Source organism: Rhinatrema bivittatum, chromosome 5 (assembly GCF_901001135.1).
Source record: "Rhinatrema bivittatum chromosome 5, aRhiBiv1.1, whole genome shotgun sequence".
Taxonomy (NCBI): Eukaryota; Metazoa; Chordata; class Amphibia; order Gymnophiona; family Rhinatrematidae; genus Rhinatrema; species Rhinatrema bivittatum.
In genome coordinates, this window is record NC_042619.1 from 228,534,236 (window position 1) to 228,822,593 (window position 288,358).

General features: G+C 44.9%; 1 protein-coding gene across 1 annotated transcript; it reads left to right on the forward strand.

The window, feature by feature from the left end:
• Positions 1-68,856: 68,856 nt before the first annotated feature.
• PTCHD1 (patched domain containing 1) lies at positions 68,857-207,660 on the forward strand. The gene is made up of 3 exons (XM_029603248.1): positions 68,857-69,270; positions 119,685-120,345; positions 205,373-207,660. Exons 1-3 carry the CDS (start codon positions 68,857-68,859, stop codon positions 207,025-207,027), a joined length of 2,730 nt encoding a protein of 909 aa, XP_029459108.1. The 3' UTR covers positions 207,028-207,660.
• Positions 207,661-288,358: the final 80,698 nt, after the last annotated feature.

Sequence of the window (288,358 nt, forward strand, 5' to 3'; positions counted from 1 at the left end):
ACCATCACCTCAGTGGGAACCTTGGTAACATCAATAGATAAGAGGGCAGCCAGCCAATAGGAATACATATTCATTCCTAACTGACCTTTACTGACCTGGAAAGTGTCAATAATTTGTATCATTTTCTGTTAGTGTTCCTGAGTTTCCATTTCCATTTCCCATCCCCCCAACCATCACCTCAGTTGGAACCTTGGTAACATCAATAGATAAGAGGGCAGCCAGCCAATAGGAATACATATTCATTCCTAACTGACCTTTACTGACCTGGAAAGTGTCAATAATTTGTATCATTTTCTGTTAGTGTTCCTGAGTTTCCATTTCCATTTCCCATCCCCCCAACCATCACCTCAGTGGGAACCTTGGTAACATCAATAGATAAGAGGGCAGCCAGCCAATAGGAATACATATTCATTCCTAACTGACCTTTACTGACCTGGAAAGTGTCAATTTGTATCATTTTCTGTTAGTGCGCACTAACACGATTTAACGATTTTTAACGATAAATTGTTTGAATTTCTATTGTATTGTATTCTATAACGATTTAAGATGATATTAAAATTATCGGACGATAATTTTAATCGTTGAAAAACGATTCACATCCCTAGTAGCATTCTATTACCAGCGGAGTGCTTGGAGAGGGTACTCAGCTGTAGAGGAATGTAGATAGGTGGGTCCTTGGGCCGATGGCAGATAACTGCACCCCCAGGAGGATATCCTGAGAAGGACCACCGGCTAGACTTGGGTATGGAGACAGACACAGATAATTCTTTTATTAGACAGGTTAGTAGGACCACTAGAGGTAGTAGTAGTGAGCTGATATGCCCGGCAGGGCTGAGGTCCCTCAGATACTGGAACCACAATCCCAGGATTGCTGAGCTGTAGAGAAACTATAGACAGTGAGTAGACAGACAGGGTATGCTGTATTCATAGCCAGAACTAGATGACAAAACTCACATAAGGTATTGAGGAAGCTCAGGAGCTGGAAAGGGTTAGACCCTCGAGGAGCGAGTACCTGGTTCCAGGGAAAGCTCTGAGAGAGCAATGGTAACTCACAAATGTCTGTATCTGCGATAGCTTCCAGGCAGTAGAGAATCTTCAGAGGGTTCAGGAACATGGGCCCTCGAGGAGCGAGTACCGGTTCCTATCGGCAATCTGAAATAAAGAAAAGAGAGTGAGGCCCCCGAGGAGCGGGTACCCCTGGTAAGTTCAAAGAGGCAGAGTAGCTTAGAGAGACAAGCGAGTCCAATACAATCCCCGCTATCAATCCTTGCTAACTGAATTCGTTAGTGAATACTGAGACCTTTTATATTGGAAGCGGATGACGTCATCTTGGGGGACGCCGCTGAAGTTCGCACCCTTGCTGGTACATCAATCAGAGCGCGTGCGCGCCCTAGTCATCAAGCAACATGGCAGATCCGCAGCGTCGTGCCAGTCCGGGGACGCTGGAGGGAGACGGCAAGAAGGTGCCATGGCATCAAACTGTCCATCAGACCTGGAGGGAGTCGCCACAGAGGTAAAGAGGGCGGAGTGAGGGCGTCGAACAGCGACGGATGCAACAGTGTATGATAAAAGAGAGAGCATGTGAGAGCGAGAACCTGTGTGTATATTTGTAAAGAAGGAAAGGAAGAAGACAGGAGGAGAGAGAAGAAATAGAAAGACAAAAAAGACCTTGAAAAAAGAATTAAGAAAAGACAAACAAGAGGAAAGTGGAAAAAAAGAGACCAAGACCAACCGATTAGAAAAATAAAAAAATCAGACAACAAAGGTGAAAAATAGTAGAGTTTTTGGTGATTGAAATATGCCAACTTTGGGAATGTGCATTTCTTATATTTTTGTATTTTTCTCTTTCTTTAGAGTTCCACTGTTCAGAGTCTGGTTTCTCAGATTTTCTATTTCGGTTTTATCTGCATGTTTCCGTTTCTAATTTGTAGCCCCCTTTTTCTGTATTAGGTAAGGGTTAGTCTGTGTTCTGCTTGTGTGTGTGACTGAGGTGCAGTATGGCTGTTAGTGTGTATTTCTTGTGTAGGGATTTGTAGCAGTATGACTTGTTCTCTTTGCCCAGTAGGTGGTGTATTAGTATTCTAGGGTCTGGTGTAATATTTGTGTTGCTGCCTTTTTATAAATAATGGTGCTGTTTGATATCTGAGAGTTAGTGCTGTGGTTAGTGCAAGGTTCTAGGTGTCTTTTTTTTTTTTTTTTGGAGAGGTTCGTGTTACTTCACTGTGTTTAGCAATGGAAGGATTTTGTTTTGCTGAGATAACACCAGAATTTATATATTGTATGTTGGGTTGTAATGTGAACTGTCTTAATTCTGCTTCACACTTATTCTTATGGTTCTTGTGATTATTGCTATTTATTGTAGTTATGTTGATCTCTGCCTTCTTAGAAAGAGGATTCATGAAAGAATACATTGAAATTTGTTTTATTACATGATTGATTGGATCTGATGTTTATGTTCTTTGCTTTTTAGATGATATTCTTATGTATTTATAAACTACAATAAATAGAATATTAATACAGATTAATAAAGCATTTATAATGTTGGTAAGTGCTTGAAATAATTAAGTATGAATATTGTAAAGTTTCACACATGGTGCATAACAGCTGTTGCAGACTACTTAGAAATTTTTTGTCAAGTAAACAGGCATGTGGGCACACATGTGTGTGTGTTTGTCAGCCCGAGCCCAGGGACACAGCCATTTTATAATATACATGCGCATATGCGCATATGTTATAAAATAGCCTGAACATGCACACATATACGTGACGTTTTTTTTTTTTTATTCTTTATTTCTAGATTTTCAAACAATACAATAAATCAAAATATTGCATATGAAATACAATAGTATAATCAGCAAAAACATCAACGTTATATTTTTAAATTCATAATTCAAAATTTTTACTATTTAACTATCAGTCAAAATGGAGGGGTGTGTAGTTTCATACGTGACGTTTTAAGTGGACATGTGCAAATGACACTTCTGCCTCATAAGTGGGATGACTTTAATAGACACGCATGTTGACGCCAATACCAGCTTTCACAGTTCATTCTCAGTTCGTGCAGGTAAGGCATAGGACTTCCAAACCCCCCTAGTTTAATAGTAGAGATGTGTATCGTGTGATCGATCGTCTTAACGATCGATTTCAGCTGGGGGGGGGGGAGGGAATCGGATCGTCGCGGTTTTGTTTTTTACAATATCATGTAAATCGTAAATCGGGGGAGGGCGGGAAAACCGGCACACTAAAACATCCCTAAAACCCACCCCGACCCTTTAAAATAAATCCCCCACCCTCCCGAACCCCCCCCAAAATGTCTTAAATTACCTGGGGTCCAGTGGGGGGGTCCCGTTGTGATCTTCCACTCTTGGGCCACGAGTGCGTTGATAGAAAATGGCGCCGGCGCTACCTTTGCCCTGTCATATGACAGGGCAAAGGTAGCACCGGCGCCATTTTGGTTCCTGTCCCCGACGTCACGAGCGTAGAAGATCACTCCCGGACCCCCGCTGGACCCCCAGGGACTTTTGGCCAGCTTGGGGGGGCCTCCTGACCCCCACAAGACTTGCGAAAAGTCCAGCGGGGGTCCGGGAACGACCTCCTGCGCTCGAATCGTGTTGCTGTAATGAAAAATGGCGCTGGCCATATGGCCGGCGCCATTTTGCAGTACGGCAATATTGCCATATGGCCGGCGCCATATGGCAATATTGCAAAATATGGTGCCGGCCATATGGCAATATTGCCGTACTGCAAAATGGCACCGGTCATACAGCCGGTGCCATTTTTCATTACGGCAACACGATTCGAGTGCAGGAGGTCGTTCCCGGACCCCCGCTGGACTTTTGGCAAATTTTGCAAAATGGCGCCGGCCATATGGCCATATGGCAATATTGCCGTACTGCAAAATGGCGCCGGTCATACAGCCAGCGCCATTTTTCATTACGGCAACACGATTCGAGTGCAGGAGGTCGTTCCCGGACCCCCGCTGGACTTTTGGCAAATTTTGCAAAATGGCGCCGGCCATATGGCCATATGGCAATATTGCCGTACTGCAAAATGGCGCCGGTCGTACAGCCGGCGCCATTTTTCATTACGGCAACACGATTCGAGTGCAGGAGGTCGTTCCCGGACCCCCACTGGACTTTTTGCAAGTCTTGTGGGGGTCAGGAGGCCCCCCCAAGCTGGCCAAAAGTCCCTGGGGGTCCAGCGGGGGTCCGAGAGCGATCTTTTACGCTCGTGACGTCGGGGACAGGAACCAAAATGGCACCGGCACCATTTTCTATCAACGCACTCGTGGCCCGAGAGTGGAAGATCACAACGGGACCCCCGCACTGGACCCCAGGTAATTTAAGACATTTTGGGGGGGTTCGGGAGGGTGGGGGATTTATTTTAAAGGGTCGGGGTGGGTTTTAGGGATGTTTTAGTGTGCCGGTTTTCCCGCCCTCCCCCTTCCCCTCCCCCTTCCCCCGATTTACGATTTTTGACGATAAATCGGGGGAATTCCTATTAAATATCGCCTCTAACGATTTTTGACGATTTAAAATATATCGGATGATATTTTAAATCGTCAAAAAATGATTCACATCCCTATTTAATAGCTTTCCTTCTCCCCTGTTAGCTCCGACACTTAAAACCCCACCAATCACTCTATCTTTATAACATTACTTACACATCCTCCACAGCAGAAGTAAAGTTACGAGTTAATTTGAAGTTGAAATCCAGGAACACCCATGCCCCACCCACACCACATCCATGCCCCACCCCTTTTCTGGAACTTTTCATTTGTGTGTACAGCAGGAGATACACGTATACTCGGGCAGCTTTTAAAATCTGCTCGTCGCGCATCCGCCAAACATATTTATATATTTCCTGGTTTGGGCTCTTCAGACTTTTAAAATTCACATTTAAGGCATTATTTAGGGATAAGAGTACAACTAGTAAGACCCAGACCTGTATGCCTACTGCCCACCCATGTTAACCTTGGGTCCCCCCCCCCCCAAAAAAAAATCAGTTCTGATTATGCCACTGGTTCAAAGTGTGCTTGCCAGCACCTTTTGGACTGCTGCAGTCCTTGGAGATGTGGGTCCAAGGATCCTCAGGAATGGGGAGTGGCTATAAGAGTCCCCATGGGCGGCCAGGCAGTGGCTTCTGTCGGGCACAGGTTGGACAAGAACTGACATATGCCTGGACATCCCGATCGATGTGAGGCCACCAGTAGTAGCGGGTCAGAAGTTCCAGTGTGCGGGTCCTGCCGGGATGGCCAGCAGTCAAGAGTCGTGTGCCCAGGATAGGACCTTCCTGCAAAGGTGGAGCGGCGCCACCATTTTGCCTGGTGGAATTATGTTGGTAGCTGCAAGGTGGGCTTTAGCTGGATCCAAAATATATTGGGGTGCGGCCTGGGTGTCCTCGGTCTCTGACGTGCAGGAGAGAGCATCAGCTCTAGTGTTCTTTGAAGCCGGACGATTCCGCAGAGAGAAGTTAAATCGGCTGAAGAACAGGGACCATCGTGCTTGCTGAGGATTCAGCCACTGAGCCCGGCACAAGTATTCCAAGTTCTTGTGATCTGTATATACAGTAACCGGATGTTGAGCCCCCTCCAGCCATTGCCGCCAGTCCTCGAATGCCATCTTTATCGCCAGGAGCTCCTTGTTACCAATACCATAGTTTCTCTCAGTATGACATAGTGAGGGCAAAGGTAGCGCTGGCGCCATTTTGAAGATTGGCAATACGGCCCACGTGCAGGAGGTCGCTCCCGGACCCCCGCTGGACTTTTGGTAAGTCTTGTGGGGGTCAAGCTGGCCAAAAGTCCCTGGGGGTCCAGCGGGGGTCCAGGGGCGATCTCCTGCATGCGTGATGTCGGGAGCCAGGAACCAAAATGGCGCTGGCGCTACCTTTGCCCTGTCACATGATAAGGGCAAAGGGCCACCGGCACCATTTCTCAATGCAGCCGTGGCCAGAGAGAGAGGGAGATCGTGTCGGGACCCCCCCCACTGGACCCCAGGTAATTTAAAACATTTTGGGGGGGTTCGGGAGGGTGGGGGATTTGTTTTAAAGTTTCGGGGTGGGTTTTAGGGTTTTTTTGGTGTGCCGGTTTTCTCGCGCCCTATTTAACAATACAATACAAATGCCCCTGACGATAAATCGGGGGCATTTGTATTGTATCGTGCACTCTAACGATTTTGGACGATTTTAAAATTATCTGACGATAATTTTAATCGTTCAAAAACGATTCACATCCCTAGTCGTCATAGCCCCAGCTGATGACATCCGAGTTGGGGGCTGAGCCAAGATTTCCTATCGTGGCCCCTTTAAGAGGCTGGCTTGGCCGCGCACACGCGCCTAAGGGGGTGGAGCCCAGGATGAAGTTGGCGGCGTTTCCCTCATGGCCTTCGGAGTGAGGAAACTCACCCCAAGATGAGATTTGGACAATGTTCTCTCCACCTAGCTTGATGGACACTCTATCTAGGCAACAACAAGCTAGGTGGAGAGAACATTGTCCAAATTTCATCTTGGGGTGAGTTTCCTCACTCCGAAGGCCATCAAATCTTCACAAGAGACCACTGTTCTGTTCGTACGTCTCATGTTGAATGTCAAAGTGGCCCCCAACCCCCTACACTCATACCTAATCCCCACCTCGAGTTACTAGGTGGGCCTCCCATAGGGATACAAATACTTATCTAGGGAGGAGGCACTATAGCAAGGCGCTCTCTCTCTCTCTCTCTCTCTCTCTCTCTCTCTCTCTCTCCCCACTGAAACAGGCTGTCCAGAAGTATCGTGAACCGCAATATATACTGGCAAATGTAGCGGGAATTTGGTTAATAGCACAACTTGCACTAACAGCGTGTTGCATAGCTGTTATCGCAATTTGCGATACACATGCTTATTAGCATAAGGTAACACCCCTTTTTGGTATTGCATGCGATACCATGCGATATTGGAAAATGAGGCCCTATATCAGTAGTGTGGCCACGTTGCTGAATATCTCGGCCAAGTTAGCCAGATAAGTTTATAATTTTATAAAGTATGCACATAAGTTACCCAGCACAAGTTCCACTTTGCTTAGAGCAGGAGTAACTTTGTGTGAGCAATTTGTTCATGTATTCAGCCAATTACCTGAGAATTTTCAAAATGAACTTAAGTGCGTAATTTTGGTAAAAGTCTGTATGTCCACGGTGCATGCAGACTTTACTGCTGTGTGGGCTATTACAAAATTACCTTCGTACTGTTCTTATCAGTGTTTCTCTTAAGTCTCTGTGACTGGAATGATACCGCATCATTGTGGCATCTGCATCAGTGCAGCCACTCATGCTAACCACAGAAGGCCCACAGTATTTGCCATCGTTTGCTGCCATGGCAGGAGGAATGGAAAGATTTGGCTGTGGCCCCTTTAACTCCTCTAGACTAGGGCAGCAAAGTCTAATGCCCTCATTTTCAATGCTGCACAAGTTGGCATCACAGTTTATATTATTATCCACAGCAAAATCATCAATTATGAACATAAGATCAATGATGAATGGCTTTGTCCATAGTAATATTATCTAGCTATGAAAACCAGCCCTGATCTGGCCACATTCTACAGGGTGGCCCATGGAAAAGTAGCTCACCTCCATACCAGTGCATTGGGGGCAGGCTACTTTTCCATGGGCCATCCTGTAGATTGATATCATGTGACATAGTTATTATTATCCATGGCAACAGAATGTGGACATCCTCTGAATTGATATGTAAGTTGATATCTCCCATCAATAAGGCTATGAATGTCAGCAGTGGGTCGGATCATGGTAACATGTGTCGATGTTTCCAGATGTCGCAGTTTTGTTACCAAATTCTTCAGACTGTGCACTTTAATGTGGATGCAAAATTGAAAGTTCCAAGTCATTTTTGAGCTAGTCGAATATTATGTACATTTTGCCCTGGCCTACCTTGAAAAGCACTGAACTATTTTTTTTTTTTTTATAATGCCACACTGGCATGGATTGGCCTCAAGGCTGTGTCTGCAAAATTTGAGTTAAAATGGCTTATCGTGGTGAAATACAAAACAAGTGAAAATCAAGAGATATGACTGATGCTATCATAACCATGGCTATGTGGTGATCACCACAGCACATATTAGAGGCAGAGCTGTATTAGAAAGGGTAATGTCCTTAGGCCCAGATTTTCAGTACATCGAAATTCAACTGCACTCCAGTATCATTTGTTATATGGAATTAATGATCATAAATTAATGCTCTATAATATTAATAATAAAGAAATTATCTGTTACACGGACCATTGGGGTCTTCATCTGCCATCATTTACTATGTTACAATGTTGCTATGTTACACAAAAACTGCTTTGAAGTAACATTATGGGTTTCAGAAAAAGGCATAAAAGACAGGAAATTCAGGATTATGGATACCCTGGCCGCAAACTTCACTAATTTCCTGATTGAATTAATTCATTGTATCCAAACTATTTCTCTAATAGTTTTTTTTATGCTCCTAAATGTACAGTACTATCTTTCGAGAATCCATAACATTACTGTGAGGTAGCTTTTGCTCTTGCATTTTATTTAATACATTTGTTTGTGTAATATTTTTATTGAGATTTTGAAAATTTTTCATACAGCATTGCAATCAAGATCAAACACACAAGAATAACCAAACAATACAATACAATGTGTAATCCCCTCTTGTATCCCCCACCCCACCCCTCCCCTCCCCTATCTCAGCCACCCCTGTAGTAAGAAAGACAAGAGAGGTATTTCATTACTCCAAAAGTTTCATTACTCAGAAGGCTAATTTGTAGTTTCATGTTGTAATCCACATTGGAAAACCAAGGGTATCAGTCAAAAAATATACATTGTTGTTTCCTTTTGCTGTACTGGTTAGTGAATTTTGGTTTTCAGCTCTAAAGGTAATGAATTTAAAAACATCGCCCAGGTCTGTTGAAAAAGTAGCTATTTCCTCTTGGAACAAGCATGGAAGTTCTCCAAGTCTCTAAAGTCAGACTTGCAGCGTCGAACCACTTAGCCAATATAAGGCTAAGAGCTGTAAGACATCCTTTAACCAAGAACAATCTGTCAGCTTTCTTAATGATAGGATTTGAATTATATCATGGTCAATTAAACAAATGCTGCCAACCAAGGAAATATGTCAGTAATTATAATCGTTATATTCTGTTGCAATGTTTGCCAAAATAATTGTATGACCACACACTCCCACAGACAATGCATAAATGAAGCTTTTGGATGAGAACTCTTAAGATGATTGTCCAAAATTGTTAAGTTTAGCCATATAAGCTTTACTGGGCCAAAACACAATTTTAAAGTGGGCTTCCCAATGTAGTACACTTCTTATTGCATGATGGATGAGATTGTTGCAATTATATATTTCATCATCTGACAAATCACATAATTAATCATGTGCCCACACATCTGCCAATGTTTTAAAAATTACATATGTGGAATTTGTGTGGAGAAATGTATACAGCATTGTGATAGAGACATATTTCTTTGCAAATAAATGTAATAAACATTGCAAAGGACCATTTGTCAATCTCCTGTTCCTTACTGGTTGTAAGGTAAGGATAGAACTACACAATTGTAAATAAGTGAAATAATCAAAATTCCAGAATTGCAAATTGTGACAAAATAATCAAATGTATGCAACTGTCCCATCTGTAGGTTAATAAATGATTGTACATTAATAATTCCTTGTGTGTGTAATGAATGAAATTGTTATGCCTAGAATCTGGGGTAAACTGAGGGTTACCAATCAAGAGTAAATAGTAAGATCTCTCCCATGCGAGACCCAAATGTTTTCTAAGGGAGTGCCAAGTGTTTTTAGTGTACTAACCATCAGGGAATGTGTAATATGAAATGGTATATCGTCATTGTGAACATGTAGCATGTAAACTATAAGGTTCTCAAATATTTTCTCTAAATCAACCAAGGAATTACATAACCTCCATGATAACCCATCCTGTAATATCTTTAAATTACACTCCAAATTGTAAAGGTGAATATCCAAAAACCTCATACCTCCTTCTTCTATAAGCACCATTAACTAGAACATTTCAGTCTAGCTTGACTGTTATTCCAGAAAAACTGAGAACAAAATCTCTGTATTAATCGAATATCCTTTTTTACTAACATGAAAGGTACCATTTGAAATACATACAATAGTTTGGGTATTAAAATCATTTTAACTAAATCTATGCAACCTTTTAATGAAAGAGGAAAATGCCTCCAGCAAATTAATTTTATTTTAAATTCTTGCATAATAGGTGGAATATTATAATGATATAATTTCTGTCTTTCACCATGCAATTTAATTCCCAAATATTTAATAGTATAATTTGCCCACAATAAAGGAACATTTTTCCACACATCCTGCAGGTGTCCCGCTAAATCTATTGCATCTGATTTACTTAAATTGAATTTCAGACCTGAGAAACTACCAAAATGCTGAATGCTCGCCAACCCCAATGATAGAGTGGTACGAGCATTGGTAAGGACCATTAAAATGTCATCTGCAAATAACAACAATTTCAACTCTTGTTGTCTTATTTGTATTCCTGTAATATTCCTGTCTTGTTTTATTTTCATTACCAAGGATTCCAGAAAAAGTATAAACAAAAGTGTTAACAGAGAGCACTCTTGTCTGGTGCCTCTGCCTAAATCAAACATTTCTGAGATAGACCCAGATACATATAAAAACCCTAAGATTCCTATACAGAGGTTGAATTGCTGACAAAATGGGCCCTGCAAACCCACATTTTTCTAATGCAGTAAATATGAACTCCCTTGACACTCTAGCAAAGACTTTCTCTGCATCAAAACTTACCATTAATGGATCTAACTGAGATTTATTAAACATTTCAAAAGTGAGTAATAGTCACCTAATATTGGCATCCAATTTTCTACCAAATACAAAACTAGTTTGCTCTGGGGCAGAGGCGTACAAAGGGGGGAGCAATGGGGGCAGTCCGCCCCAGGTGGCAACAGGGGGAGGGGTGCCATTGCCGCCGGCAGGAAGGTCCTGTGGCGGCATGGAACAGTGATGTGGTGGGGGAAACCCCGCCAGCGAAAGCAAGGACCTGCAGTGGCAGAGGCCAGTGATGCCACCGGTATTTCCTGGAGCCTGCGCAGCGGCAAAGAACAGGCCTAGGGTTGCCGCCGATGCTCCTGGAGCTGGTGGCAGAAGAAGAGGCCCAGTGGCTTGATGGACCCTTGGTCTGACTCAGCATGGCAATTTCTTATATTCTTATGTTCTTATGTTGCCACCAGTGGTCAAAGAAGGGAGAGACTGGCCCTGTGAGAGTAAGTGTCAGTGTGTGGGGGGGTGTATGAAGGGGTGTGTATGAGGAGTTGTGTGTGTGTATGAAAGGGGGTATGTGTGTGTATGTGTGTGGGTGTATCGGGGAGGGTTGTATATGTATGAGGGTGTGTGTGAGTATATGTGTATGAGGGTATGCATGTGTGTGTATAAGGATGGGTGTGGGTGTATGAGGGTATGGGTGTGTGTATGAGGGTGTATGTGTGTGTGTATGAGGGTGGATGTATGGGGATGGAGATGGGGAAGGGTGTGCACATGTGTATATAAGGCTGTGTGTGTATGAGGCTGTGTGTGTGTGTGTGTGTGTGTGTATGAGGGTATGGGTGTGTGTATGAGGGTGTATGTGTGTGTATGAGGGTGTATGTGTCGGTATGTATGTATGAAGGTGGGTGTGTGGGTATGTGTATGGGGGTAGGGGTATGGGTGTGTGATTGAGGGTGTGTGTGTGTATGAGAGGGTGTGTGCATGTGTGTAGGTGTGAATGAGAGGATGCCTGGGTGTAAGAGATGGTAAGTGTATAGAAGTGTGACTCTGTGGGTATGTGTGTGTGTATGAGAAGGTGCCAGTGCATATATGAGAGGGTGCCTGTGAGCAGGGGTGGGAGTAGGGGTGAGAGAGAGGACGCATGTGTGTGTGTATGTGGGTGACACAGGAATTGTGTGTGAGAGATACAGAGGAAGTGTGTATGTATATGAGAGAGAGAGAGAGACGGAGGAAATGTGTGTGTCTATCTCTTTCACACACACACTCAAGCTCTCTCTGTCTCTCACCAAGCATGTATGTATGTGAGAGACAGAGGGAGCATATTTTGTTTGTGTCTCTGTGTGTGTGCATGTACCCCCCAGTTTGTTATAGAGTCCATCAAGCTAGAGCGAGAGAACATTGTAGAAATATCATCTATTTGAGACTTTCCTCACTCCAAATGATGTCAAATCTTCACTGAGGTGTACTGTGATGTTTGTACGTCTCACTCTGCATGTCAAACTGGCCCCAAAACCCTAAACCACCACCAAAACCTCACCTCAAGTTATTAGCTGGCCCTCCTAAAATGATATAAATAGTTGACTACTATAAAGAGGTTCTCTCTCTCTCTTTCTCTTTCTCTCCCTCTCTCTTTCTCTCTCTCTGTAACTACCTGTCTGGGTGCTGTATCACAGGGTGAGAAAACTTTAACACACCACACAATACACTACCTATGCAAAGCAGTAATTCTAAAATGATCATAAACACACCCCTTTTTCTTATTGCAGGTGTTATCCATGCAAAATTATAGCATTTTGATGAATCTAGGGATAGGTTTTTCTGCATTATAAAGCAATTGGTAACTGTCTCTGAAGATGTCCCCTATTGCAGAAGTAGAAGTAGCTCTGAAGCCAAATTTATCTCTAATACCACTAATAAACAGGAACAGTAACTTTGAATCAGCTGGGCGGGCACACATGTATGCATGAATGCCAGCTTGTGCCAAAGGACAAGGCCATATTATAACATACGTACGTATATGCATGCATGATATAAAATAGGCTGATGCACAATTTTATATGGACGCGCTCATGTGCAACCTCTACCACATAAATAGGGGGATTTTAGTAGACATGCATGCTGTTTCCATTACCAGTTTCCCCAGTTTGTTCCCAGTTAAAGGACTTTCTAACCCCCCCCCCCCCCCCCCCCAGTTAAGTAGCTTCCCTTTTGCCCTGTTAGCCCTGACCCTTAAAACCCCACTGACTAGCCTAGGCAGCACACACCTTAAGGGTAAAAGAGAGAGAGAGAGAGAGACCCTCATACTAGGTAGGTATTTATACCTCTATATGAGGCCCACCTAGTTACTCGAGGTGAGGTTTAGGTATTAGTGTAGGGGTTAGGGGCCACTTTGACATTCAGAATGAGACATACGAACAGAGCAGTGCTCTCTTGTGAAGATTTTATGACCTTCGGAGTGAGGAAACTCACACAAAGATGAGATTTGGTCAATGTTCTCCCAACCTAGCTTGATGGACTCTCTACCTAGTATGAGGGCATTATGCTAGGCACTCTCTCTCACTCTCTCTCTCTCTCTCTCTCTCTCTCTCCCCCCACCCCCAGTGGTTGTAGGTAGAAATTACAACAATTCTGGCACTTACCACAAAGTGTGAAATTGTTATCGCAACTTGCGGTAAGACCTATGCGAAGCGCTAAGATAGCACACTGCGATAAACAGCCAATTACCATAAACACGCCCCTTTTCCTATCGCATGTGATATTTAGTGCATTTTGATAAATCCAGGCCTAAGTTAGCTACCATTCACCCAGGTTTGTTCCCATGTTGAAATCATTTATGTTTAAATGTAAACATTACCCCAGTTGCTTTTTGATGCAGGTCATTCAAGATACTTCGTGTATTGCTGAACCTAATTTTCCATGCTTCCAAATTTAACCTGTTCCATTGTGCTTTATAGTATGATATCCTCCAGGATCAATTTGTTTCTCTGCCTCTTCTTAAATGCTGCATACTTCAGAATTTCACCTCTAAGAACAGCTTTTGCCATTTCCCAAAATATTATTGGGTTATCTTTATATTATATATTAGTTTCTATGAAATGTTGCCATTTTTCTCTTAAGTAATTTTAAAAATCAGGATCTGTACTTAACCACTTGATCAAGGTATTTAACCCATTGTTACTTCCAATAGAGCATAACACAGGACAGTGATACAATATTACTCATCCTCCAATTTCAGTCTTATCAACATGATTAAACAATTTCTCAGATAGCAATTTATAGTCAATCCTTGATTTAGCAGGATGTGCCCTAGAATAGTTGGTATAATCCTTCTCCTCAGGATGAAGTACCCTCCAAATATCCAATAGAGATAAGTTGTTGCATAAGAATAGTATACTTTTCCTTTTGCTCAGCCTACCAATCGAGGACTTGGAGCATTTATTAACCATGGGATCATTCACACAATTAAAGTTTCCACCCATAATAGTTATGGGTCCCATTTCAGATATGTTAGTTACCAGTTTACTGAAGAAATTATGATCATATTGATTTGAGGTGTAAATGGTGTTATGGCTGCCAGCCACGGTGGTCCACAGCCGGGGCCGGCCACTCACCCCCGTGGGAGGACTGCCGCTGAAGTGTCTGCAGTAGCAGGCAGCCGTGGTGGACGCTTTCTTCGCGGCCATTCCAGCCGCTGCTGACCGGGCCGCATCCTTCGGCAGGTCTCCCCTCTGTTGCTGGCTCCTCCCCCGCCGGGCCTGCCTAGAGCCGTGAGCGCGGCTGATCAATTCTTTTAAAGGGGCCATGACAGGATATTGCCGAAGCGCCTTCCGGGGGACTCCTCCTTCCAGTATACTATTTAAGGCAAGGTCTGCTCCTCAGACCTTGCCTTGGTTTCTTGGCTCCTGGTTCTGGATTGTTCCTGAGTTCCTGATCCTGAGTTCTTGTTCCTGTTTCTTGTACTCCACTGCCTACCTTCCTCGGACCTGCTCCTGTTCTCCTGCCCAGTTCCTGCTTCCCCTCCCTTCCTCCTTGGACGGATCTTTGGCTTCTGACTTCTGGACCGGCTTCCGACCATTCTTCTGGCACCGACTTCTGGACCGGCTTCCGATCATTCTTCTGGCACCGACTCCTGGACTGGCTGCTGACCATTCTTCTGGCCGACCATTCTTCTGGCACCAACCTCTGGACCGGCTTCCGATCATTCTTCTGGCACCGACTCCTGGACTGGCTGCTGACCATTCTTCTGGCTCCGACCCCTGGACTGGCTTCCGACCATTCTTCTGGCACCAACCTCTGGACCGGCTTCCGACCTCCCTCAGTTTTCTGACCTCGGACTGTACATTGACTTTTCTCCTGCCTTCTCGGAGATCCACCTAAGTCCAGCAGGCCCCACGTACTCAAGGGCTCAACCCAAGGGGAACGGGGCTGGTACTGGTGAAGTTCCATCCGGTCCTCGCTTCAGTACTGCCTCACCTTCCGATGGTAGGGACCTGTGAGGGTCTTCTCTCACAGGTAGTGCCAACTCTACCTCGGACTAAGGATCCACTCCTCAGGACCATAACAAATGGACGCTATAATAGCCATTTTCCCAAACAATCAACCTTTTTGTTAGGGAATGTCAGTTTAGTGGACCCTTGGGCCGACCAGCAGGAGACTGGGAAATGTATTCTAAAGTCTCTAGTATACCACAGGCCTGGAGGCAGATGTTCAGGCTGGACGTAGAGGTGCTCTTCACCCTGGAAGCTGGTACTCCCCCGGGAGGAGCCCGTAGAAGCCCAACCACTGGGACTTAGGTGGCTTCACCCTTGGAAGCCGAAGCCCCCCCCCCCCCCCCCCCCGGGAGAAGCCCGTAGGGGCCCAGCCGCTGGGACTTAGGCGGTGGTGGATCAGGACTGGGAACTGGATCCAGACTAGGACAGTAGGTCAGTACTGTAACAGAGCTCGGGTACTGGAACCAGGCAGGAACTGTAGCAGGTAAACAGGAACCAGGCAGGTAGTGTAGCAGGCAGGAACCAAGCAGGTACTGTAGCAGGCAAGCAGGAACAGAGCGATTAGCAAAGCAGGACGCTCCGGGGCACAGCACAACAGGGATCCGGTAGGTAAGCCCGTTGCAAGGCAAAGACTGGGTGGCCGCGGCCGGCTTATCAAGGCCATGGCATCTGACGTCAGGAATTGAGCAGAGTCACCACTGGCGAGAAACGGCCTAGAAAAGCACCCAAGTGGTGTGTGCACGCGCCTAGAGACAGGGCGTCCATGGAAGGCTTCCCGGCGACTCGGCCCTCGCCGGGACGCCGCCGAACAAGACAGGAACTAGGCCAGTGAAAGCGGGAACAGGTCCAGAAACACGGAGGTAAGGGTCTGGTCACGGCGCTTGCGGCCAGAACCGCAACAGTACCTCCCCTTTTACGCCCCCTCTTAGCCGGTCTGGGTTTACTCATGTGGTCCAGATGGAACTGCCATAATAAGTCCTTGTCAAGGATGTTACGGGCCGGTTCCCAAGAATTATCCTTGGGTCCGCAACCTTCCCAGGCAAGCAGGTACTCCCATCGGCGTTGGTGAAACCGGACATCCAAGACCTCACATTCAGTTAGTTCATTCCATTTGCCCATTACTTTGAGGATGGAATGCAGACGAAAGACTAAGTTGCACATTGAAGCTTTTGCAAAGTGCCTTCCAATAAAGAGCAGTAAACTACTGTGGTCCTCGGTCGGAGACTATATCTTGTGGGAGACCGTGAAGTCTGAAGATATGCTGAGCAAAATGTTTAGCTAGGTCAGGTGCAGAAGACAACTTTGGCAGGGAGACAAAGTGCGCCATCTTGGAGAATCGGTCTACGGTTACCCAAATGACCGAATTACCTGCTGAAACGGGAAGATCCATGACGAAGTCAGTGGACATGTTTGTCCAAGGCTCCACCGGGATGGGCAATGGTTGCAAAAGGCCTCTGGGCTTCCCGATGAGCGACTTCTGCAAAGCGCAGGTAGGGCACGAGCTCACAAAAGCTTGGACGTCCTGTCTCACCGTCGGCCACCAGTAGAATCTGTTCAACAAGTCTAAGGTCCCTTTACAGCCAGCATGGCCCCCCGTGAGGGAGTCATGGGCCCAAGTGAGAACTGCTCTCCGGGAGCGACGTGGAACGATGGTCTTCCATTGGGAGGACACCAAGGTTGTTGCTAGACTGACTTTCACAGGATACAAAATAAACTGAAGCATGTCAGGGGTCTCTTCGACCTCAGATGAGTGCGAGAGTGCATCGGCTCGAACATTCTTAGAGCTGGGTCAATAGCGTAAGGTAAAGTCGAACCGGTCAAAAAACAGCGACCACTGGGCTTGTCTTGGGTTCAGGTGCTGGGCTTGCTTCAAGAATGCTAGGTTTTTGTGATCAGTGTAAATCGTAACTGGATGGTTGGCTCCTTCCAACCACTGTCTCCATTCCTCCAGGGCAAGTTTCACGGCTAGCAACTCTTTATCTCCAACACAGTAGTTGCTCTCCACCGGAGAGAATTTCTTCGAGAAATATGAACAAGGTAGCAATTGTCCAGAATCTGAGTACTGGCTCAGCACGGCCCCCACGGCCATGTTGGAGGCATCCACTTCCACCACAAAGGGCCGGCTGGGATCCGGATGGCGAAGGCAGGTGTCTAACAAGAAGGCTTCCTTAAGGGCCTCGAAGGCTTGGCAGGCGGGAACAGGCCAATCCACAGCGTTGGCCGCCTTTCGGGTGAGGGCAGTCAACGGGGCCACAATACAAGAGTAGTGAGGAATAAAGTGATGGTAGAAATTGGAAAAACCGAGGAAGCGTTGCAACGCTTTAAGGCCCTTAGGCTGGGGCCAATTCTTAATTGCCGCCACTTTCTCAGGATCCATTTGAAAACCTGTTGAAGAGACTATGTAGCCCAGGAACAGCAGGGACATCTTCTCAAAGCTGCATTTTCCAGTTTCGCGTACAGACCATGCTCCCTAAGTATATGGAGCACTTGGCGGACATGCTGGCGATGTGAAGGCAGGTCCTGGGAGTAGACTAACACATCGTCGAGGTAAACAATTACGCAGGTGTTCAGAAGGTCCTGCAACACCTCATTCATAAGGTGCTGGAACACCGCTGGGGCATTACATAAGCCAAAAGGCATCACAAGAATCTCGTAATGCCCATCTCTGGTATTAAACGCAGTTTTCCACTCATCTCCGGGACGGATTCTGACTAAGTTCTACGCTCCTCATAAGTCCAGCTTTGTGAAAATCTTTGCTCCCTGGAGCCGATCGAGGAGCTCAGCGAGCCGTCCTTCTTGCTGACAAAAAAGAAGCCTGCTCCTGCAGGCAACTTGGACGGGCGAATAAACCCCTTGGCCAAATTCTCTACAATGTACTTGGACATGGCCCGGGTCTCAGGTAAGGATAAGGGATACACCCTTCCTCGGGGAGGCATAGTACCAGGTAACAAGTCTATAGCGCAGTCATACAGACGGTGCTGCGGAAGGATCTCTGCCTTGGTCTTGGAAAATACATCCGTAAAGTCCTCATAAGGTGCAGGAGGACCTAAGGCAGAGTGCATCAACGGAAGTGTGGGCATCTTAGGCACTTTCATACAATTAGCTAAGCAGAAAGGACTCCACTTGACAATCTGTAACATATCCCACTGAATCGTAGGGGAGTGCTTCTGTAATCACAGCAACCCTAGCACCACAGGGTGGACAGCCTTATCCAAGACTAGGAAGGCTATCTCCTCTGAATGGATCGCCCCGATGCGGACAGTAACGGGTGCCGTGGACATCAGGACAGGTCCTGGAAGGAGCGTCCCCTGGATAGAGGTAATTTGTAACGGGACCTCCCGTCTTTGCGTAGGGATGCGCAACTGAGAGACTAGGTCCTGCAGGATGAAATTACCTCCGGCTCCCGAGTCTAGGAATGCCATCGTCTCAAACGATCCTCCAGGATATTCCAGGGTAACAGGGACGGTACCTTTCTCCAGCAGAAAGTGGGGCCCATCCCAGCTGCATAGGTTCGCAGGTGGGAGCATCTGGACGAGAAATCTTGGGAGAGGATACTGGTCTCGCTGGCCCATGGGCAGGACTATGGCGAGAGGAGCGCTGCTCCTTGGCCCATTGTTGTAGGCGGCAGTCAATGCGAGCAGCCATCTCAATCAAGGCATTGAGATCCTCCGGCAGATCTCAAGCAGCAATCTCATCCTTTATGCGTCCGGACAGACCTTCCAAGAAGATGGCCTTAAGACTACCATCCTGCCAATCTACTTCTTGGGCTAAAGTCCGAAACTCCATAGCATAATCTGCCATGGAGCGCGCCCCCTGTTGGAGTTGCAGCAGATCAGACATAGCAGTGGCTACTCGGGTGGGCTCATCAAAGGCCTGACGAAAGTTCGAGATGAACTGTTGTAAGTTCGTTAGCGAAGGATCATTGTTTTCCCAAAGGGAAGAAGCCCATATTAAGGCTTTCCCATCAAGCAGGGACAGGATGTATGCCACTTTCACTGCATCCGAGGGGAACTGCCGAGGCAGCAGAGAAAACCGTACAAAACATTGGTTCAGAAAGCCGCGGCAGGTCCTTAAATCTCCAGCGTAGTGGGAGGGTGCCGGCAGCTGAGTCACTGAGGAGTCTTGACCCTCAGGGGCTGGTTCTTGGGCAGACAAGGCTCTGGCATCCAATCGGGCTGCTAACTCCCCTACAGAACCAGTAAGGACCTCGAGGTACTGTTTTTGATACTGCAGCTGCTGGGCCAACCCAGGCAGGTCCAAGGGGACAGGCGCATCCGCCAAGTCCAAGGCCTTGCAATCTGTTAGGGAATGTCAGTTTAGTGGACCCTTGGGCCGACCTGCAGGAGACTGGGAAAGGTATTCTAAAGTCTCTAGTATACCACAGGCTGGGAGGCAGATGTTCAGGCTGGACGTAGAGGTGCTCTTCACCCTGGAAGCTGGTACTCCCCCGGGAGGAGCCCAACCGCTGGGACTTAGGTGGCTTCACCCTTGGAAGCTGAAGCCCCCCCGGGAGGAGCCCGTAGAGGCCAGGCCACTGGGACTTAGGCGGTGGTGGATCAGGACTGGGAACTGGATCCAGACTAGGACAGTAGGTCAGTACTGTAACGGGGCTCGGGTTCTGGAACCAGGCAGGAACTGTAGCAAGACTCAGATACTGGAACCAGGCAGGAACTGTAGCAGGTAAACAGGAACCAGGCAGGTACTGTAGCAGGCAGGCAGGAACCAAGCAGGTACTGTAGCAGGCAAGCAGGAACGGAGCGATTAGCAAAGCAGGACGCTCCGGGGCACAGCGCAACAGGGATCCGGTAGGTAAGCCTGTTGCAAGGTAAAGACTGGGTGGCCGCGGCCGGCTTACCAAGGCCATGGCGTCTGAAGTCAGGAATTGGGCGGAGTCACCACTGGCGGGAAATGGCCTAGAAAAACGCCCAAGTGGCGCGTGCGCACGCGGCTAGAGACAGGGCGTCCATGGAAGGCTTCCCGTCAGCGCGGTCCTCGCCGGGACGCCGCCGAACAAGACAGGAACTAGGCCAGTGAAAGCGGGAACAGGTCCAGAAACACGGAGGTAAGGGTCTGGTCGCGGCACTCGCGGCCAGAACCACAACACTTTTAACATAATGAATCAACCCTAGGTATCTGCAAATTACTTTTCCAAATTAAAGACCACATTCTTATGGAATAAATAGCTACATCGCTATGTTTAGATGTTCCTGAAGTGTAAGACTTGATTACACAATTGCTTTTTTAACTTATTGTGCTCTTCATCTGCCATGTGAGTTTCTGCTGTTTCATCTATCGCACAATGCATGCTCTTGTCCTTCATGGCGGCCATTTTATTGTCTACCGATTTGAACTATTCTTTCTAGGGATGTGAATCGTTTTAGGACGATTAAAATTATCGTCCGATAATTTTAATATCGTCTTAAACCGTTATGGAACACAATACAATAGAGATTCTAACGATTTATCGTTATAAATCGTTAGAATCGTGAGCCGGCACACTAAAACCCCCTAAAACCCACCCCCGACCCTTTAAATTAAATCCCCCACCCTCCCGAACCCCCCCCCCCAAATGACTTAAATAACCTGCGGGTCCAGCGGCGGTCCGGAACGGCAGCGGTCCGGAACGGGCTCCTGCTACTGAATCTTGTTGTCTTCGGCCGGCGCCATTTTCCAAAATGGCGCCGAAAAATGGTGGCGGCCATAGACGAACACGATTGGACGGCAGGAGGTCCTTCCGGACCCCCGCTGGACTTTTGGCAAGTCTTGTGGGGGTCAGGAGGCCCCCCCCAAGCTGGCCAAAAGTTCCTGGAGGTCCAGCGGGGGTCAGGGAGCGATTTCCCGCCGCGAATCGTTTTCATATGGAAAATGGCGCCGGCAGGAGATCGACTGCAGGAGGTCGTTCAGCGAGGGTTCCGGCGCCTCGCTGAACGACCTCCTGCAGTCGATCTCCTGCCGGCGCCATTTTCCATACGAAAACGATTCGCGGCGGGAAATCGCTCCCTGACCCCCGCTGGACCTCCAGGAACTTTTGGCCAGCTTGGGGGGGGGGCCTCCTGACCCCCACAAGACTTGCCAAAAGTCCAGCGGGGGTCCGGAAGGACCTCCTGCCGTCCAATCGTGTTCGTCTATGGCCGCCGCCATTTTTCGGCGCCATTTTGGAAAATGGCGCCGGCTGAAGACAACAAGATTCAGTAGCAGGAGCCCGTTCCGGACCGCTGCCATTCCAGACCGCCGCTGGACCCGCAGGTTATTTAAGTCATTTGGGGGGGGTTCGGGAGGGTGGGGGATTTAATTTAAAGGGTCGGGGGTGGGTTTTAGGGGTTTTAATGTGCCGGTTTTGCGATTTTACGTTTTTTCGATTTTTTACGATTTTTCACGATATTTTACCCCCAAACGGCAACAATACGATTCCCTCCCCCTCCCAGCCGAAATCGATCGTTAAGACGATTGAGGACACGATTCACATCTCTAATTCTTTCTCCTTTCTCGCTGGTTTTGTTGGCATATCAATTGGAGATTTCTGCACATAATGATCGAAGAACATAAGGTCTATCCAAAATGGTGAATTTAAGAGATTTCAGAGCACAGATTATTTTGATGGTAGTGGATTTTGGGGGATGGTACCTGGAGCCCTGTTAGATATGTCTTTCAAGGCAATTCACTTTAGCTATGAATGTTATGACTAATAAAGTTTCCACAGTGATATAACATATGGCTATAAAATTCAATGGCAGTAATAATTTGTGTCTTTCTATATACCAATACCATATAAGTATGAACTTCAGCAGTTTCATTGTAAGTCCCCATATTAATATTCATTATTCAATAATGAAATATTTAGTGTCTTTCTGCATATAGGTATTTTATTTTATTTATTTATTTGTGGATTTAAAAATTACATAAAGCCCGATATAAAATATTTCAGTGAGTACTTGCATTGTGATAGCTTTTGTGTTAACCAAAGAAGGCTAGTACCCCTGCTGGAAGAGATGAAGGCCACCTCCACCCTTTAACTTCTCCAACCAGGGTTCTGTGGCTTCTTCGTACCTTCTTAGTCTTCACTAAAAATAGTCTGTGTCCATTTTGCTATGAACCTACACATGTAACCTGCTAATGAATTAGTGTTTTATCTATGCCAGTACTGTACTGCTAGGAGCAAAGACATATTTATTGTCTGTCTCCGAGGAGATGCCATGTTACTATGAATATCTGCATCCATGAAAGCTGTGGATTATTACCGGATGGCACTTTAAAAAAAAAAAAATCCAATTGTATCAAAACAAACCCTACAACACTGGAAAGATTCCTATGTTGGACAAACTTCTCACTTTGTACAAATTTGGATTAAAATTGAAAAGGGATGAGTGAGCACACCCCCCCCCCCCCTCAAAAAACCAAACTGTGTAGATACCAGAAGGATGCAGGTGCAAGAGGCGTATTTCCTGGGCTTCACACAAAAGGGTTCTCCATTGTGAGAAAAAGCGAGCACAGGGCAGCCTTGTGCATTGTGACAAGTTTGAATCTCATCTTCCTTGCATAATTTCTGTCTGTGTGGCACATTTTATGCCGCCTAATTATGTACTGCAAAACTTTACATTGGCCCCAAAATGCCAGAAGAGGAACATAAAAAGAAAACAGTCTTAAAAAAAAGGTTCTCATTCCTGAACCTGTAATAAAAAGTAAACATAACAACTGGACATAAATTAACCCCGTTCTAAAAAAGGTTTTCATATTACTACAAAACTAGCTTAAAGTATTTTCCATGTACTTGTTTTTGTTTTATTGGTTGTATTGGATTGTAAGCATTGCTGAAAATTTAATAAAAGAAATTTATACATAAAAATTGAAGTCTTCTTATTATGTTATCACCTAAAAACATGAGAACCAATTGGGCTCATTGTTTTAATTTAAAAGGCTTCCATAATTACTTTTATCTTAGGAGCTTAACATTTCTCTGAACACAGCTGATGGGGTGTTTCTACTTTGCTTTCCACAGTGCATGCTGCAGAGAATTCTCCTCTCTATATTGCTGCATTTGGCATTGTTTTCCATGGGTCCATAGAGCACAGTGCTTGGGATTTCATGAGTGTAAGCCTTTCCACACAGGGAGGTGTCCCTAATTGTAGATAGTTTTATGACTTACTGAGATGACGGGGAGCTATAGTTATGCATGTCGGTATTCCCCAAACTTGAAATTGGTATTTCCCAGAACTGTGGTGCCAAGGAAGCATGTCTGTTGGATCCCAGTATTGCTATTTCAGCTCCAAGGAGCATTACATTTCTGTGTCTTAATGTGTTTTATAATTAAAATGATTGAAGGCGATGTGTATGTGTTGTTCATCCTGTTTTGGTGATTCACAGTGCATTGGGAATTTAAAGGGTTAATAAATCATTTCAGTGCTATGTATACCAGAGGGATGTCACAGAATATCACTGAACAGCAAGCAGATGGCACCATTCCCCCTTCTGATGGGTCAGAGGTTTTTCTTTTTTTGTATTTCTGAAGACAGTAAAAAGGAGTATTTTTCGGTACACATTTTTATTTTATGAAACGTGCATTTACAAAAAAAATATTCACTGTATATTTGCAGTGCATATTTTGACTTGATAATTGACTATTCTCTTGCTTTAGACAGTTTTCAAGCAAGAATGAGTTGACTTTTAAATATTTAAACATAGGAGGCTTTTAATTAAGCAATAGAGCTGTCCTTGGTGCTGAAACATATTGGCATTTCCAGGAAAATCCTTGCAACAGCAGTGGGAAAACTGCGCAGCCCCACACCACCTTCTATTGCACAGCAAGGAGCATAAAGTCCACTGGGAAGCATAAATTAGCACCATTTGGTTGCACTAGGGATACAGACACATAGGAAGGGTAATTTTCAAAGGCATTTCTATAGCTAAAACAGTATTTTACCTGCGGAAATGGCCTTTTACAAAATTCCAAGACCAATATGCGGTCAAACTTACACGCCTATGCCCCTTGATGGAGAAGTTTACCAGACAGAGTGAAGGCATTCCTGGAGTGCTTGGACTTCCATGTATAATTTTGCATTGTCAAAAGTAAGGGCTTACCTTTTCATGGACCTGTTCTGTGCACATAGATCTGGTGGGATAATTTTTAAAGCTTAGGTGAACTTTCAAAGGAATCGTGCATGTTAATGTAACATACTATTATAGCAATTTTCAAAAGCCATTTATGCACTTACAGTGGTAAATTCTATGGACAATTCAATGGCATACATTGTAGCAATTTTCAAAAGCTCATTTACATGAGTAAAGTGCATTTTCACACATAAAACTCAAGTTTTATGTGTGTAAATGCTTTGAAAATCAGGCCCTTAGTGCATAAGTTCCTTTGAAAATTGATGCAAGTTAAATGCACATTTGCCAGCTAATTTATGTTACAAAAGTATCCCCTTAAGGCTTGGCATCCCACTGGTCCTTAAGAAGTCCCAATACTAACAGTCTCATTGCCAAAGAAGGCATAGAAGCTAGGACTCCCTAACAATATGACGTCCCTGCATGGAAAATATTTGGTGTGTTCTAAAGTTTCACACTAGCAGATAGCAATTTGATTATGCTAAACTACAGAACGGGATCCTTCCTACAGATCAAAATTCAATCCTGGTTAACCCTTCAGGAGCAGTGTTTGAACGTTTCAGAGTTCGGTGACTGTCACATTTTGCACAGATGTGCATTTAGGTTTTCTAAGACGTTCAGATTTGCAATTTATCTGTCTGACTGTCCGCTACATGCATGATAAAAAGGAGCAATACAGAGGAAACTAATGTGCAGTGATGTGAATTATTGGCATATATTTGTTTTCTGCTATCTTGCATTGAATCCTGCTTGAATGCAGTTTAATTAACCTTAGCAGGAAGGGACCGCCTTGAAGGCAATGAGTTGTGCCGTCTTGTTTACTCCTTGTGTGCACCTCTTAAAATACACGGTAAAAGCTGTAAATTGATTTCCATTTATTTTTACCTGTTACATCAGGCTCATTTAGGATGCATTTTAGAGTCAGCTCACTGAATATGCATTTTTTATACAGATCATGCCATAGATGTAGCCGGTGCAAAGGTACAGCCAATCTAACAGACTAGAATCACTAATTTGTGTGAATGACGTTCAAAATGAAGTGTGTGGGGGGGGGGGGGGAGAAAGAATAGTTTCTATGTAGGTTTTCGGGCTGATAGTCCGAGAGAGAAGAGCAACGAAAGGTGAAACAGCATTGACGATCTTAAGGCTGCAGCTCAGACCAGGGTCAGCAGCGATCGGGTTTGCAGGCAGGTTTTTCAGAGGTTTGCTCTGAGGAATCTGGAAGGAGAGAGCCACTGAGGTCGTTTTCCCGTGGGATGGAGGTTAGATGTCCCCATAAAAATCAGATAGCCGGGAGGGGGGGGGGGGGCTCGGTGTCGCTTCCTTCTTTCAGGTTTTGTAACGCCAGCCTTCCAATCGGTGGGGGGAGTGGATCTTGGATCCGATCACAGCAGCCTTGCTGCTGTCACAGGGTGAGGCTGAGGAAGCTTCTCAGACAGACCGCGAAACTGCATCTCTAGCCACCCCGGGGCACTCCCCCCCTTTTATTATTATTATCATTATTTTATTATAGGCTATAAAAGATAAGTCGCCCGGGGGGCTTTTCTCTTAGCCATCACCATGAATCAGCAAAGAGCTGCCGAGAGGATGGAGCATCAGGGGCACGCCATAAAAAAAAAAACCGGGTGCCAGCTCACAAAGTATTTCTCGGTGATTTATTCCCTTCCCTTGTTTATTTATTTCTCTCTCTAGAGGGAGGGACAGTCCCGGTGGCAGTTGATCCAGGGAGGAGCAGCCGGGGGGGTGATGTGTTGTACGGCTCAAGCAGCAAAAGGAGACATTTTCATGATCTATTAAGAAGGGAGATTGCCTTGGGTTGGTGTCTTCTTTTTTTGTTTGTTTTGTTTTGTTTTTTTAAGCTGTATCTGAGGTGAATAATAAGGGTCAGCGCTCCACCGGATGGCTCCTAAAATGTAAGTTTGCAAGTTTAATTAGAGCAGGCTTTTATCTTGTTGTGTCGGAGAACGGGGGAGCGTGGAGCTTGAAGCTGCTACCCATCATGGTGTCATTGATTATTTTTTTTCTCTCTCTCTCTCTCTCTCTCTCTTCCTTATATTTTTCTTTAGATTTGAATGCAGATGGGTGCTGATCGTGCTCGCTGAAGGGAAAATCTGAGAAGATATTGCTTACTGGTGGTGCCTCACAGACTGCCAACACCATTGCAGCTGCATAGAGAGAGAAGGGGGGGGAGACAGAGACAGACGTACACACATACAGGCAGACACAGAGAGGCGTTGGAGGAATAGCCTAGACGTTTCTGGCTCCTCCGACTTCAGCCGTCTCGGGCTGTAATGTGTTGACAGGCTAAGCGATCGCCTGAGACCAATGAAATACACAAAATTGTATCTATGTGATGCTCCTCACCTTGGAACGATGAAAGGCAGGTCTTCCTGTCTGTGGCTGAGACCTCACCAAATAGCGATGTGTTTTTTAACGCACATTTAAAACAAACAAAAAAAAAAAAAGAAGAAAGAAAGAGAAACTTTTAGCAGCATTAAATAAACGATTAAGCAAGCCCCTGCCTCCCAGCTTACTTCAGAGCTTATGGCTTTTTTCCCTTGGCTAGTAGGGCATCTTTTCTCTCGGATGAGGGAGGTGCAGTCGAGTCATGGGGTTAACACTGTGGCATTTAAAAGTGCTGTTGCTTCTTTATAGCGGGGTCATCTACCTTTCCTTTAACGCTTTCATTAATTTAACAATAGACTCTAGCCCTTGAAAACCACAGTATTTAGATTAAAAAAAAATGCACTCTACATTGGGCTGTTTTTTGTTTGGGTTTTGTTTTTTTTTTACCTCCCACAGACAGGACCCTAGTTGAAAATGAAGCTAGGAGTTTCCGGCAGCTCTAAGCAATTCAGGGAGGAACCGTTTTTTGGAGCACTTTAAAAACAACTGTAAGAGACGCCGAGAGACAGAGTAGGATAGATCTAGAGTATGCATCTGACCATAAACGTCTAACTTTCGCCATAGGAGTGGTGACACTCTCTCTCTCTCTCAGCAACATGCTGCTTTACCATCTCAGCCCAGCCTTAAACGAGCCACTGCGAAGGGACTTCATCTAAGAAACACACACACAGCCCGAATTCCACTCCATGGACCTCTCCCCCTGCCCCTCTCCTTCCCACTACGGCCATGTAAGCTTGGAAGCTTCTCAACGCCTACCAGATCTGGGAGTTGCTAAAAAAAAATAAAAAAATCATTATCATTAATCCAACCCTTCAAACTCGACTTTTGTTTTCCAACACTTTTTCTTTTGCTTTGCTTCACTCTGTCCTTTCTGTTGATTCTGCTTATTATTTGTGGCATTTCCTTATCTTTTAAAAGTTAGATCGTGAATTACGGAGCAACAATCACTGGAAAGGCAACAGCGCTAGAGCTCTGATTGTGGGGTTGGTTTTTTTTTTGTTTTTTTTTTTGCAAAGGGGTCCTGCTCGCTAGCTTTGTCTCTCTGCGGAGCCTCCTCTGTGTATGTCTGCTTTTAGCCAGGGAGGATCTGGGCAGGACTGGGCTCCCCGATGGTTCTGCCCAGGCTCTGGGACAGCTTCACACCCCCACCGTCTGACTCTGCCCTTCCTGACCCTCCTCCGCACTAGGATGCTGCGGCAGGTTTTGCACAGGGGGCTGAGGACGTCTTTCTCCCGACTCGGCCACTTCGTCGCCAGCCATCCTGTTTTCTTCGCCTCCGCTCCCGTCCTCATATCCATTCTGCTGGGGGCGAGCTTCAGCAGGTACCGGATCGAGGAGAATGTAGAGTACTTGCTGGCCCCGAAGCACAGCCTGGCCAAGATGGAGAGGAAGCTGGTGGATAGCCTGTTCCCGGTCAGCCGCTCCAAGCACCGGCTTTATTCTGACCTGCAGACCCCTGGGAGGTACGGCAGGGTTATCATTACCTCCTTCAGGAGAGCCAACATGTTGGACCAGCGTCACACCGAACTGATCCTAAAGGTAAACCTTACTTCTCTATGTAACAAGTATACTACTGTAGTCAAAACCACCTGTTAACAAGCAAGCATGCCTCCTTTAAAAAAAAAAAAAAAGATCTGCTTACAGCTGTTAAATCATTTCTGTGCACTAAAATCCCAGCTATGGAAAGAGCTGCACTGCAGTTACTGTTAGTTTTGGATATAAGCCTTACATTTCATGTATCAGTGTTAAGATAAATTCCATGTGAGGACATTTGGTAACTGTACATTTAGCCCTTATAGCAGGCAGCATATAGCATTATTTTTAATCACGAATTTAAACAATGTATTTCCTGAACTTCAGCAATACAACAATGCCCACCAGATTTTGTGGTGAATACATTACCCCATGCCCTGTATGGCAGAAGGCGCAGTTGCACACAAGCTTCCCAAAAGTCCTTCCTTGGGCATGGATTATGAGGTTGTACAGTGTGCCACACCCAGTCATGTTATGTGACAGAAATACAACTTCCCAATTTACTTCTAATTGCAAAGCGTTATAATGGTGTTTGCGTGTGTGTGTGTATGTGTGTGTGTGCATGTGTGCGTGTGTGTGTGTGTGTGTGTATGTGCGTGTGTGTGTGTATGTGCATGTGTGTGTGTGCATGTGTGCGTGTGTGTGTGTGTGTGTGTGTGTGTGCATGTGTGCGTGTGTGTGCACATGTATCTTTAGGGGAAATTTTCAGTGGCCTGCATCGGGGGTAAAGTCCATGAGCAGTCTTGCCCCCACAGGCCTGGTAGGCAGTTTTCAAAGAAAACCACCTGTGCAGTTTTCCTTCTGGAAATTTGCTTCTGTGGGTACATGGAGTACATACAAACGTCCCTGTAGATTTTGCACTTCCTTTTTCTGTAGGTGGAGGAAAGAGGGTGGAAAGTACACGCCCAGATTGTAAAATTCTACTCTGCATGCACAGTATACTCCCCCATCCCAAAGGCGCCTCCGGGAGTAGCCCCTTTTTAATACCGCTTGAAGCCTGCATGTTACCAGCCCTTGCAAACACGTGCTTTTTAGCTGTTCTGAGGAGGGCGGTTATTCGACAGGCCAGGTTTTCTGCCTAAAAATGATCTTTGCCCAGGTCAAAAGTTTTGAGGGTTGCCCTCCTCATGTCTGCAGCACTCTGAAACCAGTTAAACATCACGTACACTTCCAGTGTAAGTGCTAAGTAAGAAGAAAAGAAAGAGATGTACATTTTATTATGTACAGCACCATGAGACAAAATAATTTACATAGTGCTATCCCATACTTAAACTTGCCTCTGCCTAATTAAAAGCTTTCAAGTTCTAGGTAAAGTCAAGAATACTGGACTTTGGAGGGTGATTTTGAAACTTGCTGCAGAGCGTTGCAGGTGCAAATGCGGGTTTGTTGTTAAAGGGAGACTCATGGGGGACTTTCCTTTTGAAAATCGATGTAGCATACACAATGTGGGTACATTTGCATCTGCGTACTTTGTACTTGCAGGGGAGCAGGAGCAAACTAGTTGCATGAAAATAGGTCTGGAGATTTCAAGATGAAATCTCTGAGTGACCCGTGACTCCCAATCTAACATTAGTAAAAACAGCACATGTACTTTTACCTGCACAGGGGGAGTCGCAATTTCCAAAGGGGTTCATTGAATGAATAAACTCCCATTTATCCATGGAAATCCCTTTTAATATCGTCCCCATACTGAATATTCTAAAAGTTACATATACCATATAGATATGATATTAGTATATCAACAGTAGCTATTTACTCCTTTTTGGAGAAAGAAGTTATATATCACATATCAGTTTGCTTTTCTTATTATTTTAAATTTTGCATTTGGGCAAATGTTAATACTATATGAATGACTATCAGAGTGCAAGAAAGGTCTTCTGATTGGTTGGAACAGTATCTACTGTGTTACTACTATCACATTACAGCCATGGTACTGAAACAAACATAGGCCCTAAATTTAGTTTTCCTATATACACAAAACAGAATTAGTTCTTTTGACAATAGATCATAGTGTGCAGAACTAAAAAAAGGGAACAACATGGAAACATAGAAATTTGATGGCAGAAAAAGAAGATGATATTCAGCGCTACATTGTCGGATAAGGTGTGACTTATCCGGCTAAGTAGTGGTGACTAGTTATCCAGCTAAACTGTTAGCCAGCTAAGTGGTGGGCAGGGCAAGGCTATTCTGGAGGGAAGCCAGCTAAGAAATCCAGCTAACTTGGATATTCAGGATTTGCCAGATAACTTATTCAGCTAAGTCTGGTCAGCCCATAAGGCTGTCCTAAGATTAGCCAGAAAAACTTATCCAGCTAACTTTAAGATAGCCAGATATATTCAGCAGTGTGGCCATGTGACTGAATATAAGGTCTAAGTTAGCCATATAAACTTATCCGGCCAACTAGCCAAGTTGCACAGCGATTCAATATCTACAACCACCCAACTAATTCAGCTTTACAATCCCCATCACTACCTCAGAGATCCCCTGTACATAGAAAAAAAATGACTCCCTCAGAACAGCATGACCAATATGTCCTGTGTCCTGGTTCTCTTTATGATATTCCTAACTGCATGGCCCTGTGCACGAATGCCACCAAGATGTCGGGATTAGTAGGTCTCAAACCAGTGGCTGTGGGTGCAGCAGGCTCAGACTCTACCAGCATTTTATATTACAGATTTCCTCAATCAACAGGTGCCTGTAGTTGCAAACTGCAGTTAAGTGATAGTTCCCATGGCAGCAGATCTTATTTTGGAGGTTAGATATCCCAAGCTTAAGATGACCATCAGTTTTAGAAGAGGGTGTGCTTTCCTAGGGAGCAGTGAGCTGCTTTGGATCTCATTGGAAAGGAAATCCTTGGGAACTGGCATTGGGGGAGGGGGAAAAGATGAACTGGGGTGGGAAAGTTTGATATGATAACCAGTGTCCTAGCCAGATTTGATGTTGACCTTATGGGCGGGGGGGGGGGGGGGCAGCAGGCAATTTCCAAACGGTGCACTTGGCTCACAGACTTTTTACCTGATTTTCAAAGGGAACTTACACGAGTAGTTTCCCTTTGGAAATGGCCCACCGGCACCAAGTGCCCGAGGACCAGGCACCTGCTTTTTCTGTAGGCAGGTTTTTCTTTTTGGGGAGGGGGGTTTGCTGGAAAACAACATGCATAGATTTGAAAATTCAGTCTGCATGCATTGTTTTGCCCTGACCTAAATGGGCCCCCCGGGAATCCCTGCCCTCAATTCAGCTGAATATGTGCATGCTGTGGAAGGCTCCATATACTTTTATGCACACTGAGTGTGGGCAACTTTCAGACAGCCAATTTACCATTCAACTCCTTCCCCCACCCTTCCTCTTCCCATCATTGACTGTCACTGAATTTGGACTCAACCATCTGATCTGCCAAAATACATTACCGAGGGTGAGGTCTTAGCAGATTCAATGAAGATAAAAGGACAGTAGTCGGGGAATTTCATGGCTCCTAAGATGTCTTTTGGCAGCCTCAGAGCTTAACAGAAATATCCAAACAGGCAAACACTGAAATTCACACATGTGGGCACAGTGGCATACTGTGTTTCCATCTGATGCTCTGTCAAACCACATACAGATTTGAAAATGCAAGAAAATTTGGGGCTAACTGCTCTCTAATTTGTCTTTCCTCATGCCAACATTGAGGGGGAAAAAAAAAACATATGGCATCTCTCATTCAATAAAAAAAATAATAAAAATTCCAGACACTGCTCTGAATTTTGCATGTGCTAATCTAGTTCTCCTCTCTTCTGTGGTAATCTAATCTTCCACTTTTAGACTTCCATGATATCACTTCCAGTATTCCCTCCCCCTTTTTAGTGTTATATCCTTCTTACTCGCCCGCTCAACACACCCATTGAACGCGCTATAACTAGAGTGCGCTTCCTCTATCTGATAATGCACAAACTCGTCCATTTTCCAGTGGCAAATCATTTGCCCGTGACTGTAGTCAAGCACCAGAAGCTGAAGCTTCAAATACTAAAAGAAGTAATGTCACTTGAAAACTAACACAAAATGGAATTAAATTTTGCTAGCAAAAATTGAAAAGTTAAAAAAAAAAAAAAGCAAAAGTAGAAAGAGAGTATAATGTAAATGTCCATTCATGTTTTACTTAGAGTCCATGGAACCATCTGGTGCCATGAATTTGAACTTTCTAGTGGGCTGTTAACCGCAGGCTTTAATATGGCTGATAAAAATCTAATATTGCGATTTGTAGTACAGCGCCACCACCTGGCTGGACACTGAAGGAGTAATTTGCAAATAGCCCCACATTGTTGGGAAGTACATGAGGTGCTTTTAACACACCCACACTGTGTGCCAATGTTTGAAGGGAAGCAATGCGGGTGCTTTCTCTTTGCAAACTGGCATGAAATGCACCCAATACTACAGGCAACCTTGTGCTTTGCATCCACTCTCTCGTGAGGGCAGCCGAGAGAGAGAGAGGTAAAATAGTGCGCGTCATTGTGAAAACATCGTGCTCACACGGTATTTTCTTTCCCCGACTGCCAGCACAGCTGAAAGTAGGCATGCTATGGAAAACTAAATTTTATATTAAAATGTTTATGTTAGCACTATAAAAGTAAAAAAAATAAATACAACTTTTTTTTTTTTTTACTGTCAAAACATTTGAGTACATTCCATTGGTGTCTCCTTCCTGAATACTCAAGACACATATTGTTCATTTGTGTCCCACAACAACTGCAGCATACATCAAAATCCTTTACTGCAGACCCTGTTTTGTGCCAGTATCTATTTTATAACAGAAGCACAAAAAAAAAAAAAATCAAGGCTGGAAGAAATCATCTAATCTGTCTCCTGCCTTTAGCCATTGTCTGCTGTACCTAAATCATCAAAGAGAGGTGTTTGCCCAATTTACTCTTAGAGGCCACTAATGATGGCAGGTCCACTATCTCCCTAGGTCACTTGCCCCTGTGCTTAACTACATTTACAGGCAAAAAAATAATAACCAAAGGATTGTTTGGTTGTTTTGTTCTAATTTCCAGCTAAGCAGAAATGGCCACCACAATGTTAAGGCTTTCTCATTTTCATGATACAAGTTGGGCTGCGTAAGATTTCATGCAACCAATTTTATAATACACAGTCACACAATCAAACGGAAAGCCTACAGTGTGAGGGGTGCTGTGAATCGTAATGTTGATAATTGTACTGGTGGTGGCTTAAGGTTTTTCCTTTTCACACACTAACTAACCCTTCTTATTCTCTACTACTTAAGAAATTCACTAGAACAAGTTGGGTATGGCTGTGAATGTGTGAGTGCCTGGGAGCGCTAGTGTGGTCACACTTTGCTTTTTACTTTCTTTAGCCCTGACAACCTTCTGCAGATATACTATCTTCCTTGTGTTTCTCTGCAACTTAAACGAAGAAACTCAAATATTGTTTTGGGGTGGTGGTGGTGGTGTGCATAACCATGCTTGTCAGGGGCATCGTTAGCCCTGGGTACACGGGTTCTGTGCCAGAGTCTCCTTCAAATCAGGATGCCATGAAAAGGAGAGACCCAGTGTGGCTGCTTTGGATCCCACCTTGTGGTGGCCAAAAAGGAGGCTTGACAGACACCAAAGGCCCCCATCCCACTGCGGCTGAAGAAGAGGCCTGCCAGGCTCCCATGGCAGCTGAAGAAAAGGTCTAGAAGAGGGGGAAGGCCCAGAGTGAGAGCCTGTGGGAGTGAGTGTGTCTGTGAGGAAGCCTGTGAGCATGAGCATATGTGGGTGTCAGCAGGAGCCTGAGGGGTCGAGAACATATGTGTGCGAGAGAGAGGAAGTGTGTATGAGAGCATGTGTGTGTGTGTGTAAGATAAAGAGAAGTGTGTATGTGAACATGTGTGTGAGAGAGAGGAAGTGTGTATAATAAAGAGGTATGTGAGAGAGAGGAAATGAGTGTGAGAAGAACAGTGCATGAAAGCATGTGTGGGTGAGAGAGAGGAAGTGTGTATGAGAGCATGTGTTTGTGTGTGTGTGTGTGTGTGTGTGTAAGATAAAGAGAAGTGTGTATGTGAACATGTGTGTGAGAGAGAGGAAGTGTGTATAATAAAGAGGTATGTGAGAGAGAGGAAATGAGTGTGAGAAGAACAGTGCATGAAAGCATGTGTGGGTGAGAGAGAGGAAGTGTGTATGAGAGCATGTGTTTGTGTGTGTGTGTGTGTGTGTGTGTGTGTGTAAGATAAAGAGAAGTGTGTATGTGAACATGTGTGTGAGAGAGAGGAAGTGTGTATAATAAAGAGGTATGTGAGAGAGAGAAAATGAGTGTGAGAAGTATTATGCATGAAAGCATGTGTGGGTGAGAGAGAGGAAGTGTGTATGAGACATTGTTACATCAGAGTTGATGGTATTTGAACCTGTGACCATGAGAGTGCCAAGCCATGAAATGGCTGCAAAGCTGCAGGTTTTAGGAGTCTTGGTAAATTTATCTTGTTTCCTGGGAAAGTTGGGCATGCTTCTGTGGTCTTCCAATTGGACAAGCCTTCAGTGGGGCCCAAATAGAGAACTATATATAATAGGGATGTGAATCGTGTACCATATCGTCTTAACGATTGAAATCGTGTGGCAGGAGAAGAAAATCGTGTTAGGCACAATTATTTCGTTGAAAAATCGTTAAAAATCGTTTTTTCCGATTAGTGCGCACTAACGGGAGTTAGTGCGCACTAACAGAAATTGATACAATTTGACACTTTTCAGGTCAGTTAAGGTCAGTTTAGGAATGAATATGTATTCCTATTGCCTGCCCTCTTATTTATTCATGTTACCAAGGTTCCCACTGACAGTATATGGGGGATGGGAAATGGAAACAGTTGGTAGCTTGACAAAAAAAGTAATGTGATCAGTCAATGTGACTAGAACTTGTGCCCTAACCCTGATACCAGGGGTGTTGTGATCTTCCTGCACACAGTGCCCTAACCCTGGCACCAGGGGTGTTGTGATCTTCATGTACACACAGTGCCCTATCCCTATTAATACCAGGAGTGTTGTGATCTTCCTGCACACAGTGCCCTAACCCTGGCACCAGGGGTGTTGTGATCTTCCTGCACACAGTGCCCTAACCCTGGCACCAGGGGTGTTGTGTTCTTCATGTACACACAGTGCCCTATCCCTATTAATACCAGGAGTGTTGTGATCTTCCTGCACACAGTGCCCTAACCCTGACACCAGGGGTGTTGTGATCTTCCTGCACACAGTGCCCTATCCTATACCAGGAGTGTTGTGATCTTCCTGGATACAGTGCCCTAACCCTGACACCAGGGGTGTTGTGATCTTCCTGCACACAGTGCCCTATCCCTATTAATACCAGGAGCGTTGTGATCTTCCTGCACACAGTGCCCTAACCCTGACACCAGGGGTGTTGTGATCTTCCTGCACACAGTGCCCTATCCTATACCAGGAGTGTTGTGATCTTCCTGGACACAGTGCCCTAACCCTGACACCAGGGGTGTTGTGATCTTCCTGCACACAGTGCCCTATCCCTATTAATACCAGGAGTGTTGTGATCTTCCTGCACACAGTGCCCTAACCCTGACACCAGGGGTGTTGTGATCTTCCTGCATGCAGTGCCCTATCCCGCCTGCATTACTAGTGAGAGGCTGGCTTCACAGACAGGGGGGAGCTTCCTGACCCTCACTCCTCCCCTCCCCATGTCCCAGCCAGTGAATGGTGTGTGGGTGAGGGGGGGGAGGATGGTGAAGGGTGAGACAGCTCCTTCCCTGCATTACTAGTGAGAGGCTGGCTTCACAGACAGGAGGGAGCTGCCTGACCCTCACTCCTCCCCTCCCCATGTCCCAGCCAGTGAATGGTGTGTGGGTGAGGGGGGGGGAGGATGGTGAAGGGTGAGACAGCTCCTTTCCTGCATTACTAGTGAGAGGCTGGCTTCACAGACAGGAGGGAGCTGCCTGACCCTCACTCCTCCCCTCCCCATGTCCCAGCCAGTGAATGGTGTGTGGGGGAGGGGGGGGATGGTGAAGGGTGAGACAGCTCCTTCCCTGCATTACTAGTGAGAGGCTGGCTTCACAGACAGGAGGGAGCTGCCTGACCCTCACTCCTCCCCTCCCCATGTCCCAGCCAGTGAATGGTGTGTGGGTGAGGGGGGGGGGAGGATGGTGAAGGGTGAGACAGCTCCTTCCCTGCATTACTAGTGAGAGGCTGGCTTCACAGACAGTAGGGAGCTGCCTGACCCTCACTCCTCCCCTCCCCATGTCCCAGCCAGTGAATGGTGTGTGGGTGAGGGGGGGGGAGGATGGTGAAGGGTGAGACAGCTCCTTCCCTGCATTACTAGTGAGAGGCTGGCTTCACAGACAGGAGGGAGCTGCCTGACCCTCACTCCTCCCCTCCCCATGTCCCAGCCAGTGAATGGTGTGTGGGTGAGGGGGGGGGAGGATGGTGAAGGGTGAGACAGCTCCTTCCCTGCATTACTAGTGAGAGGCTGGCTTCACAGACAGCGGGGAGCTGCCTGACCCTCACTCCTCCCCTCCCCATGTCCCAGCCAGTGAATGGTGTGTGGGTGAGGGGGGGAGGATGGTGAAGGGTGAGACAGCTCCTTCCCTGCATTACTAGTGAGAGGCTGGCTTCACAGACAGGAGGGAGCTGCCTGACCCTCACTCCTCCCCTCCCCATGTCCCAGCCAGTGAATGGTATGTGGGTGAGGGGGGGGGAGGATGGTGAAGGGTGAGACAGCTCCTTCCCTGCATTACTAGTGAGAGGCTGGCTTCACAGACAGGGGGGAGCTGCCTGACACTCACTCCTCCCCTCCCCATGTCCCAGCCAGTGAATGGTGTGTGGGTGAGGGGGGGGGGGAGGATGGTGAAGGGTGAGACAGCTCCTTCCCTGCATTACTAGTGAGAGGCTGGCTTCACAGACAGGGGGGAGCTTCCTGACAAAAATAACAAAAATAATAAACAAACAAGTTCTAGTCACATGAGTGATGATCATCACGTTACTTTTTTTGTCAAGCTTCCAACTGTTTCCATTTCACATCCCCCCAACCATTACCTCAGTGGGAACCTTGGTAACATCAATAGATAAGAGCACAGCCAGCCAATAGGAATACATATTCATTCCTAAGTGACCTTTACTGACCTGGGAAGTGTCAACACTTTGTTTCATTTTCTGTTGGTGTTCGTGAGTTTCCAGTTCCATTTCCCATCCCCCCAACCATCACCTCAGTGGGAACCTTGGTAACATCAATAGATAAGAGGGCAGCCAGCCAATAGGAACACATATTCATTCCTAACTGACCTTTACTGACCTGGAAAGTGTCAATTTGTATCATTTTCTGTTAGTGCGCACTAACGGGAGTTAGTGCGCACTAACTCCCGATTTAACGATTTTTAACGATAAATCGTTAGAATTTCTATTGTATTGTGTTCTATAACGATTTAAGATGATATTAACATTATCGGACGATAATTTTAATCGTTGAAAAACGATTCACATCCCTAATATATAAGCAGCTCTAGTCTGACACACCTTTGCTGGTCCAACAGCTCGCTTGGCATCCACCCTGTGGAAGGACTATCCATTCGGGCACTGGTTTCTTAATTGTGTTCCAGTGTATTATCCTGTTCCAGCATTCTGGCATATAAATCTTCCTATTTCACAAGTTCAGTCTCCAGTGTCCTGTTTGTGACCTGTTCCAGTGTTCCCATTTTGAGTGTCTATCCTGGCTCTTCTCCAGTCTTTGGCTTCCACCCTCGTGACCTCCACCTTGCCTCTCAAGTACAAATCTTCCCTCCGGGGCAGCCCTGATTGCCAAGCCCAGACCCCCATGACAGTGTGTGTATGTATGTTGTGAGAGAAAGTATGCATGTGTGTGTATGTGAGTGAGAAAAGGTATGCATGAATGTGTGTGTGAGAGTGAGTGAAAGAAAGTATGCATGAATGTATATGCATGTGAGTGAGAGAAGTGTGTATGAGAGTATATGTGTGAGTGCGTATGACAGAGAGACAAGGAGTATGTGAGAGAAAGAACATGTGTGTTTTATAGAACATATGTATATGACAAATAGAGGATAACGTTTGGGTGCCCCCGCTTCACTATTCCAAGATATCTCCGAGTGACTACAAATCAAAAGTTTTCTGGAATGGATAGCAGAGGATTTTTATCCTTATTAGTTTTAATTATTGAGTGTTATCTGATGTGTCTATTATTTGGAAATATTTAATTGGTGTTTGGTACATTTTTAGAAATGTTTATGAGTTTTTATTTTTTGAATACTATTCTGTTCATTTTGAAATATTTGTTCTTTTTATTAGTGTAGTTTTACCATTATGATTGAAATTGTATATTTCTTGATTTTACTGTTTGACATTTTACAAGGAATGATGATGTTTCTGGTTTTCCATTGTTGCACTGCTTACAAAATCTGACTTCTTGCGGTTTCTAGTTCAGTTTTTGTCTATATGTTATTATTTATACTTTATGGTCTCTTTATTCTGTATTTTATAAGATTTTGTCTGTGTTCTGTATATGTGACTGAGGTGAAGTATTCTGCTAGCATGTATTTTCTGGATAGGGATCTATAGCAACCTGTTTTACTAATAGGAGGCATATTGGTGTTTTAGGGCCTGGCATTTGCAGTATTGCCTTTTCCTAGGGTTTTAACTGTTTGAGTCTGGCAGTTAGGGTATTATAATATGAAAGGTTTCCTATAAATTCTGAATACATTTTTTACAGGATTTTGTATTATTCAACTAGTAGTTAAAGCCTGTCCAAGGATGGGAATACTGTAACATGTAGGAAGTGCATAATTGAGATGTGTGGTAGTAGAGAGTGCAGGTTGAGCTCTGTTTATGTGTATTGTGTGATTGGACAATTGAGAAAGAAAGAAAGAGGGGTAGAGATGTAACATACAGGGAGAGTGAGGCGTGGCACCCAATTTCCATTCAGAGAGAGGGGCAGAGCTGGAGAGTACAGGGAGGGAGAGGGGTAGAGCTCAATTTGCATACCGGTGTTGCAAGTATGGAGCAGGCTTCCTGTTTATTATAGTTAGATGTTCCTGACAGTGGATGAAGTTTGTGTTTCTGTTACTGAGGTGACTCCAGAATTTGAATATTATTTTTCTATGGCGAGTGGGAAGGAGAAATGTTCTTGCTCTGCTCTGCATCCTTTGCTGGGGGAGTTTCTGTTATTACAGGTTTTATATTGGAATTTTGTCCTATCCTGGATAGACCCTAGACTTCACACCCAGGTAATTTTAGTGGTAGTTTTACATGATGGTTGAAACTGGGCAGAGGGTTCTTTGTTATATAAAGGGCCCTCTAGATCCCTCACTAACCAAATTGTCTCTAGCTTCCTCTGTAACAGGGATTTAGAGAGAGAGAGTTTGCAGACCAACCCTGCAGGCACCTCCAGATGCTTGCTTGGATTGGTCAGCAGTTTCCTATAAAAGGTAGCTCTGTACATGGGTTGATGAGACTTGATATATTTGGTTTCTAATCTTTTGAGGTGCAAGAGTATTTTTCAAGAGCTCCCCAGGGGAAGCAGCATTTAAATTCTGACTCTTTGAGTTGGAGTGTGAAGAAGCAGAGAAGGGTGTAGAGTTTTCCCATTTCTGGGCACACAGCCTGGTTCCAGGGAAGAGGCATTTTTCCTTGTCCAGTACCGCATGATCTGGAAGGTGTGAGGCTGTGCAGAGTGAAAAAGAAGAAGTGACAAAAGAGTTTTGAGAAGAGCTATTTTGTGGAGTTTTTCTTTTTTGGGATCCTGATTCTGCCTGAGGAGGTCTGCTACCCCTGCTTTGGGAAGTCAGGAAGCTGCTGTGACTCTTTTCGCCCAGCTAAGAAAGGACAGCAGTGACCTGACAGAGAAAAGCAAAGAGAAATATTTTTTTGCAGAGTTTTGTTCCAGTTGCTATGGGAAGAATCTTTTGGCCACTAGCTCCTGCACACTGAGAAGCAGGAGAGAGTTTGGACTTTTTTAACCTCTTGTTGGAACTTGCTACTACTAGAAATCCAGGTTTTGTTTCCAAAGAGACAGGGGATCCCAGTCCTTCCAGGAGCTGCCCTATCCACTGGAGGTTGAGCTTGCACTGTGTTTGCCTTCCAAAGGGACTCTGACTCAACTCTTAAAACTGAGAAAGAGGCACTTTTGTTTTAATTATTTTTGTGTAAAGATGAATTGGAGAATTTTTGTTATGAATTGGATTTTAAGGCCTCAATATTCAAAGCTGAATGGCTGTGTACGTATTTGAGTCACTAAGGGTTTGTCCCATAGACACAAAATTAGAGAAAAGCCTTAATGAATCCGGCCCTATGTTAGTTGGTTAAGACTTATCCGGCTAACATACATGGGATATTCAGCAGCACGGCTATGCTGCTGAATATCCCCATCAAAATCACCACTTAACTGGATAAGTTACATCTGGCTAAGCAAGATCTGCTCTATGGCAGGTCTATCTTATCTAGTTAACTTAACTAGATAAGTATGAATATCGGGATTTATCTGGTTAAGTTAACCAGATGCATAGCCCCGCCCCGATCAGCCCACTGCCCACCCCCAAGATATCCTGCTATTTAAAAAAGAGATAGATCAGCTTTTAAACTAGAACAAAGGGGAAAGCCAACAGTCGTCCAGCAATGCTTGGTTTGGATGGAAGTATTTTCAAAGGATTCTAATGAAGCATTAGAATTAGGGCATCCTAACAGAGAGGTTCCAATAATAAGAAAAGTAGTCCAAGTACCTATAAGATTCACCTGAGCTAAAATATTCTAAATTATCTCTTTCAACTGAAAAGCAGAATGTTAATACAAACAAAAAAACACACTTTGAAATGTTTGTATGCTAATGCCAGAAGTCTAAGAAGTAAGATGGAAGAGTTAGAGTGTACATCAGTGAGTGATGACATAGAATTAATTGGAATCTCAGAGACATGGTGGAAGGAGGATATCCAATAGGATAGTGCTATACCAGGGTACAAATTATATTGCAATGATAGAGAGGAGCAACTTGATGGCAGGGTGGAACCTTATGGCCGGTATGGCATAGAGTCCAACAGGATAAGGATCCTGCAAGAAACTAAATGCACAATCAAATCTATATAGGTAGAAATCCCTTGTGTATTGGGGAAGAGTATAGCACTAGGAGTATACTACTGTCCACCTGGCCACAATGATGAGTCGGACAGTGAAATGCTAAGAGAAATTAGGGAAGCTACACAAATAGGTAATAATGGGATGTAATAATGGGATGTTATGTTATGGGATGGGTCATTGTAACATCAGGACGTGATAGAGAGATATAGTTCCTGGATGGAATAAATGACAGTTTTATGGAGCAATTGGTTCAGGAACTGACAAGAGAGGGAGCAATTTTAGATCTAATTCTCAGTGGAGCACAGGATTTGGTAAAAGAGGTAACAGTGGTGGCGCTGCTTGGCAATAGTGATCATAACATGATCAAATTTGAATTAATGACTGGAAGGGGGACAGTAAGTAAATCCATGGCTCTAGCTCTAAACATTCAAAAGGGAAACTTTGATAAAATGAGAAAAATAGTTTAAAAAAAACTGAAAGGTGCAGCTATAAAGGTTAAGAGTGTGCAACAGGTGTGGAAATTGTTAAAAAAAAATACCATCTTAGAAGCGTAGTCCAGATGTATTCCATGCATTAAGAAAGGTGGAAGGAAAGCCAAACGATTGCCAACATGGTTAGAAAGTGAGGTGAAGGAGGCTATTTTAGCCAAAAGATTTTCATTCAAAAATTGGAAGAAGGTTTCATTAGAAGAAAATAAGATAAAGCATAAGCAGTGGCAAGTTAAATGTAAGACATTGATAAGACAGATTAAGAGAGAATTTGAAAAGAAGCTGGCCATAGAGGCAAAAACTCATGATAAAAACATTTTAAAATATATCTGAAACAGAAAGCCTGTGAGGGAATCTGTTAGACTGATGATCAAGGGGTTAACGGGGTATTTAGGGAAGATAAGGCCATCACGGAAAGACTAAATAAATTATTTGCTTCAGTGTTTACTGATGAAAATGTTGGGGAGATACCCATTCCGGAGATGGTTTTCAAGGATGATGATTCCGATAAACTGGACCAAATCATGGTGCACCTGGAAGATACAGTAGGCCAGATTGACAATAAAGAGTAGTAAATCACCTGGACCGGATGGTATACATTCCAGGGTTCTGAAAAAAAATGAAATTTAAGACTTATTGCAATTAATTTGCAACCTATCATTAAAATCATCCATTGTAGCTGAACACTGGAATGTGGCTAATATAACTCTGGTATTTAAAAAGTGTTGCACTCCTGCTTGCGGGCCTAGGCACGAGCAGGCGCTTACCTCCGTGGTGCGGAGGCTGCCGTCTTGCCGCTATCATGCCGGTGTGGCAGGAGCCGTGCCGGGGTTCTCCTTCGTGGCAGGAGCCGCCCGTGTGTCCTCCCAACACGGCCCGGAGGCCACCGACACTTCCTGACTCTTCCATGGGGAGGGGCCTTCAGCTCCAGCTGTACTGTGACAGGGAGCTGCCTTCAGCTTCACCTCCACGGCCAGGATGCTGATGCTCTGACGTCGGGCCTGGTCGCGGCCTGCTCCGGCTCCTCTTCTCAGCGTCGTCAGCAGGGCCGCTGTTTAAGTCCTGCACTTCCTGTTTCCTTCTTCCTTAAGCACAGGGCCATGCCTCTCGTCCAGCTTTAAAGGGCCAGCAAGGGAGTGGTTCCTCTGGCTCCATTTGGTAACATCATCTGGGAGTCGCCTCTTCAGCCCTACAAAAGGTCTCGGCTGTCATTCTAACTTTGTCTTTGCAAGGAATCAGTCCTCCTTGGGACTCCTTGTCTTCAGCTCCTCCTAGGCACTCCGTTCTTCATGGGATCCCGTGTCTTCGGCCTGGTCTCTTCTCTTGTTCCATGTCTCCATCCTGGTCTTCACTGAGATCTCCACGTCCTGTTGACTCTACGTCCTGATGTCTCCACGTCTTGATGTCTCCAAGTTTCCGAGGCTCCACTTGTTCCGTCCCTGCATGGTCCGTGACCAGCCCAGCTGGGTTGTGTAGGGCGCACATTGGAACAAGTCCATCCGTCATGGCCAAGGATTCTCCATGTCTTCCATCTGATCACCATCATGCTCCGAGTTCCGGATTCTACCTCCTTGTGGTCAGTCTTCAGTCTAACTTCGGGATATCTTCAGATGTGTCTTCATCGCCGGGTTGGAGGTTTCATCCTCCATCAACTGATCTGTCAGGTGCGTTGATCACGCCGGGTTCCCGAGGCTCAGTCCAGGATGTGGCTGCCAGGAGTCATGGCCGGTTACCTTCATCCATCTATCCTGACGTCCTTCGTCTCGGATTTCCAGATGTCCATAAGAAATAAGAACATAAGAAAATGCCATACTGGGTCAGAGCAAGGGTCCATCAAGCCCAGCATCCTGTTTTCAACAGTGGCCAATCCAGGCCATAAGAACCTGGCAAGTACCCAAAAACTAAGTCTATTCCATGTTACTATTGCTAATGGCAGTGGCTATTCTCTAAGTGAACTTAATAGCAGGTAATGGACTTCTCCTCCAAGAACTTATCCAATCCTTTTTTAAACACAACTTTACGAACTGCATTAACCATATCCTCTTCCTTTCCTTCAGTACTCACCACCATCTTGAACTCTAATGTATTTGAGTCAATGTCAGCTTGTTGTCTGCTTCGCCTCCAAAGTGATCCGCGACCAGCCAGGACTGGCTGTGTAGGGCGCGTGGTGTGGCAGCACTCCTTCTGAATCCTTCCTCATTCCTGAGTCCATGTCTGAGTCCACGTCTGATTCCACATCTGAATCACAACTGAATCTACGTCTACGTCTTCATCTGATGTCCTCGCCCTTCTGCCACTGTCCGTCCTGTTGCATTTCCTGCTCCCATGAAGCAGGTCTGACAGGACTATTGAATGGCCGAAGGGCTACTCCAGAGACCAACATTGCTTTGCTGGGTCTCTCTGATGCGTCAGGTTCGGCAGAATCTAGGGCCATCCATTTCCAGCCTGTCCGCCCATGCTTGGGCACTCCTTGCCTGCCTCGGTGCTTCCTGGTGCCCTCTGTGGGCCCATCGTGGCCCAAGGGTACACTTTCCTGGAATCGGGAGCACCCACTAGCGCGCCCTCCTATGGTTCCAGAACAGATTGCAAAGGCCATGTACCTGGCAAGGGTGTTCTTGCAATGGGCCTTCACCTTGGACTCCCAAGAAAATATTTCCAGGAATTTTTTTTCTGGGTTCCATTTGACCTGCAGGAGGTGCCTACACCATCCATGTTCCAGTTTCCAGATGCCCTTGCCTGTTACCAACCTCCTGAAGGAGGGGAGGGGACCCCCTTTGAGGGGGGGTGCTTTTGCACTCCTGCTCACGGGCCTAGCCACGAGCAGGCGCATACCTCTGTGGCCCGGAGGCCACCATCTTGCCGCCATCATGCTTGTGCAGCAGGAGCCATGCCGGGGTTCTCCTTTGCGGCAGGAGCTGCCCGAGTGTCCTCCCAATGTGGTCCAGAGGCCGTCGATGCTTCCTGACTCCTCTGTGGGGAGGGGCCTTCAGCTCGGACTCTGCTGCAGCAGGGAGCCGCCTTCAGCTTTACCTCTGCAGCCAGGATGCCACCGCTTTGACGTCGGGCCTGGTCACGGCCTGCTCCGGCAGCTCTTCTCAGCGTTGTCAGCAGGGTTGCTGTCCAAGGTCCTGCACTTCCTGTTGCCATCTTCCTTAGGCGCAGGGCCATGCCTCTCATCCAGCTTTAAAGGGCCAGCAAGGGAGTGGTCCCTCTAGCTCCATTTGGTGACATCATCTGGGAGTCGCCTCTTCAGCCCTACAAAAGGGCTTGGCTGTCATTCTAACTTTGCCTTTGCAAGGAGTCAGTCCTCCTTGGGACTCCTCATCTTCAGCTCCTCCTAGGCACTCCGTTCTTCGTAGGATCCCATGTCTTCGTCCTGGTCTCTTGTCTCATTCCATGTCTCCGTCCTGGTCTTCACTGAGGTCTCCACATCCTGATGTCTCTATGTCCTGATGTCTCTGAGGCTCCGCTTGTTACGTCCCTGCGTGGTCCGTGACCAGCCCGGCTGGGTTGTGTAGGGTGCGCAGTTGTCCGAGTGGTCTGTGGCCATCCCGGCTGGGGTGTGTAGGGTGCTCAGTGGAACAAGTCCATCCGTCATGGCCAAGGATTCTCCATGTCTTCCATCTGATCACCATCACGCTCCAGGTTCCGGATTCTACCTCCTTGTGGTCCGCCTTCGGTCCAACTTCGGGATACCTTCGGATGCGTCTTCCACGCCAGGTCGGGGGTTTCTTCTTCCATCGACTGACCTGTCAGGCGCGTCGATCACACCGGGTTCCCGAGGCTCAGTCCAGGGCGTGGCTGCCAGGTGTCATGGCCGGTTACCTTCATCTGTCTATCTGACGTCCTTCGTCTTGGATTTCCAGAAGTCCGTCTTCCTTTCCTTCAGTACTCACCACCATCTTGAACTCTAATGTATTTGAGTCAATGTCAGCTTGTTGTCTGCTTCGCCTCCAACGTGGTCCGTGACCAGCCAAGACTGGCATAGCAGCATTCCTTCCGAATCCTTGCTCATTCCTGAGTCCACATCTGAGTCCACGTCTGAATCCACGTCTTCATCTGATGTCCTTGCCCTTCAGCCACTGTCCGTCCTGTTGCATTTGCTGCTTCCGTGCGGCAGGTCCAAAAGGGCTATTGAGTGGCTGGAGGGCTACTCCAGAGACCAGCATTGCGCTGCTGGGTCTCTCTGCTGCGTCAGATTCGGCAGAGGCTAGGGCCTCCCATCTCCAGCCTGTCCACCCATGCTTGGGCAATCTTTGCCTGCCTCAGTGCCTCCTAGAGCCCTCTGCGGGCGCATCGTGGCCCAAGGGTACACGTTTCCGGAATTGGGAGCACCCCCTAGCGCTCCCTCCTATGGTTCCAGAACAAAAAGGGATCCAGTTTGTGATCCAGGAAACTATAGACTGGTGATCCTGACTTCAATGCCAGGAAAAATGATAGAAAATGTTATAAGAATAAAATCACAGAACATTTAGATAGACATGGTTTAATAGGACACAGCCAGCATGGATTTACCCAAGGGAAATCTTGCCTCACAAATCTCCTACATTTTTTGAAGGGGTAAATAAACACGTGGACAAAAATGTACTGGTAGATGTGGTGTATTTGGATTTTTAGACGGCATTCAACAAAGTCCTTCATAAGAGGCTTCTAAGAAAAGAAAAAAGTCATGGAATTGGAGGTGATGTCCTTTTGTGGATTGCAAACTGGTTAAAAGACAGGAAACAGAGAGCAGGATTGAATAGTCTGTTTCACAGTGGAAAATGGTAAACAGTGGAATGCCTCAGGGATCTGTACTGGACAGGTGCTTTTTAATATATTTAATATATTTATGAATGATCTGAAAATGGGTATGACGAGTGAAGTCATCAAATTTGCGGATGACACAAAATTATGCAGAGTAGTTAAATCTCAAGCAGTAGGGCCTTGCGAGACTGGAAGATTGGGATGAAGTGGAAGATGGCAGATGAAATTTAATGTGGTCAAATGTAAGGTGTTGCATATAGGGAAAAATTAACCCTATGTTGCGCTCATGGGTGGACCCTTGTCCTGGAGCAGTGGAGGAGACAGAGGCTCGATTAAGGTTCACCATTGGAAGCCCATGGTCCCCCCGGGTGGAGCCCGTAGAGACTTGGGCCACTTGGACTTAGGTGGGCCTCACAGGGTCTCCTGGAGAGGTTGTAGACAGGTGTGCCCACGGACAGCAAGCGAGTGCGGTTGTACTTGAGACTGAGGTTCCGATGGAGCAAGGAAGACCAGAACGGCTTAGGTGATGACAAGGCAAGGGACAGAGCCAGACTCAGGAGATGTAGTCAATCAGGCAGGGGTCAGAATCTGAGGGTCAGTCCGAGGAGTAGTCAGGCAAGGCAGAGGTCAAGTTCCGGAGGTCAGATGAGGTCACGAGGTAGGCAGAGGTCAGGATGCAGGCAGCAGACAGGAAGGTCGAGGAACAGACTGAGGTCAGTACCAAAGAGACAGTCCGGGGGTACTACCTGGAGAGACGGACGGACAGACGCAGGAACAGTAGGATTCTGGAACAAGGCTGGGATGAGACTGGAACAAGACTGGAACAAGGCTTAGTACGCAGTGACAATCTAGCACACAATGCCGACCCGATTGCCAAGGCAAGGAAGAGCAGGCAGGGACTTCCTTAAGTAGATCCTTCAATCAGGGCGCACCGTGGAGCTAGGACCCGCCCCTGGCCCTACAAGAGGCCGGGCGGTCCGCGCGTGCATGCTTAGGGACGTGGCCAACACCACGGAGGGCACCGAAATCTGGCGTGAGACCTGATGCACAGTGGAAGGCCCGGCAACTGCTGCCATGGGACGCTGAGGCCTGGAGATGCTCGTGGCTGCTGCTGGGGAGGCCGACCCGGGACCTGCAGAAACGCCAGAGAAGTGAGCAGGCCTGTGTGTGGGCTGGATGCGGACGGGGCGCACAACACCCTAGCTATGGTTACACAATGTTAGGTTCCATTTTAGGAGTTACCACTCAGGAAAAAGATCTAGGCATCATAGTGGATAATACATTGAAATCATCGTCTCAGTGTACAGTCAAAAAAGCAAACAGAATGTTAGGAATTAATAGGAAGGGAATGGCGAATAAAATGGTGGATGTCCTAATGCCTCTGTATCGCTCCATAGTGAGACTACATCTTGAATACTGTGTACAATTCTGGTCGCCACATCCCAAAAAAGATATAGTTGAACTGGAGAAAGTACAAGAAGGGCAACCAAAATGATAAAGAGCATGAAACGGCTCCCCTATGAGGAAAGGCTGAAGAGGTTAGGGCTTTTCAGCTCAGAGAAGAGACGGCTAAGGGGAGATATGATAGAGGTCTACAAAATCATGAAAAGACTTGAACAGGTAAATGTACACTGGTTATTTACTCTCTCAGACAACAGAAGAACTAGGAGGTCCTCCATGAAGTTAGCAAGTAGATCATTTAAAACAAATTGGAGAAAATTATTTTTCACTCAGTGCATAATTAAACTCTGGAATTCATTGCCAGAGAATGTAGTTGTGGCAGTTAGTGTAATGGGGTTTAATAAAGGTATGGACAAGTTCCTAGAGGAGAATCCATAAACTGTTATTAATCAGTAAGGAATAGTAGCTTGGGATCTATTTAATGTTTGGGTACTTGCCAGGAACTTGTAACCTTAATTGGCCACTGTTGGACACAGGATGCTGAACTTGATGGGACTCTTGGTCTGACCCAGTATGGCATGTCTTATGTTCTTATGTTATGTTAACCGAATAAATACTTATCCAGTTAAGTGGTGGCCCCTGAACATAGCCAGATATTCAGTGATTGCCACTTAGCCAGATAGGTCCCTATTTATTCAGCTAAGTAGCACTAAATATTGGCCTCCCCATGTTTTGGGTTGCAGTAAATTGTTGTTGAATACCCAACCAGAGTGTCCAGTGTGGTCCTTTACTGTTCAAGGTGACCTCAAGCAATGGCAATCCTAGTGTGAGTACTATGACCCAATGGAAATCGAAGAAAGTAATAGACTGCGTGTGGGTCCTCACCCCTGTGAGCCTAGGGTCCTGGAAGTTTATCCTCCTCCCTGCTAGAATGCATCTCAGTGGCCTGTATTGGTATGAACTGAGAGGAGATAGTAGCAATGGTGAGCCCTTGAATGCCCCAGGAACAATGGTGAGTCCTTGAATTCCTGGAGGTCCCTGAAGATGGATGAATTCAGGGGCTCAGGTTGCACAAACAACTTAAACTGCAGGACTACTGGAATCCAAAGATACAATTTTATTACTAGGTAAAAGTGTTTGTTGAATATGTACAAAATATTATTAAACATAATTAAGCACTTGCATGGACATTTTAGTAACAGGGTCTGACAAAGTGCTCCTATTTTCCCCCTTAAACCTGTGCAAGACCAGGCAAGATGCCTGGTCCACCTTAACTCCCCTTGAGAGAGAAAGAGAGGGCTCTGTGGGTGGGGCCCAGCAGGGGAGGAATAAGAACTGGGACCCAGATAGGGATAGTCAGACCAGGCCCGGATCTCCAGGAGGAAAGCAGCTCCTGTAGAATAACCATGTCCAAACTCTAAGCTATAAAGAAGCTGTGAGTACTGAGGGAAGTGGTACAAAACTGTGAGTAATGAGTGTACACTGTTCTGAAGATAAGACAGTCTACTAATGTTTGTTTGCTGTAATTACCCAAATAAAGATAGAAGTGCTTTTAACAGGCTGGAGTCAGACTAAGTTTGTATCTGCAGGGCTGAGGGATCACCACTCAGGTCCACATATGGTGTCATGCATTGAATTTTTTTTCTAAAGCATTGCACAGAGAAAAAACCCAAAGCCTCCAGATTGAAGGAAGAAAAGTTTTGTGTGTGTGTGTGTAGCCTGCTAAAAGTTTGGAAGCTAAGCAGAAGTGAAAGAAAAAGTGTCTGAGTAAATTTCAGAGACTTGTGAAGAGAACCTGTGATTCTAAAACAAAATACAGAACACAGGGAGCCTGTGGCTCTAAAACTAGGCACAGAGTGCAGGAGTGAACAGAGCATAGAGGCCTGTGAAAAGGTGTGGCTCAGAAAGCAGCACTGAAGAGAAATTAAAAACCACTTCAGATAGAGAGGAAACTAATTCCTGTGTCTGGTTGCAGGGACAACTGGAAAGTGGTAAGTTTTAAACTGGTTAAAGAGAGAAGATCTGCTGGAGATAAGGAATAAACAGTGAGCAAGTTAATGCTGGTTATGCAGACTTTTTTTTAACCTTTTTGCCTTGAGAAAGAAAAGTGAGAGAAGCAGTGGTGCAGCACAGCTGTTTTGAGTAGGGTGTGGCCCAGAGTAAATGTGCAGCTGCCTAGAGGCCTAGCGGTATTACCAAAACCCTGGTCTAGATCCAGTGGGTATCCTGCAGTGTAGGCAAAAGAAGAATGAGGAGCCAGAGGGCTTCAGAAGTGCCTAGTAATGATGTCATGACAATTCTCCCTAGGCCCAAGAGGCAGCACTGAGAGAGAGCCTGAAGCCACTCCTAGATGCTATAGATGCCGAGAGAGAGGAATGGCCTAAGACAGGAATAGTGGGCCATGGAGAACTGTAGTCAGGAATGGACAGAGATAATAGCTGAATTATGGGAGCTGTCTGCAGAGATGGATCAAGAGCTAAATGAAGTGTTGCAGTATGCTTGGGAGGAACCATGGAACACTGCTGCAGTAAGGCTTGAGATTGACACTACAGGAGGTCCTGATGAAGACCCTGTAGAGTGCCAAAACATTACCAGGAAGTCAGAAACTGCTCCCATGAGGAGCCCAGAGAAAGGGGCTGTGAAAACCCTGAGAGAGGGGTCACAGACTGCCCAGAAGGAGGCAATATTGAGAAGTCTGAAGTTGGAGCTACAGGAGCTTCTGAGGAAGAACTGTAGGGTGCCCAAAACTACTGGGAGCCAAGAAACAATTCCTGTGAGAAGCCCAGAGAGAGAGAGAGAGGGCATAGAAAATAAAACAAGAAATGCCATGTAGTGCCCAGTGAGATGCGATGAGAAGATTCAGAAGAGAGGTGCAGTGGAGAGCCCAGAGGGTTGCACTGTGGAAACCCCAGCGAGTGAGGCTGTGGAGGAGCCAGCATCCAGTGCAGGTGAATGGCCAGAGAGTGCTGAGAGGAGGCACCAGTTGCTGGAAAGCATCTGCAGATGATACCATGGAAACCACCTGCAGATGATACCATGGAAACCACCACTGTAGGCCCCACAGCCAGTCCAAAAAGTTCCACTGGGGTGGAATTTGAACCCAGAGCCAGCAAGGGACTTGGTTAAAGGACTGGGGGTGCTCACTGCACAGTGGCTGGTGACTGTTTTCAGTCTAGAGTAACCCTGGTAGGTGGGGATGAGTATAACTCTAGGACTCCGACCCCAAGCCTAACTGGCAGGAGACCAGATAAGAGGGAGTGGGATGTGAGGCACTTCATTGGAAAGGATCCAGGGGGAGCAAAAATGCACAGACCAACAGGTCCAAGCTGAAGGGGAGATATGTGATGGAGTGCCCCTATTTTCCCCCTTAAAACAGTGCAGGACAAGGCTAGTAGCCTGGTCCACCTTAATTCCCATTAAGAAAGAGAGCTCTGTGGGTGGGGCTCAGCAGGGGAGGAATAAGAACTGGGACCCACGTAGGGATAGTCAAACCAGGCCCAGGTCTCCAGGAGGAAGGCAGCTCCTGTAGAATAATGCTACCTAAACACTGAGTTCCAATGAACCTGTGAGAACTGAGGGAAGCAGTATAAAACTGTGAGTAATGAAAGTACAATATTCTGAAGATAAGACAGTCCACTAATGTTTGTCTGCTGTAATTACCAAATATAGAAGTGCTTTTGACAGGCTGGAATCAGACTACGTTTGTGCCTCCAGGCTTGCTTGATCACTGCTCAGGCCCCACACAGTGGCTTTCAGGACCATCTGTTCTGGGACCACTGCTTTTTTATATACCTCACAAATTTGCTACATTTTTTGAGGGATAAAATGGATAAAAGTGAGCCAGTTGATATAGTGTATCTGGATTTCCAGAAAGCATTTGACAAAGTCCCTCACGAGCAACTTCTTAGGAAATTAAAATGTCATGGAATAGGGGGCAGTGTCCTATTGTGGATTGCCAACTGGTTGAAAGTTAGAAAACAGAGAGTAGGGCTAAATGGTAAATTTTCTCATTGGAAAAAGGTGAATAGTAGAGTGCCCCAGGAATCTGTTCTGGGACCATTGCTTTTTAATATATTTATAAACGACCTAGAAATGGGAATAAGTGAGGTGATCAAATTTGCCAATGACACAAAATTATTCAAAGTTGTTAAATCACAAGAGGATTGAGAGAAATTGCAAGAGGACACTGCAAAACTAGGAGACTGGGCATGTAAATGGGAAATTTAATTTAATGTGGAAAAGTACAAAGTGATGCATTTAGGGAAGAGTTACCCAAATTATAGCAACATTTATTTTTAGGCGTTTTATATGCCATTGTTCCAGACATAAGTATGCATGTATGTATGTATGTAAAGCTACATAATGCAAGGTTCCACATTAGGAGTCACTACTCAGGAAAAGGATCTAGGTGTCATCGTTGAAAATACGTTGAAATCTGCTCAGTGTGCAGCAGCAGCCAAGAAAGCAAATAGAATGCTAGGGATTATCAGGAAAGGAATGGAGAATAAAACACAGAATTTCATAATGTCTCTGTATCACTCCATGGTGCAACCTCATCTTGAGTAATGTGTTCAGTTCTGGTCACCACATCTCAAAAATGATGTAGCAGAATTAGAAAAGGTACAGAGAAGGGAGACCAAAATGATAAAGGGGATGGAATAATTCCCCTATGAAGAAAGGCTAAAGAGGTTAGGACTCTTCAGCTTGGAGAAGAGACGGCTGAGGGGAGATATGATAGAGGTCTATAAAATAATGAGTGGAATGGAGCAAGTAAACATTAATCAGTTGTTTACTCTTTCGAAAAGTACAAAGACCCAGGGACAGACAATGAAGTTACTAGGTAATAGTTTTAAAACTAATAAGAGAAAATATTTTTTTACTCAACGCATAATTAAGCTCTGGAATTCATTGCCAGAGTATATGGTGAAAGCTATTAGTGTAGCTGCATTTAAAAAAGGTTTGGACAACTGGAGGAAAAGTCCATTAACCATTATTAAGGTAAAGCTGCAGAAATCCACTGCTTATTCTTGGGACATGCAGCTTGGAATCTTATCTACCCCTTGGGATCTTGCCAGTTACATGTGACCTGGCTTGGCCACTGTTGGAAACAGTGGGCTTGATGGACCTTTGGTCTGACCCAGTATGGCAAATCTTATGTTCTTATGTTTCTATGTTCATCCCCTCTCCACATGGTCGATACAAACCAACTAGTGCAGATACACTAGCTTACAAACAGACACAAGCCATTGAGTCGATTTGGAACATAAGCGGCCAAAACTTTATTAACAAACAGAACAAATACAAGTAGCAGGTGCTGAGCCTTGCCTTCCTAACGCTCCCTAACCCTGCCACTCTTACTAGGTGGGAGGCGGGGTCCTGCACCAGCCCATAATCCAGGAGCTGTTTCCAGGACTGTTGAGGAAACGTATTCTCCTCGAGCTGCTCATGCGGCCCCTCCTTTTCCAAGGCCTGCCATATATTGCAAGGTCTTGCACTGAACTGTAGCCCAGGCTCGGTACAGATGACAGTAGGGATGTGAATCGGGCTTCGGACGATTGAAAATATCGTCGATATTTTCAAAATCGTCAGAAATCGGGGGCTCCACTGAAACGATAGGAAAACCCCACAATATTGATCGTGGGGGTTCTCTTATCGTTTTGGGGGAGGGCGGGAAAAACGGCACACAAAAATAACCCCTAAACCCACCCGACCCTTTAAAACTAATCCCTTTCCTTCCCCCACCCTCCCGACCCCCCCCCCAAAAAACATTTTACAGGTATCTGGTGGTCCAGTGGGGGTCCAGTGGTAGGAGCACTGGATGGCCCACGCCGGCCATCCAGTGCTCCCTCCATGTGACAGGGGCCGGCCAATGGCACTGATACCCTGTCACATGGTAAGGGCAAAAGCCATCGTCGCCATTTTTATTAGTGGCAGCCGACAGCCCGAGAGCGGGAGATCGCTCCCGAGACCCCCACTGGACCACCAGGTACCTGTAAAATGTTTTTGGGAGGGTCGGGAGGGTGGGGGAAGCAAAGGGATTAGTTTTAAAGGGTCGGGTGGGTTTTTTGTTTATCGGCTCGGGCACAGCCAATAAACAAAACTGCGATCGGACCCGATAGAAAAAAACCCATATGTGAATCGGAACTGGAATCTGAACCGATTCCGGTTCCGATTCACATCTCTAGATGACAGCCCATTGTCTAAGAGCCACCAGGTCCCTCCCCCCCACCCCCCATTTCACACACACATCCTCCCCCCCCCCCTCGAGGCTCTATCACCCGCCATAGGTAAAGCTCATCAGAAAGCGCATACACATGCTTTCAAAAAGGAGGCGCAGTCCCAGGACCTGTGAAGTCACCTAACTGACACCCAGGGCAAGACTCATCAAAACCTTTCGCAGACAATTCAGGAATAACATCATGTCCATCCGGGATAGATGCACCCAATCTCTTTCATAAAGGCCAGCAGAGCTGTAGCAGGCAATGTGGCATCTATGGCCAAGTGAAAAACTGCACCCTCACCCATTACACAACACATGACTCCAGGAGTTGGGAACTCTATTAAATGTTTGTACAGCAATGCCCATGTCCAGTTCAAGGATATTAGGTGCCCTAGGAAAACTTTACAGCCTTGCATCCCCCAACCCATCATACCTTGATACAATTAAAAATTATGCATTTATAAAAACATATTTTCATGAAAAAGGGCACTCAAAGCACAGTCTTCTGAGGTAAATATATCACTTACAATATGTATCTTATATTTACATGCACTGCTGAGGTGCCAACCAGAAAACCCTGCAAAAAAGCAAGAGACACTTGGAACTCATATAGTATTAGGCCTATTGTAATGCATCTTGGGCAAAAGCATGACCCTCAGAAAACCACAAGAAAACAATTACAATGTAATAAACTTTCTTGATCAAAACAAAACTAACTACCAGCACTCAAATAGCAATAACTACAAACAGGCCCGGCGTGACCAGGTGTGCATACTGTGCATTTATTTATTTATTTATTTATTTAAAGGCTTTTATATACCGAAGTTTAGCTAGCTGCCTTCACTCCGCTGCCCCCTTGGGTATGCACGGGGCGGCACACCCAAGGGGGCAGCGGTGGCAACAGAAGAGGTGCAGGGCCACCAGCCAGAGCCAAACCCGCTGCTGGCTGAAGAGGAAGAGAGGCCTCTGGCAAAGTTCAACCTGCCGGTGGCTGAAGAGGAAGAGAGGCTGCAGGCCGCAACAAAGTTCAATTCACCGGTTGAACCAGTGTTCCTTCCTACTTCAGCACCAACTTCCCCCCCCCCCCCCATGAGAAGAGGAGCCCGCTGTGCCATGGTGCAGCTCGTCCTACCACAGCCCGAAGAGAAGAGGAGCCCACGGGGCCATGGTGGAGCTTATCCCACTAGGCCCAAAGAGAAGAGGAGGCCATGTATGTAAAGGAGTCTATGTGAGAGTTCATGTATGTGTGCATGTCTGTGTGCAAGCCTGCCTGTGTCTTTGTGAAAGCTTGTGTGTGTGTGGGTGTTTGACAGCCTGTAAGCATGTGTGTGTCCACGTGACAGCTTGTATGTGAATTTGACAGCCTGTATGCATGTATGTGTCTATATGAAAGCTTGTGTGTGAGAGGCTTTGTGACAGCCTGTATGCATGTGTTTGGATGTGTGAGACCCTATGTGCTTGTATGTGTGTGTGTGTGTGCCTGTATGCATGTGTGCGTCTATGTGAGAGTCTGTGTATTTGTATATATATATGTGTGTGAGCCTGTGAAAGCCTATGTTTTACATATAGACTCTCACAGGCATGCACACACACACACACACACATTATGTGTCTGTGTGAGAGCATATGCATGTATATCAGAAAGAGAGTGTGTGAGAGAATCAATATGTTATTGTGTGTGAGAGAGAGAGAGAGAGAAGATAAAGTTTGTGCAGCCCTATCTCCTGAATCCACAAAAATATCAGGGTGACTGAAATCAAAAGATCCCAGGTATGGAGAGCAGGAGATGTTTTAATCCTTATTAGTTTTAATTATTGGATGTAATTTCATGTTTTTGCTGTTTTGAAATATTGTATTTTTTGGGGGGGAAATATTAAAACATTTTTAATTAAAGTATTGTATTGCTGTTTGGGAAATTTTGGATATTCTGTTCATTAACTGGTTTGAAATATTTATTCTTTTTATGAATATGATTTTACTGTTATATGTTTTATATTTATTGATTTTATTATTTAATGTTTTAGGAAGAATGGTTATGTTTTTGTTTTCTATTGTTGCTCTGCAAATAGAGGCTGGCTCGTTGTGGGTTCCAGTTCAGTTCTTCTCAGCACGTTTCTATTTATAGTTTCTGGATTCTTTATTCTGTATTTGGTCAGAGTCTCTCTGGGTTCTGCATATGTGACTGAGGTGTACTATTTTGCTGGCATAAAGTTTCTGTATAGGGATCTATAGCAGCCTGGCTTGTTCTATTTTCCCAATAGGAGGTGTATTGGTGTTCTAGGGCCTGGTGTAATATTTGCAGTGTTGCCTTTTCATAGATAAGGTTGCTACTGTTTGAGTGCTTGTAGTTAGGATTATTTTGGTATGGGAGGTTTACTATATTGTAATGATAATTATGTTTATTCATGGCTTTCTGAGGTGCCATTATAAATTCATAGGAGTTCCAAGTGTCTTTTTTGCTGAGTTTTGTGGATGGCACCACAGCTGTGCATGTAAATATAATAAATATGTTGTAAGTGATATTTTGCCTCAGAAAACTGTACTTGTGAATGTTCTTTTTCATATAAAATTTGTTATACGTGCATAATTACATTTTCATGGCTGTAGAGGGTGTGGGAGTGTGGAGGATGGTATGTGTGCAAGGCTGTAAGGTTTCCCTAGGGTATGTAATAAGGAGTGGATGGGTGTCAGTTTTTAAAAATATAGATTTCTGGAGGGAGCGGGACTATAATTGACTGACCTGGGACAAAGACTGAATGAATTGTTGGGGGGAGGGGGCAGCACAGTAATTATTCATACAGGTCAGAAACAAAGCTAGCACCGGCCTTGACTGCAAATATTTCATGAGGCCTAAAACAGCAATAAACCCAATATTAGGAAACAGAACAAGGCAAGCTGCTATATAGATCCTTACATACAAACTACACACCATTGGAATACCTCATTACAGTCACACATGCAAAACACAGAGACCCTCAAATGCAGACTAAAGAGACCATACTAAATAGAAATGTACAGACAAAAACTGAACTGGAAACTGCAACGAGCCAAATTCTATATGCACTGCAAAAATGGAAAAACAGAAGCATTACCATTCCTCATAAAAGAAAATTAGTAAAACCATACCAGTGGCAAAGCCAGAACTGATTATTTAGGTGGTTACAAGGTTAACATGGATGGGCTGTAGGCATGCAGGTCTGAGACCTACCAGTTGTATTCTTATTGATAAATAATGCCATATACTGCACCCTACAATGGCTTTCTAAGTAGTTTGCAACAGCCATTATACAAATATACATCATGCGTGAAACTAAAACATTTTACCTCAATTATTTCAAGCACTTACCAGCATTAAATATTCCTTAATAATCTGTATTAATTTATTTTGTATTTATTGCATTTCATAAATGCACAAATATATCCTGTAAAAAGAAAAGAAACAAAGAGATCCAATCAATCAGGTAATAAAACAAAAATCAATGTATTCTTTCATGAATCCTCTTTGCAGAAAGCCAGAAATCATCATAACTACAATAAAATAGCATTAATCATCAGAACAGGTGCAGAGCTAGGAGAATTCACATTTCAACTAACATGAAACAAAAATATTCAAATTCTGGTGTCACTTCAGCAAAAAATATCCCTCCACTGCTATTTTGTGAAGTAACAAAAACTCCTATAAAAAAAATAGACATCTAGAACTTAACAAAATGCTAAGAATTATTAGGAAGGGAATTGTGAATAAAATGGCAAATGTCATAATGCCTCTGTATCACTCCATGGTGAGACCGCACCATGGGGTAGATTTTCAAACCGCGCGATTTGGCGTACTTTTGCTGGCGCATCAGGCGCAAGCAAAAGTACGCGGGATTTTAGTAGATACGCACGTAGCCGCTAAAATCCTGGATCGGCGCGCGCAAGGCTATCAATTCCGTATAGCCGGCGCGCGCCGAGCCGCGCAGCCTACCCCCGTTCCCTCCGAGGCCGCTCCGAAATCGGAGCGGCCTCGGAGGGAACTTTCTTTTGCCCTCCCCTCACCTTCCCCTTCCTTCCCCTACCTAACCCACCCGCCCGGCGCTGTCTAAACCCCCCCCCCCCTTACCTTTGTCGGGGGATTTACGCCTCCTGGAGGGAGACGTAAATCCCCGCGCGCCAGCAGGCCGCTAGCGCGCCGGGACGCGACCTGGGGGCGGGTCCGGAGGGCGCGGCCACGCCCCCGGACCGCCCCGGGCCATAGCCATGCCCCCGGGCCCGCCCCCGGAACGCTCCCGACACGCCCCGAAAACGCCGCGCGGTTCGGGCCCGCCCCCGACAAGCCCCCCTCAGAAAACCCCGGGACTTACGCGAGTCCCGGGGCTCTGTGCGCGCCGGTAGGCCTATGTAAAATAGGCTCACCGGCGCGCAGGGCCCTGCTCGCCTAAATTCGCCCGGATTTGGGCGGATTTAGGCGAGCAGGGCTCTTAAAATCCGCCCCCATGAGTACTGTGTACAATTCTGGTCACCACATCTCAAAAATGATATAGTTGTACCAGTGGCGTAGCCAGAATTGATTTTTTGGGTGGGCACAAGGTTAACATGGGTGGGCTGAAGGCATGCAGGTCTACTAGTTGTTTTTTTACTGATAAATAATGCCAAATTATGCAGCATAGCATTCACATCTACGCCTAAGTATGAGGTTTACTTAATGATACAAACATAATTCACGGTGATTTGTGGTACTTTAGCCTTCTTATTATTACGATTTTATACACGGCTCCTACCTGTCCATAAATTTTGAGAGAGCGGTTGTGTTGCTTATATTTAAATTGCTAACATCTCAAAATATAGATATATATTTTTACCTTTGTTGTCTGATCTTTGTATTTTTCTAATCAGTTGGTCCTGGTCTCTTTTTCCCATTTTTTCCTTTATAGCTCATTTCCTAATTCCTTTTCAGTGTCTTTCTTCTATTACTGTCTTCTTCCCTTCCACACACACACACACACACACACACATACACGCTTTCTCTCACAGACTCCCTCTCACACACTCAAGCTGTCACTCTCATATGCTCTCCCCCCCCCCCCCCACAAGCTCACATTCAAGTTCTCACTTTCTCACCCCTCCCCAGGCTTATATTCTTATGCACACACAGACGCACATCCAGGCACCCATTCTCACCCACACACATAAACCCAGACTCCCATTCTCACCCACAAACCCATGCTCCCAGTCTCACCCACACATATTCAAGCTCCATTCTCATCCATACATATACACATTTAAGGTACTATTCTCACCCACACATACACACATTCAAGCACCCATTCTTATCCACATATTCAAGCTTCCATTCTCACCCACCCACACAAACCCAGGCTCTCATTCTCACCCATATATACACACATTCAAGCTCCCATTCTCACCCACCCACAAACCCAGGCTCCCTTTCTCAACCACACATACACACATTCAAGCTCCCATTCACCCACATATTCAAGCTTCCATTCTCACCCACATACACACCCAGGCTCCAGTTTTCACCCACACACACTCCCATTCTCATCCACACATACACATTCAAGCACGTGCACAGCTTCCGCTTTCTCCCCCAGAGCAGGAAGATCAGCTGCCTCTCCTGCTGCCACCGGCCTCCTGCTAACTTCGGGCGTCGGGCCGTACTGCCCGCCGAACTTCCTGTCGGGGGGGGGGGGGAGCGGAAGCGCAGCGCACAACGTCCGCTTCCTCCCTCCCCCCCCCCCAAGCAGGAAGTTCGGCGGGCAGTACGGCCCGACGCCCGAAGATAGCAGGAGGCCGGTGGCAGCAGGAGAGGCAGCTGATCTTCCTGCTTTGGGGGAGAAAGCGGAAGCTGTGGGCGGCGCTTCCGCTCCCCCAAACAGGAAGTTCGGCGGGCCGTTTGGTCCGAAGATAGCAGGAGAACGGGTGGCAGCAGGAGAGGCAGCTGATCTTCCTGCATTGGGGGGAGGAAGCGGAAGCTGCGCGCGGCGCTTCCACTCCCCCCCCCCCCCCGAACAGGAAGACCGGTTGGCCGTACGGCCGCAGCAGCGCTTCCCCATGTGTGCCGTGATGGCGCGCAAGGCGTGGGTTCTCTTGTTCGCTGTCGCGGGGATGGGATCCCGCGACAGCCTTGCAGTTCCGGTGCCAGTTGGGTGGGCCTGGGTCTAAGTTGGGTGGGCACCTGCCCACCCAGGCCCACCCGTGGCTACGCCACTGAGTTGTACTGGAGAAGTTACAGAGAAGGGCGACCAAAACGATAAAGGGGATGAAATGGTTCCCATATGAGGAGAGGCTAAAGAGGTTAGGGCTGTTCAGCTTGGAGAAGAGATGGCTGAGGGAGGATGTGATAGAGGTCTATAAAATCATGAGAGGTCTAGAATGAGTAAATGTGAATCGGTTATTTATTCTTTTAGATAATAGAAGGACTAGGGGGCACTCCATGAAGTTAGCAAGCAGAGCATTTAAAACAAATCAGAGAAAATTATTTTTCACTCAACGCACAATTAAGCTCTGGAATTTGTTGCCAGAGGATGTGGTTAGAGCAATTAGTGCAGTTGGGTTTAATAAAGGTTTAAGTTCTTGGAGAAAAGATCCATTAACTGCTATTAATAAAGTTGACTTAGGGAATAGCCGCCACTGTTATTACTAGGGATGTGAATCGTTTTCCATATTGTCTTAACGATAGAAATCGTGTGGCAGGGCAAGAAAATCGTCTTAGGCACGATTTTTTAGTTAAAAAATCGTTAAAAATCGTTTTTTCCGATTAGTGCGCACTAACTGGGAGTTAGTGCGCACTAACTGAAAATGATACAATTTGACACTTTTCAGGTCAGTTAAGGTCAGTTTAGGAATGAATATGTATTCCTATTGGCTGCCCTCTTATTTATTCATGTTACCAAGTTTCCTACTGACAGTATATGGGGGATGGGAAATGGAAACAGTTGGTAGCTTGACAAAACAAGTAATGTGATCAGTCAATGTGACTAGAACTTGTGCCCTAACCCTGATACCAGGGGTATTGTGATCTTCCTGCACACAGTGCCCTATCCCTATTAATACCAGGAGTGTTGTGATCTTCCTGCACACAGTGCCCTATCCCTAATACCAGGGGTGTTGTGATCTTCCTGCACACAGTGCCCTATTCCTGATACTGGGGGTGTTGTGATCTTCCTGCACACAGTGCCCTATTCCTGATACCGGGGGTGTTGTGATCTTCTTGCACACATCCCGGTATCAGGGATAGGGCACTGCATGCAGGAAGATCACAACACTCCTGGTATTAATAGGGATAGGGCACTGCATGCAGGAAGATCACAACACTCCTGGTATTAATAGGGATAGGGCACTGCATGCAGGAAGATCACAACACCCCTGGTATCAGGGATAGGGCACTGTGTGCAGGAAGATAACAATACCCCGGAGGAGTGAGGGTCAGGCAGCTCCCCCCTGTCTGTGAAGCCAGCCTCTCACTAGTAATGCAGGGAGGGAGCTGTCTCAGACTTCACCATCCTCCCCCCCCCCCCCCTTACCCACACACCATTCACTAGCTGGGACATGGGGGAAGTCAGGAGTGAGGGTCAGGCAGCTCCCCCCTGTCTGTGAAGCCAGCCTCTCACTAGTAATGCAGGGAGGGAGCTGTCTCAGACTTCACCATCCACCCCCCCCCCCCCTCACCCACGCACCATTCACTAGCTGGGACATGGGGGAAGTCAGGAGTGAGGGACAGGCAGCTCCCCCCTGTCTGTGAAGCCAGCCTCTCACTAGTAATGCAGGGAGGGAGCTGTCTCAGACTTCACCATCCTCCCCCCCCCCCCCTCACCCACACACCATTCACTAGCTGGGACATGGGGGAAGTCAGGAGTGAGGGTCAGGCAGCTCCCCCCTGTCTGTGAAGCCAGCCTCTCACTAGTAATGCAGGGAGGGAGCTGTCTCAGACTTCACCATCCTCCCCCCCCCCCCCCCCTCACCCACACACCATTCACTAGCTGGGACATGGGGGAAGTCAGGAGTGAGGGTCAGGCAGCTCCCCCCTGTCTGCGAAGCCAGCCTCTCACTAGTAATGCAGGGAGGGAGCTGTCTCAGACTGGTATCAGGGTTAGGGCACTGTGTGCAGGAAGATCACAACACTCCTGGTATTAATAGGGATAGGGCACTGTAAGAGATGACTGTAGTAGATTGAATAAAGATCTGATGTTTCTGCTCTCCTCACACCAAACAAAAACAACACACAAGCAGAGAAGCCCTTCTTACAAAGCTGAGCTAGTGAGTTAAGTAGGAGGAAAAGTAAACATACTGGTGCCAGTGTGGCTACTTAAAAAATACACTTACCAACAATCAATTACATATATTTGAACTGTGTACAGTTCCAGCCAGGACCACCTTTCTAAAATGCACAGTGATTGGCAAATTCAACATGCACTAGCATTTCAGGTGCCTGCTAACAAAAATAATAAACAAACAAGTTCTAGTCACGTGAGTGCTGATCATTACATTACTTTTTTTGTCAAGCTTCCAACTGTTTCCATTTCACATCCCCCAACCATATTGGTAACATCAATAGATAAGAGCACAGCCAGCCAATAGGAATACATACATACATATTCATTCCTAAGTGACCTTTACTGACCTGGGAAGTGAGAACACTTTGTTTCATTTTCTGTTGGTGTTCGTTAGTTTCCAGTTCCATTTCCCATCCCCCCAACCATCACCTCAGTGGTAACCTTGGTAACATCAATAGATAAGAGGGCAGCCAGCCAATAGGAACACATATTCATTCCTAACTGACCTTCAGTGACCTGGAAAGTGTTTATTTGTATCATTTTCAGTTAGTGCGCACTAAATCGAGTTAGTGTGCACTAACGGGGAGTTAGTGCGCACTAACTCGAGTTAGTGCGCACTAACACGATTTAACGATTTTTAACGATAAATCGTTAGAATTTCTATTGTATCGTGTTCTATAACGATTTAAGACGATATAAACATTATCGGACGATAATTTTAATCGTTGAAAAACGATTCACATCCCTAGTTATTACTGGCGTTAGTAGCATGGGATCTTCTTAGTGTTTGGGTACTAAGAAGATAGCAGTGGCAGCTATTCCCTAAGTCAACTTTATTAATAGCAGTTAATGGATCTTTTCTCCAAGAACTTAAACCTTTATTAAACCCAACTGCACTAATTGCCCTAACCACATCCTCTGGCCAGGGAAGATATACAAATTGAGAAAAAGGGGGACATGTGCGCGGCTGCAACAATTGCATTGGTAATTGCACAACAGTTTCTTTTGAGCCATGTTTGTATTATATACTTGTTCCTGGTTGGCATTGATTGCCTCCTTCGAGGCTACTGTGGTTGTAGACACGCGTTCCTTAATATATATTTTTTTTTTTTTTCAAAATCATTTTTAACAGAGGTAGTATTGGGGGAATTTTATTTTATATTCAAGGGTGTTTATTTTAAACAAGAGAGGGGTATCCCCATGGGGTCTCCAGTGCTCCATCAATTGTGTGCCTGGCCCTGTACATGTCACAGTTTGAAGAGACTCATATCTATATGAGCCCCTTCTTCTCCCAGATCAAGTGTTGGAAAAGGTTTATGGATGACCTCTTTTGGATTTGGGAGGGAGAAGAAGGGGAATTGCATGAATTTGACAGATGGTTGAACTTGATTGATCAGAATTTACATTTCACTATTCAAAGTAGTAAGGTGAGGATTAATTTCCTTGATGTGATGGTGTATTGTAATAATTCAAAGATTGAGACAACTGTATATGTAAAAGATACTGATAGAAATTCAATACTACACTTTGAGAGCTTCCACCCTCAACGGTTAAGGGAAAATGTGCCAGTGAGTCAATTTCTCCGATATAGGAGACTTTGTTCTTCAATAAATGAATATAAGAAGTCGGCTGAAACTTTATTTCAGAAATTCAGTACACGAGGATATCTGAGAAGTTATGTGAGAAGGGCTTATAAGAGAGGTTTATATTCGCAGAGAGAGAATTTATTGATTAAATCCCAGAAGGAACCTTTAAATAGGTTAGTATGTTGTTTGCCGTATTCTGTGAGATGTGGTGCCATTAGAAAAATTATTATGAGCCATTGGGGATTGCTGAGGAGTATTCCAGGATGTGAAGAACCTCCTGTGTTTGCATATTCTAAGGGGAATAATTTGAAATCGATGATGGTGAATAAGAATGGTAAACAATTACAAACAGTGAGTGAAGAGGAGCCCTGTCAGGGTTGTTCAGTATGTGGTAACAGAATGGAGATACAGAGTTATCACTATGCGGATAACCGGGATCCCTATATGATTAAGGATAAATTCTCATGTAATTCTAAAAGAGTTGTTTATGGCATTTTGTGTCCTTGCCAATTATTGTATATTGGCCATACTAAGCGTCAGATTAAATTTTGGATCACAGAGCACAAAAGTAATTTGAGACTTAGGAAGGATGGGGCTCCATTGGTGGACCATTGGTCTAGAGAGAAACATGAGGTTGAACAATTAAGATTTTTCATCATTACTCAGGTTAAAGCTAACATACAGGGCAATATTACCCACAGGTTATGGAAATTGAAGCAGAAGTTCATTTATGGTTGGAATTCGCTCGGTACACCCTCATGGACTAAATAGCTGTGTTGATTGGGAGGCTTTCTACAGTTAGTAGATTGGAGTGCTTCTGGGAGTTATTGGAATTTGGCACCTGCAGTTTGATAATGTGTGGGTTTTGAATCATGGTGTGGGTTAAATGTATGGATGGGGTGTTCGGGGTATGTGTGTCTGTGTGAGGATAGTGAGAGGTGTTAGTGTGTGTTGGTGATGGGGGTTGGTTGTGTTGAATGGGTGTGTATAGTATTTTGGGGAATAATTATGTTAGTGTATTAGTTATGATGTTGGATTGGAATGGTTATTGTGTCGTGTTGTGAGTGGTGGGATGGTGGTTTGTTTTGTTTTTTGAGTGTTTGGTGATACGAGTGGTATTTGGAGGGGTGTTATAGGGTGTTAGTGTGTGAGCATGGGTTGAGTGTTGATTTGGACCGTGTGATTAATTGTGTTTGTTTTGCGTTTATATGCATGGGCGGGGATGTTATATGTTTGTTGAGGAGTTGTGAATTGATCGGGAACTTGGTTGTATATTTTTTTGGTTGGTTGTGATGGCTTATTGATAACAGAATGTCACGGGGAGATGTTTGTTTTGATGTGTACATAAGCGACGTAGTGATCAGCACGCTGGTTTTGTTGAGACGGAATTTCATTGGTAACTTGAATGAGAGGAGGTGGGTAGTGAGCCGTAATGTGAAGAAGGTGGGTTGATTGGTGGAGATGGGTATGCACGGGTATGTGAACAGGTAGGGTTGAGAGTTGAACTGCGTGGGACGCCAATTTAAGGGTTGGATAAGAAGCGGTGGATATCACCGTTAGGAATTCCGGACTGACTCGGTGAGGTGTTAATAACTGTTTTAAGCAGATCGTGGTGAATTACCATTGGAGGTAAGAATTGTGATTTATGGGTGATGGTGGCCAGAGTTATGTGTGAATATAGGTAATGTGATGTGGGAAGTTATGTATGCCTTTGTTTTTAAATAGGCATACAAGAAATCGGCAATTGAGGGTTGTGAGAAACTTGTTGAGTTTAGCAGTGAACATTTTTGAGAAAAACATGAGACATCTTAACACCGGAGAAATGTATGAGTAAAGATTGGTATTATAAACGTTCAGAATATGGTAGTAAGATAACAAGTTGGTTAAATATGATATTATATGTCATTGTAGGGTTCCCATAAAGTAGTGGTGGTGGACATGAACGGTTTTTTACAGTGGTGGATTAAGTAAGTTATATGTGAGAGGTACTGAGGGAGTTTTATTAAAATTTAGTTGGATTTGATGTGTTCTAATATTGTGGGGGGGTTTTCTGTCTATTGAAGTATCTGTACAAGTTGGAGAAGTCAGCTCAGAGATGAGGTTGCAGTGTTAATAATTATCCCCTGAGGAAGCTTAAATGTGAAACAAGGGACCTTGTAGGGTGATCTATCTACATATTGAAGATCTGAGGGGAGAATTTACTTGGGTGATATATCCACATATTGAAGATATGAGGGGAGAATTTACCTGAAGAAGTGTGACTAGCCTACATATTGAAGATTTGAGGGGGAGTATTCTCCTGAGTGTTGGTAAAATCAGCAAGTGAAAAGATATAGTGAGAGACAATAACACTGACTCTCCTAAAGAGTAATTTTGGGAATAGTTGGGATTATTTTATGTGGGGGGTTGAGTGAATGTGATGGATGAATGGGGTATTTATTTTTTATTTATTTATTTGTAACTTTTATATACACCGACATTCGTTTAGTAACATCACATCGGTTTACAATTAACATATGTTTTAATAAGTGTATTTGGGTGATACTGGCATGTCCTATTGGTGAATATATGGGGAAAATTTATAGGATGTGATGTTAATAATATATGTAAAATGTACATTTTTATAATGATGTAATTCAAATAATAAAGCTACATGATATATAATGTGTGTATATGTTCTATCTTTGAGATAATACAAGATGTTTTGAAAACTGTTTGTATAAGCTAATAATGATTATGTGAGGGTTCCTGTTGTGTGTATAATTGTTTATTGGGGGACTTAATACCTCTGTGTATTTAATATTTATCATGTTAACCACAGCAGTGTTATCACACCAGAACACTACCCTATTATTGCTCAAATTATTACCCCATACATGCAGAGCTACCGTAATAAGAAATAACTCCAGAAATGTAATGCACCTCTGCCTCACTCACTAGAGTGGCCATTGACTCCAGCTTGTTACATGGTAACCGGGACACTATGCGCTCTGAATCCAGCTCTATGCTCAGGAAGGAAATAATGATAGAAGGAGTCTGAGTTTTTTGTCCACAGCCAATGGAATTCCAAATTCTCATGTGACTACCTGAAATAGATGAGAAAGCTGTGAATATTCAGAAGCACAACCCAGGCCAACAAATAGAAAATCATCCAGATAGTGGACAATATTGTTCACCCCTGCCCATTGTGTGACCATGTGACCACCCAATGCAGAAATGTATTAAATATTTCAAAATAGGAGCATGAAATAGAACACCCCATCAGCATGCACTTATCGAAATAACAGGCTTCCTCAAAGTGAAATCCTAACATAGCAAACCAGTCATGGTGGATGGGCAGCAGGCGGAAGGCCAATTCAATGTCCACCTTAACCATATGGGCATCACAGCCGCATTCCTTCATCAATTTCATGGCACTGTCAAATGAGATGTAGTGTACTGTGCATTCATCTTGAGGATGAATACATTCATCCAGGAGCCTTCAGGATAGGACAGGTTGTGTATTAACCTGTATTTGCCTCCCACCTTCTTTGGAACCACTGACAGTGGGGAAACAATCATGTTAGAAAAAAGGCCTAGAGTAAATATGCCACATACATGACCCAGTTGAATTTCATTGTCCAATTTGGTTCTGATAGTAGCTGCGAGGTGGAGTTCAGAGGATCCTACCCATTGGGTAGTCCACCATAAGATATTCTAAAGCCATCCAGCAATGTCCTAGCCACCTGTGAGATGGACCATCCAGATGCCCGACCAGGACTTTCACACTCTGGCCCTGGTAGATTTCAGGGCCAGAGGCAACTTCATTATGAAGCACCTGGTGATGCACCTCCAGATACCTACCTGTACTTCTCCGGTTCCCCTCATACTGTCTTCCATCCGAGGGGAACCCTTACCAGGTCAAATCACCCATATCACCGGTCTGGTTAGACTCCGCATGGGTACTCTACATGAGGAATGTCTAACCTGCCACATTATTGATAAGGCCATTCATCCCATAGTCTTAGGTCTTCCCGGGCTCCAATGGCATTCTCCCCAATTCGATTGGATGTTGCTACAACTCACCCGATGGGGGGCTTCCTGCCGTAATTCCTGCTTGAAGTCTTCACTCCAGTGATCCTGCCTAGCTGCCACGCTCCTTCCCCCGGAGCTTCCACCTCAATATGCATCTTACGTAGATGTTTTTTCCAAAGAGGGCGCGGATACCCTGCTGCCGCATCGCCAATACGACTGTGCCATAAATTTCCTGCCTGGTACAGAACCGCCCCAGGGTCAGGTCTACCCCTTGTCCATGACTGAGACTAAAACCATGTCTGAATACGTGCGATAAAACTTGTCCAAGGGCTTTATCCGGCTCTCCACTTCCCCCGCAGGGGTGGGATTCTTCTTTGTGGCAAAGAAAGACAGGACGCTTCGTCCATGTATCAATTACCAGGGGCTGAACGCTATCACCCAAAAGGATCACTACCCTCTGCCTCTCATCACGGAACTCTGACCGTCTTCAAGGAGCCCGCGTCTTCTCCAAGCTGGACCTCTGAGGGGCATATAATTTGATCCGCATTAGGAAGGGCGACGAATGGAAGATGGCCTTTAACACCAGAGACGGCCATTACGAGTACCTAGTCATGCCCTTTGGACTCTGTAATGCACCAGCCGTCTTTCAAAACATGATGAACGAGGCATGCTCTACAACTGCGTAGTTGTCTACCTCAACCATCTCTTGATCTTCTCCTGGGATCTCCAAACCCATTGCCGAGATGTCGCTCGGGGCCTTCAATGCCTCTGGGACCACCAATTATTTGCCAAGTTGGAGAAGTGCTTGTTCAAAAGGGAACGTCTACCCTTCCTTCTACACCATTTCTAAACAGGGATTCCAAATGGACCTGGAGAAACTCGCAAGCATTCAGAATTGGCCTCAGCCGGTTGGCCTCAAGGCCTTGCAAAGATTCCTTGGCTTTGCCAATTACTACCACAGCTTCATCCATAACTACTCTAGCCTGACCGCACCTCTTACGGCCCTGACCCATAAAGGGGCTAACCCCAAGCAATGGCCACCTGTAGCCCAGACAGGTTTCCAACGTCTAAAAGCTGCGTTCCTCTGCGAGCCCTGCCTCCAGCACCCAGACCCCCAAAAACCCTTCATCGTGGAGGTGGATGCCTCCTCCAAAGGGGTAGTGGTTGTCCTAAGCCAGCACTCCTCCTCTGGGACCCTGAACCACTGCTCCTTTTTTTTGAGATGATTTTTTCCTGCAGAGAGAAACTATGGAATTGGGGACAAGGAGTTGCTAGCAATAAAACTCGCTTTCGAGGCGTGGTACCCCTGGCTGGAGGGGGCACAACATTATATCACCGTGTACACTGACCACAAAAATTTGGAATACTTGCACCAAGCCCAACTCCTGAACCCGCGGCAGGCCTGATGAGCTCTTTTCTTTACCCACGTCAACTTTATTCTCCGGTATCGACCTGCGGCCAAGAACGTCAAGGCGGGTGCCCTTTCCCTCTCATTCATCCCTGACGACACCCAGAGCCACAGCGACATATCATCGACCTTGCTTGCATCCAACTCGCAGCCACTGCCACGGTACCACTTGGGAAAACTGTCGTGCCTCACAGACTTCACGAGAAATTTCTCCGATGGGCCCATGACGCCCGTACCGCGGGACACCATGGACGAGCCCACACCTTAGCCTCCATCCAGCAGTTCTACTGGTGGCCCACCGTGAGAAAGGACGTTCAGGCCTATGTGGATGCCTGTCACGTGTGCGCTCAACAGAAGCCACCACCCGATTGACCATGGGGCTTACTGCCTCCCCTACTGGCTCCCAAAAAACCCTGGATGCATATTTCCACTGATTTTATTGTGGACTTACCACCCTCCGAAGGCAAGACTACCATTTGGATAGTGATAGACCGCTTCTCCAAGATGGCCCACTTCGTTCCACTTCCAGGCCTGCCGTCCATTCCGCAGCTAGCACAACTTTTTGTTCAAAACATCTTCTGCCTCTATGGGTTGCCCAAGTACCGAGTATCCGACCGCGGTACCCAATTCACAGCCAAGTTTTGGAGAGCGCTCTGCAAAATGTTTGACATTTCACTGGATTTCACGACCACTTACCACCCGCAGGCAAATGGCCAAGCGGAGAGAACTAACCGCACATTGAAACTTTTCCTCCACGCTTATGTTAACAGCCAACAGAATGATTGGGCTGCGTTGTTGCCTTGGGCGAGTTTGCCCTCAACTCTCACGTCTCATTCAGCACTAAGTCTTCGCCCTTCCAAGTAGTCTACGGGAGGCAACCGCTTCCTCTGCTACCATTACCGTTGACGGTTTCCTCACTGGCAGCACAGTTAACAGCACAGGAGTTGCAACAACTCTGGGAAAGCACGCAGCTGTTGCTACAAGAGGCTGGTCACCAAGCTAAGCGGAACATGGATGCCCATCGGAGACCTGCTCCACAATTCCTGCCCAGCAACAAGGTCTGGTTTAGCACGCGTTTCATTCACTTGAAGCTTCCATCCATGCGCTTGGCTCCACGCTACATTTGGCCCTTCCCGGTGCTCCGTCAGCTAGGTCCGGTAACCTACCAGCTCTGGTTGCCATCATCCATGAAAGACCACAACTCTTTCCACATCTCGCTCCTGAAGCCATTGGTGTTCTCCTAGCCAACTAAGAAACCACCCGAGCCACAGCCAGTAACGTCGGAGGATGACGCAACCTACCAAGTGCGGGACGAGTTGGACATAAGGAAGAGAGGCCAGAGATGGGAATAACTACTCGCTTTGGAAGGCTTTGGTCCAGAATAAAATTCCTGGGAACCTGCTGCCAACATCCTTGGCAAGAGCCTGTTGCAACAATTTCATACCTCTCATCCCAACAAGCCTAAACCCCCTGGAGGGGAGCCTAGAAGGGGGGGTACAGTTATACTCACCAGCTGCTGGCCATCCTGGTCGGCCTCCCCGACTCTTCAAGACTCTGACCCAACCTCCGGCTCTCGAGCCTCGGCTCCCAGCTCCTCCCGACATGGTCGATGGGCCTTCCATGCCGCCGAGGCCATCCTGGGCCTCCCAGCACTCAGGCCGCTGCCGACGCTGTCCTCTTTTGGCCCTTTCTTAGGCGCATGCACGCGCCGCCTGAGACGATTTAAAGGGCCTGCAGCGGGAAATTGCCACTGGCTCCCTCGGATGACGTCAGGGCTCAGGTCATATATATACCGGCAGCAGACTTCCAACAGCTGGCTTGGCAATCAGGTCTCCTTCTCTCAGCATTCCTGCATCAGCGTTCTTGTTCCTGCCTGTTCCTGATCCAGCCTACCTGTGCCTGATCCAGCCCTTCTTGCCCTCGGACGGATCTCCTAGCTTCTTGACCTCTGACCTCGGAACGTATTCTCCATGCTTCTCTCCGCCTGCCCCAGTCTTGGAACTGAACCGTGGTATTCCTGGTCTCCTTCCTTTGCTCCTGTCCAGACTCCGCCTCACCTCCAGACACTCATGCTCTCTACACCCATCATTACAGGAGCCCACCTAACACCAGCCGGCCCCAGCACCCAAGGGCTCAACCCGTGGGGAACGTGGGCTGGTAGTGGCGAAGCTCCAGTTGGCCCCTGCATCTCTCCGGCCTCGCCTCTCGATGCTGGAGACCTGCGGGGATTTACCCCCTCAGGTAGCGCCAACTCCACCTCGGGCCAAGGGTCCACAAATCTATCCAGATTTGCAACACCCAGAAGTACTGAGGTAACTGTCCGAACCAGGGGCACCACAGGTGGAACTTTGGCAAGGCTTTGCTCATGACAGCGAGAGCTCCATTTGGTGATCTGTAATGTGGCCCAATTGATATGGGACTGATGTAGCATGAACCATAGTAGGCCCAAGATGATTGCATTGACCACTTTAGGCAATACATAAAGACTAATTTGCTCTCCATACAATATCCCAGCTTGCATGGTGAGTCATACAGTGGCTCTCGTAACATATCCAGGCAAAGGTTCTCTGTATACAGATGAGATTGAGAGCAGCGTATACAAAGTGACTGTCGGTGTCAGATAGTGATGGACCAAGGCCTCGTGGATAAAATTGCTGCCTGCGCCGGTATCCAAAAAGGCAAGAGTGTCAAGAAGAATGTCCCCAAGAGAGAGATATACCAGTACAAAAAGTTGTGTAGAGGTGCAGGGATGACTTAGGGTAGCCTCTTCCACCAGACCTAGGTCTTAGAGTTTCTCAACTTAATTGGGCAGCGACTTGTGAATTGCCCAGATGCAGCACAAAATAGGTACAGGTTGAGATTTCGGCACTTCTGCTTCTCCTCCGCAGACAGCATGAGGTAGTCAACCTGCATGGCCTCTACTGGTGTCTGTCCCGGCTCAGGAGATGTGCAAGAGGCCATTGGCTACTGGACATTTGGGGCAAGGCAGACAGAGTGATGAGCTGAGCCCCTCTCCCTGGTCCTTTCTTGGAAACTCAGGGCCAGATGGATGTCTAGGCTGATTAGGCCTTCCAACGTATCAGGCAAATCCCTGGCAGCCAGCTCATCTTTTATGCACTCCAAGAGCCCTTGCCTGAAGATTGCAATCAGGCTGTCACAGCCCCACTGAAGTTTAGAGGCCAGGTGCGCGTGAACTGTGCACTCCCCCACAGACCAAGAGCCTTCTCTGATCTGCAGGAGTTCAGATGCCTTGGACGTCGTGAGACCAGACTCAAAGATATGCCAGAATTCTTGCAAGAAGTGATTCAAGTCCCCTAGGAGTGGATCATCTCTTTCCCAAAGGGATAAGGCCCAGGCCAGGGCAAAGCCGCCCAACAAGGATAAAATATAAGTCACTTTGAATTGATCCATTGGGAACAAAGTTGCCTGCAAATCGAACTGCATCTGTCAATGAATTAGGAAGCCTTTACATTTCACTGGATCTCCACCATACCTCAAGTGAAGCATGATAGTAGTAGGGCATATCGCTGGTACCAGAGTGGAAACGGGAGAGGACTAGGCAACCATGGCCTAGAGGTACCTGGCCATAATATTTAGCTGGTCCTGCTGCTGCTGAAGCTAGTGCACTAGCCTAGCGATAGCAGAGACCTGAGGTGAGTCTGCCAAGCTCATGGCCTCAACAAACTGTGATGAGTGGCATGGGTATGAGTCCTTGTTGTTGTGGCAAAATTGATGCAACCTTGTAGATGAACCTACAAGGCCTATGCTGACAGCTGCAAACATGCCCTGATGCGGGTAGCCTGGAGCTTTGCCTATACCAGATGCCTCCCCCTCAGGCTTAGCCCTTGGGTTCTGGTGGCCAGCAGGACTTAGATAGGTCCTTAGGGTGGTCAGGTAAGCAAGAGTCTGACGGCACTCCAGGGTTAGGGCAGGAAACAGATTTAAAGAGTTGAAGGCAGGCTGTTACATTTGGCAGCTCACGGGATGCTTCTGTGAACTGCCCCACTCATTCCCTGCTGCTGCCCCATGCTGCCAGAGGCCTCCTGTCACGGTGGTATCCCGCCATTGCCAAATGCCACCGACCATCGCTGACACCACCTCCCCAGCCAAGCTACTGCTTTGTGCCTTCCCATAGTGCATGCCTGCGTATGTGTGTGCATAATATGCACCCCATGGCAAGAAACCTGGACCAGCGCCTCCAGAAGACATCAACAGTTCCTTGCTTCAGCAACGGGTCTTTGACTCCTGAAGTAGTGTGTGTTGCACCTGCATGTTGGTTCTTGATTCTTGTCTGGGTTCCTGGTTCTTGTGCCTTGCCTTCCAACCTAGCCTCATCCAGCCTTGTCTTCTTCAGTCTTCCTGGTCCAGCCTCGCCTTGTCCTACTCATCTTATCCAGTGTCTTCAGTGTGTCTCCGTCCACCCTTGACTTGACTCTTCAGATCTTGACCTCTTGCCTGGATCTGACCACTCTTGCTAGCTGCTTGCTCCCACCTTGGCCTGCCTCTGACTCCTTTGCTGTGCCTTTGGACTTTAGTCATCTACACCACCTTAAGGACCCACCTACGTTCTGCTGGCCACTAGAACCTAAGGACTCAATCTGCAGGGGAGGTGGCTGTTAAAGGTGAAGTTCCAGACTCTCCCACCTTAGGGTGCATTTACCAGCTGCTGGCATAGGCCTCGTGGGTATGCCGTGGAGGCTGTGTCAACTACACCACAGCACAAAGGCTCACCTACCCACCATCTTTCGGACAGGTCAAGGTTGGGTCAGGCTGTGGACAAACATGATCCAGGTCCAGGCAAGAGGTCAAGATCCAGAAGTCATGCCAAGGGTAGACAAAGATACACAGAAGACACTGGATGAGATAGAGAGGATAGGGCAAGGCTAGATGAGAATGGCTGGACAAGCCTGGACGAGGAAGGCTGAGGAAGGTTGGATGAGGAAAACTGGATAAGTCTGGATATGAAGAGAACCAATAGAGACCAGGAACACAGACAGGAACCAGGAATGAGTAGGAACTGAGACATAGGAGCAACACACACTGCAGATGCAGGAGACCCGTTGCTGAGTTAAAGTTCCAATGCGCAGCTGGGCCTTATATACCTAGCCATGTGACATCATCAGCCAGCGCTGGCAGCCTGGGTTCCCACTGTGGGCTCTTTAAAAGAGTTTTCAACCTTATCATCGAATACTCCATACCCAGCCAGGTTTTCAGGATATCCACAATGAATATGCATGAGATGGATATACATGCACTGCCTCTTCTTTATTCAGATCTAGCTTATGTATATTATTCATTGTGGATATGCTGAAAACCTGACTGGCTATGGGGTACTCCAGGACAAGGTTGAAAACATCTGCTCTAGGTAAAAAGGAATTTACTCTTGCTTGGGGCATTTATTCAGTCTAATTGGATAGAGGTTTATGATGTTTTTGGATAAATAGATTGTCTTTGGCCTCTTCTACTGCAGATAGAATCATATCTCCAGAGCTCAGGGCTGAATATCCCCCAAGCTGGATTGAATTACTTTTTTTTTTTTTTTGCAGCATAAGATAAAATTTTGCAAAATATAGTTCTTTATTCAGTTATTGTGTGACTCCAGAATTTTACAGAACTGAGGCCAAAAATATAACACAAATCTACCATTTTGATTTTCTACCTAAATTCCATTTTCTATCTTTGAATTCCTAGTTCTAATACTTGAATTAAAAAAAAATATTGCAATGTTCAAACTGTAGGATCTCTCATTTCTATAGCATCATTAAAACATAATGGCAGAAAAAGACCATACATCCTATCTAGTCTGCCCATCCATACCAACTAGTCAGCTTTACAATTTTCACTACTCCCACAGAGATCCTCTGTGCTTATCCCATGGTTTCTTGAATTCAGATACTGTCCTTCTCTCCACCACCTCCATGGGAAAGCTGTTCCAGGCCTCCATTACTCTCTGTAAAGAAATATTTCCTTGGATTACTCCTGAGTGTACTCCTTTTCACCCTCATCCCATGACCCCTCATTCTACAGCCTCCTTTTATTTGAAAGAGGCCCACCTCCTGTGCATTAGCTAGCTCTAGGGGTTTTTTAAATTTAAAAATAATGTAAATAGGAGGCTGATGTACTAAAGTGTGTTGAATTTCGCAAAGTCTACTTTGTATGTAAAAATGGCAACGTGTGACCCTAATTTGGTCTGAAGTGCTCAATTTTCCCTTTGTATGCACAAAGTGGACTTTGCAAATGTTATTGCTTTTGCTTTTAGTAAACATACACACATAAATTCTTGCAAAAGTTTATGCAAATGCAAAACTAATCAGCTATTGTGATGCAAAATTATGCCAAGCAGCTCATTAACTATGTTTTTCAATGCTAAAAATAGGCATGGAAAGGCCTCCACATGCCAATTTTCACAAAGTTTTCCATAGTAAAATTCTGCGTAACAGTTTTCTAACAAGAGGAGTTGATTTGTACACTGTAGTCTCTGCTAGCTGAAGTGTACAAATCAACTCCTTTTCATCACTTTATAAGGTCTAAAATTCTTTAACAATGTCAATTTCACAATGGATACCTCTGAATGTGTCTGTAACACCACCCTCAATCCCAACCCACCTCCCGATAACTCACCCCAAATCAAAGTGCCCCTTTACAATGGTCCATATACAGAGTATCAGACTGAGCCCTATAAAGAGGCTCTCTCTCTCCCCCTCAAAGTATGCATTAGCATGTATGTCTGTGCACATATCTTAAGAGTATTTTATAACCTATGTGTATAGTTTATAAAATAACACGTATTTTGTGCATGGCGAGATATGCACGTTTATGGGCGCAGGCACAGTCCCTTTAAAATCTACCCATATGCCTTTTGGAAATCCCACCAAATTACCCACTGAGAAGCTCTTGGTTTTCTTCTCAACATCAGGAACTGCTATAAAAGGAACTCTCTTGCCTCTTGGGGGCCACTGATCCTTTCCAGTGGAAGAAAGCTTCAACCAGTGTAGATGGAGTGGCCGATGCACTGGTGCTTGCAGCACTGCAATCCAACACTACCTGGATCTTTTTCTCCAACTCCTTCTCAAAAATTGCTGTTGCCAGTACAGCATGGGAAACAGGTGGTAACATCTTCCTGGATAACTTGAGGAAGAATGGTCACTTGCATCCAAATTCTTGAAGGCTGTTGAGATTTCCAAGATGATGTATAGATGAGTTCCCTCTCTATGGGAATGCTTTAGGGGATTTACGGCTGCAGCCAGAACCTCCCTGCTCCTGGCTTCAGGCACCAATGGGAACCAATGCTGATGCTTAGCCTTCATCTGTGCTCTTCGATGCTGTGTTCAATGAAGCACAATACTTCATTTCTATCAGGTGAGGGGAGATAAGTGATGATCTGTTTCCCTGGCCTCTGTTGGTGCTTGATGTCCAGCATCCAGTGCAGCTCCTGGGTTCTTAAATGCCAATGTTGATGCCACCAATCCTGATGCCAATGGGCTAGACTTACTGAAGAGCTTTTTCATTAACCCCAGACAGGAATGACATCCTCTAGACGTCATCTTCCTACATGTGAAGCAGTCTTCAATGTCATGGTCATCCTCCAGACAAAGTATACATCTGTCATAGGGGTCCATGATAGACATGAGACATCTGCACTGAAAACACTTATTGAACCAACTGGCTTTCTTCTGCTTCTTGGGCATCAGTCACATAATTAACGAGGCAAATTAAATGAATCAATTTTATCAATACTGCTCAATGTACCCATACAATTAAAAATAAAGAAAGCTTTAACTTCAATGAGAAAACCTACTTAGTGAACCTAATAGAGGAGGAAGAAGATGAACCTGGAAGCTCCATGATAAAACATACAAAAAAACTGTTCTTGCTGAAAGGACAGAACTCAGCTATTAGGCTCCTTGGAAAAACTAGAACTGAGGGGGTCCTGCACAATGTCCATGACACAGTACAGCACACACATGCTCAGTGGAGCATGTCAAAGCTTCTAGAAGCTTTGTAATAATCTTCCCTGGCCAAGTTCCATCAGATGACATCACCCACCTATGAGGACTACCGCATCCTGCTTCTCCTTGGAGAAATCAGATTTTAAGACTGGTTCTTGAGGCTACATATCACCGCACATGAAATATTCAATAATCATTTTTCTTACTTAAAGCATATACAGCCCTCAGTAGCTCTTATTTTTCAGGTCTCTTTTTATACTGCAGATCCGAGGTATCCAACTCCAGTTCTCAAGGCTCACAACCCAGTCTGGTATTCAGCATATACCTAATGAATATGCATGAGACAGATTTGCATACAGTTGAGGCAGTGGCCATGTTAATTATCTCATGCATATTCATTAGGGATGTCCTGAAAACCAGATTGGTTTGTGGCCCTCAAGGACCAGAATTGGATACCCTAGCTACAGATGTTTTTACAAAAATTTTCACATCTTCAATTGCTAACATTTCTGCACTTATTGTGGTCACTATGCAGGCTCCCAGTTTCCCAAAATGTATTCCACTGTGGTCATTCTTTGGCCCTTTACACTATATTCATATACTGAATGATAGCAGACATTTATCAGCATAACATGCATGCTTGCAATTGTATTTGAGACATAACCAGGAATTCATTATTCAATTGCCAAAATTGCATGATAACTGTCAAAAGAGTGGAGAAGGAAGACTGCTCCATCTTTATTAAACAGATTTGAGATCTGAAGTCCTGAAGGGTTTTTCCAATAGAGTGGAAAACTTTCAAAACTGCTTTTGTGTGCCCATATAGGCATGTATATAGGAACACGATAATTTACTACTTTATTTATTAACCTGCGTGCAAATGATATGTGCAGGTTATAAAATATGAGTATACATGTTTGCATACAGGTTCGCGTATGTAAAAACCATGAGCTGAGCAAGTTCGGACTTGTCCAGAAAAGTAATGCCACTTATTCAGATAAGTTCCAGTTTATGTGGCTAAGTAGCAGTACTTAGCCAGATACATCTGAAAAACGCTACTGGTCCGTCTAAGTAGCACCTTTTGGACTTATCCGGGTATGTAAGATAAGCAGATTGTGATAAATTCACAAGCGGATTGTGATAAATTATAGGAAGACCATGTGAGACTGGAAAATTGGGCATCCAAATGGCAGATGAAATTTAGGGCCAGATATTAGTACCTACGCGCGGGCTTAGATTTGTGTGTGCAACCCAGCGCGCACAAATCTACGCCCAATTTTATAAAATGCGCACAGCCACGCGCATGTTATAAAATCCAGGGTCAGTGGGCACAAGGGGGTGCACGCCGAGCCCTAGGGGAGCCCCAGTGGCTTTCTCCGTTCCATCCAAGGTTCCCTCCGAGGCCACTCCGGAGCGGCCTCAGAGGGAACTTTCCTTCCTCCCCCCCACCTTCCCCTCCTTTCCCCTATCTAACCCACCCCCAGCCCTACCTAAATCCCTCCCACCTTTATTTTTATTTATGCCTGCCTCTGGGCAGGTGTAGGTTGCATGCGCCGGCCAAGTGCTGCCACGCAATCCCCGGGCCCAGCAGCAGTGGAAAGGCTTCTGGCCATGCCCAGCCCCGCCCCCAGACCACCCATTTTTTCAAGCCCTGGGACTTACACGCGTCCTGGGGCTTGCACGCGTCGCCGGGCCTATGTAAAATAGGCTCGGCGCACACAGGAGCGGGTTTTTGGTGTTACGCGCATAATATACACTCATAACCCTTTTAAAATCCGCCCCTTAATGTGGACAAGTGCAAGGTGATGCATATAGGGAAAAATAACCCTTGCTGTAGTTACTCAATGTTAGGTTCCATATTAGGAGCTACTACCCAGGAAAAAGATCTAGGCATCATAGTGGACAATATTTTAAAATCATCGGCTCAGTGTGCTGCAACAGTCAAAAAAGCAAACTGAATGTTGGGAATTATTAGGAAGGGAATGGTTAATAAAATGGAAAATGTCATAATGCCTCTGTATCGCTCCATGGTGAGACCGCACCATGAATACTGTGTACAATTCTGGTCGTCGCATCTCAAAAAAGATATAATTGCGATGGAGAAGGTAAAGAGAAGGGCGGCCAAAATGATAAAGGGAATGGAACAGCTCCCCTATGAGGAAAGACTAAAGAGGTTAGGACTTTTCAGCTTGGAGAAGAGACGGCTGAGGGGGGATATGATAGAGGTCTTTAAGATCATGAGAGGTCTTGAACGAGAAGATGTGATGAACCCTTGGCCTGACCCAGTATGGCATGTTCTTATGTTCTTGTGTAAAAGTCTAAACAAAAAGTGCTGTTTATCAAGATAAGTTCACATTTGTACTTCAAATTTTGAAGGGATGCGCAAATAGATTTTACTCACGTTATTAAGACACATTTACACCCCCCCCCCCCCATAAGTCAGCTTTTATACACACATTAGAGGATTTTATGACAGACGTGCGGCAATGAAATTACCAATTTTACCAATTAGTCTACTAGTTTGTTCAGTCCATCTGCAACTTGTGAGGACCCTCCTGACTCTTCAGCCTGAAGTCCCCCAATGTCAGCCAGACCCCTCATCCAGTTATGTTTTCACTTTTAACTTGTTTGCACTCACTTATGCCAGATATTGAGCAGAAGTAAATATACGCAGGTAAAAGACAGGTCACTTTGGCAGGCTGTAAAATAGCCACACATGCGCGTAAATGTTGACCCCCCCCCCCCTCACTGGAACGCCCCTGGCCCAACTCTTTTTTTTATACACGCAAATTTACTCATGGCCCCTGATGTACGTGCACAAGTTACAGTTTTTAAAATAGCATCTTCTCGTCTTTTGAAAGTTCACCTCTAAGTGCATAGGGCCCCTAAGAGAGCTTTTCTACTTCTTATTTTGTATGAAAAGGAAGTGTGAGTTTAAGTTTGAATTTAATATGCATAAAACTGTGACTGTTTCATGAATTCTGATGATAAAACAGCACGTATGTGATATTGGTACTTTGTATATTTATAGCTACTAACAGTGACAGAATGAACGGGGTGGGGTCCTTCCTCTATACTCCATGTGGTTCTTACGTTACAGTCAGGTTTGGTGGTGAGAAACAATATCGTAGCCGTTTCTGACTCTTCACCAGTAACCCCAAGTTTTGACAGTGGAATTAAGAAAATAAACAAAACCAAATTTGCACCAATTTTAAAAAAAACCCTCAAGCATATAGTCTTCCTTTTTCCATATCACAAAACAGTATGGCACATGATGATATAGGTGCGAGGTCTGTGGGTGCAGTGAGTGCTTGAGCACCTCCAGTATTCAGCAAATTTCTGCACTGAGTCTAGGCAGGGGTAATTTGAACTGAGTGTAGCACCCCCCAGTCATTTTGAAAAGTTGTCTCCTATGCACATGAATAGGTACAAAGATACATAGATTAAAATTACAGAGGAGCTCTATCATGATAAAAGGATCAGATTCCAAAGAGAATCCATTTGTTGTTGCAGTGTGCCAGCAGTAATATAGTAAATCCGTTTCATGCTACAAGGCCTCACCATCTAAGATCCTGGGCCCTGTACTTCAACACTCTGCCTTTGGCTTTGTTACTTATGAAACTGCTCCCTCTTACTTTGGCATAATTTTCAATCAATTTTCTCTATTAAAGTTGGTGAAATCATGTCCAGTCTTAGATTAGTTAACCTCCCCTTTAGACCCTTGCCTGTTTTGGGTTTTATGGGGTGTTATGTGACCATGTTACCCCTTGGCTTAAGGAACTTCATTCGCTCCCTGTACAGTTTAGACTGAGGTTTAATTTATTATTATTTGTTTTTAAGGTTTTGAAATTAAATGGGCCATCTTACCTGGACGATCAGTTGCAACTATATATTCCAAGGAGTAATTTACGTTCTGCTGATAAGAGTCATAAAGTGATTCCTTTTATTAATCTTGCTCGATTTCAAGAAACACATAGTAGGTCATTCATGGTTGCTGGGCCAACCTTATGGAATACTTTACCTGGGGCATTATAAGCTTATGAAGACACAAAGATATTTAGAAAGCTTCTTAAGGCACACTTGTTTCATCAGGTATTTCCTTTAATTTGATTTTAATATTTTTTTTAATATTTAATATATTTTGTTATGTAATGTTTTTGCTATATTTACTTTGTATTTTTTATTAATTTTCATTTTAACTGTTTGTATTACTTTGCTACTGTTGTAATCTGTCTAGCACATCTGTTATAGATGGAATAGAAACACTTTAAATAAATAAATAAATACATGCTAAATTCATAAATTATTCCCCGTCCAAGGGTGTTTTCCCAGATTCCCTTATGAATGCCATTGTTTGTGCAGTGTTGAAGAAACGTGGCTTACTGATCCTGCTTTGTCTTGCTGTAGGCCTATTTCCAGTCTCCCCAACCTGGGAAAATTTCTAGAAAAATCAGTTTTGCTGCAACCAAGCAATTGTTTTAGACAAGAACAATATTTTTCATCCATACCAATGTGAATTCCATCGTGGACATGCTATAGAGGTTCTCTTATTCTCCCTAATAGATGCCTTGTTGTGGGAGATAGATCATGGAGGTGCTGCCATCCTCATACTTGTTTGGATATTAGGGATGTGCATTTGTTTCATTCGTTTAATCTGTTTAATTCATTTCATATTACATGCAATTAGATGTGCATTCGTGTCATTCATTTCATTCGTTTAATATTACATGCTTGTATAGGAAACAAATGAAACGAATGCACATCCCTATTGGATATTTATGCCACTTTTGACATGCTGACTCATTGAATGCTCCTTGTTCATTTGAGCACATTTGGGGTTGGAGGGAATGTCCTACAATTGTTTAGGTCTTTTTTGGCAGAACTGGCAGCAGCAGGCAAGGCTAGGAGATCAGAGGTCCACATGGAAACTGTCACTTCAGGTGTGCTTCAGGGCTCTGCACTGTCATCAGTTCTATTCAACATTTATTTGAAACCTCTTGGAGCACTTATTACTTCCTTTGACGTACAATTCTGTATTTATGCTGACAACATACAGTTGCTCCTTCCTGTTGGGTTTTATCTTCTGCTTTTTGGCTTCTCACATTCTGCGTCCAGGCTGTAAACTCATGGATGCATAGAAATACATTGATTTCAAACATCTCTAAGCCCAAGGCTATTTGGATGTTTTGCACAGCTTCTCCCAAAGTTCTACCCCCACCCTCTTCAGGTTAATGGCATGGATCTTACTTTTGCTCCCAAAGTCTGGGGCTTGGGGGTTCTGATATCATTTGACACTGAAAACTCATATAGGATCTATATTAAAGATTTGTTTTTATAAACTTAAGTTAGTCAGACATCTTAAGTACATTTGTCTGACATAGGCCCCTGTTCTCTCATAGAAACATATAGAAACATAGAAACATAGAAATGACGGCAGAAGAAGACCAAATGGCCCATCCAGTCTGCCCAGCAAGCTTCCCTCATTTTTTCTCTCATACTTATCTGTTTCTCTTAGCTCTTGGATCTATTTCCCTTCCACCCCCACCATTAATGTAGAGAGCGGTGATGGAGCTGCATCCAAGTGAAATATCTAGCTTGATTAGTTAGAGGTAGTAGGGGTAGTAACCGCCGCAATAAGCAAGCTACACCCATGCTTATTTGTTTTTACCCAGATTATGTTATACAGCCCTTATTGGTTGTTTATCTTCTCCCCTGCCGTTGAAGCAGGGAGCTATGCTGGATATACGTGAGGTATCAGTTTTTTTCTTCTCCCCTATCTTCTCCCCTGCCGTTGAAGCAGAGAGCTATGCTGGATATGCATCGAAAGTGAAGTATCAGGCACATTTGGTTTGGGGTAGTAACCGCCGTAACAAGCCAGCTACTCCCCACTTTGTGAGTGAGAATCCTTTTTTCTTCTCCCCTGCCGTTGAAGTTATGCTGGATATGCGTGAAGTATCAGTTTTTCTTTTCCCCTGCCGTTGAAGCAGAGAGCTATGCTGGAAATTCGTGATGTATCAGTCTTTCTCCCATGCCGTTGAAGCAGAGAGCCATGCTGGATATGCGTCGAGAGTGAAGGATATGCGTCGAGAGTGAAGTATCAGGTACATTTGGTTTGGGGTAGTAACCGCCGTAACAAGCCAGCTACTCCCCGCTTTGTGAGTGCGAACCCTTTTTTCTTCTCCCCTGCCGTTGAAGCAGAGAGCTCTGCTGGATGTGTGAAGTAACAGTTTTTCTTCTCCCCTGCTGTTGAAGCAGAGAACTATGCTGAATATGCATTGAAAGTGAAGTATAAGAATGGAGTGATCAAGCTAGTTGAAAGGCATCAGGAATAGAGGAAGGTGGAGGTAGTAATTTGGTTATTTGGTTTGGGGTAGTAACCGCCGTAACAATCCAGCTACTCCCGTCTTTGTGAGTGCAAATCCTTTTTTCCACATTTCCTCTTGCTGTTGAAGCTTAGAGTGATGTTGGAGTCACAGTAACCATGTGTATGTTTATTGAATAAGGGTATTGTCTCCAGGCAGTAGCCATCATTCTGGCGAGTCACCTACTCTTCATTGGCGGCCTCTTGACTTTATGGATCCACAGTGTTTATCCCACGCCCCTTTGAAGTCCTTCACAGTTCTGGTCTTCACCACTTCCTCCGGAAGGGCATTCCAGGCATCCACCACCCTCTCCGTGAAGAAATACTTCCTGACATTGGTTCTGAATCTTCCTCCCTGGAGCTTCAAATCGTGACCCCTGGTTCTGCTGATTGTTTTCTTATGGTAAAGGTTTGTCGTTGCCTTTGGATCATTAAAACCTTTCAAGTATCTGAAAGTCTGTATCATATCACCTCTGCTCCTCCTTTCCTCCAGGGTGTACATATTTAGATTCTTCAATCTCTCCTCGTACGTCATCCGACGAAGATCCTCCACCTTCCTGGTCGCCCTTCTCTGTACCGTTTCCATCTTGTCTTTGTCTTTTTGTTTACAATGTTTTGTTTCACAATGTTTATTGCAACTCCCTCTGACACATGGCCTACACTCTGCAGACATGCAATTGTTAGTGGAGCCACCTGTGAAATATTCCCGCCTTCAGGAGCATTCTCAACCACAGGTCCGATGCTGTGGAACTCTCTTCCACAGGCTCTTCAGGATACCTCTGTCTACTGTGATTTTTGTAAAACGCCAGCAGAATCTCTCTCCCAGTTCTTAGTTTCTTTAGTTTCTTAGGGGGTCATTCACTAAAGCTTTAGCGCGTGTGTTAGGGCCCCAATGCACGCGATAAGACCATATCGCATGCGAAAAGGGCCTTTTCACATGCGATATAATGCAAATTAGGGGGAGGGGAGGTGTTGGGGTAGGGAGGGGAGGAGTCAGCAGTGTCTTTGCTGCCGGCGATAACGTTACAAACGTTATCGTCTGCAGTAGCGCACTGAATAGCACCACCTTTCACGGTGGCGCTATTCGGTGTAAAAGCCAGCAGCTTTTGCATGCCCGCCCCCCCCCCCCCCTTCGCCCCCCGTTTTCGCTGGATTCATCATTCTGTGATTAATGATGAAGCCAGGCCTTAGTGCTGTTGATTTCTTGATTTAGGTTACATATCTGGTGTTTTATTATATTTATTTTATTTTTGTCCAGAAATTATTTGTTGTTGTTGTATTATATAATTATGTTTATATGTGTTATTCTGTATAAAGTTTTATTTTTGTGATTCACCTATGACAACCTGACTCAATATAGGCAGAATATAAACAATGTTAAATAAAGAAATTAGAAGAATATAGGACCCATGCTGCATAGTTATGTCTTTGTTAGAACTGGGCATTTTGCAAAAATGTCATGGTCTGGTTATAATGGCCTTTCCAGACCACGACATATGCCAAAGTCACAATAATAACTGTCCACAAAGTGACTGGAGGGTCACTGGGTGAGTGGCATCCAATAGAAAGTTACAGTATAACTTTAAAAACAATGGTTGCAATGTTTTGAGAAGGTGGGAATACCCATCCTTTGTCATCCCCTTCCTATCTGAACAAGGGCAGCAATGCTTTAGAACAGAAAACCCTGTCAGATTGAAGCACATGGGTCTTTGACTGGAAATATCACTAGAATGTTTCTGTCTTTACAATTACAGATTATTATTCAATAAATGGAAACAAATTAAAAATAAAATTCCAATATTTTGAATTCAAAATGTAATTTTTCCTTATGAAGGCATACAGTACTACTTTTATTTTGCATCTAGAAGGTGCATGTCAGGCTAAGCAGCTTGGCTGAAATGCTGCATTGGGCAGACAATAAATTTTTTTTTTTCAGAAAACCCATGTACCTTTTCAGTATTGTTGCATCAGCAATGTATGGCTTCTAACTTACAAATACATTGTTTGTCAGTGATGGGCATTTAATTTCCTTTCGAGCAAACATACAGTAACAATAAATCAAGAAATGGCTTTCAGCAAAAAAGTATTAGATTCACAATTTACTGTAACAGAGAATATGGATAGGGTAGACTTTTACACCAAATTGCACTGATGGTAACACGGTAGGCTTAGCAACAATGATTTCTACTGCATCTTTTCGCATGTGGCAGCAGAAATAGATTACTTTCAAACTTAATTGCATTTATCTGGACTTGGAAAGCAAAATAAGTTAGGCCAAAGGTTGATTCCAAGAAACTAATCCATACATGATGCAACACAACTCTAGATATTGGCACAATATTCATAGTCATTAATTCAGTGTATTATGTGTCTCTTAGGCATTTTGCTTTATTCATGTCTATATTTGTATTATTTTGGGACCTATGTAATAAAACTTGTAGTAAAAATCAATGAGCCAATAAAAATTTTACATAAATGGTAAAACATCACTTAACGTGGTATGCAATAAGTTGTACCATGTGTGCATTTAATTTTTTCCAAACCAGTGAGGCCACGGTAGTAGCAGACACAGAAACCAAATAAGCAATGCTTTGCAAAAGTCTCCATGCTACCTAAGCCAAAGCGAAAGAGCCGGTTAGCACAGAGGATTTCCCCTCTCCCAAACTCCCCTTCATTATGAGAGGCCCTCCCCCACCCACACACACACCTTGGTACAGACCCTGACCTCCCCACTTCTATTTTCCATCAAATTCTCAGTCGTCCCCCCCAATGTCAAATGAAAGAACCTCCCTCTGCGGCAACCCTCTTCCACCTCCCAGTCCAATCCTGAAAATGCCCCCTCTGCAAGCCAACCCAGCTCTCCCCACCCACCATCCACGCCTCTGGAATGGCACTTATCAGAATGCTGGGACTTCTGGAATGGTAGATGGGCCATTATGAAGAGCTGGGTGGTGGGTGGGGTGTAAGTCTGTGCCAGCCTGTACAATGTGAGTCTTTCAATTTCAGGCTGGGGTGGGAGGATTGTCCCTGCTGCAGCACTTTCCTTCTTCAGGTGGGGGAGGGGGAGAAGTTGCCCTGGAGGAGTTCTCTTTCATTTGACATTGGGAGATCAAGTATGGATGGGTCATTCTGGAGGAGGTTCCCTCATTTGACATCAGACAATCAGGCCTTTGATCAGGGAGAGATTGAAGGCTCTGCGCCAGGGTGGGGGAAAATGTTCTCTCCTTATGGGGGATTCTAGGAGTCAGGAAATCCCCCATTGCTAAATTATCTTTTCATTTTGGGCCTGATTAACATGGGTGATTTCTACACAGAGCTAGGAACTTTTAGGCCTTACCATGCACATTAAAAATTTAACATAGGATCCGAGACAGGTAGATTTTCAGATTTTACTGCACCTACAGAAAATAGCAAGTGAGGAGCACATACCACACTACTTCCTATGAGCCCAGTAAGGTCACTTTGCATATGACAATCCCTCATTTTTATGCAGATACTATAAGTACCAATTTTAACACTTCCATTTTAATGTAATAAGGGGACTATCTTAACATGATTGTTAATGGTTACTGCATGGTGCATCTCTTTTAGCATGTGCAAAATAGCCTTAATGTGCACATTAACTTTTATTGTAGAGGCCCCTTTGCATTAATAATTGCTGATAGTCTACACGGCACTTAACCAAGTAAACTGTTTTATCGAAATAGGTATACAGTACAATTTGATTCTTTTAATCAGGCATCTTTCCTATTATTCTGAATCTTTCATGTTCATGCTCCATTGTTCTCAGGCACTAGAATGATTTAACAAGTGTGCATGTCACATGTGTTGCAACACACCATATCCAAAGTTAAGTGATTTCACCTTAGAAGTGTAATTGCAGAACTGTATAGAGCCTGGAGTGCTTTGCTACTATTAAAGGATAGATTTGTGCTGTTACAGTGTTTTCTCATTCCATTTTCTGGCATCCTGTATTTGGACAGGCTTTTTTAACACTAAGCTGCATGAAGGAACTAGCGTGTGATCTTTGGCTTGAAACATGTTGTGCTCATACTGTGACACTGCAGTAACATGGCTGAGGCCCGCTATTCTCTCCAGTCAGATTGTTCATTTTAAAAATGTCTATGTAGGATACCACATGGCCTGGATGGAAAATATGTGATTTCTTTTCCCCAGCTAGCCACAGGCTTTATAGCATTATATTATAAGAGCAAGGGCAAGAGCATTACCTTAAATGTGCCAGGTGTTGCATAATCTTTGCCTCCCCCATTGCCGCAGCAAACAGAAATCTGATAGAAACATGCGCTATACCACTTTAATCAGCATTCAAAATGGAATTAAACAACATAGTTGATGTGTCTACCGTTAGCTTGCAAAATTACTTTAAAATGAGGAAGGTATGAACACAACAAATTTTGAAATAGATTGTTATTTTCCAAATTTTAAATTTTAGCGCAATGTTTCGGTGGAATAACATCCCTGACCACTTTCCTTCAACATTAAACTCTCCGTCTCATCCTTTATAATGGCATCTATATTTTTGGCAGCATTCAAGTTTGGAGAGTTCCCTGGCCAAACATTGTTACCCCCAAAATCTATGCCATTTTCTTTAAGCAGCTGTTGTGTGGTATTTGCCTTATCCTGGACAAAAAGTAGCTTCGCCTATTACCAAAACATTTTCTGGATCTCTTAAATGGGATATTTTTAGCTAAAATCATATTCTGAAAATAGGTGCCATCCCAAGATTCCCCAAGTTCTTTGATTACCCACAACATTTTCTTCGCTGTTAACATGACACAAAGACCATTGCAAGCAGGGTTTCTGATAATTTGGCAATAATATTCTTCGTCACTAATTTCATTCAAAGTTTTTGATCAAACTCGATCATTTTGAAAATTTGGTTTTCAAATTGACCAAATGAAAAATTTGTATGAAAAAAATCCTTTTCATCCCAGTTTCATAGCCAATTCACCAGCCAGAGCCTATCCTGGATATGGAGTTTGGTTTTCAATGGTTTTGAAATAACATGAAACACCTGGATCCCAGCCCTGACTCAATAATGATAAACTGTTTCTCTATCAACTCTTTCCTCCTCTCATCCAAAATCATTCGTGCTACCTGGTAATAACAGCTTTTTATCTGCTTGTTGCTGGAATTTTCAATAATTTTTGGGCTTTCTTGTGAAAATTTAAGCTGTCGACCATCACTAAATTCTGTAAAACACTCATCGGCAATCATGCTCCATGTCTTCTGAACCCAGTTTTCACTTTGACCTAATTTTTCAGCAATCCACTTTTTTGTGAAAAAGGTTGCTCCAGCATCATGCGCCTCACGAAATGCAATACACTTAATACGGTCAATCTGCTGATTTTCGCTATCATATGTTCCAGCCATAAATAATAAATTTAAGCAATGTATAAGGTACTGTTAAATTCAAAATTGAGTGTCCTACATAATGGTACAAAAATTATATTAGCAGGATAATCCAGTGGCACTAGGACCGCGGAGGCACCGGCACGGCCACTGCCGTGCCGGTGCCTCCGCGGTCCTAGTGCCACTGCCGGGAGTTCTTCATTGCGGCAGGAAGCCGCCGCTGCCGATGCCTCACTTCTTCTCTTTTTCGCAGCATGGAGCCGCCAACTACCTGGCTTCCCACATGTCAGGACGCCACCACAGGCTCCTGCCTTCCAGCTCTCCTTAGGCGCGGGCTCGTGCCTCTCCTCTTCATTTAAAGGGCCAGCGGCGGGAAAAGCCCCGCAGCCCTCAGCAATGATGTCATCCGTCCTTGCCTGGATCAGCCCTATGAAAGGGACCTGCTTCAGTCTCTCTGGGCCTTCGAATCTGGTCAGCACAGAGGTCTCTGGTCTTCGTTCCGATCCAAGTCCTCCCTGGTCTTCCTGTGCCTTGATGGATCTTCGTTCCATGTTCTTCGTGTTCCTGATCTTCTTCATCTTGATGTTCCTGGTCTCGTCCCTTGTCGGAGCTCCTTCATTGCTTGATCCTTGTTCCTGTTGTGCCAGATGTCCTGAAGTCCAGTCGTCCTGATGTTCCTGATATCCAATGTTCCAGCCCTGAATCCGTCTTCCTCATCTCCAGCTCTTCGTCCAGTTCCCAGATTCCTTTTCTGTCAACCTTTCCTGGCGTGCCACCATCATGGTCCATGACCAGCCCATGGGGGGCTGTGTAGGGCACCTCGTGGTACAAGGCCTACCTCCTCGTCTGCAGCACAGGCCTCTGGAAGGCTGCTGTTTTTAATGCCTAGCTTCTGAATTCTGAGTCTTGAATCCTGAGTCTTGAATCTTGTCCCAGTTTTCGGAGTTCCTTGTGCCTGCTTCCGTCCATGCCCAAGACTCTGCCAGAACCTGATTCGCTTCAGCGTGGTCCGTGACCAGCCACTGGCGGCTGTGTAGGGCGCGCCCAGGCCTCTCCTGAATCTTTGTCATGTCCTAGCTTCAAGTTCCACTGCTTCATCTGGAGTCTGCTTCACATTCGGCTTGGTCTATGTTCTGTCATGGACCGCTGTGTACGGTGCATAGCGATGCAGCACTCACCCAGTACTTTCTCCTGAATCCTGAACCCTTGCCTGAGACCTCCAAGTATCCTGAATCCTTGTCTGAGTCTTCTGAGTCCTCTGAGTATCCTGAGTCTACGTCTAAGTCCTCCGAGTATCCTGAGCCTTGTCTAAGTCCTTCAAGTAACCTGAGTCTACGTCCAAGTGTTCTGAATATCCTGAGTCTTCGTCTGAATCTTCTGAATATCCTGAGTCTACATCTGAGTCTTCTTGTTCCTGTCCTCAGCCTCCGTGTAGCCTCATGCACTCGTCGTTCCCAAGCAGTGGGTCTGGAAGGGCTATTGAGTAGCTGGAGGGCTACTCTCGAGACCAGTATTGCATTGCTGGGTCTCATTGGTGCGTGTAGGTCCAGTGGAGGGCTGAGCCTGCCTTGCTCCTGTTCCAGTTGTTCCTTGCCTTGTCCTCAATCCAGCCTTTTTCCTGCTGTGCACATGCCTGTACTCTATCACCTTCCATGGTGTGCATCTTGGGGCTCCTCCCTGAGCCGTCCCATGATCCAAGGGCTTACAATCCCCCTTTAGAAGCGACCACACCTCCGCGACTCGCAACATGATCCGAAGGCCATGAGCTCAGTGAGCTGTGCCTGTAACGGGCTCAAGTTCCTGGACATTTTTGTTAGCCTTGATGTTGCCCAGAATTTTTGCTTCAAGTTCCTGGACACTTCTGAACCTGTTCTTTGCCCAGAATTTTTATTTCCAGTTTCCTGGACATTTGATACCTTGCTTTTAGCCAATTTTTTTTTTCTTTTGCTGCTTGTTTCATCTCTTCAGTTGTCTGGATCCCACGACCTGCAGGAGGTGCATGCATCCAGATCTCCAAGTCCAGTCCGGTCCTGGAACCTTCTCGGCCTGCAGGAGGTGCCTGCCACTGTTCCAAGGAACATCTCCGTTCTTTCCACTGCGATGTTGGCTCATCTTATTGGGTTCCATACAACCTGCAGGAGGCACCTGTGCCCAAGTTTCCACATCCAGTACCAAGTCCAACTTCATTGCCAAATATCTTCAAGCTTCAGGGAGTTTATAATCAGAGTATACTCTACAGCAACTCTGGGTCTTTGGGTTTGAACAACCTGCAGGAAGCACCTGCACCCTAGACCTGGTTCCATCTTGCCATTTCCAACTCAGTCCCTGCTTGCTCTGTCCTGGTGCTTGCCCTGGGACCATCTACAGCCAAGACCTTGTCTCTGCTTGTGCAAATGGAGATTCCAGCCTTGGATTCCACTCCAGTTCTTCTGAAATGTCACCTTGCTGTGTTTTTCCTCCATGTCTTTGACGTGGCATCTCGCCTTGAATCTACAGCTTCGATCCATTCTTTGCTCTGTGCAAGTGGAATTCCAGCCCTTATCACCATCCTAAGTTCCTCAGATGTCGTCTTGTTGATCTCTATCACCATCATTGCAAGTTGTCCTGCATCCTGAACTTTCTGCCATCAATCCTCCAGTGTCCTTCATGCAATGTTCCATGCTGCTGGATCAAGATTGGAAGATCCTGATTCCCTATTCATCTGCTCTTCCTGTGCCGTCTTCGCTGCCAGGCTAAGGACTGCAATTACCATCTTCCACCTTGTCTGGTAAGCCTGTATAGCCTTGCTGTTTGTCCACCTGGAAGGACCCTGTCTTCCTTGGAAACCACATGCGAGATTCAACTTTGCTGTCCTTGAATTCATGAGAGCACTTGCGACCATCCTCTCCAGAGTTTTCCATCCTTTGATCTACTGGGAGCTATCTTCAATTCATCACTCCTGAGAGCCTTTTCTGAATGGCTCTACAACATAACTAAAAGCAATTGCCAGCTTCTCTGTGTCTTCTACCAGTGAGTTGCCTCTGCTAGGAGGTACACCTTGGCTATATACTCAACCATCCATCACCGTGGAGAAGCATTCTTGATTATGCACTAGAATCCTCTGCTGTCCTTGAGCTTTGCCTCCAGAGCTCAACTGCTATCTTAAGCAGCTCGTCTGATTCTAACCTAAGAAATTCTCATCCTTGCTGTCATCTGGAAAATCCCTTACAATGAATTAGGACCTTGCATAAAGTATCACCGTGACATCTTTTGATTACCAAGCTCCTCTTGGGAGTAGCTTCACCACCATAGGAAGCCTGTGTTAACATACAGATTTTCCTGAGAAATAATCTTCTCCTTGACCGAATTAAAGAGACTTCTCTTTCCATCTGGCCTTGCAAAGCCTGGAAGCAGTAATCCTGAGCTTCCTTCCACTTTCCTACCTCAGCCATAAACCAATCATCTTCGAAAGGAATATCCATGCCTCCACAATCAGCTTTCCATCTTTGGCGCAATATTCTTTAGATTTCCTTGTTCCACTGGGAGTTCCTTGTATCAATGCCTACCCAAGAGCGTGTGGTGACCTGCAAGTTCTCCTACTCACTCTCCAGTTGTACCACCCTCACATCTAAAAATCCAGCTTGATGCCTCATCTGTCTTCACCATTGCTACCACAAAGAAGATGATGCTTATGTGCTTCTCACTTCCATCTTGATTAATTAAGAACTAAGAACTGGACTACTCTCATTGTTGCATCTTGCTCCACTATCTGGACTCCTTGTCTTCAATTTCTTCCACCTTGACTACTAAAACCTGAGATGCAAGCCTTGCTGTCCTGCAAATCCCGTATCCTGCCTGTTCTTTGCCTTCAGTGTTTGCCAACGTCTTGCCTGGATCTTCAACTTTTTATGTCATGTCTTCTGCTACAAGTATCTTCTTTGCTTCAGTCCCTCAGCAAGAAATTCCAGCTTCAGTCCTTGGACCCTTGATCTCCCCCTGATGGTATGGAGTGATACATTCACCCTTCCAAGCTGTTGATAGGAGGCTTGAGGAGGGGGACTTTGAGGAGGGGATACTGTTGGGATTTTGCCTGCAGACCTAGCCGCAGGCAATCCCTTACCTCAGGCAGCAGGCCGCTGCTGATGCTGTCTTCGTCCAATCGAGAGCCCATTGCCATGCTGGTGCCTGCGCGGTCCTAGTGCCACCACCGGGAGTTCTTCATCCCAGCAGGAAGCCACCGCTGCCTGACTTCTTCTCTTTTTTGTGGCACGGAGCTGCCTTCCACCTGGCCTCCCACTCAGCAGGACGCCGCCGCAGGCTCCTGCCTTCCTGCTCTCTTTACGAGTGGGCGCGCATCTCTCCTCTTCATTTAAAGGGCCAGCGGCAGGAAAAGCTCTGCGGCCCTCAGCAATAATGTCATCTGTCCATGCCTGGATCAGCCCTATAAAAGGGCCCTGCTTTAGTCTCTTGGGGCCTTCGGATCTGGTCAGCACAGTGGTCTATTGTCTTCATTCCGATCCAGGTCTTCTGTGGTCTTCCTATGCCTTGATGGATCTTTGTTCCATGTTCTTCGTGTTCCTGATCTTCTCCATCTTGAATCGGGGATTACCTAGGGCACGTGCACGCGTACCAGGCCCGCTCTTATTCACATCATGGCCGGAACCTCGGGGGCATCCCCTCAGCATGACGTCACCCGCCAAGTGTATTTATACCATCCAGCCTGTGTTTCCTATGAGTTAACACGGACTTCCTTCCTGCTTATTCCATTCCTTCGGAGACGCTTCACTTCACTACTCTGAACTAGTTCCCGAACTCCTGGACTTAGAACGCCTTAGGTACCCTCTCCTCAGGGGCCTTGTTATGTTCTGGCTATCTGCTCCTCGGAGGGCCTTCCTGCCTGGAGAATCCTTTCTTCCTCATTGGTACCCTGCCAGTTCAGCCCTGTGAGTGCTACTCTTGCTTCTACCATCTTCCTGATGGAGCCGCCTGAGCACCCCGTGCCTCGGGCCACTACCGTGCTCATCCCAGCTACCTTTCTACACTACGGAGTGAGTACCATCATCTACATTGCGCTGCTGACCTCCTGCACCTCTCTGAACTACTACTCGCTGATCCTCGGCATACCCCGGGCTGCGAGCCACTACCGGATCTAGTCTGAGAGGTATATCACCGCGAGAGGAATTCCCTGGCATACCCCGCTCTGCGGGCCACTACCAGGGATATCATCATCGAGCAGCCTTACTACTCTGGACTGTGTCTTTTCTCCACGCTGTGGGTTATACCCACGTTTCCAGTATAATAAAGTCTCTTACATCTGTGTCCGTCTCAGCTGAGGCCATGCCTGTTTTAGTGAATCCCCACAGGGCTCCTCCCTGTGGGTGGAGTCAGCTCTCACTACGATCCAGGGTCCACAACCATACCAGATTATAACAATGGCAGGGCAACATGAGCACTCAACCGATAAAAGTTACCAACCTATGCATTAGAGAATTCCAGACATTGGATGATATGAAATACTAGAGGGTAGACAAGCACATAGGTAATCTGTTATTCTGCTAATATTATAACATTTTCTTAAATTTTCTTAATTTTTGAACAATACAGAACCTAACCCACAGAGACATCACACCTTGTTCTAAAATCCTGGCTATCACTGACCTAAACTGACAGACAGCATGCACTAAATTTTTCCCTATCTTATATTGGTTCTGTCTGTTTTCCCAGCTTCTCTCTATTATAGAATGAAATATGTTTTCAAGCGTCCTGGAAGAACTGGCCATCACACCCTCTTCTGAAATCCTGGCTATCGCTGACCTAAATTGACACTGTATGCACTAAATCTTTCCCTGTCTCATAGAGGTTCTGTCTATTTTCAAGCCTCTATCAATTATAGAATAAAATATGTTTTCTAACTTACTGGGGAGAGAACTGAGTAATATTCCTCCGTTCTGTGTGTGTGTGTGTGTGTGGTACAAGGTTTGGTGAATCAGGAACTCTTCAGTTTAGTCACAGAACAGAAGTGGAGTAAGAACTGATGGTGGGCACTAGGAATCAGGACAATGACTGTGCCTCATTTACTCTCCAGCAAAAGTACTGTGATGATACGAGTAATGCTAGGCTGTATTATCAGAAGTCATTATCATCATCACCTTTATTGTAGCACTACTACTACATTGCCACCACCATTGTCGGCCTGGAGTTAATCAAATCAGAACTCAAATAAGTTTTTCAAACTCTCTGAGGTATTCAGAAAAAAAAAAGCATGGAGGTGATTATTTTTGTACTAAATATAAGCTTTTCCACATTTCTGGATAATATGCAGACATGGCATCCATTCAATAGTGTTGCTAAATATTCTTTTTGAGGAGGCAGTGGTTGTCGAACTTAGAATTGTTCCAGCTTAATTTGTCGCACCATTGTTATTTATTTATTTATGTTACTTTTTATTTACACATTTTAAAATAATAGCATCCAAGAATCAATTTGAAAAGGAGGAAAAAAACCCAGAAGTGGACATAACAGAAAGAAGCTAAGTAAATAAACTAAATTTAAAGAGTAATTAACAAGTCCACATCAATCCAAGTTGTCCAAATAGGAATCCAATTCACAAATCAAAGAAATCATTTGTAAACTGAAAAAAAAATCAGTTCAAGAAGGGACTATTTTATCTAATATAGAACTTTTACTCAGCCTTTCTGGAAAGTCAAATGGCAGCAGAAATCTAAGGCTCATCTTGCTGAGGAAACATGTCCCTTAAAAATGAGATAAGTGAGAAGGCTGAAAAAAATATGATACATCTTTATATTTAATATAACATTTACCTAGGAACTTCAATAGAAAAAAAAAAAAGCCCCACGTTGTAATACTCTAGGCCTCATAATTAGAAACGGTTTCCTCTTCTGGGTTTGTCTCGCCGCATCTGGAAATACTATGACTTTAAGATGTAAAAAAGTATCTGGCGTCTAAAGAACAATCTAAATATCCAATCTCTATCCAGTTCCCAAACAAAGGAAACAATCATGGTTGCAGGAGTTGCCTGTCCACTATCAGAAGTCTCAAGTCTATTAGAAATTTCCAATGTATTCATTTCAATTGGTATCAAAACTTGAGAATCTGTTTCCCCTTCATTCCCTTTCTTAAATGGAGGTAGATAATGCACCCTTGAGACTGGAGGAACTGCCTGCTCAGGCACCTTCAGCACCTCTACCAAATATCTTTTAAACATTTCCATAGGTGAAATAAGGACTATGAATCAAAGATTTCTTCCTCTCACCAAGTTCTCTAAATTTTCAAGCTTATTAGACATTAGCCAAAGTTTCCTTAATTAGGGAATCTTGCAAGGGTTTAACATAATCAATTCCTTGCTTGATTTCATTCATTTGTTGTCCCACATTTATTTTAGAAAATTCCAAAGCTTATACCTGGTTCTCTATATCAGAACATTTCAAAACCAAGGGATTTAACTGTGCCATAATAGAGGAGCCCAGGCCTTCAACAGCTTCCCATATCGATTCCAAAGTAATCTGAGTTGGTTTTGCCAAAGAAAATGCTCAGGAGTAGATGAGACTCCAATAGTGAGATTCGCCAAAGGAGAAAATCCTTCTGTTGCCATTTGCTGATTTCCCAGGCCTGAGGTTCCGCCAGGATCTCTGGAGATAGGTAATCCAGCAGCTGCAGCTGCAGCCTCACCCCGTGACAATGTGCTCTCTGCCTGGACGTCTGAATCGCTGTCCTCATTAGCCACCAGCGTCAGTTCCAAATGCTGAATCAAGTCCCGGGCCACAGCCGGATTCACTGAAGGGGTTCTCTCTATCAGAGATGTCAGCGAGTCTAAGGCAGAGACGAGTACCACTTCCTCTCGCTTAATCCCCAATGATTCTGCTCCCACTACTGAAGTCCCCTGAACAAGGTGTGCATCCATCAGACTGACCAGAGGTTCTCTGGAGGATCCACAGAGTAAGTCTCCTGCACTCTCCTCTTTCGTCCAACATGAGGCATTTTATACACAGGAAAAAAGAAATAAAAGAAGGCAAACACAGAGCAGTGCTCCACGCTGTAAGTGCTAAAGCGCCATCTCGAATTCCCACTATTTTAGTTTATTTTCTTGGCTTTATTATATGCCTTTCAAGCAGTAGCTCAAGTCGAAGAAGAAACCATTTTTGCATTTTATTTTATTTCTATGTACCGATTATTTTGCTAAGATGCTTTCGGTTCAGCCTCAGATTGAGGAAGGCAACATAGAAAGAACTAAGAAAACATTATAACATAATGCTATCATTCTCAAGAAGACATATAAATCTGGAAGAACAGCCCAATTTGTTGCTTGTTTTTTCTTTATTTAATTATCTCCCATCTGGTTTCCTAAATGCAATTTTTTTTTTTTTTTTTTTTTTTTGCTAGGTCCACTTCCCAGACCTGTAATAGGTTTATACTGCATCTCAGTCTTAACTACATCCCAGCACTATGACCATCTTTATATAGGGTGGCTACAGGATGAGTTGTGTTCTAAAGCAAACAGTGTGTGTGTGGGGGGGGGGGCATCTTGGTTAAAAATATGCAGCACTTTTCGCCCATTGCAAGGCCAGGCAGTTTTACTTATTTGAGAATGCAGACAGTGCTTCTGCTGGAAATTTTTTTTTTCCTTGTCAGGAAGGACAGATTTAATGAGATTGTTGTTCTAGTGATGGTGCTTATGATGATGGTTATGGAAATGGGATGCTGTGTGGGGGAATCACCTGCTGCTGTGATAGTGCTAGAAGCAGCTGTGGATATTCCAGTCCAGATACAGAGTTTTGTTCATTATTTTATCCATAGACTTTCCTACAACTACAACTACTCATTTTGCCAGTTGTCACTATATTCAAGATTATCTTTGGAAATAATACTGTAACAGATAGGGGGTGCATGAGCTCTTATTGCTGTGCCATAGTTAACGCAGTCTCAAGGGCAAAACCCCCAAGGCCTACGCCGGCAGCTGGCGAATGGACTTGATAACGGGCCAAACTGAAGTGTGGAGCCTTGGACCGAGGTGAGGTTAGCGCTTCCCGCAGGGAGGAGCCCTGCAGGTCCTCACCCTCAGCAGGTAGAGCTGGCTGGAGCAGAGACCCAACAGGGACTTCACCAGTACCGGCCCACATTCCCCGCAAGTTGAGCCCTTAGGTGCTGGGGCCAGCTGGACTTAGGCGCGGGCCTGTGGATGATGGAGGATCCGTCGTGGAAGAAGATGGCCAGTGAGAAGAAAACAGGTCAGTTCTGGCAGAGGTCGAGGCAGGCAGCAGAGAGCAGAAATGAAGACAAACCGAGGTCAGGGCAGGCAGTAATCCAGTGAAGTCCAGGAGGTCCGAGGTCAACCAAGAATCCAATACCGAAGAAGAAGCCAAGATCCAAGCTGAGATCCAAAGCTGATGAGACAATCCGAAGGGAGGAACACAAGGCAGGGAAGAAGGGAGCAGATGAACCAGGAATCACCAGATGAGGAGACAGGAACCAACGAAGACAAAGGAACCAGTGGCATAGCCACAGGTGGGCCTGGGTGGGCAGCTGCCCACCCAATTTGGACTCAGGCCCACCCAACTGGATCCGGAAGCGGAGCACCGGACCTTCAAGGCCGTCGTAGGATCCCATCTCCGTGCGGCAAAGAGTAGGACTCAGGGCCGGCGCGCCATTCTGTGCATTTGCATGGCACACATGGGGAAGCGATCCTGCGACCATATGGCCCACCGATCTTCCTATTTTTTGGGGGGGAAGGGAGCAAAAGCGCCACACACAGCTTCTGCTTCCTCCCCCTCCCCTCCAAGCAGGAAGATCGGTGGGTCGTACGGCCCAAAGATAGCAGAAGGCCGGTGACAGCAGGAGAGGCCAACTGATATTCCTGCTAGGGAGGGGGAGGAAGCAGAAGCTGTGAGCGGGCTTGAATGTGTATGTGTGGGTGAGAATGGGAGACTGGGTGTGTGTGTGTGAGTGAGAATTGAAGCCTGAATATGTAGGTGAGAATGGGAGCCTGGGTTTGTGTATGGGTGAGAATGGAAGCTTGAATATGTGGGTAAGAATGGGTGCTTAAATATGTATATATGTGGGTGAGAATCGGACCTTAAATATGTGTATGTGTGGGTGAGAATGGGAGTCTGGGTTTGTGAGTGGGTGAGAATGGGAGCTTGAATATGTGTATGTGTGGGTGAGAATGGGAGTCTGGGTTTGTATGTGTGGGTGTGATTGGGAACTTGAATATGTGTATGTGTGGGTGAGAATGGGAGTCTGGGTTTGAGTGTGTGGGTGAGAATGGGTGCCTGGATGTACGTCTGTGTGTGCATAAGAATGTAAGCCTGGGGAGGAGTGAGAAAGTTAGAGCTTGTATGTGTGTCTGCAGAGAATGTGAGCTTGTGTGTGTGTGGGGGGGAGAGCATACGAGAGTGAGAGCTCGATGTAGCTCGCTGCTTGGTACATCGGGCCATTTACAGTGCTACGTCAACTGGGACCAGTAACATACCAACTCCGCTTACCTGCCTCTCTAAAGATACATAATTCCTTCCACATCTCCCTAGTAAAACCCCTGGTACTCTCATGGCCCTCCCAGAAGACACCAGAGCCACAGGAGATTACCTCGGAGAGTGGTTCTACGTACCAGGTACATGAAGTTCTGGATATGAGAAGACATGCCCGAAGATGGGAGTATCTCCTTTCCTGGGAAGGATATGGCCCAGAGGAAAACACCTGGGAGCCTGCTCGCTCATTCACTCTCTCTCTCCCCCACCCCGGGAACTCGCGGCGGCAGCAGCAGCCTCCTCCCAACGCTAACCTCTTCATTTTCAGCGGAGGCGGAGTCCCATCGGCCGCGGTTGAAGCTCTTCATTTTCCTCCGAGCCGCGCTGCAGTCTTCTTTTCTTCGGGCCGATGCCGAGCGCACTAGCGTGGCCTCTTCTTGCCACGCACGCACCCGATACTCTCCACTTCCTCTTTCGGGCCGCGGGGGGGGCCTGTGTGTGTGAGTGAGAGATTGCATGTATGTGAATGATTGAGAGCCTGTACATGTGAGAGAGAGAGAGCATGTCTGTGACTGAGAGCCTTCCTGTGAGAGAGAGAGAGCATGAATGTAAGTTTACCATTGGGAACCTGTATGTGTAAGTTTGTGATTGAAAACCTGTTTGTGTGAAAGAGTATGTGTGTATGATTGAGATCCTTTGTGTGTGAGAGAAATCATGTGTATGTACGGTATGATTAAGAGCCTGTGTGTATAAGTAAGAGAGAGATCATGTGTGTCTGTGTGTGATTGAGAGCTGATTTAGGTGATGGAGCATGTGAGTATGTGATTGAGAGCCTGTGTTTAAATGAGAGAGAGAGACCATGTGTGTCTGTGTGTGATTGAGAGCTGATTTAGGTGAGGGAGCATGTGAGTATGTGATTGAGAGCCTGTGTGTAAATGAGAGAAAGAGAGGACATGTTTGTAAGCATGTGAATGAGAGTCTGTGTGTGAGAGAAAAAGACAGCATGTATTTATGTGATTGAAAGCCTGTGTGTGTGTGTGTGTGTGTAAGCGTGAAAAGATAGCATGTGTGTAAATGTGTAATTAAGAGCCTATATAAGTGAGAGAGAAAAAGCATGTGTATATGTGAGTACTGAGAGCATGTGTGTATAGGTGTGTCATTGAGAGCCAGTGTGAGAGAGAGCGCTGGTATGTGACTGAGAGAGGAGAAAGTTCCAAGCAAACCACCCCTCCTCCTGCTAATTCAGAACAATCTCAGGACACCTGGATATCAAACGTTCCCAGGTATGCAGAGCAAAAAAAGTTTTGTATCCTTATTATTTTTCATTACTGGGTCTTTGTGTCTGCTATTTTGAAATATTTTGTTGGTGTCTGGAAATGTTTTATATGAGTTTTTAATTATTGGATATTCCACTCATCAGCTGTTTCGAAATATGTTCTTTTTGTTAGTACAGTTTTACTGCTGATGATTTTATATTTCTTGATTTGTTTTATAAGGATGGGTGATGTTTCTTTTTCCTTTGTTACACTGCATACAGAGACTCTGGCTTGTTGCAGTTTCCAATTCAGTTTTTTCTGCATGCTTCTTGTTATACGTTTTGGTCTCTTTATTCTATGTTAGGTGAGGGTCAGCACGTGATTCAGGTGAGGTTTTCTGCTGGCGTGTTGTTTCTGTGTAGGACTCTATAGCAGCCTGACTTGGTCCATTTTCCTAATAGGAGATGTATTGGTGTCTTAAGGCCTGGTGTAATATTTTCAGAGACTTATTGTACTTTAAAAGTGTGATCTTACATAAAATGCACACATTTACTTGTATTTAGTTTTAAACATATTGTATGGCTCTCATGGAATTACATTTTAAAATATGTAGCGTTTATGGCTCTCTCAGCCAAAAAGGTTCCTGACCCCTGCCTTAAAGGATTGCTGGGCACCCCCCCCCCCCCCAAAAAAAAAGGTTGCAGCCAACTGGGGAGACTGAGCATGGGAGGTCACACCTAGCAAAACCCGGGGCCACCTCCCCCAAAGTTTAAAAATTTAGAAAATGATCCTGCACGGCGACAGGCCTGGCCCTCCCACCCCACACGCACCAATGAAAATTCGGCTCCTGGTTCCTGGCTCCCCCAAATACATCAATTAAAATAGTGCCCCGGCCCCCCACCCCCACCCCAAGTCCTTCAATATAGCACCTTGGCCCCGGCCCCCTACAACCCCCCCCCCCCCCCCCAAGAAGTAAAAATAAAACCAATTAAGGTCCTGGTCCCCTTCCCGTACCAAACCCCCACCTCCGAGAACTAAAAAAATGTAAATTAGTGACCAGGCTCCCACCCCCACCTCTGGCACCCTCTGGAACTTGAAATCTTCGGCCACGTGGCCTTGCCCCAGTCACATGGCTGGGGCAAGGTCAGGTTGATGCCATTTTGGGCCGGGTGCGAGGGTGCACCCCGACCCTGCCACAGGAGCCTTGACTTGGATTTCCAGGGGATGCAGGAGGGGGTGGGGTGCCGAGGTGGTGGCCTGGACCCTAATTGAATTTTTATTCTCGGGGGTGGGGGGTTGGTAGGGGAAGGGGACTGGGAGCCTAATTTTTTTTCTTTTTTAGCTCAGGGGGGGGGCTGGGGGCCAGGACCCTATTTATCATTGCTCTACTTCAGGGGGTGAGGGGGGCCAGGTGATGGACAGGGGTGTGTGAGGGCCGGTGCTGTCGCAGCGAAGGGTCAGTTTAAAATGTTTTTAACTTTGGGGGAGATTCGGGGCCGCCTCAACTGGTGGCCCCGAGTTGAGCCGGGTGGGGGGAGGGGGTCAGCCTTGACTCCCACCTCAACCTCCCCATGTGGCCGCGACAATTTTTTTTTTTCTTTTTCCCTACTCTTTAACCGAGCATCCTTTTTAATGCGGCAGCTCATTAAAATATAGCATCGCACGCCCAGGAGAGGTGGATGTGCCAGCGCTGAAAAAACGGGCGCCCAGTTGGGATGCAAGTTTTTACACTCATCCTTTCGCATCGGCCTGTGAATGTGAGGCAGGAGCCTCGGGGCCCTTTGATAGGGTCCCTGGCCTCCCGCCTCACATTTAATGCTTTACAAAGGTGTTGTTGTTTTATAGCAGCTGACCACCTTTTCAGTCAGCAGGGATGAAATACTTCCATAGAACCGCCTTTGTATGACTTTGTTTGCATACATTTGCATTAATCATGCATGCCAATCGCATGCAAAGAAGTCATTGAAATAGGGGAGGGAACACGGGCAGGAAAAGGCAAAATATCCCATAAGTTGTGTAATATCGCTGCAATAGTGCTCTGTTGTGCAATGTACGCTGTTTAATGCGCATTAGAGCGCTACCATGGCTTGATGCATTTTCCTGTAAGTTACCTGGATAAGTTAGACCTAGCAGGTCATAGTCATCCAGCTATATTCAGCGGCATGGCCGTGCTGCTGAATATCCCGGACACATTTTTTTAATAAATAAAGTTGGCTGGATAAGTTAGGCTAGGCTTTGGATATGGACCTCCCAAAATTTAATTGAGTTAATTAAGCTAATTGATTTGCTCACAGTAATCCGGTGGATAAGGGATATGAGTCACGGAGTCTCTATTTCACAGCTTTTTCTTTTATCCTTTACGCTACACTGCCAGACTACTATGGAAAATTGCGGCACAATGTCATGAGATTGACACTGCTTTATGCCTCAGGTATCTTGGCAGAATGCATACAATTGTGCCGGCAGAGGTGACTGGGAGGTTAGTGCTTATGAAAAGAATTTTAGAGAGCAATTTGCCATAGGATCTAGGCGTCTGACCAAGGAGTCCCTGGATCTTAAATTTGCCTCATGCAGTTCAGCTAAGGGTAGCTGCATGGTTTCATGTGGCTTATTTAGCCACTGTTAAATTAGGAATTCCCCTGGGAGCAGGTTTGGGATGGAGGAGAAAGGAACACATGTATAATTGAATTTCCAAGTAGCTGTAGATAGTTTCTGCCCTGGACACCCAGCCACACAAATAACAGGGGCAGCGCACATGGGTATTTTGGTACCTTTGTATACCGTATTTAGCCAGTATTCAAAGAGAAATCACCCTGCATACTTTGCTGTTCTGCAGCTTATTAAAAAGTGCTGCAAAGGAGGGTGACTTTTCAAAGTATTTACTCAGGCGAAATGTCCTGACTGAAAACTGCCTTCCTCAACTGCTGCTAGACGTACACGCAGGCTCCTTAGCGTATGCACTTTCAGCCAAGGAGAAAAGGCATTCCTGTGGATGTGTTTAGGTCAAGAGATGAAAACCAGCATGTGTACATTTGATATTCACACGTACGTTTGCTATTTTTGCCCGCCCTCTGCTGCCCTCACAAGCCGGAGGCACAAAGTACAAGGATGCCTTCAGTGAGCGTACTTTATAACCTGATCATTTTCAGAGAGGAATGCAGGTCATTTCTCTTTGAAAGTTTCCTACAGTACAGCATTAAAAAGAGCCTGCTGTTAGGGTAAAAAGTGTTGAAGCTGGCCAGGACCTGAGATCCGCTTGGTTCAGGGCTGGTGTGTTGGGCGGGGAGCCACAGAATAGCTCTGAGAAAGCCAGGCTCAGAAAATTGCTAAGGCTCCACCCCTGAGGATCTGGATTAGTCCTTAGGCGATTCAGAAGGAGTGCTGGAACATTTGAAAGGTGATCATGACGTTTAGACAATTGGGAGGCCAAGTGGCAGTGTTGGATCTCTGTGGAAGATCCGTGAGCCCTTATCCTTATGTACACAAATGCTATGTGGTATGAAAATCTGTCCAAGGAGAGAAAATTACTGAGGAAACTGGATTTGTGTCTTGCCCAAACCATAAGTACTTGCGAGTTTGATTGAAGTTACACAGAAACATGGAAAAATGAAGGTAGGAAAAGCCCATATGGCCCATCCAGTCTGCCCATCCATCCAATTAATTTAGCATTATAATTCTCATCATTTCCTTAGAGATCTGCTGTATTTATGCCATGCTTTCTTGAATTCAGATACTGTTTTTGTTTCCACCACCCTCTCTGTAAAGAAAATAATTCCTAAGATTACTCCTTTTCAACCTCATCTCATGACCCCTTCGTATACAGCCTCCTTGCCATTGAAAAAGGCTCACCTCCTGTGCATGGACACCTTTGAAATATTTCAGTGTGTCTATCACATCTCTCCTATCTCGCCTTTCCTCTAGGGTATACATGGTTAGATCTTTAAGCCTATCCCCATATGCTTTAGCACGAAGACCACTGACCATTTTGGTAGCCACCCTCTGGACTGACTCCATCCTCTTTATATCCTTTTCAAAGTGTGGTCTCCAGAATTGTACACAGTCTTCCAAGTTACCTGTTGATTTGTACCCGCAGCGCATCCAGGGCTTAATTTGTTGGGGAAAGGCCCCGGGTATGCAGTTCTGGCACTTCTTTTCAGGCTTAAAAGGCAGTGAAGGAGAGGTGTCCTGCTCCAGCCCCTCCCTTCTCCTTGCAGGGAAGAGGAGAAGAGGAAATAACCTGGAAGAGAGCAGCCACTCTGTTCCCTGATCCAGCTCCTCTTATATTGCAGGGAACTGAAGGGAAGGGCTGATACTGAAGCAGACACCGCAGAGCAAAGAAGAGAAACAAAAAAAAAAAAAAAGATTTTGAATTAGCAAAAGTGTGAAACTGGTGAGCAGTCGTGCCAATTGTTAAGGCTTCAACCCTGGCCTTGATAAATGCCACTACTGCTCGTAACTTTCAAATTTGTGCTAATACAACCACTTTGTATGTCCATTACCAGGGGCTTAATTTCCGGCAGAACAAACCAGAACGGAATTCTGAGACATTTTTCTCTGTGACCCAAGAAAACAGAGCAGAGCGGTCAGTGTAAATCAGTTCTGGCCCCTGCAGCCCTTGGAGGAAGCAGACAAGAATAGAGAGTGTTGGAGCTGCTTACTCTGAGACAAGACCAACAAAGCAGGGGATAGGCTATCTAAGAAAGCCGTGTAGGCAACAAAGTAGGTTTAGACGCCAAGAGATGTCAAATTAGAACTATTTTTATTGGAGACGTATTCTTAAAAAGAGCCCGAGTTTTGCCACCACACTGGGGCTGCCTCAGGGGCTAAAATACATAAATAACAAATACAATTCAACAAACAGGACATACAAAAACCGAAATCATAATACATATATAATGGTAATTAAAAAAATAAAAAATAAAAAGGCACTATTACAAACAAATATAAGTCAATTACTCAAGAGAACTTTTTATAGGCAGCAGGGATAAAAATGAAATGAATATAAGTGCATGATTTTACCTGTATGACATAAATCTTTTATGTATATGAGTTGAATCTCATATCAATTGCTTCCTGATATTCTGTAAAGGTGTGCACAAAAAAGCAAAAAAGGATCAAACTTGTACAAATATGTTGTACTAAAAAAAGAAAATTAAAAGTAGAGGCTAGCAATAATTTTCTAACTACCAAAATTGCTAAAAGACCAGCAGCATACAGAATATCAGGAAGCAATTGATATGAGATTCAGCTCATATACATAAAAGATTTATGTCATACAGGTAAAATCATGCACTTATATTCATTTCATTTTTATCCCTGCTGCCTATAAAAAAAAATTCTCTTGAGTAATTCAAATATATTTGTTTGTAATAGTGCCTTTTTATTTTATTTTTTTTATGTTACCATTATATATGTATTATGATTTCAGTTTTTGTATGTCCTGTTTGTTGAATTATATTTTTTATTTATATATTTTAGCCCCTGAGGCAGCCCCAGTGTGGGGGCGAAACTCAGCCTGAGTTGGGCGTGTGTGTGTGTGTGTGTGTGTGTGTGTGTGAGAGAGAGAGAGCAAGAATTCACACTCGGCCCTGGTCCTGCTCCTTTGCACAAGTCACATATGACCCTGGCCCCGTCCATCTTGCCACCACTCCACAGTTCCACTTCCTTTTTCTCTCCAAATTAAGTCCTGAGCACATCGTAAGTCAGGAAGTGTTTATACAATGGCCTTGTCTAATAATAAATGAGCACCGCGACACCATTTCCACTGCAGGGGGCTTCCAACCTGACAGCCTGCATGATTTGCAAATACATGGCCTAGTTGAAATTTGCCCCCACGGTGATAAAATGAACACTTCAAAAGTGATGTACAGGGTCTCTCTTTGGGTTGTCTAAAATATAGCCCTCCCTAAGTGCAGCTAAAAGTGCCCACGGCTCTCCACATTAAAAGAAGGCCTTCCTGGGAGTTTAGGCCAAGGGGGAGTAAAATAACACACACAGAGCCCAACTTTCAAACCTATTTGCACGCTAAAGAGGATGTGCAGAATTTAATGCTGCACAGCTTATGAAATACCGCATATTTCTGCATATACTACACATTACTCTTGATCTGAGAAGCGATATGTGTCATTATGTACAAATATTTCCAATGCAAGAAAACTCAGACTTTCTCTAACCATTTGATAAACATACGTGCATATATTTAATGCATTGTGACGGTGTGCAAATAAACATCCCGAATTAAATGCAGAGGCATGTATTTTATATGGTATGAGCATATACCGTTCTGAAAATACTTACGTGCACCAGTACGTGGAATCATCAGCTGGCTGCCGGCGCACCATCCCCCGGCACGGCGGATGTTCCAGAGGCCTCGGTCCCAGCCCCGGGGCTTGTGCGCACCGCCGAGCCTATGCAAGATAGGCTCGGTGGGCGCAGGGGCAGCTTGGGGCAGCTTTTCGGGGGTTACGCGTATATGTTACGCACGTAACCCTTTGAAAATCTGCTCCATACTGTATATACGCGTGCATGCTACTTATGCGCGTGCATGCTGCTTTTGCATGCACAATCCCTTGGAAATTCATACCATACTTTGCATTTTCAAATCTATTTGTGTTATTTTCCATGGGGAAAAAAAAAAAAAAAGTACCCACCCAAGAGCAGGTGCAAGTGACTGCAGGTACTTTGTACCAGGAGCAGATTTTAAAGTTTAGTTTAGTTCGCTAAAATGTCTTTATTGCTGCAGACTTTCTCCTCTGAGAACTGGTGCAAAGCTGGCACAGGTAAAAAAAACATCAATGGACTTTCTCCCAATTTGAACAGTTTGAAAAAAATTGCTCCCTTAAGAACAGACAGATCCTACTCCTAGGGAATACACTGGAGAGGGGGACGTCACATTAAAGTGCATCTTCTCTAAAAGGTATCAGTTGGCAGCTTTTTTTAGGATTCTTTTTTTTATTATTATACAGCCAGACACTGCCCGATAGCCCTTATAAAATAAGCTGTGTAAAATACTGTTTTGAAAAGGCTGTGGCTTTGACAGCTTATCAGCCCTGTGGTGCTCGAGTGGATGACAAGTCACAGCCAGGCCCCCATTCCATTTTTTAACAGGTGATGCAGGAAACCGGAGGCAGAGCGGCTGTCACTGACAGCCAGCACAAAGCCCCGCCTGATATTCACAGGATGCACCAGCCTTTTTGCTGGAAACTTAACAGTTTATCTGAAAATTATGTTTTGGCAGCAAGGGGCTAAACAATAACGTGTGAAAACACTGCCAAAAATTATTTTTTAAAGGGGCACTTTAGAATGGAGTGCCTTTTTAATGAACTTTATGAAGAACCTAGCATTTAAGTACAAAAATCAAACAATACAAATTAAATTAAACTAAAATCAACATGCAATAAATTGCCCAAACCACCATCTCTTTTTTCACAGGAGTAGAGGGAAAAACCAGCCTCCCCCCCCCCCCCCCCCTTCTAATTCTACGCCAAAGAAATCACCCACTTCTCCAAATCACTCACTGGCATCCTTGGACTTTGCTGGTTGCTTCCGAATGGATATTTAATCCTCTTTGGTTTGTCCCTTATTGCTATGTTGTAAACTGCCTTTTCTTGGAGAAGGGCAACATATAAATCTCCTATGAAATGAAAAAAAAAGTGGAATGGCATACGTTTGAGATGCAAAAATACAAGAGAGTAGTGCATGATGGGGCTTTGATATTGATGAGCACCAAAGAAAAGAGAGAGAGAGCAGGTTAATTACATCTGATCACCTCAAGGGTCATAAAACAATGTAGCAAGGCAGTGGCAAGATATTACCAGAACAAAAAAGGAGGTACTAATGTCTATGTACAATTCATTGGTGAGACCTTACCTGGAGTATTGTATCCAACTCTGGAGGCCTTATCATGAAAAAGATATAAAGAGAACAGAGGCAGTCAAGAAAAGGGCTACAAAACTTTTTCAGGGCCTGGCCCAAATGCTCTATTGAATGAAGGGTAAGGGCCCTAAGATGGTAACCTTGAAAGTGATGCGTGGGCGCGTGTTGGCGTGTGTTCATTAGCGCACGCCCAGGGACGTGGCGATTTTATAACTTGCGCGCATATTGATTTATAAATGTTGAGAGTACGTGATATGTTCGAAAATAAACCTGAGCGTGCGCACATGTGCCCCTAATTTTAAATTGGCACGTGCCTAGGTACGTAAACACCATTTCTACCACGTAAGTCAGGGTGTTTTAAAACTGGTATGCATCATCCACGCCATGAGCAATTTCACCATTTGTTCACCAGTTCACCCAGTTAAGAGCTAGGCCCTCTAAACCCCCGTGGTTTAATAGCCTGCACTCTCCTCAGTTACCACAGACTCTTTAAACCACTCCAAAGTGGCTTTTTTTGGATTTTTGTTTTACATTTTACACCTCCACCATAGCAGAAGTAAACTTACGTGGCAGCGGACCTGGGCGCGCACCAGGGCATGGAAATATTTTACGCGCATATCTCTTGGCCATGCCCCAAAATGTCCATGCCCCGCCTAGACCATGCCCACACCATGCCTCTTTTTGAAATTGAGGGAGATGTGCGGGCAGCGGGGATACGTGCACATCTGGGCGGCTTTTAAAACTTGGTGGGCATTTGCGAGCCCGACTTGTGTGCACATCTCCCGATTTTGGTGCATGCCAGGCTTTTAAAATTCACCTTTAGGTTTACCTGAGAGAAAAAGAGTTGAACAGAGGATAAGACTGGGGCATAGCATAAGAAAATAATTCTTCCCAGAAAGGGTGGTGGTGGTGGATAAATAAATACAACAGTTTCCCAACTAAAGTGATGGAGACAAAATTAGTATTAGAATTAAAGAAAGCCTGGAATAAGCATCACCTTAGTTTTGAAGAAGCTAAGATAAAGCCAGAGGTCTGGTGGACACGGCAGTGTTGCAGCAGGAATGAAAATGGAGAAATTGGATTGCTCCTGTTTCAGGTCCCTGGTGAGCCCTCACTTGGAATACTGTGTACAGTTCTGGAGACCGCACCTTCAAAAGGATATAAACAGGATGGAGTCAGTCCAGAAGGTGGCTACTAAAATATAATATACCTGTTGTAAGTGATTTTACCTCAGAAGACTGTATGTTTTCATGTAAAATCTGTTTTTATAGATGCATAGGCCTTGATATTCAAAAATATCCGTCTATGTAAACTTATATTCAGTAGCCGGGCTATTCTGCTGAATATCCATGTACAAAATCGCTACTTGTCGGGATAAGTCTTATCTGGCTAAGTTATACCTGCTTATCCCATTAACTTAACCGGATAAGTCCAAATATCGACCGGATAAGTAGCGCCACCCCGTTACACCCATTGACTGCCCCTGAGTTATCTGGCTATCCATTTAACCAGATATGTGACTTCTTGGGCTAAATGGCGACCACTGAACATAGCCGGATATTCACTGGCCACCACTTAGCTGGATAAGTTCTACTTATCCAGCTAAGTAGCTTTTGAATATTGGGTTCATGATTTTTAATTGCGTGTGGGGAGGGCCGGGGGGGGTGGGCGGATGCAAGACTGTAAGATTCATCTAGGTGGCTAATACCCTTGCTCTGGCCTGGAGAGAGAGAGTGTTTCACACACAATTCACCCATCTCCCACTTCCCTGGGGGCAAATGTTGGGGAAGTGTGGGAGTCAGGTAGGAGTATGACAAGGTTACCAGCTTCCTAGACATTTCATGAGCACTCTTATCTGCTGCTCCTCTGGGAATCCTGACACTGCCTCCTCCCTTCCCCAGGATTTCATATCGCCCAAAGGGCTAGGCTCCAAGGGGGTACCCTCTCCCTTCCTTCTCATTGATTTGACCTGTGCCACATTTTCTTTGGGGGGGAGGGGGGAGCAGCGCCACCTTTTCCTTGCCTCGGGAAGATTTCCCTGAGCCCCTCCCTGTCAGCAGGGATACTACAACTGAGAGGTTATTACATTTTCAATCACCTCTGATTTTATCAGAGAAAATGTTGCCATATAATATCCCTTTTTTATTCTTTTAAATCTGCAGCTAATGTGTTCTGTATCAAGTTGTGAGTTTTAAAAAAGGGGTAGGGCCCAATGACTCAGTGACCACGCGAGAGATTTCTGAGTTCAGTTGCAGAGCATGGCTTCTACTCCTTAGACCAGCGGCAGCTCAGGATGTCGGGAAGCTGCAGAGCCAGTGCTTGCAGCCCGGGAGGGTGGGGGAGGGGATCCCAGTCATCACATGACATGGTCCTTACTGGTCAGATTCAGGAGTCATGGTTTGTAGCTCCTGCTCAAGAACTGTGACTGCGTTAGCTGAGTTACAATAGGAGGGTACTTAGATTTATTGAAGGTGTATTGCATTCAGGTATTTGACCTTACATTTGCTGTACATCCAAAATAATAAAAGGATATCTAAAAAAATGTGGGGAGAGGAAACTCCTGGTAGTTGATAATGAAAGCTCATGGTGCCATGCCGCCCACAAATGACCAATTCTGATAAGAGCTGGAATTGCAAAGAAGCAGAGAGAAAACTTGCATTGTCAGAAGAAAAAAGGTCCCGTAAGACTGGATCCAAATTTAGTAGGCAAACCCTTTCGAAAACTCTGTTACTGGAAAGTGGGAAAGGATGACTCATGCCTACCTTTCCTTTCCATTCTACTTTTACATTTGTAGGAGACTTACAGCATTATCTCTCCGATAGTCCTCCTCTGCTCTTTGGTGGCTGGTATCGCACAGTAACTTTGGTATGTTGGTACTGGTGGTTGGCACTGCCTTCTAGAGAATTAGAACATAAGAACATAAGACATTGCCATGCTGGGTCAGACCAAGGGTCCATCAAGCCCAGCATCCTGTTTCCAACAGAGGCCAAACCAGGCCACAAGAACCTGGCAATCACCCAAACACTAAGAAGATCCCATGCTACTGATGCAAGCAGTGGCTATTCCCTAAGTAAACTTGATTAATAGCAGTTAATGGACTTCTCCTTCAAGAACTTATCCAAACCTTTTTTAAACCCAGCTACACTAACTGCACTAACCACATCTTCTGGCAACAAATTCCAGAGCTTTATTGCGCGTTGAGTGAAAAAGAATTTTCTCCGATTAGTCTTAAATGTGCTACTTGCTAACTTCATGGAATGCCCCCTAGTCCTTCTATTATTCGAAAGTGTAAATAACCGAGTCACATCTACTCGTTCAAGACCTTTCATGATCTTAAAGATCTCTATCATATCCCCCCTCAGCCATCTCTTCTCCAAGCTGAACAGCCCTAACCTTTTCAGCCTTTCCTCATAGGGGAAATTGTCTTTAAAATATTCTGGATATGATAAATGCAAAATTGGGCGGCCCCAGGCCCCATGCACGGACGTCATGGGAAACCTGGTGCCGCGCTCAGAGCCCGGTTGGGGGGGGTGGGGGGAAGCACGACCAGTCCTCTTTCCACGGGAGGTTGTGGTGAACGCCCCTTCCCCGCTGCATCGGTGCTGGACGGCGGTGCGGTGCTCCGACTCGTGTCACAGGCGTGCCAATGTCGCAGCAATGACATCAGTGTGCTGGCATCGCGGCGCTGTTGAGATGACGGCGGGAGGTTTGGGATGCTCGGGCGGTCCCCAGATACCCGAGGGGGAGTTGCCCAATGACGTGCTGGCCTCTCTCAATGCCCATTGGGGCATTTGAAACAGCGGGGTGGGCCGGGAGGGCGGATGCTATGGCGCGAGGAGGAGAGCCGGGATCATTGGCTTTCCTTGCCCCTTTCGCTCCTGCTCCCCACACCGTGAGGATGTCCATCATTCCCTGCCCAGCTGGTACAATTGGCGATTCTCCCACCAGCGATTAAAGCCTTTCCCGGCAGTGCATTTAACCAATCGGCTAGTCAATTTAACTATTCGGATTGCAGAGGCCTTTTGGCTGATTTTAAATTTAAAAATAAATAATTTTTGGACATGTGCTGCCTGCCCCTGTTAAAATATACCTGCTCCCAGAGGTCATAATCCCACTGCCCAATCTCAGCGGACGTCTCGGCGGGGAAGGACTGCACTAGCAGTCCCCGTGAGAAATTGGGGGGTGTACTGCCCCTGCCTTTCCCCCCCCCCCAAAAAAGGTCAAGAAGCACGCTGGGCGTAGATAGACAAAAAGGGAATTGCTAGTTTTACAGGGCAGGATCTGGAGGGCGCAAAGGCTGCCGGTGGGGTACAGTCAGATTTGGTGGACTCAGTGGGGGGAGCAGGACCGGGGCAAGGCAGCAATAGGAAAGCAGTGTTCCTCAGCAGTCAGCCCTCCTGCCGGCTGAGGGATACCTGTGGATCAAGCACCAACTTTCCCAGGTGGCTCTCCGATAGCAGGAGGCGGGTGGCACCCACCTGGGGGAGCTCAGCCAGGGAACCTCCCCATCACCCCTTACTTTATGCCTCCCAGACAGCCTCCTTTTTGGAGACTTGCTTAGGTTTGCCCTCGGGATGGCAAGCATGGGCAGGTCTGAGTGTGCCTGGTTTCTTCACAAGAACCCTTATGCATGGTGGCTTGCACTTCGGAGACAGTGCCACGCATGAACTATGGCCTGCCATGCAAACCCAATGGGCACAGCCATCAGCTGTGGGTCCATGGCCTCCAACCCTGTCCCTGTAAGAGATATGCATGCTACCGCCCAGACAGCTGGAGACAAGCTGTTTGCCATCGACTCTGCAAAACTCAGCGCACCCAAGCCCAACTCGGCGGCACCCAAGCCCGGGTGATACACTGTCGGGGGCCAAAGAGGTTCAGCCATGGGGAGCATCAGCTGGCAGAGAAGGCGATGTGCCTGCAGAGACGGTCATGGTCACAACAGCAGACTCATCAGGAGGGGCCCAGTCGTCAGTACATGAGTCTAATGTGAATCCGGGCACTAAGGAAGGGGAGGGGTCCCAGGATACCGGAAGGGTGAAGGAACAGGGGTACAAGCAGACACAAAGGCAGAAGGCATTCTAGGAGCTCTGATTCTTCTGGCAGCCGTAGCTCTTCATCCGTATCATCCTCTGCTTCATGGGGCTTTTCAGTGGCACAGGGCTCATGTAGCTCCATGACAGCGGGCTCCAGTTTTCCAGCCCGCTGTCATGGAGCTACACTATCATGGAGCTACACTGTCATGGAGCTCTACTAAACAGCTGTGGCAAAGAGTCCCTTGTTCTCTGCTTTGGGACATAGGCTTAGGCAATATGTAGACATTTTTAGTCTACTGGAGAGTCGGAGGAAGGGGGCAGCTCCCAGAAATGACATAAGTGGCATGAGCCATCAGTTGGAGGGAAAAGAGTCACTAGGAATATTAACAACAGGGTCCTCTCTTTGCTCATCTAGCATCAATAGTTAGTCGAGCTGATCCCTCGCAGCACATGGCCATGTGGTTGTACCTGGACACTATTGTCAGTGCTCAACTATGATGAGCAATTCAGAGAGCGAATGACAGATGCTCCAGCCATGGCTTGGGGTTCACATGATGTTGAAGTATGGCTCACTAACATGACCGAAAAAATCACTGAGGGGGTAATTTTGTGTCCTTGGCAACGCCCAAGGGTGGGCAGGAAATAGTACATCGGAGGCATGCAGGCGGTACAACAAAGGAGGCTGCTCCACACAGGACTGGAAGTACAAGCATTTTTGAACCACCTGTGCTGCAGCCACCCCATCAGCAGATGCCCCAGAAAGGCTCAGAGTGAAAGGGGAAAATGATGTTTTATATAGAGCCCCTACTCCAGTGCTGTGGTTCTTGATGGAAAGGAGTTTAAACTTTTATCCAGACCATCAGGCTGCCAAGACACTGAGTGAAGACTTCAAGGAGGGTTTTAGAATACCATACCTTGACCCCTCCGTCACCTCTACTTACAAGAACATGTCTTCTGCATCTAGGCTGGCTCATGTGGTAAGGGAAAAGTTGGCAGCCGAGTTAAAGTTAGGCAGGATAGTGGGTCCGTTCCCACTCCCACCGTTCCTGAATCTGAGGCTTTCTCCCTTGGCAGTAGTCCCCAAGAAAGAGTCAGGTAAATTCCAATTAATTTGCAACTTATCTTACCCAGGTAGCAGATCCATCAATGACTTCATCATACAAGAGTCATGTTCGGTGCAGTATGTGTCGTTCGATGTGGTGATAGACCTCCTCAGACAATGCGGTGAGGGTGCCGTTATGGCAAAGGCAGATATAGAGTCCACCTTTCGGCCCCTCTCAGTGCATCCAGACAGCTTCTACTTGGTAGGTTTTTCGTTCAGTGGTGCCTTTTGCTTCGATAAGTGCATGCCGATTGGTTGCTCTATCTCAAGTACTTACTTTGAGAACTTTAGCAGCTTTCTGCACTGGGAGCTGTCTCACAGCATAAGTCTGTAGAGCATAGTGCACTATCTCGATGACTTCCTCTTTGTCAGCCCTCATGGTTCAGGAGTGTACACCATGCTTTTCAACAGCTTTCAGAGCCTTGCGTGCACTGATGGGGTACCACTGGCTACCGACAACGGGAGCTGCCAACCACGCTCTTCACATTTCTCGGCATCGAGCTAGACTCCACCCCCATGGTGTCCAGGCTCCCAGTTGACAAAGTCCAGAAGCTATCCTCGCTGGTGCGCTCAACGTACTTCAGTCCCAAGATCACCTTTGCAGCCCCGCAATCCCTTATCAGGTCCCTAGCATTTGCATGAAAGGTTGTCCCCATGGGCCTAGCATTTTTACACAGTCTGATTCTGGCGTCCACATTAATCAAGCAGAGACATCACAGGTTGAGGGTCACACACTTGATGTGGGAGGATTTGAGGATTTGGGAGCGGTTTTGGACCAATTTTAATGGTACAGTAGTATGGCTTCCCCCTCCCTCCCGATATCCGGCGCAGACCTTCAACTGTTTTCAAATGCTTCAGGGGGCATGGGGTTTGGTTTGTATTGCCAAGGGGCATGGTGTGCGAAGATGTAGCTGATGGAATGGACCCAGTCTGGTGTCACGTCCAACATCGTCTTCCTGGAACTTTTTCCGATTGTGGCATTGCACATTTGAGGTGATCGCCTGGCAAATAGACAGGTGGTGTTTTGGTGTGACAACTTGGCTGTGGTTCAGATCATCAACCACCAATCTATGAAATGTGCCTCAATATACGAATTACTCAGGAAAATGGTCCTAAGGTGTTTGCAGTTAAATATGGTGGCACGAGCATAGCACATTCCCACTATATGTAATAAGATTGCTGACTGTCTCTCTCGTTCTAAGTGGGAAGAGTTCTGGAGGCTGGTGCCCAATGCAAAGAGGGACAGATCACCAGTGCCAAAACACCGATCGACAACAAGGCCCATGTTGTCAATCCAGATAGTTAACTATGTGGTTCAGGCTTGGCAAGCTGGAGCTTCAAGGGGTTTGGTGCAGGCAAACTTGGCAGGCTATTCCTTCTTTGTGAGAGCGCAGAATTGACTCAACCCAGTTAAGATAAGATACAGGATACAATAAGATACAGGATTGAATACAAAGTCCTATCCATCCTACATAAAATTATATATGAAGAACAAGAAAATTGGCTAAGCTCCTACATACAACTACATACCCCAAGCAGAATCCTTAGATCAGCAAATAAGGGACTCCTAAAAACACCACCAATGCACTCAAATCAACTCACCTCAACCCAAAAAGGAGCAATCTCCCTTGGTAGCCCAAAACTTTGGAACTCCCTACCAACTAAGCTCAGAACTCAAGAAAACCTAAAAACCTTCAAAAAGGAGTTAAAAACATGGTTGTTTAACAAAGCATACCAACTCACCCAATGAACAACACAATATCATCGCCCTCCAATCCAACCTCATGAATAAATAAATGAAATTCATCACATCTAGGTTTTCATAAATAAGAAATGAAACAAAAAAACTGAACCAAATCCTTACACATGTTATCCCCTATGCTTAATAACAGTTTGTACTTTGCATCCCTTGTTTAACCCCCCTTATCCCTGTAACCTTATTTTGTAAACCGTTATGATGGCGTTATTTTGAAGCTTCCAAATGACGGTATATAAAACGCATTAAATAAATAAATAAATAAAAAATAAATAAATAAGTACTTCGCCATCAAGAAGGTCATCACGGGCTGGGCCAGGTCCAAGCCTACAGCCCCTGATGAGTGAAGACCGATCATACACAATCACTTGCTTTTGCTTTGGCACGCCCTATCAGCAGTAGTAGCGAGTGAGTATGAACTTACTCTGCTCCAATCTGCCTTAACCTTGGCTTTCTTCGGAGAGCTAAGAGTCAGCGAGTTAGTGGCCACAGCCAGCTGTAGCCACGACAGCTTCAGCTTGAATGCTTCAGAGACCTCGCTGGATGGCAGGAGGCTCCAGATCAGAAGGTCCAAAATGGATCAGACAGTTTGAGGTGCAGTGGTCACACTGACTGTGGTGGAGGGGCTGCCCATTTGCCCAGTGGTGAATGTTGTACACTTTGCCACCATCAGGTCAAAAGGATTGGCACAATTCCTAGTACATGCTGATTCATGGCCACAGAGCAAGTTCCAATCGAGTGCCATCCTCAAGCAAGCTCTGGAAATGGCTGGCTTACAAGTGGAGCAATTCTGTACTCATTTGTTTAGGACAGGTGCAGCATTTAGTGCCACCACATCTGGTTTCCCGGCTGCAGCAATCCAGCGATTAGGCAGGTGGAGATCCCTGGCTTATGTGTCCTATATTAGGCAGGCCAGTGGTGCCCCAAAATTGAGCTCATCCCAATAAAACCGCTAAAGAGGCCCCCACCCCACCCAACTTCCCCCTCCCATCCCCCCCCCCCCCCCCCCCCATTCTACAGGAGCATGACAGTTAGTCCATGTAATTGGTTAATTAATATTGTATTGCCATATCATTTCAAGTCTTCCCTGGCGACAAAGGATGGTGTGGATCGCAGGATATTGTTTTGTGTTCTGGGCAGAGCACTGCGTGAAAGGAAGGGCATTGGGGCCACATTTGGGTTTGGCACCAAATGACGTGAAGGTGTGTTGGCTTGGCAGGGACCAGCACATCCCACTCCTGAAACGACTGCTAGCCAGATCGTTCCCACCTGAGGTACTCTTAATACACCCAGGGGATCTTCCCAGCCAGCACCTAATAATATCAAGATTGACATAGCCTTCATTTCAGCATTAATGCTAGGCACGAAGGTTGTGTGGTGGAGGTTCCAGCATGAGTGACTTTGGAGGCGTTGGATGGGAAAGCTGAATAAGCAAGTTGGCAATTTTGTGCATCATAAGGGAGGCCAGTCCACCATATCAGACATGAGTGGATGTATGTGGAATGTGAAGACATGTTCCGGAAAGAGGAGGTGCATCTGTCCGACATGGCTCAGGATTTATTCTGCATTGAGACTGGGCTATCCATCGTGCAATATTCCATCAATAATAGGGCTGCAGCTGTATGGGGAGGGTCCCAGAGAAGCCGTCGGCTAACCAAGCCCTTTGGCGTGTAAAGGAGGGGTTTGTTGTTTTAGGGAGGCAATCCACGTTATCACCAGTATGCTGTACCTAGACGCTAGAGACTGTTTGCCATCAGGGCCACCTGGCCCTGGTTTGATGGTAGACTGGATGTCCCCTTCATGTGGGTTGTCACCTTCCTTGGGAGTGGCAGGCTGACCGGAGCACCCACGGGGAGCGAGTGCCTCTCACGAGGACGAGCTTTGCATGGCAGCGGCGAGCCCCGGAGTCCAGAGGTGATGCACTGCCCACCAATTGCTAGTGCGCCTGATGCTTAGTAAGTTATTGTTATGGCTCTTTACTGTAACCTGTATGTGCATAAATAAAAGCTGCAGACCTATTTATCACCAAATTCTTGTCGGCTAAGTTGATGCATTGCTTCTGTGTCCAGCGTGGATTCTCTTCCCCCCAACCACCCTTTGCAATGAATTGTTCAGGCTGCCCAGGTTATTGGGCGGCCCAGGGCCCTTTGCACGGATGCCGTGGGTAACCTGGCACCAGGCTCAGAGCCCAGATGGAGGGGAAGCATGACCTGTCCTCTTCTTACTGTGGGAGGTTGGGGTAAGTGCCCCTTCCCCACTGCGTCGGCGCTGGACAGCAACGCAGCATGCTGACAAGTATCATGGGCGCACCGACGTTGCAACGATGACAGGGTGCTGGCCTATTTATCACCATAGATACATATATAGACACATGGAAATGAAGGCAGAAAATGACCAAACGGTCCATCCAGTCTGCCAAACAGTTCTCGTCGGCTCAGTTTATGCACTGCTTCTGCGCCGGGCATGGATTTTCCTCCCCAACCCCCCTTTGCGACAAATTGTCTCGGCTGCCCAGGTTATAACTGGTAACATGTCTTTCCATAGTAGGTAATGTGTTTGGCCTGACATTAAGTAATGTAGAATATTCTTTGCAGTTGTTTTTTCTTGATGCCAACGATCTAGATGCAAAGCTGTTAAGCAGCATGTCAGAGTTCACTTGAGATGCTTTTGATGAAGCATCATATTGAACTGCATTCTTGCATGAAAAAAACTGATAACATGTTAAGCCCATGTAGAACTAATATAATTATGTTAAAATAATCTATGATTTGCTGTTCCCTGCTGTTTTTGAAAACAATATTGCAATGGTCAGCCTTCAGCCCACCCCTCCCATTTCCTTTAACGCCTAGATAGATGACTGATAAAACTTGAGTAGACAGAGATTATTTTTGTCAGGTCTTTCATGATAACAGAAATGTACTGACTTGTCCAGTGTCAGTAAAGAGCCTGGAAATGTCTCATGAATGTCTGTGATTTTTTTCTTCTTTTTCCCTTGTAGTTGCACTCTGCTGTGACCAGGATCCAAGTACAAAGGCCTGGTTTCAATTACACTTTTGCCCATATCTGCATTTTGAATAATGATAAGACTTGTGTGGTGGATGATATAGTGCACATTCTGGAGGAATTAAAGACGGCGCGCTCCTTAAATCGAACAAATTTTATAATCACATATCCAATCACACAGCTAAAGGATGGCAGGGAAGTATACAATGGCCACCAGCTTGGCGGTGTCACCGTCCACAGCAAAGACCGGGTCAAGTCTGCGGAAGCCCTTCAGATCACCTACTACCTTCATGCCATCAACTCCCTGAATGATTTGGTGGCAGAAAAGTGGGAATCCATTTTCTGTGAGACAGTGGAACGTTTCCAAAGATTGAACAAGGACGTCAAAATGTACTCCTTTACGTCTGCTTCGCTAGGGGAGGATTTTCAGAAGACCAGCAGAGTGTCTGAACGATACCTGATCATGAGCCTGGTCCTCGTAGTTACGCTGGCCGTACTCTGCTGTTCCATGCAGGACTGTGTCCGCAGCAAGCCCTGGCTCGGCATCCTTGGATTGGCAACCGTGAGCCTGGCCACCCTGACGGCAGCTGGAATCGTCAACCTGACAGGAGGAAAATACAACTCCACCTTCCTGGGAATTCCTTTTATGATGCTAGGTAACAATCTGATTTTTTTTATTTACTTGTTTGTTTATTTAAATCTATTTAGTGGATTACTTAAATAGCAAAGGGAAGCAAATTGGCACTCAGACAGGCCTTAAATGAGTGCCAATATTCATTTGCCACATTTTTTTTTAAATTTATCAAATTGCAAACTCATGTTATTCATCACAAGGCAGTATCTGTAACATACTTATTTATAGCAGTAACTACTAAGGTGTGCAACTCATATTGCAATTTAGTAGTATTTTTAAACCAAACTGCTGCTCAGTCAGGTATCTATTACACAAGACACTGATGAAGGCATCACATTTTTGTTAAGAGATGTTGATATTCTATCAGGCCTCTCACAGCAGCCTGAACTTACAAGCTGTAAACTGAAAAGCAGATTGCTAATACAAACAAAAAAATACACTTTGAAATGTCTGTATGCCAATGCCAGAAGTCTAAGCAGTAAGATGGGAGAGTTAGAGTGTATAGCAGTGAATGATGAGATTGACATAATTGGCATCTCAGAGACCTAGTAGAAGGAGGATAACCAATTGTACAGTGCTATACTAGGGTACAAATTATATTGTATTGAGCGGGATGATCAACTTGGTGGAGGGGGGCTGTGTTTTATGTCTGGGAGGGTATAGAGTCCAACAAAATAAAGATCATACAAGAGACTAAATGCATAGTAGAATCTTTATGGGTAGAAATCCCATATGTGTTGGATAAGAGTATAGTGATAGGAGTATACCACCATCCACCTGGCCAAAATGATGAGACAGGCGATGAAATGCTAAGAGAAATCAGAGAAGCTAACTAATTTGGCAATGCAGTAATGGATATTTTAATTACTCCAATATTGACTGGGTAAATGTAACATCAGAACCGACTAGAGAGGTAAAGTTCCTGGCTGGAATAAATGACTGCTTCATGGAGCAATTGGTTCAGAAACCGACAAGAGAGAGAGCTATTTTAGATCTAATTCTTAGTGCAATGCAAGATTTGGTGGAAGAGGTAATGGTGGTGGGGCCATTTGGCAATAGTGATCATAACATGATCAAATTTGAACTAATGACTGGAAGGGGGACAATATGTAAGTCTACAGCTCTAACCCTAAACTTTCAAAAGGGAAACTTTTTGAAAATGAGGAAAATAGACAAAAACTGAAAACTACAGGTGCAAAAGTTAATAGTGTAAAAAAAGACGTGGACATAGTTTAAAAATACAATCTTAGAAGTGTAGTCCAGATGTATTCCATGCATTAAGAAAGGTGGTAAAAAAGCGAGGGGAAAGAGGTTATTTTAGCCAAAAAAATGTCCTTCAAAAACTGGAAGAAGAATGCATCTGAAGATAACAGGAAAAAGCATAAGCATAGTTAAGTTAATGTAAAATATTGATAATACAGGCTAAGGGAGAATTTGAAATAAAATTGGCCGTAGATGCAAAAACTCATAATAAAAACTTTAAAAAATATATCTGAAGCAGGAAAACTGCAAGGAGTTGGTTGGACCATTAGCTGATCAAGGGGTTAAAGGGGCTTTTAGGGACGATAAGGCAATCATGGAATGACTAAATTAATTCTTTCCTTCTATGTTTACTAATGAGGATGTTAGGGAGATACTGGTGCTGGAGTCGGTTTTCAAGGGTCATGATTTGGATAAACTGAACCAAATCACGGTGAACCTGGAAAATGTAGTAGGTCAGAGTGACAAACTAAAGAGTAGCAAATCACCTGGACCAGATAGTATACACACCAGGGTTCTGAAACAACTCAAAAATGAAATGTCAGACCTATTACTAGTAATTTGTAAACTATCATTAAAATTGTTCATTGTACCTGAAGACTGGAGGGTGGCCAATGCAACCCTAATATTTAAAAATGTCTCCAGGGGTGATCTGGGAAAGTATAGACCAGTGAGCCTGACTTCAGTGCTGGGAAAAATAGTGGAAACTATTCTAAAAAACAAAATCACTGAACATATAGAAAGACACAGTTTACTGGAACACAGCCAGCATGGATTTACCCAAGGGAAGTCTTGCCTCACAAATCTGCTACTTTTTTTTTGAAGGGGTTAATAAACATGTGGATAAAGGTGAACCAGTAGATGTAGTATATTTGGATTTTCAGAAGGTGTTTGACAAAGTCTTTCATGAGAGGCTTCTGAAAAAACTAAAATATCATGGCAATGTCCTTTTGTGGATTGCAAACTGGTTAAAAGACAGGAAACAGAGAGTTGGATTAAATGGTCATTTTTCTCAGTGGAGTGCCTCAGGGATCTCTGCTTGGACCAGTGCTATTCAATATATTTGTAATTGACCTGGAAAGGGAAACAATGTGAGGTGATCAAATCTGCAGATGACACAAAATTATTCAGAGTAGTTAAATTACATGCGGATTGTTATAAATTGCAGGAGGACCTTGGGGATCCAAGTGGCAGATGAAATGTAATGTGGACAAGTGTAAGGTGATGAAAACAGGGAAAAATAACCCATGCTGTAGTTACACAAAGTTAGGTTCCATATTAGGAGTTACCACCCATGGAAAAGATTTAGGTGTCATAGTGGATAATACATTGAAATTGTCAACTCAGGATGCTGAGGTCAAAAAAGCAAACAGAATGTTAGGAATTATTAAGAAGGAAATGATGAATACAAAGGAGAATGTCATAATGCCTCTGAATTGCTCCATGGTGAGACCGCACCTAGGGGTAGATTTTCAGACCGCGCGAATAAGCGTACTTTTGCTGGCGCATCAGGCGCAAGCAAAAGTACGCGGGATTTTAGTAGATACGTGCGTAGCCGCGCAAATCCTAACCCACCCGCCCGGCCCTGTCTAAACCCCCTCCTTACCTTTGTCGGGGGATTTACGCCTCCCAGAGGGAGACGTAAATCCCCGCGCGCCAGCGGGCCGCTAGCGCACCGGGACGCGACTGGGGGCGGGTCCGGAGGGCGCGGCCACGCCCCCGGACCGCCCCGGCCGTAACCACGCCCCCGGACCCGCCCCCAAAACGCTGCCGACACGCCCCCTAAACGCCGCAACGTCCGGGCCCGCCCCCCGACACGCCCCCCTCGGAGACCCCCGGGACTTACGCGAGTCCCGGGGTCTGCGCGCGCCGGTGAGCCTATGTAAAATAGGCTCACCGGCGCGCAGGGCCCTGCTCGCCTAAATCCGCCCGGATTTGGGCGGATTTAGGCGAGCAGGGCTCTTAAAATCCGCCCCCTAGAGTATTGTATGCAATTCTGGTCGTGGCATCTCAAAAACTATATAGTTGCACTAGAACAGATACAGAGAAGAGCAACCAAAATGATAAAAGGGATGAAATGGCTCCTCTATGAGGCAAGGCTAAAGAGGTTAGGACTGTTTAGTTCAGAGAAGAGATGCCTGATGGGAGATATGATAAAGGTCTATAAAATCATGAGAGGACTAGAATGGGTATATATGTCTTGGTTATTTACTCTTACAGAAAATAGAAGGATTGGGGGTGCACTCCATGAAGTTAGCAAGCAGCACATTTAAAGCAAATCAAAGTAAAATGTTTTCACTCAAATCAAAATTAAGCTCTGTAATTTGTTGCCAGGGGATTTGGTTAGTGCAGTTAGTGTAGCTGGGTTTAAAAAAGGTTTGGATAAGTTCCTGGAGAAGAAGTCCATAAATTGCTAGAAGTCAAATTGACTTAGAGGTGAATCTTAAGACCCTCGCACGGGTGCACATGTATGCGTATTTGCAACAAGCGAATATGAACGCAGCAATTTTATAACATATGCGTGTATATGCACTCGTGTTATAAAGTCGGGTATACACACACACGTGAACACAATTTTATATTGATGCGTGCAGCTGCACGCAAATGCCACCTCACACATGTAGGTGGGGGGGAATTTTAGTAGCTACCTTTTTCCCAGTTCTCTTCCAGTTCGCCCCAATAAAGGAGAGGACTTCCTAATCCACCTAGCTAACTTGCCTCCCTTTTACCCTATTACCCCCGACCCTTAAAACCCCGCTTACTAGCCTCTTTCTTTTTCTTACATGACTTACACGTTGTCCAAAGCAGAATAAAGTTACGTGGTAGGGGACCCCAGCACGCGCTTGTGTGCGTAACTATTTACACACAGGCTTCATGATGCAATCCCGGCTGGCCCATGTCTTGCCCATGCCCTCTTGAGACCATACCCACACCCGTCCCTTTTTGTGAAAATTGTTTTATGTGTGTACCGGGAGATACGTGTGTACTTGCACAGTTTTTGAATTCCACACGGTGTGCCCTGGGCCGAGTCACGCACGTATCTCCCAGCTTTGGGTGCATAGGGCTTTTAAAATCGACCAGTCTGGGAATAGCCACTGCTATTACTGGCATTAGTAGCATGAGTTATACGCTGAGGTAGGTCTTTAAAAAGTACGCCGGAGCGTGCAAGGCTGCGCAAAATTGGCAGCCTGCGTGCGCCGAGCCACGCAGCCTGCCTCCGTTCCCTCTGAGGCCGCTCTGAAATCGGAGCGGCCTCGGAGGGAACTTTCCTTCCGTGTCTCCCCACCTTCCCCTCCCTTCCCCTACCTAACCCACCCCCGGCCCTACCTAAATCCCCCCCCCCTACCTTTGTTGGGCAAGTTACGCCTGCTTGAAGCAGGCGTAACTTGCGCGCGCCACTTCGCATCCCCCAGCACAGGCCACAGACTCGGGAGCACCCCCTGACCCCGGACACGCCCCTCCCACCCCTTTTACGAAGCCCCGGGACTTACGTGCGTCCCGAGGCTTTGCGCCGGCGAGCGAGTGCCCTGTACACATAAATCCGGGAGGATTTACGCACGCAGGGCTTTTAAAATCTAGCCCTTAGTGTTTGGGTACTTGCCAGGTTCTTATGGCCTGGATTGGGCACTGTTGGAAACAGGATGCTGGGCTTGATGGACCCTAGGTCTGACCCAGTATGGCAGTTTCTTATGTTCTTATGAAAACTGTCCAAGGAAAAGTTGCATGAAGAGTCATGTTCTTTAATAATCCTTAAAAAAAAATTGGCAATCATCCATTTGTGGATGTCAAGCAGTAAAAGAAATAACTTAATTGTATTTTTCTCATTATTTATTTAGTTGATTTGTAACAAAGTAACAGAGTAATGATGGCAGAAAATGACCAAATGGTCCATCTAGTTTGCCCATAAAGATTCCCATGGTAGCAATTGCCGCTCCGTGCAGGTTACCCCCAACCCTTAAGCTAAGGGTAGTAATATTTACAATCAAAACCAAGCAACTGTCAAGTCCATAACAAAATTACCGCTAGCAACATTTTTATGGACTGAGCAGCCTTCTTGATAATTCAGATAATGCTGCTTAAATGTGCTTTGCTTTTGAACTTGGCCATAGAAGCAGTCTTGTGCTTTTTCCCTAATGTCTGCGTATCAGTACCCTGAACCATAAATGTCAGGGACAAGCGTTGGCTGATTCTGAATCCATTTCTTTTTTCCTGTAGACCTCATGTATCTACACTTTCTGATTTTCATTGAACTGATTTTTATAAACGTTTCTTCAGCTTTATACTTATCTTGTTATATTTTTACAGGCTTTCCCCTTCTCGTATTTGTTCATATTAAAAACATGCTCCTGTGAGCAATGCACATTAAATTCAAGGTAGCTCATTAGGATTATGTGTAGTTTATTCACTCATATAGCATCTTTAATCAAAGCACAATTACAGAACTAAACTTGTAATGAGAAAAGTCAGATTAAACAGCCATGCACAAGTCTACCCGACCTGCAAGACCCCCAACCGGGACGCCAGCCACTCCACCACCCGGCTTCACCTGCGGCCTACCTGAGGCGACCCCCAACGTCCACAACACGACGGCGATGTCATCAACGCGACGGCCGGTGAGCCCTTTAAATCGCTGCCTCCCCGGGTGCCTCTCTCTCTCCACGCCGACCCAACTGCCAAGACGTGCTCCGTGCTGCCAGCGCAGACCCACCGGGGTCTGGAGCCAGCAGCCGGAAACCAGCACCCGCGATCAACCCCGAAGCCTGCAACCAGGCCGGCGACCAAGCTCGAAGCCTACCCGACCTGCAAGACCCCCGACCGGGACACCAGCCACTCCACCACCCAGCTTCACCCGCGGCCTACCTGAGGCGACCCCCGACATCCACAACACGACGGTGACGTCATCAATGTGACGGCCAGTGAGCCCTTTAAATTGCCGCCTCCCCGGGCACTTCTCTCTCTCCATGCCAACCCGACCGCCAAGACCGTGCTCCGCGCTGCTGGCTCAGACCCACCAGGGTCCGGAGCCAGCAGCCGGAAACCAGCGCCCGCGATTGGCCCCCGAAGGAAGGCCTACCTGAGGCCAGAAGCGGCGAAGATGTCACTTCCGCTCCCGATCAACGGACCTCCAGCCCTTTAAATTAAGGCCCTTACCTCCGGTGCCGCGCACCAGGTGTCATGCGCACGAAGGAGCGCAGCCAAAGGGGCCTGCCCCTTGGTGCACCCCTTCGTGTGACCACTGAAGTGCGCTTCTACCCCTACCCTCCCCCCCGCCTCCGTGTCTCCTTGATACCTTCCTGGATGCAAACCCCCCCCCCCCCCCCCCCCCCTCAGCCAGTCCTCCTCTCCCCTCTTTCCACCTCCCCACCCCAAGACCATCAAGCGAAGATGCAAACCTTCCCCATCCCCACCATCAAGCATCTCTATCGCAACCTGAGTAAACCCCCACCTCCCTCCCTATTCCGCCAGAACAAATCCCTAAAACACATCATGACCACCCCCTTCACCCAACTCCTAGGACTCTCACTTCTTTCTATTACACTTTTCAATGCCCAATCCCTTACAAAAAAAACCCACATCCTTGACGCCTACTTACTTGATTCGAAGCCAGACATCTATGCAATTACAGAAACCTGTCTTAAACACACAGGTATACCTTTAACCAACCAATTACCCCTACAGATCTATGACGTATTATCTCTTCCTAGACCAAAAAAAAGAGGAGGCAGCTTACCATTAGCCGCCAAAAAAGAGCTAAGACTGATCCCCCAGACGATCAAGACCATAACCAAACTTGAAATTGGACTATTTAAATCTAACCAACTTCAAATCTGTCTAATCTATTCCCCCCCCCCCCCCCCCCAGGGCTCCTAGAATCTGATGCCTCCCCTCTCATTGAAATCATAGCCAAACACATTGACATAGACTCTCTCGCCATCATATTGGGGGACTTCAACCTACATGTGGATACCACTCCTCTCTCCCCCAACTGCGAAGCTATACTGACTTCCTTCAAGGCCATGGGGTTTACACAAATCGTTAACAGCCCTACCCACAAAGCTGGTCATACCCTTGATCTTATTTTCACAAACTCATGCATCTCCCACACGACTCCCTTCATCTGCACCCCAGTCCCCTGGTCGGACCACTCGTTGATCACCACCAACTTTACAGTCAAAAAAAACCCGCTGCCGCCGCTCCCAAAAACCACCATCCACTTTAGGAAACCCTGCTCCATGGACGACCTCGCATCACACCTCACAGATGAATTACCCACCCTAGACTTCTCGAACACAGACGTGGCCATCTCGTCCTGGTTCAATATTACAAATTTTGAAGCTAATAAAGTTTTCCCACTAACTTCTAAAGAAATACACCCAGACCTTAAGAATAAACAACCCTGGTTCTCGCCCGAACTAAAAAAAACTTATACAAGAGCTCAGACACAAGGAACAAAGATGGCACAAAGACCCCTCCCCAAGCTCACAGTCCACCTACAGATCCACCATGCACAGCTACAGATTCACCATACTCCGGACAAAAAGAGACTACTACACAGAAAAATCCACAATTTCTTCTACGACGCTAAAGCATTGTTCGCCTACGTCTCAGCACTTACCAAATCCACCCCCCCTCCATCCCCAACGACCAGGCCCAAACTAAGTCAAATGAACTGGTGACTTATTTCCAGAAAAAAATCACTAACCTCTTAGCCCCCATCATCTCCTCCAACACCCGCCCCCTCCACCTTACTCCATCCCCATCTACCCAAAGGCCAATTTCGAGTCCTTTGAACTAACCTCATCCCTCGAAATCGAATCCATCCTCAAAAAAATGAAACCCTCATCCCACCCCTCCGACCCCATCCCCTCAAAACTGCTACACACCATTCCCACTTCCATCTCCAAAGCCCTGGCAGGAATTATCAACTACTCCTTGTCCCAAGGAATAGTACCAGACTCGTTAAAACCAGCCTCCCTTAAACCTCTATTGGAGAAACCCAACCTCAACCCAGAAGACCCATTGAACTTCCACCCCATCTCCAATCTGCCATTCATCTCTAAACTCATGGAGACACTAGTCAACACACAACTCTCTGAATTTCTAGAAAACCACAAGATACTATTTCCCGCCCAGTTCGGATTCCGTAAATCACTAAACACAGAATCCCTCCTAATTTCCCTCACAGACAACCTTCTCATGGAAATAGATAAGGGACAACCTCACCTACTGGCGCTACTTGATATTTCCTCTGCGTTTGACACTGTAAACCACTCCATCCTCCTCAACCGCCTTGCAGACATAGGCATCACTGGTACAGTCCTCAGATGATTCGAATCCTTCCTTAGTAACAGATACTACAAAGTCAGAATAAACAACAAATAATCCCCCCTATCAGCTCCACAATTGGAGAACCCCAAGGCTCATCCCTCTCCCCTACCCTCTTCAATATCTATCTTATACCCCTCTGCCAGCTCCTCTCAAACCTCAATCTAACTCACTTCATTTACGCGGACGATGTGCAGATACTCATCCCCATAACTGAATCCATATCAAAAACCCTCAAGTTCTGGGACAGCTGCCTGCACTCCATCAACCTCCTACTTACGAGCCTCAACCTAGTCCTCAACACCTCCAAGACAGAATTTCTTCTCATCTCCTCTAACCCCAATACTCTTTCCCCAACCAGCCCAATTACGGCTACAGTTGCCCATGTGAGAGACCTAGGCGTTACACTGGATAACCACTTGAACTTAAAGAAATTCATTAACAACACGACCAAAGAATGCTTCTATAAACTTCAAATACTGAAAAAGCTCAGACGTCTCCTCCACTTCTGGGACTTCCGGACGGTCCTCCAAGCTACCGTGTTCTCAAAAATTGACTATTGCAACTGCCTCCTCCTGGGCCTCCCTGCAAGCACCACAAAACCCCTACAGATACTCCAGAGTGCCGCCACTAGAATCCTAACAAACTCCAAAAGAGGCGACCACATCACACCCATACTTAAGAATTTACATTGGCTCCCCATAAGCTGCAGAATCATCTATAAGTCCCTTACGATCATACACAAAACTATCCACAATCAGCACTCACTCACACTAAAATTCCCACTCCGATTCCACACCTCAAATAGACCAGTTAGAGAGGCCTATAAACAAACCCTCCACACACCCCCCACCAAATCCACCATGCACTCCCACACTAACAAATGGGCCTTCTCCATAGCTGGACCTGCCCTTTGGAACGACATGCCCCCTGACCTCTGCCAGGAAAGCTGCCCACTGTCCTTCAAGAAAAGACTTAAGACCTGGCTGTTCACTCGAGCCTTCCCCTAACATCTCAAACGTCTTTAGATACCCAACCTAATTATACCTAATTTGATACCCCGCAAATGTCAATTGTTACCCTACCATGTTATGTATGTTACTCGGCAGACACTATAACGAATGCTAATGTATCATGTTGATATGTTTCTCAATTTCTGTATTTCTAATTCCTAGTTGTAACCTCCTCGTTCTTCATTCCTCTTCGTTAACTGATTAGTTTTTGGTTACTCCATCTCTGTTTTTGATGTAATCTATCTCGTTCGATGTAAACCTTCATTTGATGTAAACCGATGCGATATGACTTGTGCCATGAACGTCGGTATAAAAAAGAACTTAAATAAATAAATAAGTCAAAACCAGATTCAGAGAGAGTGTGAAATAATGGTCAGGAATCAGAACACAGGATAAGAGAAGTTGAACAAACATAGAGGGTCATTTTCATAGCATATCGCACGCGAAAACAGACTTTTCGTGTGTGATAGCTAGATTGGGGCAGAGTCTGGGCGGAGTCGGCCCCGGAAGAGGAGGAGTCGGGGCGTCATTGGGGCAGATGTGGTAGAAACTTTGCTGGCGGCGAAAAGGTAAGAACCCTTTTCGCTGCCAGTAGCGCACCCAATAGCACCACCTTTTACTATGGCGCTATTGGGTGCAAAAGCCGGCAGCGATAGCACCGTGGAGGTGCCATTGCTGCTGGCTTTCGCAGGCCCGCCCCCCGTTACTGCCAGATTCTCTAAGGTCTGTGCCCTTAGAAAATCCAGGCCATAGGGAGGAATGGTTCCAGAAAGACGGGCAAGAGCAGAAAGGGAAGAGGGGATGGGAAAGGAAAAATGGATTTCATAGGTGATGAAAGCAAGAGTAAAAGGATAACAAGGGTCTTAGACAAAGGAAGAAGTCAAGTGAAAAGCAGCAAAAGTTAATACGAGCAGTCTGTATTAAGCATGAAAATGAATGAGTGAAATAGAGTAACATGAGGAACTGATAAGAGTGGTGGAGTTTAGGATGAGTTGTAAATTAAAGCAATAAGTGGGAGGAAGGTCAACCATCAGCAAGTTACAAGTAGTGAAGATGGGAAAGAAGCAGTGAATGGAAGAGGATCTTTACAGCATAGGCGATAAGATAAGAAATGATACAATAATTAGTAACCTAGTAAATGATGGCAGATAAAGATCAAAAAGGCCCATCTAGGCTGCCCAGCAGCAATTTTATGTAAATTTACCCAATGTAGATCAAATTCCCCAATCTTATTGTGTCCCTTTTAGTGTTGTAACTGCCACTCCGTGCAGGTTTCCCCATGCCATACAAGAAGCACAATGCAGCCATATCACTGCTACCCTGGACTGCAAGCATCGCTCAGTGAAGACTGCACATTTCTCTTATTACCATTCTCTTGCTACCAGGATCCATTGTGTTTATGTCATGATTAAATGAAGTCTATCACTGTCACCTCATCCAGGACGGCATTCCAAAAATCCATCACTCTTTCAATGAAAAAATATCTCCTGACATTGTTCCTGAATCTACCCCCTTGGAACTTCACATTGTAACTCCTAATTCTACAACTTAAGAGGGTGGTAATGATAAGACTTGGGAGTAGCAAAAATATAAGTTAACAAGGAAAGAGAGTGGTCACAAATGACAAAAGAGTTTAGGACATAGGAACAAACAGAGCTATATTGTCTCTTGTTATTTTTGTTTGACTTTATGTATTTTTAGATTGGTGGTTTTATAATTTAGTCTTATATTTATAGTTTTCACTTTTCCTATTATTGTTTTATTTTTAGCTTATTTCATTGCCATGCATGTTGATTGGTTATTTATTGTTATTATAATGTTGTGTATATTATAATTGTTATTATAATGTTGTGTATGTTTTTATTATAAATTGCCTAGAAAAGTTAATAGTGCAGTCAAGAAATAGAAGAGGCAGATCAGATGAAGGGAGCAGATAAACAGGACAATGGAACATCCAGCCAGAGACAGCTGAGAACGCAGAAGAAATGTAAGAGAAGCAAAGAAAAGACATTGTAGATAGTCATCAGTATAAAGATAGATTATCAATAGAGCAAACTATGAAAAGGACTTTTGTTTTTAATTGTCTTACATGTTTAATTTTTTAAAAATTCTCCCTTGGTCAGTACATAGATATGGTCACAATCGTATCTTACTTCATACTGTGATAAGGTAAAGAAAAAAAGGCTGCTTTGGAAGCTGATTGCTCCCACATTAGCAGATAGTATTCTTAGAGGCCTGTGTACCAAAGGTTTTGTATGATTTCATCTCTATGGGAAAAATGTTCAAAGCACAGGCCCCATAATTGATTTGTTTCAGAGAGGAGGCTTTGTTTCTAATATGACTGTTTCAAGTCATAAAGCTTGTGGCATTTTGTCTCACATGTTGTTTAAATTTCCAGTATGTAACAGAGCTCTATAAAGGCCTTGCAGCTTTCCCAAGCCTTCCACTTGGAAAGCTAAAATTATATATTCATGTTACAAGAAGCAAGGTTAAACTATTTACTAGGGATGTGAATCGTTTTCCATATCGTCTTAACGATAGAAATCGTGTAGCAGGGCAAGAAAAATCGTCTTAGGCACGATTTTTTAGTTAAAAAATCGTTAAAAATCGTTTTTTTTCCGATTAGTGCGCACTAACTCGAGTTAGTGCGCACTAACGGGAGTTAGTGCGCACTAACTGGGAGTTAGTGCGCACTAACTGAAAATGATACAATTTGACACTTTTCAGGTCAGTTAAGGTCAGTTTAGGAATGAATATGTATTCCTATTGGCTGCCCTCTTATTTATTCATGTTACCAAGTTTCCTACTGACAGTATATGGGGGATGGGAAATGGAAACAGTTGGTAGCTTGACAAAACAAGTAATGTGATCAGTAATTTGACTAGAACTTGTGCCCTAACCCTGATACCAGGGGTATTGTGATCTTCCTGCACACAGTGCCCTATCCCTATTAATACCAGGAGTGTTGTGATCTTCCTGCACACAGTGCCCTATCCCTAATACCAGGGGTGTTGTGATCTTCCTGCACACAGTGCCCTATTCCTGATACTGGGGGTGTTGTGATCTTCCTGCACACAGTGCCCTATTCCTGATACCGGGGGTGTTGTGATCTTCTTGCACACATCCCGATATCAGGGATAGGGCACTGCATGCAGGAAGATCACAACACTCCTGGTATTAATAGGGATAGGGCACTGCATGCAGGAAGATCACAACACTCCTGGTATTAATAGGGATAGGGCACTGCATGCAGGAAGATCACAACACCCCTAGTATCAGGGATAGGGCACTGTGTGCAGGAAGATCACAATACCCCGGAGGAGTGAGGGTCAGGCAGCTCCCCCCTGTCTGTGAAGCCAGCCTCTCACTAGTAATGCAGGGAGGGAGCTGTCTCAGACTTCACCATCCTCCCCCCCCCCCTTACCCACACACCATTCACTAGCTGGGACATGGGGGAAGTCAGGAGTGAGGGTCAGGCAGCTCCCCCCTGTCTGTAAAGCCAGCCTCTCACTAGTAATGCAGGGAGGGAGCTGTCTCAGACTTCACCATCCACCCCCCCCCCCCTCACCCACACACCATTCACTAGCTGGGACATGGGGGAAGTCAGGAGTGAGGGACAGGCAGCTCCCCCCTGTCTGTGAAGCCAGCCTCTCACTAGTAATGCAGGGAGGGAGCTGTCTCAGACTTCACCATCCTCCCCCCCCCTCACCCACACACCATTCACTAGCTGGGACATGGGGGAAGTCAGGAGTGAGGGTCAGGCAGCTCCCCCCTGTCTGTGAAGCCAGCCTCTCACTAGTAATGCAGGGAGGGAGCTGTCTCAGACTTCACCATCCTCCCCCCCCCCTCACCCACACACCATTCACTAGCTGGGACATGGGGGAAGTCAGGAGTGAGGGTCAGGCAGCTCCCCCCTGTCTGCGAAGCCAGCCTCTCACTAGTAATGCAGGGAGGGAGCTGTCTCAGACTTCACCATCCTCCCCCCCCCCCCCTCACCCACACACCATTCACTAGCTGGGACATGGGGGAAGTCAGGAGTGAGGGTCAGGCAGCTCCCCCCTGTCTGTGAAGCCAGCCTCTCACTAGTAATGCAGGGAGGGAGCTGTCTCAGACTTCACCATCCTCCCCCCCCCCCCTCACCCACACACCATTCACTAGCTGGGACATGGGGGAAGTCAGGAGTGAGGGTCAGGCAGCTCCCCCCTGTCTGTGAAGCCAGCCTCTCACTAGTAATGCAGGGAGGGAGCTGTCTCAGACTTCACCATCCTCCCCCCCCCCTCACCCACACACCATTCACTAGCTGGGACATGGGGGAAGTCAGGAGTGAGGGTCAGGCAGCTCCCCCCTGTCTGTGAAGCCAGCCTCTCACTAGTAATGCAGGGAGGGAGCTGTCTCAGACTTCACCATCCTCCCCCCCCCCCCCCTCACCCACACACCATTCACTAGCTGGGACATGGGGGAAGTCAGGAGTGAGGGTCAGGCAGCTCCCCCCTGTCTGTGAAGCCAGCCTCTCACTAGTAATGCAGGGAGGGAGCTGTCTCAGACTTCACCATCCTCCCCCCCCCCCCTCACCCACACACCATTCACTAGCTGGGACATGGGGGAAGTCAGGAGTGAGGGTCAGGCAGCTCCCCCCTGTCTGCGAAGCCAGCCTCTCACTAGTAATGCAGGGAGGGAGCTGTCTCAGACTTCACCATCCTCCCCCCCCCCCCTCACCCACACACCATTCACTAGCTGGGACATGGGGGAAGTCAGGAGTGAGGGTCAGGCAGCTCCCCCCTGTCTGTGAAGCCAGCCTCTCACTAGTAATGCAGGGAGGGAGCTGTCTCAGACTTCACCATCCTCCCCCCCCCCCTTCACCCACACACCATTCACTAGCTGGGACATGGGGGAAGTCAGGAGTGAGGGTCAGGCAGCTCCCCCCTGTCTGTGAAGCCAGCCTCTCACTAGTAATGCAGGGAGGGAGCTGTCTCAGACTGGTATCAGGGTTAGGGCACTGTGTGCAGGAAGATCACAACACTCCTGGTATTAATAGGGATAGGGCACTGTAAGAGATGACTGTAGTAGATTGAATAAAGATCTGATGTTTCTGCTCTCCTCACACCAAACAAAAACAACACACAAGCAGAGAAGCCCTTCTTACAAAGCTGAGCTAGTGAGTTAAGTAGGAGGAAAAGTAAACATACTGGTGCCAGTGTGGCTACTTAAAAAATACACTTACCAACAATCAATTACATATATTTGAACTGTGTACAGTTCCAGCCAGGACCACCTTTCTAAAATGCACAGTGATTGGCAAATTCAACATGCACTAGCATTTCAGGTGCCTGCTAACAAAAATAATAAACAAACAAGTTCTAGTCACGTGAGTGCTGATCATTACATTACTTTTTTTGTCAAGCTTCCAACTGTTTCCATTTCACATCCCCCCAACCATATTGGTAACATCAATAGATAAGAGCACAGCCAGCCAATAGGAATACATACATACATATTCATTCCTAAGTGACCTTTACTGACCTGGGAAGTGTGAACACTTTGTTTCATTTTCTGTTGGTGTTCGTTAGTTTCCAGTTCCATTTCCCATCCCCCCAACCATCACCTCAGTGGTAACCTTGGTAATATCAATAGATAAGAGGGCAGCCAGCCAATAGGAACACATATTCATTCCTAACTGACCTTCAGTGACCTGGAAAGTGTTTATTTGTATCATTTTCAGTTAGTGCGCACTAAATCGAGTTAGTGCGCACTAACGGGGAGTTAGTGCGCACTAACTCGAGTTAGTGCGCACTAACACGATTTAACGATTTTTAACGATAAATCGTTAGAATTTCTATTGTATCGTGTTCTATAACGATTTAAGACGATATAAACATTATCGGACGATAATTTTAATCGTTGAAAAACGATTCACATCCCTACTATTTACCCATTTCAATCCAGTAAAGACACATAGAGTAAATATCATTTGTATTATACAACTTTGTGAGGTCCATATTCAGCCACTGGCCAGATTGCATAGTTAGCCGTATAAACGTATCCAGCTAACTTTGCTTGATTATTCAGTGGGGCAGCCAAATCACTCAACTTCCCTAGCTATTTAAGAGTTAGCCAGATAAGTTCATCTCGCTAACATTCGGCTTTAATGCAATCTAAAAGCTATCCGACTAACTTACTCCAAGTGGCCATCCCAAGCTATTAAATCACAAGTGGAAAAACATTTATCAATAAATCAAATGGAAAAATTAGGGGAGGCTACAAAGGAAAAATAGAACAAGATATAATGAGCCCAAGAATTATAATAATTCTGTAATGCTAGTTAATCTACTTTCACTTATCTTTAACCAGCAGCTTGTGGCAAATCTCTATTTGATCAGAATCCTTCCAACTGAATGGGATCAGAGGAGACATTTTTTGCCACATCACTTAACTTGATATCTGCAGGGAAAACAAAGCAGAGGTAGCACCCAGGGGTAAAACTCTGTGTTGCAACAAAACAAATGATTTGTGATTCAAGAAAGAAATAGCGAAACTAGAAAAGATACAGAGAAGGGCGACCAAAATGATAAAGAGGATGGAATGGCTCCCCTATGAAGAAAGGCTGAAGAGTTTAGGACTCTTAAGCTTGAAGACAGCTGCAGGTCTATAAAACAACAAGAGGAGTGGAATGGGTAAATGCAAATCAATTGTTTACTCTTTCAAAAATAATAAAAAGATTAGAAGACACTCCATTAAGTTACTAAGTAGCACATATAAAACAAATTGCAGAAAATATTTTATTTATTTATTTATTTTAACATTTTTATATACCGATAGCCGTTTGCACATCGTACTGGTTTACATAGAACAACAGAGGCAGACTACAATAATGGGCATGCCCTTTACAAAGAACGTAGAACATTTTTTCATTAAGCTCTGAAATTTATTGCCAGAAGATGTGGTAAAGGCAGTTAGCATAGCTGGGTTTAAAATAGGTTTAGACAAATTCCCAGAGGAAAAGTCTAAAAACTGAAATTAAGAAGGTAGACTTGGGAAAACCACTGCTTATCCTTGGTGTAAGCAGCAAGGAATCTAGGGATGTGAATCGTTTTTTGACGATTTAAAATATCGTCCGATATATTTTAAATCGTCAAAAATCGTTAGAGCCGCGATACAATAACAATTCCCCCGATTTATCGTTAAAAAATCGTAAATCGGGGGAAGGGGGAGGAGAAGGGGAGGGCGGGAAAACCGGCACACTAAAACAACCCTAAAACCCACCCCGACCCTTTAAAATAAATCCCCCACCCTCCCGAACCCCCCCAAAATGCCTTAAATTACCTGGGGTCCAGAGGAATGGTCCCGGTGTGATCTTTCACTCTCGGACCTCCGTGCGTTGTAGAAATGGCGCCGGCGCTACCTTTAACCTGTCATATGACAGGGCAAAGGTAGCGCCGGCGCCATTTTGTTTTTTTGTCCCCCGACGGCAGCAGCGTAGGAGATCGCTCCCGGACCCCCAGGGACTTTTGGCCAGCTTGGAGGGGCCTCCTGACCCCCACAAGACTTGCCAAAAGTCCAGCGGGGGTCCGGAACGATCTCCTACCGCGAATCATTTTTCCGTACGGAAAATCGATTCGACTGCAGGAGGTCGTTCCGGACCCCCACTGGACCCCCAGTGACTTTTGGCCAGCTTGGGGGGGCCTCCTGACCCCCACAAGACTTGCCAAAAGTCCAGCGGGGGTCCGGAACGACCTCCTGCAGTCGAATCGTGTTGCCTTATGGCCGGCGCCATTTTGCGCAAAATGGCGCCGCAAAATGGCGCCGGCCGTAAGGCAACACGATTCGACTGCAGGAGGTCGTTCCGGACCCCCGCTGGACTTTTGGCAAGTCTTGTGGGGGTCAGGAGGCCCCCCCAAGCTGGCCAAAAGTCCCTGGGGGTCCGGAAGCGATCTCCTACGCTCCTGCCGTCGGGGGACAAAAAAAACAAAATGGCACCGGCGCTACCTTTGCCCTGTCATATGACAGGTCAAAGGTAGCGCCGGCGCCATTTCTACAACGCACGGAGGTCCAAGAGTGAAAGATCACACCGGGACCGTTCCTCTGGACCCCAGGTAATTTAAGGCATTTTGGGGGGGTTCGGGAGGGTGGGGAATTTATTTTAAAGGGTCGGGTGGGTTTTAGGGTTGTTTTAGTGTGCCGGTTTTCCCGCCCTCCCCCTCCCCCCCCACTGGACCCCAGGTAATTTAAGGCATTTTGGGGGGGTTCGGGAGGGTGGGGGATTTATTTTAGGGATGTTTTAGTGTGCCGGTTTTCGATTTACACGATTTACACGATATTTAAAAAACCCAAACTGCGACGATCCGATTCCCTCCCCCTCCCAGCCGAAATCGATCATTAAGACGATCGATCACACGATTCACATCTCTAGAATCTATCAAATATCTGGAATTCTGCCAGGTACTTATGACCTGGATTGGATACTGGACCTTTGATCTGACCAAGTATGGCAGTTCTTATGTAACTTAAGCCTGGGTTTATCAAAATGTGATGGGTGTGTTTTATGCTAATATACAGTTTATCACAAACAGTGCTAATTTTCAGACATGTTATATTTCCTGCATTCAACTGTGAGAGAGAGAGAGAGAGAGAGAGAGAGAGAGACCAGCCATGATGTCTGCTCCCTAGATAGGTATTTGTATGCCTATGATAGGCCCACCAGCAGGGAGTAGCTGGCTTGTTACGGCGGTTACTACCCTAAACCAAAAGGGCCTGATACTTCACTTTCAATGCATAACCAGCATGGCTCTCCGCTTCAACGGCAGGAGAGAAGAAAAACAACCAATAGGGGCTGTATGACATAGTCTGGGTAAAGGGAATAAACATGGGTGTAGCTTGCTTATTGCAGCAGTTACTACCCCTACTACCCCTAACTAATCAAGCTAGGTATTTCACTTGGATGCAGCTCCATCACTGCTCTCTACATTAATGGTGGGGGTGGAAGGGAAATAGAACCAAGAGTTAAGAGAAAATGATAAGTATGAGAGAAAAAAAATGTGTGAAGCTTGCTGGGCAGACTGGATGGGCCGTTTGGTCTTCTTCTGCCGTCATTTCTATGTTTCTATGTTTCTAGTAACTCGAGGTGAGGTTTAGGTATTAGTATAGGGGGTTAGGGGCCACTTTGACATTCAACGTGAGACGTACGAACAGAACAGTGGTCTCTTGTGAAGATTTGATGGCCTTCGGTGTGAGGAAACTCACCCAAAGATGTTCGTATGTGTACAAAACAAGAGAAGGATCTGGGGGTGATCATTCCTAATGATTTTAAGGTAGTAAAACAATCAAAAGGTTGCTTGGGTTGGTCTAGAGCAGTGGGTTGGTCTAGAGCAGTGGTCCCCAACCCTGTCCTTGGGGGCCCACCATTTAGTCGGGTTTTCAGGATATCCACAATGAATATGCAAGAGAGAAATGCCATCCACTTTATATCCTTTTGTAAGTGGGGCTTCAGAATTGTACATAGCACCCCAAATGAGATGTCATCAGAAATTTATACAGTGGAGCTATCACCTCATTTTCACAGTAGCTATTTCTCTCCCTAGAAATCCAAGCAACCTTTTGACTTTTGCCATCACCTTATCTACCTGTTTCACTACCTTAAAATCATTAGGTATGATCACCCCCAGATCCTGCTCTTGTTTTGTGCACATACAAACTTCATCCCCTATACTGTATAACTTCCTTAGGCTTTTTCAATCCAAATGCATGACCTTGCATTTTTTAGCATTGAATTTTAGCTAGCAAACTCTAGATCATTCCTTAAGCTTCACTAGCTCGCTCCTCATATTATCCCACACCTTCCAGTGTGTCTACCCTGTTGCAGACTTGGTATTATTCACAAAAAGGTACATATTGCCCAATAGCCATTCTACAATATCACTCGCTAAAATGGTGAACAGATCAGAACCGCAAACCGTTCCTTGTGGCATCCTGCAGGTAACCCTCCCCCTTCTCAGAGTGAACTCCATTTACCACTATCCTTTGCTGCCTTCCACTCAACAGGTTTCTAACCCAGTCTTTCACTTTAGGGCTCGTGCTTAAGGCACTCAGTACTTGCTGAAATCCAAGTACTCTACAATTGGCACTATACCCTAATCTAAAACTCTAATCACCCAATAAAAGACATTGATTAGATTAGTCCGACAAGCCTTTCTTCTAGCAAAAACATACTACCTCAGATCCTGCAAATGAACGGATTCCAGAATGCACTACCCTCTGTTTTATCAGATGTACCATTACTTTACTCACCACCACACATGGACCAACTGGCCTGTAGTTCCCAGCCTCCTCCTTACTTCCACTTTGTGTAGAGGAATCAACCTGCTTGCCTCCAGCCCTTTGGAACCATGCCTGACTCTAAAGAAGCATTGAGAGAGTCAGAGAACGGAGCTGCCAGAACTTCCCCGCGTTACCTTAATATCCTCAGATATATCCCATCAACCCCACTGCTTTATCTAGTTTTGCTGGCTCCTCACAAACACAGTCTTCTGACAATGGGTTTGAGGTCTACCATAGCTATTTCTGGCAGTTTTCTGTGGCCCTACTTCAAGCATTTCCTGGGCGAGCCCCAGACAGAAATATTTGTTAAGCAATTTCACTTTCTCTTCGACAGACTCTACAAATTCCTCCATTCACCTCTGAGTCTTACAATCCCACTTTTGCACTTCTGCCTGTCACTAACATTTCTAAAAAAAAAAAAAAAAAAAAGTCTTGCTCCCGTATTACCTATTTTTCTTCCATTTCTGCCTTTGCTTTCCTACTTTCCCAGATTCTCTTAGTCTTTCCAGATATTGTTCCCTCTCTTCTTTCTGTGATCTCGTATTGCTTATGAATGCTAACCTTTTTTTCCCTTGTTTTTTAGCCACGTCCTTAGAAAACCAAAGTGGCCTCGTTTTCTTCTTACTTATGTTTACTTTCCTAACAAAAAGATTTATTGCCCTTACAATACCTACTTTTAGTTTTGCCCATTTCTCTTCCACTTTCCACGCAGTTAATGACTCCTTGAAGTACTCCCCTATCTTAGCAAAGCTAGTTTTTCTGAAGTCCAAGAACCTCGCTTTTTAATGAGTCACCACCGGCTGTGATCCAATATTGAACCACACTGCCCAGTGATTATTAGATCCCAGGCAATCACCCACACTGACATCAGAAATAATCTCCCCATTTGTGAGCACCAGGTCCAGTATCTCCCCTCACAGGTTAGTCCTTTTACTATGGCAGAACAATTCTTCCCGCAGGGGAATCCAGGATCTTCCTGCTTCTAGACAACACCATAGCCAGGATGTCCCAAGCAACATCTGGCACTTTAAGATCACCAGCAATAGCACTTCTCCTTTCATAAAAAGTTTGGGCATTTTAGAGATGTGCATTCATTTAAAACAAATGTATAAAATGCAACAAATGAGGCCATTTTCTGAATGGAACAAACTGAAAATAGCCTCCTTTCCACTCAATTCCCTTCTTATATTACCTCCAGCATGACTGAAATCATACTCTCTGATAGCTAGCAAGCTCTCCAGAACTTTTGTGTTTCTACCATAGTCTCGAAAAGATGTGCAGTATTTTTGTGCCAGACTTGCAGTTGCGCCGGATACAGCAAAGCAAAGTGGATCTGTTTACCAAAGGTGGGCATACCACTGTAAATTCCTTTCTCCTGGAAAAGACCTGAGGGGAGAAATCTCGAAACAATAGGATACTCTGATCGCACAACCGGAGTTCTTTGCTCTTATGATATAGCTGCATGATTTCCACTTTTTGCACATAGATCAGTAATTTAAATATCACCACTCGAGGCCTGGTTCTACCACTCGTGACTCTTCTCAGCTGGTGTGTACGCTCAATAACAAGAGGCCTGCTCTCTTACGGAAGGCCCAGCTCCTTCACTAGCCCTTGTTCCAGGAGTGATTTCAAATGTTTCTCCTTAATCAATTCAGGAATGCCCACTGCTCTCAGGTTATTGCGCTTTGAGTGATTCTCCAAATCTTCAATCTTTTCCAATTGGTCATTTAGCAATTTTTCCAGATTTTGAATTTTCGCCGCAACTGCCACATAGTCATCTTCCACCATGCTGACTCTCCTTTCCACCACCTCTTGGTGTGTTGCGTCCATCTCTGCTCGATGCCCTCATTCCGCCCTCTCTACCTCTGTGGCGACTCCCTCCGGGTCTGATGGATGGTTAGCTGCTGCGGCGTCTTCTTGCCGTCTCTCTCCGGCGTCCCCAGACCGGCACAACACTGCGGATCCGCCATGTTCCTGATGACATAGGGCTCGCATGCTCCGATTGATGTACCAGCAAAGGCGCGAACCTCGGGGGCGTCCCCTGAGATGACGTCATCTGCTTCCAATATAAAAGGTCTCAGTATTCGCTATCGAATCGAGTTAGCAACGGGGGTTTGCTTTGGCTTTACTCCCTAGCTACTCTGCCTCCTCGGACTTACCAGGGGTACCCGCTCCTCAGGGGCCTTGCTCTCTTTTCTTTATTTCAGATTGCAGATAGGAACCGGTACTCGCTCCTTGAGGGCCCATGTTCCTGAACACTCTAAAGATTCTCTACTGCCTGGAAGCTATCGCAGATACAGACATTTGTGAGTTACCATCACTCTCTCAGAGCTTTCCCTGGAACCAGGTACTTGCTCCTCGAGGGCCTAACCATTTCCAGCTACTGAGCTTCCTAAAGACCTTATGTGAGTTTTGTCATCCAGTTCTGGCTATGAACACAGCATACCCTGTCTACTCACTATCTATAGTTTCTCTACAGCTCAGCAACCCTGGGATCGCTGTTCCAGTACCTGAGGGACTTCAGCCCTGCCGGGCATATCAGCTCTCTACTGCCACCTCTGGTGGTTCTACTAACCTATCTAATAAAAGAATTATCTGTGTCTGTCTCCGTACTCAAGTCTAGCCAGTGGTCCCTCTCAGGATATCCTCCTGGGGGCGCAGTCATCTGCCATTGGCCCAAGGATCCACCTATCTACATTCCTCTACAGCTGAGTGCCCTTTCCAAGCACTCCGCTGGTAACAAATTGCTACTCCTTCTCCATCAGGAGTCTTCAGCAACAGATTCATAACAGATTGCTACTCTGCAGTCTAAACCCTAACAGATTGTTTACTACTCCCTCTATAGGAGCTGAGCATATCAGATTTCTAACTCCTCCTTCACAGGAGCAGATTCATTACAACTAACTCCTCCCTTCTTGAGGAGTAGATCATAACAGTGTGCTAACTCCTCCCTTCCACAGGAGCCAAAGCATAACAGTGTGCTAACTCCTCCCTTCCTCAGGAGCCGATTCATAACAAGGCGCAACCCAAAATCAGCGATTGTGCTTTGTACCTCAGTGATTTGAGCTGAAATTGCTTCAAATTTACTGCTCAGCACCGCCACTACCACCTCAATGACCACAGTAATATTTGTATCCTTCACCATTAGTTGTGTTGCATTCTCCTTTGCAGCAGCCATTTTCGAATCAAGCAGGCGTGGCTTCTCTTTCTCTTTTTTGATGAATCTACTGGACATTACTTTGGGATTTCTTGCAATAAATCTGTTCATACACTAGGTAACTGCACCACGGGTAATTCTTGTGCAGAAAGGAGTGCTTTAGTTGCGATGGGATTCAATCTTTTGGGGACGGCACCTGAAGCCCAATATCAGGCGTCTATCCAGGCTCACTGCATCATGTCATCCAATTTATAATATATTTTGAAAACATTTATGAGCAAGAAAGGTTGGCTAAAAAACTGGGAAGTTTGGTGGGCAGACCGATGATTAAAACTGATATGATGTTGTTTCCATCTTAAAAAGTTTATTTTTCTTAGTTTCCTTTGGTGCTAATTACATTGGAAGGATTTATTAGATAATTGACATACAATTTTTCCTATCTTGGACTTCTCTTTATTACATTTTTAAACAAAAAACATCACCATTCCTCATAAAACACATCAAACAATAAAATCAAGAAATATAAAATTTAATAGTAAAACCATACTAAAAGAAATGAACAAATATTTTAAAACAGCTGATGATAGAACATCCAACAAATAAAAACTAATTCAGAAATTATTTAAATATTTCCCAAACACCAATAAAATATTTCAAAACAGCAGACACATCAAATAACTAAGGATAAAAATATCCACCACCTGGGAACTTATGCTTCTAGTCACATAAATAGAAATGTGCAGACAAAAACTGATCAGAAAACCACAACAAGCTAGACACTGTATAAGAAAAGCAGAAACAGTACAATTCCTCACAAAACATGAAATAATAATAGTACAACCATACAAAAAAATGAACAAATATTCCAAACCAGGTGACGAATAGAATATCCAATATTAAAACACTCATTTCTTTTTTAATTTACTGTTTTGAAAGGAGAAATTACTACTTACCTGATAATTTCCTTATCTTTAATAAGGACAAGTGGCTCCAAACCCAGTGGGTTATGCACCTCTACCAGCAGATGGAGATGGAGCAAAGCTGACATCATGGTATATAGACCCCTGCACTGACATCAGCCCGCCAATATTCTCTGCAAACGCCAACTGTGAACAAAACTGACAAAACTTGATTATTAACAGATAACCATTTCAGCACTTAGCCAACAGGAAAACACTAAGCTCAGACAAAGAGTGTAACAACACTAGTCTAGGGACTAGAGTAATACTTACCAGTAACCCTGGAACATGCACCCATGCAGGAGGACAAAAGCACAACCATCAGCCAAGGGTGGAAAGGTGGATCCACTAGTCCTTATTAAAGAAAATGAAATGATCAGGTAAGTAGTTATTTCTCCTTTATTAGCATATGGACAGATGGAACCAGAACTAGTGGGATGTACTAAAGCTACTCCCAAACAGGGTGGGAGGCTGCCTGCAGGCCAATCAACACCACACACACATAGATTGTGTCCTCCCGAGCCTCACATCCAGGTGATAATGCCTGGAAAAGGTGTGTAAGGAGAACCACATCACAGCTCGGCAAATGTCGACGAGAGACAAAAATCTAATCTACGCCCATGACACTGTCTGAGTCCTACTGGAATGAGCCCTAACCTGACCAGGCAATGGCTGCTCAGCATCCACATATACGGCCATGACTACCTCCTTAATTCAGCAGGGCTTTGTAGCCCGCGACGCCGACTCACCCTGTTTATTCCCCTCATGGAGAACAAACAGATGATCTGTCTTCTTGAGAGGTTTGGAAACCTCCAAATACCTCAAGATATGCCTCTGACATCCAAGGGCCATAACAGATGATATTCCTCTGCATCTCTTTCCCTGTCCAGAGACAGCAGGGAGATTGACTGATTTAAGTGAAAATTCAAGACCACTTATGGTAAAAAAGAATGAACAGTATGCAGCTGAATCGCCCCCGGAGTCACCCAACAAAAGAGGCCTGCAGTTCAGATATTCTACGTGCAGAAAAAATTGCTACAAGAAACACCATTTTCATGGTCAGTAACCTCAAGGAAATTCTATACATCGGTCAAAAAGTGAGGCCCACCAAAAAATCCAAGACTAGATTAAGACTCCACAAAGGTACCAGTACCCGCAATGGAAGACGAAGATGCGTCACTCCCTTTAAGAAACGGGCCACGTCTGGATGAGCCGACAAGAGTCCATCATTCACCTGACCTTGGAAACAGGCAAGAGCCACCACCTGTACCTTTAATGAATTAAGGGCCAACTCTTTACTCAATCCATCCTGCAAAAATTCCAAAATGAGTGGGATCTTAACTGAACAAGGAGGAACCTCTCGATCTTTACACCAAGCCTCAAACAATCACCAAACCCACATATATGCTAAGGAAGTGGAGAACTTTCTCCCTCGTAGCAAGGTGGCAACAACCGCAGTAGAATATCCACACTTCAGCAACTGATCCTTCTCAAGGGCTATACCATAAGACAAAATTGAGTGGGATCTTCATGAAGAACAGGCTTGTGCTGCAGCAGATCCTTGTGAGCCAGAATCTGGAGGGGAGAGTCCACCAGGAGCCTTGCAAATCTGAATACCAATCTGGGCCAATCTGGTGCACCATTCCAGTGTGACTCGCAATCCTTCGAATCATTCTGCCCAACATGGGCCATGGGGGAAAGGCATACTGCAGCTTCCCTTCGACCAGTCCTGCACAAAGGCATCAATTCCCAAGGACCTTTGATCTCTCCTGCAACTGAAGAAGCAAGGAACCTTCACATTGTGAGAAGTTGCCAGAAGGTCCAGAACAAAAGGCCCCAGCGATCCACTATGAGCTGGAATGCCTCAATTGACAATTCCCATTCTCCTGGATCCAGACATTGTCTAATACTGCAATGTGAAAGGCTGAGATCTCCTGAAGATGCATTTCAGCCCATTCCATAAGTTGAGCTATTTCCTGTGACACTTGCTGGCTCTTGGTTCCTCCCTGCCAATTGATGTAAGCTACCATTTTCGCATTGTCCGACATTATCTGGACCGCTTGACCCTGCAAATGGTCGCTGAATCACAAGCATGCCAACAGCACAGGCTTCCAGTCAATTGCTGCTCCAGAGAGATTCTTCTGTACTCCAGCACCCTTGTGTTGTCAAATCCTGACAGTGAGCTCCCCAACCTTGGAGACTCATATCGGTCATGAGTACTAGCCAGTCCATTGATCTGCTCGTAACCACCACTGCAGTTTTATGCAGGTCTCCATTGTAAGGAAAAGCAGAATCGAATAGTCCTGAGACTGTGGGCTCTAACTAGCCAGCAGAGTGCACTGAAGGGTGCATATGTGGCCTTGTCCATGGCACCACCTCCAGGGTTGCCACCATCAATCCTAGTATCTGTAGATAAGACAACACTATTGGGTGTATAGTATTCATCGATAGATGCACCTGCACCATCAGCTTCTGAATACAGCTTTCCGGCTGGAACACCCTATCCTGCTTCATGTTGAACCAAACACCAAGATACTCTAAGGCCTGGGTTGGCTGAAGATTGCTCTTGGCCAAGTTCACCACCCAACCTAGCTCCTGCAACAAAGAAATCACTTTGCGCGAGACCCAAAGGCTCTCTGCTAAACTCTTGCTGCAAAACAGCCAATCATCTAAGTATGGGTGAACCAGAATCCCATCCTTTCTCAACTCTGCCACCTCCACCACCACCATAATATTAGAAAACGTTCTGGGTGCAGTGGCCAAAACAAAAAACAGCGCTTGAAAATGATAATGTAGTCCAAAACTGCGAAACGAAGAAATTGTTGATGCTCTAGCCAGATGGGAATATGAAGGTACGCCTCTGGCAAGACCAGAGACATCTCTGACTGTACAGCCATTATAACTCAGTGTAAGGTTTCCATGAGAAAACGAGTCAACGCAAATAATGGTTGACCCTCTTGAGATCTAGAATGGGGCAAAAAGAGCACTCCTTCTTTGGCACAATGAAATAAATGGAATTTTGGCCTGCCTTTGCTTGTAACGTGGGCACTGGAACTACAGCCCTCAGGCTGAAGAACCTTGACAATGTACACTCCACTGCCTATCTCATCTGTGGAGTGTTGCAGGGAGACACCATGAAAATGTCCCAGTGAACACTGTGAAGCTCCAGAGCATAGCCATCTCTTATCACCTCCAGAACCCACTGGTTTGACATGTCGACCCACCTCTGATAAAAAGGAGAGAGGCGACCCCATATCTCTTTCTCCCGGGGGATGGCTTGGCACACCTTCATTAGGAGGCTCAGGGGGCTCCATTACCTGAGCCTGTGCCATGATTGAGCTGCCTGGGACAAAAGCACTGAGATCTACTCAAAGGTCAAGCCCTCTGAAGGTCATTCCTCTGTAGAGTAGAAAACGTTTGAAACTCCTAGTATGACCTCTCCTGCTATAGAAGCATGGTGTCTGTTTCTTATCTTCTGGTAACCAAGGAACCTGGGACACACCCCACTTACTGGCTATTTGTTTTTTACCTTGCTCCCAAACAAAAGTGAACCTTCAAAGGGCTATTTCGTACAGTTAGACTTTGAAATCACATCAGCCGACCAACTTCTAAGCCATAGCTGATGCCTAGCCGCAATTACTGAAGCCACCCCCTGGCCGAAGTGCAGACCAAATTGCAGCCCGTATCTGCCAAAAAGGCAGCTGCTGGTTCCGTTACTGTCCTGGAATTCACACCAAATTCATCAACCTCCTGAGAGAGAAGTAAACAAGAGCGAGCCACCAGAGAACAACAAGAAGCTATCTGCAAATTCATTGCCATCACTTCAAAGGCCTGCTTAAGAATAGCCTCAGTTCTTCTATTCTGTGCATCCGTCAAGGCCATGCCCCCTTCTATGGGGAATAGTCATCCTCTTGCTAACAGCACACACAAGTGCTTCTACTTTCGAAAAACGCAATTGCTCTCTCGCAGCTGGATCCAGGGGGTACATTCCTTCCAAGACTTGCCCCCCTTTAAAATTAGCTTCCAGGGCACCCCATTCAAGATCAATCAATTCTTGAATGGCCTCCATAATAAGGAAGAAACATGAGGCTTTATACAAAGAAATCAAAATGGGATCTTTTTTTTTGGCTCAGCCAGTATCCCAGCATCTTTAATGTATGGGAAATCAGAGCTGGTAACTCATCTCTATGAAAGAAACGCAACTATAGTTCTATACGGTTCCAATCCCAGAGGAATTTCCCATCCTCCAGGAAGTAAAGATCAGTATCATCACCTGTGTCATCTAGGTCCCTATTAGGGAGACCCGCAGCAGGTCTAGGCATACTCCAATGCTTACCCACAGCACCAGATGTGAGGGAATCTGCAGCCTGCGATCCTGAACCACTAAGATTGGCCCAAGGCCGAGGACTGTACCTGAGATCCATGCCAAAATCAGGGGGGCATCGGTCCTGCGTCCACTGAACTACCTTCCCCCACTGAGAAGTTAGGGAAGCCCCAAAATCAGGCGACACCTCTGACAGCTCTTTTTCCATTCCCGCATCAATCTGTGAAGAACTGGGCTTAGCAAAATCAGACAAAGGCAATTCTCCCTGAGCCTCCAAACAGCGCTGACACAAGTTAGAGGGAACACCAGGCTGAGATGCCGAATATGGCAAGTAGCATAAAAGGGAAGGTGCTTAGGCTTCTTTGCTATTGGTGCCATCAGGTTGGCAGTACGCCCTAACAGGTGTCTGATAACAGAGTGCCCAGCTGTGTTAGAGCTGTAAAAAATAGACACCCAAAATTCATGCACCCAAAAATTAGATGCTCAACACAGTGCCCTGATAAGCGCACAAAACTGAGCTCCCACCAGGACACTCAGCTAGTGCACGTAAACAAGTGCACGCATGTGTATGCACGCACAGCTAAGCACTCAGACAGGTGCCCCTACGTGCCCAACTAGGCACACAAACTGGACGTACAACTGGACATACAGCTGGGCGCACAAGCATGAACTGACATAACTGAAGAGGGCAATCTAATTCGCAAGAAAAGCTGCGCGAGCAGGGCCTAGCCAAAAAGGCTGCTCAACCTGCCCACGTTCCCCTAAGCTCCCCCAGAGGCAGGAATGAACGTTTGATCGGTGCACCAAATAAGAAGACTGGTTGGGAGAGAAATCCCTACTTAACTCCCCTTCTTCTCTTCTTTTTTTTTAATTACCTGAGCACAAGGTCGGTCTCCTGCTGTGGGAGGAGGCGGCAAGGATCTTCACCACCGCACTCGGATTCCTGCACCCGCTTGCCTTTCAGCTGGGTTTTTTTGTTTTTTTTTACAGCTGAAACCAGCTACAGGACCAAGGCACTCATATGAGGGAGGGATCCAAGGATATCACCTCAGGAATTCTCGCCTGAGGGAGGGACCATAAGGGATCACCACAGGAGAGCAGGATGAATAATTTTCCTTCTTCTTTTTCCCTTTAAAATTTTTAAACAATCCCCAATAGAGAGATGCATGTCCACCATCTGCTGGAGACAGAGAATACTGGCAGGCTGATGTCAGTACAGGGGTATATATACCATGAAGTCAGCTTTGCTCCATCTCCATCTGCTGGTAGGGGGTGCATAACCCACTGGTTCTGGATCCTCCTGTCTGTATGCTAAGAAATATATTTTTGGTGTTTGGGAGACATCAAATAACACTCAATAATTAAAACTAAGGATAAAAACTCTCGTGCTCTCCGTACATGAGAATGTTTGATTTCCAGTCATCCTAAGATTGTCATGGATTAGCAGACAAGAGATGAATGCACAACCTTTCTCCTACCTCCTTCTCTCACGCACACAGATAGACAGAAGCACTTCCCTCTCAATCACACACAGACAGAAGCATGCTCTCTCACACACACAGACACAGAAGCACGCTCTCTCTCTCACAGATAGAGAAAAACACGCTCCCTTTCTACCAGATAGAGAAAAGCACACTCCCTCTCTCTCACAGACAGAAACATGCTCCCTCTCTCACAGACAGAAGCACACTCCCTCTTTCACAGACACAGACAGATGCATGCTCCCTCTCACACAGACAAAAAGAAGCACGGCCTCTCTCTCTCACACACCGGGAGGCTGAAGCATGCTCACTGACACTTGCACACACAAACATGCCTCCCTCTCACAACTGTGCTTCAGCTTTTTTTTTTCACCATGCTGCCTGCCTCTTTCTCCTTTTTTCAGCCCTACCAGCCTGCAGCTTTTTCTTTGACCCCACTGACCTTCCTCAGCTGAGCAGCTCCACCGGCAGCCGGCAGCAGGTTTCTTCATCCCACTAGCAAGGATCAGAGAGAGGCAGGATGCAGCCAGACTGTTTCCCATCATCACGGTGTTGCATGTGGGAAGTTAAGATCCTAGGCCTATGCTGCCACTGTGCTGATTGAGGAGAGGAGAGCAGGCCCCACAGAGCACGCAGCCGCCGCACACAACACTAAGGCAGTCTTGAGTGGAGACAAGAGCTGCTGCAGAGTAGTGCTGGCATTGTGACTCCATGGGCATGTGGTTGGCCTTACCAGCACACCGGGACATGCCCAAAGCTACAATAGGCCAATCCGCCCCTGGATAGTCCTGTCAACAAGGCCTAGACCTAGACTGAGGTCTGGTCCCATCGCCAAGAACTAGGCCTACCCCAAAGACCTGATCCTGTTGCTGAGTCCTAGGCACGGCACCAGTGGCTGGACTGAGGTCTGGTTCCATCACTGAGGCCCAGCCCAAGCCCTGATCCTGTCACCTAGGTTTGGTCCCATTACTGAGGCTTTGGCCTGGCGCTGGGACCTGGCCTAGAGGCATGGGTCCATCACTGAGGCCTAAGCCCAATGCCAGGGCCCAGCCGAAGGTCTAGTCCCATTGTTGAGGCCAGACTAAAGGCCTGTTCCTGTTGCTTAGGCTAGGCCCAAGTCCTGGTCCTGTTGCTGAGGCCTAAGCCTAGGACCAGTAATGAGGCTTAGCCTGGAGGCCAGGTCTCTTTGCTAAGACCTAGGCCCTGTGCTGGGACCTAGCCTAGAGGCTTGGTCCCATTGCCAAGACCTAGACCCAGCTCAATGTCTGGTCCCATCACTTTCTTCTGCGATTTTTCAAAAATGCCATACACTTGAAAGACCTACATCAAAATGGTGCCATCGGATCTGTCCCTATGGCACTTTCTTCAAAGGATAGTGTCATTTTTTTAAGATTACAGAAGAAAGAAGACACTGAGAGACCTTGTAACCCCCCTGGATTTACGCGTGTAGGGCTTTTAAAATCCGGCCCATTATTTTTATAGTGTCAATTATCCCTCCTTTCTTCCTACCCTATCCTTCCTGAATAGGTATAATCACATCACAGACATGGTTCTCTATGTATCACATCTCCATGACTATATCCAAGCCATCTTGCTCCATGACTGCCTCCAGATCTGGGTCTTTAATATCCCATGCAATGAGCATTAGTATACAGAGCTTTCCAGACATTGGCATGTTTTTCCATTTATCTGCAGGTGTTAAATGTTTTAATTATCTGAGTGGAGTGTCCATTCATCCCCAGCAATTCTAATTTAAAGCCCTCCTTAGTAGGTTTGCCAGTCTATTTTGAAAGATGTTTTGCCCTTTTTATGTTTATAGAACAGTGACAGAAAATGTTAAACATGGCCTTAAGAAATGTGTTCCTTTCTATGTAAGCACCACACAGATATTTATTCAGTTATATTGGTCCTTCTTTTAAACTTCACATATGGCAGTAAATAATATTAATAAACATCCTATGGGCTTGATTTATTATGGCTTTTTTTAAAATTATGTGACTATGAGAAAATGCTTAATAAATCAAGTCCTATATATTCTTATTAATAACTTTAGATTTATATTTACTCCCTTGACATCATCAAATTTCGGTAATTATGTGTTTTATGATAATCAGAAAAGGCAAATAGTAGGATTTCAGCCACTTTTGCTCCCTTGATAAGCTTGTATTGAGATGGTTCCACGGCTGAAATTAGGCAGAGGCAACACAGGCCCAGGGCACCAAATTCAGAGTGCGTCCAAAAACTGGCACACTCTGCTGCTTTCTGATTTCCGAAGGCAAAAATCTCCCCTCCACTGGAGACATCTGTATTCATATTGTGCCTCAGCTGGAGAATGGCTGCTACAATTTCCCAGCTGCAGGAAGGCTGAGGAGGGATCATACTGAGAAAAAGCTTTAACACTCATGTCATATAATGAAGGGTATTGCACTCCAGCTCTGTTCCTCCCCTCTCCACATGGTGGTGAGCAAAGGCTCTATTTGTGCCAAATAAAACAAAGGGCATACAATTGTACACCGTATGCTCGTAAAGTTAGCCAGATTTTTAATTTAACATATCGCACGGCAGAAGGCTTCATAACATGATCCTCCTCACAGTACAATAGAGCTTCCTTCAAGGAGAAAAGCACAGCTTGATCATGGTTATAAGCTGTGTTTAGTTTGCAAGCATAGGGGGTACAGCCGGCCACTTAACTGAACAGAGAGAACTCTGTAGTCAAATAACAGGTCTTAATATTACAGAGTAAGTGTTAGATGTTAAAATGCACTATCAACTACCTTCAAAAATGAATCTTTATATAACATTAATTCTTTGGCCTCCCTTTTAGGAGGGAAATTCAAGATTGTTCATTCCCTTTCCAAAACTGAAATCGTTTTTCACACTCCTAGCCAGCGATGTCAGAAATATATCCACGACCTATTATGCTGTCTTGTTTCCATTCTTGTGCCTCATTTTTCTCTTTTCTTGGCTGAGTTTGGAGGTGATGGCATTAAACAATCAACTTAAGACTAAAATCGGTAACAAGTAATGCACTAGATAAAAATGCACCTTTTCAACAGAAAATCTAAAATAAAACTCAACTTATGAGTGGAACATCAGAATGGAGAAAAACAAAATAAAAAGTAGCTACTTTTCTTCTCTGCTGGAAACTTTCTAATTAATATACACATTTTTCACTGAACTTTCCTTTGACTTTACATCGCAGGTTCTTTGCTGCTATTTTGATTTAATTTAGTAATTATAAGGCAGCCCAATTCAGTCAAGCAGCCTGTTCGCTCAGTTAGCTAAATACTCTGCATGTGTTGCGCCTTTCTGTCCGAGCAGCACGCCGTTGTTAGCAGAAATAACTGTTTGGAAAGAAGGAAGAAAGGCGATCACTGAGTGGTGTGAACTTCATCTGCTTGAAAACTGGGTCGTGGTTTCAAGTGGTCCCAACCAGCTCCAGAAATGAGAAGTCATCTGTGTTTCATATCAATGTGCCAGGTGCACCATCACGGGAAGCAAAAAGACACAAAAAACAAAAGAATGGAGCTGCCAAAGGAAAAATACTATAAATGAAACCAGGATGAAATGCTTTTTATATAATATTTTTCATTATAATCCATCAAATAAATGTGAATGGGGAGATGATTATTTTTAATTACATTGTACCAGAACTACTTGGATTCATTATTCACATTTTATTTCTATGTCTATGGGTGGTGAATGAAATATGGGCGCTAAATGAAATTTCCAATTAGGAGAAATGCCTCATCACCCATGTTTGTATGAAGGAGACTACCTCTCACTTGCAGGATGATGTATTAAATTGCACCAAATTTTGCACAGAAGTTGAAATTTTCTCCCCCGGGAGCCGTATGCAAATAAGCCTGGTAGAAAACGTATACATATTTCTAACGGATAACTTCACTAAAAAGGTAACTACACCTCACATAACTACATCTAATTGAGGTGGAATTATCTTTTTTGTGAAAATCAGCCTGCGAAGGCCTTTTCACACATATTTTAGTGCTGTGAATAGAGTTAATAAGCTGCTTTGCATGTGTGACGGGGCTTTGACAGTTACTTATATTCGCTGCCAAGTAATTTTTCCAGCAATGGGCAGTGGGAGGGGGGGGCTGATATTTGGGAATCCTCCTTTTTGGGAAAAAGTCTTCAAAAGGTATAAAATCCCCTGGAGCATGCTCAGTTTTTCGCTGGGTTGGTGAGTAGTGGGTTAGGAGCTGATAAGAAGGAAAGAAACTAGAGATCATCCCTGGATCTCATGTGAGTGGGAAGGCGACTGGAGAAGGAGTAGGAGCTTGGCTGTTGGATCTTTTCCTCATCCTTGGGCATCTTGATCAACAGTTGAGATTTTTGGAGAAGAGAGATTTTTGGAAGAAGATTGATTCAGTCTGGAGAGAAGGGCGTTTCCCCGTGATCCGGAAAGGCTGGAATCAAAGATCCTTTTGCCTGTGCAAATAGAGAAGCAAGGGACGGAAGAATCTGGGACTCTTGACCAGAGGACTCCAGAGACCTGCAAATTTTGGAGGGTTGGATTACAGTTTGAGAGGGGTTTTTTTGGACTTGTTGAACTTTGTTAAGATTTGTTTGTGTGAGGATATTTTTCATTCTTTTGACCCGTGCATGCTGAAGCTACATTCCAGTTACCCTACCCTTCAAGGGGAGGGGTTCCCTAACATGGATGTTGGTGCAGGAGAAAGGAGACCAGTAAAGAGATCTAGAATGTACAATGAAATTATGGCTTTCATTACTTTAATATATTTTTTATGGCTATTCTTGATTTTTTTTCAAGTCTGTGCTGGATATTCATTTTTAAGTGAAAGTAAACTGTTATTTTTGAACATCACCCAGGACTCTGGTTATTTTTTCTAGTGTCCCTTTATTGTATGGATAGACATTGGGTCGATTGCTACCTAACCTTTTTGCTAATTTTACGTTCTTTTTACTATTCTGCACTCTTGCCCACTTGGCGGGCATCATCCAGCTGAAGTGTGAGCTTGGGTACTCAAGAGCTAGTGAGCGCGCCAGGACTCCAAGAAGAGAATGTTTGCCCCACCAAACTTGAACTCTGGTAACCAGACGCAGCCCTAGATAAGGTTCACAGCACAAATGGGGAACTGGCTACACATAAATTTGATTTTTGCATAAAATTTTCACAAGTGCAAACTTACAAATGTAAGTTCACTACATGCAAAGCCAAAAAATTTGCAAAGTCCACTGTATACATAAAAAGGGAAAATTGTGTGCCTCACATCAACTTACCATGTCTGCTCTTCGCAATTCCTGTCTAGTTCTTTCCCATTTCTCTTACTCCTCTTTCCACCAAGGCCTAACCACCACCGGCCACAGCAAAAGGAGGCAATCTGAGAATTTGCTGCAGGAAGAGGCCCACAGGGTCAACAGCAAACTGTAGGAGACATTTTCCTCCCCTCTCATTGGCACCTCCCACCCTTAGAAACATGAGGAAGAGTACACAGAAGCAGCAGCAGCACAAGGTGGCTGAGCAGTGGCTGCAGGAGTTAGCCACACCATGGCCGTACAAGGAAGAGCTTTGGGAACAATAGGGACAAAGTGGCTAAGCCCAGTGGAAGCAGCAGGAGAAACTCTTATGGGAGCAGCTGCAGTAGCACGGAGCGAAAGCAAGAGAATGCAGGTTTGCTGTTTTCCCGCAGATGCAAGCCTCATCCTCCCCTATACTTAAAATGGAAGCGTAGGCTCTTGGGGCAGGGTGAGGAGCAGTTACTGGACAGGAAGTGTGTTATAGTTCTGTCTCCCTACCGCCATTGTCCGTTGGGTGGAGAGAGAGAGCTAGGATGTCTGTTACGGCTGCTATCCCGGTATGTCCATTATGTGTTACACACACTGCTAAAGTTGCACACTTAGCAAACTGAAACATGCAGATGACCAAGATAAGCATGCAGCAACTCGGCCAACTGCTGAGCATTTTTTTTTGCTCAGTTTCAAAAACAAACCCCCTCGTGTTTGCAGATCACAACATAATAATAGCTCTTGATTCAGAATGTAGTAAAATGTTGGCAGGCATGCTCACAGTCTCCTGAGATCGTTCTGAACATGAGAGCATTCCAGATAATTAATTGTAATCTGCTGACTCGTATTACGCTCAAAGTCTTTCTTTCGTTCTGTTAACCTATTTTACTAACCTCAGAATTACTTAAAAAAATAAAAAGCACAAAAGATAAAAGGAAAGTGAATCCACAGCCTCATCTAAAATGTCAACAAGGGCGTATCAGAGTGGCTCTTTGCTTCATGATTGCTGGGCATTGTATAATAACTTCTTTGTTAGAGTATAAGATATAAACAGCTATGTTCCCTAGACCTGAACCAACTGGAAGTGAGACATTTACCTTCCTGACCTCTGGTCATCGATCCGGGTAAATAAATTTGATTGTATGCCACATGGAGATGACTAAACTAAAATTTGATCCTACTACTGCATAAATTCAGTATCATAGCCACATTATTGTTATCATCAAGCAAAAGTTGATTGACATATATGATGTACAACACAGTACAGTTGAAAAAAAGAACATGGTTCCTTATCAAACCAATCCTCCAACTTAATTCTCAAAGATATGATTTCAGCAATTCAAATATGATCCTTCAACCCCAATCACACTGTTTGCCATACAAAATACTCCTCCTTGCCTTGCCTCCTCCCTTCTATTCTCCCTTCTAATGTCATGAATCCATTACTACTCTTCAATAGACTACATACAGTGGAAGCAACACATATTCTGTCACAGTGAAGAGGAACGGAGCCCCTGATTTATTAATATGGGAGTACATAGAAAATAGCTAGAACGTGGAGTCTATGTACTAATGGGCATGTTAGCAAACATCCATATGTGAGGCACGTGTATATTAGTGGGTAAAACCCCACTCCAAAATCCCCATTCTCTTTCAAAAAGTCACCTGAACCTTCTTCACTCATAGGGCAGAGATGGTTTTTTTTCCTGCTGGCTGGGATGGTAAATCAAAGATGGCACCGCTGACATTCTGAACCATATGTTCTTTGGCCTGCAGGTCAGAATTTCAGCAGCATCATTTTGGATCTGAAAGGAAGGAAACTAGTGCCATCCTGCCAGTGAAAATTCAGGATACAATTTCCAAATTAAGTAGGGCTCTGAAGGTGAGGGATTTGTGGGTTAAAAGCCCATTTGGAGATGCGGGTGTGCCTTCGGAGGCCTAATTTTGTGTTCCAAGATTATCAAACCGTGGGTCTGGGAGGTCCCAGAGGCCTTTCTTTCTGTTGGGGAGGTGGTGGTTGTGTGCGTGGAGGCCCAAATTATGTTGGTGGGGAAGCAGAAGGTAACAGGGTAAACCAGAGGCTAGCAGTTCTGGAGGGCAGGAGGGGCCATGAATTCCCATAATTGTGTTTGGAAGGGGGAGATTGCAGGTTCCCCATCCTAATCAGCCCTTTTCCCTTTGGGCAAAAACAGGACTGGATCCACCTGTCCTGAAAATCTGGAGCCAATTGGCAACCCTAGTTCTACTTCCATGAAATACAAGGAATGAGTTTAATAATGATATTCACTGAGAACTAGCCCCGTATGGAGCACTGGGTGAAGTAATTCACGTGAAGGTCAATAATCGAAAGCTATTTAGATGGATAACTCAAAAGTTATCGATCCATATTCTTGGACTCATCATCCACTGAGATTGTTGAGAGAGCCACACTAGTTGTTTCATTTACTGTACGTAAGAGCAAGATTTGAGCTTTATTATAAAAGGTTACTTTAAGAAAATGAATGATAATTTCCTTGGTCAACCAGTCAGCATTTATCCTGACTTGGCAAAAGTCACTCAAGAAAAGCTTCCTCGCTTTGCATCAGGAGGTTCAGGCTGTTGGTCCTTCTTTTCTCTTTAGGTATCCGTGTAAATGTGTGGTCAAGCTTAATGCTGATTGCTTCATATTTTTTGCCCCAGAACAACTCAGCGTTTTTTTTAGATTCAAGGATTAGTATTTTGTCTTCCAGTACCTAGAGCTTGGAGAACTGGCTATCCTTATCTGATGTATAGATGTGGCTAGAGCTCATGTTATTACTTTTCTTTTAGATTGTTTGTGTTAAATCTCCTCTTTTTCTTTTTCTCCTCCTCCAGCATTGCTGTTTGGGCAATGTAATGAGAGAATGTTTCTTCTGTTTAGTTTTCTTACCTTTGTTTTTTTTTTTATTTTTCAATGTTTATAGCTCTCATGATTTTTTTTTCTGTGCAAAGTTGTTCTTTGTATTTTGGGAGGGATAAAATTAATCAATATAAAGTAAAAAAAAAAAATTGTCTAAATGGAAAATTTTGCATATTCAGCTACTTATCTGGCTATAATTTAACCCAATAAAAAGGGGTGTTCTGATTGCTGTCAGTATTGCTGGGGGTGGCGGCAGAACAAACCGCGCCCAGACGATTGTGTTTTGCTGTTTTGTTCTTTGGAAAATTAATAAATTGTTTAAACATAAAAAAGGGGTGTTCTGGGGAGGGGTTGAGTCAGGGTCAGTGGGAGGCATTAGGCAGACTAAGCAGCTGCCTAGGGTGCTGGAAGTGGATGGGGCGCCATGGTTCAACATCAGGGCAGCATTTTTGAAAGGGAATGAATCGTGCGCTGGGAGGCAGAGGTGAGCGATATGGCGGACAGAGTTCTGGAGGTGCAGGTACTGTAAATCGCGAGGGGGGAGGGAGAGAGGGAGAGCGTGATGGGATGATGATGTTACCGCCTAGGGTAGCTGGACACCCTCGTACTGGCAGTGGGTTGAGCTATCTGGTTAACATAACCAAACATCGGGTACATCCAGCTATGTTATCTAGATAACTTTAGGCCTGCTTTAGAGCCTTGTGTGGCCAGATATCTAGCTACTTACCTGGATAACTTCAAAAAATATCTAGGTAAGTAGTGCTGACAAAGGAGAAAACAAAAGTAAATGGTCCTGAGGCCTCTTTCTCAACTTCCCCACCTCCAAATTTAATATCCAGCCCTACTGGGCTTTACAACCCCTACCCCCAAAGCCCCCCTATATGAAGCGGAATATCAGATATGACAATAAAGTAAATACTGGGATAAATTAGAAAGCCGGGCCAGTGGTACCAGAGAAGATGGAGGAGACAACAAAAGAGAGGGAGCAGGTGGCTGAGGGAGCAGAGAAAGTGTAGAAGATTGAAGAGGTAGCAGAAAAGAGTGAGAAGGAGGCGGGGTAGGAGGTATTCTCACCCCTACTAGTACTGTGGGCTATCAGAAGACCCATGAATATCCAAATCAGGTGGCATTACCCCAATCCTTGCCCCAGAATGCCCCTACACCACCCCTTTTTTCGCCCATGTTAACATTTACGCACAACACCAAAAGTATGCGCACGTACTCACAATGGTTCCAGTGTTGCATATACATACAAACATGCTACTTAGACATGTATATGCTGATTTTATGTGCAGAAACATTTTTAAAATTAGCCCCACAGAGTATAGTTGGCATGTGGAATCAGCTGAAGATTACTGTAGGGTCAGTATACCATTTTAGAAGCAGGATTGACAGGCTTACATAATATTAGTATACAGTTGCCAGTGAAGCTACATGCTTTCTTCCATTCAAAATTGTCTTCAGTTTATTGAATATAGTACTGCCTGTTTGGCAGGTTCCCCTGTGTTACTTGGAATTGCCATCTTTGGAAGACAGTTACAAATTACATCAGAGGTAGATATTCAAAAGCCATTTAGATGGATAACCAGTGGTGTAGCCTCTTAATTCTTTATTAAGTGAGATGTGTGTCAAAAACCTAATATGAGAGCAACACAACGGAGACTCAGGAACAATGAGACACTGGAACAAGGAGACTCAGGAACAATGAGACACTGGAACAAGGAGACACTGGAACAATGAGACACTGGAACAAGGAGACTCAGGAACAATGAGACACTGGAACAAGGAGACTCAGGAACAATGAGACACTGGAACAAGGAGACACTGGAACAATGAGACACTGGAACAAGGAGACTCAGGAACAAGGAGACACTGGAACAAGGAGACTCAGGAACAAGGAGACTCAGGAACAAGGAGACACTGGAACAAGGAGACTCAGGAACAAGGAGACACTGGAACAAGGAGACACTGGAACAATGAGACACTGGAACAAGGAGACACTGGAACAATGAGACACTGGAACAAGGAGACTCTTGGAACGCAGGATAGGCAAGCTTACTACACCACGGTGTCGACCCGATTGCCAAGGCGAGGTCCTGGGGACAGGGCCTCACTATTTATAGGAAATTTATGTGACATCACTGGACGGCAGCCAAGCCGGGTTTCCCGCACTAGCCCCTTTAAAGGGAATGGTGTCAGCCACGGGCGCACGCCTAGGGGTGGGGCCGAGGTGGCTGAAGATGTGGAGCCCCGACGTGAGCTCCGCTGTGAGGCCTGCGGCGTGGAGGAAGCCAGAGAGGGCCGTGGTGAGCGACGGGGACAGCAGGAGCTGGCAGCAGCGGCGAGACCGGAGCTAGTCGAGGGCAGAGCGAGGTGAGCAGGCCCGACCACAGCATCCACGTGGCCGGGACGCGCAACACAAGGGAGTCTGTGAGAGAAAAAAATGAGCCTTTGTGTGTGTGTGAGAGAGAGAGGAAAGGAAGACGAAAGGAGAGAGAAGAAACAGAAAGAGAAGAGTGACCCTGGAGAAAGAATTAAGAAAAGATTCACAAGGGGAAAGTGGGGGGAAAAAAACTGATTAGAAAAATAAAAAAATCAGACAACAAAGGTAAAACAAATTATTTTGAGATTTTAGCAATTGGAATATGCCATCTTTGGATATGTGCATTTCTTATAATTTTTGTATTTTGGTCTTTAGCATTCCACTGTTCAGAGTCTGGTTTCTCAGGCTTTCTATTTCAGTTTTGTTTGCATCTTTCTATTTCTAAATTGTAGTCCCTTATTTCTGTATTAGGTAAGGGTTGTTCTGTGTTCTGCCTGTGTGTGACTGAGCTGCAGTTTTGCTGCCAGCGTGTAGTTTCTCTGTAGGGATTTGTAGCAGTCTGGCTTGTTCTGTTATCCCAGTAGGTGGAATATTAATGTTCTAGAGTCTGGTGTAGTATTTGCATTGCTTCTTTTTTATATGGTTGCTGTTATTTGAGCCCTGAGAATCAGTGTTGTGATTGTATGATAATGGCAAGGTTCTAGGCACCTTTCTTTTTTTTTTTTTTTTTTTGTGGGAGTTTGTGTTACTTCACAAAATGGAGGGAGTCTTTTTTTTTTTCCTTTTTTGCTGAGGTGACTCCAATGGTGCATTGGAGGTGGACCCTTGGGCCGAGGTGGGGTTGACGCAACTCGTAAGTGAGGACCTACGGGTCCCCACCATCGACAGGTGGAGTGGGCTGAAGGTAGAGGCCGCTGGAGCTTCACCTATACCAACCCTCGTTCCCTGCGGGTTGAGCCTTTGGGTGCCGGGGCCATCAGGACTTAGGTGGGTCTCGAGGTAGATTAGTGAGAGAAGTTGGTTCAGCCCAGAGACAGCAGTCAATAGATGGCGTAGTCCTACCCTGGACTGGGTACGGTACTGGAATTTGAGCACCAATGGAACGGAGAGTAGCTGGAGGCACTTGAGCAAAGATAGGCCGAAGCCTGATAAGTTCACATCCAGGGAGTAGGCTAGGAGAGGCGTCAATGACAGGCTTGGATCAGGGCCAGCGGCAAGCAGAGGTCGTGGCAAGCAATCTAGAATTCTGAACACAGAGAAGTCTATAGTGTAGTCAATCAAGGCGATGGTCTGATCATGGAGAAGTCAGGTGTAGTCAGGCGTAGCAAAGGTCTGGATCTGGAGATAGGCAGTAGAGTAGTCGGGCATAGCAGAGGTCTAGATCTGGATCTGGAGATAGGCAGAAGAGTAGTCGGGCGTAGCAGAGGTCTAGGTCTGGATCTGGAGATAGGCAGTAGAATAGTCGAGCATAGCAGAGGTCTGGGTCTGGAAATAGGCTGAAGTGTAGTCAAACAAAGCAAAGTCGATATCCATAGAGTCAGTCCAACACATAAACAAGGCAGGAACAATGAAGACAGGAACCGGGAACAATGAAGGTCAGAAACACGGAATAGAGAGGGTTCTCTATCAGTAACGAGTAAAAGGAGCACGAGGAGACCTGTTGCAAAGGCAACGCTATGGAGCGAGGCCTGAGCTTAAATACACTGGAGAGTCTGACGTCATCATCTGGGGCCGCGGCAAAGTTCTCGCGCGGGCCCTTCAAAAGGATTAACGATGCTCATGCACCTAGGGAGGAGAGTGGCCGGGTGGCGGCGTCTCTCCGTGGACCACGCGGAGAGGCCCGACGAGCAACGGCATCTTGACTGGCAACACTGGGGACCATGGCAGAGCCAGAGGCACCGGGGTGGCCTGAGGTTGGAGCTGGCGGCCCACAGCCGCTAGCAAGGAGGAACCAGGAGCTGGAGTCTGTGTAAGAAGGTGAGGGGGCCGCACCGCGGGTCTACCGCGGATGGCATGCATAACATCCAGAATTTGAATATAGCTTTTTTTCATGTTGGGTTATAATGTGAACTGTTGTAATTTTGCTCTGCACCCATTCTTATGATTATTGCTATTTTATTTAGTTCTGGAAAGAGGATTCGTGAAAGAATACATTGATATTTGTTTTATGACATGATTGATTGGATATGATGTTTGTGTTCGTTGCTTTTTACCTGATATTCTTGTGTATTTACAAATTGCAATAAATATAAAATAAATTAATACAGATTAATAAGGAATTTTTAATATTGGCAAGTGCTTAAAATAATAGAATTAAAATATTCTAAAATGTTTCATTCATGATACATAAGGACAGTAGTAGACTACTTAGGATCCCATTGTAAGATGCATGCTAAGGCATTATTTATCAATAAGAGTGCAACTAATAGGATTCAGACCTGTATGCCTACAGCCCACCGTTGCTAACCTTAGGCCCACCCAAAAAGTCAGTTATGGCTATGCCACTGTGGATAACTCACAAGTTATCCGTTTAAATGACAAATGTGGCATATTCAACCACTTATCCAGCTAAATTATATCTGGATAAGTAGTTATCTAGCTATAATTTAGCAGGATAAAAAAGGGTGTTTCAGGGGCGTTCTGGAGAGAGGTTGAGTTATCTGGCTAACTTAGCGACTATCAGGTATATCTGGCTAGGTTAGCCAGATAATTTTGGACCTGCTTCCGAGCAGGTCTACAGTTATCCGGCCTTGTGAGGCTGGTTAACATGAAACTTAACTGGATATCTTTAAAAGGTATCTGGCTAAGTAGCGCTGTCAATACCAAACCAAATAAAGGATCAGAGAGCCAGTCCCCTCCCTCCACTCCCAAAGCGTAATACAAAGGCCCTCAGACTGTACTCTCCTAGCACCAGGGGCGGATTCTGGGTAAAGATCGGCCCGGGGATTTTCCCCAAAACCAGCCCAGAAGATACCCCGTGGTCTGCCGAGCAAGGCTCTGTCATGGTCGTGCTCGGCAGACCACATGACCAGAGTGACCGGCCCACTGGGGGATGCCCAATCCCCCAATAGGCCAATCCGCCCCTGCCTAGCACACACACACACACACACACACACACACACACACACACACATACCCCAAACGTTTTTAAAGATTTAGAAGTGCCTGTCATCAAATGCCAGACCCCAGTTCCAACTGTAACTTAAACACACGATCGTGCTGCCTCCCTTCCTCTCCCCCCCCCCCCCCCCCCCCCCATCCACTCACAAAAAGGAATTGCATCCCCATCCCCTGATTCTCCCCACCTCAATTTTGTCTTAGTTGGCTGGGGTTTTGAGTTGTACCCCGCTTGTCAATGGTTCCTGTGAATTCATATCAAGGTTACTACTCAATCATAGTCATTCTGGACTTGCTTCAGCAATTCCTTTTGAATGAGCATTCTCATACTCCCAAAGTTCACCAATGCTTGGGCAGAAATGCCATCTAGATCCACTGAAATCAAAAAGTAGAACCTCTCTGGCCAGAGAAATCCACAAAATTAAAAAATTGTGGGATTACAACATTATTTATTTTTATTTATTTATTTATTTATAATTTTTTTATAGACCGCCGCTCATCAAAGATATCACGTCGGTGTACAGTGAACAGGAACTTACGCCGGAGCGTTATACATTTAACAAAGGTTATACAAGCGTTATACATTTAACAAAGGTAAGTATATAAGTATTTGAACATAAAACAAGTAGAGGCTTTTAAAAACAGAACACATTAATGTCGATTGGCTCAACTCCCTTACTGGGACTATCCCTGATGAAATGGCCCCTTTCTTCACAGCTGAAGAATGGCAATCCAAGTGGGTTTGCAGGTGAGGTGAAAAGTCTGGCCAGGCCTGCGCCACTGATGGTCTAAACCTCTTAGTATTCTGCTGTTCTCTATCCAGACCAAGAGGCTTCTCCCAGAATTGTGTTGACTCAGGCATGGTCTGGGCCTGATAATAAGCCTCCGCCACTTCCAGGGGCTTTTCAACCATAAGGCCTGGGAGACAGCAAACCCTTTGCTGCATGTGCTGTTCAAAACTGTGCAGGAACTGTTCCTGCAGAACTGCTTTGGCTATCTCCACTCCAGTTTTCCCTTTTGGTTGCAACCATTTCCAAGCAACATCTTTAAGCCTGTGGAATAGGTTCTTTAGATTTTCTCAAGCCTGGAATCGGTCAGTAGACTTCTGGTGTGAGTCCCGCTCTCTCAAGAATGACTTCCTATACTTCCTGGTAGGTGGCCTTCTCTTCTGGATTAGCTGTGTAGAAGGCATCTTGACTACTCCCGGTAAGTAGATTCTGCAGTTACGTAGCCCATCTGTCCTCTGGCCAGCCTGCCAGTCGTGCTGTACGTTCAAAGTTTTTCAAGAACCCATCAGGGTCTTCTACGGGGGACATCTTAATTAGTGTCCGTGACACAGGAGGTGGATGGTTATGGCCATTTGCACAGCTTGGGCTATCTGCATTAGCACCACCTGATCTTGTAATGCCTGCTGCTGATCAAATTGCGTTTTCAGGGCATTTTGTAATTGTTGCTGCCCTGTAGCAAGGACCTGGATCAAATGCTCCATTTCCTCTGCTTACCAAGCTGCCTGCAACTCTGTGCCCCTCTGGGGACAGGAAAGTGGGAACAAAAAAAAAATACAAAACTTGCTAGCCTGTCCACCCCTTACTTATTACTTGACCCCTGGCTATACAGGTGGGGATAGATCCCTTGGCCTGTTGTGCAAAAGCTCAGTGAGTGGAACTTGGAGGCCCCATGCAAAGAGGAAAAACAAAACCCTGCAGAAATTTTTTTCTCTCTGCTGCAGCTGTGGCCTCTTGTCTGTGCTTCCCACTTACGCAAGACATCCCACTTCTGCCACTATAAGTGGTAACTGGAGCAGTAGCGACTTGGAAAGAGCAAGAGGAAAAAGGAGGCAGACTCTGGCTGTTCCTTAGATGACTTTATTTACAGTGAAAAAGTCAACTCAAAATAAACAACACAGCTTATCTTAGCTTCAGGAAATACACAGTCCTCACATAACAGGTTTTAGCTGTTGGCGGAGTGAACCCTTAGGCCGAGGCAGAGTTGGCGCAACCCACAGAGAAGAGCCCTGCAGGTCCCCAACATCGGCAGGCGGAGCTGGCAGAAGCAGAAACCTAACAGGAGCTTTGCCAATACCAGCCCATGTTCCCTTTAGGATGAGCTCTTGAGTGCCAGGGCCAACTGGTCTTAGGTACGGGCCTCTGCGAAAGAGAAGATCCATAATGATGAAAGCATTGCAGGCCAGCAGAGAGAAGGAAAAAGAGTTGGGTCGAGCAGTGATCCGGGCAGGAGACAGACAACAGGAACAGGAATAGGCAAAGGTCAGAGTCAGGCAGAGTTCCAACAGCATTGTGGTCCAGACTGTGGTCGAGGCAAGCGGAGTTCAATCAGTGTCAGGGTCCAATTCAAGAGTTGAACCAAAGGCAGTCCGAAGAAGCCAGGGACAAAGAGGAGGATGAATGACCACAGGAGCAAGGAACACTGGACAGATGAAGACAAGAACTCAAGACGAACCAACAGTCAATGGAACCAGGGACAATACGCAGGAACGCAGAAAAGCTCAGCAGGAACTAGAATTAAGAGCAGAAGTCAGGAATCAGGAACACTGTGGCATAGCACACTCACAATAAAGCAACCTATTGCTGAGGCACTGGATGGGAGTCAGAGTCAGCCTTTTATAGAGTTGGCTAGGTGATGTCATCAGGGAGCACCGCCTGACCATTCCCACTGCTGGCCTGTTAAACGTGGGGGAATCGGCCACGCGCGCGCCTAGGAGGACTGATGAGGAGGCATCGCAGAAGGCCAGCTAGATCCAGAATCCTGCCAAGGGCCGTGTCGGACTGCAGTGGCGCAGCAGTCAGTCGCACAGGGTAGCAGAGCCCCTGGTCAAGGAGTGCGAGGGAGCGCAGTGAACAGCCCCTTTGCTAGAGGAGGGGCCAGGCCAGCGTCTGGGAGGCAGGTGAGAGTGGCAGTCTGCGGCCTTGCCATGCAGACCGCCAATCATAACATTAGCATATGGTGGATCTCTGCCTCTCCGACCTTTCTGGGCCCTCCAACTTATGATAGACTGAAGGAATCCTCCCTGGGCCCAGCATCCCTTTTCGGGCCGATCCTTAAGGAAGACCCGGCTAGATCTCTGTGGACAGTCCCTTATGGTAGTTTGAGGGAGTTTACATGCATAAAAAATAGCACTTACGCATGCAAAATAGCATATATGCGAGTGCATGCTATTTTTAAAACCTCAACATACATGTGTAAATCAGGGTCCATGACTAATTTTACACATTTATTTATTTATTTATTTATTTAGTATTTTTATATACCGACATTCTCGATACAAATATCAAATCAGGTCGGTTTCCATAGAACAAAACTGTCGCAGTTAAGGCATTACATTAAACAGAGTTTCTGAACATAAGAACATAAATATTAAATATTTAAATATTAAATAGACTACAATAACTCTTCAAAGTAACGAGAATAAATGTAGGGAGTAGCTAAAAAAGAGGGTAGGCTAAATTGGGATATACAGGTAACAGAGAACCGTGTTGATGGGCATAAACATGAGTAATGCATGAGCAAAAGAACTAATGCATCAGTAAAGGAGTCTTTCAAAACAAGTGGGCTGTCCAGAAGAGGCGTAATCGGGCCTTGAGGGGATATGGGCGATCGTGGAACTTATAGTGGACTATTTTGCTCTTTGGCTGGTGTCGGAGTGTTCCTGTGATTCTGGATAGGCTTGCCGGAAGAGCCACGTTTTTAGGTTTTTCTTAAACGTTAGATGACAAGTCTCTTGGCGTAGATCTGGCGGTAATGAGTTCCAGAGGGTGGGCCCGGCTGTGGAGAGTGCTCGTTTTGTTAGTGAAGTTTTGATCGGGGGAGCATATAAGGAACCTTTGTAATTGTATCTGATAGGTCTTTGTGATGTGTGAGGGCGGAGTTGCGAGTTTAGATTTAGGTGGGCGATGCCCATGATATCCTTGTGGATCATTGATAATGTCTTGAATGAAATTCTGGCTTTTATAGGAAGCCAGTGCAGGCTGTGAAGAATTGGTGTGATGTGGGCTCTTTTATTTGTGTTGGTGAGTAACCTCGCCGCAGCGTTCTGCACCATCTGTAGGGGTTTTGTAGATAAGACCGGAAGACCTAGCAGTAGAGAGTTGCAGTAGTCTAACTTAGACAGAATTATAGACTGGACTACTAGACGGAAGTCACTGAAGTGGAGGAGTGGTTTCAGATTTTTTATCACTTGGAGTTTGAAATCACTTTTTTTTTATCACTTGGAGTTTTTTTTTTATCACTTGGAGTTTAAAATTTTATCACTTTTAAAATTTTAAAATTTTATCACTTGGAGTTTAAAATTTTAAGCACAAATATGCGGGTATATCATTTGTGCACACTTATCTGGCTAAATTCTGACTTTTCTGGCTAAGTAGCACCTTTGCTGCTGTTTAGATGGAAAAATTTGAACTTACCCAGATAAATAGTGGCACTTATCTGGCTATATTCCAATTTATCTGTGTAAGTGGCAGCAGGTATTCCTTTGCCGGATAAGTCTGAAAACTGCTACTTGTCCATCTAAGCAGTGCTTTTCAAACTTACCTGGGTATGTAAGATAGCCAAATAAATCTAAAAAAAAAAAAAGCACTACTTAGGGCCTCATTTTCCACGTCGCTCGCACGCGATAAGGGACCTTTCGCACGCGAAAAGTCCCTTATCGCATGCAATACTAGGATGGGGGCGGAGTCAGGGCAGAGTCGGCCCCGGAAGAGGAGGAGTCGGGACGTCACCGGGGCCGACTCTGCGCCGACGCCGCGGACAGCGAAAAGGTAAGTGCCTTTTCGCGGCAGCTTTCGCTCCCAATAGCTACACCTCCTATGGTGGCGCTATTGCGTGCGAAATCGGCAGCGATCGCTTCGCGGTGCAATCGCTGACGGCTATCGCAGGCCCTCCCCCCGTTTCGGCCCCCCGCCCCTCATCTTCTAAAGTATTGCAGGCCTGCGATACTTTAGAAAATGAGGCCCTTAGCCAGTTAAGTCTTAAAATGCTACTTATCCAGCTAAGTCAGATAAGTCTAAAAGCTCTACTTATCCGGCTATCAGATTTAGCCAGATATGTAGCACTTTTCAGACTTATCTGGCTAAGTGCTGTTACTTAGCCAGATATATCAGAATTATCCGGTTAAGTACCACTACTTATTTATTTGTTTATTTAAAATTACTTATATTCTGCCGCTTCCAAAAATCTGTTCAGCATAGATTACACTAATACAATCATAAATCAACATAATATAATGCAATGAAAACACAAACAATAAAACATTAAAACTTTATGTCCTTACTTATCCGGATAAGTCCAAACTTGCATGGCTCGCGGTTTTTACATACACTAGAACATTTGCATGCATATGTATTTGTGTTTTATAACCTGTGCATATCGTTTGCCCGCAGGTTATAGAACACTGTATCAACTTTGCGCATGCCCATATACATGCGCAAAGTTGAATCATGCGGATATGGGCATGCGAGAGCAGTTTTGAAAGCTATCCTCCCTGTTATTTATTTTTTAGGTATTTTAGAGTTTTCCGGACTATAGATGCATATAATTGCTATTTTCGAGAATTTTCTGGAGCCAACGGGAGGAGGAGAAGACTAGAAACCCATTGACCAATAAGAACTTGTCTAGTTGAGGAGCCATCGGTGCAGAAAAGCTATTAAAGATAGAGCAGCAAGTCTAAGGCAGGCAAAAAGGGGGATTCTGAAAGAGTACTAGAGGGGCAGTGTTTTTTTATGTAACATTCTGGCTGATCGTGGAAAGGCCCCGCGACCAACGTCACCTACCAAGGTCACCAGAAGATGCCACCAAGATCTCCGAGCAGCAGGGATGCCACGCCACATAGAGGGAGGCATGGCATACTGGGCTGCTGGGCCCAGTATGCCATGCCTCTCTCTAGGTGTGCGTGCACCTTTTCCAGCATTAAAGGCCCCATGGCAGGAAACATGACGGCACATCTCAGATGACATCAGCGTGGCTAGGTATTTAAAACCCAGCCGTGCTCCAGCCCAGTGCCTCAGTAACAGTTCCCGAGCATTGCCTGAAGCACGAGTTGCTTTCGTCTCACTTTCTTATTTGCATTGCTTTGTGCCTTCCCCTGCCTTGTCTCTGTGCTTCCTTTTTGCCTTGCCCTGCCTTGTTTCCTTGCCTCCCTGGTTGCCTTTCCTCGCCTCTTCCTTGTCCGACTCTCTGTGTCTTGGTCCCCCTAGTCCTTCCTTTCCTTGTCTTTTTCTTGCCTTGTACTGATCTCTGCTACGGACCCGGATCACTTCTATGGACCCCGACCACTCAATGCATGCCCCTGACCCTCGGCCTGCACCCAGTTACTGTCTGATCGTTGCCAACCTTGACCTCTGCCCGTGTCTGGACTCTCTCTCACTGTCTGCCTTTAAGGGACACTCACCTAAGTTCTGCTGGTCCCCTGAAACCCAAGGGCTCAACCTGCAAGGATCAGGGCTGGTATAGGTGAAGCTCCAGCTCAGTCCCAGTAGGGCGTGTCTGCCAGTTGTCAGCGTGGGCCTAGTAGGTTCACCTGCTAAGCTGCATCAACCATGCATCAACCATACTGTCACAAATGTGACAGTACAGTGTTTATCCAATAAATACTGATTTCATTTTTTTTTCACTTAGGATGTTTTATTGGTTAAAAACAAAAATAGAATCCCTAATTATACAATAGTACATAGTGGATACAATTTTCTTTTAACATAACTCTACTATAATAATGTAAAGGTAAAATATTTCATTTATGCAGGATGAGTCCAGTACTTGCCATAAGGATTTTGAAATACTGTACATTACATAGTGGATACAGTTTTCTGATAAGGTTTGCACTATATTAAGGATGTGCACATTCAGTTTTTTTGTTTTCAGTTTGGCCATTATTTTTTTTCAGAGTGAGTTTGTTTTTAATTTTCAGGGCATTTTTTTTTAATTTTTATTTTTTTTTACATTTTTCATGTTTTTCGTTTTCAGCAAATAGTGCACACTAGAAATAAGATTTAAAAAATAGGAAACAGAGCCACAAAGATGCATGTTGATATTCTGAAAAAAAAAATTTTTGACTTAGTGCTGATGCTTTAATTGTTTCCAATCTGTAAACACCCTGATTCCTGTGTTTTAATGTGAAGCTGTTAGATTTACCTGCTGAAGCAGGACTGATGAAATTCTAGAAACTAAAATTCAAGAACATCTATGTATAAAAAATGTATCACAACCTATAAAGTATTCAGTTTTTCCTGGGGCCAGTACAGCATCAAATATTTAAATCCATGATGTTCTGGCTATTTAGTCATTCCTAATATTCTGGATGAATTAAAATGAGGCCATCGCTCTACAATTCCTGTCCAACACCTCTTCTAGTGCCACCTGCATATATCCACAGTATCAGCTTTACAACATCCTCATGGCAAGAGACAAAACAAATGGTTTATCTGCCCAAAATGGAAAAAAAAAAAAATGTGGCACGCCATTAAAATATCAAACTACATGAAATATAGCCATGGTCATCGTAGGAGCCAACTTTTGAAAATGATTGGTGGTGCTGAACTCAATACAAATTCAGTACCCCCAGCAAAAATGAAAAAAAGAATCAGAGCACAGTGGGTTGTGAGGGTGACTGACCAGCTTGTATTTAAATGTCCAGAGAGGAGCAGGCAGTATGGTCATGGAAAGACTCATGTAGTCAAAACAAAAGCTAGGAAAGCTCTCAAAGGCCTATCGGTCAATCTTCTCCCCAATGCCAGCTCATTTCCCCTAGTCTCCTCCTTCCTGCTCCATTCCCCCCCAACAGCCTTCCCCCTCCCTCACCTGTCACCACCAATTCTTTCCCAACCCTGTTTTCTTTCATTCTAATCCCCTCTTCCTCCTCTCCTCATCTTCCCCCCTCCCCTCTTTACTCCATCTGCACTCTTAATTCTCCCTCCCCCCCCCCCCCCCGCCCCACTGTATGGGGATACTTTGAATTTTATATTTTGGGGAGAAGGGACGGTTAATATCCCTCTTCCAGCTCCACTCCCTACATCCCCATAGCCTGCTCTGCTCCCCATTTCCCACTGATCTGTCCTTCTCTGTTCCCCTCCCAGCTCCCTTTTCCCATTTCTCCACTCCCCAGCAGGTCCCTCCTCACCCGTCCTTAGCCAGCTGTCCTCCTCTGCAGGCTTGGCTCACTTATTCCCACCCCTCATCAGCATGTCGGGCATCACTTCATTGGCAGGCTCAGCTCACATTTCAATCTGTGAGTCTCTCCTCCGCTACAGGCTTGGATCACTTCCCTGCTCTGCACTCTTTGAACCCAGGTACTTTTTTTTTCTGAAACTTCTCATGGCCCCCTGCAGCACTCCTCCCAGCACTCACAGATGCCTGCAGAGTCCACATAAAACTCTCCATCACCTGCATGTCCTGAGCCCTAGCAGCTCAGCAGTCAGTATCCCCCCAGTTCCAGGGCCACAGCTGCATGTGGTGCTTCCTGTCCTCAATTTGGAAACCTCAGAGATAAACTTCTGTCTCCTATGGGATATAACAGTGTCAGCCCATGCCTTCTGCTAAAAATAATAACTGCCACCCCATGCAGGTTACCCCCGTGCACCCTCTCCTTCATTTCCGTCCCCTAGCCTTTAGGGATCCACACAGTGTTTATCCCATGCCCTTTTGAATTCATTGCCTGTTTTCGTTTTGACCACTTCCCCTGGAAGGTCATTCCAAGCATCCGCCACTCTCTCCGTGAAGAAAGATTTCTTGATGTTGGCTCTGAGTCATCTCTCCTGGAGTTTCATTTCATGCCCCTAGTTCTACTGTTTCCTTTCCGACAGAAAAGATTTGAAGGTTGTGCATCCTTAAAACTTTTCAGGTATCTGAAGGTCTGTATCATATCTCCCCTGCACCTCCTCTCTTCCAGGGTTTACATATTTAGATCCTTCAGCTTCTTCCCATAAGTCTTCCGATACAGACTCCCACCATTTTGGTCAGCCTTCTCTGGACCGTCTCCATCCTGTCTGTATCCTTTTTGAGATACAGGCTCCAGAAGAACACAATACTCCAGGTGAAGCCTCACTAAGGAACTATACAGGGGCATTATCACCTCCTTTTTCCTGCTGGTTATTTCTCTCTCTATACGGCCCAGCATTCTTCTGGCTTTAGCTATTGCTTTGTCACGTTGTTTTGTCATCTTCAGAACGCCAGACACTATTACCCCAAGGTCTCTCTCTTAGTCCATGCTAATCAGTGTTTCACTCTCCATCATATACAGCTTTTTTGGATTACCACAGCCCAGATATATGACTCTGTATTTCTTGGTATTGATCCCCAGCTGCCAAATCTTTCAATCTTTCTTAAATCACTTTTCATTCTTTCTACTCCTTCAGGCGTGTTCACGCTGTTGCAGATGTTAGTATCATCGCAAATAGACAAAATTTACCTTAGAACATATAAGAACATTAGATATGTCATACTGGGTCAGACCAATGGCCCAGCAAGCCCAGTATCCTGTATCCAACAGTGGCCAATGGAAGTCACAAATACCTGGCAAATACATAAGAACATAAGAACTTGCCATGCTGGGTCAGACCAAGGGTCCATCAAGCCCAGCATCCTGTTTCCAACAGAAGCCAAACCAGGCCACAAGAACCTGGCAAGTACCCAAACACTAAGAGGATCCCAAGCTACTGATGCCAGTAATAGCAGAGGCCATTCCCTAAGTCAACTTGATTAATAGCATTTCTACAACGCACCGGAGGCCCGAGAGCAAAAGATAACACAACGGGAACCCCCCCCCCACTGGACCCCAGGTAATTTAAGGCATTTTGGGGGGGTTCTGGAGGGTGGGGGATTTATTTTAAAGGGTTGGGGTGGGTTTTAGAGATGTTTTAGTGTGCCGGTTTTCCCGCCCTCCCCCTTCCCCCGATTTACGATTTTTGACGATAAATCGGGGGAATTCCTATTAAATATCGCCTCTAACGATTTTTGATGATTTAAAATATATCGGACGATATTTTAAATCGTCAAAAAACGATTCACATCCCTAGTATTCAAAGTGAGGTCTAACCATTGAGCATTACAGAGGAATTATGACATCCCCTGTTTTATTCACCATTCCCTTCCTAATAATTCCTAACATTCTGTTTGCTTTTTTGACTGCCACAGCACACTGAGCTGACAATTTCAATGTGATATCAAGTATGATGCCCATATCTTTTTCCTGCATGGTAACTCCTAAAATGGAATCTAACATTGTGTAGCTAAAGCATGGGTTATTTTTCCCTTTATGCATCAACTTGCACTTGTACATATTAAATTTCATCTGCCACATGGACACCCAGCCATCCAGCCTTGCAAGGTTCTCTTGTAATTTATCACAATCCACTTGTGATTTAACTACATTGAATAATTGTGTCACTTGCAAATTTGACCACCTCAATCATCATACTTATTTCCAGATCATTTATAAATATATTAAAAAGCACCGGTCCAAGTACAGATCCCAGAGGCACTCCACTGTTTATCTTTTTCCACTGTGAAAACAGATCATTTAATCCTACTTTCTGTTTTCTGTCTTTTAACCAGTTTGCATTCCACAAAAGAACATCGCCTCCTATTCCATGACTATTTAGTTTTCTTAGAAGCCTCTCATGAGGGACTTTGTCAAACTCCTTCTGAAAATCCAAATACACTACATCTACCGGTTCACTTTTATTCACATGTTTATTTACCCCTTCAAAAAAAAGTAGCAGATTTGTGAAGCAAGACTTCCCTTGGGTAAATCCACACTGGCTGTGTCCATTAGACCATGTCTATCTATATGTTCTGTGATTTTATTCTTTATAATAGTTTTTACAATTTTTCCCGGCACTGAAGTCAGGCTCACCGGTCTATAGTTTCCCAGATCACCTCTGGAGCCCTTTTTATATACCTGGGCTACATTGGCCTTCTATCCCTTCCACAATGTCACTCACCAGTATTACAGTCACTTTATTAGCTACCCATACATTATCAATACAGTGAAGGAGTAGCCTAGTGGTTAGAGCAGCGGCCTACAAACTAGGGAAACCAGGGTTCAAATTCCACTGTTGCTCTTTGTGACCTTGGGCAAGTCACTTTACTCTGTTGCCCTAAGTACAAACTTATATCGTAAGCCCTCTGGGTATAGGGAAATACCTACAGTACCTGAATGTAATCCACTTTGAAGTGCTAAAAAGCAGAATATAAAAATCTAAAAAAAAAATCCATTAGAAGAATCCATAATCTACTAAGTAATACTTCTGCATAAATGCAATTCTTAAAAAATATACACCCCTGTTAGGACATATACACCCCTGTTAAGACATTTGCTCTCACCTCTCCCTGCAGCCAATGGGCTGCAGGGAGAGGTGAGAGCAATGGCAAGCAGACACCCATTGCCATTGCTCTCACCTCTCCCTGCAGCCAATGGGCTGCAGGGAGAGGTGAGAGCAATGGCAAGCAGACAAAAGCACTTCCTTATTGCCCTTCCCAACAGCCCTGCAGCATGGAGCTTTCAGCTCTTGATCTCTAAGGGGCCAAGGCAATATAGTGCCCACTATTTAACCTGCGGTTGGATGCGGGTTTTGGACGTGTGTCCACAACCCCTTATTGTCTAAGGGGATTAGCGCGTCCAAAACACACATCCAACCCCCCGCGAAGCTAATAGCGCTCATCACATGCAAATGCGTGTTGATGAGGCTATTAGCTATTCTCCCCTGATTCAAAAAATAATGTGCGCCCAATGTGCACATTTTTACCCTTAGAACAGAAGAACATGCCATACTGGGTCAGACCAAGGGTCCATCAAGGCCAGCATCCTGTTTCCAACAGTGGCCAATCCAGGCCATAAGAACCTGGCAAGTACCCAGAAACTAAGTCTATCCCATGTTACCATTGCTAATAATAGCAGTGGCTATTCTCATAAGTCAACTTAATTAATAGCAGGTAATGGACTTCTCCTCCAAGAACTTATCCAATCCTTTTTTAAACACAGCTACACTAACTGCACTAACCACATCCTCTGGCAACAAATTCCAGAGTTTAATGGTGCGTTGAATGAAAAAGAACTTTCTCCAATTAGTTTTAAATGTGCCACATGCTAACTTCATGGAGTGCCTCCTAGTCTTTCTATTATCTGAAAGAGTAAATAACGGATTCACATTAACCCATTCTAGACCTCTCATGATTTTAAAACACCTCTATCATATCTCCCCTCAGCCGTCTCTTCTCCAAGCTGAAAAGTCCTAACCTCTTTAGTCTTTCCTCATAGGGGAGCTGTTCCATTCCCTTTATCATTTTGGTAGCCCTTCTCTGTACCTTCTCCATCGCAATTATTTCTTTTTTGAGATGTGGCGACCAGAATTGTACACAGTATTCAAGGTGTGGTCTCACCATGGAGCGATACAGAGGCATTATGACATTATCCGTTTTATTCACCATTCCCTTTCTAATAATTCCCAACATTCTATTTGCTTTTTTGACTGACACAGCACACTGAACTGATTTCAATGTGTTATCCACTATGATGCCTAGATCTCTTTCTTGGGTGGTAGCTCCTAATATGGAACCTAACATTGTGTTACTATAGCATGGGTTATTTTCCCCTATATGCATCACCTTGCACTTATCCACGCCTTTTCTGTACTTCCTCTGACTTAATATTGTGGCAATATTAAGTTGGAGGAACCAAAAGGACCAGAATGTTTAAAAAAAAAAAAAAGTGTGCTGGCAGTCAGGTTTAGGAAAAAGGACACTCAATTGGCGAGCATCCATTTTCATAACCCGTGGCTGTGCACAGGTTAGGAAAAGAGACACTCAAAAAATTGAGCGTCACTTTTCCTAACCTGCTGGCAGCCACCTTTCCTGGGCGCACCTGCCAAGGAGGTGCTAGGGGCGCACATTTGTCCCTAGCGTCTCCTTTTTTGCGCAACCCTTCATTTAAATATTCGATCGCGCACCCAGGGGAGGTGGCTGGGCACGTGTTAGGAAAGCGGGCACTTAATAGTGAGCACCCATTTTCCGCGCAGATTTATTGCATCGGCCCAGGGAGTGCAAAAGAGAGTACTGGGAGTGCTTAAGCACCCACAGAGCTGGCGCCTATGTCCATTGTCCAAGGAAAAAAAGACAATTAAAGGATGAGAACAACTGAGAGAAAAATAAAGACCAAATGCAGTATATTTATATTTTGCAAATGATAGATGAAGATTACCCGTCAGTACTGCAGAGAAATTCAGTGTCTGTGTTGCTTCAACCCTGGCCTCTCTGCTGAGAGATCCAATTAGGATGGCAATTAGTGATATCATCTACATTATAAAAGCCAACTTTTCTTCTAAAGAAAATGAAATAATCAATTCAAGTCATCTTGTACTATATTAATATTAACATAAGAATCATATTCAGAATTGCTGGTCTCCTTTGAAGATTATGATTTTTTCATATGTAGGCCTGTTTCTTTGGAACTCTTTACCCAGGGACCTATGGTCTATTGATGATTATTTTTCTTTCCATAAATCTCGTAAAAAGTTTACTTCTGCATTCGGTTAACTTTGGATCTTTTAGATAAAATTTTAAAGCTGTATGTTTTTTTTTATTTCTGTTATATTTGTTGCATTGCGTTTCACTTGTTTTAATTTTAGTTTTTGTTTCATTCTGATGAATTGTTAATTTATGCTGAGCATAAGTTTGTATCTTTGGAATTTAAGTTTTGTTTGCGTTACTTATGTAACCCCTTTTTTCCTTGGGGGTCACCTTTGAAAGCTGCAGGAGGGGTTATTTGCCCTGCTGCAGCTCCAGGAACAATCAGGGTCCTCCGGAGATTGCCAGCAGGGACCAGTTCAGCCTCTGGGAGGCCCAAGGAAAGGCTTACTTTACCACAAAGAAGTCCAAGGTTTTTGTTCAATTGGGAAAATGTAATGAAAGTTCAAAGGTAAAACAATTCTTCACAGGAGAATTCTTCAATTGAATCACAGGACAGTCCAAAAACTCAAACAAAAACTAGCAGAAACCTTCTATAAAAAACCTTCTTTAAGGATGAAATTACACTCACGCCCAATTAGCCCTAAAGCCTCCTGGGCAGCATGGGTCAAAAATTCTTTCCTGAAGTTTCACCAGCAAGGGCAGTACCTCTTTGACGTCAGGGCCCCCCTACTGGATGTCTATAGGAAGCTTTGCAACAATCCCCTCTGTATTAGGAGTCCTTATGCTCCCAAAATACAACTCCAGCTCTCCCCTAAGATGCCTGGAAAAGCATCTTAAATAACCTTCCATCAAATACCCTTAGAGGGCACTTACCTCCTGTTATTACTGCCTTATCTATACCATGACATCATCCCTCTGCAAACACCATCTCCTGAATCCCCCTTTCCCCGCCTTAACAGAAAGGACCATTACAAAGTGCTCAAACCCTGTATCCTACACGATCTCTGCAGTACCAGAACTCTCTGTCCTTTAGATAACCTTTCAGAGAGCAGGAACTCTCTGAGCACACTCCTTAATGATCCTGGAACGCTGGAACCCTCCAGAAATTTCTACCACACTGCTTGGTGACCCTAGTCAGGATTACATCTATGTTTTATACTTTATGTTGTGTTTTCGCATAGAACCCTTGCTGAAAGGATGGTTTTATAAATGTGATATATATATAGCTCACACCCCATCTTGAATTATCTCTCTCTGTCCTCTAACACCATTTCCCATGGTGTCCCTACAGATAAAAGCCGTGTACTGTGCTAGTCTCCTGATGCAATAGCAGTTTCTAGCCTTCTGTTGACCTCTGCCATCACCCCAAAAACAATGCAAGTAAACTAACAAAAGGAAAGAAAAGAGAAACATTTACAGATCTATGAGTCCCATGTAATACAATTTTAGTAAAACAACGGGTGCTAAATTTTAGCACATATTTTCTTTATTCACAATACTGAAAAATGAGTTAACTCCCGATGCAGAAAGCTAATGGAATGCAAATTACTACAGCATTAAATAAAAAAGGTTCATCCTCACAAAACCATGCCTATTGTAACCCCCATCCCCAGGTACAGACTGCACTCCCATCGGGCCATAAAAGATTGTAAAGTCTCTTTGGGACTGGAACCACTCTTTCCCCCAGGCTATGGATCCTTTGTTGGTGAGGGGAAAGGTCTCCCAGAGTGCTAGGGGTGGCTTTCTCTTATCTATCTTTCCCTGGGAGCAGGGCATTTTCTTCTTTTCTTTCACTGTGTGCTGTTAGTGCCAACAAATACTCTGGAATCTCGGATTTAGTGTCCGAGATTAGAAGCCTTCACTGAAGATGATTGGAGTGGATAAGTGGCAAATGATTAAGGGCCAAAGGCCACCGGCGCCATTTTTGTTAGTGGCAGCCGACGGCCCGGAAGTAGCAGATCGCTCCCAGGGGCCCCGCTGGACCACCAGGGGTTTTGGGGTGGGGGGGGAGGTCAGGAAGGCGGAAGAGTGGCAGGGTGAGGCGGGGGCTGCAGAACTTTGAATGGGCACTTTTTGCCGCTTCAAAATTCTGCTGCCTGAAGCGGCCACCTCACCCTGCCTCATTATAGAACCGCCCCTGCCCTGGGGGTCTCACAGTCTTCTTTCAGCAAATGGTAAAACTCCCCAAAAATAATCTGAGATCACTACCTAAGGAGTGGGCTGCAGGAGTGGAGTCCCCAACCTGACCCAAAGGCCCAGGTTAGGTTGAACCTAAGCCTCCCGGTAGGCCAAAAGCTCTAGCTCAGAGGAAAAACTCTCCAATCTCCTCAAACCCCAAACTAATATTGCCCCCTGCCCCCCCCCCCCCCCCCCCTGAGCTCTCAGGAGAGAGCTGCTTATAAATCCTAGAAACAGGACGGCCACTCCAGCACTTTGAAAGAGAGGGACTGCACTGAATAGAGCCTCCCCCTCATTATTCTAACTGCACTATCCCTAGCTCAAATGAGATCAACCAGGGTCCATTACACTATAAAACATGAGCTATGCTTTAAAACTGAAAAGACAACCTACACAAGCATAAAGTGGAAAAAAAAAACTGCTTGTGTTTGGAGCAGGCAATTATAGTAACAGAATTGTCCCTATATGTTCATCTGTTTATTGCTGTCACCTCATGTTTCTCCAGATTTCTCTCATTTCAGTGCGCAAGGCCTAGAGCAGTGATGGCTAACCTATGACACGCGTGTCAGAGGTGACACGCCGAGCCGTTTTGGCTGACACGCGTAGCGTTTCGAGGACTATAAGGAATTTTTTTTTTTTTTATCGGCTGCGCCGAGCCTTTTCTTTTTCAGCTGCGCCGAGCCTTTAAATGTGTTTTTTAGTTTCCCCCTACCCTCCACCAATGCCCCCGGGCGCAGGGAGGCTCATGCGTCGCAGCGATGAGGCTCAAGACAACGCGCTGATGCTCCTCCTTCCTGCCTGTGCGGCCCCGGAAGTAAACGTTGCCGGAGCCGCGTGGGCAGGAAGGAGGAAGCGAATCAGCGCGTGCAGAAAAGGAGGAGCCGCCGCGGGTCGCTGCGAATCCCAAGTCGCAGCGGCCCAAGAAGAGGAAGAGGCCCGGTAGCAGGGCTGCCGCGGCCCGAGAAGATCAGGGCCGCTGCAGAGCCCATCCTGCGGCGACCCGCAAAGAGGAGGCCCAGAGGTGAGAGAGGCTGAGGGCCCGTAGAGTGCGTGTATGAGGTGAGTTGAGAGAGAGGACCTGAATGCAGAGACAGCATGTGAGAGCCTGTGTGTGTGTGTGTGTGTGAGAGAGAGAGAGAGAGAGCATGTGCCAGTGAGAGCCTGTGTATATGAATGATTGTATGAGAGAGCATGTGCCAGTGAGAGCCTGTGTATATGAATGATTGTATGAGAGAGCATGTGCCAGTGAGAGCCTGTGTGTATGAATGATTGTATGAGAGAGAGCATGTGCCAGTGAGAGCCTGTGTGTATGAATGATTGTATGAGAGAGAGCATGTGCCAGTGAGAGCCTGTGTATATGAATGATTGTATGAGAGAGAGCATGTGCCAGTGAGAGCCTGTGTGTATGAATGATTGTATGAGAGAGAGCATGTGCCAGTGAGAGCCTGTGTGTATGAATGATTGTATGAGAGAGAGCATGTGCCAGTGAGAGCCTGTGTGTATGAATGATTGTATGAGAGAGAGCATGTGCCAGTGAGAGCCTGTGTATATGAATGATTGTATGAGAGAGAGCATGTGCCAGTGAGAGCCTGTGTATATGAATGATTGTATGAGAGAGCATGTGCCAGTGAGAGCCTGTGTGTATGAATGATTGTATGAGAGAGAGCATGTGTCAGTGAGAACCTGTGTGTATGAATGATTGTATGAGAGAGAGCATGTGCCAGTGAGAGCCTGTGTATATGAATGATTGTATGAGAGAGAGCATGTGCCAGTGAGAGCCTGTGTGTGTGAGAAAGAGAAATGCATGTGAGAATGAGAACCTGACTGTGTGTTTGAGGGAAGAAGATGGAGAAAAAAGAAACAGAAAAAAAGACAATATAAAAGGAATTGGCAAAAAAATAAGAAAGGGAAGGTGAAAAAAAAGCCTGTGACCAACCAATTAGAAAACTAAGATCAGACAGCAAAGGCAAAAAAAAAAAAAATGTACTTTTTAGTGATTGGCACATGTACTCTTTGGGAATGTGCAAGAATAGCACTTTCTCAACGGATCTCACAATGTACGAGATCAGCATGGAGAAAGTGGAAGCCCACGGGGCCTGCACAGAGGAGGCAGCAGAATGGACTTCAGTGTCAGTAGCAGCAATCGGCACCTCCGCAATAGCCACGCGGCATCAGTGACAGTGGCAGCAGAGGAATGAGCGAGGTTCTGAGGTTGCTGGCAAAAGAGAGGGGGGGTCTACCTTTAGTGTGTGAATGTGTATGAATGGGACTCTGCCTGGGGGTGTATGTGTGTGAATGCATGGGTGCCTGCCTGGGGGTCTGTGTGTGTGAGAATGAATGTGTGCATGCCTGGGAGATGGGGAGGGAGTGTTGTGAACATGAATGGGAGCCAATAAAAGAAACCGACTGACAGATGAAGTTTGTAACGCTTGCTTGGACTTGAAGTGTACGAAATACCAACCTTCAATTGAAGATTTAGCCAATGAAATTCAGCAACAAAAAAGTCACTAAGCAGGTAAGGTAAAGAATTATTTGTTTTTGCTTTATTAATAAATACAGTATATATATTAAAATTATAACTTTGTTGATTAGAGCTACAAATATCACAAAATTATGGATTTTTCTAGAAGTGACACACCACCCGAGTTATGCTCGGTTTTTTTATGAATTTTGACACACTGAGCTCAAAAGGTTGGCCATCACTGGCCTAGAGCATCTCTCAATCACCCTGCTGTCTTACAGCTCCTGCCTGGCCAATAGCTCCGCTGTCAGCTATTCTCCCATGTTTTACACACCAAGAAATGAGACCAAGCTGGAGAAGCATGGGATGACAGCGATAGCCAGTTGTACGCACGGTGAGCGCTGCACAGTGGTGACAACCTACCGCAGTAAAAGGGCCTGCCCAAAGGCCTTCCTTCACATTCGATAGTTGCATATAAAACCATTCTGCATCTCTGACTCAGAGGTCCCAAGCCAGAACTCCTCTGGCTCAGGGGATCCCAGGGCAGAGAGTCTCTGGCCTAGGGGTTCCCACCCCAGTGCTTAGCCCAACTTTTTTTTAGGCTCAGAAATGTAACTTTTATATCATCTCTGACCCAGGTATTATTAATTGACATTTCTGAAGCTCATGTTAGTCTATATGGTTTTGTGCCAGCATGGTCAGAGAGCTGGAGTTCCTAGGTGCGATGGTCCACCCTGGATCCAGGATTCCCACACCCAGGAACTCCCAAGTCCTGGACCACGATGGCACAGCACCACCGACTGACACTAGCCCCATAAATGTAAGTTAACTTTACGCCACCTCTAACCTAGGAGTTAAATTTCCAGCATTAAGAAAAACATGTTTTAACCCTCATTGCATTGTTATCTGTTTTTGCTTTTTACTCTCTCAAACTTCCTAATCCCTATGTAAACCCGCACTTATATTATGACCTATAGATGTTACTCTTTTTTGCTTCTATCCCATATTTTAATTTGTTAATATTTATTCCTATCTCCTTCGTTACCAGACAAGTTACCATGTTATTTATTACAATGTTAGGCTAGAAAGTTTCCATGTTAAATGGTACAATGTAAAATAAGGCAGTCCCTGCCCTATTCACCGAGTTATATGTAAACCGATGTGATATCTCGATCGAATGTCTGTATATAAAAGCAAATAAATAAATAAATAAATGTGCTTTAACAGACCTCCCTACATTGGGCAATGATAGCTAATGCCTTCATTTACATGGGATTTGCATGGAGATGCCCTAATTTATTAGCACATTTTTACTCCCATTTGTGCACACATTTCTTGTATACTGCAATCCTTATTAAATCCTGAGTAACTGGGAAGTGTCAACCAGCTAGCGGGTTTTGCATTGTATTTTTATCATTTGGCAATAAAAAAGAATTGAACATAAATCCCGAGTAATGTTATGCATAAAAAATATGTGCACAAACATGAGTAAAAATGTGCAGTCAGCCTAGCACACTTTAATACACTGGCCCCTATATGCTATTCTCCATGAAAGCAGGAGCCATACTGGGTCTATGGGCTAAGTCTTCACATAAACCCAAAGTCTTTACAGCCTTGGAGTGAATTCTCTGATTGGGGGGGAGGGGGTAATGGACCTCCAGGACCTAAAGCTTAGGAGGTTTGCTCTTACTGTAGGTGGTTTCTAAAATAGAAGTTCAACGTGAATAGTTGTAAGTGCCAATAAATCAGACAGGACACTCTGGATGGGTATTCCAACTTAACTTTACTGTAGATTTTCCGAGCTAATCTTGTGGTACCATACACATTTAAACTTTGTTTCATCTCTGTCCACAATATATGTTCCAAACTAAATCTGTGAATGTGTTCCTCACTACTGGGTCCTGAGATGTTCTTAAGTAACTTCCAAGGCTTAGAACAAGTATCTCAGGTGGGCAGGGGTATCCTAAGTGTGGTGAAATTTCCTCCCAAACAATACCCAAGTTCTTCAAATCCTTCAAAATTCCAGTCTTCCTCTTTTTTTCTCAGAGCAGAGACTCCAATTGGAGTTTCCAGATGACACAAATCTTCCCGTTCACAATTCTCCTCTCCAAATGATAAATTTAGATCCTTCAAACTGAAAGGTCCAATCAGCAGGGAGAAAAATAAGCTCTTCTCCCCTCCCTAACTGCAGGGCAGGAAAGGTGTCAGAAAACAAATGATATAAAAATCCTAAAATACAAAACCGAGTGAGTCACCAGTGTCCAACCATTGAGGTGAGATGGAGTCGGCAAGTCTTCTCTACCCCTATCTTTCCCAAGACAAGGAAGGCTTTCCCTCCCTGAGACCGGACTAGGAATTCACGAGCAAAAACTCTAAAGGGCAATTTCCAAAAGAAGTAACATCTCTTAGCGCAAAACTGAAGGCAACATTATCACACATGTGTACTGAAAAGGTATCTGCCGCCTTCCTGTTTTGAGTCCCAGGATAGTGAGGCCTAGGAAGAAAACAGGAAACCCAAAATGGAACAGATCTTACTTCTCCAAAGTCTAAACTCAAAACTGCCACACAGTTCCCTCTGTGCCTGCTTTTGTACACATAGGAGCTCACCATTCCAACAATCTCGCAGGAGATGCCCTTACTAAATGGTACACTCCTGTCCTATCTCCTGACCCCGTGTCTTAGGCTAGGGCCATTTAATGGTGATCCCAAAGGACCACCACATAAGTATATTAACACCTCACTATTATTTGATCTAGATCAGCATTCTCGACATTTCTCCATTTCAGAAATTTCATCACAAATAAGACTCAGACTCTAAATATGCAGAGCATCATTCTCAAAGCCATTTCTGTGAAAAAACAGTGTTTTTACCTGTGGGAAAGTGCTTTTAGAGAAGTGCATGTAAACTTACGCGTGTAGTGCTAGTCATTCATGTGTGTTGCAAGCATGGGGAATGCAGTCATTAGCTCAAGAGAGAGAATGAGCCCTAGGACCACAGCACGACCCCAGGGGTGGAGCTCCAAGGTACGCACCGTGGGAGGCGAGTGTATCTAGGCACAGGCTGGGCTTGGAACTTGGAACACAGCTTGGAACTTGGAACGCTCAGACCTCCGCTGAACCTGCACACTCAGAGTGAGACCCAACAACGCAATGCTGATCTCTAGGGTAGCCCTCCAGCCACTCAATAGCCCTTTTGGACCTGCTGCTTGAGAAAGGCTCATGCATCAGGACAGATGAAGGCTGAGGACAGGACATGGCATGACATGGAACTTGGACGAAGACTTGGAACAAAAACTCTTGGAACTTGGGATGGAGACTCTGGAGAATTGAAACTTGGACGGGGACTCTGGAGATGAGCAACATAGACAAAGGCTCAGGTTCAGGAAAGAGTTCAGCTTCCCAGGTCACTGCACCTCAGCGCACCCTACACAGCCCCCCATGGGCTGGTCACGGACCACGCAAGGAGTGGGACAGGCTAAGGAATGAGGCTCGGATGAGGACAGGAGTCAGGACATCACTTGGAATGAAGAACAAGACTTGGAACAAAGAAAAAAGCCTGGAACAAGGAACAAGGAGATCCGTTGGCTGGAGAACTCCATGAGCCCCGAACTAGGATCATGACTAGAAATTTGAAACTTGACTTGGAACTTAGAATTTGGAACTCTAAAAACAAGGTTGGACTCTGAAGACTTGATCCAGTGAAGATGGACTTGGAAACAAGCCCTGTGCCAGGAAGTGCCTACACAGCCTCCCTTGGGCTGGTCAACGACCACGATGCTGGCACGCCTGGAGAAAGGACAAGAGAGAATCCAGAAGGCTGACCTTGGAATGAAAACTGGATATCAGGAACTTGATTGACGATTCAGACAAGGCGAAGATTCAGGAAATTTGGACAAGGCATTGACAAGAGACCAGGAACATGGAACTCAGAACATGAAGGAGCTCCAATGAGGAACAAGGAATCCAGGAACATGGAACAGGAACAAGAAGGTCAGGAACATCCAACAAAGAACATGAAGACCATCAAGACAGGAGTATGACCACAGAAAACTTGCAGGATAAAGAGCCATTGGCAACCATGAAGATCCATTGCAAAGGCCACAAGGAAGTTGGCAGAGAAGTCTTTTTATAGGGCTGAAGGACTGATGAGGTTGTGATGTCATCAACAGGGCCGTTGGGTTTTTCCTGCCGCAGGCCCTTTAAATTCTGAAGAGAGGTGCAGGCCCCTAAGCAGGAGCCAGTGTCAGTGCAGGATTGGCAATGAAGATCAGGTAGGACAGCGGAAGTTCCCAGTCGTGAAGATGGCACCGGCAGCCCTACCGCCAGAAGAAAAGGCTCAGCAGCGGCTCCCAGCTGCGAAGATGGTGTCAGACCTGCAACGGCATTGGGCCCGCCACGAAGACAGCAGCGGCAGCAGTAACAGTGGCTCCAGCCACAAAGCAGGACAGAGGCGGCTCTGGCCGTGAAGAAGATGAAACTGGCGTCGGGCCGGTGAGAGGTGAGAAGCCGCTCACGGGCTTGTCCCGCGGCAGCATTACAACAATATGTTTACTGCGCTATGAAGGTGCATTCCTGGGGGCGGGGCTGGGGAGAGGTTTGCATTTATATACATACTTTGGAAATTTCAGCAGTACATGGACAAGTTTCCTCAGGTGTAAATGTGTGTGGGTCGTTCTCCTGGGATAATTTTCCAAGTGAAAACAGTGTACACTGATACTTTGCAAACTGATGCAAAATCAGCGGATAAAAATCTTACTCACAGGCTTTGCACCAGTGTGGGCAGTTACAAAATTACTTCCATAGCGCATGATACAACAAACTTGTGATTCAAGATACTATTCACTAAAGAAGGGATGGGGAAAGGGCTATTGATAGCTAGTTAGAAAGACTAGGGGGCACTCCATGAAGTTAGCATGTGGCACATTTAAAACTAATCGGAGAAAGTTCTTTTTTACTCAGTGCACAATTAAACTCTGGAATTTGTTGCCAGAGGATGTGGTTAGTGCAGTTAGTATAGCTTTGTTTAAAAAAGGATTGGATAAGTTCTTGGAGGAGAAGTCCATTACCTGCTATTAAGTTCACCTAGAGAATAGCCACTGCCATTAGCAATGGTTACATGGAATAGACTTAGTTTTGGGGTACTTGCCAGGTTCTTATGGCCTGGATTGGCCACTGTTGGTAATAGGATGCTGGGCTTGATGGACCCTTGGTCTGACCCAGTATGGCATATTCTTATGTTCTTATTTACAGAAAAAGAGTTTTTGGGGGAGGAGCTAGTAAAACTAAAAGTAGGGCCAGAAGGGATACATCCTAGAATATTAAGGGAGCTCAGAGAGGTTCTGGTGGGTCAATTAATGGATCTATTCAGTCAATCTATGAAAACAAGAGTGGTTCCACAGGACTGGAGAATTGTCCAACTTGATAAAAGTGGAAATGGGAAGGGGATTGGGAACTCTGCACTGATTAGTATGACCTTGGTGATGGAACAATTTATAGATGCTCTGCTAAAGGAAACAAATATCTAGAATCCAGCGGGTATGCATCATCTGAGGCAGCGTTGTTTTTCTAGACAAGAATGTAATAAACAAGTCTGATCAATTCCATGGCTGACCATGGAATTAAGCATGCACTGGATGTAGTAAGCCTGGAAGTCAGCAAAGTTTTGGCACTGCGTGCTCTGCATAGGAGCTTCATGAATATACCACAGGGTGGGCCCCAAGGTGATTCATTATATTAACAACTGGTAATATATTGAATAGATTGAGTTCCCTCTGAGGAAAGAAAGGAGATTAATGGAGTGCTTCAGAGTTTGGTCTTGGCTCTGGTTCTGTGGAATATCTCCATGATCAATATTGCAAAGGGATTAGTAGGAAGAGTTTGTCTTACTGTAGATGACATTAAGATCTGCAGCAGAGTAGATATCGCTCAAGGACGAGAAATCTAAGTATTAAACTCAAGTAGTGATCAAGCACTTGGCAGGTAAATGTCAGTCCATAAAGGTGCAGTCATGCGTTTGGAAGGCAGGTTTCTAAGGGAACCATATGTGATGGGGGATAAGCTACTTGTGTGCACTAAGCAGGAAAGAGATTGTGAGGTGATTATTTCTGATGATCTCATAGTAGCAAAACAGTGCAATGAGGTGGTGGGCAGGTAAAGGCTAAGGGGAGTCACAAACTGAAGAAAAAAATAAGTGATGCCTTTGTACAGGACGTTGATAAGACTATACCTGGATTACTGTCCATTTCTGGAGGCCGTACTTCTGAAAGGATATAGACAAAGTGGAGGCAATCCATAGTAGGGATACCAAAATGGTGCAGGATGTGCACCAATAGTCTGATTAGATGAGACTTGAGTACCTAAACATATAACATAGTAACATAATAATGATGGCAGATAAAGACAAAATGGTCCGTCCAATCTGCCCAGCAATTTGCTTGTGGTAGTACCTGCTGCTCCATGCAAGTTACCCCTGTGTGATCTGTTAAGGGTTGTAACTGCCGCTCCATGCAGGTAACCCCCATGCATTCTATTAAGGGTAGTAACTGCCTCTCTGTGCAAGTTATCCCCATATATACTTAACAGGAGAGGAGAGACGGGGATTTGATAAAGACATTCAGATACCTCAAAGGCATTAATAATGTACACAAAGAAGATCTTTTTCAGTGGAAAAGAAATTATAGATCAGAAAGGGCTGAAAGGGGTAGACTTAGAAGTAACATTAGAAAATATTTCTTCATGGAAAGAGTGGTGAATGCATGAATCATTCTTCCTGGACAAGGTTGTGGCAGCAAAAAAATAGTTATGAATTCAAGAAAGCCTGGACTAGGTGCAGAGGATGCTTAGTTACAAAGGAGTGAAGACAGAAATCAGCTGGGGTCTAAAGCAATACAATAGAAATTAAATTGGGCAGACTAGATGGGCTTATGGTCCTCATCCACCACCGGATTCCATGTTTCTGTGTAAGCTAAGTTCTGTTCATTGTGTTTATTTACTGTGAACATAATGCGATGGTTTTGTTTTCCTAAATTCACTTCATTTTGAAATTTTCTGCCCTCCTTTTGCTAATGCCGTAATTCAGTTGGCCAAAATGTATTGAAATAGAGTTACAGAAATAGTCGGCATGGAGAACATCTCTCTGACATTTCAGAAACATTCAAGCCATGAATCTAGATTTCATCCATTTTGTTTAAATATTTCTGTTGCATCATAAGAAAATTATCCCTAAGGATGTTTTTTTAACTTTTGTAGTTACCAGCAAGTGCAAATCGACACTATTTTTAACCCTGAAAACCCGCTCATGCGCACGCCAAGCCTATTTGCATAGGCTCGGCGATGCGTGCAAGCCCCGGGGCGCGCGTATGTCCCGGGGCTTTGAAAAAGGGGAGGGAAGGAGGCGGGGCAGGGCGGTCCGGTGTGAGGTGGGGCCGGAGCCTCCAGGCACAGCGGCCATTTGCCGCTGTGCCAGGGATCGCGGGCCGGCCGGCGGATGGCAGGCTCAACTTATAGGACAAAAGTAAGGGGGGTTTTAGGTAGGGCTGGGGGGCAGGTTAGGTAGGAGAAGGGAAGGGAAGGTGGGGGGGGGCGGAAGGAAAGTTCCCTCTGAGGCCGCTCCGATTTCGGAGCCTTCCTCCATTCTCTCCGAGGCCGCTCCGAAATCGGAGCGGCCTCGGAGAGAATGGAGGAAGGCTGCGCAGCTCGGCACGCGCAAGTTGCACAATTGTGCAACCCCTTGCGCTCGCCGCCCCTGGATTTTATAACATGCGTGCAGCTGCGCCGTGCTGCGCGCACAAATCTACGCCCGCGCATAGGTATGAATATGTGGCCCATAATGAAATCACATTTTGGTCCTTATGTCATTATTGTATTTTAAATTTTACCACTTAAATGGTATATATGCCTGACATATTATTAAGGATATTTTGTACTAAGATCTGTCAAAACACAAAAGCAATTTATTATTCTTAATGGAGTAGATTTCTAAAGAGATGTAACTAAGAATTTAGCCAACTAAGGGGGTTATTTTCTAAAGCTATCGCACGCGTACGATAGCTAGCTCGGGGCGGAGTCGGCCCCGGAAGAGGAGGAGTCGGGGCAGTATCGGGGCCGACTCTGCGAAGACTTCTTAGACAGCGAAAGGTAAGCATCCTTCTCGCTGTCATTTTCATAACGCTGTGGTGCGATCGCTGCCGGCTATCGCAGGACCCCCGCCCCCGTTACCAGGCCTAAATCAATCAGGATGAAAATCTAACCATTTTGAGTGGCTAAATAAAACCACCTTGTTTTACGAAGTGACAAAAGTTAACTGGTCAAAAAATGGGCATTCTAGGGGGCACTTAGCTGGCGAGAGCTGAAATCTCAGCTCTCGCCAGCTAAGTGGCTATCCCCGAGTCAGGGATAGCTGTCTTAAATCTCACCTTGTAGGCTAGGTGGTGGCTGAAAAATGTGCTTAAACCTATCCAGCTATTACACAGCCAGCTAGTTCATCACTCAGTGGCACTTTCAATTTCCAGAAGTTAGTGAACATTAGAGTTCTGGGAAACATTATGGGATTGATTCACCCAAATTCTTTCTCTGGGGGAAGGGGGGAACCCAAAGACCACCTCTTATAAAAAGAATTGTTGGGAAATAATTAGCAAAAAAAAATCTATTCAGGATGCACAGGAGAAAGAACTACTACAGAAATAACATTTGATTGTTTTCACAGTTGTTGTCCCTCACCTTGTGCTCTGAGGAAAGGTGGATAAACATTGGCTAAATAAATAAGGCATTCCATTAATGCCCTTCGGTCCACTCAAATACAATTCCCAGGAACCTTTATTTCCCCAAATACACAAGTATCTTTCCTTTGTTTCCAGCAGCCTTCATACTTCAATATATTCACTTTTGTTTGAAAGTGCATAACCTTGAGCTGGAGCACTGCCAGAGCCAGCCAGCTCCCGTCAATTCCTATGGGATCCTTAACATTCTGTGACATAGGAGAAAAATTAGGAAAGCTGGCCGTACCAAATCATTTTCTTTTACCTTTGAATGCGATAAAATAACAGGGCTGGGTTTTTTCCAAAATCAGTCACGTTGTTTTATTAGCATAGGATTGGGTATGCATGAGCTGGTTTGCATAGATTTGCATAGATTTGCAAAATTCATGTATGCAAATGCCATACAAAGCTGCTCATTGTAATAGGGATAGGCTTCAGGCCCAAACATCACATGATATCACTGTGATATGGCTATATCGTGTGATAGACAACATTTATTGAGCATTAAACAGCATTTAATGTGCATTGTAGCCATATTGCAGCTTAGTAAATCTTGGCCTAAGTTTGATGGAAATGAGTTACTGACTCATTTTGCAAGAATGCACATCAGTTCATACTGAATGGAAAGTAGGGCTGTTAATATAAGTAGTGGTATAGTGTTTTAAAATAGCTTACTTAAATACATCTACATGTATGTGTTTTCCTGTAAGAGCATAAAATGTGCCTTGCAAAGACTATTTTCCATATAAAAGGAATTTTCCTTATCCTATGTAGAACACTTTTTGTCACTGTATAATAAATATGAATATGCTTTTCTAACTATATTTTCAAAGTTTTATTTCTCTTTCTCAGTCCTTTTTATGTATTGATTTCCATGGAGCTGAGCTGCAGAAGCGCTTTTGTGCACATGTAAATAAGGCAGTGTAGTGACTGAAGTGTAGGCAAGCATTTTTAGCTTCTTGCCCTCAATCTGAGCTGACATCTTGATCATTGTGCTTTCTGTACCCAGTCTCAGATGTGGTTATGTCATAGAAGCAGCCTGCCTATATGAAAAGGGATAATGAGGGGCAGGTGTATTGTGATGATGTTGATGTTGTGCTTACCGGCCGTGGGAGACTGCGGCCGGCAGCCCTACCTCCATGCCCCGGGAGCCGGCCTCCCACGGCGTCTTTGGTGCGGCCTTCCGGCCTGACCAGGCCAGTGTGTCTGCTTCAACGCTGGCATCCCTCTGGCCTCCCAGGTGCGCAATCCGCCCCGCCTTTTAAAGGGCCAGAGGCGGGAAAACTCCACCAGACCACTGATGACATCAGGGCTTGGGGCCTATTTAACCTGGCCCAGCCCATGGGACCTCGCCTTGGCAACAGATCTCTCTCCGGAGTGTTGATTGTCTATTCCTGCGTTCCTGAATCCTGGTTCCTGCTCCTATGTTTCTGAATCCCGATTCCTGGTCCTGGTCCTGTGTACCTGCTTCCTCCTCCTGGTTTCTGCATTCCTGTTCTCTGCTCATGGCTTCTGTTTCCTCCTCGCCCTCTCGGACTGATCTCCTGGCTCTGACCCTTGCTTGGCCCTCTGATTCCACTTGTCTGCTGCCTGCCTTGATCACCTGCCTGTTCCCAATGCCTCTTGATTGCCGCCTGCCCCGACCATCTGCCTGTTTCTGATGCTCCTCGACTGCTGCCTGCCCCGAACTCTGGTACATCTGGCCCTACTTCTTCACCCCTCCTCAGGGAGGGTTACTCCTGAGTGACCCGCGCCTAAATCCTGCCGGCCCCGGTACCCAAGGGCTCAACCTGTGGGACAAGAGCTGGTAAAGGTGAAGCTCCTATTGGGTCTGCTATTCACAGCCGCCTTCCAATGATGAGGACCTGCAGGGGCCTTCCCCTGGGGGTAGCATCAACCTCATCTTGGCCAAGGTTCCACCGAACAACAGCTTGCCGAGGCCATGGACCCAGTGGACCTTCCTGGTCTGGCCCAAAAGATTCAGCAGCAGCAGCACTGCCTGGAAATGCTGGCCAACACCATGGAATGCATCACATCAGGCTTGGATGCCACCACCTCGGCCAGTTCCAGTGCCTCCGCACCTGAGGCACCAATTCCATCTGTGTTGGCCACAGCGTCTATCTGTCTTCCGGCTCCTTCTCAGTAGTCCGGAGATCCCAGGCAGTGTCGGGATTTTCTCAATCAATGCTTTATGCATTTTTCTCTTCAACCCGCTCAGTTTTTCAATGACTCCATCAAGACGTCCTTTATCCTCTCCTTGTTGGATGGGAAAGCCTTGGCTTGGGCCTCTCCATTATGGAAGCGAGGAGACCCCCATACTGCAGGAACTACAATGCTTCATGCTAAACTTCAAGCAGGTCTTCAATGAGCCTGGTCGCTTAACCACAGCTGGTTCTGACATCCTCCACCTCCGGCAAGGCTCCTGGAACCTGGCTGAATTTGCCATAGAATTCCGTACGCTGGCGACGAAGTTGGGTTGGCGGGAAGACAGCCTCCGAAGCTGTCTCTCTCTCTTCCTGGAGAGTCTCTCCCCCAGGATTAAAGATGAGCTTGCTGCCCGAGATCTCCCTGACAGCCTGGATGCCCTCATAGACCTAGCAGGAAGAATCGATCGATCGTCTGCAGCAATGTCTTCGAGAAGCTCATCCACCCTGCCAGCCCGTTCAATTGGCTCCCTCCTTCTCTCACTCTCCGGGCTCAACACCCCCTCCAAATCCAGGGCTCCAATGTTCAGAAGAACCCATGCAGCTGGGCCACACCCATCTCTCTCCTGAAGAACGACAACGGAGACATTCTCTGGGCCTCTTCCTTTACTGTGCTGGGCAGGACCACCTCTTGGCCCAGTGCCCAATATGGCAGGAAAACTGTCAAACTAGGTGTCAGTGGGGAGATGACCCTAGGTTGTGCCTCTTCAGCTCTCCAATGCACTCTGCCAGTCTCTGTCATCCTCCCCCAGTGCGTCTACCCTACTTTGGTGCTGGTGGACTCCGAAGCTGGAGGGAACTTCATCTCCAGTGAAATGGTGACCCAACTGGACTTGCCCACCTCACCTTGGATTCCTCCGGTCATGATCTCTTTGATCCATAGGGAGCACCTTCCTGGCCGGATCACTACCCTGGTTCGCTTATGCACCAGAGTTCTTCATGAAGAGATGATTTCCTTTCTTGTTCTGGAGAGATCCGGTCATCCCATCTTCTTGGGACTACCTTGGCTGCAAGCCCATTCTCCTCTCATCAATTGGAGCACCCTCCAGCTGACCTCCTAGGGGCCCCAGGGTCCTACCAACTGCCTCCGCCAGGTCCAGCATATTCCGGTGTCCTTGGCCACCACCTCCTGTGGCCTACCTCCCCAGTACATTGACTTCGAGGATGTCTTCTCTATAAAGATGGCAGAGACCCTCCCCGCGCATCGGGTCTTTGATTGCGCCATCGACCTACTCCCGGCACCATACCTCCCAGGGGTTGGGTGTACCCCTTGTCTCTCCCCGAGACCTGGGTGATGTCCCAAGACATCAAAGAAAACCTGGAAAGGGGTTTCATCCGGCCATCTACATCCCCGGCGGGAGGCGGGTTTTTCTTCTTCGCAAAAAAGGATGGGTCACTCCGGCCCTGTATAGACTATCGTGGCTTAAACGCCATTACTAGGAAGGATCGGTATCCTTCGCCCCTGATCCTGGAGCTTCTGGATCACCTGCAAGGGGCAAAGATATTTACCAAGTTGGACTTCCGGGGGGGGCCTATAATCTGGTCAGAATCCGGCCCTGCAACGAATAGAAGACTGTGTTCAATACCCGCGATGGCCACTACAAATATCTGGTCATGCCATTCAGCTTATGTATTCCAGTGTATACCAGCACTTGATGAATGAGGTCTTCCGCGACCTATTGCAAACATCCGTGCTGGTATACCTCGACGATGTCTTAGTCTTCTCTAAAGATCTTCCATCTCACCATCAAGACATCCGATTGGTACTCCAATGCCTTAGGGCTAATAGACTCTATGCGAAACTCGAGAAATGTATGTTCGAGCGTGAGTCTCTCCCCTTCCTGGGATATATTATCTCCCATATCGGATTTCTTATGGACCCAGAAAAAACGGCTTGCATCCAGAAGTGGCCTCAACCATAGGGTCTCCGACCCGTACAACACTTCTGGGATTTGCGAATTTCTACATGCAGTTTATCCCACATTATTCTCAGCTTGTGGCACCACTCACCACCCTCACCAAAAAGGGGGCGAACCCCAAGCAGTGGACTCCAGATGCCATCTCCGTCATTAATCATTTGAAAGAAGCCTTCCTGCAAGACACCTGCCTCTGCCACCTGGACCCCACATGTCGGTTTGTTGTGGAGGTCGATGCCTCCGACACCGCCATGGGGACCGTGCTGAGCCAGTATTCCAGCAACGGAGCCCTATTGCCCTGCTCTTTCTTTTCCCAGAAATTCTCCCCGGTGGAGATGAATTATGGTATTAGAGATAAAGAGTTGCTGGAGCTGCTACAGCGATACTATTGGTGGCCGCAGGTCAGAAAGGACGTCAAGGCCTATGTAGAATCTTGCCCGACCTGTGCTCGTCAGAAGTCCATGGTAGGGCAACTTTAGGGGCTATTACAGCCCCTGCCAGCCCCCAACAAACCTTGGATCCACGTGTCCACGGACTTCATAGTGGACCTCCCCGTCTCTAGTGGCTGTCGTGTCATTTGGGTCGTCATAGACCGATTCTCTAAAATGGCTCACTTTACGGCCCTTCCAGGGCTTCCTTCAGCTCCTGAATTAGCCCAACTATTTACTTCTCATATCTTCCGTTTACATGGTCTCCCTCAACACATCGCTTCCGACCGTGGAGTTCAATTCACAGCCAAGTTCTGGCGATCGTTGTGCCACATATTCAATGTCCGCCTAGACTTTACAACTGCCTACTATCCTCAGAGGAATGGCCAAGCCGAGTGAACGAACCGGACCTTAAAAACCTTTCTTCGCTCTTTTGTAAACGAGCGTCAGGACAATTGAGCTAGCCTACTTCCCTGGGCTGAATTTTCACACAATTCCCTCATCAACTCTGCTACGGGCTCTTCCCCATTTCTCGTAGTATGTGGCAAACAACCTGCTCCTCCACTTCCCATAAACCTGACCGTGCCTTCCCCAGCTGCCCAGTATTGGGTTTACCAGCCGCAGGAGACCGCGGCTGGCAGCCCTACCGCCAGGCCCCGGTAGCCAGCCTCCCATGGCGTCTTCGGCGCGGTCTTCAGGCTCGACCAGGCCGGCGTGCTGCTTCAACGCCGGCGTCCCTCTGGCTCTCCCAGGAGCATGCGCGCAATCCGCCCCGCCTTTTAAAGGGCCAGAGGCGGGAAAACTCCACCAGACCACTGATAATATCAGGGCTTGGGGCCTATTTAACCTGGCCCAGCCCATGGGACCTCACCTCGGCAACAGATCTCTCTCTGGAGTGTTGGTTGTCTGTTCCTGCGTTCCTGAACCCTGGTTCATGCTCCTGCGTTCCTGATTCCTGGTCCTGGTCCTGGATGGTCCTCCTGGTTCCTGCATTCCTGCTCTCCGCTCCTGGCTTCTGTTTCCTCCTCGCCCTCTCGGATTGATCTCCTGGCTCTGACCCTTGCTTGGCCCTCGGATTCTGCTTGTCTGCCACCTGCCTTGATCACCTGCCTGTCCCTGACGCCTCTTGATTGCTGCCTGCCCCGACCATCTGCCTGTTTCCGACGCTCCTCGACTGCTGCCTCCCTGAACTCTGGTACGTCCGGCCCCGCTTCTTCACCCCTCCTCAGGGAGGGTTACTCCCAAGTGACCCGCGCCTAAGTCATGCCGGCCCCAGTACCCATGGGCTCAACCTGCAGGGAACGAGGGCTGATAAAGGTGAAGCTCCTGTTGGGTCTGCTCTTCACAGCCGCCTTCCGACGACGAGTACCTGCACGGGCCTTCCCCTGGGGGTAGCGACAACCTCGTCTCGGCCAGGGGTCCACCGAACAACAGTTGATAATGTATTCCTCAAATCAGAGCAGGGAAAGGAAAAATGTGTTTATTTTATTGCCCCAAGTTATGCTGTGTCTCAGCAAACACTTTTTTTTGTACACAGGATATGATTATTTCTGTTCATTAAACTTGACAAACTATTTTCTTCTGGAAATTTCACTAAGTCCCAAAATGTAGTGAATCACGTCTAAAGGAATTAAGGTGCTCACTCCTTGCTTTACCAAGTAATCTACTACTTTTAAATAAAAGTCAATTTTTCTTTACAAAGAACACAGTGAAAGCAGGCTCAAATGTTTTCCCTAGTGAAACCAGAGCATAACTATTCAAGATATAATTAACAATGGAGCGTCAATATCACAGCTTGTACTTTTCTTTTTTATGTAGAGAGGTTAGAAGCTTCCAATTAGTTTTATTAGGAGGCACTATGCTAGTTTCGGAACTGACAATCTTGACCTGACCTCCATAAGCAACTGTACACTAAAGCCAGGATTAGCAATTTAAGATGCATGCCAAATGCTTCACTGAAAAAAAAGACTCTATTATTCCTGTATAATGTAGGATCACATTTGTAGTATGTGTACAGGGAAAAAGAGAAAGCTATTTTATGTGCAAAGAGCTCCTGTCTCTCAGAGAACAAGTCCGATCTCTGGAGGCTAGAGTGGCAGACCTGGAGGAGCTGAGGCAGATAGAGAGGTTATAGATGAGACCTTCAGGGACACAGTAACCAAGTCCCAACTTCAGACTGGCAGCCCTGGTGCTGCCTTGGAGGAAGAAGGTCTCATGATCGGAGAGCATCAACCAGGTGCAGCAGGAAAGGATCCTGTAGCAAGGACCTGCTCTCCAGAGGATGCATGGTCCTTCAACCAGTCCTCAGGGACATGGTTTCAGAGGCTATCTGTGAAGCCATTCCCCCTGGGGCTTTGGTGTTTTCCTGTGTCCTTAGGTTGATCTACAGCTAAGGGTATTTGTCCTCCAACCTGGGCCATCCTCAGTTTTAACCCAAGGGTGAGCAAGTGTTTAATATTTGACGCATAAAAAAAGAAGTGACTCTTCAAAGATCACTAGAAATTCAGTCTTGGGGCTGAAACTTCCATTTAAATGCACAAGGTTTTACAACTGGGGAAGGCAGTTTTCAAAGTGATTTTAATAGGTAAAAAAAAAAAAATCAGCTGTTTGAAAATTGCATCCCCTCTGCCCACCCCATATGCAAGTATAAGTGTGTGCATAGTTCCATAACATGCATCCTTTTACCAATGTGGAGGCATTCCTGAAGCAGGTAAGTGGAGGAGAAAACTACATGCATTTTTTTGGATTTTCAAAGCTATGCACATAGTTCAGGTCAGAAAAGGTATCTGCTGGAAAGCAAGTGCAAATGTTTGTGGGTACTTTTTCCTTAGACAATTTAAAAAAAAAAAAAAAAAAAAAGTGCCCCTCCTCCTGTCTACCAGACCTGCAAAACTAAAATGCCCCCTCTGACTGACTTCCCCCCACCCTTTCAACCCCTTCTTATCCCATTGGAGGGTGTTCCACTGGCAGCAGATATCCCCAGTCACTCCCGTCCCACATTTCTGGCTTTTCAAAATGGCTGCCAGCCAAACCCAAGACCTAAGCCATTATGTTGTATCTGTAGGAACTAACCCCTTGAATGTTAGAAGCTTAAAACACAAATTGATTAAAATTGACCATCATATAGCATTGTACACATAAAGTCATTTGCAACCGAATTCTTGTGCACATAAAATTTATAATCATTGGTTATGTATCTATTCGGCTTCCCCACAATGTAGTCCACAGTATTTTTTAAGAATTTTTTTGTGTGCTTATAAAAAAGGAACATATCTAGACCTGTAGTGTCTATGAAGGTCTGCCCTTTATGCTGACACTGACTCAATATTTTGAATCCATTTTGCATCATTTCACAGATTTAAATATGAATGTTCTCTCCAGGTTCGATTCTGGTTACCGATGCTGGCCCTATTTAATCTGTGAAACGAGAGATAATGGATTTGAAATACTGAGTCAATGTCGGCAAACGGGACAGACCTTTATAGACACCTGAGATGACCTGCATGGAGGAATCATGGATGAAACTCCAACTTCAAGGAAGCATGAAGAAGCTGGATTTTTTTTTTTTACTGCAATATTACTAATCTTGGTGGCTGTGGGGATTATTACAAAACTTGATAATAAGACATAGAAGGGGGCCTGGGTGTTGGCTTAAGTATTGGTCTTACAGGAAACAAAACTGATGATGGCAAGGTCTAAAATGGCCTAGAAGCAGAGGAGGTGGAGGACATCATTGTAACAGAATCTAGTCATGCTTGGGACAGGTATGGAAGGCAGTAGTAGGAAAAGGGTTGAGAGGTCAGGCTAAAGATGTGGTCTGATCCTTCCACTTCTTGATAATCATCTTGATCACGCTCCGAGGAATATTCAGGGACTTTTGTAATTCTTTGATGCCCATCCCCAGAAATTCTGGTCACCGCACATCAAAAAGGATATAGCTGCACTGGAGAAAGGTGACCAAAATGATAAAGGGCATGAAGCGACTCCCCTATGAGGAAAGGCTAAAGAGGTTTAGGGCTGTTCAGCCTGAAGAGACATCTGAGGGGAAATATGACAGAGGTCTACAAAATCATGAAAAAATTTGAACGGGTAAATATGAATCAGTTATTTACTTTTTTGGATAATACAAGGACTAGGGGGCACTCCATGAAGTTAGCAAGTAGCACATTTAAAACAAATTGGGGACAATTCTTTTTCACCCAATGCACAATTAAGCTCTGAAATTCATTGCCAGAGGATGTGGCAGTGGCGTAGCCACGGGTGGGCCTGGGTGGGCAGGTGCCCACCCAACTTAGACCCAGGCCCACCCAACTGGCACCGGAACTGCAAGGCTGTCGCGGGATCCCATCCCTGCGACAGCGAACAAGAGAACCCACGCCTCGCGCGCCATCACGGCACACATGGGGAAGCGCGGCTGCGGCCGTATGGCCAACCGGTCTTCCTGTTGAGGGGGGGAGCGGAAGCGCCGCGGGCAGCTTCCGCTTCCTCCCCCCAAAGCAGGAAGATCAGCTGCCTCTCCTGCTGCCACCCGTTCTGCTATCTTCGGACCAAACGGCCCGCCGAACTTCCTGTTTGGGGGAGCGGAAGCGCCGCGCACAGCTTCCGCTTTCTCCCCCAAAGCAGGAAGATCAGCTGCCTCTCCTGCTGCCACCGGCCTCCTGCTATCTTCGGGCGTCGGGCCGTATGGTCCGCCGATCTTCCTGCTGGGGGGAGGGAGGAAGCGGACGTTGTGCGCTGCGCTTCCGCTCCCCCCCCCGACAGGAAGTTCGGACGCCCGAAGATAGCAGGAGTCCGGTGGCAGCAGGAGAGGCAGCTGATCTTCCTGCTCTGGGGGAGAAAGCGGAAGCTGTGCACGTGCTTGAATGTGTATGTGTGGATGAGAATGGGAGTGTGTGTGGGTGAAAACTGGAGCCTGGGTGTGTATGTGGGTGAGAATGGAAGCTTGAATATGTGGGTGAATGGGAGCTCGAATGTGTGTATGTGTGGTTGAGAATGGGAGCCTGGGTTTGTGGGTGGGTGAGAATGGGAGCTTGAATGTGTGTATATATGGGTGAGAATGAGAGCCTGGGTTTGTGTGGGTGGGTGAGAATGGAAGCTTGAATATGTGAATAAGAATGGGTGCTTGAATGTGTGTATGTGTGGGTGAGAATAGTATCTTAAATGTGTATATGTATGGATGAGAATGGGAGCTTGAATATGTGTGGGTGAGACTGGGAGCATGGGTTTGTGGGTGAGAATGGGAGTCTGGGTTTATGTGTGTGGGTGAGAATGGGTGCCTGGATGTGCATCTGTGTGTGCATAAGAATATAAGCCTGGGGAGGGGTGAGAAAGTGAGAACTTGAATGTGAGCTTGGGGGGGGGGGGGGGGAGAGCATATGAGAGTGAGAGCTTGAGTGTGTGAGAGGGAGTCTGTGAGAGAAAGCGTGTGTGTGTGTGTGTGGAAGGGAAGAAGACAGTAATAGAAGAAAGACACTGAAAAGGAATTAGGAAATGAGCTATAAGGGAAAAAATGGGAAAAAGAGACCAGGACCAACTGATTAGAAAAATACAAAGATCAGACAACAAAGGTAAAAATATATATCTATATTTTGAGATGTTAGCAATTTAAATATAAGCAACACAACCACTCTCTCAAAATTTATGGACAGGTAGGAGCCGTGTATAAAATCGTAATAATAAGAAGGCTAAAGTACCACAAATCACCGTGAATTATGTTTGTATCATTAAGTAAACCTCATACTTAGGCGTAGATGTGAATGCTATGCTGCATAATTTGGCATTATTTATCAGTAAAAAAACAACTAGTAGTCCTGCATGCCTACAGCCCACCCATGTTAACCTTGTGCCCACCCAAAAAAATCAATTCTGGCTACGCCACTGGGATGTGGTTAAGGCAGTAAGTATAGTAGGGTTTAAGAAAGGTTTGGATAATTTCCTGGAGGAGAAGTCCATAAACTGCTATTAATCAATATGGAATAGCCACTGCTTGTTGCCGGCATTAGTAGCATGGGATCTATTTAATGTTTGGTTTCTTGCCAGGTACTTGAATATCGGTATATAAAAGCACTAAATAAATAAATAAATAAATAAATAAATAAATAAATAAATAAATTTTTTTAAATGCACATGAAATTGAAATTACCAGTTTGCTGATACTGCCATCAGTTTACCCAGTCCGTCTCCAGTTCATTGAGACCCTCTTAGGACTTTACCGTTAGCTCCCCCCAGTTCACTTAGACCTCCCACTCAATATTAGCAGACACTAGACAAGTCTGATATCAATTGTGTTAGATAATTAGCAGGTGTAAAATCCATGAATAAGTTGCCTAATATATTTTTATATCTCTCTTTTAAAATATTTATTTATTTAGACTTTTTATATATATATATATATATATATATATATATATATATATATATATATACTGTTATTCCATGTATAGATCACAATGGTTTACAAAGGTTGGTTACAGGGGTGGTACTCCTAGACAGGCATAAATATCTATCAGGTGAAATTTTCTAGTACAAATTTAGAATTGATCTAGTACATAAGGCAGGTAGTACAGAAAATTAAAACAAAATGATAAGTTTCCACATCTTATTCAGTGGGTTGTTTTGAAAATCTTACATTCTCTCGTTTGATTTATTCTTCATGATTCGATTATTATCTTTCGTCCTTCTTGTTTTTGTGGCTCTGTATATTTTGATGTTTTTACGTTAATTTATATGCCTTATTGAATAGCCATGTTTTTAACTCACAACTTACAGCAACTTATAGGCCTTCTTCTAGATACCTCCCCAGAATACCCCTAGATCATCCCTTTTTTGTACAGGTAAATGTACTTTTGAAGCTGATGATGCACATGAACTTTTGATGTTTATAAAATAGCATGTATGCAAGTATAAGCTGCTTATGTACATATTTGCATATTTTACATGTGTTATTCCTTTGAAAATTAACTTGAATATAAACAGGTATCTTGTGTTTGAAACCAGGTTTGTTTTATGCAGAGTTAAAAGAATGTACTTTTGCTGTTAGACACCATGTTGAAAATGTCACAAATTGTTAATTACATGCTTTCTTATTTAGTTCAGACTAACATATAAGCATTGATTCCATCTAGCACAGTGGTTCCCAACCCTGTCCTGGGGACCCCCCAGCCAGTCGGGTTTTCAGGATCTCCACAATGAATATGCATGAGAGAAAATTTGCATGATATGGAGGCAGTGCATGCACATTTTCTCTCATGCATATTCATTGTGGAGATCCTGAAAACCCGACTGGCTGGAGGGTCCCTAGGACAGGATTGAGAACTACTGATCTAGCACAACTATGCAGTTTCTATGTCCAGGACAGTGATTTTTCACAATCTGCTCTTCACACCAAAAAAAGGTTTAAGGACCTTAGAAAATCCAGGCCTAAGAAATTATTTCTCATCCCAGAGATGCGCTACCAATTTCTTATCAATGGGCTGTGATCAGTTCCACCCCACTCAGTGAGACACTGTTTTCATAAAATGTTAACAAGGGGCCCCTAGGAATCTCCAGTACCCCTCCAGCACATAGCTGACTTTTTCTGTATACATATGGGGGCGGATTTTAAGAGCCCTGCTCGCCTAAATCCGCCTAAATCCGGGCGGATTTAGGCGAGCAGGGCCCTGCGCGCCGGTGCGCCTATGTTACATAGGCGCACCGGCGCGCGCAGAGCCCCGGGACTCGCGTAAGTCCCGGGGTTTGGCGAGGGGGCGTGTCGGGGGCGGGCCCGGTCGGCGCGGCGTTTTGGGGGCGTGTCGGCAGCGTTTTGGGGGCGGGCTCGGGGGCGTGGTTACGGCCTGGGGCGGTCCGGGGGCGTGGCCGTGCCCTCCGTACCCGCCCCCAGGTCGCGTCCCGGCCCGCTGGCGCGCGGGGATTTACGTCTCCCTCCGGGAGGCGTAAATCCCCTGACAAAGGTAAGGGGGGGTTTAGACAGGGCCGGGCGGGTGGGTTAGGTAGGGGAAGGGAGGGGAAGGTGAGGGGAGGGCAAAAGAAAGTTCCCTCCGAGGCCGCTCCGATTTCGGAGCGGCCTCGGAGGGATCAGGGGTAGGCTGCGCGGCTCGGCTCGGCGCGCGCCGGCTATACGGAATCGATAGCCTTGCACGCGCCGATCCAGGATTTTAGCGGCTACGCGCGTATCTACTAAAATCCCGCGTACTTTTGCTTGCACCTGATGCGCCAGCAAAAGTACACCAATTCGCGCGGTTTGAAAATCTACCCCATGGTATATATGTCATAAATCCAACACACAGGGAAGCACTGTACCAAAACTAAACCTAAAGGGGTAGATTTTATAAATTTGCGCACACGCGTACTTTTGTTCGCGCACCAGGCACGAACAAGATTAAGCGGTATTTCAATAGATACGCGCGTAGCCATGCATATCCATTAAAATCGGGTCGGCGCGCGCAAGGCTGCCCAAAATCGGCAGCCTGCGTGCGCCAAGCCGCGCAGCCTGCCTCAGAGGGAACTATCCTTCGGCCTCACCCCACCTTCCCCTCCCTTCCCCTACCTAAACTACCCCCCCAGCCCTATCTACACCCCCCTACCTTTGTTGAACAAGTTACGCCTGCTCAAGGCAGGCATAACTTTGCGCGCGCCGGGCCGGCTGCCGCGCGCCATGTTCCAGTCCGGGGGCTGGTCCGGAGGCTGTGGCCACGCCCCCAGAACGCCCCCGGATGACGCGCCGGCCACATCACGCCCCCCGACACGCCCCCGTTGATGCACCGGTCACGACACACACCCCCCCCAACAAGCCCCCCCACCCCCCAGGAAAGCCCCGGGACTTACGCGCGTCCCGGAGCTTTGCGCACGCCGGAACCCTATGCAAGATAGGCTTGGCGCGCACGGGGGGGTTGGGGTAGGTTTTTGGGGGTTACGCGCGTAATGTACACGCATAACTCTCTGAAAATCTACCCCAAAAAGTCTTGCATCAGTAATATTTTTATGAAAATACTTCCACATAAATCAGTAAGCCCCCACATATGATGGATAACTTTTGCAGGACTGTTATTTAAACATTGCTTACTATCAGGCCGATTCAATAAAAGGTTCAGGAGAGCCGCGCTCCAAGTTGAGCGCCCACTCTCCCGACACGCACCCAGGTACCTCTCCTGGGCGCGCGATTCTGTATTTAAATGAGGCCCGGCATTAATAAGGAGGTGCCAGGGACAAAAGAGGCGGTTGTCAGTGGGTCCAACAACTGATGATCAATTTTACCGGTGCCAGTTTTCTAACCCGCTGACCAGCAGGCAGATTTTTATTTGTATCTTTTTTTTAATTTTTGGTGCCTCTGACTTAATATCACTAGGATATTAAGTCGGAGGGTGTACAGAAAAGAAGTATTTTCTGCTTTTCTGTACCCTTTTCAGCGTTGCTTAGCACTTAACGCCTGCCCTTGGGCAGGCATTAATTTCTGAGAGTAAAATGAGTGGTTTGGCCGCACATTTTACTTTCTGTATTTTGGGTGACTAATAGGTTCATCAATATGCAGTTGCATGTGATGAGCACTATTAGTTTCGGGGGAGGGGGGGTGGCCGCAGGTTTTCCACTCACTATTACCCCTTACTGTATAAGGAGTAATAATAGCGCGTCTAAAAATCTCGGCTAAACGGGGGCTAAACAGTGCGCTCGCCCGAGCACACCGTTCTGTATCGGCCTGTAAGATACAAAGATCCTTGAGTATTGTCTTTGATTCTTGAGGACTGTTTCCCAATTTTTTAATTGCAATATGAAAATTCTCAAATAATGTTCTATAAAGAAATCTTTATTGAAGAACCCCCACATATGACGGAATAGTCCGAGTGGCCCGTGCAACGCAGGGCACACTGACTGGCTTGCTGATTTTCATAAAAATATTATTCATACAAGACTGTTTGGGTTTAGTTTTGGTATAGTGCTTCCCTGTGTGTTGGATTTGTTATTTGGGATTCTGGGCTCTTTTTTGTGCTAATCAATATATGTCATAAAACCATGGAAAGTGTATATCATCTCCAAAGAAAAACTTGAGATGGGAAATAGAGTTCTCAGCTGCACCTTAGATAATAAATGTGATTTTATATTTTAACCAAATATTGTTCATTTTATTTGTTTATATATTTATTTGGGCTTCCAGATCATTCTAACATATAAGATGGCTTACAAATAATTTTACAATTTGCACTATGTTTCTCTTGCCATCCAGTCATACTTTGTGCTTAGTTTTATCTTGGAGCCCTAAACTGTTGCTTCTTTTTTCTTCCAGGTCATGGACTATATGGGACTTTTGAGATGCTGTCCTCCTGGAGAAAAACTAGAGAAGATCAACATGTGAAGGAGAGAACTGCAGCTGTGTACGCAGACTCCATGATCTCATTCTCTCTTACCACTGCCATGTATTTGGTAACTTTTGGGATAGGTGCCAGCCCGTTCACTAACATAGAAGCGGCAAGGATTTTCTGCCGCAATTGCTGTATAGCAATTTTCTTCAGCTACCTCTACATACTTTCCTTTTATGGATCCAGCCTGGTGTTTACTGGTTACATAGAGAACAATTACCGGCATAGTATCTTCTGCAAAAAGGTGCCAAAGCCTGAGGTCTTGCAAGAGAAACCTGTGTGGTACAAATTTCTTATGACAGCCAAGTTCAGTGAAGACACAATAGACGCAGAGGAAACAAACTCTTATGAAAGTCATCTTTTAGTTTGTTTCCTCAAGCGCTATTACTGTGACTGGATAACAAATACTTATGTCAAGCCTTTTGTAGTCCTCTTTTATCTGGTATATGTTTCATTTGCCTTAATGGGCTACTTGCAGGTCAATGAAGGGTCAGACCTCAGTAATATTGTAGCAACCGAGACACGAACCATTACATACACAACTGCACAGCAAAAGTATTTTAGTAACTATAGTCCAGTCATTGGCTTTTACATCTATGAATCCATAGAATACTGGAATACAAGTGTTCAGGAAGATGTACTTGAGTATACTAAGGGGTTTGTGAGAATATCGTGGTTTGAAAGCTACTTGAATTACCTAAGAAAGCTTAATATGTCCACTGGACTGCCCAAAAAAAATTTTACTGATGTGTTGAGGTATTCCTTCTTGAAAATGCCACAGTACTCCCATTTCTCAGAGGACATCATCATTCCCAAGAAATACAATAATGACGGAGAAGTGGTAGCCTCTAGGATGTTCTTGGTTGCAAAGACTATGGAAAGCAAAAGGGAAGAACTCTATGATCTCTTGGAAACTTTGAGGAGATTGTCCCTCACATCCAAGGTGAAATTTATTGTTTTCAACCCATCATTTGTATACATGGATCGGTATGCTTCCTCAGTGGGAGCCCCTCTACAGAACTCCTGCATCAGCGCTTTATTTCTTTTGTTCTTTTCTGCCTTTCTTGTGGCAAGTTCTTTAATCAATGTCTGGATCACCCTTACTGTTGCCTCAGTTGAGTTTGGAGTCATAGGTTTCATGACTCTGTGGAACATAGAACTGGACTGCATTTCTGTCCTATGCTTAATATATGGAATAAACTACACAATAGACAACTGTGCACCACTAATATCAACTTTTATCCTGGGAAAAGATTTTACAAGAACTAAATGGGTAAAAAATGCTCTAGAAGCGCATGGGGTAGCTATACTGCAGAGCTACCTGTGCTATACAGTTGGTCTAATTCCTCTTGCAGCTGTGCCTTCAAATCTGACCCGTACACTGTTCAGGTGCTTGTTTTTAATAGCATTTGTCACATTCTTTCACTGCTTTGCCATTTTACCTGTGATACTGACTTTTTTACCACCCTCTAAAAAAAAGAGGAAAGAAAAGAAGAATCCAGAAAATCGTGAGGAAATTGAGTGCGTTGAAATGGTGGACATGGATAGTACCCGAGTGGTTGACCAAATTACAACAGTCTGACAGGTTTATTTGTACTTTGTTATCTTTCACCTTAGGTCTTACTGAGAGAAAGTCTTGACGAAACAAAGTGAAACATCTGTTGTTGGAATACTGGGGAAAAATACAATTAAAAAAATTAATTGTGAATAGGGAGGACAAAAATCCAACAAATGTCCATCCCCAAATACCAAGGAATATTAAAAGTAAGGATTTAATAAAAGGAAAGGAAAGATGGTTTTAGTCACTTGAACTCCATGTTGTTAAACAATCAGTATCCTGCTCCTTCGATGCTGAAGATACTGGTGTTGTTGAGCCCAAGCAGACTGAAAGGTCAACTGTCAAGGTTGAAGTAGAACTAAGAGCCTGATTCACTAAGACTTTTCTCTCATTCTGTGTCTATGAGAAAAAAGTCTAGTGAATCAGGACTCTAGTGTTCATTCATACACAAAAGTTATCCAAACTTTCTGCAAAGCAATAACTCAAGTGAATGAATCAGCTATTACCAGCCTTAGCCATAACATCTAGCTTTTCCTTTTTGAAACTGAAAAGTTTATGCAACTTTATATAACAAACTAAAAACTGGTGTCCAAAAGCTCTAGACTTTCAAACTGCAAGCAATTACACTTCTGAAAATATTTATCAAATAAATCAATTTCTTTCTCAAAACATTTAAAGCTAGTTTTTATATCTCATTTAATTGAACAGATCAATTACATAGGGGTGTGCATGGAAAATTGTTTTTCTTTCATTTCATATTTGGATTTTGGTATGTTTATTTTTGTTTGGTTTATTTATGGAACCAAAATAAACACTAAGAGGTCCACATTCAAAGGGCTTGTATAGCTAAGCTCAGGACTTAGCCAAACAAACCTGGGGTTTTAAATACACACCCCGCCTCCCTGCTAATTGGTTAAGTTTTAACCAGGTAAATCAATACCTACCTGCATAACAAATAAAAGTCCCACAGGTGGGGACTCCATTTAGCTGGGTAGTAATGATATTCAGAGCTACCAGGATAAGCTTATTCAGGTAAATCTGATCATGATCCAGAAGAGGTCTAAGGTTATCCAGGTACATTTACCCAGATAAATGTAGACATAACCAGCGATATTCAACATACAGCTGGTTTTCTAAAACATAATAAACCTTGGCATCAAGCAGGCTCAATCCCCCATCCCCCAAAATAATCCTAAAAAGAAATGGTGGCACCTTGCACACAATCTCCCCCAATCCCCAAAATAATTAAACCTAGTTGCAGGCCATAGAGGCTTGAAGATTCCCCCAGATGTTAAACTAAAAGGGCTAGCTCCAGGCCTCCCTCCCTCCTGCCCCACTCAACCCTGCCCAAGACTATAACATTGCTATCAGAGCTTCCTAACTCAGCTTGGGGGGGGGGGGGGTTGTTATGGGTGGGTGGGATAGGAGGGAATCCAGAACCACTCCCTTTATTTTAATATCTAAGGTGGGCACTCGGGCAGCTATAGCCTGCAACTTGGTTGAATTATTTTCCAGGTTGGATCAGGTGCTAAGTACCATCATTTTTTTAAAATTAGTTTGGGGAGTGGGGGTTTGAACATGCTTGGCTGCAAGATTTTTTTTTTGTTTGTTTTTACCTTAACTGGCTAAGAGGGTCATTTTCTACCGGGATTGCACGCGAAAAGTTCCTTTTCGCGTGCGATACCTAGATCGGGGCGGAGTCGGGGCGGCGTCGGGACCGGAGGGGGAGGAGTCGGGGCGGAGGCGGCGGAGATATCGCTGGCGGCGAAAAGGTAAGAACCCTTATCGCCGCCAGTAACGCGCCCAATAGCATCACCTTTCACGGTGGCGCTATTGGTTTGCGAAAGCCGGCAGCGATCACACCGTGGTGGTGTGATCGCTGCCGGCTTTCGCAGGCCCGCCCCCCCCGTGCCCCGTTACCGCCGTTTCTCTAAGGTCTGTGACCTTAGAAAATCCAAGCCCAAATGTTGACTTTAGCTCATTGGGTTTAAAGTAATCCAGGCAACATTACCCAGATAACTTTAGCTGAGTATATTCGACAGGAGACAGTTATCCAGTTAACTTTACTTGGATAACTTTGCCCCTCATCAGCCTACTGAATATGGACCCACATATATTTTTTAAAATCCCAAATCAAAAAGACAATAAGAAACTGCCTGCCCGGTGCAAAAAAAAAAAGTTTACCACCCCTATGAGCCTTTCCCATAAGCCTCCCACCTCCCCCCAGGGGTACTTTACCCCTTGCTGGGGTCTGCCAATTCACCAAGCACAAAGGGACAGGAGCAATCCCCAGCCCTCCTGCCCCACCATTCCCAGTTGAAAAATGGCACCGACCAGTCCTGAAGCCAGCGTCATCTTGTTGTATATTGTCAGACAGACATGCAGCTGTACAACAAAATGGTGCCGGCCTCAGAGCTGGCTGGCACCATTTTCTAACTGGGACCTAGCGCAAGTAGTGCAACTGGGAATCGTTATTGCCCTTTCTTCTTGGTGAGCTGGCAGTCCCGAACAAGGAATAATGTAGCTCTGGATAGGTAGTGGGCTTATGGAGGAGGTTAATTTTAATTTTTTGGCAGCACTTTATTTTTTTTCATTGACTTTTTAGATCAAAAGTCAATGAAACAAAATCTGAAATTTCAGGGAGTATGTTTTTCATTTTGTTTTTAATTTAAACAGAATGTGTATTCTTTTTTCATTTTGTTTAAAAATAAATGGACATCCCTAATGCTCAATCCTAAAGGCCAAAAGTTACAATTAATTTGAAACCTCTTGCTATGTTATAAACAAACAACAAATCTGATTATCAATTTTGTTTCCTGCCATTTTTCTATTGCATTATGGGATAGATTTTAAAAAGGTGCACACAGGCGTACATGTGTGCGCGCTACTCGGCAGACGCACATGTATACCCGATTTTATAACTTACGCGCGCAGGCGTGCGCAAGTTATAAAATCCGGGGTTGGCCCGCGCAAGGGGGTGCACAATTGTGCGCGCCAAGCCACGCTGCCTTACCCCGTTCCCCTTAACCTGACCTTCCCATCCCTTCCCCTAACCTTTCCTCCCCCTAGCCCTACTCTAACACCCCATAAAGGGCCAGATTTTAAAAGGGTTATGCACATAAGGTACGCACGTAACCCTTTTACATCCCCCCTGCGCACACCAAGCCTATTTTGCATAGGCTCGGCGGCGCGTGCAAGCCCTGGGACGCGCATAAGTCCCGGGGCTTGCAAAAAGGGGCGGGTGGGGGTGTGGCCAGTGGCGCGGTTCGGGGGCGTGTGGGCGGTCAGGGGGTGTGGCCGAGTGTGTGTCGGGGCCTGCCGCACCAGCGCGCGTAAGTTACTACTGCCCGGAGGCAGTAGTAACTTTTAAGATAAAGGTAGGGAGGGGGTTTAGATAGGGCCGGGGGGGTGGGTTAGGTAGGGGAAGGGAGAGAAGGTGCAGGGGGGGTGAATGGAAAGTTCCCTCCGAGGCCGCTCCGATTTCGGAGCGGCCTCGGAGGGAACAGGCAGCGCGCGCAGGGCTCGGCGTGCGCAAGGTGCACAAATGTGCACCCCCTTGCGCGCGCCAGCCCCGGATTTTATAAGATACGCGCGGCTACGCACATATCTTATAAAATCCCGCGTGCTTAAGTACGCGCACATGTAGATTTGTAAAATCTACCCCAAAATTTGTATTTTACCTTTTGCCCCTGCCTCTGGGCAGGCACATGTTGCGCACGCCGGCAGCCTGCCAGCACGCAATCCTCTGACACAGCAGCAATGGCCGCTCTGTCGGAGGCCTCTGGTCCCGCCCCGCCCCCGGACTGCCCCGCCCCCTCCCCACCCTTTTTTGCAAGCCCCTGGACTTACGCGCGTCCCGGGGCTTTACGCTCGTCGCCGGGCCTTTTTTAAATAGGCACGGCGCACATAACCCTTTTAAAATCCGGCCCTATTTTTGTTATAGACTTGAGAGTACTCTCTTCACTTCTTGTAACAGTCAATGAAACAAATCTTAACGGCAGTGGTGGCAAATGCAGATTGGCTTTCTGTTGGCATAAATCTTTAGGAAGACTCTACAACGCTTCAGTTATTAGAATCTTGTTAAGAGTTCTTTATGAGTTCTTTGCCGATAATATCCCTCATAAGAAAGTTGGCAAAAATGCACCTACATTAGTGAGGATTGTTAAGTTGGAACAAACTTCTGTTCATTTAACATCAATGCAAATGATTACAATTCAAGAGGAAAATGTGACTCTTGATCTTAAATGTGACTTATTAGATCTTTAAATCTTAGATTTTTGAATTTTTCTAAATCCTCACTCCTGTCCCCACAAGAATTGTTTGTTAATGAAGTTTTAGGGATTGCTGATGAGGCTGTTTCACCTGAAAGTAAACTTTTTAACCTTCGTCAAAGAACATGGCAGGAGAAGTTAGGGTAGGAGAGTTGAAGATGCTGCTGTGAATCACTCAGCTGATCATTTAGATTTGATTAGTTTCCTTGAAAAATTAAAGGAGATTGAAGTAAATAGAGCTGCATTCCTTGCTATGTTTTGGGGTAGATTTTAAAAAGGAGTGCGTGAGCGCACATGTGCGCGCGCTACCTGGCGCATACGCATGTTATAAAATCTATCTACCTCCCCCGCCCTTCCCCCCCCCAACTTTGATGACTTTTTTTTTTTTAATTTCAAAACTTACTCCGGAGGATTTACACGCGTAACCTTTTTAAAATCCGGCCCTTTGTATTTCCTCGAGTTCATGATACTATAGTGAATCTATATTTTTGGACTTGTCAGGCTCTGTTTATGGGTTCAAATATATGGATTTGGCTACATGCCAAGAGTCCTTAGCTTTAGGAACAACCTTTATCATTAATTCGTTTATGTTCTGGTATTAGAGACTTTTTTTAACCCTCTCAATTAAGTATTTTTTTGGATAATAAGAAACTAGACAAGCCTAGTTAAAGTTTTTTTTTCTATTAGAAGGCCTATTAATGTCTTCTTGCAATTCATAATTGTATTTGTAGGGGTATTTTACAGTATGCACATAAGCCTGCTTTGAAAATCATCCCATCAAAGGTACCTATACACACTTACACCTGATAAGATGGGCTAACAGACCTACAATGCATAGGAAGGGATATTTTCAAAGGGAGTTCTGTGGGTTAAACAGTACTTTACCCACAGAAATGGCCCCCTTGAAAACCACCCAACTGATATGTGCCCAAAATTACATTCATCAAGCATGCACCCACCCTCTATGCGTGTAATTTTAAGCAGAATCGAGAGAGCCCTTTTGAGTAGCACAGTCTTAATAGGCTTGTAATTTTGAAAAGCAGGTGCATACATTTCCCTGAAATCTTTGCCTGCACAAAAGAGCAGGCGTAACTTTGTGCAGGTATTTTTCATGGGATAATTTTTTAAGGAAACTTACACACGTAAGTTCACTTTGAAAATAGACTGTAACTTAGGCTTATAATAGACCACAAGTTTAGGTGGGTCGTTATAAAATTACCCCCATAGAAGGTAATCTTTTAGCGTATTTCCACGGGTAAACAAACAGTGCTTTACCCGTGAAAATGGCTTTTTATTAAATTGCCCCCAATATGCAGGTCAGCCTATGCATACATGTCCTGTATACATGTAATGTTAGCTGGACCGAGCAGAGACATTCCTGGGGGTGGGGTTGGGTGGGGGGGGGGGGTTAAAATTAAGTGCATACTGTTGGATTGTAAAAGCATGCATGTAAATTTACTCAAAAATGTCCTGCACCCAAATTATCAAGTGTAATTGTGTGCAGGTAGTGATGGTGGGATAATGTTCATAACGAACCTATGCTTAAGAGTTTGCTTTGAAAATTATTAGTGCCAACTTTCTTAGACATGATGTTACAAAATTACTCCCAACGGGGGCAATTTTCAATAGCCCTTGTTATCTACAATGCACGCTGGTACTTTTGGCCCATGTACTTTGTAGCAAGTTTTCAAAGGAGAGGTTAGTGTAATGAGCCAGAACCAGGAGACCTGAGTTCAAGCCCAACTTCCACCACCGGCACTCACTGTGACCTTGAGCAAACTACTTTGAGCGCAGTTTTGAAACAGGATATGAGATTGGCAGTCTTCCACTTACAAACTCATTTTCAACAGGAAACTCCTTGCGGCATGCCCAATATGGGTAGAAAAGTAACCCGCATACTTTGTTCCTGTAATAGACTTTGTTATTGGCATGTACCTTGCAACCAGTCCTCAAAGGGATACCACCTGCTTTAATTCCCTTTGAAAATTAGCAATCACAAAGTAAGTATGCTAAAAGCTCCCAGGAACTTTGCACCTACTATTTTTACACTGAGAGGAGGTTACATAATAGGCGTATGTTCAACACTCAAATGTACATGTGCTATTTCACTCCTCTGACCTAAACGGCCTCAGGAGCACCTCTTTTAGGGGGTCATTTTCTATCCCTATCGCACGCGAAAAGGGACTTTTCGCGTGTGATAGCTAGATCTGGGCGGAGTCGGGGCGGTGTCGGGACCGGAAGAGGAGGAGTTGGGGTGGCGTCGGGGCGGGTGGACGCTGTGGAAACTTCGCTGGTGGCGTTATCGCCGCCAGTTTTGTGCCCAATAGTACTACCTTTCACGGTGGCGCTATTGGGTGCAAAAGCCGGCAGTGATAAAACCGCGGTGGTGCAATCGCTGCCGGCTTTCGTAGGCCTGCCCCCCACTTCGCACCCCCCCCCCCCCCATTACCGCGTGATTCAGAAAGCCCTGCGATTTTAGAAAATCCAGGCCTCAGTCAGGCAGAGGTTACTTTTCAGTTAGATCGGTTTACCTAGGTAAATAACTGTGAAGATTGCCCACCACATTTAAAATTGGTAGACAAAACTCCTTGTCCTTGCATAATGTACAAGATTATAACTTGCCAGCAATCTATGGTACCCTGCAATAAATTACAGGTTGCTTGGGCAACCCACACTCAGTTCTACTGAAAGCAATGGAACAGAAGGGTTGCGGGATGACTGCTAATGACCAAAAGATTACAAACAACTGGCAGTTTGGGGTAGATGTAATAAAAACGAAAGTACAGTTTCTTACCTGAAACAAGTGTTCTCCATACACAGCAGAACAAATCAAGCACACAAGAGGGTGACATCAACTAATGGTGCCAACCTAGATCGTGCTCTCACAGAGCTCAAAAAGACCTGGAAGTATTTCCTGAGCATGTGCAGGTGTTCCCACGCAGCCATCCCACGTGAATCTCCTCAGTTTCCTTACAAGCTAAACCTCAACCTTAAGAGGGGAAAGAGGGCTTATGTGGATGATTTGTCCTGCTATCTATGGAGGACTCCTATTACAGGTAAAGCCACTTCACCTTCTCTGTGGACAAGCAAGACATAATCCAGGACATAATCCACCTCCCTCCCCCTCGAGCAGAGGATTGAAATGTAAACAAACTTTGATGGATTATTAGAGCTAGTGATGCAGCCCATAGTTTAAAAAGATTGGTGGAAAAGTTGAAGTAGTATTTGTACAAACATTTTAGCTCTGCTTGACCAAAACTGGCATCACTTCAAGAAGCTTCAAGTCAGTAATGCTTAGTGATGGTGCAAATAGAGGACCAAGTAGCTGCCTTGCAGATTTCTTGAATGGAAATAGAACAAAGTTGAGCTACCGAAGCTGTAGTAGCTCTAACTTGATGTGCTTTAATCTTATGACTAAAATGATTCCCTGAATTAGTGTAATATAAAATACAGTCAGAGATTCATGTAAATGAACAAAATCTGTTTGGTAATTGAGAAACCTTGACTGGGTTAAAGGAAATAAACGACTGGGAACATTTTCTGAAAGGTTTAGATCTGTCCAAGTAGAATAACAGGGCTCTCCTACAGTCCAGTCTGTGAAGAGATTGTTCAGCTTTTATAGCGTGCAGCTTTGGGAAGAGTTGGTAAAACAATGGACTGATTCAAATAGAATTGAGGAACCACCTTAGGTAGAAATTTTGGGTGAGTTCTCAACACTATTTTATTCTTGAAAATTTGCATTATAGGGATGGTAGGCTCCCAGAGCTTGCACTTCACTAATTCTGTGTGCAGAGGTTACTGCTAGTAAGAAGAATACTTTCCAAGGGAGAAATGTTTAAGTCTACAGTAGCCAATGGGGTCAAAGGGAGGCTCCATGATTTGTGTAAGGACAATATTTAAATCCTACTGGGAAGGTGGATCCTTTATTGATGGACAAAGTTGAAGAAGGCCCTTCATAAATCTAGCAGCTATGGGATGTTGAGGCTCTGGCAATCCCTAGAACACTGATGAAAGGCAACTATAGCACTCAAATGGACTCTAAAAGAGTTAGTCTTCAAACCAGAATTTAACAGGTTAAAGAGGTAGTGATACACCACTGAGGACGAACACAGGATTGGATTCTCTTTCTTCTTTTCACACCAAATGGAAATCTCTTTCATTTAAAATTGTGAGATCTTCTAGTAGAGGTCCTTCTAGCTGCTAAAACAGCTTCAGAAATATAAAGAAGTTCAAATTAAGTTCAAATTAAGAATGAGTTGGTTTTCAATGGCCAAGCTGTAAGAACCAGAGATGAAAGGTTGGGATGGAGATGCACCCCATTGAACTGTGTAATCAGAGTTGGTAAAAATTCTAGTCAGACTGAATGCCAAATAGAAAGGTGTTGAAGGCAAGGACATCACATCTAGTGAGGCCAAAATAAGATTATCAAGAAAGCTATTGCTATCCCTAGGAGTGAGTAACTGGAATTAGATCTAATTTATGGGATCTGCCAGGTACCTGAGACTTGAATTGGTCACTGTCAGAGACAGGATGCTGGGTTCTCTGGACCTTGGTCTGAGCCAGCATGGCAATTCTTATGTTCTTATCTGACCTTTTTTTAATCTGTGGAAGGTTCTGGCTGTAAATGGAATGGAGGAAAAGTGTAAAGGAGCCCCTTATTGCACTTGATAGATAATGCATCCCTCACTAGTGAGTCACTTGCTGATCTTTTGGAACAGTAGAGAGGTAACTTGCTGTTGAACAGTGCAGTGAAAAGATCTATACGATGGGCTCTCTAAAGGTGAAAGAGATGATGAGCTATGCTGTTAGCCAGAGTCTATTTGTGCAGCTGAGGATGTGAACTCAAAGAGTCTGCTATAAGATTCTGTTTGTCTGGAAAGTGAATGGCAGTGAGAAATATGTATTGTGAAATTGCCCAATCCTAGATTTTGCATGTCTATCAGCAAAGGTTGTAGAATCCCATCTTTGTTTGTTTGTTGATGTGGTACATCACAACTTGATTGTCTGAATCTGTACCACCTTTCCCCTCAATCACAGGTGGAATACCTTCAAAGCATTGAAAAGCTCTAGGAGACTGATATGTAATCTTTCTTACTGATAGCTCCAAGTCCCCTGGGAGCAAAGACTATGAAGGTATACTCCCCAGCCTTGACTGGATGTATCTGTAGTTATTATTTCTTGCAGATGAGGTGGTTGAAAGATCTGGCCACAAAGAAAGTTGGAAGGATAGATCCACCAGCTGAGAATGCAAAAGAGGGTTTTTAAAAGCAGTATCTGGCAGAGGTTGCAAACGTTGATTCCACTGTATAAGTGTCATTATGCTTGTCTCATATGAAGACAGGAAAGAGGGTAATGTGAACAGTGGCTGCCATGTGGTCCAACATTCTCATGAAGCAGCGTGCAGAGTTTTTATCTGTGAGAAGAGATAGAGAATGGATTGAACCAGAATGTCCATTCTCTGATGTGATAGGAAGGCTTGGCGTGCTGTGATGTCCAAAGAAACCCCTATAAAGTCCAACTTCTGTGTGGGGATTAAGTTGGACTTTTGGAAGTTGATTATGAACCCATAATTTGAAGGATCTGAAGCATTAAATGAATGTTTCCTTGAAAGAATTGCTCAATGTTAGTCAATCATCCATAAAATCAGAGAAATGTGACAGCAGAAAAAGATCAAATGGCCTATCTAGTCTGTCTATCCACACCAACTACTCAGCTTTACAATCCCATAGTAACATAGAAACATGATGGCAAGTTCCAAGTAGGGAAACACAAATACATTGCTTTTCGTGACATAAACTGCTACAAATGCCAGACATTTTGTGAACACTATTGGTACTACCACCAAACCGAATGGGAGAACAAAATATTAATAATGGAAATCTGCTACCGTAAAGCAAAGACATTTCCTATGCTCTTTGTGAATGGAGATGGGGGTATAAGCATCCTTGAGGTTGAGAGAAATTAGCCAGTCATTGACTTTGAGATTTGGGATTATGGTAGTTAGGGAATTCATCCTGAATTTTTCCCTTTTTGTTTGCAGGATTTGCAGTTGCTCCATAGGAATATAATGAGCTATAGGACATGCTTGCAGAGGTAGGAAAGGGAAATTTAAGCAATATCCTTTGCTGATAATCTTCAGTACCCATCAGTTCAAAGTGATTAGGGTCTATTGCGACCTGAAGAACCAAAGTCTTTGCCCCACTGAAAGGATTTCTGAAAGAGGCTGATGGAAAGGAAATGAATCTAGAGAGTTGACTAGATCTAGGTTGAGGCCTGCCTCTCATGTGTTGCCTGACTTGTTGTTGATGCTGGTCCTGCTGGGGCTGTTTTAGTCATAGCTTTTGATAAGGGTAGAGTTGGTACTTTCTGTGTGAGCAGTAAAATTGCTTCCTGTATGGCTAAGATTGATATCTCCTACTCTTACGCTGATTATTGGTAGTGGCTGCCGACAGCATTTGCAGAGTAAAGCAGTGATCTGGGATCAAGTCTACTGTTTCCTTGACTTTGTTTCTGAAAAGGTTATATCCTGAACATGCATTATCTGCATATTTTTCATATACATCCTCTTGGAGACCAGATGTTTTAAGCCAAGCCCCAATTGAGACTGAGGATGACCTTAAAGCTGTATCAAAGACATTATGCATTGAGGGGCAGATTTTCAAAGGGTTATGCATGTAAGATTCGCACGTAACCCCCCAAAAAGCTGCCCCTGCGTGCGCCGAGCCTCTCTTGCATAGGCTCAGCGGTGCGCGCAAGCCCCAGGACGCGCGTATGTCCCGGGGCTTGCAAAAAGGGGCAGGGCGTGGGCAGTCCAGGGTGGTCCGGGAGCGGGGCATGGCATGGCCTGAGCCTCCAGGCACAACAGCCATTTGCCGCTGTGCCCAGGATCGTGGGCCGGCCGTCTGTCGGCGCACGTAAGTTACACCTGCCCAAAGGCAGGTGTAACTTCTTCAACAAAGGTAAGAGGGGGTTCTAGGTAGGGCTAGGGGGCGGGTTAGGTAGGGGAAGGAAGGAGAAGGGAGGGGAAGGTGTGGAGGGGTGGGAGGGAACGGAGGCAGGCTGCGCGGCTCGGCATGCGCAAGTTGCACAATTGTGCACCCCCTTGCGCGCGCCAACCCTGGATTTTATAAAATGCGCACGCAATCCGGCGTAGATTTGTTCATGCCGGGTTGCGCGAACAAATCTGCGCCCGCACACAGGTTTTAAAATCTGCCCCTGAGTGAACTAGATGTTTTGTGCATGCTTCTGCATCATTCAGATGCAGAGTGAATAAGCCTTCAAAGTCAACTAGTAGCTGAGAGGAAACATCTTCATTTTTGGAGCGGGTAGATAGGTAAGTGGAGAGGTTATTAGGGGTGTAGTGGATGAGTCAGTGGGTAGCGGATTTAGGTAGTTGGGTGTGGGGGGAAGGCCTGGGCAGAGATTTTCTGACTTGGGGGTCTGATTTGGACACCCCAGGGTAAAGGGTCTCTGGCTCTGGGGAGTCCCAGACTTGGGCACCCCAGTGCCTAGCTTGTGGTTTGTTTTTTTCAGACTTGGACGCCTGGATCAGAGATGGAATAGACATTAACTCACATTTCTGGGCCTAGTATTAGTTTATGTTGCCATGCCAGTATGGTCCCAGCCCTGGGGTTGCTGAGTGTGGTGGTCCACCTCAGACCTAGGGCACCCAGCACCCAGGAACTACAGGTCCAGAGCCATTCTGGCACAGCATCATAGACTAACATTATCCATCTGAAATGTGAGTTTTCTTTGCTTTACCTCTAATCTAGGAGTTAAATATCCAGTATTAAAAAAACAAGTTAAATCTTCAGGCTTTAATGCACCTCCCTGCATTGGGAAGTAATAGCTAATTTTTTTTTAATTTAATTTTTTTTTTCATTTTGTTACTTTTTTTCATCTCTTTTAATATTTAGTATGCACTACTTTCTATTTAGTGCATACTAATTGAAGCAAAATGAAAAAGAAAAGCACATCCCTTGATAGCTAATGCCTTCATTATCCTGGGGTTTACATGAAGATGCACTACTTTCTTTGTGCACACATTTTTGGTGCACCAAAAAGCCTTATAACATGGAGATGTCTGATTCCTTTTTGTTAACTACAATAGGAATCTATTAGTGAGATGCTACTCTTTTAAGAGACAACAGCCCCCTTTAGGCAGCTCTATTTTTTGCTTGTTTTCCCCTTTCAGAAGGACCCCTCTTCTTGCAAGCCTATGGATCTTCACCATCAGGAAAGAATAAACGAGCTTACTGTGACTGTCTAGAAACTGCTAAGATAACAGGAATGTGCAAATGAAACCGTGGATGCAGTGGGAGGGCAGAATGCCAATGGCGGGGGGTGCAGTTTCACCAAGCACAACACTGTGCAGCACATGTGGTGCTGGGCAATTTTGTGCATCAAGATTCTGAAATAGGATTTTACTCTGTGGCATTTCATGAGCGCATTTCAATTTACAGGTCTGTCTGTCTCAAGCAAGATAGAAAAATAAATCAGGGGCAACTGGGAAAATGTCAGTTTAAATGGAAATTTCCCAGTGTCAGAACTTTCCGCCAAAGGTGTTATCCAAGGCTTTCTGATGTAATTAAAATACAGTGTGTGGGTCTAGCCAAATGCCAAAGCCATTTTTTTATTTTATTTTTTTTATCAGCTTCAGCCTTTCATTGTCCCTCCTCATCTTTTTTTCTAATAAACACAAGTGCAATCACACCATGCCACTGCTGCTCACTTCTGTTTTTGATCAAGCTGTTCATACTTATGTGACAGAATCAATTTAAAAAAAAAAAATATATATATATATATATATATATATACACAAATATTGATTTTGTGATGCTGGTCTGATATATGTCTGTAGATCTGCATCCTATGTAATATTTACCTGAATCATATTTACATTACCTACACTATGCATCCTGACCTGAAAACAAAAAGCGTAATTTTTTTTTCTTCTGTGCAGTAGAAGAAAATGTGCTGCATTTCCATAGGATCATATCTGTACAGGAGTTTATCTTTACTCACTGTGGAGGTCATTTTCAAAGGGGCTCCATGTGTAAAAATAGCAAATAGTTGGGTATATGCTATTTTTATGGAAGTCAAAAGTACGCACATGTTTTTTGTTTAGTATTGTACATTTTACAGAGGAAAAAAGAGGTAGTCCAGGGACATTCCAGGGTGGGGTTCAGAACTATGCACAGTAATTGCTATTTACTTGTTTGTACACTTTTACATCTGCTAATTGAATTGCACAAGTAAAATCGGACTTGCCTGTGGTCTGCAATTTTTTGGTGAGAGGTCTGGGAGATCTGGGGGTGGGGGGTGGGGAATTCTAGATGAAGTGCTAGAGGGTCTAGATGTACTGGAGAAGGACTGGGTGAACTTGTGGAGGTATCAGCAAACTGATGATCCCAAGTCCTTGCACATATATTATAAAATACCTGCCTCCATGTTTAATTATGGGTGTTTATTTGTGCAATATCATAATTATTTTGCACGTAAAATATATGCATGTATGTTTATAAAATGCATAGAAAAGTTATGCATTTTCTTGTATTGGAAATATACATGCGCACTGAAACATATGCGCATAGATATGGAGCAGAAATAGGCAGCATTTTATAAACTGTGCAGCTCCCACTGCACAGTTTATAAAATACTAGTATTAATCTGTACAAGTCTACTTACTTGTGCAAACACTTTACCATGGATAGGTTTGAAAATTGGGCTCCATATGTCAAATGCCTAATAGCAAGAAAGGAATTAATGAGTTTCAAAACACATGAAATGAGATCAGGTTTGGGGGTTATTTTATAAATTAATGACAGCTGCCCGGATCATCCTCAATAAGGAAAAGCTTTTTTTTTTTCAGCCAGTCCTGCCCCATGCTGTTTTTGTTAAATTTTAATTATTAATAACTTTTTCAAGATATGCTATACTATAGGTTTTCTTCTGCTTCAAAGCTGCCCACCGCTGGTCCACTAGTGGTATTTCTAGAAATGTCAGTGCAGCTGCTAGGGAAAATGATATCCACCAATGCACCATAGTCAGTTCCTATAATGAGCTAAGTTGGTAATCTACAGGTATAGATAATGTAACCTTGCAAGTGGTAGATGTTTTTATATGGTTTCATGCAGTGTAGAGATGTAGTAGCTGTATTGATCCTGGAGAAAACTGGAGTTTTTATGAACTGTGATACCTTTCATTGGACAAACATAGGATTAACCCAAAAAGATGTTGCCATACAGGAGATTTTGAGACCATATATGTCCCTTCTTTGGAAGGGACTTCAGTAGTCTGAAAAGCTCATGTGCTGCATAGGTCCATGGAAAAGAAAGTCTGCATCTCAACATATCAAAACTGCACATTTACTTAATTCCTTTGATAGCTTCTAGTTTGAAGAGAATGTGCTAGATAGTACTTCTACTGCAATGTAATGATTTTTACTGAAAATTATGTAATGATTAAGAACAAAACAAGCCTGCCCATGTTAAGCATGATGAACATAGTATTTATGGGTCTTACAAACTGTTTCACGTTTGCATGTACTACAAGACAGTAGAGGAAAAAGGTCAGTAGAAAGTTCACACTACATGGCATGCGTCACTCTTCTGACTCAGTCGAAGTGTACACAATAAATTTGTTGCTATAGCACCTTGACAGTTGGCCTTCCTGGGGTAAGGATACCTACTTGCCTTGAGAACCAAAACTGTAGCAAGCAGATAACTAAAAAGTTTACCACAAAATAATTCAGCCAAGTGTTACAAGAAAACAACACCAAAAGAAAAAAGCAAACAATTATCTTCCAGGTGGAAGAAGAATCAAATCACAAGTGAATACTACCAAAATGTATTTCTTGAATATGAATGTCTCTGAGGATTTCATTTTTTATCAACAGAAAAATAGTCTTCAGTGATGATATATTTCAAAGCATATCACTTACTTTCATATTTCCCTGTAAGAGAAGATTTTTTTTCTTCTTTTTTCATTTCCTCTCAGAAAAAGAATTCTGTTGAGAAAATTCTCAGGCTGCAATCATTGTGGCTGAATAGCTCCCCAAACAGGCAAAGATACTTTACAAATGTAAGTACTCAGGGGTTCTTCTAAGGATGGCAGGATACAGTACTGTATCCTACAAGATTACAGAATTATGCACCACCAGGTAAAAGGACACAATTACAAGCTGGAAATATTGTGACACTGTGTAATGTCATACAATCAAATGCAAAAGTTTAGTAAACATAAATCTCTGTCATTTTGTATTTATTTATACAGATTTAAAAAAAAAAATAAAGCACACACTTTAAAGAAAATGTTGTTTCATTTCTGTAATTGAAATAAACTTGGTGCAGTGGATAACAAAAAGAGACAAAAGAAACAAAAAAAGGAGATAAAAATGTTACTGCTGCAGCTATTGGAGAATCTACAATTATTCTACTCTCCTATCATCATTTCTCATGCAGATATAACTATAGAAGAGTGAGGGTACACTTACACATTGGGATGAATTTTCAAAACGTTATGCACATAAAAATTATCATATACATGTGTTTTCTGTATATTATAAATATCAAAAGTACAGGTGTATATTACATTTTGTGCACACACATACATATGTAAAACAATGAGTGGTCTAGGGGCATTCTGAGGCGTGGCCAATAGTTGCATGCATAGGTTGATATTTTAAAAGAGATTTGCACATGTGTATTTGACAAATTATTTACATAATTTTACACCTGCTAATTGATATCAGACTTTTTATTGTGTAATACTATCTGGATGGGAGGGCTGGGTGAATGGGTGAACTGGGAGGAGTTCAGGCTGAAGAACCAAGAGGGTCTCAATGACCTGGAGGACTGAGAAAAATTGGTAGAGTAATTGGTAAATTGGTCATTTCAATTACACGTGTATGTTTTAAAATATACTGACTTGCACGGGCAAATCAAGTTTTAAGTGAGTAAATACTACTTTATTTTCACCTGTAAAATATATGAGTGTATATTTTTAAAATAGGTAGGAAAAGTATGCGTATTCAATGCATTGAAATACTCGCTTTCAATGCACTGCATGTATTCAGATGTAAGGATAAATATGTGCATATTGGGCCGGATTTTCAAAGGGTTTTGCATGCCGTGCCTATTTTCAAAAGGCCTGGCGAGGCGTGTATAGCCCCGGGAGGCGTGTAAGTCCCAGGGCTTTACTAAAGGGGCGGGAAGGGGGTGGGACATGGGCGGGGCAGTCTGAGGGTGGGACGGGATGGGGTCAGAGGCTCCCGGCATAGCGGCCATTTGCCTCTGTGCGAGGGATTGCACACCAGAAGTCGGCCGGCGCACCAACTTACTTCAGCCCCAGGGCTGAAGTACATTTTAAAACAAGAAAAGAAAAAAAGAAAAAGGTAGGGGGGAAAGGGCGGGGGAGGGAAGGGAAGGTAGGGTGGGGGTAGGGAATGGGGAAGGCAGCACGGCTCGGCACGCGCAAGGTGCACAATTGCGCACGCTGACCCTTGATTTTATAACTTGCGCACGCAAGTCATAAAATTGGGCGCATATGTACGCCCGCGTGCACATGTATACCCGCGTGCACCTTTTAAAATCTACCCCATATTGTGGGGTAGAGATATGCATATTTATAATACACATGTTATGGTTTTGAGGTGTTGGAGTGGATTCTTGGGTACTGCGGTGATGGCCACTCCCATGGGGAGGAGCCCTATGAGGAACCGCAGTACTAGGTTAGACTCAAGACACGCAAACATAGAGATTTCTCTTTTATTATACAGTTGGATGATACCACCAGAGGTGGCAGTAATGAGGTGGTCCAGTAATAGCAGTCCAGGGACCCTCGGTAGAGGAGACCCGTCTCACAATGGTAGATGTTAGCAGCACACTATAGTATAGGGAGTTCCAGTTGCAGGTTCCCAGAGCAGGGCTGTAGATGAGACAGACTGATAAAGGTTAGATTACTCACTGTTGGTAACTGTATAGATGTAGATCCCAGCAGGCAGAAGTAGTAGGATTGCAGACACCAAGGCAGGGAGTGCAGGCCCTCAAGGAGCGAGTACCTGATCCCAGATAGGCACCTGTAAGAAAGCAAAGGGCCCCTGAGGAGCAGGTACCCAGGTTAGATGAAATACCCCGAAGGGCAGAGAGAGCTTCCAGCCGCAGCACGGAAGCAGCAGAGTAGCTTAGACTGGAGGCGAATCCAATCCTTGCTAACTCGACTTGTTAGCAAATGAAGGGCAGGCTAAATACCTGGATGGCGTGACATCACTCGAGGGGGACGCCCCTGAGGTTCCCGCCATGACGTGGATAAAGACGTGGGTGGCGTGCACTCATGCACCCTAGGAGACCCTCAGGAGAAACATGGCGGATAGCCTTGCCATAGCCGTTCTGGGGACGCTGGAGACAGCGGCAAGCAGACGCGGCAGTAGCCATCTTCCCAAGGCTAGCGGGGAGAGCAGAAAGAAAGGTGAGGCACAGAGGTCAAAGCCGTCTGAGACCGATGGATACAACAACACACATATCTGATACTAATAGATTATAAAATAATATTTTAGATCCATGCGCAGCCATATATGCACATATATGCCACCACCCAGCGTTAAGAACATAAGAAATTGCCATGCTGGGTCAGACCAAGGGTCCATCAAGCCCAGCATCCTGTTTCCGACAGAGGCCAAACCAGGCCACAAGAACCTGGCAATTACCCAAACACCAAGAAGATCCCATGCTACTGATGCAATTAATAGCAGTGGCTATTCCTTAAGCAAACTTGATTAATAGCAGTTAATGGACTTCTCCTCCAAGAACTTATCCAAACCTTTTTTGAACCCAGCTACACTAACTGCACTAACCACAGCCTCTGGCAACAAATTCCAGAGCTTTATTGTGCGTTGAGTGAAAAAGAATTTTCTCCGATTTGTTTTAAATGTGCAACTATATCTTTTTTGAGCTGCGGCGACCAGAATTGTACATAGAATTCAAGGTGCGGTCTCACCATGGAGCGATATAGAGGCATTATGACATTTTCCATTTTATTAACCATTCCCTTCCTAATAATTCCTAACGTTCTGTTTGCTTTCTTCACTGCTGCAGCACACTGAGCTGACGATTTTAAAGTATTATCCACTATGATGCCTAGATCTTTTTCCTGGGTGGTAGCTCCTAATATGGAACCTAACATCATGTAACTACAGCAAGGATTATTTTTCCCTATATGCAATACCTTGCAGTTGTCCACATTAAATTTCATCTGCCATTTGGATGCCCAATCTTCCAGTCTTGCAAGATCCTCATGTAATGTATCACAATCCACTTGTAATTTAACTACTCTGAATAATTTTGTATCATCCACAAATTTGATAACTTCACTCATCGTATTCCTTTCCAGATCATTTATATATATATTGAAAAGCACCGGTCCAAGTACAGATCCCTGAGGCACTCCACTGTTTACCCTTTTCCACTGAGAAAATTGATCATTTAATCCTACTCTCTGTTTCCTGTCTTTTAACCAGTTTGTAATCCACAAAAGGACATCGCCTCCTATCCCATGACTTTTTAGTTTTCTTAGAAGCCTCTCATGAGGGACTTTGTCAAATGCCTTCTGAAAATCCAAATACACTACATCTACCAGTTCACCTTTATCCACATGTTTATTATCCCCTTCAAAAAAACGAAGCAGATTTGTTAGGCAAGACTTCCCTTGAGTAAATCCATGTTGAATGTGTTCCATCAAACCATGTCTTTCTATATGCTCTAGATTTTGATCTTGAGAATAGTTTCCACTATTTTTCCCAGCACTGAAGTCAGACTCACTGGTCTATAGTTACCCAGATCACCCCTGGAGCCTTTTTTAAATATTGGGGTTACATTGGCCACCCTCCAGTCTTCAGGTGCAATGGATGATTTTAATGATTGGTTACAAATTTTAACTAATAGATCAGAAATTTCATTTTTTAGTTCCTTCAGTACCATCCGGTCCAGGTGATTTGCTACTCTTTAGTTTGTCAATCTGGCCTACTACATCTTCCAGGTTCACAGTGATTTCATTCAGTTCACCTGACTCATCACCTCTGAAAACCATCTCCAGAACTGGTATCTCCCCAAAATCTTCATTAGTAAACATGGAAGCAAAGAATTCATTTAGTCTTTCTGCAATGACCTTATCTTCCCTAAGAGCCCCTTTAACCCCTCGGTCATCTAATGGTCCAACCAACTCCCTCACAGGTTTCTTGCTTCAGATATATTTTTAAAAGTTTTTATTATGAGTTTTTGTCTCTATTTTTATATTCAGAACATGTAAGGTTCATGTAATGTTTTTTGTAACTTTCCCTCTCCCTTTTTCTGATTCACTGTATGTAAAGTTCAAGGTTCTTATTGAAAATATTGTTTTTTACGTTACGTTATGCTTTACACTCCTTGTTATTTGTAAACCGGGTTGATGTGATGCCTATCATGAAACTCGGTATAACAAAAACAATAAATAAATAAATAAATAAATAAATAAATAAGGTTCATACAATCAATGACGTAAGATTCCAACGATTGCCATTTTAGTAGAGCTGGCAAGGACATCTGAATTTTCAAAGAGAAAAAACAAGCACAGTATAAGAGTCAAAGAACCTTTTAAAATATTCTGATTCTTGATTAAAATATTTATGTTGCACCGGAGGTGGAACCTTGGGCCGAGGTGGGTTGATGCAACCTAAAGGAAGGGTCCTACGGGTCCTACGGGTCCCCACCATTGGCAAGCGAAGTGGGCTGATGGACGGAGGCCAGCTGGCGCTTCACCAATACCAGCCCTCGTTCCCTGCGGGTTGAGTCTTTTGGTACCGGGGCCAGCTGGACTTAGGTGGACCTCCATATGTCATTGTTGATGGAAGGATCGAGGTCAGCCCAGAGATAGCAACAGAGGAATGGTACAGTCTGTACTGGATGAGGTAGAGTCCCGGAGACCCAGGTGCCAAAGGAACAAAGTCAGACAGGGGGCACCCGAGCAAGAACAGGCCAAAGCCTGAATAGGCCAAGTCCAGGACGTAGACTGAAGAGGCGTTGTGAGGCAAGCTTGAGTCAGGGCTGGCAGCAATCTGGAAGCAGTGGCAAGCAAGGCTGAGGTCTGATCGAGGAGATAGGCAAACGTAGTCAGGCGATGCAGAGGTCTGGGTCTGAGAGAGGCAATGGAGTAGTCAGGCAATGCAGAAGTCTGGGTCTGGAGAGAGGCAACGGAGTAGTCAGGCAATGCAGAGGTCTGGGTCTGGAGAGAGGCAATGGCGTGGTCAGGCAAAGCAGAGGCACAGACTTGAAAAGAGTCAACAACGTAGTCAGCCATAGCAGAGGCCCGGGCTTGGAGAGAGTCAACGACATGGTCAGGCAAAGCAGAGATCCGGGCTTGGAGAGAGTCAACGGCATGGTCAGGCAAGGCAGAAGTCGAGATCCGAGAAGGCAATCCAAGGGTAGGTTGGAGAACAGGAATACAGGAATGAGAAAACCAGGAACAGGAGTCAGCGAGGATCAGGAACAAAGGAATGAGGAGAATCTCTCAGGAAGCAACGAGTACTCGACCAGCGAGGAGACCTGTTGCAAAGGCAAAGCTAGGAAGCGAAGCCCGGGCTTATATACCGGGGCTCCACTGACGTCATCATCTGGGGCCATGGCTTGTTTCCCTCCGTGGGCCTTAATTAAGTCACAGTGATGCGCGTGCGCCTAGGGAGGGGCGTGGCGCCAAATAGCAGCATCTCTCCGCGGGCCACGTGGAGAGGCCCGACGCAGAGCACTAGGAGCTGTAGCTGAACCGGAGGCACCAGGGTCTGTAGCTGAGCCGGAGGCACCAGGGGCCGCCCGAGGACGGAGCCGGCAGCCTACAACCGCCAGAGACGAGGGACCAGGCATTGGATTCACTTGAGAGAGGTGAGGGGGCTGAGCCGCTGGTCTGCCGCTGCCGACACGCGTAACTATTTATATCTTCAATGAAACCTGAAATCTACCAGCAGAAAAGTGTTTATATACTGTTGGATGCATAATTGCAATTATCACTTTCAAACTGTTAATATGGTTCTTGACCTGAGATGGTGGAAAAAGCAAGCTAGGCCAAAAGCCTTGATGTTGACATTCCTGTTGTTAATTAAAAGACTTGAGTTCAGATCTAAAACTGCTGCTCCTTTAACTGGGCAGGATTGGTAGGGTGCTAAAGCAAAATAATTAAACATTAAAACCTGCTCTGTACAAGTGGAAAGATCTCATAGAAAACAATCAAAATGCTGAATGCAGTGAACAATATAACTGTCAACACTGCTTTACAAAAGACAAGTGCTGCGGCCATCACAGAATGGGATTCAAAAGTGGTGAGAAATGTCTCTGAAGTGCAACACTTTTTTTTTTCTACTTTTTTCTAATTCTAGACCGATGGGATTGAAGAAAGTAAAAGGATGGAGGGAGTCACAACCCAGCTTCCATGACCTTCCCTGGGACAAAACAGAAATTTTAAAAAAATGTATTTTTCCTCTCCTAGGAAATGAGAGCTTCGCGGCAAAAAAAAGAAGTTGCGCGAACTTTACTGCTGCTCTGAGCTGCAGTAAATCTACTTGGATTGGAAGTCCTAGTGAGACATATAAAAGTCACTTACCTGGGATGGGAAGTGAATCGCTAGATGCGGGCAGGAAAGGAAGTAGAAGTATAGGAAGACTGTACCCTCTGTATGCTCCAAATATCTTTTTTTTTTTTAAGTCCTTTTGAATAAAGTTTTTGAGACTTTCAAAATGGTAGAAATAGTGACCAAAATATCCCTTTTCATGACAGTAAGATTCAGGAAACCTGATACTTGGCCACATTTTGCCAAGTGCAGACCCAAGCCTCCAGGAATGAATTAAACACTTATCCGCAGTGCAATGCTCTAGAACTGACCTTCAGAAAGAAGACCTCCAGAAGGTTTCAATATTACAATAGTCCTTTACTGAAAATGTTACTGTTTCCACAAGCAGAATGTCCTCCGACATGGGGGACCTATTGTGCTGTCTACCTTCTGTCTTGGATTATGTACTGAGTATGCCACAGTATTATCTCCATCTTTGCTTTGCAAACACTTTTCTGATTTACATCCATCTGAAAAAAAAAAGCTAAGCATTCATCTGCATTAATTAGTATACTTTACACATCTAAATTGGCTGAATTTCTAAACCAATTAAGATCTAATTTTCTTACTTGAGGTGCCTCAAACAAGCATTTGTTTATTTTCAGGAGAGATGGCAACAAGCAGGAGCATCTCAAGGGAAAATCACATTTCCATGCTTCAGACCTGGATTTTCCTATTTCCACAGCACAGCAGTACAAAAAAATTAGTATTTGACAAGGAAACATCCACTGTCAGCCCATAACAGAGGAAAAAAAAGGTTATTTACAGGTCACAAAATTAAGAATACATCCCAAAACAAAAGAGATCTCAAAGGCAAAATAATGCGATTGCTGGTGTAAAATGAAAGGAAAGAAAAACCACAAAAAAAATCTAAGAACCATACCAGAAGAGAGAAAAAAGGTGGGCATTATTCCAGAAGAATCTGGAGTGACAGAAAAGCACAGCTGCTTACATTTAACAAGCATTCTCTGAAAATAGCAGTTTGCCAGTCACACACATGGGTCAAATGATTGCATTCAGCACCAACCAAATCTTCCAGAACTTTCTGGAAAGCACTACAGAGGCCAGTGGCTACCCTCAGTTTCATAGATTAGCTTTGACTGGGGTGGTGTGACAGGGCCTGCTAGCCCCGGTGCCAGAAATAGAGCAGGAAAGAGTTCCATAGAAATTATTATGAGGGTTATTTTCAGAACCATTTACATGCAAAAATAATGGGTTTACCCACGTAAATAGCTAGACTTTGTGCATGCTTTTTTCTGCACAAAAAAATAGGTGTTTCGGGGATGGAGTTTGGATTTACTCTTATACTTTTGATGTTATAAAGTATTCATGTAAATTAGCATGCTTTGGGTAATTTTTAATCAGTAAAGTGATTAACAAATAAAAAAAAATACGTTTCGCCCTGCAAAGAGCAGGTGTAACTTTGAGTGGGCTAGTTTGTGTGCGCTATTTCAGATAATTATCATGTGAACGTGTCACATAAGTTTACTTTGAAAACTGTCGTAACTTAATGCGTTTTTGAAATGCATAAGTTACTCAGGTTGTTGTAAAATGATCTTCCCCAAGTAAAAGATGTGTTGGCAGAAGCCAACTTCTGTTTTTATTTGGTCCTTGGTGGGCAGGGCACTGGTTAAGAGGAAGGGGCTGATATACTCTCTAGCCTCGCTCAGCAAGGTGCAGCATAGTGCCAGTCGGGAAGCTTAAAAAGTAGAACTGCAGGTTGCCAGAGCCAGGCCCAGATTTAGGCAGAGGTAATATAGGTAACTGTCCAAGGAGTCAAATTATGAAGGCATGAAGAGGAGTCTTCTCGCACTTGCTTTCGATCAATCTGCTGGTGTCACCTCAAAGAGGCACTGCCATGGCCCTCTGGCCCAACCCCTTTTTTCCCCCTCCCAGCGTGAATCGCTTCCCTTCGCCTCTGGTCCTGCCGTTGGACACCAAAATCTTATCTGGCCAGAGCAGAAACCAGAGAGAGTGAGATTATTGATGGGTGCTGGCCAGCCACGTTTAGGCCTGCTAATTATTGTAGTGCTGCTTAGATTCTCATGTTAGGCAGCTTGCACTACAAATCAGTCCTAGCCAACTAACCTTCTTCCCCGCCCCCTGACCTAATCCTGCCCAGAATTTGACTGACTAAAGTAAGCCACCTAGTGAAACATAGGGAGCATAAATCTAACACGTCAGCCTGGTAGCTTTTCAAAGGCTTTGATCTAGCTAAGTCCTTTTATAGCTTGTGAGATCCTTTAAAAATTGACTCCACCATTTCCACTGTTTCGTATTCACTTCTCTCAGCTGAAGTTGACAAAAGTGGATAAAGCCGCCTTTTCTAGATCTATACAGAATGGTCCTCGATAAACTTTGAAATTGTCAAGAAAAATATTCTTTGCACTTACTTTCAAGGGTCATAGGTGGTTGTCATTTTTGGATTCCTAGTTTGACAACAAAATTAGCATTAAACAGCAAGTAAAGGGGACAGGAAGTTGACCCTCTCAGATTAAATCAGTTCCAAATTTGACAACACATTGCAGAATATGTCACATCTCCCATAGCTAAAGGAGCCATGGTGGAATATCAGATACAGAGAAAGAGGGCACCGTCAGTACAAAGGGCCAACAGACAAATGGGTGAAACTTAACCCGTTCAAGTTTTGGTTCTTTCTCTTCCATGAAGTTAGTAAGTAGCACATTTAGAAAAAACTGAAGAAAATATTTTTTTTCACTCAACGCACAATTAAGCTCTGGAACTCATTGCTGGAGGATGTGGTTAGTGCAGTTAGTATAGCTGTGTTTAAAAAAGGTTTGGATAAGTTCTTGGAGGAAAAGTCCATAAGCTGTTATTAACTAGTAAACATGGGGAAAGCCAATACTTATCCCTGGGTTTGGTGGAATGGAATCTATCTACTATTTGGGATCCTGCCATGTACTTGTGACCTGGATTGGCTACTGTTGAAAACAGGATGCTGGGCTTGATGGACCCTGGGTCCATCAAGTTATACTGTGTCAGACCCTGGGTCTGACACAGTATAACAATTCTTATGTTTTTATGTTCTAACTGCAATCTGTATTTTGTCCTGAAGACTCAATTAAAATATGCGTGTGAAAACTAGGAGTGGATCATCAAAATCTCATGATTTAAATAAATTACAGGAAACTGGCAATACCGAAAGCTTCTCAAGCAATTTGGCCTCATAAAAGTGAGTTAATCATCAACAATAACCTGAAGGACAAGAAGAGCTCTGCCTGAAATGGAGGCAAGCATGATTTAGCAGATGATCAAAAGATCCAAAACAGAACAGCCCACGATGGTAACTGCCAAATAAGAGAGATTCCTTCTAGATGTGTAACTCTTGTTGGGGAGCTCTGCTTCCCAAGGGCACACAAACTAATTTCTTCTCTGGGGCTGCTCCAGCTAGCACCTCTCCCACCTGTCCTTTTGTCACAAGCGGTGGGTCCTTTCTGTGGGGGAAAGCTTAAGCTTATGGCCCAGGCGGTGGTGAATTTCTAGCTCCTTCTTCCTTAGTAACTGTAATGCTGTTCCTGGGACAAACAGGCAGGACAAGGTACTGGGTGTTCAAAATAAAAGTGTATTGATTCTTTAATGTTAAATCAAAGTCCAATTTATCCAAATGTGTGAGATTACAGTTATCTGACTTACAGATGTTAATCTTCCTCTGGGTATGTGTCCTTTCTCTCAGGGTCCTGAGGTTAAGTTTACACTACTGTTCTATGTGCATAAACTGCCCCAGGGGGCCAGGGAGAACCTACATGTGGGGATTCCCCTTAGACCCAGAAAATAATCCTACCTGAGTCCAGTTGTTAATTCCCGGTCAACCAGCCTGTGTTCTGGTCCATTTGGGTGGAGATCCTGTGGGGGGGTTCTCCATGATCTTGGTCTTTCTTCCTAATTTCAGTGGTCTGTGACTTCTTCTCAGAAGGAAAAGTCTATGGTGGACTGGAAACTGGCTTTCCCAGCCCTGTTTCCCAGTGAGGAGGTGTGGATCAAAAAGCCTTCCCCACAAACAAAATTGGAATACTTTCTTATTTTCAGAAATCTCTCTGTGACTGATGTTATGCTGTCGCTTCTAGGGAGTAGAAAAAGGCTCACAGGTCTCCAGCTCTTGTCCTTTGGGTCCGGGGATTCAAAGTTTAAACAACAGTCCCAATCTCAAAAACAGGATAAGTTCTAGCCATCAAAAATCCCACGCTGGATGGTGCTGGTACTGATTCTTGCCTCCCCCAGGGAGTAGAGAGATGGCTCACAGGTCTTCTAACCCTGGTACCGGGATTCAGCAGGTAGCTCTCCAAGAAAACCAAGGTTTTCCCCAGAATGAAAATCCAAAAACTAATTTGGCAAAAATCAATCTCTCGTCCAAAAATGAGGCAGGAGCTCTCAGACAAGAAGTGTACTGAAAGAAGCCACTCTAAACAAAAGCCTTGAGTTGGGATTTGGGCCCAGCTCAGAAGGAGAACCAAACAAAAACTGTTGCCTCTCCAAAGGTTAACTAAATTGACCATGATGAACTTACTGATCACCTCACTAAGTACCCTGAGACAACCAATCACAGCCCTCCAGGTGGGGAGGGTCTGAAGAGGAATGGAAGTCTCACTGAGCTGTTATTTTCCTAATAATGAATCTAGGGTCATCTGGTGGTGGACCAGGGGGTCTGCCACATTTGCTAACCAAGGAATATAAAAGAGGAAATATAATTTTGTCTGATCTCGTCTTTAGGTTTTCAAACTAAGACCTTCCTTTTATGCCTAAAGATAAAGGAATTTTCAAATAAATCTCTCAGAATAGAGGACCACAAAACAAACTTTTTGAAATCCATGTGTTTGTATGGCAAATGTTAAGTTTGCACAAGAGGAGGACGGAGTGAAAAACACACACATATAGAAAAATCACAAAGGAGAAATGTGTGGCAAAAATTGTACTGGACAATAACAGTTCATCAACAGGGGATTACTTTTATTTTACATATGCACAGCACACTAGACATTGTGCACGAAATTAAATACCACAGTAAACATTAGTGTAAATGCGAAGGACCCCGACACGGCCGTGGTTCACATCAGGGCTGCGTCAGGGGGACCGGAGGATTCACAAATTTGTGTGCTGTAGAAAGGGCAATGTGTTTGTAAACAGCTGAGGAACCCGCTGAAGAACCAGCTTAATGGTTGAGATGTGAAAGGTTTTTCAAAATTTAGCTCGTAGCGCGAAGCTAGATGCGGATGCTAAAAACATCGCGGGGGGAAAGTACTTCAAATCACCCGATGTTTCAAAAAAGGAACCTTATTGGGAAGTGGACCGGGTAGGTCTCCCAATGCAGAGTAAGAGATGGAACCGGCGATCTTCTCAGCCGCGGTGTATTTAAGAGAGAATATCCAAAAGATTTTCAAAATTTAAACCAATATAGGGCTGAGCACGGATGCCGGAACCAACACGGGAGGAAAGGTTTAAACAACCCGATGTCTTGAAGATGAGAGGTGCTGGCGATATTTAATTGTAGAACAGACCGGGAAGGTCTCCAAATGTTAAATTGAGGGGGACAAATTCAGCAGACTCCTCAGCTGCTGCACCGCGGCTGAGAAGATCGCCGATTCCATCTCTTACTCACTCTGCATTGGGAGACCTACCCGGTCCACTTCCCAATAAGGTTCCTTTTTTGAAACATCAGGTGATCTGAAGTATTTTCCCCCCCCGCGATGTTTTTAGCATCCGCATCTAGCTTCACGCTACAAGCTAAATTTTGAAAAACCTTTCACATCTGAACCATTAAGCTGGTTCCTCAGCTATTTACAACACATTGCCCTTTCTACAGCACACAAATTTGTGAATCCTCCGGTCCCCCTGATGTAAACCACGATGTGAACCACGGCCGTGTCGGGGTCCTTCGCATTTACACTAATGTTTACTGTGGTATTTAATTTCATGCACAATGTCTAATGTGCATATGTAAAATAAAAGTAATCCCCTGTTGACGAACTGTTATTGTCCAGTACAATTTTTGCCACACATTTCTCCTTTGTGAAATGTTAGGTTTGTCCATCCTTGCCTATCAGCGATCCAGTAAGCCTGGCACAATTTATATTCCTATTTGATTATGCATTTGCACATTATCATTCTTTTTTTTTTTTGACCCATCAGTTTCTTCTGCTGTTTCTTTATATTTACAGCTCAACCAGAACCAGGACTGGGAATCAGTAGCCTGAGCCTTCATGCACACCTACCCTGGGACATTTCTCCCTAACCTCTGTCTCTCCCCTCACACCTCCAACATAGTCTGGTCATTGCAGAGATGGTCTTGGACCCCTAGTAGGTTTTACTCTTAAGCCATGATCATGTCTTCCTCCCCTCCCCCTATTACCAACCCCAGGGCTGCTAATGATACTTCCACAGCATTGTCAGCCTCAGCCTATCTGGAAAGTGGAAGACCTGTCTTGGCGATGAGACCAGAGACATCTTGTTCACAATGGAAACACAACAGCAGATAAGGATCTCAAGGTCTATCTTAATTGCCCAACTCCATTCCTTCTGCAGTGCTACAGATCCCAATTGGTCTTTGGATTTCTCTCCCCCCCAATCCACTTCTTCATAACCAGGAATTCTCTGTGCTTCTGTAACCTGCTCCTTCCTAACTTCCACAAAGCTTGCAGTCTCTGAGAAGGAAGGCCCGGGTATTCTCCCTCTAACAGTAATAAACACGTAAGTACACTTTGACTATCACATGGCACACTCCAGTTGAGTCCAACCAACTTGTTTATTTTATTAACCACACTTAACATGACACATAACATCTCACCAGGCAGGTAGTTGTTTCGCTTCAAGAAACCAAATTCTGAATAGTCACTGGCACTGCACCTTGAAGTGATACAATAAATTACAGTGTATTTTATCATTAATTCAGGCATTCAAATCTCAACAGCTGAGGTTCATCATCACTAGACTAGTGTATATCATGGTACTCACTGCAGAAATGGCTTGATGCAGATTCCCAGTTTAGGAAAAATCTCATTGAATTAGATGTCATAACCTCCCTGGAGCTTACAAATGCTCTACAGGGAACTGTTTCCCTTAAGGACTACGTGTTGAACAGAACACTAACTTGTCTTAAGCTCTAACCATGTAACTCCAAAATCTGAGCAAGCTCAGAACAAAAAACAAACAAAAGATTAAACCAGCAACTCTCACATGGGGGTGCTGAAGTAAACCATTTCAATAATTATGGGTTACACTTCTTCCAAGCTTTCTTGATTCTCGCACTATTTCTATCTCCTGTTAAAATAACAAAGAGCCAACACACCACATATTGATAATGTTGAATAATAAAAATAACGTGGGTAACACAATCACTAATATATTTGTAACAGCTTCCTTCTGAAGTTCAGAAGATGTTATATACACATGCAACATAGTACACATTAGTATCTCATCCTCCATCATGTACCACTCCTTTTATTTATTTATTTGATTTATATTCTGCTTTTTGGCACTTCAAAACAGATTACATTCAGGTACTATAGGTATTTCCTATCCACTGCATTTCTGCGCCCCAAATAAATAATTCTATCTTTTTGCATTGAATCTTAACTGCCAGACACCCACCTAATCCACAAGCTTTCTTAGATCACACTTTGTTCTGTTTTCTCCCTCGGGGTGTCCACTTTATTGCAGATTTTGGTGTAATCCGCAAAGAGGCAAACGTTTCCTTCTAATCCCTTCACAATATCACTAACAAACAGGCCGATACAGTATAAGTCACACAGGCCACTCTCCTGTGCGCGCGATTCAGTAAAAAAAATATTCAAATTAGGGCCTGCAGTAAAAAGAGGTGCTAGGGACACTAGCGTGCCCCTAGCACCTCTTTTTTGACAGGAGTGGTGGCTGTCAGCGAGTTTGACAGCCGATGCTCAATTTTGCCGGCATCGGTACTCAAACCTGCTGACAATCACAGGTTCAGAAACCGGACGCCGGCAAAATTGAGCGTCCAGTTTTCAACCCACGAGCCGCAGGCTGATTTTAAATTTTTTTTTTTCTTTTAGTTATTTTTTACTTTTGGGACCTCCGACTTAATATAGTCAAGATATTAAGTTGGAGGGTGTACAGAAAAGCAATTTTTACTGCTTTTCTGTGCACTTTCCCAGTGCCGGCAGAAATTAATGCCTACCTTTGGGTAGGCGCTAATTTCTGAAAGTAAAATCTGCGGCTTGGCTGCACATTTTACTTACTGAATCGCGCGGGAATAACTAATAGGGCCATCAACATGCATTTGCATGTTGCGGGCGCTATTATTTTCGGGGGGGGGTTAGCCGCGCATTTTTGACGCTCTATTACCCCTTACTGAATAACGTCGAAAACGTGCAGCCAAACGCAGGTTAACAGTGCGCTCCGTCGAGCACACTGTACTGAATCGGCCTGAAAGATATTGAACAGAACTGGCCCCAGAACCACTCCACTAATCACCCTTCTTTCCTCAGAGTGAATTCCATTTACCATCATTTTTTGTTGTCTATTACTTAATAGGAATATGCATTCAGATGATCTGAATGTGAAATTTGATTAAAGCAAGTCAATTTTCAGCTTGGTTTGGGTCATTCGAACTGAATGGACCTAGTCCCCTGAAAAATCCAAATCCTTTTTGGCTTATTTGATTTAGCCCTACTAAAACCAGAAGACATTCACTAAAATGGCTGCGATAACAAACAGGGAAGACTTATGTTGCTGTAGCCTTAGTTGGGGCAGGTTCTGATTGATTGTGAAGCAGAAGGCCTTCTAAAAGAAAATATATATTTAAAGATAAAACTGGAACAAATGTATAGAACTGTGTAGAAAAATTATGGCAGGCACTGCTTTACAGTATATTAGACATGTATCTTCATTTTAAGTTATATTCCTTTGCTGGGCCACATAGATTCAGTTTCAGGAAAACAAATGGAGAGCTAGTACTTACACTCATGATTTTAAAGGAAGTAAAAGTTTATAACCTTTGTAAATAGCTATCCATGCTCACAGAATTATCAATACAACAATGGTTGTTTCTCTCTAGAGGACATGAAATTACAGTCTCACTTCTTCAAATCTCACTTCTGTTGCTTTTAAGCAAAATTACCAATAATCTATAATAATAATAATAATAATAATACGCACTCCTGGCTACCACTGTAGCCATGGAAACAGATTTGCATGGTGGCACGTCTGACTTGGGTGGCAGGAGGAGGGAATCGTGGCATGAAATGCTTCTCCCCTCCTCCTGCCAGTGAAGAAGATCAGCCAAAAGGCAGGCAGGAAGGGTAGGGAGGAAGGATTAGGACAGTGTGAGGATGGAGAAAGTCTGACCTGGACAGCTGGGGGCAGCAGATGTAAGATGAAGTGCTCCTTTCCTCATGCCAGTGAGAGGGAGGATAGAATCAGCACCGAGGGGAGGTGGTGAGGAGACAGGGGAGAGGTGGTCGGCTTGGAGGGGAGCAATATGAGGGGGTAGGCTGGGGAATGAGAGAGGGGACTGGCTAGGAGGAAGGTTGAAGAGGGATCTACTAAGGGAAGGTGAAAGGGAATCGCCTGCATGTTTGAGAGTATGCGTTTATATGTGTATGTGGTTGAGATAAAGGGGAGTTACAAGCAGAGCTACTTGACTCATTTGTTGGCCACCTAGAGTGCCATAGGTTTGGGGCAAGCAGTTGGCCACTTAGTGCTTCCACTGGCTCTACTCAGATGTGGTCTTTTGACAGCATATCCACATTCTGTGGACTCTGTGGTGGCAGGACCATGGTGACTGCATGTCCTTCGTCCCACCCATGACTTCTCATGTAACACGACTTCCTCTTCCAGGCTCGCAAGGGTGGTAAGAAATAGGTGCAATCGCAGCAGCATCAGCATTGGCCCCGTGAGGCCAGAAAAAAGGAGAAGGAAGAAGAGCGTTGTCACCTGGAAAAAAAGAATAAGAGGTAGAGCGCAGCACTGCCATGTCAATGCAGCCAAAGAGAGGAGCAAGTGCAGCGGTGAGCCCACACAGCCAGAAGAAAGAGAGTAAGCCTAGCATAGACCGTAGGGGTCCAAGGATGAGGCTACTGCTGCGCTGCTTATGCATTCCAGAGGGGGAGAAGAATGAATGATCATGTGAGTGAGAGTGTATGTATGAGTGTGTGAGACAGCATGTGTGAGAGTGAGCAAGTGTGTGTATTAGACATTTTGTGTATACTGGGAAAGAGAGAATAAAATTTGTATGAAACAGCCATCCCTATTCATATACTAATCTAGGACAATCTCAGAATGACTGGAAATCAAATGTTCCCAGGTATGGAGACTTGTTTTTTTTATCTTTATTATTTTATTTATTGGGTGTTTGATATGTTTGCTGTTTTGAAATATTTTATTGGTGTTTGGAAATGTTTCCATTTATGTTTCCATTTATGTATATCCATTCGTGTTCATTCTCCAGTTTTTTCTGTCCTTTACTTCCTGGCTACCCTAGCCCCCAAGTTCATTCTCCCTGTTTTTTGTAACTGCGCTTCGGCCTTCTTGTTATATGGTTTTGTTAATTTAAGTTATCCCCTAAATTTGATGTAAACCGGCCTGATATGAAGCTTGTCATGAAGTTCGGTATAGAAAAATGTTAAATAAATAAATAAATAAAATGTTTGGATTTAGCTCATGCCTTTTTATTGGCAGTTCAAGGCAAGTTAAATTCAGGTACTGTAGGTATGTCCCTGTCCTCAAAAAACTTACAATCTAAGGGGGTCATTTACTAAGCTGCACCATTTACCAAGATGGCATAATGTTTACTGAGAAGAAGCAAGGCCAGAGCCTAGCGGGCACTCCAGACCCCATTAGCCTTCCAGGGATTGAAAGCTGTGATTGAGGGGGCAGGGTCAGAGGGGTAAGCTAGGGTGGTGGGGTCCAGAGGCCTAAAAGGGCAATTTTGGTAAAGGGGCAGGATTGGAAAGGGAGGTGAGAGGCCCTTTCCACGCAATTAAAAACATATTTTTAAAATTGCATTCTACTGGTGCTGCCTCTAGAGGCAGGATTTGGGATGGGGAGGCTTCAGGCTGCTCTGACCCTTTAACACACTGTCCCAGGAGAATCGGGATGCACCAGAGATGCAGCTAACTTTCCTAAAACTAAAGAGTCTTGCAATTCTTCAAGCAAGCTGAGTTATTTTATCATCATCGAATTGCCTAGTAATGTGCTGCTCTACATGTATTTGCAAAGCAGCTCATTACCATTTTGGCAATAAAATAACACATATTATTGCTGCATGATGGCATTTCTTGCACGGTAAATGCCTAATACAGCTTAGTATGTGACCTCCTAAGTTTATACTTGAAGCAATGAAGGGTGAAGTAACTTTCCCAAGGTCACAAGGAAGGTCAGCAGGATTTGAACTCTGGTGTCTCTGGTTCAGCCTGCTACTCTAGCCATTAGGCTACTCCTCCACTGTACAGTTAAAACTTTTTATATGAGTTTTTAATTATTAGATATTCCCCTTGTCAGCTGTTTTGAAATATTTAATCTTTTTATTTGTATGGTTTTGTTATTATTTACATTTTAAATTTCTTGATGTTTAGGGAGGAATCTAATGTTTCTGTTTTTCTGTCGTTGCACTACAACCAGAATTAGGCTTGTAGTTTCCAGTTCAGTTCTATTTATACTTAACAGTCTCTATGTTCTGTATTCGGAGAAGGTTTATCTATGCTCTGCTTGTGACTGAGGTGAGGTATTCTGCCAGCATGTAGGTTCTGTGTAGGGATCTCTAGCAGCTTGGCTTGTTCTATTTTCCTAATAGGAAGTATATTGGTGTTTTAGGGCCTGGTGTAATATTTGCAGTTATTGTCTTTTTATATGTAGGGAGGTTGCTTTTGAGTGCTGGGAGATTTACTATAGTGTAATTATAATTTAGTCTCTTATGGTTTTCTGAGGGCCAAACTCACACCCAACATGTTTTACAAAGGGCCTAATACCATATGGGCTCCAAGTATCTTTTTTGCTTTTTTTGCAGGCTTTTCTGGATGGCATCGCAGCAGAGCATGTTAATAATGATATGTTTATCTCAGAAGACTGTACTTTGAATGTCCTTTTTCATCTAAAACCTATTATTTTAAATGTATATTGTTGAATTGTGCGTGGGGAGAGTTGGGGAGGGAAGGTGCAAGGCTGTAAGGTTCACCTAGTGAACCTAATACGCTTGCATTGGCCCTGGTCACTGGGGGTGTGTGACAAAGGGGATTGGTGCATGGGCGGATGTGTATTTGACAGAGCACAAGAGATGAGAGTGTGAGAAGTGAGAGAATATACTAGCAATAGGGGTTGGAAGAAAGAGAAAAAGGACCAGGGATAAAGAGAGGACCAGGGAGAGTGGGTAGGGTTGCAATGGGGAGACGGAAATCCTGTTTATAAAGAAGTATCGCTGCAATAAAGATAATAATTTGAGTGCAAATGTTTTGTGGGTCTCTGCTAGTTGCTAATAAATCATAAACCAAAACTGCACAAAAAATTATTAGAATTCAATGTGGCCAGAAACTGAGGGTAATAAAAGAATTATTTATTTGGGGGTCTACAGTATCTTCAATCCTCAAACAAAAGAGGCCCAATTTGGGCCTTTCGCAGTGTTGCTATGTGGCAGTCTGGCAAGGATATATTAAACAGAAAAGAATGAACTAGGCAATCAGAATGAGCTGGAAATGGTAAGGGGAGGCTGTATTTTAGGTTAGATAAAATGAATTTTTAAAAAATTGATTTTGTTGGTCTACAGAGGGTGTGTTAAACTTTCATATACTTTCAGACATTTTTATGTCTCCATGAGGAAGTTGCTGTTATATTAAAGCATTTCTCTCCAGTTTTCTTGGTCTTCCTTTTATTTTTTGCCCTTTTGACCTGGCAGTTTCCTCTTGCTCCTTTGACCCTTCAAGCTCAGTTGCAACCAGACCATACTAAGGCTACAGCACCATGATACTTCACTGGCACCTATCCAACTTTTTTCCCCATTTTTTATCTTCCACTTTCCTCTACAGCAGCAACAGTCCTGAGCCAGGAACCAAAAACCTTGTGTCTGGCCATTAGGTGTCACTATTGTATAATAATGACTGAGACTATCCCCCCCAGCAGTAAACGCTACCTCTGCAATATTCCCAGCCCCATCTGGCCCAAGAAGCAGACGTGGGCACAGGAATCAAACAAGTCTCCAGCATGGCCTAAAGCTAAACCATTAAGCAGTATCCCCATATTTTTGTTTTAAAAAAGTCATTTTCATTTGAAACAAGTATTAAAAGAACTACAGAGTAATTCAATGAGCACTTTTCTTCTTAAAAACAAATGTTGTGCTAGATTCATAAGTTTAGTGGGAAAAGGGTTTTTTTTCAATTTTAGGCTACATCCAAAAGTTTTTTTTAAGAACATTCTTTCAGTTTCTAGCTTTCATATAGACAAATCTGTCCTGAAAATTTGGTTGCTGAAGTTTGTGTTGGGAGATAATGGGGATCATTTTCAAAAGATTTCAGCATGTAAAATTGGAAGCTATGCACATTGAGTAAAATGTACGTGCATAAGTAATATTTTATAGAAGCCTGAAGTAAATGCGTACTAGCTATGTTAAGTGTAAATATAAACAAAAAGGGACCAGTTCAGGGGCATTCCAGGGATTGGTAGTTCATGCACAAGTTAGTATTTCCATGATATAGCTAACACATGTAGAAACCAACTCCCAGGGGAAGCGGGTTGGTTTCGTGAGGACTGCCATCCTGCTGTCCTCTGAGAACACCTGCTACAGGTAAGCAACTCTGCTTTCTCTGAGGACAAGCAGGATGGCAGTCCTCACACATGGGTGATTCCCAAGCTATAGGCTGCCCGTGCAGGACAAAGCAGGGAACTCTGAAAAGCCTGTAGAGCAGCCAACCTAAAAATTGATCAAGGCAAAAAAAGAGTTGGATTCTACAAAAGAAAACCATAGAACAGACTGAGTTACAAATACCTCGATTCATAGCAGACGCACCTAAGGCAGGGGCATGATGTGAAGTCCAGCGAGAAACATACTTTGCCTCACGGCACTATTACAGTCAGGGTTTTGGATCAGCGAACCCTCACAAGGAAAGTAAGTCTAGGTTTTCCTGGACATAGGAAAAATTCTAGAGCATCAACCAAGAAAAGAACTGTTGGACGAAGACCACACAGTTTCCTTCAATGTTATGAGACAACTAAAAAACTAACTGGGACCCGAAAGCTCTCCAGAAATAAACTGCAGGCCACTAGCATCTGCAGAAGTACATCCAATGATTGGCTGATAGGCACAATTGTAGAAAAAGCCAAACAACACTTGGAAGATGAAGAAATAAGAATGGCCAAGTCTGTGGCTGAATTTACCTGCCAAATTACCAGACACATGTGACCACCCATGACCGATATCAAGTGCCCTAGCTTAATTTCCTAAATAGGGAATTAAGCTAGGGCTGAAGCTCACCCATACTCACCCTGTCAAGGATAGACCTATCTATCCTGTCCACAGGATAGCTCAGGTAAGCAGGAATGCACTTTAATCAACCCAATGAAGTATGAAAAGTTAAAGGCAGTACTAGCCAGAACTTGGTGAAAAAAAAACATGGAAAAGGTGGTGTTCCGATCCCTGCAGGTATACAATAAGATATACCAAGAAAGCCCTAGCTTTTCTCCCACCTCCCCATGGCATTCCAACCAGAAGTTGTAAGGAGCGAAGAACACAAGGAGGCATACCCCAGGGCTGCAGGGATAAGAAAAAGCCACTAGGCTGTATTTATCAACCTCAACCAAACAACTCACTGCTGATTGCAGTAGGGAGTCCTCCTCCACCCCACATTCCGAGGTAGACTTCTCAGCATGATAGGAATAGCCGAAACTGAGAGTGAACCTCCTGGGGAAGAAATCTACCAAGAGACAGAAAGCAGGGCTGCCACGAGTACAAACCCCTGTAGAAAAAGGATTCCTTTACTGACCTGGCAACCCAAAGGGACTGATCTCAGAACAGAGTACCCAACAGCCTTGCCTAGGTATCAATACCCAAGGCCAGGAATACGTATAATTTCCCCATGGAATCATGCAGTCCAGTAAATGGAACAACAGTTGCCTGAACCAGTACCTCTCTGCCCGCAGACAAGGTTATCCCTAAAACGGGAAAGTATAGCTCGCAAGCCACCACAACAGAAGTGTAGCACCTCTGTTGCTTTGCATCCCCTAACTCATACAGTCATAGATATGGTGAGAGGTTGAAAGGCATACCTCCCAACTGCGATGCAAATGGACCAGAGCCCTCTCCATTGAGCTAGGGTCCTGCATGCGAGAATGATTGGCATGAGCAGTCATCCATGAACACTGCACATTGTGCTCAGCAGATATCAAAAGGGTGAATCCCATGCAGGAGAAACCCCTAATTTTTGCAGGGGAGCTGCCCAAAAAGGGAGACCCCCACGTACAATGGGGAGACCAAATCCAGAATAACTCCCTCACAAAATAGATCTGCTGCACCTTAGGATGACCTAGGTACGAGTGCTAATGCCTGACTTGCTCTCGTATCCTGTGGGGAACAGAGAGCAACTGCCAGTCACAGGTAATGAAATACCTTTTTCGGCAAACAGAGAACGAGGGTCACACCTTGTAGGGGTGGACAACCCGGCAGCCACAGAGGAACCTATAAGAGTCACCTCTGGAAACCGTCATACCTCCCCTTTCCGAAGGGACAGGAAAGCAATGGGTATCAGAGCCTCCTGATCCCAAAAATCCTTTCTACTCTCTCGGGGAGAGTGGGTTACTGTTGTTGATTGCTAAGGATCATAAGCAACCAAATCGGCCACAGATAGCCACCCAGTCAAATGGGGTAGACTACCACGTAAACCATGGATCAACAAGAATTTTCCAATGACTATTGCTGCTGTCCCCCCTAATGCCCACAGGTCCTGGCCTGCAAGGAGGTGCACAGATTCAAAAGAATCAAGGTTCCAGTTTGATGATGTACCTGCAAGGCTTCCCCCCTAAAGGGATTCAATGTAAGTTAACATGGGAGAGGTTGAAAGACATACTACTCTTCTGTGGGCAGGAAAAACTCCCAACACTACCCTCCTGGTATCCATGCCCCTAAGAGTTCGACCAGGAACACAGTCTTAGGTCAGTCTTAGGTCAGTCTTGTGGCAAGGGAGCACAGTAGTTTAAAGGTATAGCAAATGTCAAAAATTTGTTTTCACAGGTGGCCATGACCCTTCTGGTTTAAGCTCCTACTTTCCTTCCACTTAGCCAATCAGTGTTCACTTTTGAGTCAAGACCCTCCCACTGGCCCCCACCTCCCAGCCAATCAGCATTCACTTCCAATTTAAACCCCATCTCTGTCTCCACCCCTTTGTTGACATTTGCACTTGCTCTTCCCAAGCCACACCCCTTTTTGCCCATGGGGCAGCCATTTTGGCTGCTTGGGGGCCGCCATCTTGGATGACAAAATGGCCAAAAGGGGGTCGACATCATGGGTAAAAGGAGACTGCCATCTTGGGTGATATCACCGGAAATAACATCATGGCTAAAAGGGGAGGCGCCATGTTTGTTTAATGACAACACAGCAGTGATCCTCTTCCCCATACAGAGGGGCATGCCTAGACACACCTTTCGGAAGCAGTAGAAGTGGAGTGGATAACATTAGGGATAAATGCCGTTTTTGTTGGGTAATAATGATAATAATAATTTGAATAATACATTTCTTAACAGGATATTTAAAGGTGAACCATCACTTGTTTTTTTTAAATTCACAGGTTTAACGTGCACTACTATGACATTAACTAGCAGCTGCCTCTATTTTTAATATTAATCAGAAGTTGTTTTTATTAAAATATAGGAATAGAATGAAGGGAAAATAGAGACAAAGAGTGATGATCACACCTCTTATAAAAAAAAACCCTCAGAAAGACAGGCAGCCCAAAAATAAATCCAACAATGTAAGAGCTCTTAGTTTTATTATTATTATGCTGTTACAAAAAAAACAAACAGGCCACGGGTAGTAGATTTTTATACCATTATATGTTTTTATTGTTTCACAGTTCAAGAAGAGAAATGCTTACAAATCCAAATAGAAGAAAATATTAAAGAGACAAAAGAAAAAGTATAGGAAGTAGCATTATGCAAGCAAGTCATATGTACAAGGCCCTGCAAAGTGGAAATATGTTAAAAGAGTAGGATGCTCAGCACCCTAGTACATTTTTAGTTTTGGGTCTAGCCTTGCCTTGCCCTGCTGTCTCGTCCATTGTCTCCTGTGTGTCTTTGTCCTTTCTTGGCCTGATCTCCTGGACCTGACTGCCGCCCGAACCTCACCACTTGCATCGTACCCTGTCTAAACTTGTCTGCTGCCTGCTCCGACCACTGGTCTGTTCCCGATCTCTCTAGTCTGCTGCTTGTCCTGGCCCAGGAGTGCCTCTGGATTCTGGCTCACTCCACTGTCCTAGGACCCACCTAAGTCCTGTCAATCACCAGAACCCAAGGGCTCAACTTGTCAGGGAGGCAGCTGGTAAGGGCAAAGTTCCAGTCTGTCCCGCATCAGGGCGCATTTGCCAGCTGTTGGCGTAGGCCTTGTAGGTTCACCTACGAGGCTGCGTTGACTATGCCACAGCAGCACGGGCTCACTCTCACACTGCTCATTACATCCTGTTTCTATTTTGTCAGCCTTTTACCTTCTTATGTTGCCCTCTTAAGTTCAGTCTTTTGTCTGACCTGTTTTGGCTTATTTATTCTTTTGATTCACTTTTTAGAAACCTTTCTTGTGAGAGCTTTGTTACTCCACAGAGGATTTGGGGAGACTGTGTAAGGTCAGATCAAGGGGTAGGGAAGATTCTGCTGCTCTCTATCTCACCTCCAGTGATCAGTCAGTGACCCGACGCAAAGGAGTTTCAATTTTGAGTTGTTTTTCCTCAGTCACTATCTTCTCATTTGGGAGACAAGGAGGTTTTTCCACTCTTCCTGTCTCTTAGTTTTGGTTTTTTCCCTTTTTGAGACATAGTCTGTTTTGCTCCTTTTGGAACTGATTGCCCTTGGTACAGGGACCCAATTTCCAAACCACTGGACTAAGTGGTGTCTTTCGCTTAGGAAGAGCCTGAGGAGTGGAGATTGCATCAAAAAGGAATAGATTCCCGTTCATTGACAGAGGAATGTTGTTGAAGGTATTGTTCAAGAGTGTTGCTGACTCAAATATGCTGCACTTGAGAGAAGAGTACCCATTTGGTGCTTCCAGAAAGAGATCCATTGCAGGAGACAAATTCTGATAAATAACTGGAACTAAATTCAAACAATTGTATAGTGGGTAGAAGTTTAAGATAAATGTAGGAGGTGGAAGAAGGATTACACTTTCTTCATTCTGAATAACTGAAAGAAGAAGGAGATAAATTGTTAAGGAATTGGCTTCCATAAATTCAGAGACTTTACTAGAAGAATGAGATCACAAATTTAGTAATCTTTATTCTTCATTATTCTTCATTAATTTTACTTAACATCTAAGTACTGTAAATAATCTTTAGTTAATTTATCAACTATCAGTAAAGGAGTTGGAAACCACATTGATGTTCAGTGTGTTATTGCTGTTATAAACTGAGGTGATTATCAGGGCTATTTTTCAGAGAAGTGGCTAAGGGGCTGTGTATGTTGGTTAATGCAAAAGGGCCTTGAAGCTATGCGTCCCCCTACAGGGAGCCCTGGACCTCAGATATGAAAAGCTATTTGTGAAGAACTGGTGGCAGATAGGGTCTATTTTATTTCTATGTGCCCTTGGGTCCAGTATATGGGTCTTATCCCAGCCATGATACAGGTTACATAGGCATGCACTTTCAGGGCAGAGATACAAGATATGTTATAAACTGTGTGGGTCCTGCCAGTTTATAAAATACAAGCATAACATGCTTATATGTGTATGTATTGACTTACAAAGAAAAAGTGAAAAGATTATTTATACTGACTTACACACACAGTTGCAAATAGCCCTCAATGTGTACAGAGATAGAGAGAATATAGAAGTGATTTTTTTTTTTAAAGAAAAAAGCACTAAAAATTCTCCAGTTAATCACAATGAGTGTTGCAGATTTATTTACAAACTCTCAGAAGCCTATGATGAGCATAATACATTTGATCCTTCCATATTATGGGATGATTTTATTGGTAAGACTCCTATTTATTTTAAAATCTCTCAACTGACATAAGTTATTCTTTTCCCTTTATTTTAGGAAAAAAGAGGGATGTAGTAAAGGAGGGAGAAATGCACAATTATGGTACCTGCAGGAAAATTCTATACATTTTATTAAAGAATAAATCTACTGAGGGAGCACAATTTTCAATAGTGTGCATAAGTCACCCAATGTGCGTAAAAGTGGGCCCGCTGAGATTCCTGTTTTAGCTAGCTTACACTGCAGGTACAATATAAAACTGCAATGTTGGCTTTTAAACTGATTTCACCTGACAAATCACCCTGGGCAAATGCTTTAGTTAGACTTTATTGCCCTACACGGGCCCTACGATCACAACAAAGAGGTTTATTGGATATACATTCAGCATGTCAAGCTCGTTTGACTGTAACTAGAGATTGTGATTTCTCTGTTGCTGTGTCAACTTTTTATAACACTTTACCAGAAGAGATCAGGTAACTGGACTGTTTTAAAAATCTAAGTCGATGCTTAAGACCTTTGGGGTAGATTTTAAAAGCCCTGCACGCCGGCGCACCTATGTTGCATAGGCGCGCCAGCGCACGCAAAGCCCCAGGACGCGCGCCCGAGGCCTCGCAAAGCCCCGGCCCGAGGCCTCCGAACCAGCCCCCGGGCCGGGGAATGGCCGCCGGCAGCCCGCCGGTGCGTGCAAGTTACTAACAAAGGTAGGGGGGGATTTAGTTAGGGCTGGGGGGTGGGTTAGGTAGGAGAAGGAAGGGGGGGGGGGCCGGAAAAAAAGTTCCCTCCGAGGCCGCTCTGATTTCGGAACGGCCTTGGAGGGAACGGAGGCAGGCTGCTCGGCTCGGTGCACGCAGGTTGCACAATTATGCACCCTCCTGCGCGCGCCGACCCTGGATTTTATAACATGCGCGCGGCAGCACGCACATGTTATAAAATCGGGCATAGATTTGTTCGCATCGGGTTGCGCAAACAAATCTATGCCTGCGCATAACTTTAAAAATCTACCCCTTTCTGTTCAAGCAGGCATTTTGCTATTAGTTTATCTACTGCTCTCTGAATTACCATCAAACAAATTTGGTTGTAAAGTACTCTGTGAATTTTGAATTTTATTTTATACGTATTTTTATCGTATTTTCATTCAGTCTGGTTGATGTTACAGTATTTATTGGTTTTATGTATTTTAAGATTTTATTTTATGTATTGTTTGCTTTTTGCATGGTTTTATTTTACCTTTTATTTAATTATGTATATATACATATAATTATACATATATTATGTATATGTTTGCTTTTTGCACGGTTTCATTTTACTTTTTATTTAATTATGTATATGTTTTATTTAACTATGTATATCGCCTAGTATTTTCTCTTAGGCGATTAGGAAATTTTTAATAAAGATAAAGATAAAAGATAAAAGGGTAGATTTTAAAACATGTACATGCGCGGCCATAAATATGCGTAGGGTGCGGCACATTTCAAGGGGAACGTATTTTGCAAAGCTCGTGCATATGCGCGTGAGCTATGCAAAATACACATGTTTCGGCAGTGAGTTGTGCACGTCCCTTGTATGCAGTGTGGGGTCTTGCACGTACCCCTGAGCGCACCGAGCAAAGGAGCGCCTATATTTGCGCACATGCACACAGAAACGCAAGGGCGGGACTTCCTGTCCTTCTTCACTGCGTGCATGCGAGATGTCCGGGAGAGGGAGACAACCAAATTCCACCACCAGGTTGTAGCTCTTCTGACGTCCCTGGGAGTGGTAGATGAGCTCCACCTCTTCCCCATTTCTGGGAGCACCAATTTCCATGTGCTGTGCAGAGCCTGGCCACAGCTGCAGCATAAATTCAATGAGCTTGCCTCCCACCGCCGTGATGTAAGTTAACTGTCTTTACAGTTATATAAGCTACTGCATATGGGGGCACTGGGGGGGGGGGGGTTGTGAAGGTGAGGTTATGCTCATGCCACCACAGAGTGTTATATTACATGGTTATGTATGTAGACAGAAATGTTAATACATATGATCATTTTAATAGATGATCATAGCTACAATGAGGTCATGCTAGGTAACAAAGTCAGTAATCCCCATTTACATGTGTTGCGTCCGTCGATCCTCGACGGCTTCGCCACCTTATTCACGCCACCTTATTCACGGCTCCTCCCGCTTACCTGGGAAAGATGGCTACCACAGCGTCGACAAGCCAACCTCTCTGGCGTCCCCAGAACGGCTATGGTGCAGCCTCCCGCCATTACTCCTCCCAGGTACCTACTAGGGTGCGCGCACGCACGCAACCCACTTCGTTGTACTACCCTTGGCACGAACCTCAAGGGCTTTCCCTCATGCTGATGTCACGCCATCCGGGTATATTACCTTCACTCATTTGCTAGCTCCCCGAGTTAGCAAGGACTCGAATCCATTCCTGACTACACCACTCTGCCACTTCCGTGCTGCCACAGGAAGCTCTCTCTCTGCCCTATGGGGTAATTACTAACCTGGGTACCTGCTCCTCAGGAGCCCTCTGCTTTATTTCAGGTGCCTTACAGGGAACAGGTACACTCTCCTCGAGGGCCTGCTCTCCCTGCCTCGGTGCCTGTACCTTCTACAACATACCTGGTGGAACCGCATACCAACAGCTAATACCTGGTGAGTACTCTAACTCTCAGTCTCTCTCATCCACAGTATCTCCTCGCTGGGAGACCTGCTGTGGAACCTCCTGATGTCAGCAAGGAAAGAAGGGCTCCCTCTGCCGAGGTCCCTGAGACTACAACCACAGACTGCCTCACTACTGCCACCTCTGGTGGAGATCTTCAAACTCTTTAAATAAAGAACTTTCCTGTGTTTTGTGTGTACGAGTCTAGCCCAGTGCTGTGGCTCCTCACGGGGCTCCTCCCCGTGGGCGTGGTCATCTCCACAGCACCCAAGGATCCACAAAACACACGTTATCATAACAACATGGAATGCTTATAGCCTTAAAGCCATAAGTAATGTGAATGCTGTAATGAAGAGATGGTAGTAAGTTTCCCATGGAATATAAAATGGTTTCCTGCTGTTATGTCCATCAATAGGTGGTACTCTCAGGACTGGCTTGCACCTAAGTAGTCAGCTTTTTAGGGTAGTCACAATTACTGTGCATGAGACTGTCTGCCATGCCCAGCTGACTGTACCCCGTAGTCATTAGCATGCATGCTCCTAGATGATAACAAGAAAACCTGCATGCCTTGGAGTTGGCCAAAGAGTGACTAGAGAAGCACAGACATTAGGAGAGCAATTAAATAACAATGCATTGAAAAGGCATACATGAGGAGCAGTTGCAGGATTGATGTTAATGCCCCAGGATATTCCCACAGCTACATGACTAGTGGAGTGGTGTATTATGGTTCTTCATGGAGGCAAAATCTAGTTGTAGCAATCATTGTCACGTACCAGTATGGAGGTCCCATTACCAGCTGCAGAGCACACTCATGGTAGTCTTCCTATTTCTTTCCTATAGATAGAGGACCTGAAGAAGAAGACTCGGTGGCTGCGCCTCAAGAAGAGGAGGTGGCTAGAGCGGCTGCGTCCTGAGTGGGCTGGTCCTGGTGGTAAGTGAGTCTTCCATGCTACTGGGCAATGTTCATACATAGATAACACATATTTCAACATTTATGTACATTTCATTCTGACCCCTGCTTTTGCTCCTGAACCTGAAGAAGAAGATGATGAAGGACCAGGCCCAGCCCCCACACCAGCAGCCGCTGTGGGGTGGGGGAGCAGGATTCTCTGCCCCCCCCCCCCCCCAACCATGGAACATCAGGAAATGGAGCCACCTCCAGCCGAAGAGGCTCACCCTGGGCCTCTTCCTATTTCCTCTGAAGTACAGCCTCCTCTCTGTTTTGCCCAGGGAGTTAGGAACATGGGGACACAAATGGGCCAGCCTTTGCTGGCCCTGGCAAACATGCATGACCCACTCCTTCCTCCATGCCTCCCCCAGGTGAGCAGCACAGAGGCTCATCATCGGGAGCAGGTTCTCCTAATGATGAGCCTTTTACTAGAGGCGAATTTCGTGCTTACCTGAGGGGTGTGGTAGAGGAGCTGAGGGCTATGTATGTCTATCAGGGAGGATTACCAGGACAATGGAAGTGATTCTCAGGGCCATACAGCTGCTGGGGGAAGCTGTAAGGATCCTGGGAAACTGCATGCCGCGGTCCTGATCATCCTCCCTCATCTCTGCCTCCCTAACTCCCTGGGAGTACGGGGGGAGGGGCACATCCTGTGGGGGACCATCCTGTCCCCCACAAGACTTGCCAAAAGTCCCTGGTGGTCCAGCGGGGGTCCGGGAGCGATCTCCTGCACTCGGGCCGTCGGCTGCCAGTAATCAAAATGGTGCCGATAGCCTTTGCCCTTACTATGTCACAAGGGCTACCGGTGCCATTGGTCAGCACCTGTCACATGGTAGGAGCACAAGATGGCGCCGGCCATCCATTGCTCCTACCAAATGACAGGGGTTGACCAATGGCACTGGTAGCCCCTGTGACATAGTAGGTCAAAGGCTATAGGCACCATTTTGATGTGAGGCAGACCCGAAAGCCCGACGGCAAGGAGGGAGAAATCGCTTGTGGGACCCCGCTTGACCACCAGGGATGTTAGTAAGTCTTGGGAAGGTATCGGGATGGTGGGGGGGGGGGTTGTATTATAGTAAATTTTAATGCTTGGGGTGGTTTTTTTATTTAAAAAAATAAAATGTGCCCCTCCCCCCGTACAAACCCGAAAAACTAATTTTCCTCGTAGTTCAGGGAAAATCAGTTTCGGGGTTTGGGGCCCCCGACTCTCGACGAATTAGGCAATTTCAACGAAATTGCCTAATTCGTGATAAACGAATGCACATCTCTAATATTTATATATTTTTATATTCTACTTTTCACACTTTTTTCAGCACTTCAAAGTAGATTACATTCAGGTACTGTAGGTATTTCCCTATCTCCAGAGGGCTTACAATCTAAGTTTGTACCTGAGGCAATGGAGGGTAAAGTGACTTGCCCAAGATCACAAGGAGCGACAGCAGGACTCAAACCCTGGTCTCCTGGTTTATAGCCCACTGCTCTAACCACTAGGAGTAGCCTAGGTAATTATGGAGTGGGCTAGGGATGGTGGTTTTTCATCGGCACAGTAAAGAGAAGGAGGGGTTTTGAGGGACAGAACACCAGCCATCCATTGCTCCTACCATGTGACAGGGGCCGACCAATGGCACCGGTAGCTCCGTGACATAGTAAGGTCAAAGACTATCGGTGCCATTTTGAATACCGGCAGCCGAGGGTGTGAGTGCAGGAGATGGCTCCCGGACCCCCCGCTGGACCACCAGGGAGTTTTGGTAAGTCTTGGGGGGGTCAGGAGGGTGGGGGGTTGTAGTTAATTCAATTTTAGCCGGGAAACGAATAAGAATTAACGCATGAATGTATCGGGGGCCCCCCTTGCCGAATGCAACATATCTGCCCCTCCCCAACGAATATGAATCCCAAATGCAACGTATGGCGTCCCTCTGCACATCCCTAATACAGACTGTGGAGAGAGGCAAGGGGGCAAGCTTAAGCAAGATATATCTCTAAATCACAGAGTTTTCAAATGTCACAGCACCACATACTGTATCACACAAACAGTGTAGTAATAGCAACTTGTCAATTTACCATTCTTTCACATACATACTTTAAAGCTAGTACACCCATCCACATGCTCATATTCTTTAGGACAGCAAAAACCAACTAATTTATCTAATGTCATACCTTTTACAGAGCTTCAGGCAGCTCCCAGAAGAAAGCCATAACTCTGTCCTGCTGGAATGCAATGCAGGCCCCATCAACCTCTTAAATGTTTTCAACATACAATGCAGTCGAATGCAGTCTTGCTAGAAAATATTTTGCAGAGCTAGTAGTATAGTAGTTGGAGCTTCAGGTGATGTGGATTTTTCCCCAGCTAATTGTCATTGATAGAGTATCACATAGGGATGGGAGGGAACAAGAAAAGACATGTATGAAATCTAACATCTGGCATGGATCCTTTTAGAGAGAAAGGACACATACAACAAAATAAGAGATACTGACTCTCAACATAAATGTTCATGAGCTGATAAAAATAATAGACATGACCCCCTAGGCTTGCATTTCCAACCCATAGTTACCTGAAAGATTTTGTGGTGTTCCTATAGCAGCTGTATGCTAAACTCCAGACCAGGTATTGCGCACATAACAACCCTTGTGAAGAATGCAGGATCTGGATAGCAAGATCACAGAGAAGATCAACCCAATCATGCCCCAATGATAATCAACCCACTCCTCCACACTGCAAGGCAGTCAGGTGTTAATGGTCTCAACAATGATAAAGCATAAGCTTCGAAAGGTTCCCCTTGATTCATTTCACACGGGATATCATTAACACTTGGGCCAAGGTGTGTGGTGATGAGTGGGTGCAGACTCGCCAATCTTCTTTAGACTTACCGAAATCAACTAGCACGCAATGTTAATTGCCATGCGTACAAGTCAGCAAGCATGCACATGTTGGCCATCAAGTTTAATTGCTATATGCACAAATCAGCCAGCATGCACATGTCCGTCATCAATTTTAATTGGCAGCGTGCACAAATCTGCCAGCGCGCACATGTATCACATAAATTTTAATTGTACACGCGCTCGACTGCTTATGCGTGCAGATTGGACCCACCTGTGCATGTGATGTACGCAAGGAGGGGCTCAAACTACTCTGCGTACAAAACTATCTTTTGCCCATTCACTCTCCTACTTGCACCATGTCTCAAGTACGTGAAGCGATGATCAGGAAGCCTCACTGCCTACCAGCTGAGATGGACATGCTTGTTGAGCATGTCGTGCAGTTCCAGAACCTGCTGTATGGTTCCCAGTCCAAGAGTGTGCGTACCTAAAGGAAGAAGCAGATCTGGAAGAGGATCAGGCATGGGAGCTGATGCACAAGTGGCGGGACCTGAGGAGGCATGTCAAGCAGAAGCAAGCCCAAAGGATTGCAGAGAACAAGGCAGTCACATCAGCTTCACCCCCATCTGAGCAGCTGGTGCTGAGCACCTTATCAGAAGCAGCTATGGGTGGGGTTGGGCAGCTAGACACCATGCAATGTCTACAGAAGGAAGGTGAGCATTGTATTTTACATACGAAAACTAGGCTAGGTGTACAGATATCCATCAGGCATTTCTTTATAAGTGAGACAGTACAGGCCTCTTAAAAATAATGAGGCCATGAAAACTTTGCTCATGTATGCTATGCAAACCATTAGTGGTTACATCTGTTTCTATCAGTATGTACACAGTATAGACCAAAGCAGTTTGTTATCAGCTCATGATTCACCACACAGGACAGGTTTTTTTTAAGCTCTAAAAACATTGCAGGACTGCCTGCTCTACACATACAGCTAGAAAGGCAGCCTACACCTCTTATCTGCTGGTGCTCACATTAAGCTGTGGTCTTTCAGGGGTGTACGAAGATATGCTCTCAGCTATAATACATATGCCTTTTTTTCTAAAAATGGCAAAATAAAGTACAGTGTTTTATGTTTTGTTGCATAGCCTGTATATTAAACAGAATAAGGGATGTTCTTTGTTGGGGCTATCACCTCTGTCATATTCCCCATCAAAATGCCCCATGGGGTAGCAAACGTATGTTGGCACAAAACTCACCTTCTATACCAATGGCTGAAGTAACATCTCTTGTGTATTTTTTCTGTGCTTTCCTACAGCTTTAGGGAAAAGGCACCCTTACAAAGAAGCCTGCAAAAACAGGATATGTGTGTTTAAAGCATGAGTGTGTAAAATGTGTGTGCAGGTATAAGCAGGGCCTCAAGATTTCAACAAGTTAGGATGCAATGATTTCTATCTCCTAGCCATGTGTTCCTCAAGGCAGGGGCTGTGCAGATATTTAGCGTCCATGGTGTGGGTTGGGATCAGCTAACAGTGAATGCATCCTTGAGCACAGTAACTGTCCTACACAGTAACTGCAAAACTCCATCCTGACTGTGTCCTGTGTCCCAGCATCGGAAATTCCATTAGGGGTGTCTTTCTGATTTTCTCTGCTTCTCTTCCCTTTCATTCCTCCTCAAAAGACAGGGCCTTGACTTTGTGTCAGTGGTAGACTGTGACCCAAATATGTAGAGCACACTTAAAGTGCTCTGTGTTCTCAGAAATTCAAAATACCCAAGCAGCCTGGATTAAGCCCTCCTTCTGCATCAGGGACTCTTCCTTGAGTGTAATTCAGGATAGAAGCAATATTGAATGCTATGGCCATTTATAGCTCTGTACCAAAAGACTAGTAATTAGGCCTATCTAGTGGAGCATGCAGGGTATATGAATCAAAGTACACAAAACACAGAATGCCTGTGTTTGACATATACCTATTTCTTTTTCTAGAGGAGCCAGATGATGAGCATCCAGGACCTGCTCCTAGACAGCCCCAAAGGCAGTACCAGCATCTGTGGATTATCCCTGACAGCTTGGATGAGGAGGGAGAGGGAGCCTGTGAGGAGTTGCAACAGACTGAGGAGGAAGAGGAGCAGCAGTGGCAGGAAGATGAGCCGGAGGACACACAGGCTGATCTGCTACAGGATTGCCCTCAGGACAGCAGTGTGTCTGACCAGTCAGAACCTGAAATAGTTGCCAGTCAGGCCGAGAGGCTGTTAATACAACAAAACGGCAGCTTCTTGGAGATGATCTCGGGCCTGCATGATGTAGTAAGGCAGAAAGCAGAGGGCCTCCATGATACCATCAAGGAGGAAGCGCAAGGCCTCCATGATACCATCAGGGAGGAAGCGCAGGGAATTCAGTAGGTGGTAAGGGACCCTTGCCGGGCAATAGATGACCAAATGCAGTTTGGAGGGAGATGCTAAAGCAGATGCCTCCCTTGCAGCTGCAGCCACCAGTGGCTCCATGACTTTTCATGGTGCCCTGGATGCAGTACCCTCCACCTTATGGGCCTCCATTCCCATGGATGGCACCTGCCCATGCTGAAGATCCCGCTGGGCCCCAGCCACCTACACCTCAGCCTGAACCAGGCTATCCCTGGATGGCATCTCAGTAAGCTCCACCCCCGCCTGCACCATCTATCATGCTTCTGCCACCAGCACCACCACAGCCACTGCTACCTCTGGCTGTACCTTCCTGCAGCCACAAACTTGAACTGCCACAAGCTCCTTTGTCCTTTGAGGGCAGAGTGAGCAGTGGCAGGAGTTCACTGCATAGGAGCTCCAGGGATGGGGCAGCCTAAGCTTCCTGAAGCCAGAAAAAGAGGCCGGCCAAGGAACTTTAGTTTGTTAGCTTTTATTTTGATGCACTTTTTTGTAAATAAATGCACTATCACCTCTGAATTGTCTTTCAATTAGAGTGCTCTTTTGTTCTATAGCCTGCTTTTGTCTCAAGTGGTGTATCTCCTGCAACTGTTCCTGAGTCAGATGCTCTTCCTCCTCATCACCATCCTCATTCTCTTAATGGCCCTCCTCCGGAGAAGGCATGTGGATGTTCGATGACAAAGGGAGGTTACTCAATACTTCCCTTTCAACCTCCAGGCCATGAGATATAGAGAAGACTAGATGAGGTGGAGTAAAGTGCTGCCTTCCTGAGATAGAAGATCTGCACTGTTTCCCAGAGATATTGTTGCATAGCATGCCCTCAGGCCTGGTTAGGAGTTCGGAGGCACAGTCCCATTTAAGGTAGGATGTGAGCCCTTGGGCCGCGGCACGGCTCAGGGAGGAGCCCCAAGACAGACCGTGGGAGGTGAGCTGATACAAGCACGGGTGGAGCAGGAGCGAGGCTGGAGTGACGACAAGGCGAGTATTCCGGAAATGGAACTAGGTAGGCTCAGACCTCCACTGGACCTACACACACCAATGAGATCCAGCAACACAATGCTGATCTCGAGAGTAGCCCTCCGGCCACTCGATAGCCCTTCCGGACCCATCGCTGGGGAACGACAAGTGTGTGAGGCCAGGCGGAGGCTGAGGGCAGGAACATGAAGACTTGGATGAAGACTCAGGATACTCAGAGGATTCAGATGAAGACTTGAATACTCAGGAGACTCGGATGAAGACTTGAATTCTCAGGAGACTCAAACAAAGACTTGGATACTCAAACAAGGACTCAGGATACTCAGAAGACTCAGAGGATTCAGACAAGGATTCAGGAAACTCTGAAGACTCAGGTCTCAGACAAGGATTCAGGATACTCAGGAGATTCGGACAAGGATTCAAGATAATCAGAAGACTTGGACAAGGATTCAGGTTGCTCGTAAGTTTCAGGCAAGGATTCAAGAGTCAGGCGAAAGTACTGGGAGAGAACTGCATCGCAGCGCACCCTACACAGCTGCCTATGGCTGGTCGCGGACCATGCTGAACGCGAAGCAGACTCCAGACGAAGACATTCACATTTACACATTGTAGACCTCTCATGATTTATAGACCTTTATCATATCCCCTCTCAGCCTTCTCTTCTCCAAGCTGAACAGCCCTATTCTCTTTAGCCTATTCTCACAGGGGAGCTGTTCCATCCCCTTTTTCATTTTGGTCTCCCTTCTCTGTACCTTCTCCAGTGCAACTATATCTTTTTTGAGAAGCGGCAACCAGAATTATACACAGTATTCAAGGTGCGGTCTCACTGGAACCGTTCTTTGGAGAAGTAGCGAGTGCACCTGTTGTTGAAGAAGTAAACTCTGCGTTTGGTCCTGAAACCACAAAACAATGTGGGAAAGAGAAGGCTTCTTTTTGAAGTTTATCTTGTACCCATTCTGGACTATATTCAGAATCCAATGGTCCGACGTGATGGATTGCCAAGAGCGAAGATAATGGGATATCCTGCCCCTCACCACTGCTGTCAGCTGTGGCCGTACTGATTTTAAATTTTTGTTGAGGTTTCTTGTTGGGACCTGACTGTTGCTTTTCAGTATGCTTACCTCTTTGACGACCTGTAGAAGAGACTTGCTGCCCCTGTTGCCTCGGGGATTGATAAGGTGGTGGTCTGTATGGCATGTAGGATCTATTTGGACACCTCTAATAGAATGGCTTCTTGTAATTGTAGTAACACTTCTTAGAGGAGTGCTGTTGTTCTGAAGGGGAAGCCAGTGAAGAGAAAGCTACATTTTGCTTCTTTAATTAGGAGACTGTTTCTTGTAGCTTATCCCCAAATAAATTATCCCCTTTACAGGGTAAGTCCGCTAGCTTCTCATGAACATCTTCTCGGATGGCACTTGCTTGGAGTCAAGCTATTCTGTGGGCTGCTATAGATGTCGCCGATGTTTGAGCTGACATCTTGAAAACTTCATAAATAGTGTGGAGCAGATGTTTCCTCGATGTTGATCAAGGCCTGAGGAGGAGCCTGGTACCCTAATGCTGGTGAGATTTCAGTTTTAAGGATTGCAGACACTCGTAAATATATTGTATAATGTAAAATTGATGCTGCTGGATTTTCGCATTGAGCATCGCTGCTTGAAACATTTTTTGTCTGAAATCATCCACATATTTATTATCTTTACCTGTAGGTGTGTTCGAATGTAAACTTGTCTTCTTGTATTTTTTCATGGCTGATTCAATGACCACAGAGGCATGAGGCAATTGGACAGTGTCATAATGCCACAACTTTCTCTGGAGATGGAATGGCAGGAAAATGGGGACTCCCAAGACTTGTTCATTAGTTCATCTAGAACCATCTGGGATGGTAATGCCATGGGTTCTGAGGGAACTTCAAAGATTTTAAGGATACCCATTACCTCTGATCTTGGATATGGTACCTTTCTTGTTTCAATTTTTCAAGACGGAACCAACCTTTTCCACAAACTTTGAATACGTTAAGTCCACTGGCGGCGATGATGGTTCTGGGAGATCAAATGGAATCCCCATCGAGGTACTTGGGGATGTTGGAAGAGAATCTTGAGGGACCTCATCCAGATTCAGCGAATAATCTTCATGAGCATGAATATCCTGGTCCATCTGTGTGGTATCTTCATGGTGTGGAGATGAAGGAACTGATGGTGGGGAGAGCTCCTCTTCCAACAGGTGTGAGTGTTTATGTCCTTCCAGTTTTGAGAAAAGGTTTTCAAAATATCTGTAATTTGTGACATGGCTTGGAAGGCAGGCCCCATGCTGGGTCAGAAAGGCTTCCTCTGTGGTGGTGGAGAAGAATTGCTTTCTGAACCATGTACATGTGATGGAGGTCTTTTGTCCATCTTTTTCGATGGGTTTAGTGCTGCTAACAAGATGGAGGAATCTGGACCTCTATGATGTTCAGATGGACCTTGATGTTTATTGGATGTCTTAGTCCTTTTTGTGAGAGGCTCTTGTAGTTGAGGTAGTTGCTTCTTTTGTTTAGAAACAGAGGAGATGTCTGAGTAGATCCTCTGGGAAGAAACAGAAGATCCGTCCAATAACAATTTGATTGGGGAAGAGGTGAGCTCTTCAATATCAGAGAGGTCAGAAGCTAACAGCTCTTCTGGCATAAACACTATCTGTGGATCACGCTGTAATTTATTTGAAGATTTTGGAGGATTTGTTTAGACATCTGTTTCGAAGTCCCAGTTGTTTCCCATTTGTCTATAGACGAAGCCTGTTAAGGGTGAGTCGAGTGCGTTGTTGCCTTGTTGTTATTAATATCCATGCGGAGTTAGCAATCTGTTAGGAAAGCTCTGTATTAGAGCTGGGAGTTAGCAATCTGATGTAATGGCTCCTAAAGAAGGAGGAGTCAGCAATCTTGTAGTGTCTCAGATATCGTCTTGCTAAGGAGTAGCAATCTGTAATGAATCTGATATAGATGTGGATGGATCCCTGGGCCGGTGGCAGATGACCACACCCCCGGGAGGAAATCCCAAGAGGGACCACCGGCTAGGCTTGAGTATGGAGACAGACACACATTAGTTCTTTTATTAAACAGGGTTTTGAAACCACCAGAGGTGGCAGTAGTGAGCTGATATGCCCGGCAGGGCTGTAGTCCCTCAGGTACTGGAACAGCGATCCAGGATGGCTGAGCTGTTGAGAAACTATAGAAAGTGAGTAGGCAGAGTAGGCAGAGTTCATGAACAGAACTAGATGACAAAACTCAATTAAGGTCTCAAGGAAGCTCAGGAGCTGGAAAGGTTTAGGCCCTCGAGGAGTGAGTACCTGGTTCCAGGGAAAGCTCTGAGAGAGCAATGGTAACTCACAATTGTTTGTAGCAGCGATAGCTTACAAGCAGTAGAGAATCTTCAGAGTGTCCAGGAACATGGGCCCTCAAGGAGCGAGTACCGGTTCCTATCTGTAATCTGAAAGTAAAGAAAAAGAGCGAGGCCCCCGAGGAGTGGGTACCTCTGGTAAGTCCGAGGAGGCAGAGTAGCTTGGGAGGTGTAGCCGAAGCAATCCCCCTGCTAACTCCGTTAGTGAAATAGAGACCTTTAAATATTGGAAGCGGATGACGTCATCTCAGGGGGACGCCCCTGAGGTTCGCATTCTTGCTGGTACTTCAATCAGAGTGCGCACGCGCGCCCTAGGTCTTCAGGCAACATGGCGGAACTGCAATGTCGAGCCGGTCGGGGGACGCCGGAGGGAGACGACATGGAGACGCCGCGGCAGCCAGCCATCCATCAGACCCGGAGGGAGTCGCCACAGAAGTAAAGAGGGCGGAGTGAGGACATCGAGCAGCGATGGTCGCAACACTTGTCCACATGTATCATGTGCGTTGAGCGGTGTTTCTACAACAGAGAGGGATGGTAATGTTTGTCCTTCAATGCTGGAGTCAAGTTTCGGTGTGTCAGAGTCGTGCATCGTGCTACATTGCCATTTTGATTGTTGTAGGCTGGTGCAACGCAGGTTCTCTGCTGGCGTCGTATCCAGTGCGTCGAACCTCGAGGCGTTTTCTGACTCATGATGGACGTCAACAATGCCTTCGTCACAGAAATCACCTTTTTTACTTTTGGGGTCTTATGAGGTGTCTCAAGCAATCTGGGAACTTTTCCTACCTGGCTCTGACTGTTCTGAATACCTTTGGATGGTATCGGGCCCACCGACAATGCCCTTTTACCTGAAGCCGGGCGATGAGTCTTGGGCCCCGGTGATGAGTGGACTGAGCGGTCTATTGAGGCTGGGGCATAGGAGCCTGAAGAAAGGGCTTCACTGTTCCTTAGCTGGACAATTTTTGTTGCCTGTTGCCTCTGGGCCCTCAGCAGTCGTAGTATTCCGCTTGGTTGTAGTCCGGACCCAGACAAAGGTAGCAATAATTATGCATGTGTTAACGGACATAATTTTGCCACATTGGCAATATTTGAATCCTGGAGTTTTAGGAATGTTAGCACTGAAAAGTGCTTTTGTGGATTAATCAAATGAATAAATTAATTTATGAAGAGAAAAAGGAGAAGTACTTCCTTATGTTCTGTGAGCTGCATGGAAAAACGAAACTCAGGAAATCAGTCAATCGCACAGGAACACCTGTGCAGCCACACAGAGCAAAGCTCTGATTCTTGGAAAGAAGCTCTGCCCCGTGCTGGCGAAGGATGTCACCCATATAGCATGGCTAATTCAGCCTGCTTATCAATGGGAAAAAAATAATTTCTATATAAAAACAGCACTAACTGCCAGCACTCAAACAGCAGCAACCCTAGCTATGAAAGTTAATACTACAAATATTACACCAAACCTAAAATAGTAATACACCCCCTATGTTGCGGTCCCGGTCGCGGCACTCACGACCGGGGCCTTACCTCTTGGCTCCTGGCATTGGGTCCAGTCTTGCTGGAGAGCTTCGCCAGGTTCCGGGCCTGTTCGGCGGCGTCCCCGCGGGGGCGCACCCAAGCCAACCGCCCTCCTCCTAGGCGCACGCAAAGAGGCCAAAGATATAGGCCCTTTCCCGCCACTCACTGCTCCACCCGCTCCCGTGACGTCAGACGCCGGCAGGTATGTAAGGTCAGCGCCTGCCTCTAGCAGACGCCTTGCAACAAGGTTTCCTTGCAGTTCCTAGTTGCTGCGTGCCTCGGAGTTCGCTAACTTCTCGCTTGTAGCCTGCTTCCATTCCAGCCTGGTTCCTGCTTCTGTGCCCTGCTTCAGTTCCAGCCGGGTTCCTGTCTCAGTATCCTGCTTCTGTTTCAGCCTGGTTCCTGCCTCAGTACCCTGCTTCAGTCTCAGCCTGGTTCCAGCTTCCGTACCTTGCCTCAGTTCCAGCCTAGATACCTGCTTGACCCTGATTCACCTTCTCAGCATCCTTTCCCGCCTAAGTCCCAGCCACCGGACTCCTACGGGCTCCTCCCGGGGGAGTCTCGGCTTCCAGGGTGAAGACACCTCTTCAGTTCTCCTAGCCCTAATCCCTCGACTCCCACAGGCTCCTCCTGGGGAGTACGGGCTCCCGGTGTGAAGGCCAACTCCTTCACCCGGCCTGGTGTCCGCCTCCCGGCCTGCTCCCCCTCCTTCGGAGACAATAGTCCACCTTACCATAGTCTCCAGCAGGCAGGCCCAAGGGTCCACTAAACAGTCAAATCACAACACCCTATTAGGAAAAGAGAACAAGCCAAGCTGCTATAGATCCCTACATAGAAACTACATACTAATGGAATAATCTTCTTCAGTCACACAAGCAAAACACAGATAGACCCACAAATACAGAATAAAGAGACCATACAATATAATAAGAAATATACAGACAAAAACTGAACTGGAAACCGCAACAAGCCAAATTCTGTATACACTGCTACAATGTAAAAAACAGAAACATTACCATTCCTCATAAAACAAAATTAGTAAAACCATACCAATAAAAAGATTAATTCAAAACAATTAATAGAATAACATTCAATAATTAAAAAATCATATAAAAATCTTCCATACATCAATAAAATATTTCAAAACAGATATTTTACATCCAATAATACCCAGCAATTAAAATAAGGATTTTAAAAAATTCCCTGTTATCCATATCTTGGAACTTTTGTTTACCAGATGCCCTGAAATTGTAATGGATTAGCAGGCAGAGAGTAACTGTGGTAGCTGTGTACACACATGTTCTCTCTCACTCTCCCACACACAAGCTCTCTCTCACTTTCCCACACACAGTCACACATGCTCACTCTCACTCTCCCACATACATGCTCTCTCACTCTCCCACACATATGCTTTCTCTCACTTTCCCACACACAAGGACACATGCTCTCTCTTTTTCCCAAGTTACAAGCACACATGCTATCTCCCATTCTCCCACACACAAGCACACATTTTTAGCACTGTTGACCCTTGGGCCGGGACGAGAGTTGGAACCACCACCGAGGAACAGCCCCCAATGGTCCTCGTCGCCAAAAGGCGGTGCTGTGAGGACGAACCAGCTTGAGCTTTACCTATACCAGCCCTCGTTCCCCTCAGGTTGAGCCCTTAGGTACTGGGGCCAGCATGTCTTAGATATGGGTCTCCTCGGAGAAGCAAAGTCCAGGAGCAGGCTGAGGCGGTGCCAGGAATCCGGGTCGAGGCTGGCGGCGATGGTGCAATATGGAGAACCAAACCAGAGGTCAAGGGCAGGCAGCAGATGAGCGGAGACGAGAAACCAAGCCAGAGGTCAGGATGGGCAGCAGACGAGCAGAGACAAGGAATCAAGCCAAAGGTCAGGACGGGCAGCAGACAAGCAGAGACGTGGAATCAAGCCGAAATCAAAACCAGGAGGACAAGCTGAGGAAAAGGAAGCTGGAACCAGGAACAAGGAAGTTCACGGAGTCAGGAACAGCAGGAACACAGGATCAGGAACAACAGGAACACTGAATCAAGAACAGCAACTACGCACTCCAACGGCAAGGAACTGAAGAATGAGCCAGGGTTTAAATAAATACCCCTCAGTCTTGACGTCATGTTCAGGGGCCAGGCTGTCATTTCCTGCCGTGGCCCCTTTAAGAGTCAGGGAGGTGCATGCAAAAGGGAGGTTGGCAGCATCCAATGCCATCGACCGGCTCAGGGCCGAAGCACATTGCGCCGAACACCGGGGGCACACATAAATGCTCTCTCTCACTCTCCCACACATATGCATACATGCTCTCTCTCACTTTCCCATACACAAGCACACATGTCCTCACTCTCCCATATACATACTCTATCTCTCCCACACACAAGCACATATGCTCTCTCTCAATCTCCCACACAAGCATACATGCTCTCTCTCACTCTCCCACATAGATGCTCTCTCTCTCCCACTCACATGCACACATGCTTTCTCTCACTTCCTCCTTGACCTAGCAGGCAGCACAGTCTCCTTCTTCAGCCCCCGTTGCCAAGGGAATGACTTCTGGCCAGGGGGCTGAGCCAGCTCTAGCATTGGACTACGTCCGGCAGGGCAGGGTGCACTCTTCTTTCTCCTCTGAAGCAGCGCAGCCCTGCCAAAATTGAAGGCATGTTAAGCACGGCCTTATTAAGTGGAAAAGCAGCGTGGCCCTGCCAGAATCAGTAGTGTTGGCAGCAGTGCCGTACCTACCATACCATGCTATCGATTTTGACAGAGCTGTGCCAACCATGCTGTCGATTTTGACGGGGCTGCGCTGCTTTTTCTCTTGTTAAGGATCCGTCGGTCACCCTACTCTCGGAATATGGCAGCGCTATGGTGACTTTTGGTAGGAGCGCCTATGGTCGTGGCCATAGACACGTTATGGCTTTGGTTGGGAAACCTGTTTTCCCCAACCAATGCCAAGTAATTCTTCCCTATCTGTTTTCTTATGAGTAACTAGTTCATGTAAATTTTTTATACTTTATTTTTACTACATTTCCAAAAGTACACAAGAAGAAATATTACAGAAACTAATAAAAGTAAATCAAAATAAAGAGATGACTTCAATATATAAAACTTTAAAGACCTCAAAAAGGGAGATTCAATAAAAAAAAAAGTTCCAGTCTTGAACAAAACACTGAAAAAGGAAAAAAAGAAATGTCAAAAAGTGGAGATCAGCGATATATTACATAGCAGCACTACACATGAGTAACAACAAATAGCTCTAAGAAGATTTCTTGGAGTCCAAAAAAAAGCATAATCGAGAAGGCACATAGAAAACGTATTTAACATTATTCAATTGAAGAATACATTTACAAGGAAATGTAATCATAAGAGAGGCCCCCAAAGGCCAGAGCCTCAGAATGCACAGCAAGAAATGCTTTTTCTACGGGTCTGTGTAGCCCATGAAAGATCAGGAAAAAGCCAGACCTTCTTACCATAAAAGGGGATAGCTTTGTTCCTCTAAAAAAAAAAAAACTTCAGGATAAATTGTCTGACTTGAAGAGTAACTAAAGAAAGAAGAATTGTCCCCCCAAATATCACTTCAATATCCGAAGAGCCCTGCAAAGCATTTGTAGAATTTGCAACAGCTGCTTGGTCACAATCTTGATTAATACCCAAGTCGTGCTGCTTATTTTCAAAAAAAATGGCAGAAAGAAAAAAACTTTACTAATTGAAGGAAATGCTTCTGCAGGTAAATGTAAATTCTGCACAAAATATTCCTCAACATCTCAGTAGATGTACAAGATGAAATCTTAGGAAAATGAAGGTGTAAGGTTTGTGGACCCTTGTTGCTGGGGGGAGGTTGGCTCAACCTACAGGGAAGGCCATGCAGGTCCTTCCCAACAGCTAGCAGGATTAGGCTGGTTGGAGACTGATCTGGAACTAGCCTTCACCTATACCAGCCCCTTTCACCTTGGGTTGAGCCCTCGGTTCTGGGGGCCAGCAGAACATAGGCATGAGTCTCGTGAGAGTTGGTAATAGTGTAGGTCCCGGTCGTGGTTAGGATCAGAGGCATGCAGCAGTCGAGGGTGTCAAGGTCTAGGATGAGGTCAGAGGCAGGTGGCTGGCAAGAATAGTCAAGCTAAGGTCAATGGCAGGCAGCTGGCAAGGATGGTCAGAGTTCAGGCTAGGGTCAAATCTGGTAGTCTGTCCGAGGGCAGGCATGGAAGACTCTGGGAAGGCCGAAGACAGGAAGGCTGAAAGGATGAGGCAGGCTGGGCTTGGAAAGACAAGGCAGGCTGGGCTAAGAGGATCAGGAACGCAGGATAGCAGCAACTCATTCTGCAAGGAATGCGGGCGACCTGTTGCTGAGGCATCCGTTGTTGCATGGCTGGGGTTTAAAATCCCAGCCGTGTGACATCATCTCCCAACGCCGGCTGAAAAGGTTCCCACTCCAGGGCCTTTAAAGATAGGTACGCGCCACATGTGTGCGCCTAGGTAAAACCAAGAGTCAGCATGGCGGCAGCGTCCCTGCCATGAAGAGAAGCAGCCCATCGGTGAGTCCAAGTAAGTGCACCAGCTCGCGGGGGCATCCCACAAACCAGCAAACATAACGGTAAGGTTTTTATATTCAAATATCTAAGGGAATTCTCTGATTTCTCAATCCTCCTCAAACTCACTGAATTAGATTGCACCAACTCAATCTGCACTTTAGAAACAGAATGCATTCACTTTTCCAAATTTCCGATTCTCTCCAATTAAGAATTCAAGGAAACTTCATCAGAATAAGCACAGTCAGAGAAGAAGCAACTTTCTCTAAGGACGCCATCATTCCCCATAGCAATTCCATAGTAATTTTGGCAGGCTTAGTGAGCGGTGGTCTGGATAACATACTGGCAAGAGCAGATGGTAAAACATCCCCAGAGGAGAACTCACCCTGAACTGCAAAAAGCCTCTGCCAGATCTGTCATTCTCACTACCAGTGCTTCGTTACCACTTTTACCTCATAAGCTGACACTTCGGAGTGCAGGGTGGAAGCAATCCCTCAGTCATTACTGCATCTGACACTGTCATTTGGCAATGGAGCTTCCCCTCCAAAACTCACGGTAAAAGGAAGCACTGGAATTGCTGCTGCACCCAGGCTGAGAGACGTTCCTAAGTCTGGTTGATTGGTAGTTAACACCCTTTCAACTAAGGACGGCTCACCGAAGACATTTTCAGCTGTAGAGGACAAGAAGTTACTGGTTCATTCCGGGAGAGACTGAAAAAGTATATTGTTTATATACTGACTTATCACATCGGTTTACATTTCTGTATCCCCAGAGGGCTGAGGCAATGGAGAGTAAAGTACCTTGCCCAAGATCACAAGGAGCAACAGCAGGACTTGTAGCCCACTGCTCTAACCACTAGGCTATTCCTCCTCCCAATAGCCCAAAGAAAGGTAAAAAAAAGCAATATAACTAAACAGAAAAACTCCCAGCACATCCTTCTCCTAACCTGCCATTTTGCATCTCCTAGTAGTTCTTTTAATTTTATTCAGGATTAATATGTACCTATTTTTGTGAGGCCACTAATTAATTGCTATTATGCACAATTAATTTCCCAAATCCCTAAATGGTCAGTACTCCATATACTAATTTTGAGTGAGGGTTTAATTTGCACCTAATTGTCCAAGGTACAAGCTGGTTTCCTATAATATAATATTTTAAACATAAATTTAAACTTCTTTCCTGGCCCTTAATGGTCAATAGTCAAGTGAAGATTTGAGACAGAGGTGAATTGGTGGGAAATACAAATCAGGAAATAGCTCTACTACACTCTCAAACAGAAAAAAATAATAGGATTCAAAGACACAATCAATCAGTCAAAACTTTACAAAAGAAAGAAAAACAATTCAGAGGCACAATCAATCAGGCAAAACCCCACAACAGAAAGAAATAGAATTCAAAGGCACAAACAATCAATCTCCCCTCAATAGGCAATAATTTAAACAAGTTAGATAGAATCCATTTTCACCAGCTCTAGCTTTAGCAGCAACATCCTCAGGACTGAGGTTTGTGCTGTCCTTGCCTTCCTATTTATCTGTTATTCCAGCAGTTCCTCCAAACAAGTCCTTTGAAGAGTCACACTACAGTTCAAATAAATAAACATCTATACAATCACAAACAAACCAAGAAACTGTTGCGCTCGGGGGTGGACCCTTGGCCTGGGGCAAGGGTGGAATGGTTCCTGAAAGGAAACAGGAGGTAACTGGCCCCAGGGGGTGGAGCACTGAAGGAGACAGAGGCTAGGTAGAGCTTCACCACTAGAAGCCCGAGGTCCCCCCCGGGAGGAGCCCGTAGGGACCCGTGCCTCTTGGACTTAGGTGGGCCTCGCAGGGCCTCCTGGGAGAAGGATAGTCCGGCGTGCCCACATGCCGGACTATCCTGGAGCAAGGAGAACCAGAACAGAGTTGGAGAACCAGAACAGAGTTGGAGAACCAGAACAGAGTTGGTGACGACAAGGCGAGGAACAGAGCCAGAATCTGGAAGTGTGATCAAGCAGGCGAAAGGTCAATGTCCAAAGATCAGTCTGAGGAGTGGTCACCGAAGGAAGGGTCAGATACCGGAGGACAGATATAGTCAAGGGCAAGCAGAGGTCTAGAGGCAGGCAGCAGACAGGCGAGCAGGTCTGGAACAGGCTGGGGTCCTTGAGGCAGGCGGCAGACAGGCGAGCAGGTCAGGAACAAGCTGGGATCGTAGACAGGCGTCAGGCAGGCAGGCAGGTCAAGAACAAGCCAAGGTCAGTACCAGTAAGACAGTCCGAAGGTACTACCTGGGAAGGCAGATAGATGAACACAAGAACAGGCAGGACTCAGGAACGAGGATGCAGGAACAAGTCAGGAACGGAACTGGAACAGAAGGATCCTGGAACGAGACTAAGGATAAGCAAGGAAGGCAGTCAGGAACTTCCTTATATCGTAGCTCAATCAGGGCGCGCCATGGAAGCCGGTCCCGCCCTCGGCCCTACAATTCTCGGGGCAGGCCGCGCGCGTGTATGGGCGTGGCTAGCATGGAAGAAGACGCCGAACCTCGGCATGAGGCCTGGCGTGCAAAGGAAGGCCCAGCGGCCGCGGACCGCCGGGGCCTAGCTGGACTAGTAGCCACCACCGCGAGGAAGGTCGTCCCAGAGCCCGCTGAGGAACTATGCAGGTGAGCGGTCCCTTGCGCGGGACGGCCGCGGGCGGGGCGCGTAACAGAAATAGCTCTACGACAATCCCAAACAGAAATAAATAGAATTCAAAGGTACAAGTAAATCAGGCAAAACTCACAACTAAAAGAAATAGAATTCAAAGACAGAATCAATCAGGCAAAAACTCCACAACAGAAAGACAGCAATTTTTAAAAGGAAAGTTTTCCCTTTGAGAATTGCTGTAAAGTCTGCTGGTAAAAAAATGAACTGCAGGCTTTGCATTTGTGTGGCCAGTCTGAAAAATGCGCTTAGAATTGGAGGAAACACCCTTAGTACATCTGACTAAGGCACATATTGTAGGTTGTTTCTGGCTACTGAATGTGTTTAGCAAGCACGTGAGCTAGGTTTATTACAGAACATGTTTTAGGAAGCAATAATTAAGGTTAGAGTAAGGATGAAGGAAATATAGACAGAACGGATATAAACTGGAACTGTAAAAAAAAAACCTCTTGAGATGAACAGACCAAGAATTCCAAACAGGACAAGCAAAAAATGATTGGTCCTTTCTATATATTTAGCTTTGTTCTTGTCTAATATCATGTCTGTAAGGCTAAATGATGTTTTTTTTCTTTATCCATCAAGATCTACTTTTTCTTAATTATGCTTCCACTAGAACTAAGCCTTTTGAGATATTTAGCACACGGTCTACATCCTTTATCTCATCTTAACAAATGAGATCAGCCTAAATAAATATCTAGCAAAGGAAATAAAGTTTTAAAGAACATGTTTTCACTGCACTCCGTGGGGAACAAACCATTTTAAAAACTATATGTGCTACCTATAAAATATAATCGAAAGACCAATTTTCTTAGAATATGAATAATGAGTCCACAGAACAGTGTGACTAAGGTAACTTTCCGGCAAGTTCTAATTAAACCACATACTGAGCATGTCCAGGCACATGTATCAGTGGCACGGTGGTGTGTTGTCCTAGAGAGGACTTGGGTCAGATCTTTGGCTCCCCAGACAAGCTGAGAGTAGGGATGCTAGTGTAGAGGCAGCATTCACAGCTTCTCTCCCCCTCCCCCGCAAGAGCTGGAAAGGAATCATAGTCAACATGGGACAGCGACACCTAGTGGCTGCATTCAAGGCCCAAGACTGCAGGGTTCCAGATGGAGCCCTGGTGCATGGTCCCTGGCCCAGGGCTGCCATTGTGAGCTCTGGGATGAGGTGAGCTGGGAGAAGACTGAGCTGGAATACCAAAAGGAGCAGAAAAAAAAAGTGCCTGGCCTCTCTTCCCTTGCTCTCCTCCTCCTCCCCCCCCCCCCCCTGGCACCAAAAACACATATTGAAAGTATTTTTAGCTGTTTATCGTAATGGGCACAAGGTTGCAAAATGTAACATGGTTAAGAATGGATTTGATGAATATTTGGATAAAAGACAAATTTGATTGACAAATTTCTTTTATTTAAACTATTATTCACTATGTAGTATTTCCAATAATCTGTGAATGAAACACATTAAATAAATTAAAACATTACTTCATTAGAGCACACACAATAAAAATAGTTTGTAAATACTTTGACAGTTGAAACAATAAAGCTGTGAAAGGTGACTTACTGATCGGAAATTAAATGTGCGGGTTAAGAGAATAGCCACATAACATTACTATATACAATGTTCCATAATTTATAATATGGTAGCCCAAAAACACCACCATAGTTATGGGTTTTTCACTGTCTTATGATTCATGAAGAAATTCCATTTTATGAAGATCAGAACACATATATCATTTCCAGCCCCTCTTGGTGTACAAAAATCTCCTTTTGTGGCAGGCTGCAACACTGCTCTTACGGGCGATATTAGGGTGGAGAACAAATATGTTCGTCAATTACATCAAAGTTATAATGAGCTTGACCAAGATAATGGGTTCTTCTTGATGCATGCGGCATATAAGATTTTAAATAAATAAATAAATAATGGGGGCCTCTAACATCTTCTGTTTTCTTTCCCTAGGAAGTATTACCTTAATACCTCCACTGACTAAGCTTCTGCTAATTGGCTTAGCATCATTTACAGAGAATCTCCATTGAACATCTCCTGATGACCTCTACTGTGGGAATTCCAGTCCTACAGCATCCTCTATAAAAGCTTCTATTGCTATACTATTGCGCAACTAGACATACACTATATAGCACTTCCTTCTTGCATCTATTTTGTTGGTCCTTTAAATGGTTTATCATCTACTAAGACTCATTTTCTCCAAGGCCAATAAAATTACATGAACTGCCCACTATTACTGTGAAAAAGTCATTGGAATGCAATCTTCTTAGAGAAAACTAAATCATGAAAATTGATAGTTTTGCTGTACGAACACAGGTTGGCCAGTGCCAACCACCTTACACTGGTGGCTTTATCAACACTAATCTTTGGTGCTTATATGAATTGATATATGTCTGTGTCAGTTATTTTATGAATTATGAGTTTTGAAATGGAATTCCTGTGTTTAATTGTTTCATTTTATAATAATGTCAGTGAAGAGAATAAGGACAGGAAGGTTGATATTGGAAAGATTCCTTAGAATAATTAGGTTACATGTTTCTTAGCTGTATTATTGCCTCCTCACTGGCTCAAATTCTTAAATCTTTTTTCTTTTTAATCTAATAATTGTACAAGGTGAAAGCCTGCTATGTTTAGAGCTTTAAATTCTTTAGAAAGAAGATTGGATATATCCCATACAGTGTTATAGTGAATAAATTGCACCACCTAGTGTATTTCAGAGGCCTGATCTATATTATTATTCTGCTTTTTCAGTACGTCTGTACATACATATCCTCTTGTATCCTTTACACAGATGAATAAAATTGTGCAGTGTGCATCACTGGCCCTTCTGCCATGCCAGTCTCATAAATACATAAGCAGTTAGTAGGAGTATTTTATCAAAATGCAGAAAAGACCACAGGAACAATTTGCCTTCAGTCAGTGCATGCAAGTTCTGGGCTCGGTGCTTCTGCTAGAAGAGACCAAACCATTGGCAGTGATGTGTGGGAGAAGGGTTCCCAGATAATCTTGGGAAGTCCTGGTTAAATTATTTTACGAAAGAAACCATGCCTCACCCACTGAAGCAGAGCCAATGAGAGCCCCTTGATAAGAAATTGGTAGCACACCAATGCCCGCTGGAATATAAATAGCAGATTCATATTTCCTGCACAACCTACCACATAAATATGCTTATGATGGTGGCTGTTCAACATAGATGGGTGGAGAAGGAGGAGAGCAATGCCTGACATTGATAGAAGATCAATACCACTGAATCATTCTGCATTTTTCTCACCAATCTGTGGATCACAAATATGAGGTATTGCCTGTTTATGCCTAGTTCATGTCAACTGCATGTGATCAGATGCTCACCATAGAAATCTTTAAATAAATCTAGAAATGAGCATTTCTCCTGAGGAATGAACCTAGCTAAATTCACCATTTTTTTCTGGAGTTATTTCAGGAACCCCAAACTGCTTTCAAATTCAGTATATGCAGTGGTGCAAACTTTGCAGTGACACATAGGCTGGTCTTGTTCATTTGAAATATGCAGAGTTAAAACATCTTTAGAAAAGTCAGGTGCCAATCAAAAATATTTAATTTTCTTCCCCTTTTGGGGGGGGTACGGGACATTTTTGCTCTTTTTTTTTCTTTTGCTCTATAATACTTTTTCTGTTTGATCTGTTTCTTTTTTGCGTTTTCCTTTATTCTTTGCTTTTCATTGCTTCCCCCCTTTCCCTCGCAGCTGGCACTCTACCTCTCCTCTTCTCCATCTCTCCAGCCTGTCTCTTTTTGCACAGCCCAGCAGCAGTGGGATGACACCAGCAGTAGATGGTTTCAGCCATCGCCACCAGCAGCCGTAGCTCTTCTTGATCAGCACCAGGTGCAAACAAGTGCTGAATTTTAAGTGCCTGGGTGACCTGACACCAGAGAGAGGATTCCAGCTTTCTGAATATGGATGAAGTTTTAAATGCTGCATTCATATTTGTTGTATTTTGATTTAAAAAAATATAGAACTTATACTATACTGCATACAAAAACATGGGAACATATCGTCAGATATATAAAGAAAATTATACCTCATCTATGTTGAATTTTTCTTTTATAGAAACTTCAGAAAATGAGATTTTAAATTCTGAAAGTTTTAGGCATATCAGCAGTGCAAGTGAAATGTTAGAAGGAGCTCCCTGGAGCACCATGTTAAATTATTTTATGAAATAAAACGTTTCCACATAGACTGGAGCAGAAGTGGTAAGAGCCTGTTGATAAGAAACTGGTAACAGTAATGGAGTATGCATAGAGAGTGAGAGACTCTCCCGTCATCTCCCTTCCTCCCCCTACACCACCCCACCACTGCCAAACAGCCCAGGGATGAAAAAAGACCACCAGAAAAGATGATGGAGAAAAAGAAATATGAAACACTTCATGGAGAAGCCCTGCAGGTTCCCACCATTGGCGGGTGGACCCAGGCAAAGCAGAGACTGGTGGGGACCTTCACCTATACCAGCCCACATTCCCTTTAAGTTGAGCCTTTGGGTGCCGGGGCCAGCAGGACTTAGGTGGGGTCTCTGCTGATTGTGGAAGGGAAGATCCGTAGTAGTAGAGCTGTAGGCAGGCAGCAGTCAGGCTCAACCAAGGTCCAGGCAATGGTCAGAGGCAGGCAGTGGTCAGAGGCAAGCAGCAGTCAGGCATATCCAGGGTCCAGGCAGTGGTCAGAGGCAGGCAATGGTCAGGTGTATCCGGGGTCCAGGCAATGGTCAGAGGCAGGCAGTGGTCAGGTGTATCCAGGATCCAGGCAATGGTAAGAGGCAGGGGCAGCAGTCACGCATATCCAGGGTCCAAGCTGAGGTCGAAACTAGGCATCTGTCCGAGGGAGGAGAAAAAGGATGGATAGGCAGGGCAAGAAGGCAAGGATGAGAACAAGCAGGCAACAAGGGTGGGGCAGGCTGGAACAAAGCTAGAAGACAAGTTGGAAAAAACTGTACAAAGACTGAAACCAAGCTGGACGAAGACTGAAGAATGGAATACAGGGAAGCAACATACACTACTAAGAACTTAAGAAGTAGCTGGATCTGTTGCTGAAGCAGGTTGTGTTTAGGGAGCTGCTTTTACAAAGGACAACACTCAGGATGTCATCAATAGGGCCACAGGGATTTTCCCACCAATGTTCCTTTAAGATAGCCAACACTGCTGTGTGTGTGTATTGGTGGCATTTTCACTGCATCAAGGGGTAAGGCCAGCCCGGGCCTGGAGGTAAGAGTGGCGGCTGTACATACACATAAAATCCTCTTAAAAAGCCTTTCCCACTCTGTCATCTCTTAGATAAATTGTGCATTCAGTATGGGCTGAACATTCATTTTAACTCGAGAGAGGAGATGGGTGAGGAAGCTGCCAGCAGGAGAGGTCTGACATCCTCTGCCACTTAGCCAGATAAGTCAGTAATCCAGCTATCTGTCATGGCTCGCAGCTACTTATTCAGCTAAGTAAAAAGTGTGCACGAGGCATGGTCATTTTTAAAAAATACCTTTCTAGAAGCACAGTCCAGATGTATTCCACACATTAAGAAAGGTGGAAAGAAGGCAAAACGATTACCAGCATGGTTAAAAGGGGAGGTGAAAGAAGCTATTTTAGCCAAAAGATCTTCATTCAAAAATTGGAAGAAGGATCCAACAGAAGAAAATAGGATAATGCATAAACATTGGCAAGTTAAATATAAGACATGATAAGACAGGCTAAGAGAGAATTTGAAAAGAAGTTGGTCATAGAGGCAAAAACTCACAGTAAAAACCTTTTTTAAATATATCCGAAGCAAAAAGCCTGTGAGGGAATCAGTTGGACCATTAGATGATCAAGGGGTTAAAGGGGCACTTAGAGAAGATAAGGCCATCGTAGAAAGATTAAATGATTTATTTGCTTCAGTGTTTACTGAAGAGGATGTTGGGGAGGTACCCGTATTGGAGAAGGTTTTCATGGGTAATGATTCAGATGGACTGAATCAAATCAGGGTGAACCTAGAAGATGTGATAGACCTGATTGACAAACTGAAGAGTAGTAAATCACCTGGACCGGATGGTATACACCCCGGAGTTCTGAAGGAACTAAAAAATGAAATTTCAGACCTATTAGTAAAAATTTGTAACCTATCATTAAAATCATCCATTGTACCTGAAGACTGGATGATAGCAAATGTAACCCCAATATTTAAAAAGGGCTCCAGGGGCAATCCGGGAAACTACAGACCGGTTAGCCTGACTTCAGTGCCAGGAAAAATAGTGGAAAGTGTTCTAAACATCAAAATCACAGAACATATAGAAAGACATGGTTTAATGGAACAAAGTCAGCATGGCTTTACCCAAGGCAAGTCTTGCCTCACAAATCTGCTTCACTTTTTTGAAGGAGTTAATAAACATGTGGATAAAGGTGAACCAGTAGATGTAGTATACTTGGATTTTCCGAAGGCATTTGACAAAGTTCCTCATGAGAGGCTTCTAGGAAAAGTAAAAAGTCATGGGATAGGTGGCGATGACCTTTCGTGGATTGCAAACTGACTAAAAGACAGGAAACAGAGAGTAGGATTAAATGGACAGTTTTCTCAGTGGAAGGGAGTGGGCAGTGGAGTGCCTCAGGAATCTGTATTGGGACCCTTACTTTTCAATATATTTATAAATGATCTGGAAAGAAATACAACGAGTGAGATAATCAAATTTGCAGATGATACAAAATTGTTCAGAGTAGTTAAATCACAAGCAGATTGTGATAAATTGCAGCAAGACCTAGTGAGACTGAAAAATTGGGCATCCAAATGGCAGATGAAATTTAATGTGGATAAGTGCAAGGTGATGCATATAGGGAAAAATAACCCATGCTATAGTTACACAATGTTAGGTTCCATATTAGGTGCTACAACCCAAGAAAAAGATCTAGGAGTCATAGTTGATAACACATTGAAATCGTCGGTTCAGTGTGCTGCGGCAGTCAAAAAAGCAAACAGAATGTTGGGAATTATTAGAAAGGGAATGGTGAATAAAATGGAAAATGTCATAATGCCTCTGTATCGCTCCATGGTGAGACCGCACCTTGAATACTGTGTACAATTCTGGTCGCCGCGTCTCAAAAAAGATATAATTGCGTTGGAGAATGTACAGAGAAGGGCTACCAAAATGATAAGGGGAATGGAACAGCTCCCCTATGAGGAAAGACTAAAGAGGTTAGGACTTTTCAGATTGGAAAATAGACGGCTGAGGGGGGATATGATAGAGGTGTTTAAAATCATGAGAGGTCTAGAACGGGTAGATGTGACTCGGTTATTTACTCTTTTGGATAATAGAAAGACTAGGGGGCACTACATGAAGTTAGCATGTGACACATTTAAAACTAATCGGAGAAATTTCTTTCTTACTCAACGCACAATTAAACTCTGGAATTTGTTGCCAGAGGATATGGTTAGTGCACTTAGTATAGCTGTGTTTAAAAAAGGATTGGATAAGTTCTTGGAGGAGAAGTCCATTACCTGCTATTAATAAAGGTGACTTAGAAAATAGCCACTGCTATTACTAGCAACGGTAACATGGATTAGACTTAGTTTTTGGCTGCTTGTCAGGTTCTTATGGCCTGGATTGGCCACTGTTGGAAACAGGATTCTTGGTTTGATGGACCCTTGGTCTGACCCAGTATGGCATGTTCTTATGTTCTTATGTTCTTAAGTAGCAGTGAACTGCATCAGATAGTCGGATAAGTCCATACTTATCCTGCTAAGTGGTAACAGAGCGGGAAAGACTTTTTTAAAGGATTTTATGTGAATGTACAGCTGCCCTGGAAACTTTTTGTCACCTTTGACCCAGGCATAACATTTTCAGTTTTAAGAAAATATGTGTTCAGCCAGCACACCTCTCTGTATTGGTAGAGCATACTTAATGCTGCATCAGTAGGAAGATTTACACTCACAAACTGAGCATTCATGAGCAGGTAAACCTATGCATTCGATTGAGGTAAGAGTGATAGCTGTACATACACCTTTCTGCATCAGCCTTAGAGAGTATATGTCTGAGGGGCCATGTACTTCAGGAAGAGGCTCAATGCTGTTGCAAGGAGCTAGCAAAATGGACTGCTGCTCAGAAAGCTGCCATGCTCCCATCAATGTCAGTCTAGCAACAGAGGTATGCACTCCCATGCAATTGCTCTCAGCAGTGGGGCTGACTTCTTCATCAGAGGGGGTCCTCCCTCCCCAGCCAGCCAAGATGCAGTTACGTCCGACTCTGGTTCTTGGGAAGGCCCTACTCACCTAACTGGGCCATCTGCACATGCATTAGCCTTATCAGTAGTAATGCTAAGGTATCTGCAAACAGCATACTTTAACATTCCTAATATATGGGCCTTAGCTAAAGCCCTTTTAAAATGGTACTAATGTTAATGTCCATAAAGGCTAGTTGTAGAAGCTTGAACACCGCTAGGGTATCATTCCTTATCCAAGTCATTTGCCTTCCTCGTCAGTTCTCAGCCATTCTAGACAGACATATGTACTATTTTTCCAATACAAACATATATAATGCAATAACTATGTGATCTCTGGTTGCTTAGACTGATTCAAATCCCTGCTGGGTTGTTGGGTTCTTATTCAGTCATGGTCAAGCAAATGGTATAATGGACCAGCCTTCACTGGATATGGCTGACCAGAACCCTTTGTGGTAGGAGAGCTTCTTGGTCTCCAAACTCCAAACTCATGCATACTCATTTCCACAATGAGTATGCATTAAATCTAAATGCATACAATGGAGGCAATGCATGCATATTAATACCATGCATATTCATTTTGGAAATCCTGAAAATCCAATTGCATTGCAGCCCTCGAGTAGTGAATTTTGGGACCCCTGCACTAGAAAGTGTTATGACAACAATATTCATTGCCAGTTCTCAAGGGCTACAAATGGGTCAGGTTTTCAGGCTATCAATTCCTAATGAATATGCATGACATAGATTTGTATATAATTGAGGCAGTGTACATGCAAATCTATTTCTTGTATATTCATTAGGGATAGCCTGAAAACCTAGCCTGTTTGCAGGTTTCAAAGACTGAAGTTGAATTCCACTGTGTTATGGACTCAAGAGTTCAGTTCCAGGAAAACAATTCAGGATAACAAAAGAGTTGGTGGTCCTAAAGGTGTCCGTTTTATTTATAGAAGAAACAAAATACTCTTTCACACAATACGTGGAAGAGAGTATTTTCATGAAATCATCCAACTCTCAGCAACAGTCAGGGGACTTCACAACATAAGAACATAAGAAGTTGCTATACTGGGGTCATACCAAGGGTCTATAAAGCCCAGCATCCTGTCTCCAACCATGGCCAATCCAAGTCACAAGTACCTGGCAAGTACCCAAACATTAAACAGATCCCATGCTACTAATGCCAGTAATAAGCAGTGGCTATTCCCAAACAGATGAATTTTCAAAAGGTTACTCGTGCAAAAATGCCCACATACGTGCGTTTATGGGCCGAACGTGAGTAACATGAATTTTAAAAAGCCACAAAGTATGCACGCCTATACCCTTGTGCATGTAAAATATAATGGGGTAGAAAAGGGGTGGAGCATGGGCAGAGCATGAGTGTTCCAGGGCAGGGCCCAGACTTACACCTGTAACTCCATCATGGCGCTCATTGGCTTGTTAATCGTGTAAATTTACTGATGCTCCTAATGAGGAGCAAGTGTGTAGATTTTGAGTTGTAGGGCTTATAGGACAGGGTGAGGGGTCTGGATCACCTAGGCAGTAAACAGGATGAATAACCAGAGGAAACTGGAATATCTCAATAGAAACTGGGCAAACTGGTGGACTAATTTGAAAAACTGGGAATGTCCCCGGCACATGTTTTAAAAACTGTCTCCATACTTGCATTAAAGCCGACAAAGTCCCATGGAAGATATTAGAAGCATACTTACTCGTAGTAGGCGTATTTTAAATAGCACACACGCAACAATATGATATAAAATTCCAGTGCATATATGCTAATGCGCACATACACATACACTGTATATTCAGGCATGTGCATTCCTTTTAAAATTACCCCCTAAATCAACTTGACCAATAGCAGTTTTTGGACTCCTCCAGGAACTTGTCCAACCCTTCTTTAAACACAACCACTCTAATTGCCTTAACCACATCCTCTGGCAACGAATTCCAGAGCTTAACTGTTATTGAGTGAAAAAGAATTTTCAACAATTTGTTTTAAATGTGCTACTTGCTAACTTCATGGAGTGCCCCCCCTCCCCCCAGTCCTTCTATTATCTGAAAGAGTAAACAACCAATTCACATTTACCTGTTCCAGTCCTCTCATGATTTTGTAGACCTCCATCACATCCCTCCCCCCCCCCAGCCATATCTTCTCCAAGCTGAACAGCCCTAACCTCTTTACCCTTTCCTCATAGGAGAGCCATTCCATCTCTTTTATCATTTTGATCGCCCTTCTCTGTACCCAAGGGCTGAAGTCCCTACCGCAGAAAAAGTCGCGGGAGAGCGGGCGAGTGCCCACTTTCCTGGGCGCGCAATTCAGGAGGTAGGCCCTTGCAAATTAGGGCCCGCGGTAAAAAGAGGCGCTAGGGACAATAGTGTGTCCCTAGCGCCTCTTTTTGGACAGGAGTGGCAACTGTCAGCGGGTTTGACAGCCGACGCTCAATTTCGCTGGCGGCGGTTCTCAAACCCGCTGACAGCCACGGGTTAGGAAACCGGACGCCGGCAAAATTGAGCATCCGGTTTTCAACCCGCGAGCCGCGGGCCCATTTTAAATTTTCTTTTTTTTTTTTTTTTACTATTTTTAACTTTCGGGACCTCAGACTTAATATCGCCATGATATTAAGTCGGAGGGAGCACTAAAAAGCAGTTTTTACTGCTTTTCTGTGCACTTTCCCGGTGCCGGCAGAAATTAGCGCCTACCTTTGGGTAGGCGCTAATTTCTGAAAGTAAAATGTGCGGCTTGGCTGCACATTTTACTTTCTGTATCGCGCGGGAATGACTAATAGGGCCATCAACGTGCATTTGCATGTTGCGGGCGCTATTAGTCTCGGGGGGGAGGGGGTTGGACGCGCGTTTTCAACGCGCTATTACCCCTTACTGAATAAGGGGTAAAGCTAGCGCATCGAAAACGCATGTCCAAATGCCGGCTAACAGTGCGATACACCGGAGCACACTGTACTGTATCGGCCTTACACTGAGCACATTTGCAAGTCTCTTATTTCCTATTCCATTTTTCTCCTCACTCAATCCAAATCAAACACCTTAAAGTTTTCATCTCACTTAGTCCTCCATGTAGTGTGTTTGGTGAATCCTCCCTGAAGACCAGGAAAATGTGTCAGATGAGGTTCTGAATAATCCTCCTAGTGGCTTTTATATTAGGCCAGGACCTAGGAGCTAGAAACTAGTGGATTAAAATTCCCCATGCTGGAAAACCCAGGAACAGAGGAAGACAAGTTTTGATTCATTGGCTTCCTCCTGCAGATTTGCAAAATGAAAAAATATTACAGCCCTTAGAGATTCACCACACAGACACTTACCTGCTAGGGGGTCCCCAGGTTATAGAATTCCTAGTGGCATTATTGCCATAGGGCAGTTTTTCCCCAACCTTCTTCTGGAGGCACATCTAGTTAGTCAATTTTCAAGATTGCCATAGTGACTATGCATGAGATAAATTTGCATATACTGGGTCTCCAATGTATGCAAATATATCTCATTCATATGTTATGCTATGTTATACTTTCTAATTACAAATATCTTGCCAACTAGACTGGTTACGAGTGCCTCCAGGAGAGGTTTGGGAAACACTGCCATGAGGCACCAGTGCTACAACTGTAATAAAGACTATGTGTCATTCATAATGCATTTTTAAATCAAGAATGCAGGTACAAGTTCCTCTATGCTACCTCTGCACACAATTAAGCCATCTCTTGTAAAATTTAATGTTTACTATATTACTCTGCACTATTTGTCTACACTGTATTGATTTGCAATTATTTTTTTCCTTAATTACAGCTTCTAAAAGATTTTTTTTATTTCACAAATTTATAGCCTTCTAATTCTAAATGCTAACTCTTAGTGGGTTATAATTTTGGTATATTTGATCATATACAGCAACTTCTGAAAAAAAACACCTCTTCTTTTTAACTTTACATTAATTGTTATGAGTTTTATTATCTAATCTCCAGGAAATTATCCAGCACAACTGACACTTCTCAAATAAACAAAAAAACCACACTAGAGATAATAATTCTGGGTCACAGAAAGGAGAATTTGAATAAAGAAACATGATAGATACAAGATGGCAACTCACCTTGGTATGTTCAATCTCTTTTTGAATTTCATACATCAATCTAAGGAGGTCATTGAATATGCCGCAATATTTTCTCATGGAAGGAGAAAAATATCACAGGGGACACCAGTGCTACAACTGTAATAAAGTCTATGTGTCATTCATAGTACATTTTTAAATCAACAATACATTTACAAGTTCTTCTATGCATGCAATAAAGCCATCTCTTGTAAAGTTTAATCTTTACTATTACTCTGCACTATTTGTCCACACTGCACTGATTTACAATTATTTTTGTTCCTTAATTACAGCTTCTAGAAGATTTTTTTTATTTCACAAATGTATAGCCTGCTAATCCTAAATGCTAACTCTTAGTGGGTTATACTTTTGATATATTTGATCATATACAGCAGCGTTTGAAAACAAAAACTCTTCTTTTTAACCTTACATTAATTGTTATGAATTTTAGCACCTAATCTCCAGGAAATTGTCCAGCATAACTGACACTTCTCAAATAAAAAAAACAAAACAGACTAGAGATAATAGTTCGGGGTCATAGAAAGGAGATTTCAGATAAAGAAACATGATTGATAGGCACAAGAAGGCAGCTTCATCTTGGTATGTCCAATCTCTTTTTGAATTTCACACATCAGTCAACGAGGTCATTGACTATGCCACAATATTTTATCATGAGAGGGGGAAAAATACCACAGGGGGCATTCCTGCGATATTTTGCCCATCCCCGGTAAAATATCATGTCGAAAAAATATCACAGGGAAAGGAGTAAAACCATGCAATGGTAGCCCTCTTTGCCCAGGCCTGCCATTGTCTTAAAGGGCCACACAGATGGAAAACACCTTCCCAATGCCAAAATCCCCCTGGGGATCTAGGTAGACCACCACTGCCTGTAGAAACAGCTCAGCAAGGGGAAAAGTTTTAAAAATAGATCTAATCGTCATACAGTGAGGCCTCACTCTCTTCCCAAACTCCTCCCTTTTGTAAAAAGTTGACTCCCCCGATCCGAACACCCCCCTCCAATAACATACAACATATTCCCTGGTAGTCTACTACACCCCCTTTTCAAAGACCATATTCCATGATAGTCTAATAGGCCCATCCTAACCTTAAAAGTTACCCTGGTGGTCCAGTGGGGTCCTAGAATGCCCTTTAGGCTCCAAGTGGCAGCCATTTTGCAAAATGGCACCATCCAGCCTGAAGTCATTTTGCAAAATGGCTGCTACCCAGGCCCAGAGCCTAGGGGGCACTCTGGGCCCCCACTGAACCACCAGGGTAACTTTTTTATATTACGGAGGGGGGGGCCGGGGGTGGGGGGGGTCCATTAGACTACCAGGGAATATGTCCTGTGAAAGGGGAGGTTTGGGGAGATATCCAATACAGCAGTGGTTCTCAACCTTTATCCCAATGTGACACACCTGTTGGACAATACTCACATGTGTGACACACTGCTCATTACAATCCATGGAAGAAATAAGAAATAAAGGCCCAGTATTATTTTTATTGTTAAGAATGACACAAGGTAAAGATAAGTACTCTGTCTGAACAGAAATTACATAAACAGTAAACCTCCCATACCAAAACAGTCCCAAATTCCAGCACTCAAAGAGTGCTGGAATTTGGGCAACATTGGGCAACATTTGGGCAACATTTGGGCAACATTGAAAATATTACACCAGGCCTTAAAACACCAATACAACAAGCCAGGCTGCTATAGAGCCCTACACAGAAACAATACGCCAGTAGAATACCTCACCTCATTCACATGTGCCAGACCCTCACCTAACAAAGAATAAAGAGACCATAAAGCATAACTAGAAACATGCAGACCAAAACTGAACTGGAAACCACAAGCCAGAGAGACTGTATGCAGTGTAACAAAGGAAAAAGAGAAACTTCACCAGTCCTCAAAACAAATCAAGAAATATAAAGTCTATAGCAGTAAAACCATTCTAACAAAAAGAACAGATTCAAAATAGCTGATGAATGGAATATCCAATAATTAAAAACTCATATCAAAAATTTCTAGATACCAATAAAATATTTCAAAATAGTAGACACAAAGACCAAATAATGAAAAATATGGATAAAAAAATGCTTTGCTCTCCATGCCTAGGAACTTGATAACCAGGTGCCCTGAGATTGTTTTGAATTAGCAGGAAGAGGGGAGGTTGCTTGCAACTTCTCCTCTCAGTCACACACATGCTCTCTCTCACATTGGCTCTCAATCTCACACATATCTACATGCTCTCTCTCACTTACATAGGCTCTTAATCACACATTTACACACATGCTGTCTGTCTTTCTCACACTTACATCCACACAGGCTTTAAATCACACACTTACATACATGCTCTCTCTTTCTCTCACTTACACACATAAGCTCTCATTCACACACTTACACACTTGCTCTCTCTCTCTCTCTTACTTACACACAGAGTCTCAATCACATACTCACATGCTCTCGCTTACTTACGCAGGCTCTCAAGCACACACAGTCACATGCGCGCTCTCTATCTTTTACTTATACACACAGGCTCTTTTTTTTTTAATGTGAACTTTTATTAACCAAAACAAGTTATCAAATGTAACCTCTCAGGACATATACACTGCGTTATTACAATATTGTCAGGTCATTTTATACTACTATAATAAACATGCTCAAACAACAGCGTGATGAGTCTTTATAGTACCCAACCTATATCCCACCCAACCCCCCCGGCTCTCCAGAAGGAACTCCCATACCGGAAAAAATAAGCATGAAATAGAATCAAATTGGTAAATACATAATACATTATGATAATATCATCACAAAGCCTGAAGTCTGCTGTTCGGTTGCAACAATGCACATAGCATTTAGCCGGATAAGGTCTGAGCTTGCAACCAATTGCTCAAAGGTGACCAAGTCGCTTGAAATGCCTGCAGTCCAACCTGCCTAATCGCTGATAGACGAGACATACGGTAATGTGTGTGAAGTCTGTGTATCACGGTTGGTAAAGAAGGAGGATCAGAGCATTTCCACGCCTTTGCCAGTTCACAGCGAGCAGCTATAAATACCTGAGTGCAAAGGCCCTCCATCGGTAAGTTTAACAAAACTTGTTGGGGCTGCAATGACACCTCTTCCCCTACCAGAGTAGTTAGCCACTCACGAATTTTATCCCAAAAAGCCACCACCTTAGGGCAGCGCCACCATATATGTATATAAGTTCCTTAAGAACATAAGAAAATGCCATACTGGGTCAGACCAAGGTCCATCAAGCCCAGCATCCTGTTTCCAACAGTGGCCAATCCAGGCCAAAAGAACCTGGCAAGTACCCAAAAACTAAGTCTATTCCATGTTACCATTGCTAATGGCAGTGATTATTCTCTAAGTGAACTTAATAGCAGGTAATGGACTTCTCCTCCAAGAACTTATCCAATCCTTTTTTAAACACAGCTATACTAACTGCACCAACCACATCCTCTGGCAACAAATTCCAGAGTTTAATTGTGCGCTGAGTAAAAAAGAACTTTCTCTGATTAGTTTTAAATGTGTCCCATGCTAACTTCATGGAGTGCCCCCTAGTCTTTCTACTTCCTGTCCACAATTCCTCCAACACTTGTCAGAAATGGCTGGGAACATAGTTTGCAGTTTAACTGGGGTCAAATGCCAGCGATATAATAATTTAGAACAATGCTCCTGTATAGAGGTAGATATGGAGCTTTTCGCAACTTTGAAGAACACCAGATCCCAATCATCCTCGGATAAGGGGGCTTCAAGGTCCTGAGATCAGACAGTAAGATGAGAGAACTTGTATGGTGAGAGAGCGTTGAGTAGTGTATATATTTTTTAAATCAATCCTTTAATCTTATCAGAGTGCTCACAATAATTTTCGAATAAGAATTTAGAGAGACGCAGTGACTTGTTGCCCTGTAGTGCTGTCAAAGAATGGCAAACCTGGGCATAGTTCAGGAAGTGCTGCTCATTCCCTGGGTATTTACCCTGGAAATCAGCTAGACTCATCATAGTGCCCTCCTTCCATAGGTGCCCTATGCAGGCAATACCCCTTATAGCCCATTTAGAGAAAACTGAGGAGTCCAATCCCACCAGGAAGCTAGTATTGTGAAACAAATAAGATAATTGAAAATATTTAAAAGAGCCCACTAATTTGATCCTGCACTGATTCCATATTTTGAGCTTATTCCCCAGCGCTAGTGGCATATAGGTCACTGGTCTCCAAGTCGTTTTGGGCTGCCAGTGTAGTGCCTGCAGCGGCATCCTGCCTAGCATGGCTTGTTCTAATCTCACCCATTGTTTAACTTCTCGTTGGTTGTAAGTATCTACCAAACCCTAAGTTGTGCCACATCAAAATACCACATCAGATTGGGGACACCCCATCCACCATTTTTCTTAGTAAGATATAAGACAGCTCTAGCCACGCGAGGGGGCCATTTTTTCCAGATGTAGTCAAATATTTTTTTCTGCCACAGTTTTAAGTTGTTCGCAGATATGCGGATGGGTATAGTTGAGAAAAAGTATAAAAGCCTAGGCAATACATTTATCTTAATTACTGCTATTCGACCCACCCAAGAAAAGTGTTTCCAATTCCATGCGATTAAATCTTTCTCAATTTTTTTCCAGAGGGCAGCATAGTTAAGTGCAAATAATTGGAAATCTCTAGTGATACGATCTACTCCAATCCAGATAGGTTAACATTTAGAATCTCTAATTTATCATAATTTACCTTGAAACCTGCTACCTTATGGAAGCTATCCAATTCATCCACCACCCCCCTCAATGAATTGTAGGGTTCAGTAAGAGTAAATAGGATGTCATCAGCGAAGAGGACTAGCTTATATTTACACCCCAAATGCGCTCTGAGTCCCGTACCCTGGTTGCTAGTGGCTCTAATAAAATAGCAAAGAGCATTGGAGATAACGGGAAGCCTTATCTAGTTCCCCTTTGTATATTCAAACTAGGGCCATACCCACCATTCACCTTCACCTGGGCTTTAGGGGACTCCTATAACTTGGCCACCCAGTTCTGAAAATACCCTCCAAATCCCATTTTCTGTAATACTTTGAATAAAAACGGCCAATGCACCAGGTCAAACACCTTTTCAGCGTCAATTGCTAGTAAAATCAAGGGGGATTGTCTATGTTTGACCCAGTCTACAATATCAACCACCTTGCGTATATTGTCGCTCGCCATCCGAGCCGGCACAAATCCCATTTAGTCGTTGTGTATTAGAGTAGGTAAAGCAGCTTTCAATCTCTCCGCTAGAATTCTAGCCAAAAACTTGAGGTCCACATTGATCAAAGATATGGGTCTATAAGACCCGAATAAGGTGGGGTTCCTCCCAGGTTTTGCCAAAATAGTTATTCCCGCTACATTAGCGTGGGTAGCAAACGAGCTATCATCTCTCAAGGACTTAAACATCTCTGTTAAAGGTGTCATGAGTATGTGTGCTAATTTTTTATAGTAGGTCCCCATCATACCATCCAAACCGGGAGACTTGCCCGCTTTTAGCATTTTAATAGCAAATAACCTCCTGACTCCGCTTCTGCCTGCTGCCTGCCTCTGACTCCAGTTTACCTCTGACTCCGCTTCTGCCTGCTGCCTGCCTCTGACTCCGGTTTGCCTCTGACTCCGCTTCAGCCAGCTGCCTGCCTCTGACTCCGGTTTGCCTCTGACTCCGCTTCAGCCTGCAGCCAGCCTCTGACCACGGCCTGCTTCCGCTTCAGCCTACAGCCTGCTTCAGCCTCCGGTTTGCTACCGACTCCGCTTCAGCCTATAGCCTGCTTCAGCTTCCGCTTTGCTACAGACTCCGCTGACGCCCGCTGCCTTGTCTTCAGCCGGCCCTCGGCCCTGTACAGCCAGTCCCCTGCTTCCCGGGTACCTTTGGACTTCCTTTCCCCCTGTTTGCTCTGGTCCCGGTCTAGCCTATCTCTGTCCCTGGACTTTCTGCCTGTATTTCCAAGTCCCGAGGTCCCAGTGCCCTACGGGCTCCTCCCGGGGGGCTCCTGGTTCCCGGGTGAACACCTCCTGCCTGTGGCTCCGCCTCCCGGCCTACCCTGTCACCCTAGGTAGGCCGGCCCAAGGGTCCACCATCTCGCCAGCAGTGTCCAAATGCAACACCAGGACCTACTGATC

Excerpts from the sequence above, each read along its gene's own strand:
- PTCHD1 (XM_029603248.1), top strand. The coding sequence starts at position 68,857 with ATGTCGCTCGGGGCCTTCAATGCCTCTGGGACCACCAATTATTTGCCA. Across the intron at positions 69,271-119,684 it reads TGGATGCCTCCTCCAAAGGG|TTGCACTCTGCTGTGACCAG; the intron begins GTAGTGGTTGTC and ends TTTCCCTTGTAG. Across the intron at positions 120,346-205,372 it reads AATTCCTTTTATGATGCTAG|GTCATGGACTATATGGGACT; the intron begins GTAACAATCTGA and ends TTTTTCTTCCAG.